Genomic DNA, 288,358 nt, shown 5'->3' on the forward strand with positions numbered 1-288,358 from the left:
ACACACACACATTCAAGAAAACCCTACCCAGGCCAACTTGAGTGTTATTCCCACAAGAAAAATTAAACACTCCTAATGCTTTTTTGAAGTGAATTTCACCCCCCTTCATTTGCATCTTATAATAAGGATGTTATCATTCTAGTTTATAGCTCAGCTCTTTAGTTGCTATCTCTTGGGGGCTGAGATTGCCCCTCCTGAGTTCAATATATGTCGGTGAACTAAATGTAATCTTTTGAAAGCACTTTCCTTCTGCATTAACATTACAACCAAGACGAGTTAAAGGTGTTTCACTTTTCCAAAGTGTGCAGGGGCATTTTGCTGTTCCACAGTAAACCTGGGAGATAATGGACTCTTTTGCAGTTAGTCATCTTCAGCACGCTGGCTTTGTGGAGACGGCTATGAGCTGGGAAACCTTTCTCACCTCTTTATGCTGAGCCATAATCTCCAGTGTGCTCAACCCCTTACATTTAGATTAATTATAAAACATTGTCACTAGAATATTAAAATGATGTTTAATACACAAAAGGGAATAAAGCTGTCCTGGAAAAAAAACACTGAACGCATAATTTTGCCCCATGACCTATCTCACCAGTTGCATGCGATATTGGATTCAGTTTTATTTTATTTCTCTGATTGTCCGCTGAAGAGCTAGCATTTTCGACCTTCACGAGTATTCTTTCACCAGCACTTTGAAAATAGTACACTTCACCCATCAAAACCCAAGGCCACCTAAATCTGAAGTGTCCTTCTATGGCGTACATTGTCTCCATACCAGCAAATGTGATAAATTCAAGAATGACTAACCCATGAAAAGAAAGTAATTCAGGAAGGCAGCCCCCCTCCCACCCCTCTTTTCTAAGAATAGGATTGCCTTGGGTGGTAGGGAGGAAAAACCACTGTTGAATATGCCCTCACAGACAGAGAGAAGTGCACCCACAATCCAATGGGATCCATAGATGGTCCGTCTAATTTTTGTTTTTGTTTTTAAACAGTCCTTCAGCAGCTCGGGCTGTTCCAAAGTACAGTACCAGAGGTTAACAGATATTCTGGAAATTTCACATACACATTCCATTCCCAAGAGCTTTTAATTTAAATGTTACAAATATTTATCATGTGCTTATCTTCCCCCACCCACTTATTTATTTGATATTGCTTTGAAATGTGTAAAGAGAAAGAGGATCAGTTTCTGTGGTGAACGACAGAATGTTCCAGTACAAAAATGTCCTCATTGTGACCGAGAAGGCTTATCTTTGCCAAATTCAAGAGAAATCAGTGGAATCTAGTGGGTAGTTTGCTGGCCTGGGAGATCTGGATTTAAGTCCCACCTTGGCCAGGAATTCACTGAGCATTCATAGGATCTGGCAATTCCTGGGATAAAGGTGACCTACCTGTCATGGCTGTCATGAAGAAGATAAAAGTTTATATATACAGAAAACTGTTGCCAACCTCCAGATGGGGCCTGGAGATCTCCTAGAATTACACCTGATCTGCAGACTACAATAATCAGTTTCCTTGGAGCAAATGGCAGCTTTGGGGAGGTGAGGGGTGGAATTTATAACATTATACCCCACTGAGGTCCCTCATACTGTCCCATTAGCTCCTTGGCTTGCTGAGTGTTGAAGTGAAGGCTACCATTATAATTTATCACGATAACACCGACATCATGTACCAAGTTTCAGAATATCCAGTTTGTATACTCATTTAGTACTCAAGGTGTTCTGAACTATATGATCTAACCTCAGTGGATGAATGGATGAGGCCCAAGTATTGAGAGAGAGAGAGAGAGAGAGAGGGAGAGGGAGAGGGAGAGGGAGAGGGAGAGGGAGAGGGAGAGGGAGAGGGAGAGGGAGAGAGAGAGAGAGAGAGAGAGAGAGAGAGAGAGAGAGAGAGAGAGAGAGAGAGAGAGAGAGAGAGAGAGAGAGAGAGAGAGAGAGAGAGAGAGATTAATAAAAATGACTGATTAAATGCATACAGAAAGTAGGATAAATGAAACTCCTCCAGCTTCCTACTAGTTTATCCCCAGCCACTAAATCTTAGCCAAAAATGTTGGCAAATCCCAAGAGGGACATTCAAAGCTTTGGAGAAGGTTTAAGAACATCTAATCTTGTGCTGATCCCTGTTTTGGTCATTTCCAAGCTTGGCTATTGCTGTGCACTATGTGGAACTTGGACGTAGTGTTGCCACCTCCAGCCTGGGAAATTCCTGGAGGTTTTGGGTCAGAGTCTGGGAAATGCAGAGTTTGGGGAGTGTAGGGAGGGAGCTCAGCAGGGGTGTGATGCTGTAGAGCCTATTCTCCAAAGTTGCCATTGTCTCCAGAGGAACTGTCATAAAATAGGCATGTTGCCTGATAAATTGATGGCTGTGTCTGCACCAATCTGAACTTCTGAGTAGAGTTGCCAATGGGGTTGCCAGGCCGAGCCTGGCATCTGGTGGGAGGGGTGGGGTGGGGAAATGGAGTTACATTAGGGTTGCCAGGTCCCTCTTCGCCACCTGCGGGAGGTTTTTGGGGTGGGGCCTGAAGAGGGCGGAGTTTGGGGAGGGGCAACGCTAGGTTACATGAATCAGCTGCATTGCTATGTCACCTCTGTAGTCTGGTGATCAAACTCCAGGTACCACCTCGAGATAAGGTTGCCAACCTCCAGGTGGTGGCTGGAGATCTCCTGCTATTACAACTGATTTCCAGGCAACAGAGATCAGTTCTCCTGGAAAAAATGGCCACTTTGTCAATTGAACTCTATGGCATTGAAGTCCCTCCCCTCTCCAAACCCTGCCCTCCTCAGGCCCCTCCCCCAAAATCTCCAGGTATTTCGTAACCCAGAGCTGGCAACCCTACCAGGAGGTCGACAACTAGGTCTGCCACTATGGAGGGAGGCCTCCTGCTGGCAGTGTGCTTTGCCCCCTGCTGCTCCACATGGCAGTGGGAGAAATTTCCAAAACAGTAAAGTTGGCTGCATCACTACATCACTTCCAGAGAAAACCCCAGAAGTGATGTAAGATAGCTCTAGGAATGTGTGGAAATTCCTACAGTTCTGGCAATTCCTACAGCTACTCTACACCACTTCCAGGTTTGCCTCAGAAGTGACGTGGAAATTAGGGCTGTCGATTCGGTTCCGTCCAAACTGAAAAACAGCCGAATTTCCCCCAATTCGGAGGTTTCTAGTTCGGATAGAACCAAAGTAAAAAAAGGCGGGAAAACGAGCCAAAATCAGCATTCTCCCGCGGTCAATAGGTGGCCAAGCTGGGTCTTCTTCTGGCCAATCAGTCGCGGATGAGTGTGTGAGCCCGGCCACTCGCTGCCTGGGGAGAGAAAGAGAGAGTATCTGTGTGTGTGTGAGACAGATCCCCGTGGGGGAGGGGGTGCGTGTGCGTGGTCCCGGGTTGCTGCGCTGCCCGGGGGAAGAGTGTGTGTGTGTGAGAGAGAGAGAGAGAGAGAGAGATCCCCGTGTGGGGGTGTGCGTGTGCGCAGTCCCGGGTTGCTGTGCGGCCCGGGGGGAGGAGAGAGAGGCCATTTATGCATGGGAGGTTTTGCTTTGGATTTGCTGCTCTCTAGATGCACATTTTCCCCTCCCAAATTCTCAAAACTCAACAATAAGCTCCCATGCAGAGTTTTGAGAATCTGGATGGGGGGAATGTGCATCTAGAGAGCGGCAAATCCAAGGCAAAACCTCCCATGCATAAATGGCCAGAGAGTCTGTTTGTGTGAGTCTGTATTCCTTCCATTGCTGCTGCTCCTGTGCTGCTCCTGTGCTGATCGTGAGAAATCCTGAGCTGACCTGCTGCTGCTTGCTGGAATCAGATTGGATTACTCCTCCTGACCCCTGCTTCTGCTGGAAGAGAAGACATCCACAGTTTGGCCCATTTTTGGGCTTTTCTCTATAACTTTTTCCTGTGTGTGTATATGTGGGGGGGAGATTCTGTGGGGGGGAGCCAAACGGGGGCTGTTCTGCTGGGCGGGGTTGATTGTCTCTGTGGGCCGTGTCCGTAGAATCCGAGCTTTTGCCTTCTTTTGCACGATTGGGGGGAGGGAATGGCGTGTAGCAGGCATGCACGTGTGTATGCGCCAGTGGTGTCATGTGCCGTACAATGCAGCATCCCTCCCTGGCCCCCCACGGGTGTCCCTGCTCAGGATTTCTTCTTTCCCCTGACAGTGACAGCTCAGCCACGTTGTCTCCTCCCTCAACTCCCCCACCCGTCTTTGTTGTTTTGGGGTGCCCCCGGGGCTGAGGAAGCGGTGACAGGAGGAAGCAAAATGTAGAGGAAAGGGCGGGCAGTCCTGATCTTCTGGCCTGCTTACTCAGAAGTAAGAGCCGAGGTGGGGCTTTGCTTCCAAGGTAAAGCGGAGCGAATTGTAAACAACGCCATCTTTTATCAGTCTGCAACAATGGGAGGTTTTGCCTTGGATTTGCCACTCTCTAGATGCACATTTTCCCCATCCAAATTCTCAAATCTCAACAATAAGCCCCCCTGCAGAGTTTTGAGAATTTGGCTGGGGGAAATGTGCATCGAGAAAGCTGAAAATCCAAAGCCAAACCTCCCATGCATAAATAGCCAACAAGAAACAATGGGAAATTTTGCCTTGGGTTTGCCACTCTCTAGATGCACATTTCCCCCATGCCCCCCTGCAAAGTTTTGAGAATTCAGATGGGGAAAATGTGCATCTAGAGAACAGCAAATCCAAAGCAAAACCTCCCATGCATAAATAGCCAACGAGAAACAATGGGAGGTTTTGCCTTGGATTTGCCACTCTCTAGATGCACATTAAGGATTGCCTGCTCCCATTCATTCCAATGGGCGGATGGGGGGACCCCTTCCAGATCCCATAACTCGGGATCCCCTAACCCAATCTTCACCGAGCTTGGGGGTTCTTGCAGGTAGGGTCCCTCCAAGCTACCCTGAAAGTTTGGGACCTCTACCTCCTAAAATGCCCCCCCGGAGCTGCGGAAAGCCACGAATGTGCTTTAAATGGCTTTATTCGGCCGAATTTATTCGGGAATGCCGAATTTCATGCAAAATTCCTCAAATCCGAATAGGGGGAGTTCGTACTTCGGCATTTCCTGAATAAAAATGGGCTGAATTTTGCCGAATCCGAATTTTTTTTCCAACAGCCCTAGTGGAAATGTAGCTGATATCATGTACTCCCCATTTCCCCGCCCCCAACCCTCCCGCCAGATGCCAGACTCAACTTGGCAACCCTATCAGCAACTCTACTCAGAAGTACACATTGGTACAGAACATAGCCATCTGTTTGTCAGTCAACATGCTTACTTTGTGACAACTACAATGAGTGCCTATATGATTCTCAATTCAATTCAGGGCCCTGGTTTTAATTTTTAAAGTCTTGCATGGACTAAAGCCTACTTACATGAAGGACTCTTATGTGCCTATTCACTATCTTAGATCAGAACGTCAGGGTCAACTCGCCAGGTGAGAACTGTGGCAGTAAGGATGTGGGAACTCCAGTTTTACGAAATGCCCTCCATCAATCAGGCAAACATTTTAAAAAGCCTCATTATCTTCTGAGTTTCCAGAAAGGCTGTAGGACAAAATCTGGCGAATGAATTTGCTGACTCCTAAATTTTGTTCTAATGTCTCATATTTTTAGAGGTATATTTGTTACTTTTAATGCCTTTTAATACATTTTTATTTTATTGTGATGCATTTTATTATGATACCCTTTCTCAAATCACTTTGAACTCCGACCTCCCCCATCTGTACAATTTTTGCATTAATAAATATATTTCTCTATAAACACCCTTGCTATCAGGATACAAGAGAATTTTTATTGTAATGAAGGGCCATGATTCTAAAAGAATTATGAAATGCCAGACTTGTAAATTGGTGCTAAAAAATCATTTGCTGGAGGAAATGAATCTTGTGCATGGCATTGGGAGGGAAGGGGTGTTAGCCTGAAAGAAAAAAGGCTGGACAGATACAAGAAGGTTGGGGTGGGGTTTGTGATTGGGGAAAGGATTGTGTGTGTGTGTTGTTGTTGTTGTTAATTTTGCACCTCAACACCACCTTTTTAGGCCCAAGTTAGACATCAGGAGTTTCAGTCATGGAACCTCAGCAGCACATATAGTTAAGGAACAAAGGAATAATACTCTGAGGGAGAAAATTATCACGTTTTCCAAGCATCAAATTTTCAAGTGAAACCCCTTTTCAAAATCTACATTTGGACTTTCAAAATAGGGATTTTGTTAATATCTATTGCAGTATCTCTGTAATTGGGTGTATAGGTTGCATTTTCTTCATGACGTGCTAAACTCAATAGATATCTTTTTATCAATAGACTGTATGGGGATTCAAAATCATTTCATATTAGAAACTTTATAAACATTGGATAGTGCTAATTTGTTCAAACTTGGGTCACAGTCCTCAAGCAAAGTCCTGTGTAAATAATTGGTGTCAGAGGTCAGGGGCTAGAGAGTTGCCAGGTCCTTAATCTTTAAGGGGTCCAGCCACCCGTTAGCATTACCTGTTTGGTTCACTTCATATGAGGGCTGACAGCTTTATGGTTAGGGTTCCCAACCTCCAGGTACTAGCTGAAGATTATCCATTTGATGAAGCGGGGGAGTTAAGACAATATGAGCTGAAATATGATAAAAAAATCTTAATTACAATACAATCAAGCAAGCCTTTGTCACCTTGTTCATTTCAAATACTTTCTCTAAAGTGCCCCTTCCTTCCTGGACACATACCCTCACCCTTGGAGCTACACAAAGTCTTGATGGAACCAGACATTATATGTGAAATCATCCTCTTCAGGGGAAAAAAACATAAATCTTTGAAAAGGCACTTGGAGAACAAAGAATGTAACATGCTGAAGTTTGCCACAACCACCCTTGATTAATGATAATCAGAACAAGAATGGCCTTGCTAGATCAGCCCAAGGTCCATTGACTCCAGTATTCCACTAGCAAGCCCTCCAGATATTGCTGGATGCTCACAAGTAGAGCATGGGGGGAATCACCTTCTTCTGTGGTTTATACCTACCTTCTGATGGTGGTGGAAAATGCTGTCAAGTCACAGCCAACTTGTGGTGACCTCATAGGGTTTTCAAGGCATGAATTGTCTGCCTCTGAGTAGCAGCCCTGGACTTCCTTCATGGTCTCCCAGCTATGTCCTAACTGGGGTTGACCCTGCTTAGCTTCTGAGATCTGACTAGTCTTCTGATACCCTGATACTCAAGGACATTTGCCATCTTTTGTTTAAGTTTGTGAACTCTTGATCTACAGTTTATTACTGGTTATCTGACACTGATTTTTTTATTGGACCACTAAGGGCCAATTCACATGTTATGTTTTACACATATTCTCTTTGGGGTCCCCACTTGTCTTTCAGTCAGCCATGAGCTGCAAGTCTCCCTCAGTTCCTGTGCACATGGTGCCCAATTAAGATTGGGACTATGGCACACAGGGAGAAGTGGCTTTAGCCCTCCCCACACACACTGCACCATTTTCCCATCCTTAAACAGCCCTCGGTCCATTTATTTGCCCCATTGGAGGTTGCACATGCCTCCACATACCCTGAAGGCGTACACCTGGGTTTCCCCAGCAGAGCGAATACTCCCCCCCCCTGATATTTCAGGTTGGGAAAAGACCACGCGGGGGGGGGGATCCCCTTCTCCCCATGCACTGCAGCTCTTATTCAAACTGGGCACCCCACATGCAGGAATTGTGGGGAACTTGCAATTCACATCTCTCGGAGAGGCAGAATTTGGAATTCATACCCTAACCTAACCTTGGAATATGGAGGCACCATATATATTGCAGGAGGATAAGGACACAGTGGTGGGGGGTAAGAGAGAAAATGACAATGGTAATGGACATTCCAATGCCAAACATTCCAGAATAAAAATAAAGGCCCATATAACACCTACGGTACTCCATCATTCAGCTCCATCCTTCAGAGGTGGGACTGAATTGTGGTATAAGGATAAAACAGAAAGAAAAGGCTTAGAAGCTGCTAGGCCAGATTTGGGTTAAAGTGTGGAAACCGTCAAAAGAGCCTTCTCTAGGGAAGTCTAATCCTTTCAGGAGACATCTTAGAGAAACCTGTTCACAGGACTTAACTCTATCCAGAAAGCTCTTGGGAGGCAATTCTTTAAAAATGAAGAAGCCCTCCAAACAAGTTTCCTTCCTAATGACCAAGACAATTAACTGTAAGTCTCATTAAAGAGGTTTTATGTACCCACCCCAGACTAGCATTCCCTTCAAGTCTGGTATCATTAACTTCTTTACTCTCCTGTACTGGAATCCTACATCATCAAAGGACAGGCTTTGAAAAACCAGGGCATGATTCATAATACCCTCTTTGGGGGGGGGGGTGTTACTTGAAATGTTTTTACATTACAGAGTTACTTTGGAGTTATAATGGGTCATGAACAGCACAATCAGGGTACAGTGGTGAACAGGAAAGTACTTGTGTATTGTGTATTCACAGAGATACACACACCTCCATGGCTGGCAACAAGATGGAGGCCAAATGCACCAGTGTTTAGGAAATGACCTCCAGCCCAAATTTCACCCTACTCCACCAGAATACCACAACCTTTTAGGGGTTTTGAGCAGGATATTTTCCCCAGTTCCCTCTGGTTAAGTCTGGTGAAGAGAGTGGAATTAGGAATGGGTTCAAATCCCCACTTGGCCAGGAAGCTCATTGGATGATTTTGGGCTTAGGGTTGACAGGTCCCTCTTTGCCATCAGTGGGAGGTTTTGGGGGCTGAGCCTAAGGAGGACAGGGTTTGGGGAGGGGAGGGACTTCAATGCCATAGAGTCCAATCGCCAAAGCGGCCATTTCCTCCAGGTGAACTGATCTCTATCAGCTGGAGATCAGTTGTAATAGCAGGAGATCTCCAGCTAGTACCAGGAGGTTGGCAACCCTATTTTGGGCCAGACACACTTTCTCCTATCTTCCAGGGTTGTTGAGAGATAAAATGGGGGCTTGTGCCTTGAACTCCTGAGAGGAAAGTTGGTTTAAAAAATTGACAGATAAATAATTTCCACCTTTTAACTGCTGTCAATAGTCAGAGAGCAATATTCATCAGACTGCTGGGGACAGTGGAGGGTGTTAAAATTGACAGACTAAGCATACTGAGAGAAGCTATTGAGTATGCAGAAACCCAAACGTTGTCTGCATCCCCTTTTTGCTGGCTTTATGAAATATACTTAACCATGGAGTTTGCTGTTAGAGGGAACAAGTTAACAGCCAGCTATGAATCCTTGGGTTGGGAGAATAAATGACTGGGAAATTCCCACATCCCCATCCCCACTGTGAGCTTACATTTGTACCCCTGCCCTTAACTTACTATTCATTGCTTCTGGGAGTAGGCTCAGTCTTCATTAGACCACTGGGCGGGTCATTCTTTTGTTTTTGGTTAATTTACAAATCCATATTTTTCTGCATACCCGAGGAGCTTTCTTAGTCTGTGGAAATACTGGCTCTTTTCTCTGAGCAGCCTTGTTCTGCTGTTTTCATTATTGGCACAAGCCTTGAACTTTACTATTAGATATAGTAACAAGCTGGGCCCTCTACAAGGAGTTGACGGAAAGGGAAGAGTTTGTAAATTCCCCTGTCCAAAATATCTCCACCTCAAGGATTTTTGAGCAGGCCAATTTACCAATCCCTTCGCCACCTCTCCCCACACACACACACACACCACCTTTTTACTTTGGCTTTTTAAGGTTTCCAACTCTGGCTTGGGAAATTTGTGGACATCTGAGGACAGTACATGGAGAGGAGGGAAGGGAGTTCAGCAGGGTTGTGATGCCATAGAGTCCTCCCTCTGAAGCTACCATTTTCTCCAGGGAAACTGATCTCTGGCAGCTGAAGATTAGTTGTATTTCCTGGAGAACAGTCCAGGCCCCACCTGGAGGCTGGCAACATTACTTTCAAATGCTATGTTCTGTGCCTTCTGAAACATGATCTCATCAGGAAGTTATTTGGAGTTTTTCTTTACCTTGTGGATAATTTTCAAAATCATACTGAGGTAGTCCCCTAAGTTCTGTGTGGGTGGCCTCATTCTGCAGTTTTCATAAGTGACATGAGCCACCCACTTTACTGTTAACAATAGTGATGATGCACAGGGCTTTCCTACTATAGTATGTGACTCAGCATATTTTGTTCAAGACATCTTGAGTTACTTGTTCTGTGTTTGCACATTATTGTCTATATCGCATAAGTTGGCCTGTCAATGTCTTATGAGAAGATGGACATCCCTTGAAGGTTAAACTAGCTGTCCTTTTTACCTTTCTGAAAACAAAATTTTCCCTCATCTTAGGACAAATGATTGAAAGGATCCCACAGGGTGCTGGAACAAGGGTTTTTTTTCACAGGGAGTGATGCCACTTTCTATTGGGTGGTACTACTTTCAGTTACTCAGTGTGACAACAGTATCCTCCATTGGGATACTGCACCATAAAGATCTGAGAAGATGTACACAACATTACCACCAAACCTGTTTCTGTTGTAAATTGTTTGTACTATGGAGAAAAACGCCCAGTCCATGAGATGAATAGCTCACCTCACAGAGGTAGCTGCCATGTCAAGCTATTTTGTGAAGGAGCTTGCTGTGTCATATACTCGAATGCCATCTGAAAAAGAAAGGCAATGTGCCTTTATTTTGTATGTGTCTCCTTACACAGGCAAGAGAACTGTGAAGGACATCATTGTGTTGAGAGTTTCCCTTCCCGTTCAACTTAATTGGATGCTACTTGTGAGGTTGGGGAAACCATCAACATGATGATGTCACATCATGCATTTTGTAATAGAGGCAGAGATGTGCATTTTTCATTTTCATATTTGTTTCAAAACTCTAATTGTTATTATTCCTATTCATATAGATTACCCTGATTATGTAATATACTTGTGTGTGTGTGTTTTTTTTATTATTCATTTTGAAATTAACAAACATCACTGTTCTTTCCTATTGATAGACCCGTTTGACTTTGCTGACTGGAAAGTATAGGTGGTGGTTTCATGTTTTAAGATCAACCATAATTCTGACAGAAAAGCTAGGTAGGCCAGCATTAATTCTGTGTCTGAGGCGGGGGGATCTTATTTTTCACTCTTCTAGTTGTGGGAGGGGCAGAAGATATGGGATCCTGAAGAACCTGCACTCCAATCATGTTAAGCTGACTCTGTTTGCCTTGGGACAATTTCTTTAGGCTTGAGCATATAATCACCTTTTCCCCTTGATCCTCTTCATGCAAAACTTTCATTTGGACATTGGTGGTGATACTGACTGCAGATTATTTGAATAAGTGTTTTTTTTTCCCTTGACATGTGTGTGTGTGTGTGGTGGGGGAGATCAATTAGCCCTGTTATGTTTGGCATCATGTCATGTATGGAAGCTGGCTTTTCTCAGCTAACTTTCATCACTTAGTCAAAAGACTATAGTAAGCAGAATTTCACCGGGTGAAGCTTTTTAAAGCCTGTTCAGCAATGGGGGAGGGGAGCTTCACCTGCTAAATTTCTGCTTCTCATGCAGCTATTAAACAGAGCAGCCCTGCCCCCCCCCCAAAAAAAAAAATCCTGGCAAATCTGGTTAAAGATTAATAGATCCCAAAAGTTATATTGACTCAGTTTTTATTGTTATTTCAGCTGTATTGCCTTATTTGTAAAGACATCCCAGTTTTAGAGGATGCTCATGTTTTGTATTAACATCATACTGAAAAAACTGGGAGTTCCTAATGTATCATATTACCAAAAATGACTACTTCTTTCTTTTCAGCAATAATTCCTGCACAGAAATCATTTACCTGTAAAACTGATTCAAATTGTGATTCAAAATATAACAGACAGGAAAACTGATATTTTAAAGAAGCAAGGAGGCCCAGGGGGTATATGAAGGTTCCTAGCTGCAGGAACATCTGGTTGGAAGTTCCTGGAGCCAGCCTTTGGGTGTTGAGGAGTTAGGGACTGGAAGGTGTGTCAGGATTCACCGAGGGGAGAGAGGAACGAGGAATCCCAGCAGAGAGCAGCATATTGAGGCATAGGTGATGTGAAAGAAGCCCTGGTATGCATGGCAAAAAAAGAGTCCTGCCTCCTTAGATGCCTCTGCCCTGGAAGCATGTATTCTTAATTGAAATGTACATTTATGCTAAAGTACACCTCTATTGCACTGGACACTGGATGTAATTGTATGTTTGTGTCTTTTAAACATTTTACTTTCCCGTTGACCTCAGGGTATTGTTCCAAATCTGACTTGTGTTTAGCCGTTTTCAGGTGCTTTGTTTCTGGCACTCCTATCTCACCTATAAGGAGAACTTTGGTACATGCAAAAGCGTACCCTCAAAAAAATGTGTGTTTTAGCATGTACTGTCGTTGAGAAACATGTTCATTGCCTGTTTCACACAAAATGGCAATTGCGCCTACTGAGACGATGGTGCACATACTACCCTGCCCCAATACGTGAGACCGGAGTACTGAAAACATAAAGCCTGAAATGGGCTCTTGTCTACATTATGTCCTTTGTGTTATGTATGTTTTATGGGCACGACTGTGGTGTGGTGATGGGTGGTAGCAGTAGATTTTATGTGCCAGATGTGACTGTAAAATGTGGCTATTAGTGCTGAACAACGAGCTGTGTGCTAAAGAGCTCTCTGTTATAAATATGTCTATTGGTCAGGGACAGGGGTTTACCTGTGAGCCTCAGTAAAATGGGGTGTTATATTTCTGCTTAAATTTTTTTACCAGAGATGCCGCGACTGCCCAGCTGTAGGCAAAACGAGACAGATCTACTTATTAAAATGTGTATACCCTGACTTCCTACCTAATCCTGGCCAAGGCACTTTGCAACCTCTAAATGGTATACATGCTCAATAAAACCATCAGTATAGCACAAAAGTATGCTTTTTTATTGCTTTCTAGTTTGCGGCATAGCTTACCTGTTCAATGCCTTTTATTATTTCCTGTGTTCTGCTCATAATATATTTGTCGTCTGGATGGTGTAGCCTCTGACCCGGCTTGCCCAGCCCTGGCTCCACCTCCTTGACTGTTGGATTCTCACCTGGGCTCCACCTTTGTATGTACATAAAGTAGCATCCCTGTTTCCTATTTTGGCCTGTGAACTGTTGGGCGATATATAGAGGTCTGCTGTCTTATCTAGCAAGTAAAAACATTATTTATGGTTTTGCAGTAAAGCGCTATTGTATGAGATAAAACATTTACAAATGTTCTCTTTGTTTTTTTGATGCAAAGATAGATGTTTTCTGGTCATGAGTACTGAGAAGGTGAGCAGCTGTAAATGTTTTGCTTGTTCATAAAGAGAACTTTGCTTGGGAGTGTTGCTTCAAACACATGGGGAATAAACAATATTGTCTTTACCTACATAGCTGCTGCTGCTGTTTTTTTCCTCAAGTCGTAACAGCCGAGAAATATATTTTATTTTAGAGTTCAGACGACTCAAAAGGGAAGTATTTTCAAGTTTCTCACACTTTTTCTTGCAGCTTTAAATCAACTTCAACACAATTCATTTAAAGCATAATTGTATTTTGTTAGGTTCTGACTCTCACAGGACTAGAAACCAGGTTCTTTGTGTCAGGAGACGACGACGAAGAAGAGTTGGTCTTTATATGCTGACTTTCTCTACCACTTAAGGAAAAATCAAACCGGCTTACATTCGCCTTCCCTTCCCCTTCCCACAACTGACACCCTGTGAGGTAGCTGGAGCTGAGAGAGCTCTAAGAGAACTGTGACTAGCCCAAGGTCACCCAGCTGGCTTAATGTGCAGGAGTGGAGAAACCAACCCGGTTCTCCAGATTAGAGTCCACTGCTCCAAACCACTACACCCCGCTGGCCATGGCCAGTGTGAAAAGCAAAGCAACTTGGCTCAAGTTCTGCTGCTATTACCAGGATTTGATGGGCTCCCAGAGAAGTCTTTGGCAGGGGGCTACCACTGGGTTGCAAGCCTGCAGTGGGCTTGCTCCAAACAACTGTAGGAGAGGGGAAAATGCAGTCTTGTGTACTTACCAGAAGTTCTTATTGGAAATGACAAAAGGTAAAACCATAGAGTGATTCCTAGAGGTACCCGCTATTTCCAGTAATAACTTCTGGAAAGTACACAAAGCTGCAATTTTTAAAACATTTTTCTCCTATGAAGCTATGCCCTCCCCAGCAACCCTATTATATAAGCATGCATAAAGTGCCACCAATTGCACTATATTTGAATGTACTGTTCAAATATGCAGAAAGTAACCCAGAAAGTAACAGGTTCAAGTTGTTCATGAATAGTAGAACTGCCTGACGAAGAATAATTTTTGTGCATGTGAGCTGAAGTGGTGGGTGCTCAACCATTCCTGCTTCAGAGCACTGGTATATTCAGCCACCTCTATAGTTTGGGATTGTACTGGAAGGACATTCATACAACAAATCCCACTGAGCTGGGATTCTGTGGACAACAGCAATTCTACATGGGACTCCAGCGCAGTTATGTTTTGATCATATACACTAATTGTGCACAAAAGAAAAGTCATGAGCAGAGACGTAGGATGGAGAAGATTGACAGGATATGGAGGAACCTTCCTGCTCAACTGGTGGTTACAAGGCTAGAATTGGTTTTGGATCAAAGGCCTCCGACCACATTGAGCTGTGGGAAGTGGTCAGGTGTTAGGATACAGGAGACTAAAGTTCCATGTCCAATCAGGAAGGAAGGGGACTAAGGAGCTAAGATCTAAAGAGGATAGACTAGTCAGGGCATGAGGCGCAAAAAAAGATGGCTTTTGTGGTCAAAGCTGATAAAATAGAGGAAGAGACGCAGCTTTTCCTCTAGGCCATGGCAACTGACTGCATCCCTAGCTTGCTGTATCTTGAGAACACAGCTTAGCTGTTGAAGGAGGAGCTGAGCTGAGGAAAGAGATGGAGAAAGAGAGGAAGAGTTGAGGCTGAGGGTAAAGGGGACGAGCCCTGAACGTCTAGTTCTTCTGCTCTTTCATACTGCTTATGAACTATAACTACTCTTTGTCAATTTTGGATTAAATTGAACCCATAAGGCCTCTCCTCACCTTTTGATAAAAATATAATTTATTTTATAGCCTACTGTAAGTGCCCAATTCTATGCAAGTTTACTCAGCCCCGCTGAGTTCAACTAAGCATATTCCCAGACAGGTATGCATAGCCAATAGGGTTACCATGCCCGCACCCACAAATTCCAAGACCTTTTGGGGTATGGAGTCTAGGAGGGAAAACACTGAAAATGCTGTGACATCACTTCTGGATGATCAAGTGGAAGTGATGTCAAAGCTCCCCCAATACAGTGCTCTAGGAATTCCCCCAATCTGGTTGGCTACTGTGAAAGACAGGATACTGGCCTAGATGGACTACTGGTCTGATCCAGCAGGGCTCTTCTTATATTCTATGGTAAAGACCAAAGAAATTGAAGGAATTTCTAAAGCATCGCAGGGGGCTTCACAGTCATTTCCCCCAATTTTTTCTCCTGCTGCTCACTTGATGTGGTGATGGCTGCCAACTTGGAAGGTTTTAAGAGGGGAGTGGACGTATTCATGGAGGAGAGGGCTATTCATGGCTACTAGTTAAAATGGATACTAGTCATGATGCATGATGGGCACCTGGTTGGCCACTGTGTGAACAGACTGCTGGACTTGATGGGCCTTGATTTGATCCAGCATGGCTTTTCTTATGTTCTTATGTTTGATTGAGTGTGGGCAATTAAGCATGGGGCTGGGAGTTCCCCTACCATAGGTGGGCATCTGGTAAGCCTAACAACCTATCTGTAATTAAATAGCTGTGTTGCTCTCAGCCAGTGCTAGGTAAATTGTGCTCTCTGCCAATCAGGGGGAAGCAAGTGAGGCCCCAACACATATGAACAGAAATCAAAAAAGGCCTGCAAGGTTATGTTATCTTAAGCCTGATGACAGGTTAACTGTTTTCCCCCATGCAAGTTTTTATTTGTTGTAGAACACCTTTGTTCCTCTTTCACATTGTCACCCCATAACACAGCAGATAGGTCTCCTTTGCAGATAGCCAAAGTAGGAGCTGCTTCCCCAAGGAGTGATTCCAGATGGCTATGGGCCATCCCGTGGGGCCTTCTGGATTTAATCCATGTGGGAAAGACCCACATAACTGGCCTCACCCACATGACCTTGCATCTTCACTTGGCCTTGCACTGTTCTTTCTCCCATAACAGGGATGATCCTCCACTGTGGGATATGTTCCTTTGATACTAGGCAGTTCAGCTCATGCAAGACCACCACCTTTCAATGAGCAGAAAGTGTCTAGTGCCAGAGCTTAGCATTCTGCAATAGAAGGAATGTGTAGGATCTAAGCCCTGGGTTGTATAAATTACACACAGCTCATGACCAACTGGAATAACTTCACTGCCCCTGTTGCTATCTGAAATAGGCAACTTCCTTGCTAGAGATCTTGGATCATGCACACACCCTCTCCCCCCGCAACTCCCCCTATGAAACCCTGACATAGTGATGAGCCTCAAATGAAGCAGCTGCCACTTTAAGATCCCATTGCTATTAGGCACATGTAAACCAGCCAACCAGGCTTTCTGTACCAATTCCAGCTCTGTAGTCCGAAATATTAATGCAAATCAAGGGGTTGCTGGCAGCAGCAGCAACAACCACCGCTACCCCATTAGAATAAGTGAATACTGAAGATCTAATAACGAGCTGAGAAGACATTTCAGTGCCTCAATAACAGGGCAAGACACACCAAATCAAAAGAAGTAAGACGAACAGTGCATTTGCCTGGAAACATGAGTGCCGAATAAATGGCATATTAAGCAGAATAATCTCTAAAAGCCAAAGAAGGAACCCATTTCAATTCACCTTTCCCTGAAGTTAATAGTTATCCTGCCACATTTGAGAACAGAACTAAATATTCTTGCTGACAGGTTTCAAGTATTGCTATTGGCTATTTGGATTTCCTTAGCAGGATACGATGTGAAGCTGAAATAAGAATGCTCTGTAGCTTTCTGTGTGTTGGGCTTTTGAGATCCTGTTTGTAGACTCGACAAGGATGTCAATCCCTTTAGATCATTTGAAATTAGTGTGATTTAAACAAGCGGTCCTTTCTGTTTTATTAGCACCCTGTAAAAATTATATCACCAAGCCAATCGTTTGTGATGTCTTAATCAATGTAATTTTTAAGGTCAGGAGGAAAGGAAGGTGTCGCAAATGTGTTAACCTTAGCTATGTTTTACTGTCAGGAGACTCCGTTAAAGATTACAGTGTGCCAAGAGAGACATAATAGACCCAAACCAACGCAATCAGGCAAATACATTTCTGCCATCTTGTTTATTTCAGATCCTTGCAGCCTGCAGGCGAGATTCGGGCAGACAAAAAGTATCTGACATAAAGCCAAGCTAGGCATGACAATAAATGTGCAGTTGTTGCTCAGAAGAGAAAAACATGCATCTAGCTCTCCCCTCCTCATCATCTGTAACATCTAGAAGAAATTATGTCATGACAAGATTTCTCATTTCCTCATCAGCAGCCAGTGCAGTAGGACAGGGTCAGGAAAACACAAATCACTGTGATGTCATGCCACAACAGAGAGGGAGAGGAAGACATGGGGCTGCCATTTTCAGCGGCAGCCACACATTTATTGTCACAACTAGTTTGGCCCCCAGTGTACCACGTAGTGAAAGCAGCCTCCTCTCAATCAGACATTTGCATTGTGACAGACCCATTTGTGAAACCCAACCTAATGTGTTGATCATAAAAGATGTTTTTTTCCCCTTTGTCTCACTATGTGGCCTTGATATCTTCCAGCCTCAGAACTTAAGTTTTCCCTCAGCCTGCACCATGGACCCCACAGGGAATGCTGAGCATATTATATTCTCAGCTTGTGGGGGCAAAATTTGTTCCTCCAGGCCTTTAAGTGAAGAGTATTGTGTTGTTGCTGTCTCCATATTGTGCTTGAATTTGAGTCCTGTTTTTGTACCATAGTTTTGGTCTTAGTTCTGCTCTTCAAATGCTGATTTTAGAAAAGGTTTTCTTTGCTGCTTTGTATGTGTATAAAGTGCCGTCAGTTCGCAGCCGACTTATGGCGACCCCTTTTGGGGTTTTCATGGCAAGAGACTAACAGAGGTGGTTTGCCAGTGCCTTCCTCTGCACAGCAATCCTGGTATTCCTTGGTGGTCTCCCAATCAACTACTAACCAGGGCTGACCCTGCTTAGCTTCTGAGATCTGATGAGATCAGGCTAGCCTGGGCCATCCAGGTCAGGGCTGCTTTATTTTTATGTAATTTCTGCTGTGTTAGGCTTTTAAATTGGAATTATGTGTTATAGTGATTTTGTTTTATTGTGTTGTTAGCCACACTGAGAATCAGTTTTCGATTGGGGGTTCACTGCTACTTTGAAGGGTCTGAGAATGTATCTCGGGAATGCTCCAGAATCCCTCTTCAAAGCACAGAGGTTCTATTATATAGGGCTGCCAGATACAGATTGGGAAATTCCTGGAGTTGTTGTGGTTTGGAGCCTAGGAAGGATGGGATTTGGGGTATAATGCCTCCAAAGCAGCCATTTTCTCCACGGGAACTGATCTCTGTTGTCTGGAGATCAGTTGTAATTTTGGGAGATCTCCAGCCCCCAGCCTAATAGCATATGAACAGGGTTCTTCGTCAGGTTAAATGATGGAGAAATGAGCTCTACAATGCTGTAGAGTCAAAAGAGAACAGAGTGGAGCGACACTCCTCACCCATTCCTCAAGGAATATACATACAACTCCTTTTCCCTCAAGAAGAGCTGTTTGTGCCAAATTTATAGCTCGAGAACGTAATTAATGATGTTCTGCACAGGTGTAGAACCCATATATATGCCTACATAGACTATGAAGAGCTATTAAGCTACATTACTTTTACCTCCATAAATCTATCATTTCCTCTTTTTTCTTTCTTTGTTTCCCTTTGTAGTTCTGCTTCTGATGGGATACATTCTCACACTATTCCTTGCAGGATCTTCATTTCTATGGCACTGTCATGTGAGAAGGAGTCATGGGGGACCAACAAACATGCCATTCCCCAATGTTAAGATTTGGCCCTCAAGACATAATTCATAAAGGTGAGAAATAATTTTCCCAAAGGCAAATTGACCAGGCAATACGGGAAGGGGAGCTTGTCTTCACACGAGTCATCTCCCGGCAAGTTGCTTGGGAGGCAACTTTTGCCAACATTCTGTAGAAAATGCAAACATCTATGGGCCAAACCAGCGTCAAGTCCTGGGTTGACTTGCCACTTTGCTATCTACACACCAACTTTCACATCCTTGCCACTATGCTACTGAGTACACCTGAACGTCATAGGAATTGATTCCCCCCCCCGCAATTGTACCAGCTACACCCAGTGTTACACATCTCAGATTCTGAATATGCCCATAGTTCTATCTGATTCTGTATAAGAAATGCAGATTCTGTGACTTACTGAACAGCCATGGGCAAACTAGGTTTTGTGCTGCTTCATGAGTGTTGCCTAAATGGATTTTGGTTCATTGCACGAACCACAATGGACAATGCATTTCTTAACCATTCTTAAAAGGAACCTCCGCATCCGGAGGTAGAAAACCTCTGAATACCAGCATTAGGAGGCACCATCAGAAGATGGCCTTGGCCTCTATGTCCAGTTTGTAGGCCCTGCAGTATTAGTTGGCCACTGTTAGAAATGGGATACTGAACTAGATGGACCACTGGTCTGATCACGTAAGGCACCTCTTGTCATCTTCTCAGCACACCCAACCATCTAGGTTCATTGCATTGCCTGGTGATCCCAGAAGACCCGGTTGCGCAATCACAGTTCAACACAAACACATCTTGTTTTGTAGTCATTTCTTATTGTTCCAAACATAAAGCATGTCATGGCCCACCCACCCTCTTTCCCCCCCAAAAAGGTACATATTTAAGCAACAAAAATGCAGTACATCACAATCAGCATCACTCAGTTGTGTACACATGATAAATGAGGCAGTTGGGATTTCCACATGAACTTCGACAGGAATAAATACCAATGTAGTTGTTATAACACAGAATCATGAACATAACTTCAGTAGTTCTGGAAAGTATGCTGTCCACAGCTGCGAATGTCTGGTGTTGAACGTATTTTGTTTCAGAAGGCTTGATTTTTATGGTAAATTAAAGATGCATTGGCTATGTAGCCCACTGCTCAATGAAAGAGCACCTGCTCTGCATGTTGCATTGGGTCCCGACTTAATCCTTATTACATCCAATGAAAGGATCTCAGGTAGTATGGCTGGCCCAAGACCTTGGAGATGCATTGCCATGTAGAACAGACAGTACAAGGCTACATGGACCAATGTTCTGACTCTGGTATAAGGCAGCTTCTTCTGTTTTAAAAATGAACAAGCAAAATAATCTGAAAAGTTCACAACTGAATCCATGCCATCAACACTGTAGTTGATTTGCACAGTGTCTCTGAAGGAGGGTGCGGACGCTTCCATTGCACACCTAGCCCCCAACAAACTTCAAGCACCATCCATAGTGGTCTCTTTGTGTTTGGGGTACGCCATAGCTGTGGAGAAACAGCAGCATGGGCTATGCCAGATAGGATTGGCACTTGGTTGCCTCCTCCCAAACTTAGTAACATAGGATGTTTCCATGCAGGCATCCTGGGAGACTAAAAGAGGTGAGGCCAGTATAGGAGAGGGTTGCTATTGACTAATCTTGCAGGAAAAATAGCAGTGGCTTGGAATGATACCTGCCTCCCCTGCTGTCTCGCCCCTTTTCTTTGGAAAGGACCAGAGAAGGCGGTGAGAACCAGGCTCCAAGGACACACACACTCGCAACCCAATTCACTCCCCTTGAGCACCCTCATAGAAACCTTTGTGCATATCTTTGTGGATCTCACATTGTTGTCAAGTAATAGTCATGTATTGAAGACATTTATTAGAACAATAACAAAGCACAGAGCAAACTGTGCTAACTACAACTACTGTCTTCTCATGGTGTCCAGTCTCTCAGGGAAACCCCCATCTTTTGCAGTGCTGGGGAGCAAACCCACTCTAACCCAGGGGTCTCCAACCTTTTGGAGTCAGCAGGCACCTTTGGAATTCTGAAACAGAATGGTGGGCACAGCCACAAAATGTCTTCCACAGCTTATCTTCAGTTACACAGAGAAGACCTTTGGCCTGTGGTGGCGGCTGTTTTCAAAAATCTGCACAACTAATCAAATTTCCAGTGTCCAGTTAAAACCCTTGCTGGGCAAAAGCCCCACTTGGCACTGCCCGTTTTCTAAAAACACTTGGTGGGCACCAGGAAAGGTGTTGGTGCTGCCATGATACCCATGGGCACCATATTCGGGATCCCTGCTCTAACTATTGCTATCGGATTAAAGTGATACAATGAAAAGGTAGGTCACCATTGACCCAATGACAGATAGGCATCATGATGTAACATTAGACAATGTTTGATCATAGTTAAGTAACAGATGGTTAATTAATAATATCTGACTGGTCAAAATGAGCAACATCCCAGCCCTATGGTCAATGTCACAGCCAGGGAGAAAAGCGAACCAGTGTTTTTGAGTTACCAAGAATTGACACAACAGCTCCTGGGTTGGCAGTTGCTACTTGAGCTGACTTCTAAGGCTGGGCAGGATTGTGCAACGAACATGGAACAACATTCTAAAAGTCAATGCAAAATTCATAAGCACAATCAGCTTGTACATGACCACCTCAATATGGGTGAGGTCATGAGAGACGTGGTCTCATTTCTCTTCCTGTAGTTTCTCTTGATGGAAAAAGGGTGTGTGGGGACCTAACTGGGAGCCATCCCAGCACGAACATTGGACTGCACAGAATTCACCTTAGACAAGTGTAAGAGGTTTATCCACCCCACACATCTCTCCCTGTTGTGCCCTGTTGAGCAGGAGTCCAAGGATTTACTTTATACCACGGAGTCAAACCATTGGTCCACAAAGCCCAATCCTCTCTATTCTGACCAGCTGTTATTCTTCAGTATCCCAGATAAAGATCTTTCCATTTCATACATTATCAGTTTATAAAACTGTATGAAACTTGGCTGCTTTTAAAAACTTCTTTCGGGTTTTTGTTGTCACAAATTATGCATGGGTAGATGGACTTGTAATATTTTCAGTGGGCTGGTCATTTTTCTGTTGGGACTTATTTGCTGGTCCAGTCTATCAGCATGTTTTCAGGTGGCTTTCCCAGTGCCATTTTGGAAACGGCCTTCAAGATTGTCAAATAATATATTTTTTAAAAAAACATATCGATCATGGAAAGCCCTTGATGGATGATTGTTTTTAATGATGTGGGTTTTGTACCATATTAAAAATATATAAATAAAGAGTCCATCAGGCAGGCAGTGTGTGTTGTGGGTGTGTGGGTCTCGTAGGATCCTGCCTTTTGCATGGCGACTCCTGAAGCTGTTCTGCCAGACAGCATCACAAACTAACCCAACAGCAAACCCCACTCGGATGTCACATACGTGGCGCACATCCCCATTGCACTTCACATTCTCTCAGAATTTAAGCGGCCTTGAGCTTCCATCCGGAAATTGCCACACATCAGGAGTCCCCTGGGCGCTACGCCAACCTACAAAGAAGGATGGGGACAGAGGAAAAAAAATAGGTGTAATATGGACCGAAAGGCAAATTATTCCTGTTTACAATTATGCAACACACTGAGTGAGGAGATACTCTACTTGAACATGTGTGTTTATGGGCGTGTCATCCAAGAGAACAAACTCCCTTTTAATCTAGGCAGAGAAATGACGTCGCCCCAATCCGGCTCTAGACACATACACAACTAGTTAAGCACATCGAGTAGTGGCCCTAAGTTGGAAAATGCACCTCCGCAGGCATCCAGCCAGTTCAATGAGTAGGCATGGCTATTGTGATGGGGATGCAGCTGTGTATCTGCATTAGCTGAGCAAGCACGGAATTCTCTTGCTGGATCAGGGCATTTGAGTCCAGCTCAACATACAGCATAATCATGGAAATAAAATCATCATAAAGACTTTACAAGGTCTTTGCTTAGAAGCAGGGCTGATGCCCAGTCCCACAGAGTTCTTGTAACATGGAATTTGGGTGAAACCCTTATGCCTTGCAAGACTCTTCAGGTTTCACAGCAGCTGTGGACGTAGGACTTGTCCCGCCCATACTTTTTTTCCTTGGGTTATGCTGAAGAATCTCTTCTGTTTCAAAGTGATGCAACAGTCCTATTCACAAACATGACCAAACTCAAGGAGAGCTATTACACCAACAGCAGCAGATAGTTGAGCAGGGCTTGGTTATTCGATGGAGGTGAAGGATGATGTTTCCTGAGGGCAGAGCTAGAAGAAGAAATAAACTGTATGGGAGACCAACAGAGTCTGACTGCATAGGTACATACTATACCCTATAAAACTTAGTATGAGCATGTCCTTAATTGCAAAGTCATTATTATTGGTTTATAATAGTGGAATAACCTGAAATTATGAGATTGCTCCAGTCCATTCTTAATATGAAGCTACTGCTCGCTGAGGTATTATACCTGTATCATTTCAGGCTATAAGTGGGGGTTCCATACAAAAGTGCACCCTTCTCACAGAAAATATTCACAATAGGCTAGAATCCTTCCTCCCAACATCTAATTTTTGTGTGTGTGTATTATGATTTTTGAGCCCCCATCTTCAATCTGAAGTGGTACAACTCAGACTTATCTGTGAAAAGTACAGGTAGTTTTATTAGCATTAATTTTTGATATTGTTTCAGAGTTTTCCATAAAACTGTCCACTCAAACCAGCAGAAGGCGAATGGCACCAAGATTTTGTTGGAATGGCTTGACCTTCTGAGGTTTATTGCTACTGAAAATTTTGAAGCCTTGCCTGTCCTACCCCACACCCCTTCCTATCATTCTTATTTATTTAGATATCTTTTTTCCTCATCAAAAAGTGTCTTGGGAGTGTGGGTCAGGCTCATACAGAACATTCCTTCAGTTTAAGAATATATTATGGCTGCCATCAAAATCCATCTCAGAAATCTAACAAACAGTGAATTGGCCTCAGTGGTTCATGCCTTTACAACACCATTAATTTATCACAGTCCTAGAAAAATGTCACATTTTGTATTACTGTTTTTGTTAAGGCTATGATACCTTGTCCTCTCAAAGTTATGTTGTTATTCAACTTGTATGCCACTCGGTTCTTGTCGACTACCCTTTCCTCTCAGCGGTGCTGATATTTAAGCATTCCTCTGTATAAGCTCTTAAAAGGAGCTCTTACCTCAACACAGGGCATGTTTTGAAAACAAAGTGCAATAATGGTTCAATGTTAGGAACATTCTTTAACACCAAAAGAACTGAAATTTCCAGAATGTTTATTTTCCATCAATCTTTGCTACAGCTTCAATTCTGCAAACAGGTCTAGCAGTCCATTCTGCCCCATGTGACCTTTCCCTCCATCTTTTAACTCTGTGATCTCCACAGTAACATTTTTTGTTTGCCACATACTACAATTTCTCCTCCCATTTTATGCTGGATACACAAATGTGTGACATGAAAAATATGGACTGAGGAAATGTATACACTGAATCTTGAGGGATGGTCCAACAGGCAGAACCTTTGTTAGCAGGCACCAAATAGGCTCTCAATTCATTATTTTATTCTCTGCTTTACCTCATAGGCTCAGAGTAGCTTACAGTGATGTCAGTACTTCCCTCTAAAGGAGCTCACAATCTCAGTGATGAGTATGGATGACATGAGAAAACAAAGTAGGGTCACATAAAACAACAAAAATAGTTTCTTTTCCCTCCTTAATGTTTTCTTGTCTCCCTTTTCCCATTCTTCCAAAACACAGTTCTCTTGATATGAGCCAAGGCTGAAAGGGCAGCAACCGTGCCTCCCAACCACATATTCACTTCCATGTGCTAAGCAAAGGCCTCTTCAACTCCATCCTCCCTAATAGAGGAGCTATCAAAGTTATTCTCTTACATGCCTCAGCTGCCATTCATTCCTGTGTACAATCCCAGACACAAGAAATGGGGCTAACAGTGCAATCCTAAGCAGGTTTACTTGTATAAAACTAGTACTTGAGTGTTTAATTACAATGCCTCTCAATGTCTTAGCTCATCAGCATCAGAGACCAGAAGCACAGTATAATATAAATCGATTCTGCCTAGTATCAGTGTGTTGGTTTGCCTAGATTACCATGTAATAACTCACAACCCTGTGCACATTTGATTCTTCCCATCACAAAAAGGGGAATCGTGCAAGTTCGGCCCTTGCGCCTCTAAGCTTCTGCAAGGAAGGCCCCATCTCGCACGTTGCCTTAGATGCGTGAGTTGAGAACATGCATTTATTCCACCTTGTTGGCTAGGTAAGTGTTTGAACTGACCCTCTTGTTCTTAAGGCCAAATTTGCATTCAAATATGGTTTCATTTGTAAAATCTGAATTTTAAAATATATGCACTGTCTTTAACTCTTCCATAATCGCACAACTGAATAGGGTTATACTGAAGAACATTCAAAGTGATTAACCTCAAGAGTTTCAAAACAATGTGTACACTGCTGGCTTGATTCAACACAGCTTCTCAATGCAGCCAACCTTGTTCACTTTAACATTTTCAAAAAGAGAATTAACTGGAATATTAACCCAGGCATATCACGTTAAACCAAATCCTCTATCCAGTAGATCATACAGACTGGGCTATTGGTTACCTGAGCATTTATGAGGAACAGTTTTTAGGGTGTTCTTGCTTTTTCAATGGATGGTGTGGCATTGGCAGTCATAGTGGCCCTATGAATTGCATGGTGTGTCACGTGGACTATAATAGATCAATACAGGAAGCGCTTCTAGGGATAAATCAAAACTTCAGAGTCTTCAAAGACCACTGTAGTGTTCTGTAAGATCCTTGGAGACATCAACATGTAAAGAAATAGTGTATATGGAGTCCAGTAAGAACTGGGTCTAAGATGAGATTAAAATGTTTTCCACACCCATGTTGCTTTCAGATATGGTTGGACTGGCAACTCAGTGAAAGGTGACGGTGGTAATTTAATTCAGCCCAAGTGCAGAGAGAAAAAAGGAAAGTATGGAAGGGTTAAAAAGGAAGAAATGGCAGGACTACTTGATTATGTGGAAGGGGAGTAGATGGAGAATATGTTGAAGAAGATTCCATGACCACGTGCCTCAAAGACGAGATAGTTTTAAGGAGATTTATTTTGACCGTGCTTGGTTTGAGAGGGTGGCTCGACAGCTGAGTTAAGCAGAGAGACTGCTGTGAGATCTGTAACAGGGCAGAAGGTGGTAGGGTAAATTTGTGTATCATCCTTATAAGAGTTGTCAGGCAGCAAGTAGGGCCCATAGCTTGGTGGCAGAGTATTTGCTTTGCATGTACAAGATCACGGGGTTCGACCTCTGGAATCTGAAGTTAAAATGATCAGGCAGTAGGTGATGCTGAAGGCCTCAACTTGAGACCCTGGAAATGCACTTCCAGTCAAAGAAAAAAAGAGAAAGTAGACCTAGAGGCTGGAAATTTCTGAACAAAGAAGGACAGTATCACAGTCACTCAAGGAGGAAGGAGTCAAGGACTACAGAAAGATTAACTGGATCAGAAATACCAGCCAGGAATCTCTTAAAATCTTGGAGTGGTTTCAGTGAAACAGAAATGGGGAAAAGCCACAATGGAAGAGAGGAAGAAAGTTCATGAACCCCACAGACAGTTTGGACCCTATACTTGCTGTGAGGATTGGCTTCTCCCATAGCAAATTCTGCTCATATTTATTTATTTAAAGGTATTTATGGATGGACTTTCATCAACACAGTACTCGTCATGTAAATTGGGACCATCACACTGGTAGTGTCCCTCAGTGGCATTTTCTAGCAATACCAGGAAAAATGTATGTCAGTGTGATGATCCCCATTCAAACTGTGGTTTGTTTTATTTCAAACAGTACGGGCTCGTTGCTGTTATTAATTCCATATGCAGCAAATACCCAAAGATGTCTGGAAAAGATATTGCATAGGAAAGTCCATATCTATGGCCAGTGAAACTTTCCTCAGATCCTTTCCAGACATTACATACCACTGCCATTAGCCAGCTCTGGAAGAGGCTGGACTGCATAGGCAGCTAGTGATGCTGGCATGCAACATCCAATCCCTTTCTCTTGTCCTCATAACTCTGATTTGGCAAAAGACCTCCTAGAGGCAGTGATCTCAGAACAATCTACCCAAGGCTTTCTACTGAGTTCATGGAAAACTTGGGTTTTGCTGACCTGCCCAACAGGCTCTAGTTATCTTGGCTCTTTAGGTACCAGATTACATTGGCTCACAGCTAAGGTTGGTGGGAGAAAAAAAGAAGACAAGCATAAATAGGATGAGAGGATCCAGCCATTCCTGAATCTAGACCAGGAGATTATGTTCTCCAACCTGGAGTTGAGCCATGCATCCTCTGTGACTTCTTGTATCACTCACTCTACAACAGCGAGATGTCTTATGTCACCTCACGGGTGGTCCTCAAGTCTTCCTCCATAAGCAGTCAGCAAGAAATTGGAATATAAAGATCAAATCAAACTGGATACTGGAAAGGAGAATAAAGAAGACGATGGGATTCGAAGGAGATAGGAATTTACATGGAAGCAAACTAGAGAAGGACAACAGAGAACTAAGAAGCAATAGACTAGATATCAACAGAAATCATAGTCACAACAGGGCGTGGGAGATACCAAGTGTGGCAGGCTGAGCGCTAAGTGACTCCTAGAGAGACCCAACCCTGATCCACTAGATTCAAGTCCAGTAGCACCTTAGAGGCTAACAAGATTTCCAGATTATGAGTTTTCAAGAGTCAAAGCTCCCTCCATCAGATACCAGAATCCTGATCCAACGTTTCTTTTTGAGATGAATCAGGGGAAAATTAAAACAGAAAGACGTTTACATAATAATGCAAAACATATTCTGCAAGGAAGTGCCAGAAACATTGCCTACTTCTGCTCAAAGATCTTTCCACATGGATCTCGAGCTACTGAGGTCACATTCTTCATGTACATCTTTCTGTGGAAAAAAATAATATTACATTGGAAGTCCGAAGAGAACCCAGAAAATAAGTTCAAGAACATGATCATAGTGCAGTAAGGCCTTGGTATGAAGATGGAGGAAAGAGGGTGACTGCTGCAGACAGAAGGCATGTCTATAGTATAGACTTAACCTGGTTTCACAGTCATGTCATGCTCCAGGGAATTGTAGTTGGGTTAGTGGGATCTCTGGTACACAATTTTCAGCATCTTCTCCAAATGACAGGTCCCAGGATCCTTTGGGGAAGCAATAAACTGATATGAAACTGATAAACATTCGTTGTGTAGACACGTCTGATGGAACATTTTGCCTCCAAGAGGTGATTCCTGTGATTCCCTCTGGTTAAATATAAGAAAAGCTTTGACAAGAATGGGCCAGCCATTGCCCTTTCTTATAGATAGCCCTCTTATGAATAACATCCACTAGTAGATCACGTGATTTGTTTGATATCTCCATTTAAAGGAAGACATGAAAAGACCCTTGCCAGAGACAATAGAGGGCCATTGTCAGTCAGAGAACATAATACTGTGCCAGTGGTCTGACCACATAAGACAGCTTCATAGATCCAAGCACATTTCTGGGAATAGAGGTGTAAGTCATGGAACAAAATACAAAACGTAGAGTGAGTGACCCATTTCGAAGGACAACTTATGCCTGTATGCTAGCCAAGAATGTTAGACTATAAAAAAGAATTTATTATAGAACATATGCACATAACATCTATATTTACTTTTAAATTATATAATATCCTTACATACATCTTAAAAACTAAAGTCAATACCACTCTGCATATGGCTATATATCTTGCAGAGTTCAAAAACAACTTGATAGATCAGTATTAAAAACTTCTAAATGGAACTATTAAATGACTGACAAAACCTATTTTTTCACAATATCTTCTGTGGCCACAGAACTTTCCATATGCTTCCGCTGTCTTTTAAATGTATTCATTTTTAGAACTGTATTTTGAGTTTTGAACCTGATTTCATGATACTCTTTTGTTGCAAGTCATGTGCAGTACAATCCTATGCCAAATTACTCCAGTCTAACCCACTAATTTCAGTAAATCTTCACAGTATTGTACTTCGGAGGCTTTTTTTTTTTTTTTTGCAAAAAGTGCTATATGCAATATCATAAATTATATTTTTGCATTATTTAAACACTTTCGGATTGCATACCGAGTGCTAGTTGGGAGAAGCTTTCCATGTAGAAAGTTCCGTTTATTCCCCACTAACTCCAGTTTAAGATGATGGTAAGCTGGGAAAGACCTTGCTATGCTGGAGAGCCATTCTCTAGTTATCGGTCCACTGGTCTGACTTGGTATGAGGCAGTTTTGTATGGTTAGCGCAGTGAAGTTTGTGGCCTTTTGTAGTTATGGTCTGTGACACAAAACATTATACAGCACTTGGCCCAGAGAACTATTTAAGGGAAAGAATGTAAAGAACCACCCACTTCTGCATATGTCTGTCCATCAATTAAGGTATTCAGCACAGGCCCTGCTTCGCCTTCCATCTGGATTCGAAGCAAAAAAGTATGCTGCTAGACCTTTTCAGTCAGGATATCCCTACTGTGGAATGCCCTCCCCCAATTATTTGTCTGGTGCTAGACCTGATATGTTTTGGGCACCAGCTAAAGATATTTTTTGTTCACTTGGAGCTCCAATGGAGTAACCATTGGCTTCGTTTATTTGTGATCTTGTAGTCTATATTCTATGACAGCCAGCATGGTGTAGCGGCTAAGGTGCCGGACTAGGCTCTGGGAAACCCAGGTTTGAATCCCTACTCTGCCATGGAAACTTGCTGGGTGACCTTGGGCCAGTCACATACTTTCAGCCTCAACCCCGGCAAGTACTTGGATGGGAGACTTCAAAGGAATACCAAGGGTGTGATGTGGAGGCAGGCAATGGCAAACCACCTCTGAATGTCTCTTGCCTTGAAAATCCTATGGGGTTGCCAAAAGTCAGCTGTGGTTTGACAGCAAAAAAAGAATCTACATTCTGATTAATTTCACTTTAGATTCCAATCCCTCACCCATTTCTTGTTCTGCTTGTGTTAAATCTTGCCACTGTGTTTTGAATGGTTTGTGGGGCTTAGTCTTATAGTATGACTATGCTGTTTTAGATTGGTCTTGTGGCTTTTGGGTGGGGTTTCAATATCAATTCTATTTTAGTATTTATTTTGTTGAAAGACGCCCCAAGAGCCTTTGGGCTGAGGAACAGGATATACAATATTTAATAAATAAAATCTATAACAATAGCACCAAGAAGAAACATAAACTACCACCATATCTTTCAGCACAGCATGATTTGGTCTTTAGTTTCTCATTACTCACATTAGGAAGGATAACCAACTCCATACAATGGATGCCAGTACAAGAGCTTCAGTATGAGTTAGGTCTCTGAAGTTACCGTGCAGCACAGTGGTTGGTTATAAGAAAGTTCAAATTCACTAAGCCACAAACTTGCTGTGCAAGCCACTAGCGTCTCAAGGCTCCCCTTATGCATTATGAAAATAATAATGTTGACCTGCCTTATAGGAGTGGTGTATGGATTACTGGCATAACATCTGTGAAATACTATGAACACTAAGCATTTTTTAGTATTGACATGCATTTAGAGCTCTGCACAAACAGGAGCTCCCTTCCATGGCAAGAGAAGCTCCACACTAACAATCACAATGTACACATAAAAGATTTTTCAACAAGCTCCTTCACAGCATGAGTTCTATGGGACTTCTGATCCCAGCCAATGTGTCACAAATTAGTGGATTTCCAATACATAGAGAGAACATCACCAGGCATACAACACTATATTCTACATTCTCATCATATAACTGTCATTTATTGTAAATCAGTGTTCTAAGTTTCCTTTTCTGAGCATTAGAGGGAACTCTACTGTGTCCTCTGAGATAGCAAGAAACAGAAGGAGAGGCTGCAAGTTTCCTCATTAACTTGGGGCAGGGTCAAGTGTATAAGCCCAGTGCTGACCCAGTTTGGGAAGTCACACCAACCCAGGCTGGTGATCACGCCAAGCTACAGTGTGGATCCTACAACTTGCTTGTGCTCTGTTGCTCAGCCAGTGTACAACTGAGCTGCAGCTCAGCCTGGCTCCTAAAGGGGTTATTTGCTACTCAGTCCACTGCCATTAAACCCAAACCAGGCCAAGCCCCAGTGTTCTGGACACAGGAGACCGGGGGGGGGGGGACGGGACGAAGAGCATTTCCTTAGTACAATGGGTGTATCTTCAGAAGGCATTTGTTCAAAACAAGGCAACAAAAGACGCAACTGAAATGACAGTGATATTATGACTTTAACCCCACCCTTCCCCAAGGAAGCAAGAAATACACAATTTCCGTTGCATTAGGAACAGCAAGAGACAGTATCACAGAGGTATGTGTTTTTAATAAAGCAAATAGATGCTGCAACATGCAGTATTCGTAAAACTTGACAACATATACAGACCTCTCAGGAGGAAAAAAATATATATATATATGTAATCAGAACCAGAGTCCAGATATTTAAAGACAATGTATACACAATGTTTTGATAAAACTATCCATTGTACAGAATATATTTTTAAAAAAGAAGAGCAGCTCCTGCCCCTGGTTTCTTTCCAACTGGACCAATGTGGTAAAGAGGTTTCCCCAGCCGGGGCTGATCTTGGATGCAACAGCTGCATACCCCAAGATGAGCCTCCATTCTCCTGCATGCGTGCCTGTCAGCAATCTTTGCTTTTGCTACATCATAATGTGGCATTGCAGAAATCAGATCTTTCCAATTCACCTATCAGGCTGGGATTTAGTTTATTTTAAAGCAGGCAAAAGGGAGGGATTGATGGGGCGTTACTGTACTGGGAAGAAGTTGCATATATTGTTTTGTTTCTCAGCTTGTCTGTGATTGTACACAATGGTGCAAAACGGGGGAGAAGGGGGAGTGGAAGAACTGGGGAGAGACCCTTTCACAGAAAATATGAATGATCTGGATGTTGTAGCAAATTAGGTCAACCTTTAGACTTTCGCTAAATGCATTCTCAGTGGGAGAAAAATGGGGGGGGGGAGAGAAAAAATCCAGATGGAAAAGAATTGTTCCCTTGGTTAAAGGAGGAGGGGATGAAATCTTTGCCATCGATGTAAGACCAAAGACACTTTTCCAGGGGGGCAAAGCATTTTACTGCGCTATAAATAGGGAGTTTTCTGGGTCTTTAGGCTACTAATGCGTAGAACAAAATGCCCCCACGAAGAAAACCCAGTGGTCTTCTCTTAAAAGCTGCTTCTCTTGCTGAGGGAAATTTACAGACTGTGTCAAATGAGGACACGCAAAGCTTATGGAGTGTACTTTAAGCATTTTTTTATTTTTATTTTTTCAATTAAGGGACAAAATGGGTGAATGAACAGGGTAATGCAGACAACTGCCCATTAAAAAAATAACCCCCCAAAAAACACAGACAGTGGTTTTCCCAATAGAATTTAACAAAGACTAGGAAAAAAAATTACAGTAAAGAGCCAGGTTGTCAATGACCTTTGGTCATCCAAATAATAAAAAAATAATAAAAAAACCCAAAGAAAAATAAAAGATCAAATCCAACGGCTCTGTTCTGAACAGAGCACGTAAGCAATAATAAATAGTGACTTCCATAGTAAAAGATAAAATTTCAAGTTACGACAAACAGCTTTCATTACAGGAATAGAAAAGGCCCAATAATAACAAAATATTTTGCATTGCCATATACAAAAAAAGGTATCAACTTCAGTGGGGCTCTCTCTCTCTTTTTAATATGCTTTGCATATGAAATTCCTTTCCAATCTAAATATATAAAGCACCATTTTAACTTTTTTTTTTCTTTTTGGCAATGGAAAAAAAATCCTGCAAAACTTGTTTAATTTTTTTTTCCTTTCGTTCTATTTTTTTTATAATTTTTTTTTCTTTTTACTGCATATGAAGTTTAAGATGCTGGAATGTAAAAGGGGGGTAAAGAGAAGAAGAATGGGGATCAAAGAGCACACTACAGAACAAACCAACATCATCACCTTGCATTACTGCATACAATATGGCAGCAGAAAACAAAGGAACCCCAAAAGAACCTTGATATGTACAACCCTCTGTGACGCTTGGTTAGTGCGACATTCAAACAGATTTTTGCCCCTCCCCCCAAAAAAACAGCCATTATATGGCCTCTTATCTGTACAATGTCACACTATTGTAATTTTTTTTTTGAAACATACAAATAATTTGCACTATATTATCCTGCCAAATTAAAAAAATATACTGTGGCAGCCTGTTTTGTTTGTATGTGTGTCTGTGTGTGTTTTTTCCACTACCAAAAAAAAGGTACATAGATACCTTTTTTGTAAGAGAAACAAGCAACAGTTAAAAATACAAGCTTCATTATAAATACTATATAGTGCCTACTCTAGGTGAACATTAAATTCAAATACCATTCTAGAAATTACAGAAAAGAGAGACCATAAATGTGTTTTTCTTCTTTTTTTTTCTTCTTCTTAGCATAGGAACCAACAGGAGTGTGCATTTTCCTATATTTAAGTACTATATATTCTTAAACCTTTCCCCAAATGCATTTATTTTACAACCTGAAGAGCTGTGTGTATATCCAAGGCATAGGATTTCCACTACTGGTTTTCAATGAAGAACGAGTCTTGTACACCACCAAGACAATGAACCCTAAAATACAGGTTTTTTCTCCCCTAAACATAATGAAGTTTTTTTTAAAAAAAATTCATAACATTTATATTTTAAAAAGTTTTGTACAAAAAAAACATCCTTGCACTGTAGGAGCGAGAGCAATCATTCATTATTTTTAATATAATCATAGGACCTGTTCCCATTCACAGCGCCGTAATAATGTTGCGTCCCAGTCATTAGTCAAGTAAACGGCAAGCTGGCAGAGTTTTTTATTTTACTATGCTCATAAGTGAGATCATGCTCAATTTTAATTTTTCTCATTAATTTTGCAATTTTTCCCTTAAAAGTATAGACCTGTAAACTGGGAAAATTGTACAGTGCATTTAAATTGTCCTATCTGAGCAGTCTTAAAAGATTTTTTATACTCAACCTGTGTACCTCTGATTAAAGGAAAAGATTCAGACACGCCAGGCAGAGTCAAGTGCTATGTGAACATCCAACGGGGGCAGATGCTAGCTTAGTTAGAAAAAACAATGAATCCTTTATCCATGTCAACACAACTAACCACATAGCATATGACAAAAAAAAAGAAAACTTAAAAACAAAATGAAGTACATTTTTAGGGAGCACAGACATATATACTGCTACTCTTTTAAAATTATCTTTTTTTTTCAGAATGTCACACTTCAAGGCAAATCTTTATAGTTCATAGTTAATCATCGTCATATCAATATTAGCTTATAACCTGTTCTTAGTTTTAAATGGCAAACAGTACCACTTTGTGCTAATAAATCACTATTTTTTTTGCTATGTGTTATACTCAGTACAATATTATTGCCCGTCTGTTTATACGTCTCTCTCTCTCTCTCTTTCTCTCTCATTTTAAAGATCAATAGATAGAAATATGGTATGCAAAGTTGTAGGCTTCTAATTTGATTGTCAACTTGACAACCAAGTGGGTTTGGACTTAATTGTTTTGATTCCTTTCCTTTTTTCTTCTTTCATTTTCCCCTGTGACAGAATCACTCAAAGATATTGTTTAAATCTTTATAAGATGAATTTTCTTCCTAGTTTATCTAATCACTTTTCAAGGCCTTCTGCACTTTCACATTCTTTGTTGTTGTTGTTAAAAAAACATTCAAAAGGGGTTGGGGGGAGAAAGGGGATGGTAGGAGTGACAGATCCTGTATTCTGTTTGTGGTTTTTTTTTCTCCAAGTCGCTCCTGGAATAGAATCTATCTATTTGAGTTAGGTGACTTTTTAAAATCAAAATGGGGGGGGGGGTTCCGAATGATGATTAACGAAGACTTATTGGGCTTTCTTAGTTTTCTCTTTCTCCTTCTTATTCTTTTGTTTTTAGGTAGCCACTGTTGTGAGATATACATTATAGAATTATCGGCTGGGTCCTAAGGACTCATCTACATTGCCCAGTGCGGAAGTTGAGCTACGAGTTTAAAACAAGTAGAGATGCCAACAACATGGCTTAAATAGATTCAAGGCACTCAGATTTCTGTTTTAAACCAAATTATAGTACAAATTTACCTTTTCGCTTATGTCCTTAATTTTCAATTAAAGGCCTTTTTTCCTCCCCATCCCCCCCTCAAACGATACGTTAAATCTTTTAAAGACAGAAATCTTGATAACACTGTGGACACTTTCCATTCCACTGTTACTGGTCTGTCCACAGAGTTAATTCAAAGTATATTTTCCTCTATATGTTTCAAAGCAAGACTGTACATGATATGGGTTACAGAATGTATGCAGCTTGGTTGGTTCTGTGTTTTAAAAACCTGACGTTTAGTTTTTCTTACAGTTTCTCTCTCTTTTTTTCTTTTATGGAACCTTACTGAAAACAGCCATGGAGCTGTCCTGATATATATATTTTTATTTGTGTGGGTGGGTTTTGTTTGTTTTGCTCAGCAATGGATCAGGGGACAATTTTTTTAAAAACAGCCATAACATACCATACATGCTGTCCAATTAAAAAAATTAATAAACATACACAACATGTAAATTATTGCACAAGAGAAAGGCTCAAAGTTTGCGTAGTATTGCCCCAATACAGATCATGCATTCAAATGGTGGAAACAGAAAAAAAGAAAGGAAAAACAAAAGGAAAACAAAAACAGGTGTGCTGGTGACAAGCACTTTCTTAATATCCTTTGCTTCCATTATTTTACTCACAAGGGACTAAAAAAAATCTCTACACGGGGGCCAGGAGAAGGTTGGGGGGAGGGAGGAGAAAGGGACATGTTAATATACCTCTATTCAGTTTTTATGTCATTATTCAAGACTCGATCACTGTGCCATTTTTTCATGTGTTTTTCCAAGGTACTGTACACGCTAAAAGGCATCTTACAAATTTCACATTTGTAAACGTCCTTCCCCACCTGACCATGCGTTTTCATGTGCCTGGTGAGTTTGCTACTCTGGGCGCAGGCGTAGTTACACAGCTCACATTTATAAGGCCTTTCCCCAGTGTGGCTTCTCCTGTGGACAGTGAGGTTACTACAGTTCTTGAAGACTTTTCCACAGTACTCACAAGTGTCGCTGCGTCTGCCCTCTTTTGAACTAGGCCTTCCAGGGCCTGGGCCACTAATATGCGGGGTGCTCCCTCCACTTCCTGTACCGCTGCGGCCTGATATCCCTCCATCCATCTCCCCGGGAGGCGTTGAGAAGCGTAAACTTCCATTTTCTGAGGAGTGTTCTGAGGAGGAAGCAAAAGGCGATTGTCGGGAGTCTCCAAAGTTGAGGAATGGATCTTTTAGCTGCCTAGAGGCGGCGTACCCAGCTAGCCACTGGGAGTAAACATTTTCAGTGTTAGGCATAGCTGTAGCAGGTAGGTCAAACTCCTTCTCAAGTTTGATGCGTTTGGAGAAAGGACTTAGGGAACTGGGGCTACCCAAGAGCAGCTTTTTTGACAAACCTCCAGAGGCAGATTCACCAGGGGAACACCCCCGACCATTAATAGCGCCATCATCAATGCGATCAGATTCACCAGCTACTGAGTCTTCATCGCAAGTGTCTCTGTGCACCTCAGATTCGGACAAGTGCCCTCGTTTATGTTTCTCTCCAAGGACCTGATGAAAGGCCTCACTGAAGTGTTGCATGGAACTCAGGACCATCCCTTGCATGACATCTGGAATAGAACGATTCTCCTCAATAGATCGGGAATTGTTTTCATGGTGACGAGCTGCTTCTAGACTAATGCCAAAGCCATAATCTGCTCTTTCATTTTCAGTCAAGTCCTCCTCTTCTTCTTCCTCTTCTTCTTCTTCCTCCTCCTCCTCTTCTTCCTCTTCTTCATCCCCGTTTTCTGGAATCATATTTGAGTCATTCTCACTCTTAAACTTGGCCACTACGGATTTAAGGGCACTGCTAGCACTGCCCACAAGGTCGCTGGTTCCAGGCTCCGGGGAACTGGCTGTGGAGAGGCCATCGTCTGACTTCACTGTCATGGGGGATGATTTGTGCATATGGGTTTTCATGTGGCGCTTTAGTTTGCTTGCTTGAGTGCATGCATGGTCACAAAGGCTGCACTTGTAAGGTTTTTCTCCAGTGTGACTCCTACGGTGGACAACTAAGTTGCTTTGAAACTTGAAGGTTTTCCCACAAAATTCACAGGACTTGGATTTGACAGGGGGCTGGGAAGGGGGAGGAGCAGACTGAAGAGGAGGAAGAGGTGGGGTTGCCAGAAATGGCGGCTTGCTGCCTGGCTGGAATGGTTGCAGTAACCTTTGCATAGGACTGGGCCGGTTCGGTGACAGTGGAGGACTAGAGGTGTTTCCAGCTAACTCTCTAAGCCGTCTGGAGAAATCCATAGCTGGGGGCTCCATGGCCATGGGGTTGAGTCGCAGCACCCTGTCGAAGGCACTGGGGTGATGGGTTGCAAGAGCCATTTCTTCCGCGCCCAAGCGTTCTATGCGATGTGGATCCAAGTGATGCCTTGGAGGGGGACTAAACAAAGGCGGTGTGGGAGGGAAACGCCCTTCTCCAAGACCTGAAGCTTCTCTCGCTACTGATCCAGGTATTCTGAGTAAGTTAAAAGGATTATTGTCTGCAATGTGAATCCCATGGAGTGGTGGCTGTGAAGGGCATTCTGCACCTAGTCCTGATGGGATACCAACCCGGGGTGTCAGGGGACTTCCGTGCTCGCTTTCTAAGTAGATTCTTAATCCATGAGTGTTCTGTGCATGTTGCAAGAGAAACCAGGCGCTGTTGAATGGCTGTTTACATGTTGTACACGTGTAGCTGCTGGGTTCATCTTTACCTGCAAAACAACATAATAGTCGCATCAATGTTTAATCTTCAAACAGCTGCCTTAATGATCGTCAATCATTCAGGCTTAGCTTCATTTCTTGCAAGTCATTCTTTTCTACAGGGTTACAAAAACAAGATGGACTTTAATTATAGTTTAATAGACAACCATGAGAACATATAAGTAGTTGTATTCAGAATACGACTGAGACACCAACCCCAGACCAGTATACTAAAGTGCACATTTAAGATTGCAGTCTAAGACCAAAAGCAGACCACTGACTTTAGAGGTGTTCTATTTTGGCTTATAGAACTGCTCTGAAACCAGTTTGAACAACATACTCAAGGCATTATGATCCTAAAAGGTTTTAGCCTGTAGGTTATAAAACAGTCAAAAAATCCAGACTCTTCTCTCTATTAAAAAAAAAAAAAACCTTCCAAGAAAACCGACTGGCTCAGGTAATTTCCAATGATTTGTGTAGCATTTCCAGATAAATAGGCAACTGTACAATCCAGTCTTATGCAAACTTGCTTGGAAGTTATTCCAAGTGAGTTCAATGGGACTTGCTCCCAAGTTAGTGTGCACAATTGCAGCCTAAGCATATTTATTTCAAAGTAAGTCCGACTGAAATAAATGACACTTGCTTATACTTATATGGAAGTTCAAGTTATGCAACTCATCCCACACAATCAAGGCCTAAAGCCAATTATTTATGTGCCACGTTGTCCTGAACAGACATGTTTTTTAAAAAATGACTGCATTAAAATGTCCTCCAGATGCAAAGATGCTATTTTAAGGTGACAATTCAGAAAATGAAAACTATGAATACAGTACAAACATTTTTGTCCTACTGGCTTAGGGCTCACCAAAACAATTCCAAATAATTAGACAGTTGGACAATGGAAAGTGCTATTTACATATGGATTAGGAGTTTTGAATTGATAAAGTTCAAATAAAAATGTATTCGAATACCTCAAATCCCACATTTGGCTGGGAAAGGTTCAACTGATACAAGAGAGAAAGATTAAAAGAAACAGATGAAGTTCATCTTGCTGAATATCTATAAAGCAGCCTTTGGGCTGAATAAAAGTCCCACTGGAGCCATGTTTGTACTCTGCATTGAAAAGGCAAAGCTGTAAACACCAGTTCAGTAAGATCCTATGTATCTGTATTTGATAGCAATTTATCTTAATGGAGCACAGATAACCATTTCAGTAGGAGGCTCTCACGCACAACAATCAGCCTTCTCCTGGGGAAGGTATGGGTTTAATTTACATATCAGCCAGTGTGCTATGTTATCTGCATGTCTGGAGCAAATCTGGGTCTCAAAGAAGGCATTTAAGAGGTTCACAAAACTGCTGCTGACAGCAGTGGGAGCCATGGATCTCTTCCCAGTAGCACAGGATAATTTTAAAAATTATGACATGGTATTGCTGTGTTGTGAGCTTTCAGGCACCAACAGGCAGCAGCCAATCAGATAGAAAAGAACGTGATGAAGTCACACAGCATCATGATGTCATTTTGCAGGGTTTTTTGTTGTTGTTGTTGAGTTAGTCATTATGGGAAAGAGGAACAAGAAAGAAAATATAGGGTTGTTGCTTTTTGCAGCAAATATACATTAACCATTAGTATGAGCTGGTGCAACCAGCAAAGAAGCCCAAATTTTCATTAGGCAGGGCAGATCTCAACCAGCGTTCCCCTAGGTGAATGCTTGCTAGCTTGAATGTCAATCTGCTCCTAAACATCAATCAAAAGTTGTCTGTGTTTACAATAGAATCAATAATTCCAACACTCGGCTAGAACAGGAAACTCCCTTCTTTTCTGGGATGGTGTTTTTCCTTGAATGTAGTTTGGCATGCTGGACATTCACCACAATATTCTCTTGAATCCCCTGGTAGGTCTCTATTCCACCCAAGTGCAGTCATTTCAACAGCAGCTCCACACTTCATGCGGAAATCACATTTGTCACAGGTTACATTGATATTGTCTGCTGCAGATACACGTCCTGAAATACCTGAATACAAATATGTGTGAGCCCTCATGGAGTAATGCCCCCCCCCCAGTTTGTACTAAGCATCTGTGTTGGTCATTCAGGCTTCCTGTGTTTGCTGGGGCAAGCATTCGTTTATATATGAAAAAATGGCCACTACATGCAGCCGGTGGACTGACAAAAGTTCCTATTCATAAGATACTTCCTTTAAGTTAATGGAAGATCTACATGGTAGAACACATATACCTTGGTAAAACAACGGCCTGACATGCATTTTCATGCATATTCTGTCAAACCATGGGTCTATCCAGCTCAGTAATGGCTATTCCGAAGGGTAGTAACTCTCCAGAGCCTCAGGAAGAGAAAGGTCTTTACTAGCCCCCAACTCTTGAGACCCTTCAAATTGAGACTTCACCGGGGACTCTTGGGCATACAAGGTATATGTTCTACCAATGACCCATGCGCCCCCCTTTCCCATGCAGTGGCTTTGCTTCACAAGGCAGTTTCATTTGAGGTGAAAATATTTCCTTGGTTCATTTGTAATTTTTGAAGTTAATCTATATTGTTCTTTTTACTATAGTCTTCTCTACCTAGAACTGAAATTACAGAAAAGATGAGGAGAAATATCCTGGCTGCTTATCCTGACACGAAAGCTTATGCTGGAATACATTTTGTCAGTCTCTAGGGTGCCACTGGGTTCTTTCTTTGTTATCCCGACAGCTGATTGTGAAGTTAACTACTTAGCCATTTGGAAAACATAAAAGCCGCCTAGATTTGCTAGTGAACAATACCCCCCTCACACACACACACACACACACACACACTGTACTAGTCCTCTAACAACAAGGAAGACTTACAATGGTATTTGACTGCTCGATGTACTTTGAGGCTGACCTGTAATTTACTTTACGATGCTGTTTATAATCTCACTCAATATAACCCTCTTGTGGGCAAATCTTTTTACAAGATTAGACAGTAGATGCCAAAATTAGGTTTCCAAACATATGCCTAATGTACGTGCCGGTGGAAAGGAGGGAGGGGAAAATGAAGTGGATGGATGTTGAAAGAAAATGCTGAAGTCCCTATCAACTGATCTTCATTGTTCTTGTTTTCCTCCTCACTTCAAAGAAGAAGAAAAGCTTTATAAGGGGATTTTCATTATACAATGTGTTGAATAAATGACTTTGGAAAATGACAGGCAGGCTGCCTTACAGTTATGTCTACTGTGACTCACACTGAGGGTTTTTTCCCCCTACTCTAGCTTCAGGTTCCTCTATTATTATACATTTAGTCTGACAATCTGAATTGGGTGAGTAAGAGAGAGAGAGAGAGAGAGAGAGAGAGAGAGAGAGAGAGAGAGAGAGAGAGAGAGAGAGAGAGAGCAATTCAGCCATTTCTGGCAGGTGTTTAACATTTTGGTCGCTTTAAAAAGCCTTTGGAATAATATTTAACATTTCAATCTTCTGCCACTGCCAGCATTTTAATGAACCACATTACGATGTTTAGCATAGGGCGTTGAAGACGGCAGCAGATAAATATGTACATCTTCCAGAAAGAGGAAAACTCAATTGGATTTGTACATTCCAGCATGCTTATTTTGTGGACTTGGGGTGTGGGGGGATCCAGGGAGGAAACAAGGGGACATGATAAAGGTGGGGGGGGGGGGCAATGGGCAGTGGAGAATGCAATGAGTTTTGTTTTATTTTGCTATTGCAAACTGAAAGCTCTTAACAACTCATAGCAAATGATGCCATCAGCCTCTGGTACGCTAACAATGAAATGCTACCCCTGCTTTGCGAGTTTATGTATTAGGTCAGTAGAAATAGCACTGTATCTTATAATGAGGATACAACATACAGTTTTTGTAATTGCATTTTAGCATTCCCATCAACTAGATATTCTGGATCAGAAGGGCAGCTGGTGTAATCATAATGTCAATGAGAAAGGCTGTTACGGCGGAGAGTAAAGATTACATGGGGGGGAAAGCAGCTTTGAAACTGGTAATTATTACCAGTCCACTAATAGCAAATGATGCATTACAGTTTCACAGTATAATCTGTATTTCATTCAGCTTCTTGTTGGGGCAGTAGATTGTATTACAGCATTCGTGAAGCCAACATTCCTAACCTACAGTCATCAATAAATGTGTTACATCCCATAATTTGGCAAATGACTTTCTTCATAACATCTTTAACTGTTGTAAAGGCTAGAATTGATTTCTTGCATAGCAAAAAAAAATTTAGGCTTCATTGATCTACTGAAGTATAAAATGTAATATTTTTCTTCATTTGCTCAGATGAAAAACAAGCTTCCAATTTTACCATTCTTGTTTGGTGACCAAGAGGAAAATGGGGGGGGGGGGAAGACAGAGAGCGCACAAGCCAGCAAGATTGTTAAAATCTATGAATGATTTACCTCCCACTTTGAAGAAGCACAATTTCTAATTTGTCTACTAGTACTTGATTAATTATGAAAGCTATTGACTGACCATTTTACCTCCTAGAGAGATCTTAACAGTCGATGCAGGATTACCAATGTATTAAAGAATTAGAAAATGATCAACAAAAGAGGTTGAAATTTGCAAAAAGAATGTGAGGTCTTTGCCCCAACACACTATGAAGTAGCATCATTTTTTTCAAGCCAAAGGCCTCAGAAGGGTGCAACTCTGCATAGGCTTGCACTGTTTACCTGTTTCCATGAGGGAAGCCTCACAACCTTTGTCCTTCATAGGAAACAGATGTTTGCACAAATCTCCCCAAACACACTGACTCAAGAAAAACTACTTGTTTTCATAATCCATGTGAAGAAAAGCAGGATGGTTAAACAGATAAATAAAACTGAGTTGTACCAAAAGAGCCATAAGAATGATTGAGGACTCAAAGTTCATTTGGCCTACAACTGAACTGAGGCACGATCAGCCTCCATTTATACCTAAATTCAGACAGGGGCTCTCTGACTAAGAAGATGCTCTCCCATACCCCCTCAGGATGGATGGGGGAGTTGGTCCCACATGCCTGGTCAAGGAAACAAGCACATGTAGGGGTGTCACATGTGCCTCCCATTGTGCCTTTATTTTTGCTTGAAACTCCCTGGGCATCAAACCTGCAGAGGCCTACACAAAGGCTGTTCTGAGAGAGAAACCGGGGGAAGTGCATGGGAGGCCTCAAGGCAACCGCCAGTGTTCTCCTTCTTTTGCTTCTGAGTCATCCACAAATGAATGCAACACCCTGATTAATAAATAAATAGGTCCTGTGTACTTAACCACAGGTAGTTCCATACAAGTATAGGAAAAGTATGAAACTGAGTAGTGGGTGCACCATTCAGTATTGAAGAAAGGCTTGAAAGTGTGGGGGCAGTGGGAAAGCCAGAGAAGGATGAAGGCATTCTGGCAGCTGGTTGGACTTCAGTGTCTCACATAGTTGCCATTACTCATGACAGGCAATGTCCTCAGAGTGCAGTTGTGTGGAGAACTTCTCTCGGCACCCCCCCTCCCCCCGTAAGATTCACATGGTTCAAAGGGACAGTAAAATGACCAGCGTAAGCTTTGGCTGACTCCCCAGGATCATAGAATTATAGAGTTGGAAGGGGCCATATAGGCCATCTAGTCCAACCCCCTGCTTATTGCAGGATCAGCCTAGAGCATCCCTGACAAGTGCTTGTCCGGCCTCTGCTTAAGGACTGCCAGTGAAGGGGAGCTCACGACCTTCCTAGGAAGCTAATTTCACTGCTGAACAACTCTTAGTGTAAAAAAGGTTTTCCTAATATCCAGCCGGTATCTTTCTGCCCGTAATTTAAACCCATTATTGAAAGTCCTATTCTCTGCTGCCAACAGGAACAGCTCCCTGCCCTCCTCTAAGTGATATCCCTTCAAATATTTAAAGAGAGCAATCATGTCTTCCCTCAACCTCCTCCTCTCCAGACGAAACATGCCCAAGTCCCTCAGTCTTTCCTCATAGGGCTTGGTCGCCAGGCCACTGATTATCCTCGTTACTCTCCTCTGCTCCCACTCTATTCCGTCCACATCCTTTTTGAAGTGAGGCCTCCAGAACTGCACACAATACCCTAGGTGCAGCCTGACCAGTGCAGTGTTCAGTGGATGAAAGAGATGTGCGCTTCCCATATGGCTGGCTGTGTGCTAATGCATCCCAAATATGAGATCAAGAAGTTGACTTACTGCTAGTGAGACGTTTAAACTAACATGCCAAGGCAACTCAATCCAGTGCTGTTATACTCTGTAATTCTACTCAGACACAAGCAGGAATCTGAGTCTGCAGAACCCTGAGCAGCTCTAGAGAGCAAACCTGAACTGGTCTGCTCAGAATCTTTCAACAGGGCTTACTCCCAGGGAAGTGGTCTTAGGTCTGCACTGTAAATATGCTTGAAAGTTCACAGACTCTACTGCCCCTCCACAATGGTTAGAAGAAACAGAAAAATTAAATACTCCAATAAATGCACATTTTTTTACTTTGCAGAATTATTTTTCTTGGTGTGTAATTTTGAATTACCTTTTTCCCCCCTTTAAGTGCAAAGGGTACACAACCCTGGCTAAATCCAAGCCTCAGTTCACCATAGCCACTTGTGCCACGGCACAGCTTCTTCCGCCATATGAAAATAAAGCAGTGGATTACAGCTAAGCGATATCTGGAGCCAGGCCAGGCCAAGCACGGCCGAGGAGGCCCCTGTTTAGCAAATCATACTAATCCAGCCAATCTGGAGCTCACTGGTGCCAAGACTTGAGGCAGGCTCCTAACACCATCCAAGGATGGAATTTTCTCTCGTCAACCTCAAAACTGTTGACGGGGGAAAGTCTGTGGCTTTTAAGGAGCTACTTTCAAATTCTGCAACAATTTGTTTCACATTTCCAGAAAAAGCAGCACTTGAGAAAATAAAAGATTTTTAAAGGGGGGGGGTAAATCTTTTAGATGTTTCAGCTTAAAAAATATACACAGAGACTCAGAAACAAAGCAAAGAGATGGCCTTGAAAACTAAAGCTGTCACCTGGTTAAGGTAATTAAATTAAGTTCTAAAGAGGAAAGCCCGCCTGTCCACTCTTTGTTTTTAAATGATTCATGTATATGTCAAAGCAACCTCTATCTTGAAAGAGGCATTTCCTCCTGTCTGAAGGGAGAGCCACGGCACACGCTATGCACGCATACGATTCCAGGTTCAGTCTGTGGCATCCCTAGATGTTAGACAGCAACTCTAGGAAAGACCTTCCTCTGTTGAGACCCTAGAAAGCCACTACCACTCAGAGCAGACAATAATGAGCTAATAGTATAGTATAAGGCAGCTATATATGTTCAAGACAGTCCCTTAGATCAGCCTCTGTACCAGAGGACTGGAAAATGGCCAATGTAACACCCATTTATAAAGAAGTTTAACATCTGTTCCAGGTAAATTGATGGAAAGCATTATTAAAGATAGAACTGTCAACCATATAGGAAGGCAAGCTCTGCTGAGCAAAACCCAACATGGCTTCTGTAAAGGTAGGTCCTGTCGTACTAACCTTTCAGAGTTTTTTGAAAGTGTCAATAAGCATTTGGACAGGAATGAGCCTGTGGACACTGTGTATTTGGATTTCCAAAAGGCTGTTGACAAAGTACCCCACCAAAGACTGCCAAGCAAACTTCATAGTTATGGGATAAGAGGACAAGTCCTCTTAAGGATTGAGAGCTGGCTGAAAAACAGGAAGCAAAGAGTAGGAATCAATGGTTAGTTCTCACAATGGATGGATGTGAGCAGTGGGGTCCCTCAGGGATCTATGTTGGGACTGGTGCTTTTCAACCTGTTCTTCAATGACCTGGAGTTGGGGGCGAACAGTGAGGTGGCCAAGTTTGCAGATGACACTAAATTATTTAAGGTGATTAAAAATGGACTGTGAAGAGCTCCAAAAGGATCTCTTCAAACTGGAGGAATGGGCATTTAAATGACAAATAAGATTCAGTGTGAGCAAGTGTAAAATGATGCATATTGGGGCAAAAAATCCCAACTTCACATATACACTGATGGGATCTGTGCTGGCAGCAACAGACTAAGAAAGGGATCTTAGGGTGATAGTGGATAGTTTGATGAAGATGTCAATCCAGTGTGTGACTGCTGTGAAAAAGGCAAATTCCATGCTGGCCTTAATTAGATAAGGAATAGAGAATAAAACTGCTGCTATCATACTGCCTTTGCACGAATCTATGGTGAGACCATGCTTGGAATACTGTGTACAGTTCTGGTCACCGCACCTAAAAAAGGATATAGCAGAGCTTGAGAAGGTGCAGAAAATAGCAACCAAAATAATCAGGGAACTAGAGAAACTGCCCTATGAGGAATGTTTAAACCTCTAGGGCTGTTTAGTTTGGAAAGATGGTGGTTAAGGGGAAACATGATAGAGGCCTATAAAATTATGCATAGTATGGAGAGAATGGAAGCTTTTCTCCTTCTCTCATAATACTAGAATGTGGGGTCATCTGCTGAAGCTGGAGGGTGACAAATTCAAAACAGATAAAAGGAAGTATTTCCTCACACAACGCATAGTTAAACTGTGGAACTACCTGCCCCAGGATGTGGTGATGGCTGCCAACTTGGAAGGCTTTAAGAGTGAACATGTTCATGGAGGAGAGGGCTATTCATGGCTACTAGTAAAAACCGATACTAGTCATGATGCATACCTATTCTCTCCAGGATCAGAGGAGCATGCCTATTATATTAGGTGCTTTGGAATACAGGCAGGATAATGCTGATGCAGTTGTCTTGTTTGTGAGCTTCCTAGTTTGTTTGCATCATGTCTCACTAGGATTGGTTCACACATGCATGACTTCATGACTTTGACAAAAAGTGTATGTGTGAATAAGCCAAAATTCATGGACATGGCAGTTTTCCACCATAATTTCAAATATAGTGCTGTCAAACAGAGTTCATACATCCAGCTGCCAGTTACCAAGTGTACAGTAACAAGTAAGCGAAGTTGGGACGTGCTTGCATTTTATGTACGTCTTCCATATTCAAAAGCCTCTTTCACCTACAGATGATGGACAGCCACTGCAGGTCAGCGGACAGTACTGAGCTAGAGGGGCCAATATAACTCACTATAAGGTAGTGTTGTATGCTTATGAAGGGAGACTATAGAAAAATTCTATCTGTGATCTGGTAGATTTCTGCTTGCAAATTGTCAAGAGTGCATGCCTGAAACAGCCCTCAGAAAACAATGTCAAGACAAAGAACATTTTTGGCTTATATTGCACATTTCTTTAAAAACAACAAAATAAGTAAAAGTGAGTACTTTCAGAGCCACTTGAACACATGAAGCTGCCTTATTCTGAATCAGACCCTTGGTCCATCAAAGTCCATATTGTCTACTCAGACCAGCAGCAGCTCTCCAGGGTCTCAGGCAGAAGTCTTTCACATCAACTACTTGCCTAGTCCCTTTAACTGGAGATGTTGTGGATTGAACCTGGGACCTTCTGCAAGCCAAGCAGATGCTCTGCCACTGAGCCATACCCCCTGCCCTCCCACTTATATTTCATCTTTTTAAAAATCCACTTTTTGCAGCTTTTTTTTGCCATAGAGTCATAGCTGACTTATGGCGACCCCTGCTGGGGGCTTCAAGAGATGTTCAGAGGTGGTTTGCCATTGCTTGCCTATGCGTCACAACGCTGGTATTCCTTGAAGGTCCTCCATCGAAATACTTGCCAGGGTCAGGGCTGAGATTGTGTGACTGGCCAAGGTCACCCAGCAAGCTTCCATAGCAGAGGTGGGATTTGAACCTGGGTTTCCCAGATCCTAGTCTGACACTTTAACCACTACACCATGCTGGCTCTCAGCAGCTAGGTAATTCCAATTGTGTGCCAACTAAAGCTAAATTCAAAATTCAGGATAAATTAGAAAAAACGAGCACATTGTATGTATTTTCTTGTTTATGTAATCTATTTGTTTCTCCCGCTTAAATGTGGGGAGGGGCAAGAAACAATGCAGGGCATTTGGAGAGGGCTGCGGCTCAGCAACAGAGCACGTGCTCTGCATGCCAAGGGTCTTGTCGTCCCTGACATCAAATGATCTCAAGGCACAAACAAATGTGATGAAGACCATGGAAAACGAACACATGTGCAGCCCCAACTCAGGCTGGGGCCACAGTAGCATTAACTGAAACCAGGTTCTCCACATGGTTTTTAGAATTTTAAAGGAGAAAAGATGGGTTATTAGAGGCGGTGGGTCCCCCCCCCCCTTTAAAATGTTAACAACTGCACAGGGAGGCTGGTTTCAATAAGCTAAACGGAGCTCCCTCTCCCTTCCATGGCTCCAGTCTGAATTGGTGCTATGCATGCCTGCCCGTTTCCCCCTTGACAGGCAGATAGGGATCCCTGATCTTCATCATGACAGTTTGTACCTTCAGGTGGTAAGTGCTGAAGGAGACCTTTCTCTGTCCAAGTCCCAGGAGAGCTGCTGCTGCCAGTCACACTAGATGATAGTGAGCTCAAGGGAACAGCTTGGCAGAAAGCAGCTATTTATTGAGGCCTGGCATCTATGACCATCCAAGCTTCTACAGGGCAATGGCCACATGTTTACCTTCACATCTGTAAGAGTTTGATTTACCAAAAAACAACAACAACAAAAAACCAGCAGTACTCTGGAAATGTGGAAGTTTCTGCCTAATTCCATGTTCTGTATTTGCTTGGTGTGACTGTAGAGTGTAGACGCACAGGATTGACACAAACTTTTATTATCTGCGCAGCTAATACTTTCTGTGCCGCAGGAATTCCCAACCTCTGAACAGTCACTGCCAGTAAAGTATCTTGAGAAATTACAAGTGAGGCGTGAGTTCATCAAAATCTGTACCAAGGCTGTACTCCTGTTCTGCTTTTCCAGGCATGGATTCAGCCTGTGATGCCTCTAGTGATCTATGCAAAAGCCAGGTTTCCAACATTCCACCACACTCTGGTGTGATCAGGAAACTGAACCTTGGATGAGTCTCTGCAGATGAAGGGGAGGGGCTCCGTAGGTCATTGCATACTTTAGTCTCAATGGCAGGAGCACCAATGGGTAAAGGAGCATCCCAATTTAGCCTGCTCATTTTATTTCTCCCAAATGAGTGAATGATAATGGGAACAACTTGTTCACCTCCATGGAAACAAGTAAAACTCTACACTTTGGTGTACTGTTGTGGCAAAGGCAAAATATTCCTAGCCTCTCACTGCCAGGGGATACATAGGGTGTGCAAAGAGTACTTGCGATATATATATTCCCAGTCGAATGGAGCATTGAGAAAGAGGGGAGAGGGAGAGCTAAAAGATGTGAGCTAGTTTTTAAGAAGTAGACTTTGATTTCAATCAATTTAATTCAGATAATTTCATCTATGCACTCCAACTCTTTTCTTAATTCGGATTAGGAGTATGAGAAGTTGGTTAAAGGCTGCAAAGGGTAACATAATCAATGTTAAAAGATCTTAAGGGTGCAGAACTGGTTCACTTTACTTTCTTGCAGCTTTAGGGTTCAATTACTATTCAGCATTGCACAAATTGGCAAGTCTTGTGTTTGGACTTCCCGAGGTGTCCAAGTTTGAAAGCTGAAATATGGATTCAGGCAGAATAAGAGAAATCATCAGCCCGGGATACCCGTGTGTGATTCACATCACATGACCAACCATCGAACTGTTCTGTCAACACTGGATCAATGGGCGAGAGCCACCTGGGATCTTTCTCTGCCCTGCCAAAGAGCCAGAAGGAAGGAGGAGGGGGAGAAACACACTGTGTTTGCTCCTAGGAGCCAGGAAGGGAAACAGGAACATGGAGTAGAGAGTGGGCCAGACAGAAGGGCCCCTGCTGCGCCACCCCCTTCCATGCCCTGCTGTGTATGAAGTCCTGCCAACTCTCCAACTTTCAACAGCAGACCAACAAGAGTTTTAGACTCATCTTCCTCTCTCTCTGAAAACTTAAGGCTTTCCATTCATTCTCAGTATTACCTTCACTTAACATACCTATCCAAAGTTTTCAAGAGATACAAAAAAAACCTGTTTTAAAAAAAATGCTGAAACTATCCAATCCTCAAACTCCTCTTCCAGTTCATTAGGATAAATTTTCCTAGAGACTATTAGAAAAATGTCAAAGTCAGGAGCCATTCACACATTACTCTTCTAACTGTGTACTACACCACGTACTAATAGTGTACTACACATGAAGCAGAATGAGGTAGAAGACTAAAAAGACCATACCCCTGTAGACTGCAGGGAAGACGGGAAGTCGATTTGTTAATGATTCTCTATGGTAAAAACTCCCTAGCAAGTCCTGAGTCTTTCACTCTCATATGTGCAGGGGTTGCATGGGTACCAGGGTGAGCCAGTGTGGTGTGGCGGTTAGAGTGTCCAACTAGGATCTGGGAGAACCAAGTTCAAATCTCCACTCTGCCATAAGGTTTGCTGGGTTACCTTGGGCCAGTTACTCCCTCAGCCTATTATTCTATCTCATGGGGTTGTTATGAGGATAGATTCAAGTTGGGGAGAAGCATGTGTTCCATCGTGAGTTCCTTAGTGAACAAGCAGGATAAAAATGTACTAAATAAAGACAATGTGGCACACCACATTCCAATTAAGCAAAGTAATTAAATGTAAGTTAAAACAAATCGTTTTCAAACTCTATTCAAGCAAACCGTACGGTTGCTCAGAAGCCATCCAAGATTTCCTCACTGAGATCAGTAATGCTTCCCTGAAAGACAATTTGATCACCAGTCTTTCCCTGTAGTGTGTGTGTGTGTGTGGGGGGGGTGTTCTAGGCCACACTCTCAGTTCATGAAAGGCAAAGGTAAGATCCAACTGTATTTTGTGCAAGTAGCACACATATACCCTACACTACTTCCCAAAATGTGTTGCACCACAAGAGGTTTCTTTGGGGGCGTATCAGTGTGGAAGGCTGAAATTGTGAAAACCTCAGATTTAGACCATTTTAGACCTTGTGAAGTGGGAGATGTGACTAAATAACATGTGAGTCATAATTTGAACAAAAACACTAACTGACAGGTGGGATGAATCAATATCTGCTGTGCAGATACCTTGTTTGACATTATAAAGCCTTTGACGGAGCATGTATTTGTGCATCCACTCAACAAATTATAAAGACAAATCACCTTATAACATCAGGTCTTCACAAACATAAAAGCAAACTTTATAAGTAAGTAAGTGTAATTTCGTTAGGCACTCTCTCAGAATAAAGCGCTTTACAATCCTTAACTTTTCACTTTTGCCATACCACTGTAGGTCCAGTTAGTATCAATCCTTGTTTTACAAATCAGAGACTGAGGTAAATGAACTTGACCAAGGCCATCTAATCTTAAAGCAAAATCTGGATTCTGTGCTAAATGAGGTCTATCATCTGAGTAGTTCATGTCGTGTTTTGAAAAATGCTTTAGCAAATCTTCAGAACACTGCTTTGCCTATAACTCAACTTTGCTGAACTTGGGATTATGGTAGTGCACAAATTAGTGAACAGCCATTTTTATTCCGAGATTATAGTCTGCAGAAATGCGGCTATTTAATTCATGTGATATGGCAGGTTTTACAGCAGGCTTGCACAACTTGTGACCACCAAACCAGCTTCATACAGTGGCCTATTATGGACGTCATATAAATAGAGGGGGTTTTCGAGCACCTGGCAATGGCTAATGGGCTGCATATGGTTTGAAAGGTTACAGGCTGCTCATGCCTGGTATGCACAGGGAAATTGTGGGGTTTGGGGTAGAAGCAGTTAGTCATTCATACAACAAAGTGCTAGTTTTTAAAGTGCTGTAAGATTCTTTGTTATTTTGTGCCATTACTAAAGCTGAGCAGGAGTAGACCTGGCCAGCAATCTGGATGGGAGACCATTACACAACCATGAAAACACAAGATGTACACATAGTAAATAGTATTTTTGTTAAAAGCTTGCATTTCTGCTTTTAAAAAAGCCCAGTGTTTCTTTTGCTAAGCTAAACACACTAAATGAATGTTTATCGTTAAAATGTAATGCTCTTTCTTATTTAAAAAACAACAACAACAACAACCTGTCAAGGTGGCTTATAGTTACCTCAAAAGCATGTCTGTTGCTCCCAGCAATGGAACCAGAAAACTAACGCTGAAGGGAGGCCAGCTGGGAAGAAACCACGTCAGTTAGATGCCATTGCTGTGGGGAAGGCAAAGGAGGGAAATTGTTCTAGAGCTAGGCATTTAAGCACTTAACTCTGCCAAGTCAGTAACAGAATAATATGTTGGCTGGTATGCCAACAAGCTTTGGGAAAGCTTTCCTCATTTGTGAAAGTAAAGGCAACGTCCAACATTTTTAGTATCTGTACACAATTGACATTTACAGGAGAAGTAACGATCAAGGATTTCCAGTGCTGTGACTTGAGGCCTGTTCTTACGTTACCTAAGCTGTGTGCAAGCGTGGCTTCTTCCCTCATTGCTCCACTAATGTAAGAGCCGAGTGTTCATACGAAAAGAGTCAGTGTGGCTACAACCCACACCAACAATGTCCTCCTTGGACATATACTGTATGTCAAAAGCAACTGTGGAAGGCTCCCTCTCCTACTGTATGTTACCAGGTTGCAGGGAAGAAGAAGCTGAGGTAATGCAAGAACATGCTGTGACAGCTCCTTCGCACATTATATGGGTTCAAATGTGTTTTCCACCCAGCACACACATGTCAAAGGTTTTTGGCCAGTCAACTCCTTGAATGTTAATTATGTTTTTGTTGTCTTCGCACACAAAAGAAGGCACAAAGACTTCACCAAAAGCACTGGCTTTAAGGAGCACTTTGAAAAAAGACAGGGGACAGAAACGAGCCCTTTCCTGGCAGATGACACCTATCAACAGGAAGGGAAAAAATCTTCAATCAGACCAGCATAGATGTATCATGGCTTCCTTCAGAGGATGTGGGAATTAGTTTTATGATACTGAGGATATTTAGTAAGATATCTTTCCCCAAAGAACTACAATTGGCCGAATTCACTGGGGTAGACCACCTTAGGATGAGCTACTAAGAATGGGGCCTTCCATGCACATCATATATCTATGTATTAACATGTATACACAATCTTTCCTCCTGCTTTTAGAGAGGGAATATTTGTGGGAATTGTGCTTATAGAAGAATGTGAACTAGCCCTGGAGTTTAGGGAGGTGTTTATGTATCCCATTTTATTCTCAAAACACACCTGTGAGGTTATGTTGGACTAAAATATAATATGCCCAAGCTCACCCAGTGAATGTCATGACTGACAATGAACCCTAGGCAGAGTTACTCTCAATTAAACCCTGATTTCAACAGATTGAGGAAGGCTGCACAGGATTGTTCTGAGTGTGAGAACTCCCCAGTCTCCCCAGTCAGTCTAATTATAGTACACTGGCTCTCCTATTTTTCCTTCAAAATCTGGCCACAGCTCAGTGATACAACATATACTTCACATACAGAAGATCCCATGTTTGTTCTTGTATAGCAGATCTGGGAAAGATCAGTGCCTCAGCTCTTGGAAAGCTACAGTAGATGGTTCTACATGAGAGGGCTTACAGTGTAATTCTAAACAAAGCTACGCCCTTCTAAACCCAGGATTTAGGAGAATATAACTGCCTAGGATAGCACTGTGTGTGTGTGTCACTCTTCACTCTCAATTATCCCAGCTATTATGAGTAAAAGATCAAACCAATAAAATAAAAGAGGATGGCTAGGCTATTGGCCTAGGCCCAAACGCAAAATTATAAAAGTTAAACCACAAAACTGCCTGAAATAAGCCAAGTCTGGTCTTCAACCTGGGACCCATCTCACAGGTGCCTCTAGGAAACTCGGATGATTTGCACCTGAATTCACTTGGCAATATACATTCTTAAGCATATCCTGGGCTTACCAGTATCTGGACTTACACTTGGCCTTTCAGTGGGTGTAGGTCAAGCATAATTTCCAACCACTCTTGCTAAAAAAAGTTTCCTAAGCAGTTGTATAAGCTCCGTGGGATGACCTCACACTTCCCTTTGAGTAGGAGTTGGGCTTCAAACAACTACGGTCAGTCAAAGTTCATTTCTGTGCCTGAATTATCTTATCTCTGACTTGCATTTTACTTTTTGAGCAAACTGAAGCAAAACTATCCCAAAGACCCCAGTCTTCCAAATGCAACTGTGTTACAAATCTGACTTTCAGAAACAGCCCAAAATATTTTGGTGCCTGAGAAAATCCCAAATGCTGACCCTTATGATGTTTTTTAAAAATGTAATTTTTTCACCCTTTCATGGGCAGCTTCACCCTGCCTGGGCAGCTTTAATCTGGGCAGCTCCTCCCTGCCTTATGGCCACTGCCTCGCTAAACTTCGTCTCTTTTATAAAATAATAAGGATTTTTTGGTACAAAGTTGTTTATTAAATAATCATGTGCTTTTGTAAGCTCACCCACAGCTTGTGTGTATCTTTTGTTACTAGACTCACTCGCACGATTTAAACGCAGATGCCAGGGAATGCTTTCTCCTCTCCTCCTTTCTCTCTTTACCAGGAAAAAAAATATTTGAACAGCAGTTTGAAGCTAAACCAGGAAACTCTTTTTAGTCAACTTAAATGTCAAATGAACGTTTGTCTTCAGACATTGCAGGATCCGAGGCATGGAAAATGAAAAAGAGTGGGGGAATAATTAATTGTTACCACTTGCAATAGATTCTCTCTTTTCTCCATCTGGTCTGTTTAAACAAAAAAAAGGGGGGGTGCAATCCAGCCAAAGTTAAGCACTTAGGCAGCTATCCTAGGAACATTTCCCTGTAAGTAAGCCCCATTAAACAGAATAGGGCTTTCTTCTGAGTAGAGCTGCTTGGGCACACTTTGTTAGAAACCCATGCATATTTTAGTACTCCGATTTGAACATACTTAAATCTCTCAGTGAAACCAGTAGAACTTCTATGTGCTATCTGGAGGATATCCACAGCTTTTGTTTACCTTAAGAAATTCATTCTATTAATGTGACTAAAAACTCAAATTATATCTGTATACACTTTCCCTCCCTGGGTTGCCAACACACCTGGAGAAAAGGGCATCACCTGATAGATATCTCATTAAGCATCTGTTAAAAGGACAGGACTATTTTGTCCAGGCCTGCGGGCAACCCTGGAGCTTAATGTTGCCTTCCTCGACAAACTACGCAACATCCTGTTATATCTGCTGTCAGTGGAATTGTGAGTATTCAAAGAATCAGCATGGGTAATACAGTTTTGCCTTTCTGTTGAGAATGGGACAAAGTAAGCAAGACATCTCATTTATATATTTAGTCTTTAAGGTGCTACTGGACTCTTGCTCTTTTCTACTGCTACAGACAGACTAACACAGCTACCCATCATGATCTATCTCAGAGGGTTGTTCTGAGGATAAAATGGAGGAGGGAGAGCATATATTCCGCCCTGAACAGCTTGTAGGAAGAACAGAGCTACCCCAACCCCAATAAATAAAAATGGTAGCCTGCTGTTCCTTGAAAAACACCACAGTATGGTTTTCGATATGATCTCTGGAGCCTCCTTAGCATTAATGATGAAGCAGCACTGCAGACCCCAAGAGATTCATCCTTTGCCCGTATATTCCCTCTCTGTGCCCAGATATCATAAAATGTTCTGCTCTGGGTGCCACAGTCTTTGGAACAAGGTTGGCTTGCATGTTCCACAGAGCCTTTTCACAGTGGCACCTAGTCTGCAAAATTCATTACCCAGGAGAGATTGATGAGCCTAGTTGCAATGATTTTTTTTTCTTTTTAAAAAAAATGGTAAACACTTTTCTGTTTCACATGTCTTTGGAGACCGGGCTTTTTTCTGTAATTCTCAAAAACCATACTAATAGAACTGGTTTTTAAAAGTTGATATATATATTTTTCAACATAGGATGCTAACCATAACAATTTTATTGCAAGCTGCCTTGATGTCCCATGTACAGCCAGAGTGCCAAGACAGAAATTCATCATTTGATAAATTATTCTGAGAACTTGCTTTAGTTGGTAAGCCCCTAATATGTTTAGAAAGGAAATAACTCTGGAAAAAATAAATAGAATTAAAACAAGCCATGAATAACTGGATTTTAACTTAAATAGCAGGGAGGGCTTTCTCACTGGTAAAGCTTCATACCAGAGAAGGAACTATGTCATCTCAGTGTCCTAACAACATCGAATACATCCTTTAAAAATGCATAATAATTAGGGTTGTCAACCAATTAAAGAATTTTAGTCAATGAATCACCTGCCTTTTAATTTGATTAACCAATCAAAAATGTAGTTAAAATGAACATCATCAAAGCCTCAGTTTTTTGAGATATTGAAGGATGAGTGAGATAAAGCTTACAATTTAATAAACAAAAGCTGCCCTTAACTGTAAGGAAAAACCACTTTTTTTTCATTCCATATCATAGCACTACCCCAGAACAAAGTGTTTTCCCTTAACATTGGTTCTTGCCAGTTACCCAACAACATATCAACCAAAACATAACAATTAATTAATTAATAACCATTGTAATAATTACAACATTCTTTCACTTCAGGTGAATGTGAACAATTCGAGAAAATCTGTCAAAATATTCTACATGAAATGCCAAAATAAAAGAATTCTTAGATCTCAAGACTTCAATTAATTAGAATCGTTTCTCCTTTATTCTATAGCACACCACTTAACAAGCAGCCAAATCTTATAACAACCAGGTTCCAATGAACACAGCCAATGCATTCACAAAACCTTTTTTCGCAGCTATTTATTGGAATTCCCTCCACATTGATACCAATGGATTTTTTACTCAAAAGTTTAGGATGAAAGCCAAGAGTGTTTTATTTGAGAAAACATTAATGTTTCACATAGTTGGACTGATTGTAGTATACATTTTTGTTTATTTTAATGGCAACTGATTTGGATTTAGGAGCCCTCTTGTGTAAAACTGTGATTTAGCATGGTGCAGTGGTTATAGTGTCAAACTAGGTCCAGAGAGACCAGGTTGGAACCCCCATTCTGCCATGGAAGCCGGCTGGGTGACCCTGGGCCAGTTGCTGGGATCTATCCTACCCCTATCCTCCCACTGCACTGAGCGAAGTTCAAAGCCTTCCTCCAACTTAAGTAGCTCCTTTTCCATTTTCTATGAAGAATCATAGAATCATAGAGTTGGCAGGGGCCATACAGGCCATCTAGTCCAACCCCCTGTTCAATGCAGGATCAGCCTAGAGCATCCGTGACAAATGTTTGTCTAGCCGCTGCTTGAAGACTGCCAGAGAGGGGGAGCTCACCACCTCCCTAGGCAGCTGATTCCACTGCTGAACTACTCCGACTGGAAAAAAATTCTTCCTAATATCCACCGGTAGCTTTCTGCCCCTAATTTATACCCATTATTGCGGGTTCTATGCTGCCAACAGGAACAGCTCCCTGCCCTTCTCTAAGTCACTTAAGAGCCACTTAAGATCCTCACAGTCCGTTAATAAGCATTTAAGGTGAAATCCCATGCACGCTTCCCTTAAAGTAAATTCTACTGAATTCCGTGAGTCATCCTTCTAAGTAAACATGTACAGGATTGGGCTGCATCTCTCTTTAAAGCAAAGGTGGGCAACATACAAGCTGCAGTTTGCAATCTGGGCCCCCAAAGCTCTTCTAGCAGTGCACACACCCTTTTTGTGTGGCAAGTGATCTATGGCTCAGTCACACCATCTTGCCCTTTTTTTTCTGAAAGACTTGGATGCTCTGGGTGTGGGACCTGGCCCTTATAATTCCTACTCCTGCTTTTAAAGTCAATTCATAAATATATATCCAGAGGGTGGGTGCTGTTGCAGTAAAACTGAGAAAATAAGCACGGGGAATCTTAACAACCAACAGATTTATTGTGGTACAAGATTTCCTTTTGTTTATATACTGTCCCACCAATTGATTACTCTGAGCTGAGTATGTGAATTGCCTCCACCAAATAGCACTGTGACTGTGGTGACACCAAATTATGAATGCAAGCTAACTGTGGTGACACCAAATTATGAATGCAAGCTAATTTAAAGACTAGCTTATGTAGAGTCTGCATATATGCTCCGAATACAAGCCAGTTCAACGGTCATTGCTTTGCTCAAGAAATGTTGGCCCAAAGAACTACAATTTCTTATATCAGATCCAGGTCAGTGGCACAGACATATGTACCCAAATCTATATCTGGGAGTCGCTTCCTACAGCTCTGTGTCCCTGAGGTCAGTGACTGTCCCAGGAGAAACTAAAGACCAAAGGGCAGCAGGTAGAAGATGTGGTTCTGTTGAGAGGAAAAAGCAAGAAGGCCAGGCTCAAAGTATTTATAGCAGGCCTGGCTGATCCACACACTTCATCCTGCCTGCCAGTCAGAAGAGCCTGACATCCTTACTCCTTTCTGCACCTGAAGAGGGCTCTGGGGCCTGAACACATGCAGTCCATGAAGACGCACTAGGCTAGGCCCCAGTCCAATTGGTTTCTGGTTCAAGCCTGGAAGTGCTTGATTTCTGGAAGTTTCAGGTGTGGGGAAGAGAATTATGGTCATCAAATTGGTTATAGTTTATAGAGCAGATGCTCCCTGGTGTGAACACACTGTTTATTCATTTACGCACTAGCTCTCGTTTGTAAGAAAATAGAGACCACTCTAATATCAATAAAAGCCAGTAGTAAGACTCAAATTGATTTCCGCATGTGTCAGTTCAGACACACTTCTAGGAGCTGCAGAAAGTGATTGAGGGGGTGGGGGTGAGGGATATTTCTTTATATTATTTCTTGCTCCTTTAAAAAAACCTCTATTAACAAGAAACAGCTCTGAGCTTGGCAAAACAGAGATGGATTGCGCTGTCCCTCAGAAGCACAGCACAGCTGCCAATCAACTGTCATTCTGTTATTGGACTTCGCATAGTTTGGCTAGCAAACCTTCCCTTCCCCCCCCCCCCTTCCCCATCTTCTGTCTCCAAGTTAGCAAGTTAATTTGTCAGTCTGGAAGTAATTTTTAAAGGCTTAGCGCCAGGGTGTGGTGTAAGGGAAGGAAGGTTGAAAGCCGTTGCTTTTGCATTCAAACCAGGGCGGAGAGAGGGGGGTGGAAGGGGCTAGAATTCAGATCTGGTGGCAAAAATTCAGCACTGAATGAACTTCTCAAAAAAACTCCTCAGGCAAATGAGAATCGATTCCACAGACATAAACAGGAGGCTGAAAGTGTTAATTAATCAAAAGCCCCCAATTAATCAATGAATCCATCGATCACAAAGAAGGTAAGCAAGATTTTTTAAAATTAAAAAAGAAAAAAGAAAACGGTAAACAACATACGAGGACTAGGAAGCAGCCTCAATAAGAAAAAGTTAATAAGAAAAACAACAACAGCGTATTAGGGACTGGTTTAGACAACCAGCAAGTGTTAAGCCAGTTTTCTGTGAAAACTGCACAAACAAGGAATCCTGGGCAGTTTCAGCCAAATTTATAATTGCATCCTAAATACCTGAAAGACCATCTCCATCTGTATGATCCTGCCTGGGTTCCAGGAAGCCTATGTTACCTGAAATAAGGTTGGAAGGGACTTATGGGAGGGCCTTTTTGGCTGCCATACCTTAAGTTGTACAACTACTTTACCCATGAGGTTCAACTGGCATCAGGGCTTCCAGCATAACTTGAAGACATACCTATTTCAGAAAGCCTTTCAGTTAATTTGATACTTGTTGCCAGGGTTTTAACGCTAGCGTGAGTGTGTGTGTATGTGTTTTAACAGAACCCTTGAGCTTGCACTAATTACTGTATTTTTTGTGTTTTATTTGTTAGCCACCTTTGGTATTCTTTGAACAGCATATACATTAGCTAACTAAACAAAGATTTTTTTTTTTTTAAACTTGGCTCATAAACTGATTGCTCTAGTTCTCTATGGATTGGTGAACTCCATCCATGTAGGGTTACCAACTTCCCGGTGGGTCTTGGAGTTCTTAAGGAATTACGAGTGATCTCCAGACTACAGGGATCAGTTTCCCTGGAGGAAATGGCAGCTGCTAAGGATGGCATCCCATCACTGCTGCAACTCCCTCCCCTCTCCAAACTCCACCCTTTCCAAGCACTTCCTCCATATTGCTAGGAATTTCCCAAGCCCGAGTTGGCAACCCTAAGTAGAGACAACTGAGATTAACTTGCATGGCAACTAGGGGTGCTACTGAATTTTCCCCTACCCACATGTCTAAAATAGGCTCGGCACAAATTTTGTTTGCTCCAGTGTGTGGAGAAAGAAGAACCCTGTGACCCAAGGCGGCTGCTTAATTTTTAAAGAAACTCAGGCTGAAACTATATGTGACACACAGCTGAACGCATGTTTCAGCTAACAGGGACTTTTTTTTTACAAAATGAAAAGCGTCCACAAAAAAACTTCAATTCTTGAGCAAAGGACTGGTAGATTATGGGCTGGCTGTTTAACCCTTTCCCCTCTAGTCATTTTCTGCTCATAATCATCCCACCCAGGCGGGTTTTCTAGCTATGGGTGATTTTGAGCAGAGAAAATGGTCAGAATGAAAAAACGTTAAGCAGCACACACACCCCTGACACACACACACACACACACACAAAATTGTCCTTTCAAGACTGCAGCCATCCACAGCTGCTTTTGGTTATAACAAACACACACACACACAAACCAGGAAAACAACACAATTGTGAATCACGTATAGTTTGCCCTCATTGTGACAAGGTTTGAGATTCACTGTTTTAAGTGAATGGGCATCTTACATGATGAGTCACCAAAACGGTGAGAAATGCAGTTCCTCTAAGAAGCAGAAACCATAATCATTGCCTAAAATAGCTTTCAGGGAAGCCATGTGAGGGCCTGTCCCCCTAACCCTGACCCCTGGTCAATGACCTCACCAGGTAAGGAGTCTCACCTAAGCCCTGACCTGCTAGATCAAAGGTCCTTCAAAGCAGGTGCCCGACAATCAGGTAAACAATAACCTTGTTTCAACAGCCCATAATTATGTATTTACCTGCTGGCCGTTAGGGACAATTGAGTTAATCATTCACCTTATAAATGCAGCAGGTAATTACAGAGTGGTAGAGAAGTTCAGAACTACTGTCGCTGGTTCTCAGGCACTATTTTTCAAATTGCCAGTGGTTTCCTATTTTTCTCCCTCCTGTTCCCCTTCTCCCACCTTGCCATTTTCCCTGCCGCCAATATAAAATTTTTTCCCTCTCACCCCCTATCTGTGGGACAGTTTAACCTGAATAAAAGAAAGAGAAAACCAGAGACAAAACTGAGATTTAAAAAATAAATAAACCGAACAGAAAAAAAAGATTCAGACAGGTCAAATCCCACAGGGGATTTTAATTCTCTCACTCGCTCCCCCGCCCCGGCATCCATATTTTTGTGGAAAGGACAACAGACAAGAAGAAGGATCCAAGGTATCTTCCTGTTACCCATACTGAAAGTGAACAAGAACAGGTCAATGTGGAGCACTAGTAATCACACAATGGAATTCAAGGAAAACAATCCACATCAATCTCTGGTGGGGATATGTGGAAGCTTTGGACGTGGGAACAGCATATGCACCTTCCCCATGGGAGATGTGAGGAACCCATTCACAAGTTACAGCATAAGCATTAAAATAAAATGCCCACATTGTCTTTTAATGTGTGAAAAAGCATTTCCTCATCCGTAACAGACTCCTTAGTCTCCCCATCAAATCTTCCCAGAATACCTCCCAGTAATTGACCTTGGTCTGCTTCTCCAGCCAACTATTCTGATTTGCATCTCTGTTTGACATCTAACCCTGAAGTGAGAGCCATTCCTGAAACCTGAGAATACCAGCAAAACATAACAGAAGCTCCATTAGGAACTATAATCTGTTTTCATCACTGACCCCGTCTAGAACCGCATGACACCTGTGAAAGCACAAAGGTACAGAATTAACTCATCCTATTTTCAGCTTTTATTTTACAAAAATAAGTCACTAGTCCTCTTAGCTGCATGGTCTGCATGGTCTGTTTCCACTGGATCTGCTGCTCTCTAACTGCACAGTATTTGCAGTTGAATTCACAAAACGCTATGCACAGGAGCTTTTTGACCCAAAGAAATTCCAGGAGTACCTTGTGATCAATTATGCATCCCAAGCAAAAATGCAGAGCATTTGAACCACATGAGTCCCTCCCCCCTGAAAACACTGTCGTTGTAATTGGCTGTGGTGTATTTTTTTGAAAAAGGTCAACAGCCCCCACCAGCCTCGCAGCGAGATTCTTTAATTTGATCTGAACTGAGTGGCCATTTTACAGCCAAACAGAGGTCGAAACCCCCCCCCCTCAAAACCAATTTGTTTCTGCATAAAAACCAACTCTTCTTCTTATGGTGGCATCCTACAGATAGAACTATCTTGGCTGGAAATGCAGTGATTTGGCTCAGTTCTTATATCTGACAAGTTGCTTTGCTATTGAGCAAGTAAACAGTTTATTGTATTCACAAATGAACTCACAACCCCTGAGCAACTGCAGTTACATGACATGCTATCCACATCAAAGCTTATTAGTATTAAGCAATGACTACCGTTCTGTTCTATTTTATGACTTCGTCACTAAAACAAGACCATGCCACTTTTTTCCTGCCTCCTGTTTCAACTCTGGGTCTGGGTGTCATATACCTGAGGGTTCTTAACGAACTCAAATGAGAAACTGTTAATCTCCTAACAAAAATATGCAGGTTGTCGATAAAATCTCTCTCCCTTCTAAAAGACTGGAATGTAGCCCATTGTCAAAAAGGATCTAGAGAAGATCCAGGAAAGTACAGTACATTTATTATGGTAGAATTATCAAACATAAAGAGGCACAAGCCCTACTGAGGAAGAATCAGCCCAGCTTCTGTAAGAAAAGTCCTGGCATAACCACCTTTTGGAGTTTTTGAGAGGCTACAATGAGGAGTTGCTTTATTTATACATAGATTGTTAATGGGCAGCTTATGGACCAACCTGGCCTCCAAAGATGACTTTGGCTCAGGCTTGAGGGCTTCTAGGATGCAGTTCTGTGCATTTCTGTGTTGTCCAGAATGCCACCTTCAGTGGCAACCTTGTTCCTTGGCTAGCCTCTACCACTATCCTTTCACTCCAACTGTAGGGAGTTACCAGCTACCCAAGTGAACTGGCCTCTAACCTGGATGAATATACCTCCCTCTGGTCATGTTTGCAGAAAAAACACATTTGTCTGTGTGTGTGTTTGTGTGTGTGTGTGTGCACACACTTGCAATTATGTTTTCCTTGCAGATGATAAGAGTAAGGGTTAATCCACTTCCAGAATCACTAGGTCTCCGGGGTCACCATTTCAAGACTGGGGCAGGGGGTGAGGCAGGGTTCAAATGCCTTTCTTGAATTTAACTGTCCCCCCCCACACACACACAAAAAAAACAAAACACCGCAGTATCTTAAGCAGAGTAGCTTAATATACCACATAATTCCCAGAGACATGCTCCTGAGGGGGGGAAACGAAAACAAAAACATGTGGTCTGAAACATGGGAGAGATGAAGGGGGGGTTCCCCTCTGCTGCAGCAGCCATGTGAACCCCCCAAACCCTCCCCCAAATAAAAAGCAAAGTGCCAAGGTAAGATCTATTTCCTTACAACAGAAATGAGCGTTCCCAATTCTATTGCTGCTTTAGGATTCCTTAACGAAAGATAGGTTAGAACAACCCTGCATTTAAACTGGATTCAGTTCATCTGATTATACTGACTGTCTTGCTGGAATATATAATCATCTCTTTTGGATGACATTTTAAATATTCAACGAGACAAATAATTGCAGCAATAATTGATAGCTGAATCAAACTAGAAGGTTACAGACTGGCACCCAAACCCATGGAAACAAGGGCACATCTTTCACACATTACAGGAAGAAGTCTTGATATCCCCCCCCAAACTGGTTTACAGTGAAAGCTACTGCAAGGGAATCTGTGCCTGGGGACATGATTGCTTTCTACTCCCTCCTCTCCCTTTTAGAGAAGAAAAATTAGGCAAAGTGATTTATGTTTTGCTTTGTGCAAATCATGATGGGGATAAGCAATTGCTTGTAATCAGTCTGGAAGAAAGCTTTAAAAGAGTTGCTTATCTGGGCTGCAGCCCTCAAAAATTTGAGGAGAAAAGTAATCTATTCAAGTAAAAGAAAAACGGGTTCCCAGCACAGCCTCCCGCTTTAGCATGTCCAAGAACCGGAACCCAGGATGGAGTGGTGAACACAGGACTTGTCCCTGACACCAGCTCTACAGCCCCAATGCCAGATCTACGCAGGATGCTATATGCTGTGTAGGATCAGGCTGTGAGAGTTTTGTGCCAGGATCTGGAAAATGGCAAAATGTTATTGTGACTTCCTCTCTGGTACCCTGAAACAAAACTTCCTGAGACAGAAACTTCATAGAAATTTGGTGGCAAGAGGGAAGCCAGGAATTTCCTGGGAAGAACAGCTTGATTTATGGGGGGAGGACCACGAGGTTGGAACAGTCTCATCAACCCAGCCCAGAAAGCACTGCTCTGATATACATATGGAGTTCTCTTGCACACTGGCAACCTCTTACTTGAGGGCATCTCAGTGTGCACCAAAAGAGGTATGAACAGGGCCCGCGGGATCAGACCAGTGGTTGATCTAGCCCATCATTCTGTTTCACATAAAAGACAACCCATTGCTCTGGAGGGCCAACAAACAAGACATAGAGGCCAAGACCCCCTAGCACTGATGTTGTCTCCTAGCACTGGTATTCACAGGTTTGTGTGTGTGTGTAAAGTGCCTTCGAGTCGCAGCTGACTTATGGCAACCCCTTTTGGGGTTTTCATAGCAAGAGACTAACAGAGATGGTTTGCCAGTGCCTTCCTCTGCACAGCAACCCTGGTATTCCTTGGTGGTCTCCCATCCAAATACTAACCAGGGCTGACCCTGCTTAGCTTCTGAGATCTGACGAGATCAGGCTAGCCTGGGCCATTACTCCCACTGAATATGGAAGTTCCCTTTAATCATTATGGCAAGTGGCCATAGGTATTTTATAGTTTGTTTAAAAACAGGGGCAACTAGTGGCATTTTCAAATAATGAGATTTTAAAAATCCTTATGGAAGGCCCTCAAGAATGGGAGCCTGGTGGTGAGATTTTCTCAAGGCCACACAAGGTGAAGCTAGGTTGGGAACTTTCCTACTTGAGGAATGAATCCAATATCCTGTTCTCTAGAAGCACAGGGGGCAAATGCTGATTTGCTTCCTTTTCCCAAAGCACAGATATGGCAACAATATGCTGCGTGCCAGTTTCACAATCCATATTCAACAGTGGTATGCTCTGCATGCTTGCTCCCAACAGCTAGCTGTTCATAGAAGAGGAAGAGAAGTGGCCATCGTTTCTTTCGGGTGACAAAGATGAAGGACTAATGCACACATTACAAGCTTTTTCACATGCTCATCTCAGCCATCATGAAACCATCCTCTGAAGTTGTAAAATGATATCACAGATCAGCCAGTGCAGATTTTTTCCTCTGATCACACTACGGCAATGATCTAACAAGAGGTAAGCTGCCACAGGCCCAAGTCCTGTACATTGTCATATTCATCTCAAAATGGTTTTGTGAGAGTCCCTTCTCAGGGAAGCTTAGCTGGCTAGCCGCCATTCCATCCCCCCCCCCCAACTCCCCGACCTTCCTCACTTTTTGGGAAGGCCACTCAACATTGTTTTGAAGAGAGCCTGCAAGAAAATGTGCCAATTTCAGTATTACACCAAACCAAGGTTTGCACAAACGTTCAAACCATGGTTTCTGGTTCCAGTTTACACAAACCATGCATTGTTACTGGGATGTCACACAAACCCTAGTTAAGCTTCATTGCTGTGTGTTAGGTTCAAGTGAATGTAAACCTGAAGAACTATCATTAGCTACAGTTTATAGTAAAATCAGACTTTTCAGTGATGAAGTGAAACATGGTTTTTATTCTGCTTATTGTTGGTTGGGTCTTAATAGGACATTTCCCCTGTAATTTTTACAAGAGCTGCTTGAAGGTACCATTTTGGATAGTGCTATTCAAATCTAATCAATAAACAAATCTACTTAATAAAGGCATTGTACAATCCTATGCAGAGTTACTCCAGTATTCAGCTCATTGAAATCAATGGTCTCAAATAGAGTAACTCTTCGGAGGGCTGCACCAACCCACCGGCTTGCTGTCCCTGGAGGTGCTTATGAGGTTCTTCAAGACATTTTTATCCAAGCAGAGATGTTTGTTGCTGGAAATGAGACTCGCTGGAGCCTTGTACTATTGACCACTTCATACATTACATGTTATTGATGTAACATGTGACTGCAACAAAAAAATGTTTGCAAAGACAAATTGATTATACAGGTTCGCTCACCAGGGAGCCAGAATTGGTAGCATCTCCCCTGCTAAGTATACACACAGCACCAATCTTGGGTTTGCCGATGTGCAATCTGTGAAATGGCCCTAGGGCATACTTAGCGTTAAGATTAATCCGCCCCCTAACTCCTGCTAAACTGACCGTTGTCTCCCCTGCACACCAGCTAATCTGGCAATTCTTCTGTTTAAATTGCACTTGTTCATCATCCGTTGCTTCTCGTCCGCTTGCTGCTTGCATATTAGCATAATGAAATGTGCAGTGATATTATTTATCTAGGGTTGGATCTAATTGCTACTGGAAACTAATTAAAATGGGAAAGGTGTGGGAAGCCTGAGAAGAATCTATTGCTCACGGATAACGGGAGCTATTGAGGGCTCACCCGTGTCTTTTCTCCTTGAGCCCAGTTCTTCACTGCTCTGTATCCTGCAGTATATACAGAAGACTGCCCCCACCCTCGTAAAATTTAAAAAAAAACCTCAAGAAAAAGCAAAGTATCAATTTTACGCTCACTTTGTGGTTGCATAGGATAAATTCGACTGAGCATTTAACGAGGCTTATTCACTTCACTGACCAGGGCAACGGAAGCAAGACTTCTGTGTGGGAAACTGGGGTGTAGACAATCCCCAATTTTGCCAGGTCTGCAGCAACACCTTTGGTTGGAACAGAGCAATCCCAGGTCCCCTTTGGGGCATGCATCACTCCAAGACCAGGAGTAAGTAAATGTAGACTCTCTGGGGACTGTGCCTTTTGCTCCCTCCAGAGGCAGAGTGCAGGCTTAGCAGCTCGCGAGACAGATAAGGGTAGATAGGTGGAAAGAGGCTGGGTTACACCTTCCCCCATCTTCCTCTGCTTGTCATTGCGGCAGCAGTCTGTGATAGATGGACCTCAAGGGCCAGCTGCCAATGCTGAGGTAAGGGTTACGGGTCTGTGTCAGGCTCAGTTGAACTCAACTGAAGAGATCCAGGTTCTCAGCTTAGCCATGACATATACTGTGACCTTGGAAAAGTGACTCTCTTTCTCTCAGCCTAATCTACCTTACAGGGTTGTTGTGTGCATGAAGAGGGAGAAGAAAGAACCCTGTATTCCACCCTGAGTAAACGGGAAGAAGCATGGGGGGAAATGTGACAGAAAGTAGAGGTAAGATGGAAGAAGATGCCATCCTGGCCTATTCCCCCCTCCTCTCATTACAGTCATTCACACAAAAGACCTTCCTGGGGCTCTCTCATGAGGACAACAGGATTATAGACCACAGTGTTGTGTTAATCACCTCTTAGCAGTGGTGTAGTGGTTAAGATCGGTGGTTTGGAGCGGTGGAGAACCGGGTTTGTTTCCCCACTCCTACACACGAAGCCAGCTGGGTGACCTTGGGCAAGTTACAGCTCTGTTAGAACTCTCTCAGCCCCACCTACCTCTGTTGTGGGGAGTGGAGGAGGTGATTGTAAGACAGTTTGAGTCTCCCTTAAGTCGGCATATAAAAACCAACTAGTCTTCTTCTCTTTGGGTTGGAGGAGGTTTGCTTCATTTTGGCATCTGCATGCGTTCACCAGCAACAGCCAGTGTGGTTCTAGGCCTCAATGTTGCAGGTTTGTATCTACAATGTTTAAGAGGATGTGTAAGAGGCAAGGATTAATGTCAACTCTGGTTTCCCATGTCATTCTGAAGACTCAGTCACTCGCTCACCTCTACCTATTCCCCCTCACTGCCACATCACTCCTCTTAAGTCCTGCAAAAGCCGCAGTACCAAGCGTGGAAATAAAATACACAGATGCAAATCTAGCATAAAAATTTGAGTGCACAGAATTTGCATATTCTGGGTGTACGCTGTGGGTTTCCTTAGCAATGAACCTGAACGGTTCTTCTGTTTTTTCTTTCAAAAAACCCATCAGAACAAAGCCACTCAAAGTGTCCAGGACCCAGGAAGGATATACATTATCCTTACCAAATGGCTGCCCAGCTGGTGGTACAGGCAATGGGGGGGGGGTTGTGACAGGTGTTGACCGTGTGGCTTGCAATCAGGTTTGCACTGACAGCAAAAGAGGTCTCCTGGATTAGACCAAAACACATCTCAGCCAGTATTCCATGTTGAACCGAGGTCCGTTATATCCTGAGAAAGCCCACAAGTAGGAAATGAGGAAAACAGCCCTACCCTGTTACTGGGTCTGTGCATCTGATATTCAGAGGGATACTTCCTCTGAATATGGAGGTTCCAATTAGTTATCATGGCTAACACATCATACCTCTTTCATGGGGCATTCTGCCTATTTCTTGGCTTTGGAAACTAGAGGCAAAAGGGTGTGAGTACAGTAAATATCTTAAGATGCACTTAAGATGGCACTAAGAATTCAGACTTGTGGCAAGCTTTCTAAAAAGTTTGCATGTTGCTGCTTTTCAAACAGCCCTTTAAGACAGATTTGTACTATCACCCCAATGTTGCAAAAAAGAGGGGAGGCTAAGAGTTAATTATTAAATCTTGGTTTGAGCCAAGGTTTGACCTCTAACCAATGCAAAATCTACACAAGACAGTAGTCCACCAGGAAAAAAAAATAGCCTGCCTAGTCATACTTACCTGTTTTAAAAACCAACCTGTATAAAAATCCCCTCTTATTTGCTAGTAATGGATCCATGCATATCATGTATGACATGGACAGCTGGTGAAACTAACTTCCTTGTGTTGGGCTCTTTCCCATAATATGCATTATTGTCTACCCTGTAGTAAAACAATCCCATGGGATGATTTTCTGTCAGGGACACTAGTGATGTAGAGCGGGACCAAGAAAATGTGCATCTTCACATCACTTTACAATACAAAATATGTGATGCTGCAAGGAAGAAGGATACTGTGGTACCATTAACAACAGCAGTCCAGTGTCATATGTAATGTGTAGTTCTATACTTAGTATGTATCGCACTGCAGGGCAAAAATGCACACCTGCACCAGTTAAAGCTTATAGTGGAATCTTTGGACTGCAAAGAGACCACCTCCTTCTTCTCAGAATAGTGATTTGCAAGGAAATATTCCTTATCTAATTATGTACTGCTTTCCCCCCCACCTATCTTTCTGAGCAAAAGGGGCTGGTAAAGGGAGCAGAAACTACACCTACTAGTCCTGAGTCCGCTTGTCATCTTGAGACCCTGCAAGATTCAGTTTCTTGTTCGCACAGGATCTCCATTTTTATTTTTAAACATAAAGTTTCAGTGTGCATGGTTTTATGAGTGATGAGTACTGAAACAGTTGACCTGACTCGCCAAGGGACAGGGAGAGAAACAGATATGGCAACACTGGCTGAATTGTTTTTCAAGGGGAAAAAAAGAAGCAGCATTAAGTTGTTCCCTAAGTGGCTTTCAAACTGTCTTTTGGGAAATCTTGGGGCTTTCTTGGAAGCTTCTTGGGGGTAACTAAATGAGAAGATCACTTGGATGGTCAAGCTTCCTTGACAGGCAACTTGCTTCCTCTCACATCTGATCTTCTCCTGAAACTGGCAGCTGCAGGAGAAGACTGAGTTTGTTACTCAGTTCACAGGAGGCAACACGGAGGCCTAACAGGTCTGGTCAGCATCCTGTTATAAACTAAGTGTGCCCCATGAACTACTTCCCAGAATCCTCAACAATAAACATGGATTCCTCAGCACACAAGTTAACACAGTTACCAAAAGGCGGTCAATCTGACCCCCACCAAGTGAAAATGGGGTGGTGTGGGAGGAGGGGCAGGGTGCTCTCCATCAGCTGTTGATTCCCGGACTGTCAGGAGCTGCTGCCTGGGGAGAACTGAACACCAGATCAACCCTCCGAGGAGCAATAGACTCTCTTAATCTTTCACCATCTACCCATGCATTCCTGAAACTCTGACTGGCTCGCTGCCAAGCTGCCTGATTGGCTGGCAGCCCTTACATAAATATTGTGTTCCTGAAAAACCTTTCAGTCCTAAATATTCTACTGGTGAGCTGCTGGCAGCTTCTCGGGTCTTTTTGAGGGTTCGTTTACATTAGAAACATAATACCATTTTTGTGCCAGTTTATTTACCATTACTTCTCCCAAAGCTGTAGTTTTGCTTGGGCTGGTGCCTCGCCATACAAAGATGTTAAGGCTTAGGAACTGCGGTCCACCCCATTCTTGAGAAACTCATGCATTCCTGAAAGTCCAGTGTGTGTGTTTGGAGGGGGGGGCAGCCATCTGAAGCAATGTCCAATGCCTAAGCTGGGCATTTTTTATATCTGACAGCCAGAAATGTAAATGAAACCTAGAATTCTATCAAACAGAAGTGGGAAAGTTTAAACCTGCATGAAACTACTTTCTCCAGAGAAACCTAGCTGACTTCAATGGTGTTGCTCTGGAGTATGTGATATAGGTCTAAAGCCTGCAGGATTTTTAAAAATATATCTGATCATTTCCCTCTTATTCCCCATGTAATAAATCATATAATAAATAATCAAACTGGAGCGTTCTACCGGGTGTGTGTATGCTGGTGGCCAAAGCTTTCAAGATGATAGATTTATCTGCATGTTTTAAAGGATATTATTCTTGCAACCCGATTCCTATCTTTGGTTATTGGGCCATATGGCAAGGGGTTTAAAAACAATTTACAAAATGCCCAAGAATATATTAACTTCATAGTAGCCAGATGATGCATTGAAGAATACATTACATCTCCCACCAAGGCCCTGCCTGACCCAGAAGGAGTCCTCCAAAGGGGAATGGGCAGGCTGAAATAGCTGTAGTTGCCCAGTGGCAAAGAGCAATCCCAAAATTCACAGAGGAGAAAAATTACCTACTATACCATACAAGTATACAGATCTTGGGCTTCACTCATTCTTTAACAGGGGTATGAACATTGTTAGGATACTTCTATACCAGCTAGAAATTTGGTAAATACATACAGCAAGAAAATATGAGTTCTAAATATGTCTGAAAGTTGAAAAATGTTTATTGGCCAAAACTCTAGAGATGAGATTCTATATAGTTCCTTCCTTTTCTTTAAGGAAAATATGGTGGAGAGATACTTAGCCAACACCAATATTATTCTTGGATCTCTATCCGCCAGCAAAAAGGGGACTGTTTAATCTTTTGTTACTGTGGCAGGTAATTTGATTAAGATAGGAGTAATCCAATGATTGTGATAAGAATTGTATTGGGGGCATTCCAACATCATATGGGATAATGAATCCACTCTCTTCAGATCACATGGGCAAAGCCTATCTGAAACAGGTAAACTGCCATAACTTCCATTTAACATCACTGAAGGTGCGGTGTTCAGGCGAGCAAGCATAAATGCTCCACGGTAACGAGGGACTATTAAGGTTCTATATAGTGTGATACTGTAAAAGATGTACTTGACACCTTAACAACAAGACAGTTGCATGAGAAGTGGAACTCGAAAGTGAAAGAATGCCACCAGTGGCAAGTGAGAATAGGGCGGCTGTAGTCAGACTGGAGGGGAGCGTGAGTTTCAAGTTCACACCCTTTAACCATCCTGCGATTAAGTGGGGAAGGGATTCACAGTCCACTGCTTACTTAGGGCTAAACCAGTGTGACCATCTCTCTCCTCGTGTGCCCGTGCACCAGATGTGATCTTCCGGTTGCCACATTCTAGTTCTTCCCCTGCTTAAGGCGGCCCACCTGGCATCTACTAGAGCCTGTACCTTCTCTGTAGTGGAATGGGCTGTGTGAGATGAAGGGGGCACTGGTTTTAGAAGTTTTTAGGAAGAAGCCCTGTAAGCAAATTCTTTGCGAGGTGTTTTTAATAAGGGTTTAAGCTTCAAGCATTTGGAGGCGGAGTTAATGGGATTTTATTGAATTTTGTATGTTTTTACTATTGGAATTGTACGCCACCTTGAGTTACAAGGGAAAGGTAACTCATACATTTTTGAATGAATGAATGAACTGCAGAAGGTTCCAAGTCTGAGCAGAGGAAAGGTGTTTGATTAATACTTTCCTCTTGGGCTGTCTTCCCATTCAAAACTGTCTCCCTAAGTTGCCCAGGAAAAATAGATTGGAGGGAAAAGGTTAACAGAGTCTTCACAGCCTTCTACAGCTGCTTTACATTGAAAAAAGTCAAGAAATTAGTACGCACATCAGCTTACTAACAAGAAGCCGGGCCTCACATGCTGAGAGCGGAAATTTCAATGCAGTAGCCTGGTACGTCAACACAATGGAGGACCATCTTCACACTGTAACTTTTGTAGGATCAGGGAAAGGGGGACTTGTCATGTCAGCCCAAAATATAAAAGTCCATTTATTAGTATATGTATAGATTTAAGCTGCATCTATTAGGTCAGTGCATTCAAGTTGCATACTAGGGAATCCTGAAGATCTTCAGAAACCTGTCAGGGGTTTCTTTATGAGATCACTAAAGGAAGACAATCTTAGCCTGCCATCACTGCTGATATTTTCCTGCAATGCACGTAAGCCAATATTGAGTGTGTTCTAGATTATACTATAACTTTGCACAGGGCAACAGGAATGCTGTGATCCTGCTGCTCCGATGTAACTGAACACACCTGAGATTGTTTCCTAGAATCCTTCGCAACACAGCACAAATGGAAGAGTCCCATACTGAAAGGGTTTCCTTCAACATTTAAAGCCAGTCCCCAGATAATTTAACTTCATTTTTACAGCTTTTTCTACAATCTAGCCTTAAAGCTGGACACATATAAAAACCTTCTAAATTATTCATATTATTGTCGCCATCTATTTATTTGTCACTGGGGTCAGGAAGCAGAACCAATATAACCACTGGTCAAAATGGCACCCTTATCCTAGTATCAGCAGTGAAGATGGAGCTGCACTGCGGGAACAAGGACAGAAAGGTGATTCAGCTGAACTGAACAACAGATTCCTCCGAGCTGGAGAGGAGTAGAGCAGAAAGAAGGAGTGATATCACAACAATAGGATGCATATGTATATCTGGGACATAGACAGAGAGGGCAGCAGGCCCATGGTTCTTTAGTGCCTGAGGCAGAAACTCAAAATGGCTCCTCTCCACTCAGCAAATATAATAGTAAAGGAAATAATTTATAATTTGCTGCCCTTCCCTCTGCTACCTGAGGCTGATACCTTTCTCTCTCACATATAGTAAACTGACCGTACACAGTGCTGTATAGTGGGGGTAGAAACAGGTTTTAGGGGCTCAGCCCAGCTACTCACACTTCTGTGACTGGCCTTGTCTGGATTTGAAGGACACATCTTAGAATAGAAAGAAGACAATCGGAATGAAAATAAGGGCCTTTTCAGCATCTGTTACCGTTCATAAAGTGGCCTTTACATTTACCAAAGATAAGCGTTCCGTTGGAGGGAACACACACTTCAGCGTGTTAATTGGCAGCACTTAGCTACCGGTGAGAGCCTTTGTATGAAAGCCTAATGCACAAATTAATGGAGTAATCTTCCTTGTTATTCAATGGGGCAGCTTCTGAAACTCTTACTTATAAAGGGTATGCTTAATGCAAAAGGAGCACCACTGAACTCAATGTGACTACCCAAGGATCAAGCTGCTAGTCAATCTGAGGAAGGGACTTCAGAATCCAGCTCTTCTATTAATTAACAAGCTTTGGATAATGAGGGAGCTCCTCCAGAGCACATCCTCTCTGGCTTGGCTGCAATCCATCACCAGTTATGTTTTTTGGTGCTAATTTTTGTTTAAGTTTGTTTGTTTTTGACAAGGCAGCCCCTCCTTCCTCACTACCTAAAACTTGCAAAACATTAGCCAGGCAATGAAAAATCAATAACCCACCAGCATTCCCTCCAAAACTACGGAGAAATGAGAGGGCAGTTTTGAGATTCAAAGAGGAATGAATGAGGTGTAGGGACCATCTGACAACCTCGGAGATTAGCCTAGCCTACAAAATGCACTAACGAGGCTTAATTTGAGCCAAAGAATCTTAGCCCCAGAACCTGTTTTTAATACCAGCAGCGGAAGGCCCAAATAAATGGTCCGTTATGATTCAATAGCCCTGACCTGGTCTCATCTTGTCAGATCTCGGAAGCTAAGTAGGGTTGGCCTTGGTTAGTATTTGGATGGGAGACCAGCAAAGAAGTCCAGGGTCACTATACAGAGGCAGGCAATGGCAAACTACCTCTGAACTTCTCTTGCCTTGAAAACCCTATGGGGTCACTATTAGTCAGCTGCGACTTGATGGCACTTTCCACCACTATGATTCAATAATCATCTTCCTCAAGGAAAAATGGCCCTCGTGTATCTTTGATCTTGAAGGACATTTTTGGAACTAGATGAAATGCTGTAAGACTGTAAGACCCATGATTTGATTGCCAGCAGAATTTTAATTGCTATATAGCAGCTGCAGGGGTGGAGGTCCTCCAACTGTACATCATTTTTCAATCTCAAATGGCTGGGGCAATCTGCTATTTGCCCCACTGAGGAAAATCATTCAGGTTCCTATATCTGTTCCACAATAAGGCAAATAGCTCAGGGTGGGAGAGGGTTTGAGATGAGGGACGTAAGGCAAGGGAAAGAGTTCACTCCCCCATGCAACAGCCCCAAATCAGAATCAGCACCCCACTCCAGGCCATGGCTGCATTTCAGCATTAAAAAAAAAGGATAGTCATAGATCTTCCTGTAGATCTCATGATTGAACCTGAGTAAGATATTGTAGCTGGTGCACCAGACTAAGATACATGAACTGCCTTTGTCCCTAAGGGAAAAAATGGACAATTTACATGAACCCAAATAAAATGTTACTTTTGAGTACCAGTCTTCTGTTGTTTATTCTCTGTGCTGTTGCTCTTTTACTTCCACTTTATTACCAGGCCACAGTGATGTAATGAGTAAAAGAGTATTTCTGAGCAGGAGCAGATACTACAGAGGAATAACCAAGATGAAAAAGGTACCAAAGTATTGATCGCTACCGCTTAAGCTGGCACCTCCCTCTTAAGAAATCGCCCTCCAGAAGAACTGTTCAAACAAACACACATACTCTCCCCATGAGGCCAGCCTAAAATAACCTGGCAAATTATCATACACACCAATTTATTACCCACCACCTGCCTGCGCATACTAAGTAAGTCATTTGCAGCACATCAACCGTATGGAAGAAGGGGAATAGACCCAATTCGCATACATTTTACAAGAACATCCCTGCCTGTTCTCCTCAAGGCAATACTTATTTGCCACAGGAGAGCAGACAAGTAGCTATTTCCAAGTCTAAAATAAGGCCTTCTTCCTACCAGCAGAGATGTGGAAGGGTTGCTAACAGGGTCCTTTTTACTTCCTTCCATGGGTCACAGTAAAGGGAAGATTACTCAAGCAAGAGATTGCTATAGGGAAGCAAGTGTCAGGTCTACAAGGTCTTGCTTGTCTGGCAAGTTAACACCTCTGCAGGACTCTGTTAGGCTTTGTGCCAAGTTGACCTTCTCATTTCTGGACTCAGCATACAAATTCATTTTTTTTAAGCTGGAAACGTACCTATTTCAGCAGCAAAGCAAGACTAATTCCCCCTTTCAGTCAAATATCTTATTCACCATTCCCTTCTGTACAAGCTGATTTCTCAACAGGCTCCCAGTGTTACCCCATCTTCCAAATCCCCAAAAGGTACCAGCGTGCCCACCTGCCCATATTTTCCAATGTTGGCATCTGTAGCACATCAGTGGTCTGAAAAAAAGGGAGGCAACCAAGTATCTAGTCATTTCCAAAAGTCTTCTCTGGTTGCCTATACATATACCTACCAATGGCAAGCATGATAGTGGTTATTTACAAGACTGGAGTTACCACACCAGTTAACTCATCTTCTCTAGGAGGAACACGATCACCGTAAATACTGACCAGCCCCAGGACTCTACATCCTTTGCTTCACTACTGTACCCCTTGAGCACAGATATCATTATCAGGGGGGACAAAGCATTTATCACCCTGAGAATGTACAATTTCCATTAAACAAAGTTACTATCATTATAACTGTGAAGATAAGTGGTCTCTCATCCACACACTGACGAGATTCAGACCTACTTAGCATTATTAAGAGTGCCTGTGCCTTCAGACCACATTTTAATTGAAGGAAAGAATTTCAGAAGCTTGCATAACTTCTTGTCCATCCCCTGGTGAGACCATATCACACAGAACGTTGGTCTTTCTAGCTGTTAGCCATGATGGCCAAATTAACACTCCGTGTTCAGAGCTATTACACTTTTGAACACAGTTGCTGGTGGGTAATATAAGCAGGCAGCATCATAGTTTGCTTGTAGTCTTCCCAGACCCAACTGGTTGGCTGCTATGCAGAACAGAGCGCTGATGGTCTAATCCCAGAATTTCAGCTGCACAGGCTTTTGGTCTGATACATTTCTTCATGTTAAACAATATAATATGTTACGTAAAACAATGACAACACTATGCAAATTTGCACAGTTTATTCAGGTCATACTATTCAGATTTCTGCCCTGACCTGATGGCTCAGGCTAGCCCAATCTCGTCAGATCTCGGAGGCTAAACAGGGTCAGCTCTGGTTAGCATTTAGATGGGAGACCACCAAGGAACACCAGGGTCTGGAAGGCAATGGCAAACCATCTCTGTTAGTCTCTTGCCTTGAAAACTGTATATAAGTCAACTGCAACTTGACAGCTCTGTACACTCAATCATTCAGATTTCCCTGACTCAATTCAGATGCCATTTTTAAACATTTTCTAGTCCAGTGTAGACTATGTCTTGGATATCGCCTCCTGAATCTTGTGCCACTAACAACCCTGGTTTCTTCTTAGCCTCTTGGTTTTCAGAGCAATTGGATTACGAGATGGTAAAGAGAGAGAAGATTCCTGGAACCCTGGTGAGGAATAATATCCCTTCCAAATGCGCCCATTTAATATGTATAGTACCCTTTTTCCATTTTGGGTGATCTGTATGCAATACCAGAACTTGCCATCGGACTATACTAACATGGTTGGGAGAATATCCACTGCCTTGCTTTTGTATACTATCTAATCATTTTGCTAACTACTGGCTCAGTTTTGAAATTTCAAATATTATATTGACTTTAGAGTTCTATAGGTATAACATGTTGAAATTGGCACATTTTATATAATATCGAGCAGGACTCTGGAAGGTGGCATATTAATTTTCTCTATAAATAAATTCAAAATAATAAAGAAGCAATACTTTACATTAAGCCCCTTTAGTAACGTATATCACTCCAGGACAGTCTGGAAATGTCCTTTTTTTTGTTTGTTTCTGCCAGCCTTCTTGCTCTCCCACATACATTTTACAGTTTTAGCCCATGAACTTCAGAAAATGATAAATATCCCAAAATTATACTTCTCTTAACTTAATTCAACACCAACTTGGAAGCAGTAGCCACGCAATCCTAGAAAGGTATGGTGGACAGCTATGTTGTTGTGAGGGATAGGACTAGCCCTCCTTATTCTTGAAAACAAACAATTATGTAACTGGCATATATATTCTTGTGTTCTTCCATCTTTCCAGCCCCATTAAAAAGGTTTGCCAGAACAAACTAAATGCTATCAAATAATAATTGAAAAAACTATAGGAATATAATCAATGGTCACTAGAATTTTATTTTGGTAATGCTCTTACAGTAAACAAATGACTAGTCTGTCACGGGTGTCAAATCTGTGATTAATTCACTGTTTGTTTTAGACAAGATACTTTAGTTTTAAAATAGCTAGTTTTTGTTTAAATGTCATTTTTTTCCTGAAATATTGAACTACAGTCAACTGTAACAAAAGATTATTAAGGGTCTTTATAGCAAATCTTGTAGCTCAGTGCTATGCAGGTTTACTCATAAGTACACTGATGTTACTGCATTTGCACTTTTCAAGGATATACCAGACAGCGGCATTACTGCCACAACTGTCATCTCATTACTACAACTAAGAACACTTCTTCAGCTACTACTAGACATACGATACTAGCTCTTTAACCTCTGGGTAATATAAGTAGCGGCCTGCATGTCACAAGCCTGTTAAACCTGGTGAAATTAATTGTGACTCATTTGGAGAAACAACAGCTCAGAGAGCAGCTTTGGAGAGCCATTAACTTCAACATAACTGTAATTATGTGGTTATGCATTCTTACTATTACTAGTGAGGCAAGCATGGGGTTTTGTAGGAATGAATGCCACGAGGCTATAACCTCCAGAACTGCAAGGCTGTCTTTGTGCAAACAGGTGCCTTCTTAATGGTCCCCAACAGGTGATATGTTATAGGTATCAGGCACTTTCCCCCAAAGGACACATTCACAAATTCATACCAGATTAATGAATCCCAAATAACAATCACCCTTGCCCCTCGTTCAGTCCCTCAAATCCCCAAGGGCCTTTTTGGTGCTTTCCATTGCCTCTTTAAGGGAACATCGATGGCTTGAGGACAGAAAAGGCAGGATTTGGATGGGAGTTCAAGATAGTATTTCTAAAATGGGAGATGTTAGGGCTAATCTTGACTGGTCAGAATCTCTGACCAGGAAGCGTCGCTGCCACAGTTGTGCCCACAGCACCCTGGCACCCACCAATGTGTTTCCAGGCGCCCACTTTCTTCTTTCCCAAAGCACAGAACAACCCCTGTTTTTCTCCCACTTTTTTGGAGTAGGAGGTGCCTCAGTTTGGAAACCCTTGCTTCTAGCATAGGAGGAAGTTTGGCTTGGAACCTCCTAACATTCTGTAGTACCTTCGAATATTTTGTGACTGGACTCAGCCACTGTGGCCCATGAACTGTAGAAAATGATAAATATCCCAAAATTATACTTCTCCTAACTTAATTCAACACCAATTTGGAAGCAGTAGCCATACAATCCTAGAAAGGTTGTGGCACATTCTACCTGTTCTCAAAATTCCAAAAGTGCCTGCAGGTTCAACAATGGGATCCCTGTTGTAAAACCTCCCTACCAGAGGTTACATGTTACCTGGGCAACATGTAAACAGTATAAACTGAAGAGACGGCCTTTTAGTTTGCTTGCCTTCCTATGTCTATGGCAGTGTCTTTTTGATTTTGTGTAATCCAATTATTCTGAATTGTAAATTGCATTGAATACAATGGCAAAAAAGCAGGCCACAAATAGAACAAATAAATAAATAGTGTGGAGTAGTGATTAATTGGTAGGATGGGAGTGGGAATCCCTTCTTCAGATGGTCAGAGGCACTTTAATTCATTCTTTGCATGTTCCAGGGCATTGAAAATGGGTTTTGAGGCCTAGGTCTGGAGAGCTATGACTCAAAATAAGACCTGCGTTTCAGTTTAAGGAACAATGAAGAAAGTCCCTTTTGCTTGCAGTGGCAGAAATGTGTTTTCAAGGGCCAAGCAGCTGACTTCTGGACCACGGAGGGCTCTATGCGATAAAAAGCGACAAGGCAGAGAGCCTTCCATCTTGTGGGTTCTTGTATCAGCGTCAATATGCTGTGAGAAGCTTCATCTGCACGTCTCTATTGTGCCACAGACCTATACGTTGGTAGTAAGATAAAATATGCCTTTTGGTGAAATAAAAGATGATCTTTTGGTGGACCATATGCGAGGTCCAGCATGTCAAGAGGGCAGTGAAGGTACCTCCAGTGTCACACTAAGTCACAGCTTCAAAGTCCTTAAAAAGCATGCCTGTTCCAGCCATGATCTCAGCACAAACCAGGCCTGCCACGGCTGTCCCCAAGCCTAAAAGGGCAATTTACAATCCTTTTATAATACATACAAATGCAAACTGAGCCATTATATGCCATTTTTCAGGATGATCAGGGAACTTTGATTTCATGACTTGACCTTTTTAATCAGTCACACCTTCATTGATTTCACACAAACACACACAAAGTACACATATACTTTCAGACATTCAGGCTGCCCAAATGCTAGAGAAATTACTTTGAAACACTGCTCAGTTCATTGCAAAACCAGTTAAGATCGAATGTATTGCAAGACAGCTTTTCACGAATGCTCCCTAAATCAGCATTTACAGAGTATATTAAAAAATAGTTCAATCTAGTGTTGAGAATCACAAAATGGCAATCAAGACTGAGACATCCATGACCACTACCAAGAACATTAAGATCAAGTGAAATGCTGGACCCACTAACAGCTGACTGTTGAGGCTTCCTCAACTGAAAATTCATGGAGTAAGTCGCACAAACATAAGAATAGAAGAACCGTAAAAGTGTGTGGTGTGCCAAGTTTATGAAAACTTCCCCCAAACTATTACCCCACCCACACACTGAAAATTTATCTATTTTATTCAGTGTGAGCCCAGGAGCTCATAAAATCATGAAATACACATTTTACCTCAACAGTTTTTCCTGTAATAAACTGCTTGTGTGTGCATATGTGTGTCTGTGAAACACACAGATATAGACACAAACGCACACACGCTGGCAGAAATCACCATCACGTTCATCTCCTAGACTCCTTCCTTATGTCCTTGGCAATCCAGTTAAGATCTGACAGCGTTTAAGGATGACAGTGCTTGAGGTAATGGGACGGTGCCATAACAGGATTACAGGAAAATGTGAAAGAAAGGGCATACGGATGTAATGTCATTTCAGTAACAGCATCTGTGATAAGTTTGGGCTCCTTTTTTTATTTTTTGCTGACAAAGAAGTCACTATCACTTACACCATTCTTTTAAAACTGCATTACAACCATAAAAGAGTTTACTTTTGCCACATGATAGAAACATTCTTCAATTACACGTTATGAAGAAGCAAGGGGTTCAAACTTTGTAGCATTTATTTAGAGATAGTGAAAGCCAGTGTAGCATAGAGACTGCCGCAAACCAGGAAGCCCCTGTTCTCTTCTTACTTCTGCCAGTTTGTTCACACTTAAAGTTGGATACTCCCTACATTTCTGCTATTGAAAAAGAGGAGAGAGAATTAAAATAATATATTTTTTAAAAAAGAGAGGAGAGAGCTCCCTTTTGAACACTGAAAAGGCTATCTCAGAAGCCCAAAGGGGCAACAGCTATGTGGGGTGGAGGCTGCAGAGAAGAAGGTAATAAGCAGAAAAAGCTAGTAGGATCCAACCCAACTGGCTTTTCCCCATTTATGGAAGTGCTTAAAGTAGCCTAAAAAACCCAGTGTATTAAACAACAAAAGCTAAATGTTTATCAGCAGACTGGCACGCAAATAATTAGCAAAACAAAAACTTTTTAAAAGGCAGAGGGGAAAAAAGGAGAAGCTTCAGAAAATGAAAATCCCTTAAGGTGCTGACAAAAGCTGCAAAAAGAGGTGGACAGCTGGAATTCCTTAGGCAAGGAATTCCAAAGAAACGGTGTTGTAACTGAAAAGGCTCTGCCTGCTGGTCCTTGCCAATTTCACCAAAGGCACTGAACAAGGCTTCTTTGCCTGACCTCAAGGTAAAACAAAAAAATATGCAAGGGCAGAGATAGGCTGTGCTAGTTTTCTGCTTTCAGCAAAGATGTTTCTTTCCACAGGAAACCATTCAAAAATGGGATCTTTCACCTACCGTGTGAAGCACAGAATCCACAGTGCCTTTAACATTTTAACACACTCTGTAAATAACTAGGTATTAAATTCTTAGTCTTTTCATTAACGTTTACCCTTTGGGATTGTTTGTTTTTATTTTTTACCCCGTTCTTCCCAAAAGATTCAGACAAGGATTATAGCATCTTTCCCAATAGCAAAGCCCTGATCCAGCAAGGGAGATCCATACACACTTGTTGAACTGGGGAAGTACATGCCCAGACGATTACGACACACATCTTGTTGTAATGCTCATCTAAGCCATACAGAACTTGATAAATGTGTCTCTTGGCAAGGACTGACCGGGGATGTGCATGTGCAAATGGGTTCATGATGTAGATGCAACATATTTTATCATGCGCAGCTAGATCTAGTTCTAGGGTTCCCAACCTCCAGGTGGTGGCTGGAGATCTCCTGGAATTATAATATCTCCAGGCGACAGAGATCAGTTCCCCTGGAGAAAATGGTCGTTTTGGCAATTGAACTCTATGGCATTGAAGTCCCTCCCCTCTCCAAACCCCGCCCTCCTCAGGCTCCACCCCCCAAAAAAAATCTCCAGGTATTTCCCGACCCTATCTAGTTCAGGGACATACTACATTCAACATAAAGGAACAATTTTGTCCCCCAAATCAAATGGTAGAATGGAAACACATTCTGACCTAAATACCAATTTGACCCCACCAAAGGGCTCTTCATACTCTTCCCCCCTTCCAGATCTCAGAAAGACACAGGTCCCCTATAATGTGTATAGCAAAGGGATGCAAGTAGAGAGGATTCCTTTTTTCTTCTTACCCCTTGCATTCATGTAGCATATGATTTGCTTATTCTACTTAATCTGCAGAGTTTATTCCAAGTCCAGAATTTGGCTTTTCTTGGCACGGAATCTGGGTTTTCCCTCTCATCCCCAAATAATAAAAAGCTCACATAGCCCTGCCATAAGGAAGAAGGGAACAGAAACAAGTGAATAAACACGGACTTCAAACACATTTTGACAAGAGCATGAAGATCCATCGAGATTCTTCTGCCGCCACACTCCTCCAACATATTCCCTGTGCGCTTGTGTGCAACAAACCTCCTTTATTTCACATCAGTATGCCTTGCCAGTAATATCACAGCTGCCCCTGGCCGCCACGCCAACAGCTTCCTCATTGTCTGCCTCGCAAAAAGTTTTGTTGTCAGCCAAGTGACCGACCGCAAACAAAAGCTTGTTTGACCAGCACTTGTTCCAAAACAAAGCCCCAGCTAGAGAAGGAAGTGCTGGAAAAGGCGGCTGAATTGATATTCTGACAATTTTGTAAATCCAAACAGAACAAAGGATCCCCCCCCCTTTGGGGACTGACAAACCCACCAAACAATGCCGTCTAGTCTCCCTATATATTGCTGGCTTTGTACTCAATTCAAAAAACAAAAGGAAAATAAAAATATTTTATCTAAACTACAAAAGCAGAAGGCATTGTGACATAACAACTCACCCAGAGCCTTGCCTGCGAGTGCGGGCATGTGCTTGCGGGCAGGGATTTTCTGTGAATCTGGCATATCTGGGTGAACATGAGCCTCGTGAAAGGCAGGTTTAACTTGGTTAAGTGCTATCCTGGTGGAACGGCCATTTCCTTTATCCATGGGACCCTGGGAACTGTAGTTTTGCAAGGGAGCCTAAGGATCTCTAAACAGAATTCTCTGTATCCTCACTAAGGCCCCATCTACACATTACAGAAGTCGTCATGTTTATTGGGCAACAGCATGTGGATCTTGTATCACACGAGCGATAGGAGTGTTGTGCCTCCCAGATTCACACTGGCTCTTTTCTGTTTGCAGACAGCGAACAGGGAGAAGCTGAAGAGGTTTGCAGATACGGGCAGGACTAAAGCCACTTTCCCTGCATGCTGTGGTTTTAAACAGAAAATAGCTGGTGCCGCAAAGTCCTCAAGTTGTTCCCAACAAACACAATGACTTTGTAATGTCTGTATGGTTATGATACCCAGGATTCCTTGGAGGACAGCCAAGCAATAAGCCTATAGAAGTCTGCATTGTAGGTATGTACTATGAGGAGACCCAGGAAAACCTTTGCTGTCAACTGTACCTCTTACACAATTTCCCCTTCCTTTTCTAGAAAGCATCTACTCGGCCACTGATGACAGCCAAAATGTAAGATAAGAGGAACCTCCCTTCATGAGTCCAGAAATACCATTTATCTGCAACCAAAGTAGCATGTTTTCACATGTAAGTATTTAATAAATAAACTGGTGGGACTGTGGCTCAGTGGTAGAGCATCTGCTTGGCATGCAGAAGGTCCCAGGTTCAATCCACGGCATCTCCAGTTAAAGGGACTAGACAAACAGGTGTTGTGAAAGACCTCTACCTGCGACCCTGGAGAACCACTGCTGGTCTGAGTAGACAATACTGACTTTGATGGACCAGGGGTCTGATTCAGTATAAGGCAGCTTCATGTGTTCATGTGTTGCTCCTTGATTCTTATACAGTATTTCACTCCTAAGTAAAATTCTCACCAACATTAAACATGCAGTAGCAAAATTTCTGAGATCTGCTTCCAATGCATGCTGCAGTCCTAAATTCACATGCCTGGAAGCAAATCCACTAGCTTCCACATACAGAGAATTAGGCACTGGGTTTTATGGCCATTTCTCATAACAAACCTGGATTTTCCATCAAGTCTACACTCCACAAGGAGCTGCAGCCAATCCTGGTTTGGCAGTGACTACTGGCATAATGTCACAGGTTTCAAATGCCTCTTTGTTATGCTCTGAGTTTATGCTTTTAGTTGTATATTTGATCACATGAAGCGGCTGAATCAGACCCTTGGTCCATCAAAGTCAGTATTGTCTACTCAGACTGGCAGTGGCTTCTCAGGGTTTCAGGCTGAGGTCCTTCACATCACTTATTACTGATCTTTTTTAACTGGCGATACCGGGGATTGAACTTGGGACCTTCCAAATGCCAAGGTTGTTGGGTGATCTTGGGCCAGTTCCACACTCTTGGCCCAAACTACCTCGCAGGGTTGTTGTGAGGATAAAACAGAGGAGAGGAGAATGATGTAAGTCACTTTAGGTTCCCGTTGAGGAAAAGTAAATAATAAATAAAGCAGATGCTCTACCACCGAGCCATAGCCCCTCCCCCAGAAAGGACAGGGGATCAAACTGATCCTGAAAGGGGAGGAAAGAATCGATAAAACTTCATTTTTGATCTTCCATGACTTTATGTATTCCTCAACTTTAATGCTGTCAATTGTGGCAATGTTATGCTTCTCATCTATCCTTTAAAACAAAAAACAAAAAAAAACACCTGTAGTATATTTATTCCAACTTGCACTGAGTGGAAATGTGAAATAACTGCATTGTATAGAGTGAAATTTGCTTAATTTTCTCCCTGGTGCTAGTATCTTCGCTGCTGTTCTATTCCTCTATCACCAAATGGAAATGACTGATGAAACATTGGTGTGTTTTTTTCCCTTTGCAGCTGGTATCATGCTCAATGAAACCTCTACTTTTCAATTTCTATGATATGCTTTAGTGTCCATCTGACCCCACACCTGACTAGTAAATTATTATTTTTTTCTGTCAAGGCATGCTTTAATTCTAGGCCAGCACACCAACAGTTTACGCAGCAAGAAAAAAAGGCACTGCCCGATCGGGTTTTTTTTTAAGCAACATACAGTTGCAGATATGAGACAGATGGCCGAGAGGGGGGAAAGATCCCACCCACCCCAAATGTCACAATTCGATAAAGCGCCACATCTTTTAAACTGTTTACTTCGCCAGTTCAGACTTTCCCCTCACACTTTTGCATTTGCTAAAGCGGACAGAAGGAACTGATATAAGGAGGGGAGAAAGCCACTTGGCCTCCAGTAACACAGGAGAAATTCACATGTTCGGTTACTGATTAGACAAAACACCCTTCTTGAGACACATAGCCGTCACACCCTTGATAAGAAGTCTTGGAAAAGCACTGCGTCATGCAGTCAAGGCTAACGTTCGCTGGACATTCAATGGACAGCTTCTCCAGAGCTGTTCCCAAGCAGACTGAAGAGTTCATTGTGTCTGGCAGCATGCCATCTGTAACAGTTGAGGAGAGCTTTCTACAACAGACTGTACGTTTTTAAAAAAAAACAGACAGAGCACTGTTAGTGTTTACTTGGAAAAAAGTTATAGGGCTTCCTGAAAGTATTGGAAAAGATGTAGGGCCCAATGTAGGGCTGCCAACCTCCAGGTACTAGCTGGAGATCTCCTGCTATTACAAATAATCTCCAGCCGACAGAGATCAGTTCCCCTGGAGAAAATGCACACTTTGGCAATTGGACTCTATGGATTTGAAGTCCCTCCCCTCCCCAAACCCCACCCTCCTCAGGTTCCACCCCAAAAACCTCCCACCAATAGCAAAGAGGGACCCGGCAACCCTAGCCCAAGGACACATGGCTGCCATGGGGGTGCCTTTTAGTACTTTTTAAAACAAAAGCAAAAGTGGCACCTGAAAGACTAACAATTGTAAGTTGCCCCAAGTTTTTGTAGGCAAGTTACCACTTCATCACATGCACAATAATAAAGACACTGAAGGTTGGATATATATCCAAAATAAGCCCACGTGTGTGGCAGGGCTCAGAGAAAATCATGTGAATTTACACTTTCTTAAAGTTACCAGACCTTACAGACTTGCTCTACTTTGCAATCCATCTCACCACAACAGCAGTTGTTGAAAGAATATTTTCACTGTGAAAGCGGTCCACTCCAGATTTCAAAAACTTGCTAAATTTTTGAGGGGGTTCTCGTGCCTGTAAAATGTGCCATTAAAATGCGATGAGGGAAAACTCACGAGCTCTTTCAACAGAATTGGTCGGAAACATGTCGCCCTTCAAGTAACGCAGAATTCTTCCTTACATCAGACAATAAGTTTTTTTTCTCCCCAGAGCTTGCATACTTGTCCTCCAAAAGAAAACGATTAAAAGTAAAACAAAGGAAAGACAAGATAAAGAATATGAGAGCAGGGAGTGCCATTTAGAGAGAGGAGAGCGAACCACAAATTACTGATAGATTCGAGTCCAGTAGCACCTTAAAGATCAACAAGGTTTTCAGGGTACAAGCTTTCGAGAGTCAAAGCTCCCTCCATCAGATCACATATAATTACTCCTCAGAGGCACCTGCATTTGTATCTCTGGTTAATACAGGCTGTATTAAATAAATGCTCTTAGCACAGAATGTGTTTTTGCTATTGGCAGCGCAGTCCCGGCGGGGGGGGGGGGGTGGAGTTGTGTTGCAGTCAGAGACAGCACAGCCAGGGCACAGCTGAGTGGACTCCCAAGCAGATTGCAAGCTGACAGGGACACTCTCCCAATCCCTGTGGAACTGCTGTATTTCCCGGCACAAGTTCGGGCCAGGAAATGTGGGCGTTCCCAGGGAAAAAGGGCTCAGGGAACTGACTAATGCCAGCCCCTCCCCTGGGAATGCCCCCTTTGGTGCCAGCTCGAGCCCCTGCGCTGGAGATGCGCTGCCACTTCACCGGCACCCATGCATGGCACTGCCATGCCCCTCCCCAGCGGCAACGTAAGTGTCCTGGCGCTGGCGTAAGTGCCCCTTTCACCGGCGCAAGTGGCATTTATGCCAGTGCTGGGATCATGCCGCCTTCTCACTACTTTCAGGCCCCCCCCTTTGAGATAGTGCTGTTATCTTCTTTGCTATTTGAATGCCTTGCACACATACCAAAATCTCTTCATCACCCCACTGAAACTTGAAGTGGTACCCTCAAGTGAAGACTTTCAAGTACTACAACACTCTTCCCCTTGCCAAAGAGTGTTTTCATATCTGACACTAAAACGCTCATCTGATGATCTCTCATGCGTTTTCTATCAATTTGATTGCTCCTGGTATCAAAGAGAATTAAGAGGAAAAAACATTGTATGGATGTACCAGCCAATGCAGTTTGACATTCTTATCAAAAGCAGATTGAAATCAAAGCCAATTAAAACATCACCCTGCGTTGCAGAGCCTGATGATCAGTCCAGGGTGGTCACAAGTTGGGCAGGTTTGGTATAAATGTTACAAATACAGTTTCTGGTTCAGGGGGGAGGCACAGCTCCCGAAATGAATGTGGGTCACCTGATCCACGCATTTATGTTCCAGAGTTATTTAAGCAAGCGAACATGATGGAGCAGTGAGTTGCACATTATGGGTCATAATATGTCAATGCACTGTTTGGTGCTTTCCCCGCCCTCTCGTAAGGTTTTGAAATGGACGCCGCTATAATTTCATCATGTGTTTATCAAGACAAGAATGCTGGGGGGGGGGGGAGAGAATACCTCATGCAGCCCTGAATTCATGACTGTGCCATGCAATCCAGAAACAAATCCACCCAAAGGATCAGCTTAACAGTAATATTACATATGTATTCCTTTTGTAAAACCTCAAAATCGCACACACGCACACTCAAAGATGTTTTGCAAGGACAGGATGAATATTAAAAACCTTTCTTGCATTCTGTGCCAGATGAAAATGTAAAATTCATTGTGAACATATTTTCTTATTAAACAAAAAAAGGGCCATAAAATACAATTCTAATTTATGAAAACGAGGAACTGCCTGAGTAAGAATATTTAATTACAGCTCAAAAGTACACACATTTCCCAGCAACCATTCACTCGCTGCATTAATAATAATTAATTAATTCACAAACTAAGGCGGATTTCCGGCTCATGTTGGGTAGGAAATTTGATTCTGTGTTTTTAAGAAATATATATATTATTATTTTATATTGCTGACATCTTGCTAAACAATATTACTTAGCGACCTTCAGCAACTAGAAGCAAGTAGGTGGCTGTTCTTAAAAAAGGATCAGCTAGCAATTGATTGTAACTCTAAGTGACTGTGCAAATATTTATACAATACAGAGAATTGCTTGCATGGTATTATTACTCCACACAAAACACTGTACTTTCCAAGGTTTCTAGTAGAAATACTGTATTTTTCCCATTAAAAAAGCATTTCTTCAGGAACAAATAGGCAGAACTTATTATATTGTGATATTAAATTCATTAATATTGCACTGTTGGTATACATGGCACTTTACAGACATCTCTGCCTTGGAGGGCTTTCAATTGGAATTTCAGCAGCGGAGACAAAGATGGTGTTAAAAGGGGATTACTAATTCATAGAGGATGGGTCTATCAATGTTTGTCAGCCACGATGACGGGCAGTCCATTCCTAAGGTGGGGGGTAGAGATGCGGCGGCCAGGAGCAGCGCAGCTGCACCGCCTCCTCAGAGGCTTCCCGACCACCAAAAGGAAAATTACGACCATTTCTAAATTTTAAAAAGGAAAATGCCCCCACTGACTACAGCAAGGGCCTGCCAGCAAAATAGTGCAAGGGGATGTTCCTGGGGTGAACAGGAATAGGAAGCTCTGCCCCTGGAAACACCCCAGGAATGCCCCCTGGACTAGGGTTGCCAGGTCCTTCTTCGACACCGGCAGGAGGTTTTGGGGGCAGAGCCTGAGGTGGGTGGGGTATGGGAGGAGAGGGACATCAATGCCATAGAGTCCAATTGCCAAAGCGGCCATTTTCTCCAGGGGAACTGATCTCTATTGGCCGGAGATCAGTTGTGATAGCAGGAGATCTCCAGCTAGTACCTGGAGGTTGGCAACCCTACCCTGGACACCGGTGCGGGAAGATACACCGGGACAATGCTGGTGGGAGGCCATGCCAGCACCCAAGCCCCGCGCAGATGTGCCGTTCCCCAGGGGCCAGCGTAAAACACCCTACGCCGGCGCCTGTGCCCTTTTGCACAGTGCAAGTGGCACGGACGCCGGAGTAGGAATCATACCAGCTCCTGTGGAGCTTCTCCCCCCCCTTTCAGGATTGCACGGTAAATAGAACTTTCATGTTCAGAGTCAATATAATTCTGAATACCAGTTGCTAGGGAGCAACTAAAAGCCCATTTGTAGGCTTTCCAGCAGAATGAGGCTTGCCACTGTAAGAAACAGGACATTGGACTAGATGGACCATTGGTCTGATCCAGCAGGGCTTTAGTTACACATGTATATTGGGCTTATATTCAGAGGTAAACATTAAAGGGCTAAACCTTGCAATGTAGGGATTCAGGGGGGGGGAAACTGGGGGGGTGTCTGTTTTTTCCCCCCAAGGAGTTCCCCCCGCCAATTTCTCCAATGAAAATATGAGAAATGTAGGGGAGCACTGAAAAAATTCCTATGAAATATTTTATCTTTTGGAATGAATGAAATGCTTTTAAGACAAGGTTCAGCTTACTCAAAATGTGCAGGAAGATTTTATAGAAGACAGTGTACAGCATTATAGAACAATAATTCCTGTTTATATTGTAGACAAACAATATTTCATTCATTGTTTGAATGTAATTAATTTTGTCCACAGTTAATATACTATAATGCCTCTGATGGTTATACACTATTAAAGAGTATAAGCAAAGAAAGAAAGATTGCTTAAATAAAATCAAGGAAATGCATAAGTTATTAAAGTTAACCATGATGTTGAAAGATGTTGAAAGAATTCAAAATGTTTAAGTTATAAAGGTAATTTCTCATTTGTTAACTATTATTTATTTGATCTTTGAGTATTTGGATTGTTTATAAATTAAGTTTGTATCTTGATTACTGAAAAAGGACATGTATATGTAGAACACACTAAAATTATCCAGATATACTTTTAAATGAACAAGCAAACAAACAAACAAACTGGAAGATCAAAGAGTTTAAATGCTGTAAAGTTACTCAATACCTAGATGTACTGCTAGGCCTATTCTGAGAGAGTTTGTATCCAAATAATGCACTTTCTTTTTTATTAGTATAAAATCTGTGGGGGTTTTATTTTAAAACTTTTGCTTTTTTCCTGTCTTTCAGATGGCAAAAACTAAAATACATGTGCTAAGGTAGCAGTGTGCTGCTTACCCTCTTTCTCTTTGTTTGTAAAAAACTAAGGCATTTATACTTTTCAATTTCATAAATATGCCAATCAATGCATTTTTTATGCATTGTTATAAACGATGCATTTTATATTGTTAAGTCAGGGTCCTGTAATCTACCTTGTGTTATAGCAAGAAAAACATACTATAAATAAAGTACATGAATAAATAAATTTAAATATTGCAGCAAAATTTCCATTCTTTTCCGGCTGGGGAAAGCTGTTTTCCTCATGGCTTCAAAAATTTCTTGATTATTTTACATCTCCAGTTAAGCCAAAGACTTCACAAAGAAGGCAAATTTTGTGGAGATATTTAAAGAAGAAGAAAATGGAGACATCACATAGTTCTGGGAGGCAACTTCGGGAGTATGAGGCAGCAAGGAAGAAAAGATAGAATTATATTCTCAACATGGTGCCAGAGATAGAACAGTGAAGCCCAAGCGTAATGGAGCAAAGACACAGTAAGATTCCAAAAGATTCAACGGCAACAAGCTTACCGTTAGCACTGGATTCTTCTTCAGGCTGCTCCTAAATTCGCTGCTATTACCACTACTTAACATTTAGTTAATGGGTTGGATCCAACCAGCATTTCTACTGATGAAAGAGGAAGGAGGGAACCCCTTTGACCACCGAAAAAAGATGGGGATCATAGGACAAAAGCCATGTGTGATGGGGCTGTGGTATAGAAGGGAACTGGGTGAGACTGAGTGGGATAACTGGCTGGATCCAACTCGATGCTTGGCATTAACACCCAAAACAGACGCAAATGTAGTGACTATCTATACCATTTACCAACAGAGCAAATTCAATTAAAAGGTGTGATTTGAATCCTTTTAAGCTAGGGAACCGGGAGCCCTACAACCAACCAAATCTATGAAGGATACTAACTGACCTCCTTAAAGTTTTTAAAAAATTATAATAAAGCCTCTCTCTATGCAGCTCTCTTGACAAATTTCATTTCGCATTACTTTACCCTCTTGCTGCTTCTCCGTGCACTCCTAGAATTTCAGGCTCTGGGTTTACTAGATGACTGGCTGGCCAGGGCTGCAATTTAAGAACCCAGTTGTTGTGGTTCCAACGAACTTCAAATAGTTGGGAACGAACAGAAAAACTGAAATTTCCTTTTAACAATGAATTAAAGTGTAATTTATCAGACACGGTTCAAAAAAGCCCAATTAATTAATTGATTAAGTGGTTACAAGGCAAGTGATTAGGAATTCTTTGATCAGTTGACAGTACTAATTTTTTTTACAAATGCTGAATTTGCAGAAGAGTGTCCATGCAACTTCCAACAAGTTTCACACTATGTGCTAGAAAGGGGGGGCACTGCAGTAGGGTCTAAAGTGTCAGTTGCTTAGAAGAGAAAGTGACTGGACTTTGGGATCCTTACCTTGCCAAGTCTTTAGTTCTCAAAGACAATGTTTACAAAATATCCACAGGTCAGTGAACACATGAATGTATATCACTTGGTTATTGTGCTCTTGATGACTGGCTACTGAATGGGTATAGTGACTCCATAGAAAAACACTGGGCCTGGGGTAATAGGAGTTCATAGGAGTTACTACGAAATATTGGGCCTAGTTCTGTTGAGGTGGTAAATCTGGGTCTCTATACTGTTTCGCTCCCGGCACAAACGGAGGAGTCAAAGATCTGTGATCCTGATATCTGCCCATAATTTTCACTCAAAAGCAACCTGCTAAGGTGGAATTGGCACAGGGTAGAGGGTGTTTAACTCTTTCCCCCATGCCATTTTCTGTCTAAATATCTCCCTAGAGTAGCTGCAGTTAGCCTCACTGGGTTAATATCTGGCTTTCCCCCCTCAGTACAGCACAAGTCAATTCAGCGGTTGGGGAGGTATTTAGATCAGGGAAACAGTGCTGCTGTTAAGAGTCTTCCCCCCAGCACTGTTGCCCTAATTCAGTCCAGGGCCAGGTGCCATTACTCTTCAATAAAATTAAATATGTCAGGAAAGGTGACTGTAGTTCTCCTGCATCACTTCCAGTTTTGAGACTGCAGATTGAGAGGCTTACATATTATTGAATACTCCTCCATACGAAAAATTCCTTCCATGGGTAGCCCAATCCTGGGGGGGGGGGGTAGCTCGACAGCGGCCAGGAGCAGCGCAGCTATGCTGAAGGATTCCCAGCCACAAAAACGAAAATTAAAATAAAATAAAACTTACCGGGAAATCCCCCATTGAAGTCAATGGGCTATGCCACCAAAAAAGGTGGCATAGCCACACGGCTGCAAGAAAGGGTGTTCCCGGGGCAGAAGGGGTTAAGAAGCTGCCTAAAGGCAGCTCCGCCCCCCCGGAACGCCTTCCAGGATGCTGGCACAGGGACTTGCGCAGCTGGAACACTACTAGGAGGCAGTGCCGCCGCCTGCACCCTGCTGCGTAACATCCTGGCACTGGCATGGATGCCACCCATGATGCCGTAAGTGCCCCTTATCCCGTGTTAAATGGGCACTTACACCACCGCAGGGTCACGCCAGCTCCTAAGGAGCTTCACCCTCCCTTTTAGGATTGCAGCCATAGATCACTAGATGCCAAGGAGAGGGTTCTCAGGCAGAAGGGTTCCTACCCTATGCTGAGCCATTCTCCCAGCTGTACGTGGCTCCCTGGAGCTACTATTTGCTCCACTGGAGGTAACAGACACTGGAGGTAATACTGTTTGTCCAATAAGGCAAACAGTAGTTTTGTGGGTCTGTTCGAGGTTAGACACATGGAGTGGGGTTAGCTCCAACCCACACACATACACACACAGTCTCGCTCTAAATCCCCAGAGCTGCAATTTACTAATAAAAATCCAGCTACAAATCTCCCAGTGTCTCATCAAGTTCTCAATGAGAACTAGAGCACGGTTTGACGGGTGGTTACCCACATGCCAGCCAACATTTGGTGAGCTGAAGACATCCCAAGATGGATGTGCACATGGCCAATGTTATGTGACTGTCAAGGAGCCTAGGCCCAATGGATCTGGGAGAGTGCCGGCAGCCTCCCCAGGCTCTGAGTATGGCAAATGAAACCTTGCTCCAGGCATCCTCTTTTCAAGAAGTTAAATCTGCTGAAGATCACAGCAGTGGTAACTTTCAGAGACAGCGAACTGAACTGTAGAATGATCTCCCCAGAGGCACCTGCCACACCAAATCCGTACACAGATTGTAATGACAGGTCAAAACATTTTTATTTTCTCAAGCTTCCCAAACACGGCTGAAGCTCAGACTGTGGTTTATGTAGCTCAGACTGTGGAAGTGTTTTGTTCCAAATATGGTTTTACAGTTGTTTTGTTCTGGACTGGTTCAGATATCAGTTTTGAAGCCAGTCCAAGATTCTCATTGGGCAACCTTGGTTTACCCAATTTAGATGTCACGACAAACTGGTTACTAATAACCAGGAAGTGAAGGAGGGAATTGATGCCTATAAAAGAAGGAAGGAGAGGGAACTGCGAACATGTGGAAATTGACCACATATACATAATGAGAATACATCAGGGTAGGAGGGCCTGCAACTGGCCCTGAGTCCTTATAACATGTACAAGCAGCTAAACAAAGGCGAGAATAATTCTCAGACATTATGGGAAACACCCCAGGTACACTCTATGCCTCCAACTTCTACAACGTGCTATTTCCATAAAGGAGAAGAGAGAGCAGTCAAAAGAACCACTAACCAGGGCAGGTTTTAAATCAAATTCTATTAGAGTTGATGACAAAGGAAGTGCTAACATGAAATCCTCCTGGATTTCAACATGGACAGCACGTTACAGGGCCATGTTGTGTGCTACTTTGATGTTTCTGGGCGCAGCAGGCAAATACATTGAGAACTACTGATCTAGAAGACCGGCTCCTGGGAGGAAGGCATGGAAAGTTAGCACACACTTCACTTAATTCACACATTGTTCACAGACAACATCCCATAAGGCTCACGCAACAATAAAACTGGTCAAACTTTTAACAGACAGTTTGTTCACTTGCCAGAATTGTGGTAAAGGTTTTCCCGGATTACAACACTTCCTTCAGCTTGCAGGGGTGGGTTACCCTTTTGAATGCTACCCCATATTCCTTGTGCATTAAAAGGGGGGAAAGCCAGCATGTCATAAGCCAAGTAGGATTTTTGTCGTTGTCTGCAGAGAGGCAGGCCAATAGGAAGACCCCTTTTCTGGACCAGCAATCTGAAGTAGTACAGACTGGGGACAGCTTCACCACTTGATTCTGTTAGATGTAGAAAATGACCCTTAGGAGGAATTTCTTTTGGTCTACACATTGCTCAGCCTTTGGATGCACCTAAGTCGTTCTCTGGTTTGCAGCCTAAATTCTTGAAATCCAGGCCATTTTACTAGAGGGTTGACCTGGATTCCAAGTTCAGATCTCAGCTCAGCTCTAGACAGGATGGCTTTGGAAAACTGTTTACTAATTCTCAGCCTCGTTTTATTTCAGAAGTTCCACAACTATGTTCCAGGCAACTGTTATGGTTCTAAGGACGCTTGTCAGGTTCAGGTTATCAGGGGCTACTCAATAAGAGAATCAGTAATGGTGGACAAGGGACCTCCAACAGACAGATTGACTAATGAGCTCCATCTTCCTTCCCTTGCAGTATGCAGCCATAGTAGAGTGTTGTATGCTCTAGGTCACCCTTGCATGGTAGAGGTGAGGCCCAAAATTCCTGGACAGGGTCTTGCATGAGTAGGGTTGCCAGCTCCGGGTTGAGAAATACCTGGAGATTTTTGGGAGTGGAGCCTGAGGAGGGTGGGGTTTGGAGAGGGGAGGGACTTCAATGCCATAGAGTCCAATTGCCAAAGCGGACATTTTCTCCAGGCGAACTGATTGCAATTGGCTGGAGATGAACTGTAATAGCAGGAGATCTCCAGCTATCACCTGGAGGTTGGCAACCCTATGCATGAGCCAAATGTGCACTGCAGAGCACACCCCTAGATGTTCTGCAATGCTCTACAGTTCCTCAGTAGTTGTGATCAAAAAGCAAAAGTTCCCTGAAGGTGGAAAGTTTGAAAAACACTGCTGTATTTCTAAAGCCAGAACAACAACCCACTTCCTCCCAAGGTTGCTGTAGTGCTGGATGAGCTAAAAGACACTACAAACACATTTTGCAGAACAGGCCTTACTACTAATTAACATCAAGTCCAAGTGAGCAAACCACTAGGTAGGGTTATGAGGAGGGTTGCTGTTGTTTTCTACTGAAGGGGGTTGGGGTTGGAACTATACATAGAGCAAGCCAAAGGTTCTATTTTCAATCCTTCTGTTTACTGTCACTCTTGGATAAATGCTCTAGATGAACTGCTTTAGCAATCAGAATTCATACTTAATTTAACTTGCATTTCACTTCGGCAGGAAGCATCTTAACTTTGAGGATTTATAAAATAAAGATGATTGCCCCTGCAATCAGTTGTGCAGAGGGGTTGGGAATTAAGAAGGGCCTCATACCAAGCAAATGAAGCTACTTCCCTACCCTCCTGTGGTTCTCAGGGACACAGCGTCTTGTTAATCTACAAGAAAATACAGTTGTGTATCCACAGATTTAGGATAGGAGGGGGGTGGAGACTGAAAAGTCCTTGACACAATCTCGTTAAACATACACATAAAATCATACTTAGGAAGGACTAATTGTTTTCATTTACCTGTATCTTTATTTGTAAAGTCAAGGGCAGTTTTGGTTAAATCCAATAGGGAACTGACTAATATCACAAAGATAGAACACAAATCACATAACATGTAGATTTGCACAAAAGTAGTGAATCCCCCCCCCCTCAGAAAACAGCGAGGGAGGAAGGGAGAGAATCCGTGACATTATTTCAGGCTAAGATCTTTGAAATCCCCATAGCTATTGGTTGATAAGAGTTCTGGTGGCTTCTTGATAATGAAATGACTATTCCTTTGAGAGAGGTTCATCTGTTGAGGTGTTATGGAATGCTCATGAATATTCTAACTTCTCAGAAGTTTAAAGAAATGCCAATGCACTAGGCCTCAGGATCAGATGCAGCTGTCTAATGGGAAGGGATGCAATGAAGGAAAGCAGCAGCTGTATCACCATAGTAGTCACTAGTTATACTGAAAATAACTATAGAATGAGTCTGTGCTGTCATAGAGTCTGGGGCCAATTTGTACTTTATTTGTACTGTAGATGATGCCCTTGGCCAGATTCTATCCAGGAGCAGGAAAACTATCTGAAAACATTTAGACATGGAGCTGAAAAAGACCCTTTTACTGATCAAGAACGCCTTCACTAAGGAAACATTTGCAAACCCTGGGTTTAAATTAACTGAAATAGGGTATGTGGATACTGACACCAAAATGCCACTAAATATTCTGTTAAGCTCAGCCCTTAAAATCCATCCTTCAGAAGCACAATATGCTACCCACCTTCCTGAGGCACACTGGGGCCATTCCATCTCACTGATGCATGAATCTAGCACTGGCAGGTGTGTGATACTCTTTGGTCCAACTAGCTGGAATCCTTCCCAAGCGAGTTGGAATCCTTATAAGCATTTTGTATGAGGGCGATCGGCTGGAAGTGACAGCTATAATTTAGGTTTATGCCCGAAACTTTCATTCTAAGTCTATTTTATATTCTTGTATAAAAATAGCATTCGGTAGCCAGAATTCTAGATGGCTGATATTGGGCTGGGTGGAAATCTTTTAAAGTAAAGGGGAGTGATGGAAGAGACTGGGGTGTTTTTTTTAGTACGCCAGAGAAAGGCAGGGGGTAAATCCTAATTCAGATTTAGCTAAGAGTGGATAAGCACTCAATCTTTTTAGCTATGTGATGACTTGGAGAAGATGCCCCACTATTGAGGCCCTGCAACATTTTGCACTTAGATATGCATGTGTATTGCATAATGTTTCATGTACTTTTTTAACAGGATAAAAAAATTCAGACTGAATTCCACATTCCTGCCTGCTACTGGAAACCCCCCTTCCTCCAGTCTCATTGCTGATGCATGCAAAAAGAGGAGATCCCATACCTAGTATGGCTTGGCTTGAAGCCTTGTGGAGCGCTAACCACTTTTGTGAGGTAAACTTCACATCTTGCATTTCAGGAGAGAGGTATAAAACAGCTTTACTTCCAGCAGTCAAAATTCAGTTTTCTATCAGTTCTAAAAGTATTGTAATTTTGATATAAATTATTCAGGGTTGGTCTGGCAGGGTCTGTTGGGAACAAATGAGTGCTGACTTCCCCAGATCATCAAGTTGTCCTTCAGATGCTTACAGACTGACCCCCCCCCCTTTAAATTCTGCTCCAATATCTTCCCTGGGACAGAGGTCAGACTGACTGGCCTGTAGTTTCCTGGGTCATCCTTCCTCCCTTTTTTGAAGACTGGGATAACATTTGCCCTCCTTATGGTACATCTCTCATACTCCAAGAGGTCCTAAAGATGATGGACAAAGGCTCTGCAAGCTCTCTAGAAAGTTCTTTGATCACTCCTGGGTGCACACCATCTGGTCCAGGGAATTTATACTGATCCTCTCAACAACTTCTCTGTCCATGTCAACCATCAGCCCGAATGCCATGCCTTGCTTTCTACCATCTCTAAATGGACTCTTCAGGGGGTAAACTGAGGCAAGATAGGCATTGAGCCTTTCTGCTTTCGCTCTGTCCTCTGCTAGAGTTTCTCCATTTTTACCCAACAATGGACTTATTGCCTCTTTTACCTTGTGTTTGGGCTATGCAGCACATTCTGTTATCTCATTCTCCTACATGTCTGAACCAAGCCTACCTATGTTTGGTCTCACTCATCCCTTGTTAGCCTTGCTGCATTCTTTCCACCCCCCTCCCTCTCTTGCCTCCCCCATTGTTGAAACGGAGACTGCAGGCTCCTTGGGCCAGAAACATAATGTCTTTGCTGCTCTGTAAAGTGCCATGTATTTGTACGGCGCTGTACAAATCACAGCACGCTTCGAGTGTGGAGAACAGCAGGTACGTTGTGCTTTTAAGTTTTAAGGGAATTCTCCATCCACAGCACGATTATTACCCCCCACCCCCACCGCCAATGAAGAATAACCTGCAGCAGATTAGCAAGGGTGTAATAAGGACTCCAAACTGGGGCAAGCATGACACCAAGCCATTATTTTTCAGGCCTGCTGGGAGAAACTCAGGCGATTCAAAACGTGGCTTCACTATTTTTCAGCTGTTCCTCTGCAACAATGGCTGAAAGCTGGGCTGGTTCCAAGGGTTGACAAGACCCATATGTTTATATGCTGGTACTGGCACACAGCCTGAGTAAACAGACTTGACACAGGAGAGATCCACTATGAGATGTACCTTCAGGCCACAAAGATACACTGTGGCTACCACCGCAACCTCAGGCTTCAACTAGTAGTCACCACGGCGATTCCCTCACCACACGCAGAGTGAGGGGAATGAGGGGGTTGTGCAGTTCTGCGTAATTACCCTCATCCTGATTCGACAACTGGGCAAGCAGTTTCCTTGAACATGCCGTTCCGACACACATAAAAACAAACTAAAAACCCAGGTTTAACCCTAGCAGAACTTCTGCGGCCATGGATCACATCGCACGTTTCATTGTTGGGTATACAACTCAGATGCAATAAGCGTACACCTAAAAATGGAATTGTTTTATATTGTTTATATTATATATATAATTTTATAGCACACAGTAACCCCAGCAAAGTACTTGGAATGCCCTGATGCTCTATATAATTTATTATTGTTGCTGTTGTTAGCACCCACATAAACAATAGTTTTTTTAATCTGGAATTGTGTTCCGGGGGCAGATCTAAAACATATTACACTGCAGTTATTCAGATGAACTACACTTAGGGTTCCTGTCTTTCCGATTATGGTGGGCAATTGACTGGGCTGCCTGCCGACCCTCAGCTGTTCAGCAGGCGGAAGCAGGCCTGCTGAAGGGAGGGAGCAATCCGTGCGCCCAGCATGATGACATCACTTCCAGGGTTACCCGAAAGTACCAGCATCTTGCCGGGGATGCTCTAACACTCTCCATTCAAAAACTCTATGGAGGAAGGAAGGAAGGAAGGAAGGAAGGAAGGAAGGAAGGAAGGAAGGAAGGAAGGAAGGAAGGAAGGAAGGAAGGACAGGAAGGAAGGAAGGAAGGAAGGAAGGAAGGAAGGAAGGAAGGAAGGAAGGAAGGAAGGAAGGAAGGAAGGAAGGAAGGAAGGAAGGAAAGAAAGAAAGAAAGAAAGAAAGAAAGAAAGAAAGAAAGAAAGAAAGAAAGAAAGAAAGAAAGAAAGAAAGAAAGAAAGAAAGACTGGAAGCAAAGGGGAGACCCTTTTCCCCTTATCAGTAAAGGATCCATTGCTGGGATTCTTTTACTGGAGACCTGAGGAATGTAACTTTCTCTATCCCCCGAGCCTTATCAGAAAGTTGTTAACACTGAGGATTAGTTCTCTATCTAGGCAGGAAAGCCCAGTTGAATCACAACCTCTCTTCCAGACGCACAAGAAGCAAGAAAAGAAGAGAGAGAGCATACCATGTTCAGAAAGAAGCTCATGATTCCCCTTTATTGTGCTGAGTTGTGAATTTTGAATTATTTTCTTCACCTGGAATTTGGAACACTTGGCCAGCTATCTAGCCGACAGCCACAAGAGGGAAATAATACTGTTAGCAGTTAGTTGTAAGCTGATCGGGGCAAAAGCTTGCCTTTTTGCTGTGGCCCTGAAAATTACCACACACTGATGGATATATATGACAATAGTAAAATATGACATAAAGTATCTCAGTGAATATGCTATGGTTGCATAACCCATTTCTCAAGCAGAAATTCAACAAAGGCGACTTTATTCAAGACATTTTCTGCTGGGGAACCTGTACTTATCGAGCCATCTAAGCAGACTTATACTACTCTAAACCTACTGACTTCAATGGGCTTAGAAGGGTGTGACTCTGCTTAGGACAGCACTGGTACTGTACCAGTATGGCGTACTGGTTAGAGTGCTGGACTACAACCAGGGAGCCTACATCACTTGCCATGAAACTTACTGGGTGACTCTGGGCCAGGTATTCACTCTGACTAACCTACCTTGCAGGGTTGTTGTGAGGATAGAGGCAGAAGAACCATATATGCTGCCCTGAGATCCTTGGGAGGAAGGGTGGGACAAAAATGCATTAAATAAAAGGGATAATGGATTTCTGCTTGTTAAAGGCTCTGGGACAGTATCAGGAGAAAAGAAAAGGTGAAACCAATATGCGTGTGTGGATGCAATGGCAATAAAACCTGGAATCAAGGCAAATGGCTTCATGTGCCTATTTCAGAAAGAAAGAAAGAAAGAAAGAAAGAAAGAAAGAAAGAAAGAAAGAAAGAAAGAAAGAAAGAAAGAAAGAAAGAAAGAAAGAAAGAAAGAAAGAAAGAAAGAAAGAAAGAAAGAAAGAAAGAAAGAAAGTTTTTTTTTTACACTGGTGCAGAATCACAACAGCTTCACAGCTCTGTCCTAGACCCCCTTCATGCAATGATAGAGCAAACCCAAAATAGTGGGTTTTATTCACTAATGAAATCCAACAATTGTCAGCCTGGGAAATCATTCCAAGTACAAAGCCCTGAGGGCTTAGTGTCAGCTGGACAAACATTTCACCTACATTAACAAATGCAAAGGTTTTCTGTCCTTTCTGCCAGCTCATAGCCTCTCCACCCCCTTATCTTTCCATCAGCACAGCACAGAGGTGGTTGTTTTTCAACCTCAGGCTGCACCTTGCCTGTGCAAACAGCCTCCTCACCCAGGCAGTGGGTGTAGACTGGCACTTTTGTTGACCCTGGGATCAAGCAGCTACTCGCTGCCCATGCCTCCGCACAAAACTGGCTTTTCCATTCCGAGCTGAAGTCCTTCCCAACGCTTCTGTTTAGCAACGCACCAACAGAGGTGGAATAGAGCCCAAATATGGGGCCAAAGAACCCAATAAATAGGCAAAACAAAATGGCATCAGGCACTAGTGTCTCAGGCTGCAATCCTAAGAACACTTTCCTAGGAGTAAGCCCCACTGACTAACGTCTGAGTAGACCAGTTTAGGACTGCTCCCTGAATCCATCTAGACAGAAATCCTGGCATTATTTTAATGACCCAGTGCACATATCAACCTGCCTTATACCACGTTAGACCACTGATCCACCAATCCCCCATGATCTGCTGACAACAGCATCTTTCCAAGCTCTCAGACAGAGGTCTTTTCCAGTCTTGCTACAAGGGCACCTTTGAACAGGGAATGTCTGGGATCTAAGGCTGCTACCTGAAGATCTCCAAAATAAAGACTGCATTGTGAGACTACAAGAAGATGATATATTGTGTGTCCCCACACTATTGGAATATACCTTCTTTACAATGTTTTGAATTAAATTTTAGTTTTGCAGTTGATGCTGCATCTCTTCTTTTCCACAAGAATTTCTATCAATCCTAAATAAGCAAATGCTCCTTGAAATAAGGCACAGATGGCAAGCCTACAGGAACTGAACCTGGAATCTTATACGTACAAAGCATGCGCTCTATCACTGAGCTATGACCTTTCCTCCATTTCAGTAGACTTCTTTCAGAATGACACAATGAAAGTTGTCACACATGAACACATGGAGCTGCCTTATACTGAATCAGACCCTTGGTCCATCAAAGTCAGTATTGTCTACTCAGACTGGCAGCGGCTCTCCAGGCAGGTCTTTCACAATACCTACTTGTCTGGTCCCTTTAACTGGAGATGCTGAGGATTGAACCTGGGACCTTCTGCAAGCAGATGCTGAGGATTGAACCTGGGACCTTCTGCCAAGCAGATGCTCTACCACTGAGCCACAGCCCCTCCCCAAGTACTGTGACCAAGTCATTGTTTTTTTTTTTTGGGGGGGGGAACCTTTATTACTCAGCCATCCAAGAAACAAGCTTGCCCCTAGTTTTCATAGCTCCCAGGTTATACAGTTGCCTCTAAACAATACAACACATGGAAAGAAGCCTCACAGTAGTAGCTGCTAGTTCCCAAAGCAGCTGCAGCCGGATGTGCCTTGACACTGCCATTCAAGCCCCCTTCTTGGCCCATGTTTCAGACATATATTAGTGCAATAGGCTCTGCGGTTTAACCATTTAGACATAATTAGTACAAACCATGGTTTGCAACCCCACTTCAAACCACAGTTTCGGAATCCAGTTTACCAACCAGTAGCAAATCACGTTTGGTCAATTAAGACATCAATTAAGACACAGGTGTGTTATCTGAATTGTGTATGCATGACCACAAGAAGCTACTTTATTCTGAGTTAGGCCACTGGTCTATCAAGGTCTACTCTGACTGGCAGCAGTTCTCTAGGGTCTCAGGTGACAAAAGACCTGTGATCGTTTTAACTGGAGACACTGGGGACTGAACTTGAGACTTTCCCTTTTATTAAAAATAATAATACTGACATGTATCCAACCATGTACTGTCAAAGACTTAATGACACTTAAGTATGCTGAAGAAGAGACAACAATTTCCACCAATTCTCCCTCCACTGCAGATCTGACTTTTGCCCCAATGCTATTCCTGAGGATCTGCTGTCCCCTAGGAACAAAATGGGGGTGGGGCTCAGTGAACTTCAGCTGGAGGGGAAAGTGGGGAAGTCCTGTTCTGCATAATCTGCAGGTAGCTGGATACACCCCAATAAGCTTCACATCCTAGTCTAAACTCCCAAAATGCAAAGTGTCGAAGAAACACATCCCTTATTCTGACTTTGTATGACGTTTTTGATCTGTTTCCATTTTGCTGGTCAGCTGCTTCAAACAAAAATGAGAAAACCAAAGATTTAACCAGAATGCTTATAAAAATATTATTTCATTATTGCCTTTGCAAAAAAGAAAGAACAAGAACACAACCCACCCTCACAGTTGCAGCCTAGACGTTCAATTAATGTAATTAAACTGCTACCTGATGGCATTATCTCGTTTAACTTGGGATCTGCAGCACTGAAAAGCATCTGCCTTTCTTTTAGCACACTGACTCGCATGCCACGTGATAAACACGGCCATAAACACACTGGCTCAACCGAGCTGTTTAAAAATAAATTAGCAAACTATAAAAATAAACAGTCACATACATATGTAGTCAATTATGAACTAACTCTAATTTTTGTGCTGAAATACTGTCTTTGACCTTAGTCATAAACAAGCACTATTAAAAAAACATAATATCTCAACAGACAGAAGGCCAGGGATTAAATGCTCAGCAAGCATAGCCGAATGTGAAATAGGGGATGAAAAGGAAGTGTGTGTGTGGGGGGGAGAGGTTTAGAATCAGGAGGTGGAAAAACTGAACAGCTCTCTGTTTATTAGGTGCAGGAACCAACAGTGATTCGAGGTTTTATGTTGATTAAAGCTACTTATGTCGGAACAAGGCAACAGGCCAATTCAACGTTTTTGCTTTTGTGGGTTTTGCAATCTTGCTAGAGCAAGGGGAAAAGACAACGGTGTTGCTCACAGCTGTTTCACTCACCTATAGCAGAAAAACAAAAAGGAATCCAGTGGCAACCTTAAACATTTAACATATTTCCTGAAGCGAAAGTTTTCCTGATCTTCAGATGGAGTTGCGCCCTAACACATGGAAGCTCGTGCATCAATAAATCAGTGGGTCTTTCAGGACCACCCAGGCAATTCTTTTGCAAGGAACTAATACAGCTAGTCTAACTAGAATTAACCTATACTGATGTATTCCAACGGTTTTCAAACTATTTGCCTGGAGGAAACCAGTTTTGTATCAATTTGCCAAGGAAGCGCAGCAGTGCACAGCATTGATTGGCTGTCACCCCATGCTGTCACCAAGAAACCTCCACTTCTCCTCCAATCCCAGAAGCAGCTTTTACCAATTTGTTTTCCAATTACTGAGTCAACAAAAAAATGCATCTATGTTCATGGGACACTTTTTCTGCCCCCAAATTAAACATTATAGATGACCCACCCTAAACGTGAGGGGAAAGTCAAGACCGGCAACTGAGCCAGCACCTGACTGGCCAAACTATACATCTGTCATTTCAGTTGCAGAACTGAGAAGATGCTGAGCCTCTCCCCCACTGCATGTCCCTTTACATCTGTCTTCACCCTATACCTTGCTCATGCAAAGATGCACCAGCCTGTATCCCTGAACGTAGAACGCTCCAGCATCGCGGTCCAGCCCCCATCTTTCACTAGCCGCTTGTATACCGGAAACAGCTAAATATTATGCGACGTGGCAATGACGCAACCTATAAAAGGCTCATTGCTCCGGGGTTTCTGCCTCCAGCTGCAGCCCCAAAAAGAACAGGGGGGAAATAAGACATTATATAAATAAAAAAATGGGAAGGAACACATGTTCACGTGCACACGCGGGCTCTTAGAAGGCAGGGAAAGCCTGATTGGCATGAGAAGCCGAAAGAAAGGCTTCATTACACAGCCCACTGCCTGAGGCCAACTCCTCTCCAGTGCTCAGACACGTAGGCCCAGCAGTGCAGTCAATAACTACACAGAATCTGACATTTACACAAACAAGAAGGGCTGCCAGTCGCTGAGGGACAAACATCCATAACACACATTTATTTAAAAGGAATGCAACAGTGAGGTTATGTAATGTCCAACCAAGTTGAGAGAGGGCCTTCCGTGGCACGGCCAGAGGACCAGCAAAACTTGGTGCATTTTGCCAAAAGGAGGGAAGAGAAAAGGAAAGTCTTACTAATCGATCAAAATAGATAGGGAGCAACTTTTAAAAGTGGTACTTTCTGAACACCTACTAGGATTGAGGGCACCTAGTAGGAATGACTTTTTAGTTTATCTAAATTTTATAAGCTGACTTTCTTATTAAAAGCAAGTGTCCAATAAAGTGTCCAAAAAAGGGGTGAGGTGAATCCCTGGGGGATAAGACAATATACCTCTAACAGATCTATAGAATCGTAAGAGTTGGAAGGGGCCATCAGAGTCATCTAGTCCAACCCCCTGCACAATGCAGGAAATTCACAACTACCTCCTCCCCACACACCCCGTGACCTCTACTCCATGCCCAGAAGGTGGCCCAAAAAATTCCTCCAGGATCCCTGGCCGATCTGGCCTGAAGGAAAATGCCTTCCTGATCCCAAAGTGGCGACTGGCATTTCCCTGGGCATTCCCTGGGCATGTAAGAGAGGGCCACGAGAACCAAACACTGACGCATCCCTTCCTGCCCTCCCTCTCATGATCTGCCTAAGTTCACATGAGATGGATATTACCGCCACTGTCCTCTTTATGAACTTCAAAGGGTAAACACTGCTCTCATGGATGAGCCAGACCATAGGAGGTGAGGGAGACCACTCTGAGAGTTCACAAACAGGTAATGAGAATGATGGGAATCTTCTGTTGCTGGCCTCCAGCAACTGGTGCTCCAAGGTATACTTCCTCCATCCATGTAGGCTTCATTCAACTACTATGAATAATACCCAGTGATAGATCTAGCTGTACAAATTCAACTTGTTTTTAAAACCATACTTCATTAAAGTATCTATCTTGCAGCCCACTGTATGCAGACAGAGTGCTAAGGAAGATGAAGCTGTTGCTGGTGAGTCATGTATTCTTAGTCTCTTGGGAGCAATTCTCAGCCAAACATTTTTTTCCTTGACTATCTCATCCCTTTTGGCCTCAGTGGTGTTTCCCCCCCCCCCCTTTGAACTATCTCAAGGCCATTCATGAATCTGAAAGGTTTTTTTGTAAACTATTTATGGAGTATTTTAGCAAGGGATTCAAGAGGATTAAAGGAAACTGATATCTGCTCTCCAGCAACTAAAGATCAGGGATTCATTTTCAGACTGACGGCCCACAAATGCCAAAATCAATTTTCTGAAAAGTGGACTAAACAAGAGGCCACAAAGAAAGAACGCATGAACCAGGGAAGGATGGAAACTCCTGTCCTTTAGACCCCAACCCTTTCATCCATCTAAGGCATGGGTTTTCAGCAAATGCAGCAAAGTGTGATTTCCTGTAGATTATGTACAATCTGTAAAATTGTAGTTTGTTTTTAATTTAATCTGTGGCATTCAATAAAGTTTATGACTATCTTGGGAAGGGAGGAATTATATTCTGAACAATGGTGAAAGGGGGTTTGGAGCAAAAACGGATGAGAACCATTGATAAGGTTTACCTATGCTCCACCCACACAAATGTATATCTTAAGATCTAAAAATTGGTTTCTGGGATCAGGCCACAGCAGGAAGGTAGACCCAACGCTTCTCTTTTGGGGGGGGGGGATTTGGGGAGATGCCTAGGAGGATATGGGGAGATGCCTAGAGACTTAAGGAACACCACAGCAGCAAAGATTTAGTCAAGCATCAGTCATGCTCTCCCCAGCTCCATACATACACACCTTTAAAAAAAAAAACTGGCAGAGAAATTCATGCAAGCATAAGAATTTGCCATATACTGAATCAGACCACTGGCCCATCTACTTGAACTGGCAGCAACGATTCAATATCTCAGGCAGAAGCCGTGCCCAGTTCTGAAAGCTACGCTCCTTAAGAGAAAGGGGGGGTTGGGATTTGGGACCTCAATACATACAGCATGTACTCAGGGCCATCTTAACACATGGCCCCGATGGGCACTTTTCCAGGGGCCCCACGAACATAGGGGCCCTATGCTAATCTGTGTATGTTAAGTGACTTGCCATAAATAAATACTACTACATAGTAGTCTAGACTACTGTACAGCATGTTTTTAATTATTAACACCAGTTTTGTTGAAGTGCCAATAAAATAAATATATGTTTAATATTATCAACCATTTACTTTTTATTCCTGTGAGTGGTTGTTGTAGGGGCCCCAGCACGCTGGTTTGCCCAGGGGCCCATAATGCTGTTAAGGCGGCCCTGCATGTACTGTACAACCAACAGATGACCTTTCCCTGTTTGATCCTGAAGCAGTTGCTAGGAGTTTTTTAAAAGGGGGTGGTGGGAACTGAAATCATACGCCCAGAGACAAGCCCTTCTCTCACACATATCCTCACTCACTCTCCAGTTCGATAATTATGCTGAACGTGTTCAGACAAAGAAGGTGCAATTTGAACCGTCTTGGGAATTAAGCTTTGTTCTGTGCCTTCTTAGAGCCCCCCCCTTTTTTTGCTTCTCTCTTTCATAAAATGTCCTCCTGACCTATCCATGCAGTTCTTCTATCAAAATGCTATTTGCAATGGGATGAGTCCTCTCGGCCTGCTTGTCTTCTTTTCACCAAGACAAACCCTAACATGCAAGATTGGCTTTGTATTTTTGTTTTATTTATTTTTTTGCATGGTGCTTAACAAAGAGAAAAGGAAAACTGATGGGAGCTCTGAATGTTTGCTCAAACATCAGGGCTAGTTCCCCTGGTAGCTTCCCATTCCCAGCAAGAGGCCATAACTCCCTAGTGGAGCATGCGGTTCCTATGTCAAAGGCCCCAACTCCAGTCCCCACCACCTTCTGCTAAAAGAATCTCAGGTCAAGTGGGCTAAAAGATTCTGGGGGGAAGATGAAAACATTTTCCTCAGGAAAAGTTGGATTCTTTGAGATGCATACATTGAGCATATCTGCATATGCCGGCTTGTTATATATACATTGTTTTGTTTCTGCTGGTCATGGGGAGATGAGGCAAGGAAGCACCTCCCTGTCGGCCGGTGGGAATCAAACTATCATCCTGCTTATGAGATTTCATAGGACATTCCCCCACCAAAAAACATATACCATTTCTAAATCCCTATATGTAGCCTTCAAAAAATGCAAGCTGAGCTTTTCTCCAGAATCAACTTCTGTGGTTTGAGTGGTGAGATCATGAAACCATGGAGCGCCTACAACCTCCACTCTTAATTTCAGTAAACTTCCAGTTCTTAATTCCATAAATTATCAATCGTTTTATTTTGAGTTTGCTTCCCTCATTTCCATGGGTTTTGAGTACTACTGTTTCTCTTCAAAGGAGTTTCCTTTCTCTGTAGTGGGAGAAAGAGTTGATTGTCATGTTTTTTGAAGTTTCAGTGTGTTTTTGGACACTTCTGTTGTGGAATTTTACACTTCCCACAATCTTGGAGATGGGGTAAGGCAAACATATAAATCAATAAAGAAAATCGTTCATTTGATCTTTAGCCAGTGGCTTAAAGTCAGATGCAGACGCCGCTGAGACCAGTTGTTCAGATAGCCTCTTTTGCAAATGATAAGGTGTGAAAATTCAAATACCGATGTCAATCATCAAATGCAGATTCCAGAACTGATATTCAGATTTCAAAAGGGAAAACTGTCTCCAAATATTGAAATTTTAATATGTTTCCCAACAAGTCCAGGGCTGATTCTCAACATCAAACTTGCGCTAGCATGCCTATTAGCAAAATGTCCATCATTGTGATAAGATGTATGTGTGCTGTTACTCCTAAGGAATGCTTAGATGGGACACTGAATTTCCCCTTTCCACATGGGATGTCAGTCTGCAAATGCTGAGACCTCTACTGCGCTGTTCTTAAATCCATAGGTCCGGATGCTAAGGTGGGCTGAGGAGCCCCTCCCCCTCCCCCTTTGGCTGCTTTTCGGAAGGACTGTCAGTGTGTATGTGTAGACAGCAAGGGCATTGTACTCCCTGGCTCCCCTTCAATGCACACTGACAGCAACAGCAGGAGGTCAAGGTGAGGTCAGTCAGCGAGGAAGAAAATTCCTCGATACCTCTAACCCTTGGTTTTTTCCTCGAGATGGTATGCCTCCTGGTGCTCCGCCTGGGCTTCCTACCCCTGGCTCTCTTGCTCGGCTGCCCACAGTCTGGGCCTTGATGCCCGTGAGATCAGAACTCCAGTTCCCCCTCTTCCTCTCACGTGACTATGCTGCCCCACGCTTGCAGTTCTGGGTCCTGAGTCTGGAAAAGTTGAAGACCACTGCTCCAGAGGCAGCAAGGAGGGGCAGAATTATAACCCAAGCTACAATTTACTTACCGTGGCGAAAGAAAAAGGGTTGCTGTCAATGATACTATTGGGGCAGATCAAATAATATGCCCACCCCACACCAGGCACCGTTGTACCCTACCCTCACCTATCTGCATAGCTCCATCTTGGGTTCTATTTCTTGGTCATGCTTGAATATAATAGAATGTGGGGGACTGAATTGAGAGAGAGAGAGAGCCAGCTACAGCAGAAACCACGTTCACAATGAGGTAAGAAACAGCTGGAGTTCACTGTATCTTGCTTACTCTAGATCTCCAGGAAAAGGAGAGAGAAAAGCCTGCCTCTCTACAAACCCTTGAGCATTCCCTTGCACTCAAGGAGGGGAGTGACCGCAATTAATGGTGGGCTAGTATGGCCTAGGAGCCCCGTGGCGCAGAGTGTTAAGCTGCAGTACTGCAGTCAAAAGCTCTGCTCATGACCTGAGTTTGATCCCAACGGAAGTTGGTTTCAGGTAGCCGGCTCAAGGTTGACTCAGCCTTCCATCCTTCCGAGGTCGGTAAAATGATTACCCAGCTTGCTGGGGGTAAAGGGAAGATGACTGGGGAAGGCACTGGCAAACCACCCCACAAACAAAGTCTGCCTAGGAAATGTCAGGATGTGACGTCACCCCATGGGTCAGGAATGACCCGGTGCTTGCACAGGGAACCTTTACCTTTTAGTATGGCCCAGGCTAGCCTGATCTCGTCAGATCTCAGAAGCTAAGCAGGGTCAGCCCTGGTTAGTATTTGGATGGGAGACCACCAAGGAATACCAGGGTTGCTGTGCAGAGGAAAGCGCTGGCAAACCACCTCTGTTAGTCTCTTGCCATGAAAACCCCAAAAAGGGGTCGCTATAAGTCAGCTGCGACTTGAAGGCACTTTACACACACAGTAAGACAAACAAACAAAATCTGTGGACCCCTAAAATGAAGCAGAGAAGCCCTTTTAAAGCAGTATTTTACCATCACACACATTTCTATTTATGTACCATTTTTACTAACACTATTGTTGCAGAGCCAAACACATCTTATCTGCACAACAGCACGTGGCTTTTCTGTTCTTCTTGACTAGTTCAGAAAACTCTGAATCCAAAATTAAGTAATAGAGGGCAACAAACCTGTTCCACTCACCCAGCCATCCTCCCCTGCCCCTTTAAAAAAATCCTTTCTGATTCTGCACCTCTAGCTTTCATAACCATGGGGACTAGAAACAGGAACAGCACTCTTCATGGTGCATCAGGCACATCACTTCTGGTGCCATCCTGGAAAGAATGGAGCCGGCACGTTGCAGGAAGAAAATAAAAGGCACAATCCCACCAGCCAACCCCTCCTGAGCTTGGCCCATGCTCACGGACTGAAGCTATGCTCAAGTGCTCGCCTGTTCAATTAAACGGAACCTGTGCGAGAGAACGTCTTGGTGGATTGTGCCCATGATGTTCTGAGGACTCCTTCTGCACATCAGGATCTCTGCCCCCTTCTCCCTTTTTCCATCCAAGGTAACTACACCCCCTTGCCCAAACGTTTCAACGAAGCTGTAGGAAGCTTTTAAGACTATGCTCTGTGTTAACTGGTGATAAGGAGTATGAGGGGGGAAAACAGCCCCCAAACCAAGGCCATTTTCCACGCCACCCATCTGCTCTGTCTCCGATAAAACACCTAAAAGCTACTGTTCACGCAGGCTTAAAGTGCTAATGGCTTGCTTGTTAACAAGCTTCATAATGCTAATATTTTTCTCTGATTCTAACAGTTCTCCTCTTCCCCGGCTCCCCCTTTTTTTTTTTATTTAAAGAGAACTGTAATATGCATGCGAAACTGAAAGCTTGAAAAGAACTATAGTCTACATAAAAGGTGGCATTAATGCTTGACAGCCCTCCTTACCTGTTGCACAGTCTCGGGACTAATCCCAGCAGGATAGCGATGATAGTCTGCTACAGCAAAAATAAAATGGCATCTTGAAAGACTAATAAAATTCCTGGAATATTTATTCATTTACTTAGCTTCATTTATTCCTTACTTTTCTCTGCAGCGGGAACCAAAAGTAGCTTACATTGTTTTCCTCTCCACCCTTTTATCCTCTCAACAACCCTGTGAGGTAGGTTAGGCTGAAAGTGCATGACTGGCCCAAAGTCATCCATCAAGCTTCCATGGCACAGGAATCATTCAAACCTGGGTTTCCCAGATCCTAGTCCAACAAACTAAACACTATACAGTGCAATCTGAAGGATACTTTCCTGGGAGTAAACCTCACTGAGTAGACCTGAGTAGAATTCTGTATAAAAAAGTTGGCCCCTGTGCAAGCACTGGGTCATTACTGACCCATGGGGCAACGTCACATCCCAACGTTTACTAGGCACACTATGTTTACGGAGTGGTTTGCCATTGCCTTCCCCAGTCGTCTCCACTTCTGTATAGACCTGCTGAATATTGTTCTCTAAATGTTGTTAGTCTTCAAGTTGCCCCAAAATCCTGTTTTAGTTTCAGGAATAGATTCTACCTGGCCCCCCAGTCGAACTCTCTCCTCCCCAAAATGAAGAAGTAATAATAATAATACTCAAGATTAGTATTGTACTTCAGAATATTCGAAGTGCTCAAGGGCATTATCACAGTAATTCCCCTAAAACATAATAAAAACTTTTATTTTTTAAAAAAAATCACGGTAATTCATAGAGCAGCAAGCTAAGTTAGCATTATTTTCATGTATTTCCTGGTTTTGCCTTAGAATACTTGATAAGTGCCTGGCCAAGACAAGACACAGCTGGCTATATTAAAAGATCTGATACAACTGCATAGGGTTTCGTGTGTCCAAATCAAAGTTGGCCACTGGATTTTAATGGCATAATAAATTTTGTATTTTGATGTTCAGAGAAAAGACGTTGATTTGGAAGCCTCTATTATTAGTATTCCAGGCAGGATCTGAAACATGAGACGTCTTGGTTCTGAGGCCAGTATCTTAGTCCTGAACTACGCTACTGCTCAATGAATGTGTGCTGGTTTATTTTTTTAGAAAATTGGCCTGCAGTCTCTTCAGACCTGCTCAGACATGAAACAAAACAAAACTGATAGTAAAAATTATAATAAATCATACCAATTGTTTTATTTATTGTCGCTTTAGCACTCAACTGATGATGGGGAAAGATGCACTCAACTCAAGCTGATACCATTTGCATGAAGGTTTGCAGGATGCTCTTCCATTGTATGTTTATTTGAATTTCCCGCCCACCTTATTCCAAAGACACAAGACAAATATTTCTTCTGTATGACTGCAAATGCCTCTGTCCCAAAAGCACACACACTAAATTATACACACATACCCATCATCCCTGCCCTTTGCTCTCCTCCTCCACCTCATGAGAAATCCAATAAAATTCTAATATTCTTTCAGAGCTAATGATCTGGTGTCCAACAAGCAGGAGCATAAGTCTGTTCCCAGGCCATGATTTGCTCAGACTGAAGAGTCAGGTCAGCATTAGCAAACTGATAGGACCAGCCAGACCCTTATTGCTCCCTTGTATTGCCTGATGGGTTTATAGCTGTAATACCACCTTCTGTCCATCTACTGAGGTGGCACTGCAGCCCCAGCACAAAGCAAGCCAGCAGTTCCACCAAGAATAGAAAGGCACTTGGATCCTGCTGCTAAAGTCCCCGTTCAAAATCTCCAGCATCTTACAAACTGTGCCTCTCCTCCAATACTTTGTATTCAAAATGTTTTGTGTCCATTTCAACACTTGAATTTCCATGATATTCCAAAAATACATCATCTTGAAAGATAATTTTTATACCATAAATCAGTTCAGCTCTTTCCCTCCCTAATCTACAGCATGCCCTGCCCATTACCCACAATATGGAGCCCAAGGAGCTTATAAATGGGGTTTCCTTTGTCTTACCCAGAACATCCCCACTCACAGCCACAGGACTGGCACCACTAGGGACTGTCATGCAATTCCCCCAAGCCCGCCACTTGGCCTCATGAGGGCAATACAGATGGCTAGATTAACAACATAACCATAAACAGTTCTGCCCTCCTAAACCCACTGACTTCAATGGACCTTGAAGGGTATAATTCTGTTTAGGATTGCACTGTAAGGAAGGAAAAAAATATGGATTTACAGATTAATCCAACATCTTATGTGGGTATGTCTAACACAGGGCTGATGAGCCACCAGGCTGAACACAAACCTCCAGCCACATATGAGGGGACAATCAAGAATTCCACAAATCTCCTTGGCAGGTCACAATATATAAACATTGAACCAAGAGTCCAAGAGGCTCAATGAAAAAGTTTCTTCTAAAAATTATGTTGCATCTATCTTCTTGCATCCTAATGCCGTTCGCTCTCATGCTGCCTTCAGCAACCAGAAGACGCTACCTTTAGCCTAGTAAAGCCCATACTGTGGGCTATTAGAGAACTGCAACTACACTGTTAATGAAGGATCTTGTGCACACAAAGCACCCGCTGGACCTCTGCATGAGTCACTTTCCAGGGATTGCCTCCTTCCAATCAAGAGACACTCCCCGCACAGCGACTTAAGTCACTTTCAGGCTGGCTCTTCAATCCGTTTTGGAGACCGGGGGGTGGGGGTGTTGCATTTCACACAGGTTGGATCTTTATATCATTGCTGATTCTGATGGTGAATGGTTTATTTTTTTCATTTCAGATATCTTACAGGGGAAGTGCTGTCCCTCCTTTTCTATTTAAAAAACCACTTCGCCAGGTTTTACGTTTTGGTTGCATTTCTGAATCGCAGCAGATGATTGTCTGAACTGTTTGTGCCTGGTAATATGCCACTTTTTATTTTTCTGACCTATTTCTTCTGACAACGCAGCACCAACTGATCCAACTCAGATGCGCTGTGCACACAGTTTAAAGAGCCCATCTGAATGTGCCCTCTTGAAACAATCCCACCTTGCTTTTATAACCATTTGGGACAGAAACGGAGTCAAAACAGGAAAATGTCTGTGTGTGGAAGCCTCCTTACACCATACATAGCAGGCACTCCTCTGAGAGCCAAGTAATTCTTATTCCTTCATGCTCATGAAGACAAGCCTTTTGGGTGGGTAAAAAATTGAAGTGTGCTTTCAACTTGCATTTAGGGGGGAAAGAGAAGTGTGCCTCAAGTATCAAGTTTGTGAAATACTGCTTTATCCCATCTGTTCTTCAACATATAAGGTGGGAACACAATGAAAGGAAGAATTTTAAAACTTTATTTGAAGTTGGCACACAAAACAGAGAACAAATCAAAGTGTCAGCAAAGTCATGGGCTTTACCATTGACCATGTGCTCAACCAGCTAACTGCAGAGAGGGGCCCCGCTCAGTGGAAGGGCACATGTGTTACAGACAGAAGGCCCCCAATTCGGTCCTTGGTATCGTCTATTAAAACTGCTTTGCTGAAAAGACCCCTGCCTGGGAAGCTGGAGACCCACTACCAAACAGAGCAGACAGGATTAAATTAAAAAGACCCGTCATATGACAAAAAAAGTTTTGAATTTTCATAACATTCTTACTTCAACAGAAGTTTTCCTACCATCAATGAACCTGCACGAAAAAGCAGAGAACCTGGCATAAGCAAGGTATGCTTTGCCCAACTGTATGAGATGCAGGGAGCTCCAAACTGAGGCTGCTGCTACCTGGAATTCCAGCATTCATAAATCCCAGAACTCTGAAACAAAGTTCTCTTTTTGACAGTGATAAAGAAACAGAAGCCTGCTGAATTCTTTTATGGCTGAGATGAAAGAGGACAGCATCTCACTTCATCAGCTTTCCAATACAACCATTACAACTAGAAAGGAATTATATCCAATATCATTATTTACAAAATTCCACCTCATAGGCCCATATTAGGCAGAATTAATATGGCTGAACCATCACAACAAGGAACCACCCCTGCTTCACCTGGCTCTCTCCGTGCTTCACTCCCATTTTTATTGATCAGTCCCTGACCTCGCCCTTCCCTTCCACCTGTCTTAGGTTATTCAAACTCATCTACATATTCAGAACTATCACGTGGCATAATCCTTCGAACTCAGTACCATTTCAGAAAGCCAAGTATGTTTAAGTGCCTCCCACCCATTCACCCTCTCTTGCAACATGAGCATATTCATGCAGTAAAAGAACTAGCGCAGCTGAGATAAGGCTGAGAAAAAGAAACTTCTTCTCCTTGACAAGCTATGTTTCTGCAGACAAGGATTTTTTGACACAGCAGAGTATTCATACATTTATTTATTCATTTCTATTACATATGTTCCGCCCATCTGTCAAAATACTCATGCAATTCCACCTACCCCCACCTTCTGCTCTGAGGTTGTCTAGTTCCAGGAGGACTGTACCATATGGTATTTCCAAACCCATAGTTTGGCTCTCACCCAGACAGCAATACATCACTTCTGAGTTCCATTTGGAACCTGCCTGGTCTTTGAGACGCCATTCACTGGGCTCACCTCATCCTCTGAAGTTAAGCCGGTTGTGACAAAGACAGGACCTTTTCAATGATGGCTCCCCAATTATGGAATAAAAGCTTCATGATATACCTGCAAGTATTTCACTTAGGTCAAGTTGTTTTTGTTCTCCAAAGCTTTTACTGATTGATTTATGTCGCTTTCCTTTTTAACAGAAGTTCTTTTCCCTCTAGTGGCTGGTTTTTTTTTTTGTTTGTTTGTTTTGGTTCTCCTTTAATTGTTTTACTGAGCTGTATTGCTTCCAGCTATTTTTACATGTGTTGTTTCAAATTCTTGTTTTGTCCTATGACACTTGATGCAATGTTAAGTGAAACAATACCACATTTAGAAGGTGAGTGGTATGGAACGCATACTGAATGTGTGTTCATTATAGTGGCAGCATTCCTAATTCCACAGGACCAGCACAATTATGGCTCCAAATGCATACTAGTCATTGCATTTGTGATTACTGTTACTTAATCAATGTGCTCAGTGCTTTACAAATGAAAACCAAAGTGGAAAGGTCTCTCCCCCAAGAAACTAACAATCTAAGCCCAGATAAAGGGAATGGGAGGACATCCTCCTTACTTCAAACTGTTGTTGTTTTGGTTTTTACACTCCAGTTAAATGAGCATCGTAGTGCATGATGGAGGAACCCCAGCGCCTCCAAATAGTTATGTTTTAATTACAAAACACTGGGAGTGACTGAAGGGATGAACTGCGTTCACCGTTTTTTTTAAATGGCTCAATAAGCAGTCCTACCAGACAGTAGCACAGCCATGAAGCTCCCCAAAAAAAAAAAAAAAACCGATGCAGGCACCTCGAACAACAATAACAAAAACCCTATCACTTTATTTTCTCCGTGAATTCCCCCCTCCCCCGTTCTGAATTACCAGTGTATTAAAAATGCCATTGATGCACCTAAGCGACAGGATAATCTTTTGAAGTGGTCACTTCCTCACCTCCTTAGGCCTCTGTGTACCAGCTGAGATAGGAGGATCCCAGATGTGAACACAAAAGGTGCATTTTCTCCAGGAACACAAGGCAAGGTGTAGGTGTTGTCTGCTGATAAGGGAGAATTTCCCTGCTCAAATTTCAAAAGACTCATACCAAGAAAAAGAAGGGAGGGAGGGGGATGAAATCCATTTAAAACTCTTGAATACCTACCGCCTGCGTCTGAAAAGCAAGTGGAGACTCACAGTCCCTTTCAAACTCTGACCTTTTAGAGGGTGGCAGTCACTGGGATAAAAGGTATGGTGGAGACAGAATCAATCTCTTGACATCCTCGAATTCTAATGCGGACAAGGCTGCGTATATAAACGCTGCCTCAATCTGGCCAGCTGGAAAGCCATAAAAGCAAGTAAGGCCATAGAAGCCAGACTACATTTTATTTTCTAAAAAATATTATTCCCAATTTCTGAAAAAGGTCTGAGAGAGAAGGGCTCTGCACTCTCAAACCTCTGATCCAAATTTGTCTAAGAGCTACCAGCCCCAGCCAACTCACCACTGAAACTTAGGAAGGAACTACACTACTACAATTAATATAAAATGCAACCGTCCAACTGTTACAAGGGAGCATATTACACCCATTTTAAAGTCTTTATTGTGGCTCCCGGACTGCTTCTGGCTCCAGCTCAAGGTGTTAATCCTTATCTTTAGAGCCCTTCATGAACTGGGACCCTTCATGAACTGGGACCATTCTTGAAGGACCACCCTTTCCAATATGAGCCCATGTGGCAGCCTCACAGAAATATCTATTGACTATTTCACCCTCATAAAAGGTTCAGTTGGCTGCTGCACATTCATGAGATTTTTCTGTGGCCACCCTTTCCACTGGCACACCCCCTCCTGCAGCCGTCGCACAGTTCCGCCATTAAGCCAGAGAAGAAAAAAAGGTTTGGCTTTTCTCCGGCTTGGAGGAGAAAGCCACAGAAACAATGCGAGTCATGTTCAAGATGAGCAGAGCATCATGTGAATGTTCCTCTTTAACTTGGGGGGATTTCTGCATTCCATGTGCAGGGAAGCAGCCAAAGTATTACAAAGGGAGGGGAAATCAGCACAGCACGGCCACTTTCAGTGGTACCCAATTATTCTACGCCACATCTAGTCCTGTCCTTAAAAGCAATCATTCAAGCATCCGCATTCTTGTGCCGGTGTATGCCATCCAAAGTCTTCACCAAGAAAAGCTTAATTTTGTGACCTGCGTAAATTATGCAAATTGGTCAAATTTTTATAATTGCTCAGATTATGCATAATTTATTCTGGTTTTGCTTATTATGGGAAGGGCAAGGATGATCCTTCTCCCACCAACTCCCCAAACATTGAACTGAACAACCTCTCTGGCTTCTAAGACTTCAGCAGGCATTGCCCGCAGAAACATATCTTCACAAGTCCATAAGGGCTAGATACTTGAGGTCAAACTACACATTATGTTCTTTAACTTGTTGGGCCTGGGATACCCTGAGGGATGTTACAGTATTTGCCCCATTTTGGAGTTGCACATGCAGTATTCTGTGCGCATGCTGCTCCAAAATGGGGCAAATAATGCCTCCTGGGGCCATAGTGGCTCTGGAGAACAGTGCAAGAGAGATAGCAGAAGCCCCCCTCCTCCCCTCATGCCACTACCCTGACCCAAACTGGGCCCCAGCAGTCCTTTAAAAAAAAGCAGTTCCCCACAGCTGAAATTTGGATCCTCTGAAAACTGTAATGTGTAGTTTGGCCCTTGTGTGTGTATAATGTGCCATCAAGCCACAACTGACTTATGGCAACCCAGCAGGGTTTTCAAGGCAAGAGACTAATAGAGGAGGTTTGCCATGGCCTTCCTCTGTATAGTGACCGTCTGCATGGTCTCCCGTCCAAGTACTAGTCAGGACTAACCCTGCATAGCTTCTGAGATCTGACGAAATCAGGCTAGCCTGGGCCATCCAGGTCAGGGCAGTTTGGTCCTTACCTATCTAAAAACAAAAATAGAGATTCTAAGGATATATTTGGCATCCAAGACCACAATTCTGCATTCCTGGAGAATCACAACAGAGCTGCTTAGAATTCAGGTGGTTTGCTGTTTGTCAGATTCAGCCTAGATGTCATGTTGGAAGGTCCACGACGGAACTCCCAAATGTTTTAGCAGCCCAGGTAAAAGGGAGGGGAAGTTAATTCAGATCATGGATTCAGGGAGAGAGTTTAATCCTTTCCCCCTGTACATTTTTTACAACCACAATTTGCCCAGCCGTTGGGAGCTGCTTTGTCCTGCAGGGGGAATATACAAATACCCATAATAATGCCTGTATATTTCTACCACAGGACAAATAACTGCTGGGGGTGGGGGGCTGTGATGAAAGTTGAGAAAACAGTGTGTGCAGAAGGTTTAACTCCCCCCTCCTCCCTACATATCCATTATAGCCCCTCTCCAAACCAACGGGGTGGGGTACTGATACTGCTCTTCAAAGTAACCATGGGAGTTCTGTTTACCCTGCAAAGGCTCATGGGCAGGTTTGAAGGACATCCCTGAAGGCCAAAGATCAGGGCAGGAAAAGGTTGGGGAGTTTCTGGGGCACATCAGAGGGAAACGCCACTTCTGAGCCAAGGAAAGGACTTGATATTGTTCCCATATGAGGATATGTTCAAACAACTAGCTGAACCTGCACCTTCCCCAACTGCATCACCAGTGTTTTGAGGGTGTTTTCCCCCCTCTCTCTCCAAATTCTTTCAAATGGACTGAATAAAGGTACCATGCTGCGTATCGCCAGCTATGCTGAGCTTTTATAACTGGGGCAAACTTTGACATACCGACTTTTGACTCTGCAAGTAGTGTTTAGAACTCTCCCCGCTTTGGTGAAATATTTATTATTAATAATATTAAAGATTTATTATTTGTTTCCAGCGGAGTCTAGAAAGCACACAAGGCATTCTTCTCCCACAGGCAAGCTGACCGACGAAGGGAAAAGTGAACAACATGAGACTCCCCAATTCGCTAGCACAGGTGTAAGAAGAGGAGGAGCGTCTTTGTGTGCTACTCAGAGGTTTGCCACTGGCCTAAATAAGCAGGCAGTTGAAAGTAAGGGAGACAAGAAAAGGGAGTCGCATTATTATGCCAGGGAAGGGGACCTAGATACAAAGATCATGAGACAACACCTCACCTCATTTTTAACCTCCAGCTCATTCCTAGTCAAGGGCATGGAAAGAAAGCTGTAGGGAAGCAGGTGGCACGTTGCCAGCCCTTGGCAAGATCAGGGATTATTAATACATTTCTCTGTAATGTAAGGATAAAGGGCTAATTCCCACTTCAAGATGGCAGGCATGTTTGCTGTCTGCACACTAGGGTTTGCTATGATGAACACATGAAGTGGGGAAACTGGAGCAGTACCTCCACTTTCAATATGACAGCTATGAAAATGGAGGCTGTCTGTTTTCCAGGTAGGGAGCATGGCCTCCTTCAAGAACCATAATCTTGTTCCCTATTAGTACAGCCAAACATCTTGAGAAGCTCACAAGCAAGGCATGAAAGTGATGACCACTTCCTGTTGTTGGTCCCCAGCATCCAGGGCTCATAGGAAGACATCAGACTTACAATGAGCTGCTTGCCTGGTCGCCTGTGGTGAGATACTATTGCGTCCAGGCAACCAAGCAGGGAAGGTACTATGTCCCAATAAATGTATAAATAATTCCAATAGTACTAAGTATTTATGTAGCACTTGTGTTCAAGGAGATCCATGTCGATTAGCTCAGTAACCCTTCCAACGACCCTATGAAGTAGGCTAGTGTTATTCCTCAATCACAAATAGTGGGCTGAAGTTGAGACAGAGCATCTGTTGGGTTTGTGGCAGAGGCAGGGTAAGGGTCCTATTAAAAGGCAACATTTCCAATCATTTTGTTTATTGTATTTTTGCTACCACCTGGGGTGCTGGCTGGAATTTCTGTTTCAGATACCCCTGTGTTGGGGGGGGGGGACGGGGGACACCTCTGAATGTAACACTGTCCAGTGTGGGTTCTTGTGGGTTTATGTTTACCATAACAGTTCTGATGGATACGAACCCATGGTACATGTCGGATGAGAGGGAGTTCCCAAGGGAAAATTGTAGCTTACTCCTAGCAAATCACTTATTGTTCGTCGCGTTCCAACTGGCTAATGTATTCTCTCGCTTCATTCTGGCCATCCATCTCATGGGTTCATAATGGGCCTCCTAAATGCTGACACTTTGGAAAGAGTCTAAAATCTCTAACCCCTTACACAGGCCTGTGGGAAAAAATGGCCAAGGGTGAGCACTGAGATCTTCACTTAACAAGAGCAAGCTCATCTGTCTTAGCTCCTGCACAGAATGGGGAGCGGGGGGGGGGGGAGTAGGAGCAGAAGGATGGATTTATTTTTTCCTTAGAAGAAATAGTACTGAAATCCAAGCGAACATGTGCCTGAATTCAGGGGAGTCACTACTTTTCAACAGACCTAGGAACGACAAAAAGAATAGGCTTCTTCATACAACAAATCACTAACTACAAAACAAGCAAGGGGTGGCCACTAGCTCAAAGGTGGCTTGCTGTGACAGCTAATTAGAGCCTCCATATAATAAGGCAGTATGGCTTGGAAGACTAGGCAACTGATTAGGCACCGCTGAAGACAGAAGGCTGGGATACACTGAAAGGGATTGGAACTAGTACCAGGTTGGCCTGGGATGTCGTGAGGATAGAAGAGAGAGCAGTGTACTCTGCCCTGGATTCTTTGGGGGGATGGATCGATATTACAGCAGTCAGACATCGAAAATATAAAAACCCGTGCAAACATGAAAACTCAGCCCTCGTACCTTTGCCTAGGACCAGCTAGCTGGACAAGTGATGGAAGACATTGCCTACTTAGCATTCTGCTGGTTTGTTTGAAGGTGGAGAACTCAAGAACAAGAGCTGGTGCTCACATCTGGAACACAGCCATACGTTTCAGATCCAAACATCCAGTCTAAATTTTTCCTTCACCCCATATGCCCATTTTCAAGAGAAAAGACGTACCACACGCTGCAAAGCAATTAACTCCCTTGAGCACTGAAATATCAGAACAAGACCTGGAGTGCACACTTACAACACAATTCTTTGTTGCAACGTCAAAAACCACCTTTTTTAAAAGAAAGGGACAGGCCTCTCACATATGGTGATTACTTGTTGCAAGAAGAGTTCCAGGCAACCTATACCTATGAAGTGTACCTATGTGTACCTTTAAGGCACATCATCTCACTTTATGGCACACAATGCTAGGTTGGTGTTAAGGAATGACCTGACATGCCCATACAGGAGTGAGCAACAAACAGGCCTTGCCCATCTCTCAGCCACAGTCCATTTTTGTGACCTGTCTCTATACTGATTTAGGGTTACCAACCATTGTTTCAAAAATATGTGGAACCAGGGACTTGACAGGCAGAGCCTATGAAGAACCTGTTGGCTTTGAGGTGGACCCAAACCAGAATCTGGAGCTTACTAGGAAGAGCCAGAATAGGCAGAGCCAATAAACAACTTGGTAGGTCCAGGCAGAGCTATGACAGAATCTGGTACTCACTGGTCAGGACCAATAGAAATAAAGAACTATTTTAATGGGTTGAAGGGCACAACTGAGGCAATTTTGGAATGGATGAGGGCTAACAAGCTGAAACTTAATCCTGACAAAACAGAGGTACTACTGGTTGGGGGGAGGTCTGACCTGGGAAATGGGCTGTCCCTGCATGGGGTTGCACTCCCCTTAAAGGAGCAGATTCGTAGCTGGGGGTGCTCCTGGACCTGGCCCACCTGATGTATAAACAGGTGGCAGTGGTGGCCAGGGTTGCCTTTCAGCAGCTTCAGCTGGTAAGCCAGTTGCAGCCCTTCCTGGACAGAAAAGATCTTGCCACTGTGGTACATGCCTTGTTAAGATCTAGATTAGATTACAGCTTTAAAAGGGGATTAGACAGATCCATGGAGGATAGGTCTATCAGTGGCTACTAGCCATGGTCACTAAAGGGAACCTCCACATCCAGAGGCAATAAATCTCTGAATACCAGTGCCAAGATGCAACATTGGGGAAGTCCTCAGCCTCTATGTCCTGCTGTTGGGCCTCCAGAGGAACTGGTTGGCCGCTGTGTGATACAGATGCTGACCAAGATGGACCACTGGCTTGATCCAGCAGGCCACCTCTTATATTTTTACATTTTTATGCCTTTTCAGTCCTGACACCAAAACTTTGGAACTCCCTCCCCTGGGAGATTCAACTCTTTTCCTCCATTGGTGCCTTTCGCTAGCAGGTGAAGACTTTTGTTTTGTCTGGCATACCCTAAGTAATGGTTATTGGCCCTCCTTCTAGTGTTGTTTATGTGTTTTTAATTGAATTTTACATTTTAACTGTATTTTAATTGTTTAAATTTTTGATGTCTTTTATGTTTGCCACCTTCTGGACCATGAGTGGGTGGAAAGGCAGCATTAAAATGTTCTAAATAAATAAAGTAACTAACTAAAGTAAATCCTGGAGTTTACTGGATTGGGAGCCGAAAGGCGGCGCTAGAACAGGCAGAGTTAAGAAAAAGCTTGGTGGGTCCAAAGGAAGAGTCAGGACAGAACTTGAAACTTACTACGGAGAGCCAAGAATAGAGCCAGAACAGGTAGAGCCAAGCAACAACTTGGCAGGTTGAGGGGGGGGCCAGCTAAGCAGAACCTTGATTTTACTGGCTTTTCAGCCCATAATATAATTTACCTAATGGAACATCATTTTACTGTTCAAACTCCCCTCTGAGAGATATTCCCGTCATCTGGTGACCATTTCACTACTACTACTATCATTGGTACCATACAGCAACGGTCACTCTCTCGAACGCAGATGTTGGCATGAGCTTTGCAGACTTTTCTTTCCGTGTGACTCTTGCAAGCGCTTTATCCCCTAAAGTGCTTGGTAAATGCCACTGCATCAGACAAGAAAGGAAGGAGAGCTGGGAGGTTAAAACATGTTGGAACGCTTCCCTCATTCAGTGCCAAAAATGTGTCCATCTCTCGCTAACCTGTAGGTAGGCAGACATGGGTGTGGCGTCTCTTCTACAAAGGAGATCTTGGCAGTCAGAGTACCTAGAAGAAGCCTCTCCTCTCGTTCTCTCTTTTTTTTTGCCTCCCATTTTATTCCTCCCACCGCCAGCTTTGAAAAAAAAATGCCCATTGAAAAGAGGTCCAGCAGGCCAGTGGGTTTAGAACTCACAGAGGTGATGGGTGGCATCCCTTCTAACTTCAGAAGTTCAGCTCGGCTAATGGGTTACCTAATGTTGAACTTGGGACCGCTTCACCCAGGGGATGACCCATTCTTCTAGATGCTTAAAGCAACCTTGTTTAGGTGCGAAGCGGAGAATCTATCGTGAGCACCAACAGCAAAAAAATAAAAAGAAAGAAAAAGGTACCCAAAAGCATAAAAACATTTTTCCTTCTGAACTACCGTGCCATTTGCAACTCACTAGACTGCAGGGTGTGTTTCGGGAGCGCTTTGTGGCGAGGTTTTTTGCCAAAGGTGTGTTCTGACATGTCCCCTGCTCGGCTTTGCTCAGGACTGCTTTTTGATACCGATAGTCAATCGCTTTGTTTAAAAGTCTTTCAGGAAATGGAATCCTGCGCTGTTAACGGAGCTAATCCTGGAAAGGTGAAGCAAAGATGAATCACTAATTAAACTCCTCTAATGCTGAAAAGCCACAAGCCATGCCGCCTTAAGTTCTAATAAGAACAACAAAGGCTGAACTCGCACGGGGGGGGGGGGATGGCAAGCCGCATTAGAGAGATACGCCATGCGGACTGTGCAGTGGGGAGTTCATCTCTTTAAATGTTTACGCAGACCTGATCTATATCCCTCATTTCCTCTCTCCCCACCCACCCAGGAGGCCCACATTCGATGAAGCCATGCAGGCTACAATAAGACCTAGTCCCAAACCACAACTTTTCTTCAGGGCACCTGCATTTGTTTGTCCCCTCTCCCTCCCCCTCCTCCCACGGTCCTGCCTCCTCCGCTGTGTGTCACTCAGGAACGTTCCTTCACGTTCCCATCAAGCCACAGCTTGTCTGTGGTTTGCTCTCAGGCCTACAAACCAAAATAGCAACTGTGGTTTGGAATCCTGGTTTATAGGCAAGAAACAAACCACAGTTTATCCTTTTGTCCAGTTTCAAGGACGTGCGGTAATCTTCAGTTGGGCATTTGGAAATCTTCAGTTGCTGAGCTGCACGAAAGAGGAGTGCAGAGGGAGTGCATGTGAAGCTCGGGACTTCTGAGGCCCACTGATTTGTCATTATGTTGGGATGCCCTATACAGCCGGGGTCCAGAGGACCTCAGGCAGTGCACCCTCATGCATGAACCTCTCTATGCATTAGAATTTTCTAACGAGGTCCGATTCAGGTGCATTTCCCAGCCTGAGGTGTGGTCAGCATTCACCACGAGCAGGGCCTTTTTGGTAGTGGCACACTGTTTTAAGTGACACTCTGGGCGAAAACGCATGGTCGCTTTATCCTCCTTTAATCCCTGTTTCGGCCAGGATTCATCCAGGATCGAACCCATGCGTTTCGCCTAATGTGCGTTCAATCCTGGCTAAAACAGGGATTGAAGGAGGATAAAGCGACCATGCGTTTTCGCCCTCTGTCATGTGAGACCCTTGGAAGTAGTTCTCTTCCGGCTATTATGAAACAAATTAAAAGCCTTTCACTTTGTCAGGCTTCCTTTTTTGTTGATTTTACATATATGCTGGAAATAGTGTTTTTAATGTAGAGATGCTTTCATTATTTTCAATAGCTGTAAAATTGCAAATTTTTTAACAGAAATTTTATGGTTGTCAAGCCCCCTTGTGGATCTGTTGGGTAAGATGGTTCAGTATAAATCAAATAACATATGAAATAAATTCTACTTTCAAGAGAAGACTTTGCCTGTAATGTGGACAGAGGCACCCTGGGAAGGGATGAACGGCGTCTTATGCTGGTACTGTTCACATGTGCTTCTTTTATAAAGAGAAGATATCGTTAATGTTTTCTCCATAGAAAACAGTATGTAACCTTATCCTGAAAACAAATTCTACCTAAACCAAATTCCGTATCTCAAGAATAGCTACATTCTACAATCTTCCTAAATTATGCACATTAATCAAATGTGTGTTTTGCAATGAGTGGGGCAAATCACCATATGTGGGGCCCACCAGAAATTTTGTTTCAGACTTAACCTTGTCCCCTTTCTTCTGAGTTTTCACCAGTCATTGCCCACACAAGTTTTCAAACTCTAATTTCGTAACCTCAAGGTCTAGAAAAGCCATTCTAAAAAGCAATATTGTCCACGGGGGTGGGGGGGAATATGAATCAGGGTTACACACTCCCACTCCTTAAACTTGATCCAAAAGCCCTCCCCAGGATGAGAGATTCAAAACAGATAAAAGTAAGTATTTCTTCACACAACGCATAGTTAAATTGTGGAACTCCCTGCCCCAGGATGTGGAGATGGCTGCCAACTTGGAAGGCTTTAAGAGGAGAGTGGAACTGTTCATGGAGGATAGGTCTATCCATGGCTACTAGTCATGATGCATACCTATTCTCTCCAGGATCAGAGGAGCATGCCCATTATATTATAGGTGCTGTGGAACACAGGCAGGATGGTGCTGCAGTTGTCTTGTTTGTGGGCTTCCTAGAGGCACCTGGTTGGCCACTGTGTGAACAGACTACTGGGCTTGATGGGCCTTGATCTGATCCAGCACAGCTTTTCTTATGTTCTTATGTACACTATGGCTTCCTCCCTTTTTTCTACTGGGCCTCAGCATGGCCTGGGGAGTGGGGAGAAAAGCCTGGGTTTTAAATAAAGTATCAAGGTCTTAGAAATCTATTCATCTGAAAACATAACACAAGAACACATTGTATAGCCTCTTTTCCTTCACTCTACAATTATGTAGGCCACTGTAATCAAACTGATGGTCCTGACTCTTTAACTCCCAGTGAGAACGATACAGGATCAGCAGGCAAGCAGACAACCTGTTTCATTCCCCTTTTAAGGATTAAGGAAGTGGAGGATATGCACCCTCAGGTTTTGAGATACAGAGGGAGACACTGAGATAGCCATGCAACATCTTAGGTTAAGCATCAGAAGGTAATTAGAGGTAAGCAACAAGAGATCCCTAAACTGAATGTTGCATGTTGAGGAATATCAAATGACCATCCAACTGTTAATCCAGAGGCAAAACAGCTGTGGTCAAAATGGATGCTTTCTGGGAGGGGCCGTGGCTCAGTGGTAGAGCCTCTGTTGGCATGCAGAAGGTCCCAGGTTCAATCCCCGGCATCTCCAGTTAAAGGGACTAGGCAAGTAGGAGATTTGAAAGACCTCTGCCTGAGACCCTGGAGAGCCACTGCCGGTCTGAGTAGACAACACTGACTTTGATGGATGACCTTGGGCCTCTCTCTCTCAACCTAACCTACTTCAAAGGGTTGTTGATGCAAAGGTAAAGTGGAGGAGGGAAGAAAGATGTTGTAAGCTACTTAGGTACCCAGTGGGCAGAAAAGTGGGGTATAAATATCTAAATAAAATAATGAACTGAAACTGAGCAGGATTTCCAGGAATCTGATGGTGGAGCTTGTGTATATCCTGTATCTCAACTCCCTACCATGCCCAACAATTTGATGCAATAGACTTTACGGCAAATGTGCTTGATTGTCATAATTTGTGTAGGTCATAACATTTGCTGATACAGAGTTTGAAGTGGTTTCAGCACAGGGTAAACACAGACCACGGGAAACCCTGCAAGAGATTATGATGAGAATCCCCATTGCTCTGATTAGCTACACCAGCTCCCCATGAATCTGACGGCATTGGCTCAAGCTCACAAAAACATGTTAGCCTTTCTGGTGGCACAATATTCTTTTTATAATTCCACAGCAGAAGGAGACCTAGCACTTATGAGTATCAACCAGCCTATCCAGCCTACTACTGATTATGCCAGGGATTGAACCTGCAACTTTCTGCATCCATAGCAGATACTCTACCACTGAGCGATAGCCCTTCGATTAGTCCAGAGCCCTATTCAATGACATCTACCAGAGACTAAATGTCTCTGATTTATCTATACAGGTCCTGTACTTTAGAGGACCATGGAGATTGTCTAACACAACTAGGCATCTCTTCTAACATCGGTAGCCTCCATTTCTGTGATCCAATTATAAGTGTGTACCTAAGCACTGAACTCAAGAATGTCCCATTTGAGGTAGCCTTGTTTGTGTTTCACCTTGCCTTAAATGTGACAACAGTTTATATCTTTATTGGCAGTCTGCTCAGTTGTACTAAATATTTTAACACTGTTTGTAGCTTTTATTATGAGCAGTGGCGCTGTCCTGTGGATATCAACATACTAGGTATTCATCCCAGATTTACTGTGCCCTTCTAAGGACACTGAAGTCATCTCTTCTTAGGATGGCACTATTAGCCACCTAATTTGGGGATGAGTTTAAGGAAGCAGGTTAATTATTATTTTATTTTTTCAGAATTTTATCTTGCAGCAGGGCAGTCCTTGTACATACTTGCCTCAAAATCCTCACTTAACTCAAAAAAGTCTCATCCAAGTTAAAGTTTCTGACCTTTTTCAGCTCTATATTCCAGGACCCTATAATTCAGGAAAAAGAAGTATTACAGTGTTTCTTACAGGAATGACCTAGAAAAGGATATTACACAGATTGATTCCAACCTTAGCTATACAGTACCTATCTACAATGAATCTTTGTGTGCAGTGCTCAATTGCATAGGACTTACATCTTCCAAAGGCAGACTTGCAGAAAACACACAGGCATCTGTATAATTATGGTGCTGAAATGGATCCAATGCTTTGGTACTGGGAAAATATTACACATTTCTACGTGCAACATCACATTTTCAGAAATGGCATCATGGGGTTGCTTTTCTGCTTTTGTATTAAAAAAGCCAACCCCGCAGAAATAGTCAGCTTTCCAGAGGCAGGCATGCTCAATGTCAAAAACTAAATGATAGAGAGATACCATCAAATGTCAAGGACCCCAGGACCTGAGTTCCTAAGAACTGATCAGCTCTGCAAATGACTATCTAATCTGGCCCCCTACCCTGAGGAAGAAAACAACACTAAACATTTGCAAAAGTTAGGAGCCAGCTGATTCTTCTGGAAGACTGTTGATTTCCACCAGTGCAACAAGGGACTCAGTTCTCGCCAGAGCACTGTAATCTCCTTCATGTATTTTCATTGTTATCATTATTTCAGATATGCCTAAGCATTAACGCTGAAAGAGGTACTGTACTCTAAGAAGCCTCAGCTGCCATAGGGACAGGTTTCTTGTCAATCAACCCTCTCTCATACCCAGCGGGGTAGGATACAGGAAGGCAGTGGCCAGAGGTCCCACTGCAGGGTCCTCTTGTTCACAGTGTGCCTCTCTAAGGGGCAAGATGCCAGCAATCCTGGAACATGGTGCCATTCAGCTGATACAACATCCATAATGTATTCTATATCAGCCTTGCCAACTGCTGGCAAGCTCTAGGCCCTAACCTTTCCATTTCTGAGGAAGGTTTTTGAGAAAGTGTTCTTGGAACACATCCAGCTGCATCTTGATCAGGCAAGGCATCTTTGATTCTCTATCCCCCCACCCAAGTCTGATTTTTTTTACACAGGGAGATACTTTTATTAATATTCTTTCTATCTACAACTCCCTTCAAGTAGCAAACACACCAGGAAAGCAACGCCAGCGTGGTGTAGTGGTTAAGAACGGTGGTTTGGAGCTGTGGACTTTTATCTGGAGAACCGGGTTTGATTCCCCACTCCTCCACATGAGCGGCAGATGCTAATCCGGTGAACCAGGTTGGTTTCCCCACTCCTAAACATGAAGCCAGCTGGGTGACCTTGGGCTAGTTACAACTCTTGTAGAGCTCCCTTAAGTGACAGAGAAAGTCGGCATATAAAAACCAACACTTCTTCTTTTTCTTTCCTTGCCTTCCTCCATTCTTTCCAACTGAAATCGGCCTGCTTTCAAGATAAGGAACCACCTCTCCTCTCTGTGGGAACGACAGCCAACCAATTTCACAGGAGTCATGGCTAAAAGGAAGAGGGTGCTGCAGCCAACATGTTTGATGCCCGTCCTCCATTACAGGATGTTAGTTTGAATGGGTTTTGTCTTGGGTAGAAGCCTGTTCACTTCAGGATCTGGTTTACAGATTAATGGGGCTCTTGTGTGGTAGGGAGGCAGCTAAAAAAATTGGAACTAGACACCTTCAGATTAAGAGAAAGAAGATCAAAAGAAATGGAAATGATTTAGAAGTCTGCCATTTAAAAAATCAAGACAAGGGCACTATGCTGGGAATACCAAAGGTTCTCTTGGGGACTCTGGAGATTGAACCCAGAACTCAATGGCCATGAACGAGGACTTCAGTTTGTGAGCTATTATGGACTGTCTGGGCAAGTGATCAGAGGTGTGAAACTGGCATGTCCATGAAGCCTCTGGCTTGCCCAAGCTGAGTATAAATGCCAGGAAGCACGCCTTCTGCCACTGCTTGATCAGTGCCTTGCTGCCTTACAGTTTTTCCTTAAATAATCAGTCCCCTCCCCGCCCCATATCAGAGGCCCTTGCACCTTCTGTGCAACACCAAAAGAGATGACACTTTGCATACTTCCTTTGCAAGCCAATCCACACAGGACTGGTGCTGCCTCCAAAAAAGCCCTTTTAAGGGCTGAAACACTTCTGACTTCCTTGGAGTTGGAGCAATATCTGCTGTGATGAACACACAGCCCTCAAGGGCATATACTAGGACGGGCGGTCCTGTACGTATGTGGGTCCCAGGCTGGATACAGATACACACAGCCGTTTACAGGCCACAATGCATTTATACACAGAGATTCTTCACTAGTCCATACAAGAAAACAAGGGAAAGGGGACAGAGGAAAAATAAAGATGAGAACAGGGGGAGCAAGCCACAGTGGTAAAGTACATATCTTTGTATAGCTTCCTGTGCCTGAATATTGTCAAGACAAATGTGTAGGCTCTCATTCAAACAAAGCATCTCTAGGAAGTTCTAGGAATTCCTCCGAAGATTTTGATAGGGCTAGCAACATTTCTCAAAAGGGGTTGGTGGAAGAAGAGTTTTGGGAAGTCCTTACAGATTTTGCATTGTACCCTAAACCCACTACTTTTTCAAATGCCCATTCAGCTAGGAAAACAGCCTAGATCCTCTGACTAGTCCAAAAATACTGGTTTATCAGAAAGGCTGTGAACATCTGCTAAACTGCCTTATCACAAGTCAGACCACCCATCTATATAGATAAACATCTGCTCAGACTAGCAGCTCTCCAATGTCTTAGGCAGAGAAGAGTATTTCCCAACATTTGTTGCAGGAGAACATTTAACCACAGGAGCCAGGGATTTAACTCTAGACCTTCTTTATGAGTAGCATGTATTCCACTACTCAGCTGTCACTACCCCTGACAGTAGCCCCTCCACTGTGCCTGACTGTTAAATCCCCCCACCCACACTGACCCAGGTCACGGTGAGTGTGACAAACAGTGTGGAGACTGAAGTTAAGCTCTTGCAAAAGTAACTGAACAATATGAAGAACACCAGAAGTCCAACACAGTTTGCGGCAACTCTTAATTTCCCCCACCCTGATAAATACAAACTTGCCTTTCACGAATTACCCAAATTATGTGCGATCAGGTCTTCCTCCATCAAGCCCTGGACGTGAAAGAGCATTCGCCTGCCTTCAACGGGTGAAAGATTATCTGAGGAACTGCTTGACAAGTGACCGGTGAAAGGGCTTAGCTGTCCTGGCTATTGACAAAACAGTTGTCATTCTCTAGATCTGAAGAAACTTGTTGACAGATTGGCTGCTGTTAACAACAGACAGGCACATCCTGCTTCAAGAAGCTAAAATAAAAGAAGCAATTTACAATGCAAACCCTTTGTATAAATTATTGTGTATAATGGAAAAGAAAAGAAAAAAAAGAAACTCTTGCTCCTGTTTGCTACCCAGTAAATGAATTGCTCTGGTAACTCCTAATGGTAAGAAGAGGAAAACTTCTCATATTTCAGCTTGCAGAGAAGAAATCATATCAGAATGGCTAAAGTATTAAAATAACAAATTATTATTCTAATAGAGATGAAAACATTATTTCTGGCAGTCTCTCTCAGGCCTGTACCACTTAGGGCCTGACAAGCCAAACCCAGCCCACCAATCCTTCCTTGTGGTTTCCCCAAATTCTTGATTGTCCTCCTTTTTTGCAGTACTAGCAGAAGGTATACTGAGGCTCAGGTGGGCTTACATACATGGCGGGTGGGCTCTGTTCATTTTGGTTGACAGCCTTTCCCTAACTGAGCATACGTGTGTTTTCAAGTCAGAAATGAAAAGACTGGACTGAGAGCTGTCTCAGGGGAGAAGTCAAGAGGGATGGATGGGAGACTTCTCAGTTGTAGGCAAGCTGTAGAGACCGTAAGTCACAGGACTGGAGAATATTTATAGCTGCCGTCTTGCAGAGAGAAAGGCTTTCCCTCTGCTGGTACAGTAAATGGAATTTTCTCATATATCATTTTTAGTTATTTAAGCACCAACAATGAGGAGGCACTCAGACACAGCAAATAAAGGAATAAGCCTGGAGGTCCTCAGCCTCATTCCCTTCCTTCTTCCCATCACATGCTATGCAGAGAAAGAAGACTTAGTGGTTTAGAACTAACTTCAGTTTATCAAGACCTCTGAATTGTACACTTTAACAAATGACGTTTTGTTTCCTGCCTGCAAACCAGTATTCCAAACTATGGTTTAATCCTAGTTTTACAACCTTGGTTTGTGGGCAAGAAGTATGCTAAAGCACCAGATTAAACCTCACGCCAAATTGTGGTGAATTCTAAACCACGGAAGCCTTCTATCTCAATTTGTTATATGAAGCTAGAAGGCAGGGAGTGTGAGAACCAGGGGGTTCAAAGACTCATTCTCAGATTAATGTCATCTGAATACAGTGTCTGGGTGGTGAACTGGTTGGACAAGCCAAACGGTACCTGTGACATGAATTGTGTCTGGGTTCCCCCAGCTTGCTTTTGTTCTTTTTGCAGACAGGACAATGGGGAAACAATATTCCAGAACGTGCCAGGGCCCAATCTGTCTCAGGAGCATGAAGCTGAACAAGGATAGCAGGTGACATTATAAGCAAAATATACATGGAGATTTGTCAATCCATAGTTGGCAACTTTAGAGGGACCTGTGGTTGCCCGAGCTGTAGCATATATACCCAGTCTGGAAGTTGGCCTGGGCACTAGGGGAGCATGTATGTACATATTCTGACTGCACTAGGAACGTCTCTCTCAAGTAAATGGCTCCTTTCCAAAGAGTCACCTGTTCCTTTCAACCCTCCAGATGTCTCTACAGAAGGGAACGAGGGAAGAAATGGACAAATAATGGTCACGACATCCTGTACTCATCAAAGCACATTTCCACAGCAGCAGCTGCTTCTTTTGTTTCCTTCCAGCAGAGCCCAACCAGTCTAAAATTTAATTTAATCTGCTGTAAACCCAAGTGTCAAGCACTGAGGTGGCAGCTAATAATAGCCTGTGCATTAAAGAGACCAAGAGCAGACATTTTGTGTCACCAAAAAAAGAGTAACCCACAAATGGGGACTGATAGCCTCGGCCAGTCCCGGTTTCTCAAGCCGCAGACATCACATGCTGAGGGAAAGCCCACCCGGGCTCTTTATGTGATTAGCCGTGCTAATGCTCACCAGCGACCTCCCTCTCCAGGCTAGGAGGCAACAAAGGGTCCGGCTTTTGTTCGCAGGGGAACAAAATGCCACTTTTTAAGGCCCTGCAATCACTGCACTCTTCCCTGTTCATCTTTCTCAAAGCTATGCTGGTAGGCCTTTCTTGACAGGAAAGTGGCTTAACCCCTCACTGGACAGGCTTCTTCATCTTTTTCATTTTTCTTTTCAAAATGAATGATCTCTGAGACCAACTAAAAGGGAAATAATAGAGGTGGGAGGAACTGGTGTGGCAACAGATTTGAAAATGGAGTTAATGTGCCAATGTAACCCAGTTAAACAATTATTCAAAGTATGCTGCAGGGGAGAGGCAGGCAACTCACTGCCTGGATCTCAATGTGGTCCCAACAGTTTTCCCATGGAGCTTCTTCCAATAACTCCCCTAACCCAAAGACCACTCCCCTCTCACACACATACACACATACACACTTATTCAAATTGTGAACAGCCATGTTGGTCTTAGAACAAATCCAAAAACAACAGAAGCTTACAATTCTCTCCATCTCCATTTATTCCCACATCTCCATGCAGTAGAAGTTAGGATGAGAGTGACTGGCCCAGGATCACTCAGTGAGCTTCAAGAAACAGTCAAGACTTGAATCCAGACCTTCCAGTCTTGGTCCAATTCATTAATCACGCAGGCTCAGACCCTGAAATACCCCTTACCAGACCCAAGACCTAAGACCGTGCCATCTTGTTGAGACTCATGGAGACAGAAGTATCAAGGGATGTGCATTGAACTGGTTCAAATTCCTCATAGATCAGACTCAAAGGGTTCCTATTGGAAACCAGTTGTTATCAGTGTGGGACCCTATGTTTGGGGGTTCCACAGGGGACAATTCTATCCCCCATACTTTTCAATCTCTATGTAAAGCCCTTAGGACAAATAATTCATAGTTTGGGGGTTGTTTGTCATCAGTATGCTGACATTGTGCACCTCTCTATATCCTTATTCAAATTTCCTGATGATGCAGTAGCGGTCCGAATCTTTCACTGGCTGCTGTTGTTAACTGGCTAAAAGTGAACAAATTTAAACTAAGCCCTGAAAAGATAGAGGTAGTGCTAGCTGGCAAAGCGGAGGTCTGGAAGGGCATTGTTCTCCCCACTTTTGATGGCGTTCAACAGACCCTTGTTCTTTCCAGTGGTTCCAGACTTCTAAAATCCTGCAGCATTGGTTACTGAATGTCCCATTTTGTTAATTGTACTGATTCACTATGTGTAATCTGCCTTGAGTCCCTGTGGGAAAGGCGGACTATAAATAATATCAATAAACAAACAAATGCATATGTTATTATTGTAAGTATATTGTGCTATATATGCTAATATTGTTGAGGATTTTTTTCAACAGATTTTATTTCACCATGTGCCTCTTTTGATATTACACTGACACGTTTTTGTATAGTGAATTATATCTTTGAGTTGCAACTATTCAATCTGGATTCTCACGTACATTATCGGGCTGCACTGAGTCTCCAAGTTGCCCACCCTGACCCAGAAGTTCCTAAATTGCTCCATAAGGGTGGCTGATATAGCCTACCTAAGCATTATTACTAAATTATGAAATTAAAATAATAAGACTCTGATCTTTACTTGAACATTCTCTACCCTGTCAGAGATATTACCTAGGGTATTGAGAGGTGTTTTTTCCTCCCCTCTCTCCCTAGCTAGTAGTTCCCTTCTAAGGACTCGTAACTCAGTACTCCGGTGAAGCTGGACAGAATCTGTCCTCCAAGCGTGTCTTGGATACACAGCTGACTGGATGTGTCAGTTATGTTCCAAATGGGTTTTTCACAGGTCAAGGTTCTGTTGGCAGCGCGAGCACACGCTATTTTTAGACAGGATAAGGTCACAGCGCTTTTAGAGACAGTAAGGTCTACAATAAAACCTATTGATCAGACTCTGGAACTAGTGCTCCAGAGAGACATGTAGATTGAAACAAAAATTGCCTGGCCATTTTCTCCACAGACTCGGCGGGTAAAAGCTTGTTGGTCTTAACAGGACACAGAAAAGAAGTAACTGTGTAGAGATTATTTTAGTCCATTTAACCAAATGTAAGAAGAAGGGAAAGAAAAGGGGGGGCATCAGTGATGGTGGGGGAAGAGAGACGGAGGGATTAAATAGCGTTACCATTCTGGGCTGAACACGGGAGTACAGCCACTCAGAAGCAACAAGCAGAGCTGTAATTTCAGAGCCAAGGACGATGGACTCGAAGAATTACTCAAAACAAGACCGTGGGTTCATCAGCAGCATGCAAACTCTTTTTCTGCCTTGTCATATCTCTGGACTGTCATTCAGCAAGCAACCGGAAGGTAAGAACTACCACTCAAAGTCCACCAAGCCCAGCATCCTGTTTCCAAAAAAGGACAACTGATGTTATAAAGGTGCCTTACAGACCACGTTCAGCCCACCAATTGCTTGCACTGCACATCCCCAAAGGGACTGTCCAGGTAGTGTATAATGAGTGAAGTTTCTTCATTATGGGACTTTCCAGACAATCAGTTCATGGAGCAATAGGCATATTGTTATTACCTTCATTTGTAGCAGAAAATCCAGATGTTTTTCCTTAAAATTGAAATATCCCATCAACAAAAGCTTCTTTTACTCCAGCACTCAAAATGCAATATATAATCACTGGGGAAATCAGATTTTTGCCTCCAGTTATCCATTAGGTTGGTTACTTCTTGCTGTACTGTACTCAAGTCTAGAAAGATCCTGTATAACACAATACTCGTAAGACTGGCGACAAAAGATACTCCAAAAAAGAGAGAGAAAAGAGTTCCAACTGCCTCCATTTCTTCTACCCAACAGCTCCCTGCCCACTTCCTCTGTATTGTGCATGCACGCACACAGCTCTTCGTCCCTCATCTCAGATTTGGGACTACTGACTTTTCCTTCTTGTTCTTCCCTTACAACAGGGGTACCCAACAAGGTGCCAATACCTTTTTTGGAACCTGCCAAGTGTTTTTAGGAAGTGGGTGTGGCAAGGTAGGGCTTTTGCCCAACAAGGCTTTTGATTGGCTGTGCAGATTTTTTTTAATGTTGCTTTTGGCTAGGGTGGCCAATCTCCAGGTGAGGGCTAGAGATCACCTGGAATTACCACTTTCTCCAGATGACAGAGGTCGGTTCCCCTTGAGAAAATGCCTGCTTTGTAGGGTGGAGTCTATGGCATTATACCCTGCAGAGGTTGCTTCCCTCCCCAAAACTCACCTTCCAAGGCTCCCACACACACACACAAATCTCCAGGAATTTCCAAACCTGGAGCTGGCAACCCTAAGTAGGGGAAATGATCTCTGTAGTTGAGAGATCTGTTGTGATTCCAAGAGATTTCTTTGCCCCACCTGAAGGTCAGCAACCCTAGAAGGAGAGAAGAAAGCAGGAAAAGGGAAGAGGCTATGGGGGCTTTCAGGAAAGGGAAAGAGGAAATAGTGGGGGGGGGAATGAGTTCCCCCTCACAAACCCTTGTGGGTTCCCACTTGTATAATATAATGTGAAACACTCTGAAAGTGCAAAGTATAAATATAAAGTATTATTATGTTTAAAATGGAAACCTGTCTCATGCAAAATAGTGCTCAAACTCACCCTCTTCAGTGGCAACTCCCACTGAAATTATGTTGTACAATGCCGTCACGCCACAGTATAGGCTGGGCCACAGCTGACCCAGTGAAATCTCCAGCTAAGGGTGAAATTATAGATCGCTTTACATATACTTTGGTCTCCCCTGGCTTATGGGCCCATCCCAGATCCCCACCCCCTTTCAAATTCTAGCATCATGATGCCTTGTGGAGCGGGTGGAACCCTCTCGCAAGCTCCATTTTGCCAGCAGAACCACTACTGCTGTACCATTTGCAATGGCTTCACAGGCATCAGGGCGGACAAGGCAAGAGGGAGGATGTTGCCTCAGGCAGGAGGTAAGATGGGACAGGCAAGGAACACACAGTGTGAATGAGTGAAAGAAAATGGCCCTCATAATGAAGTTGCTTAGAGGTCAGAGTTTTCATGTCAGAAGGTAGATCCTTCCAAACAATGCATAGCAGCATGGCAGGATTAATCACAGAGGCACACCAGGCTGGGGTGTCAGAATTCCAGAGGTTATCTATTTTAGCTATATAAATGTCTTGGAAAAGAGAGTGGCTGCTCCTGGTTTTCTGAGGGTTGCCAACCTCCAGGTAGTGGCTGGAGATCTCCTGGGTCAATGACTGATCTCCAGGTTTACCTGGAGAAAACAGATGCTTTGGAGGGTGGATTCTATGGCACTGTACCCCGCTGAGATCACTATCCTCCTCGAGCTCCCCCCTCTCCAGGCTCCACCCCCAAAATCTCCATATATTTCCCTACCCAGAGCTGGCAACCCTAGGCTTTATGTACTGCCTCGATACACGCTTATAGGTGAAATACTACTTCTGAGCAATTTTATAGATATGTAGATACCATTTTGTTCCACTTATATAACATGATGCACAGTAGTGCAACAATTAAATTACTCTAAAGAAAAATGAAAATGAGAAAATATTATGGTTAACACTTGATCATTTAATGTTCTGTTGTTATGCATGTAACAGAGGGGGTAGAAGGTACTTTATTTATAAATCTGCCTTTCTCTCCGAGACTCGAGGCGGATTACAAAACATTAAAAAAATGCAATCAAGCAGCATAAAACATCCAATAAAGAATGCAACAGAACTTGTCACAAAATTAGAAAATGCAAAGAAAAGAATAATATGTGGCAAACCATAAACAACACAGAGAAAGAGAAGTAAATGTTAATTTGCCCAGTGCAGCAGAACAACTCAACCCTCTATGTAGGGATGTCAACCTCCAGGTACTAGCTGGAGATCTCCTGCTATTACAACTGATCTCTGGCCAACAGAGATCAGTTCACCTGGAGAAAATGGCCACATTGGCAATTGGACTCTATGGCATTGAAGTCCCTCCCCTCTCCAAACCCCGCCCTCCTCAGGCATCCCTCCCCTCTCCAAACCCTGCACTCCTGCCAGTAGCAAAGAGGGACCTGGCAACCCTACCTCCATGGGACCCTCCCCTCAATCCTGAATAAGTTTTCATAGAAACCTATGAAGTTGTCTTATACAAAGTAGAACATCAGTCCATCTAGCTCAGAACTGTCTACTCTGATAAACAGCCAGCAACAGCAGGTTGTCGGTCTTAGTTTGAGTAAGGTCTCTTCCAACATCAGCTTAACTGGAGAAGTCAAGACCTCAGTGAACCCAAAAAGTCCTAGCCAATCAACACTGCCCACAGCTGTCTTTTGCTGCAAGCTTATACAACTCCCCCCTTCACAAGAACTCAGCCCTGGAAAGGAATAAGTATGCTTATACTAAAGGCCACAAGGGCGCTTTCAAATTTGCCCTGCTGCTCTAATACCTGTGTCTGTGTAATTTATCTGGGTCAATGAGAAGTTGGGTTTTCTTTAAAAAAAAAAAAAAACTAATCAAAGCAGATTTCTAGTGTCCTAAACCTCAGCCACAAATCTCCAAATCCCTCCACATTATCAGAAGTCCTTCATTGTTTGAGAGGAGAAGTTGGGTTGGGGGGGGGGGAAGTGATGTGTATCTTTATTTATCTTCTGCTCTACTCTCCCAGCTTAGTTTACAAACCAAATATACCACAGTAAACATAATCCATATATCACATGGTGACACAATTGACCCATTAGCTACTCAAGGCTGTCCTAGTAAGAATGGTCAACTGTACAGGGACAATGCAATGACTAATACATTTACTCAATAATTAGGGTTGCCAGGTCCCTCTTCGCCACCGGCGGGAGGTTTTTGGGGCTGAGCCTGAGGAGGGCGGGGTTTGGGGAGGGACTTCAACACCACAGAGTCCAATTGCCAAAGCGGCCGTTTTCTCCAGGTGAACTGATCTCTGTTGGCTGGAGATCAGTTGTAATAGCAGGAGATCTCCAGCTAGTGCCTGGAGCTTGGCAACCCTAGCAATAATACCAGCAATAATAACAACAATTATTATTATAACAACAATAATAATATCATCACTGGAATAAAAACAACTAGGATAAAGAATGCACAGAAGAAGATCTCAGTTTTGTCTAAATGCACCGCATACTTGCCTTTTCAGGTGTTCTCTAAAGACAAAAATTTGATCAACCGTTCATGTAATAACATGACCCATATAAATTAAAGCACACAGCGTAGTTTTTACCTATATCTGACTGGCAGTGGCCAACTGAAATATGTAACAGGTTTTTTTTGTGATAAGCATGATGGCAAATCTGAAACAGACAATGATGTGTATCCCAACTGAAGCTACAGATGTGTTTCTTATTGTATTCCATATCAAAATAACACAATAAAGAAGATAAAAAGAGCCCCAGCCATTCAAAACATGCATCGAAAAGCAAAGAAATATTCCTTATAACGAAGATAAGATTTTATTTTTAGAGGGAGCCTTTGCTCCTAGAATGATTTTTTTCACAACTCCCCCCCCCCCTTTACAGTTTTTCTTTCTCCCATTTTTGGCTGGAACATCAAGAAAATTATAAACAGAGCCTCAGTCTTTACTATACTTCTTGCTTAACAAATTCTCTTTATTAAAGAACCATTTTTAATGGGCTGCATATTTGCTTTGATAAGCTTTAATTAATAATTACACTGATAATAAAGAAGAAAAAGGGAGAGAGAAGACATACATGCTTTTGAAGAAAGCAGAACATTCCATACATAATATGTGCAGTGCAAAAAAAAATGCAAAACAGCTTTTAAAAAAATGTAACAGACAATCATATCTCTGGATAAATGGACTGCCCTACTAAGGCTGATCTCACCTAGAGACCCACAGTGAGAGGATTCTCCATAAGCTGATACATGAATTAGATGTTAACAGATGCTTACGTATTTCTTTACAGTTTAACAGCTGAGACAGGACAGAAAGGGCCAGCTCAGATATAATGCCAAATAATGTCTTTGCATTATATAAACACATATTCCTACAATTCAGGAACTGCTTCATGCGCCACCCTCCCACCAGGTAAAGAGCTCGCAGACCAGAAAGCCAGGCCTTTATAACAATTGTCCCAAGGCTGTGAAATGAGCTCCCCCCACTCCCCCGTACGTTCCTCACTTAGAAGGAAGTGTAAGATATTCTCATTTTGATTGGCCATTGTCCTGGCTGGATGTGTCACTGTTTTGTTTTATTTTAGGTCTTTAGATCTCGAACCATTATCCTGGTGAAACACCTTGGATAGGAGCGGGGACTGACTAAGGGGGGGCAATAACTGATGCAACCAGAAGTGACATCATTGCGTCACCAGCAACTCTCTGGAATTTGGCCAAAATTCTATGGTTTAACCCATTTTTCCTCCCTCTGCCCAGCTGAGCAGCAGTGTGAAGGGCCCACTGGGAGTAGGACAACTCCTGCCCTCAGCGGGAACTTGTAGCTTTTGGGGGGGGGGAGGTAAAGGTAGTCCACTGTGCAAGTACCGGGTCACTACTAACCCATGGGGTGACATCACATCCTGAAGTTTACTAGGCAGACTATGTTTACAGGGTGGTTTGCCATTGCCTTCCCCAGCATTTGACCGACCTCGGAAGGATGGAAGGCTGAGTCAACCTTGAGCGGGCTACCTGAAACCAACTTCAGTTGGGATCAAACTCAGGTCGTGAGCAGAACTTCTGACTGCAGTACTGAAGCTTACCACTCTGCACCACAGGGCTCTTTTAGCTTTGAAAAGATGGGATAAAAATTATTGAAATGAACAAGGAGCACTCCTTCCCCTTCCATGAGTCACTTCCCCCTTTGCCTTTCTGTTTATTTATCTATGGCATTGATGTCCCTCCCCTCTCCAAATCCCACCCTCCTCAGGCTCCACTCCAAAAATCTCTAGGTATTTCCCAACCCGGCGCTGGCAACCCTACCTTGGATCTCCCTGTGTGGGAAACATACACATCACATATATTTGCCTGTAAGTTTTCACTGATGGGGCAAATAATCATTTGGGGAGCCTTTTGAGGTTGGGAAAACAAAGCAGGGGAGAACAGTTAAAGCTACACTCACCATTTTGATGTGGAATTGATCCATATCAGATCCATCCCCTCTGACTCTACCACTGCTATGTACTAGTACAAAACATATTTCCAGCAGATCACCCACTTTGGCTCTCAACTCAAAACGCAACAGAAATTTAAAGGTGGACAGACAGATTATAAACTGAGATGACATCTCAGATTTTTATAAAATTTGGAGGTTTTTTTGTAATTCATAGTCAATAGCTTTGTTTGGACTCTGTCCAGCTCTTGGCATTCATTATCTGCCATAACCATTAAGCCAGGCCTTCTCTTGAGCTAAATATAAAAGAACAATTGCAAGTTTTCCCGTAAATGTATACCTTCATGTTTTGTTTTGTTTTTTTCATTTTTGAATATCTAATGCTTAACAAAGGGTTGTCTCAATAAATAATTGCTAGCAGTGAATTAAACCAACTGGACTCTGGGGAAGAGTAGAATCACCAAGCACCTTTTTGCTAAATGAGGACAAGCCAATCTGTGATGGTCAAGGGTTTCTATAGAGACATATGGAGAAAACTGAATCTTTGCCCCAGTTCTTACACACATCCCCTAGTACCCCTCCTCTTCTCTCCTTCCACGGAGGCAATTTTTACATTAACTTTGAGAAGAATTATACATTAGTTGCAAAAATGTTCAGGATTTGAGCATGGAGTGGATGGATGCTATCCAGAATATGGTAGTTCCCACATCGGAACAGGCTTGTGTGGTCTCCCTGCTGCTTCAGCAGTTGCTAATAATTAGGGTTGCCAACCTCCAGGTACTAGCTGGAGATCTCCTGCTATTACAACTGATCTCCTGGAGAAAATGAGGAACCTGGCAGCCCTACTAATAATACAGGACAGCAGCAAGGAGGCTTCCACATGACAGGTTCCCCTGCAGTTTCCTCTCCCTGGTCTCCTGGTAGTGTAGGGTTGCCAAGTCCCTCTTCTCAACCGGCGGGAGATTTTGGGGGCGGAGCCTGAAGAGGGCGGGGTTTGGGGAGGGGAGGGACTTCAATGCCATAGAGTCCAATAGCCAAAGAAGCCATTTTTCTCCAGGTGATCTGATCTCTCTCGGCTGGAGATCAGCTGAAGTAGCAGGAGATCTCCTGCCACCACCTGGAGGTTAAGCAACCGAAATAAACACCACTGCACTGATACCACAGGTAAGGAAGAAAAGTGCAGGAATTGCTGGAATTACTGAGATATAACGGGCAACACACAAGTGTGACAAAGTTTATCAAGTGTACAAATTAACATATAACACACAATATAATACAAAACTCTTTCAAAGTCCAAGGTTTTTTAAAATGGCAATTAAATAATGTTGCATCGATATGATTTTATAACAAACTTGCATATGAAGTTCTCTGAATTCCTAGCTTTCACATTTAAAAAAAATGCTATTGCCCTTTCTGTGACTGAGATAAGCATTTCTTCATATATCGCCACAAAAAAGGGGGCTAGAGACTTAGTTTTTAAAAAATGAAAGCTGAGAATTCAGAGATCATAGTACACAGACTGTTATATCGTTATATTGATATAGCAATGTTTAATTGCTGGTTTTTAAAAAGCCCTGAGGGGAAGAAATGGCTGCCACAGTATCAGGGTCAGGAAAATGGCTGCCATGTGGGTAGCAAGATCCAAACTTTCCCATCCACATGGCAGCCATCCAGGCTTTGACAGTGCACATCATTCTTTATATTTTACATGGGGGGGGGGGATCACAGATCCAGTCCCACTCTGCCAGTCTGAAATGGTTCAGGCCAGCAAATGGGGGGGGGGAATAGGGGGAGGGGCACACATCACTTCTGAGTTTTCCTGACCCACTGCCCATTTTTTAAAAAAGATTTCTCCCACCACTGCACTGAGTGGAAGTGGGAAATGAGAGCCAGAGGCAGGTACCCCACTGGGGAACTGGCAACCTTGGTTGCAGTTACCTTCTCATACATTTAAGCTTTTTTGCAATGGGAGTCAGGCCATGTCCATCCAACCTTTCTTACTTGATGCCCATTATATTTTAAGCCCTCACTTGCTATGTGTAATCTGTGGCTCTTTAAAAATATCACCACCATATTCTAGAACGCATAAAAATTATGTGAAATTAACTTTGTACACTTCTCCTTCGTTATGCATAACCCAGTGTGCTCCCAGATAGCAGGTTATTATTTAGTGATGGCAGCACCAAAACAGGAAAAGCAAGAATCTCATAAAAAGAGGTAGTCTATTGGCACAGGGGTTTGGCCTAATCTTCTCTACCCATACAACACATTTACTGTGCCTCCCATGCTGAATCTTCTAGGCTAGACTTGACCACCAAGCAAAACGTAACGCACCAGTTATGTATATTGGCCCGCTAGGTTGGTTTTCTGTCTGGGCCTGCAAAAACGGGGGGGTGGGGGGTGTTTACAAGCATAGCAGGCGATAAATATATGGCTATATGTATAATATATAGGGTTGCCAGGTCCCTCTTCTCAATCAGTGGGAGATTTTGGGGGCGGAGTCTGAAGAGGGCGGGGTTTAGGGAGGGGAGGGACTTCAATGCCATAAAGTTCAATTGCCAAAGCAGCCATTTTTCTCCAGGTGATCTGATCTCTATCGGCTGGAGATCAGTTGAATTAGCAGGAGATCTCCTGCTACTACCTGGCAGTTGAGCAACCACAATAATATATTAATTTTGTTTGTTCACTTATTAGGACATATTATCACTTTTACCCCAAAGTTGTGTCAGTGTAAAACTCATACACAGAAAACATGTCCAAATACATAAAAATGCACTTAGCAACCTTAATCCAAAGAAAAAGACTGGCCACCAAATAGCAAACAGAAAAGACAAATACTATTTATATTTACTGTACCCCACCCTCCTTCCAAATATCTCAGGGCAGCATATAAGGAACTCAGAGTGGCAAGCATGGTTCTCTCCTACATTTTATCCTTACAATACCCTATGACAAAGGTAAAACAGAGAAAATGATCACCCTGTAAGGCTGAGCAGGAATTTGGACCTGGCTCTTCACATACAGAGCTCAACACCTTAACCCCTACCCCACACTGAAATATGCTTAAGGTTAATATAACCAGTTTGTCAAGTAGTACACCATCTCTCTAAAACAGGGGTTGACTTCCATCTTGTATGCTCTATTCGTTGTTGTTTTTTATTAGAACCCTCTTGGTCCACCAATATATTTTAACTTCAGTACTTACTCATGATCTCTTAACAGTTATGGCATAACTAATCTGTTTTAAATTATTCTGGTCTTCACTCTTTCCAAAGAAGCCCTTGGTGAATCAGATCAAGGTCCACTCCATCCCACACTCCTTCCAAGGATCTCAGCAACAAGCATGTTCTGGGTGATCCATCAAAAACTGGTCAGTAATCCACCAGTGGAATGCTGTCTACCCAGCCCTTATTCTCATAATATGCATCCAGACATCGTAACAAGCTGCCATTAAACTCCCGTTAAACTTCAATAAACTCCAATTAAACTTGCACATGTCCTTCATTCCTATGACCTCCCTTCACATTCGGAGTTTGACGCAGAACTTCCTGGTTTGATCCATTGACCATGATGTTTAAGGGCAGGTGCCTCAGTGCATGGATATCTGCTTATTCCAAACAATGTAGATTGCTTTATTTGAAAACATTATTTAAATTAAAGTCAAACGGTAAGAAAAATAGAGTTGATACAAACCAGTCCTGGAAAACGCGGGTGCATGCATTTCACACAAGAGTAATATATAGCAATTCTAAACTTTAATCCCAGTTTAGAATCCCAGTTTTTGTGGAGCAGACAAACTCCAGTTCACCAAGATGCTACAGACATCATGGTGAACTAGAGGCTGATCAAAAGTATTGAGGACGGAAGCAGGAGGAGCAAGCAGCATACGCAAACATAGCAGCAACAAGCTGAATTTATTTATTTATGCTTGACTGGAGTTTAATTACGCTTTATCATGACATATGAATGCTGGCAAAGACCAAAAGAGGGTTACAAATTCATTTAATATTTTTAATGCTGCATTTCCACCCAATTAGGGTGCACAAGGCAGCGAACATAAAAACATTAAAACATTTAAGCAATTAAAAACATAGTTTAAAACATAAAATAATAAAGTATGAATACAGTGGCTATTAAAAATGTAAATTTCCACATCAACGCATTCCAAAACAGGAAAATTTCTTCCATCTTTAAGAAAGTAATCAAGGATTGAACCTAAGACAGGGAGTTCTATGGTTGCAGTGGCACAAGAGGAAAAAGCCGTGTCCCTTGAAGCCACCAATCTAACCTTCTGCAGAAGCAAATGGAATTCTGCCCAAGATCTAAAAACCAAGAGGCTTCATATGGGAGCAGACTTTCTCAGGGGTAGTAGTTCAGAGTTTCAACAATTTCCACCTCCCCTCCCCCGGGTACGGCCTTTGCATAGCCTACATAAGACGACCTCTGTAGCTGTGGTGGAAACCCTCACTGTGGTAGAAACCCTCACAGTCTCTTCTCTGATATATGGGCTCAGCACTAAGATCTAGAGACCCACTAGGCCAGAAAGCATAACGTTTCAAGATAATAGGTTTGGATCCAGCCAGCTTTTCCACCCAGCCTTGCCCAATTCCCTTCCTTTCCCCATCATACATGGCTTTTGTTCATGCAGCTCTTATGATCCCCAGCACAGTCTTCTTTGGTAGTCAAAAGGAACCCCTTCTTCCTTTTTCCTCAGCAAACAAGCTGGTTAGATCCAACCCATCCAGTAGGTTCACTTGGATTAATCAAATATGCTCAAACACACTTTATTTCTTCATGCTTAAATGCCAGCAAACATCTCATGAGAAAATAAAGGGGTGTTTGTTTGTTTAAAGCATAAAGTTCTTTCCCTTGCAACTATAAATATTTAATCATTTAATAGTCAGAAATTCTGTTTCAAGCCAGATTATACATTTTGGTCAGCAATAGCCCATTGGAAGATATCTGGTTTCCATTGCAGATTTGAAAAATTCATGTTATACACTGTTAGCAGCATAAGCAATTCTTGATACTGCTGTTAACAAACTCAAAATATTTAGCAGGAGAAACTGAGGGCTACTGCTGTTTGTTCAAGCTATGCTAAAGAAAAAAGTTCCTGCTTTGTTGTATTAAAAATGAATAGGTCGACCAGGTGCTGCTTATTTACTTGGGGAGGGGCCATGGCTCAGGGTAGAGCATCTGCCTTGTTTGCAGAAGGTCTCAGGTTCATTCCCTGGCATTGCTGGTTAAAAGGATAAGGTAGTAAATGATATGAAAGACCTTCACCTGAGACATTGAACAACTGTTATCTATCTGAGGAGACAATACTGACCTTGATGGACCAATGGTCTGAGTCTGTATAAGCCAGCTTCATGTGTGTTCATGTGTGTACTTAAAAATATCTGTTAGGTATGAGTGGACTTCCACTCCATTATTATTCCACAGATCTATCAAGTCTTGGATTCCATTCCAACTGAACTTTGGCAAGAAAGGAAACTGTGAGATAGTTTGTAACTGACTTCATACAGACCATAATAATTTAATCATTTTGAGATTTATTAATAGATGGTTAAAATTTAAACAGCTTCATAAAAGAAAATTTTATTTTATTGCCTTTCCAAAGAAAGGCAACAGAACAGAACAACAGTGCTCCTGTGTAACTTTTAAAAAGAGCCCTTATAATTAACTTATCCAATGCTAAAGACCATATTGTGTTCCTGTATGTATTTAGTGTTTTTGTGTTCAGAACGACACAACTACACTCAAACAAACAAAAACCCCTTCAAAACGAACTGTCCATTTGCTGAGGGAAATGAATGTTTTGGCACACAAAACCTATTTTGAATAATTATTGTGCCCTTCTGCAACCATAAAAAAATGAACTCATTCAAAATTAACTCTTTCTGCGCTAATTTTGTTTGTGAACAGATTTAAAGGGGTTTATTTTATTTTAATTTATTAGTTTTTGTATCAAACAAAAGCACAACTGCAAGTTCTCGTAGCTAGCTCCAAATCCGCAAAGCACGGTTCGCAGACAGCTTAGCATTATGCCTGCCTGGGACCCTTGCTCTGATACAGCAAGATAATGCTTTTTGTTCATACTACATTCTGAATTGTTGCAGCTTTCTAAATAGTGTGTTGTCTGCTGTAATTATAAAGAACTCGTTACCTGCGTGAATACTCTTGATTACAGAGCTACAGCACAGCCAATGGGATTTATAAAGCAGCGGTAGGTAGAAGGTAGATTGCGGTGCAGCGGTAATACCGCAGGTGCCTGCTGACAGCTAGGATTCTTGCATTGAATACTGAACTAGGTAGACCTGAGGCTGATCCAGCCTGTTCTTCCTTAAATTCTTAATTAAGAATATATATACTAAGGATCACTTAACACGGATCAAGTATGCATTAAAAACGGTTAAGTGATCCTGAACATGGACGCTTCCTTTGTAAGTTTAAAACAGACTGGTAGAACTTGGAGGTTCTAGTAAAGCAGTATGCAGACTATGCAAGACAAGTTAGCCCACCCATGGCTTACAAGACTAATGGCTGTTCCCTTAAATAAATCGTGAAAGGATCAGCCATTTAAATATGAAAAGGGATCCAATTTATTAATGTTATACAGTTTACTAACCTGTTGCCCACAGTTTGGCTAACAGTAGAGGGAGGGAGGGTGACCTCGCCAGATTACCTTCTTCACAGCAGGTCCCCAAGATGCATGGATTTTATTATTATTTATTTACAAAATTTATACCCTTGCCTTCTGCCCCCATCAAACCATCAAGGTGGCTAACAGATTAAAAAACATACATGGTAAAAACACATCATCAAAACCATTAAAACCACACAAAATCAGCACATCATTATAACAATGAAAACCAAGGTAAAAATACATACACAAAACATAAAAACATTATAAAGTACAGGGCAGGAATATTGGGCATTTTGTCTGTGAGGTGCTCCATCTCCCAGAGATGCCTTCATGGGGTACACAGGAGGAAAAGAAAGAGAGAGGAAAATATGTTTTTTGACAGTGGAACAGTGATAGGATGCAACCCAGAGTTTAGAACAGAGATGGTGAACTTCAGAATTCTTGGGGGCCCTAGTCTTCAGAGACTAATTCAGGAGCCAGCCTACCGTAGTCCTAATCCTCTCATGGATGGGATTATTAATCAAACTGTATTACAGACACTGAACAAGAACATAGGTGTCTACATGAGACGAGGTCATGACATATGAAGTTGCCTTATACTGAGTCAGCCCATTGGTCCACCTGTCCCAGCGCTGTGCAGTCTGAACCGGCCTGAGGAACTAACATGCTTCCACAAAGATCCCCTCATGAGGCAGACTGGTGGTAAAAACAGATACATATTAATGCTTCTTTTCCTTTCAAGGGCATTTTTTTAACCTCACCTTGATTAAAAATCTGCTAGGTCTACCAGGGGCGAATCGTGTTGCTTTCGGCCCATGGAATGTCACTTGGACTTCTTTGGGGGTTTTTTTGTTTTTTTTAAGTACCTTTATTTGGTTTAGATTTTCACCCTTCAGAAAGAATTGGCTAAGGAGCATTTGTTTTTGTTTTGTTTTGTTTTTTTAAAAAAAAAGAGGAAGAAAGTGCATGGGATAATTAAATGCATATTTATAATTAGAACTTAATAATTTGCATTGGGGACAAATGAGCCCTGATTCCAATCTGTAGCATATTTAGATTCACCCGATGATACCATCATTTGATGTTTTATATTCCCCCTCCCTTTCAGATTGGGAAGCAATACGGTTGTCTTTGAAAGCTGCAACAATATCTCTGTCCGTGCGTGCACGTTGTGCGTGTATATGAGTGTGTGAGTATGTGTGTGTGTGTGAGAGAGAGAGAGAGGAGTGTACTAAGGAGAAGCTTGCAATGAAAATGTTTGAGAACGCAAAAGCAACCATAAATTACATGACAACTGTGTAAAAGTCATGATGAAACAAATAAAGAGCTGACCTATAATGCATCTGATTCATTGTGGCAAGAGAACTCTCTGGCTCAGATGTCTGGGCGGCAAGCTCCTTCTTTAGGAGCAGAACTACTTAGCAAAGACAGAACTGTAAATTATCACGAGTCAACAGCATTGATTTTTAGTCGACATTTCAATCAGTTTGAACTAGAAATAGTACACCGCTCATCCGGCAGCCTCTTAAGCGAAGCTGCTTGCTCCTCTCTGGAGCCCTTTTCTTCACTTACAGCGCTCTTTAAATCCCCCATTGTTTCCACAGCACAATATTTATTGTGGAATCTCCAGGCCCAGGTACTTGACCGCGAAGGTCACTGGCTTGTCTCGTGGGACATTCCGAGTTAACTTCAATAAGCTTGAAATTCACCCAGCTATAGAAAGTAGTGAGTCTGTGGGCGTTGTTAGTTTGGCGTAGGCCCCTGCTTATAGGGTTGCCAACCTCCAAGCGAAGACATCACAACATCTCCTGACTACAGTTCCCCCTGAGAAGATGGCTGCTTTGGAGGGCGGACTGTATCATATTAGATCCTGCTGATGTCCCTCCCCTCCCCAGGAACCACCCTCAAATTTCCTGACCCAGAGTTGGCAAACCTACCTGTACTCAATCCGGGGGGGGGGGTCTACATATACCACACAGCTCCTTTTTCAGCACACTTGCCAGAGGCTTTGTGCAACAACATATAGAAACACATGGAGCACTGACAGCCTGGGCACAGAGGGAACCTGTTCCAGGATCAGAGGAGCATGTCGAATATATTGGGTGCTGTAAAATATAGGTAGGATGGTGCTGTTGCAGTTGTCTTGTTTGTGGGCTTCCTAGAGGCACCTGGTTGTCCAGTGTGTGAACAGACTGCTGGACTTGATGGGCCTTGGTCTGATCCAGCATGGCTTTTCTTATGATCAGTAGTCATGTGCCAATTCAAGCCATGTTACTGTTTGTAAATGCTAATCTGATTTGAAACAAACGTGATTGGGTCAATCTTCTCTTTCAAGTCCTCTCTTCAAGCAAGTTGTGTACGGGAGGCAACCAGTGCAAAATGGGGTAACTCTATACGCTATAATGACTTCACTCAGCTTGACCTAAAACCCATGTCCAAGCAAGTGAGAGAAAGACGATAGAGTTCAGGTCACAAGTTTGTTTTGCTCATTGTCCAAACTCACAACTAAATGAAGATTTTTCAAAGGAAAAACGTAACTATTCTGGGGAGTTAGTGTTATCTCTGGAGAGACCCCGAAGTGTACCTTGTGAGTCCTGAAAAGCCCCATGTGGCATTCTTTTGAAATGGTCCACAAGCTTATATAATAGGAACACTGTGGTGCCCACAAAACTAACTATGGAACACCTTCAGAATGTTTATTCTGTCTTCTACTTTCAGGAACTGTCTCTTACGGCAGGCCATTCCTGTTCCATGCATCAATAACAAACACCTCCAACTTTACAAAACTTTGGCTCACTGCAAAGCATGATTTGAAAATGGAAAGCTGGCTTTAGGAATGCATGCTCCCTCCCTCCTCCCATTCTGACATGAATGCCCCTCATCTGCTAGCCTTAATCGTGGTTTAGCACATTGGGCATGTACACAGACACTAACCATGTTTAAAGTTAAATAAGTGACCGCATAAACAGGGTTTGAAATCCCTCTTTAAATCCTGATTTCAAATTATGGTTACAAAGGCATAATATTAGTCATTTATGTTATGTTAGTCATACAGTGCAATCTTCAAGGAGGGGAAAGCCTCAGGAGGCAGCGTGTGGCATTAGTGCCACTTGCGCTGGCTAAACTGGCAGTAATGCTGGCACAGGGCCATGTACACCGGTGCTAGGGAGTTGCGCAGCAGCACCATGCATGGGCACCAGCACAACCACCGCGGAAGCGTTTCCCCAGCGCAAGGACTCGAGTCAATGCCAAAGGGGGTGTTCCCAGGGGTGGAGCTGACTTTACTGAGCTTCCTAAACCCTTTTGCCCCAGGAATGCCGCCTTTTGCCAGGGCAAACTTGAGCCTGCAAAAAGGGAGATGCAGCCTTGTGGAACTGTCTGGAGCAGTTTCATGGGGTTTTCAGTAAAATAACATTTTCGGCTTGCTGTGCCCAGCAGCAAACTGATCAGGAGGCGGCGTGCCTGCATGTCCCTGGGCGAGCCTCTACTACCCTTCCTTGGGATTTTGCTGTTAATCATGATTGAGTGTTAATCATAATTAGCATGAGGATACACAAAATGGTAAATCATGGGTAAGACAAACAAAGAGTGGGAAAGGGGAATGAGCACAGGAGAGCAAGAAGAAGGGTACACATTCCAACATTAACATCTGTACAGTTCTTAAATCTATGGAACAGTCTCACTTAATTCCTACAAAATCCCAGTTCCCATGAAAATGAATGCACAATTTTCCTTAAAATATTTAAGCCCTCAATATAGTTTCCTTGGGAGTGGGCCCCTTCCAACATAATTTGAACATGTCCCACTTCTTGCAACATACAAGTAACAGAGTTTCCCAGCCTTATGCAGGGGAAACTGTCAAGTAAATGCCAATAAGGTTCCTGGCACAAAAGTGGACAACAGACAAACACTTTGGAACTTTCACACAGCCAAATCAATGGAATGGCTGCACACTGAGCCACCCCAGGGCCAATGCTGAGCTGAGCACATTCACTGGCTATAATGCAAGATGCATGTCAAGACAGTGAACGGGTGCTTGGACAGGTGCAGATGAGCACACCAGATTACTGAGGAGTGTCCGCCCACAACCGTCCACGGCCTGACTGCCTTCTTCTCTTCTGACTGTTAGGAGAGTAAAAGCATTGATTTGGGCCTTGCAAAATGTACGGCTAGCTCCACATAGGTGGAAGTAATGGCATGTATGGAAACCGGCATGGAACATGAAATTAAGTGACGTACACTTTTGGCTATCTAATTCTTCGATCAAGAGCAATGGTAGCTTGCACAGGAGAAGCCTGTTTTGAGCATGTTTACAGAGAGCAAAAAACTAGCACCTGGCAGTACTTACACACTTTTGTCACTAGCAGAGCTGCCAGGATAGCAAAGTGCCCTTCAAATTGCTTCTGCCAGGTAGGCCACAAGTCAGAAGCATGCAAAATTTGAGTGGCTATGATTACATTTGGCGCATAGAATGAAATGGCTGACAAAGAAATCTGACAGCTATTGTGGGGCCAGAACAATCTGATCTTGTTTGTTGTTTTTAAAGGAGCAGGTTTCTAGTCCTCACAGAACATCTGATGAATCAAGACTTTAAAAATTCACTTAGATTGCTAAACAACTAGAAAATAAACAAGGTTGGAGGGGGCTTGGGAAGTCACAGCATTTTACTACTTTATTCAGCCCCACCATTCTTCTGTACATCCTGCCTCCCAACAAATTAGAGACAGATTAGAGTCCACTGCTCCAAACCACCACTCTTAACCACTACACCACACTGGCTCTCTAGACTAGATAAACTAGATAAAGGTATGCAAATATGGATACATTTCTTTTTTCTTCCTGACCTGAGTCAGTCTGTCATACAGGTTAAAGACACAAATGACCTATCGAAGGGAAAAGGAGATGGTAGTCCTACTTCTTTTGGAGTTTCACTGAAAGCTAGGTCAAAGGTATCCATGAAATGAAAGCCCACCGTGCACAACATTTATAACAGCAACAGATAGAGCTGAATGCCTTGACCGAATTTCCAACCCTGGAGGGAACAGTTTTCAGCAAACACTTAAGATTACAAGAAGAGTTGGTCATACCAGCCACACTGAACACTTGGTGATGTTTAGCTCAAAATCCCTTCTAGCACTTTCTCTTACTTATGGCTGAGTACGATGTAACACAGTAGGTCCTGTTTTCATTGGTTAGCTTTGGAATGTGTGTACTGGTATGAAAGAAAATAATTACTCTGAGAATATACAGGAATGCCTTTCCCACCCCACTGAGCTATACCACCAGCCCAAGGCACCAGGACGTGAACTGCTACAACTAATAGATTGTTGAGTCTGACAGTCGGGCAGCCAATCTCAGTGAAGCTCTTAGAAGCATTCTGTTTTCCAAACAGTGATCCAGAGGCTGACATACCTTTTGCCAATGTGCCCAACACAAATTGGCACCATGCAGCGGTGAAACCGAGATGTGACATTCAGATATGGAACACCACTCTCTCACAACTTTGGTTTCCTTTATGAACTAAACCATTCCCCAAATTTTTAATACACGTTTGTCAGCACTGTCAAGGACCAATACAGTTGATTTGCAGGAAGGATCTGACCTACAGCCACCATCTCTGTTTGATTACATCTCAGGATTCTGTCTTTGGCATGCAAAAGTTAAATGGCTGAATTCAATAAGCAACTAGCCTGGTTTAACTGAAAAGCCCCCCCCCCCCAACATCAAATGAACAAGACTTGCATTATGCGGTTTGTGGACCACTTCTTTAGTTTCATTTAGTCCAGATAAACAAGGCCCTGAAAATCTCATTAGCAGTGGAAATAGGGTTGCCAACCTCCAGGTACTAGCTGAAGATCTCCTGCTATTACAACTGATCTCTAGCCCATAGAGATCAGTTCACTTGGAGAAAACGGCCACTGTGGCAATTGGACTCTACGGCATTGAGGTCCCCCTCCCCTCCCTAAAACCTGCCCTCCTCAGGCTCCACCCCAAAACCTCCCACCGGTGGCGAAGAGGGACCTGGCAACCCTAAATGGGAAGTTCCTCCTTCTTCAAAGAAGCAGACAGCTATACTCCGCTGAGTTGCCATGTGCTGCTGTCCTATGTAACAGGCCAGTGAAAGAACAAATACTCCTGAAGGTACAGAAGTTATGTTTACATTAGCAGTTCACCAGTTTCAATGTTAAGACTCTGTGTGACTACAAACAGCCATTTGCTACAAGGTGGCTGCCTATAAACAGAGTACTGGTGCAATTTGCAACCATTTAAGAAGCTAGTTGTGATATTTGGCCAACTATCAGGCCAATTTTACTACAATTATAGCATTGATATATCTCTTCAGAATGCTGTAACTGGTTCGTGGACATTATCTTAGTAATCCTTGCAACAACTCTGTAAGGCAGGTCAATATTATCACCGTGTTGCAAACAGGAGCTGTTGCAAACAGGAGCTGTGACTGAGCAATATGCTTACATTCCTCTGTTATGTACCATGTGCATCAAAGCCACCTTGTGAGTTAATAGAAGAGGGTGGAGAGGAACCCAGAATTTTCTCGTTGGCTGTTCAAGTTCTTAGTCACTATGATCTTCCAACTATACAGAGGCATGGAAGACATTACAGGAAGTCATTGGTCATGCCACAGTAACTTCGTAAGCAGCTACCCATTGACAGAAAGACAACTATGATCATGCAGAATCTGAAATCAAAACTGGAGAGGTGTTGAATAATAGTAATAATTGTTCGAGAAAGTATGTCACCAGACCTCCTGAAGCAGCCTGCTTTTCTGGCTCCTCAGTACTGTACTATCTACCTCCGTTTCATGCTAACATCGAACATTGTACTAATTTCCTTGTGTCAAAGATCGAAGGTTATGTCATCAGTGGCAAGTTGCAACTGTAGTTTAGGAAATAACTTTTGCTCTTACTAACACACAACACACCCATACACCACCCATACGCTCACACACACAGAGAGACACACACTCATATTAATTTGCCTCTTGGGGGGAAAAAAAAACAACCCTGAAACTCTTTTTGTCTTGGGCCCTCAGGTTATTGGCACTTACACAATTTCTTTTCTTAACAGCCAGCCAAGAAAGATGATAGAAGCCGTCTTCATGGCCAAAAGACTGGTCTCAACTGGTTGAGGGGGAAGGGGGGAGGGACTGAGCCGTCTCCATCTCTTCGCCCTCCCCTCCCCTTTGCTCTTTAGCCAAAAGACCTAGCGGCATTTGATGTTCAGTCAGTAAGTACTACAAAAATATATATATTGAAAAGGCTCGACTGCTCTCGGGCTGTGACACGCTCTCATCGCATTCTGGACTTCAGCCAAGTTCATCTCTTAATAGGCAACCGCAGCCACAGCCTATGCCCCCATTCACTTCCCCAACCTTCTCTCCCCAACTCCCCACCCCATGCTGGCCTTTTTCCCTGACCCCCTCAGTCCTAAAAAACTAGACATCGATTATGTCTGTGCTTTTCCCTTTCCATTCAAGATAAACATAACGCTTCAAGTCCAGGGCACACCCTGGGACCCTTCACAAAGCCATCTATCATCCTGTCTGCCAAACCAGTCTGGCCACACTAAGGCACAACAGAATAACGATCTCAATGTACAATTTTCCCTTTGTGTGCTTGCCCTGTTACTACTAACCTCTTTGCCTCTACCACTTTCTCAGGAGAAGTTTCTATTGACCACAAAAATCATTCTCTTTTAGAAAGGGAGGGATGGGATTTCATTTGTCTACTGGTAATGTTTAATCCCATCCTTTCTCAAAAGATCAAGGTGGGTTAAAAGCACTTTAAAACTTTAAGACCATATATATGAAATTTCGCCAGATAAGATGCCTCGCCAGGTTGATTTCTCTCTGCCAACTTGCAGACGGGGGGGGGGGATGTGCATGGATTTTATGAGGAATACAATTTTCAGGCATTTAACTGTCAGAACACCATTTAACCAAGCTGGTTTAACTCCTGCATAACAACACCATCGTATCTATTTGTCTACCTATGGGGGTGGGGTTGAATGTTTGATTAATTCTTTAAAAACTTCTAGCCCTCCCCATTCCTAAGGCAGGTCAATTTAAAATCTTATAGAAATCAAGACTAATTTTGATGGCCCAAAAATAAAGCAAGGCCCCAGCCAGAATTTTTTTTTTGGGGGGGGTGATAAATGTGTACAGGGAAGGTGAAAATAATAGGTAATGTGGAACAACCTAAATATGAATAGTTTAACTACTGTAAAATTTAATTTTAATGAAACAGAAAAAATAAATGTGCTTATTAATCATCCCATCATCTTTGCATTCATCCGAGTATCTAGGAATGCAAGCGTTCACCAAGGACACCCCCCATACACAGTAATGATTCTAAACAGGGAAAGTGTAGCAAAGTAGACTTATAAGCAGCTAAAACTCAACCAATGTAATTTAAAATATTCTGTGTAATGAACTGATTGATTCGTTTGCTATTGGGTTTTTAAAGCTGTCTGCTGATCCATTGAAGCTTTTCTCCATAAAAAGGTTTTCGAGGTTCATGGCACAGTTGTTAAAACCATTTATGGGCACTGCCTCATTCAGCCAGTATTTTTAAGATTATTTCCCCACAGAATAAACAGTCAGTACAATGTTAGTCAAGGAAATGACTGTTTGTCTTAAAAGGTACCTGTGTATTGCTTATTCAGAAATACTAAACACTGATTCATGCCTGGGGGGTGGGGGAGATTACTGCTAAGAAGTTCAGCAGATAGATTCTACCTTTTATTATTATCAAGAATCAGTGTAACATTTTTTTAATACCCAAAGTTCTTCCTTCTCCCAATCAAAATATTGTTCACCAACCTGCCCTGAACTCCAGGCATTACACACCAAATCTGGAATCTGAGGTTTAAGACAGAGATGCTGATCAGGGGATGAATCAGGAGTACAGGCAGGATGGTGACTCGTTTAAAGCCACAGAATCATAACCAGAAGAGAACTATAGTAATAGGTAGCCTAACTCCACTCCCAGGGAAGCAACATCAGCCACAACTTGGCCTCTACCACAAACAGAACCATCAACTTTCAGGTCACAGTATACAAAAGTAGGCTCCTCACAGAGCAAACTCACCCAGAGGAATCAAATAGAGGCCTGTGAAGTATGACAGTCAGAGCAGTGGAGTAGAACCAGGGAGACAACTGCATGGTCTAGAACAGTGGTGGGCAAACTGCGGCTCGGAGCCGCATGCGGCTCTTTGGCTCCTTGCGTGCGGCTCTCGAGTGGGTGACGGGAGAGGCGGCGGCGGCTGTCGTCGCCTCCGCCGTGCAAATGAACTGAACCTCTCCTCCTGCCGCTGCTGCTCGCCCGCTCTGGCCCAGAGAGATGCTTGCCGCCGCCGCCCTCCCTTCCCCCCCCCTCAGCGCCGCTCAATCCCCTCAGGCGGGCCTGGGCAGAGCGGGCGGGCGTCCACGCATGCGCGAGGAGAGAGGCACGGGGACCCATCACCCGACCAACCGGTCACAACCCGTGCGTGCCTGAGCCACGCGAGGCCCTGGTCACCAGCGAGGCCCCCACACCACCATCACCACCGACAACCACCTCTCCCCTTTCTGGCCACCAAGGCTGTGGGGTGAGTGAATGGAGAAGGCCGGGGTAAGGGAGATGGGTGGGCTACGAGGAGGAGAAGGAGGAGGCCGCCGCCTGGATCCGGATCCCCGGGCCCATAAACAAGCGGAGTAGAGGAGGGGAAGTGGCCCTGCTTGCTTGGGGGTGGGGGAAGGGGCTGGGTGGCTCAGGGGGGGTCGTAATCCTCTGCAAAGGATCGTCCCCCTCCCCCTCCCCCCTGCCAACATCTGGCATTTGGGAAGGGGGGGCCATGGATGCAACCCTTTTTTGGAAATATGGGCTGCGTCTCTACTGAGTAGAAAATTATCCCTACACACACTCATCTTTTCTCTTTCCCCATTTTCCTTGCAGGTTTTATTTTGCGCCGTCGTCACCGTACATGACGCTGGTTTGGAAGTAATGCACTCTTTTCTTTGCCCCCCCCCCAAAAAAGGACTGGTCTCTGCCCTGAGGAGCTTGCAGTGTAAAGTTTAAAGCGCAAGGAAGAAGGGGGGAAATAGAGGGGGTGAGGGCAGCTGTGGCCATTTAGAGGTGGAGGTGAATTCCTTTCCACCAGCCTTTTTTCCCCTCCCTGGGGAGGGGGTGGTAGTGTGAGAGAGGGGCTTCAAAAGCAGGTAATGGCTGAGCATCGGCATTGTCATTTAAAAGCTGGGAACTCAGTGGTTGGTGGTTTTCTTTTTAAAACCTGTCAACATAAAAGACTCCTATGCTTCAGAGTGCTTTAATTAAGACTTAAAACTTTAATTAAAGTTTATTAAGTTAATAAACAGTGTACCTACCTACATAGTTTAAGTTTAAGAAATTTGGCTCTCAAAAGAAATCTCAATCGTTGTACTGTTGATATTTGGCTCTGTTGACTAATGAGTTTGCCGACCACTGGTCTAGAACAACATACTATAGTTTGCTGTTAAACAAATCAGTCCAGGGAATCATCAGACTCACACACATCCTCCCTCCTTTCCTTTTTCCCATTGCGGCCATTTTATTAAAACTCTGGCATTCACAGCAAACCATGCTATCGGAGCTCAGAATCCTGCTTTGCAAGGAAAGAGAGTAAATCATAGTTTGTGATTTGCGCATAATGACAAATTCTGCTTGCCACAAAAGCATAAATATTTCATTAGATTGCCATGCACAAGCCTGAGGACCTCCCCAGGTTTGTCCATGCCATGGTTTGTTGTTATGAACACCCTATGCCCAAGTCACCCACCAAGTCTTTCCAAGAAATATTTTACTGAGCACAAATCTATGTCACAATTGAGGATGTACAATTTGAAATTACTGACCCAATAAAGTGCCTGATATTTCTGGGACTTGACTGACAACATCCAATAGCAGAAAAGCCCCACCCCCACACTATTCCCAGTTATGGTATTTTCACTCCTGATAATATCCGAATTGGGAATAGCCCCTGCTGGCCCACAACACTTCTGCTCTTTTTATATTGGAGCTCGTTTTTAATATACTGATATCCATCCCAGGACTCCATTTTTAAAAAAAAAACTAAATATATAACTACAGATGGGGATATTTTTTGTAGAAATTTACTGTGTACCCATCATATGGGTTGCCATGCAGAAACATCAAAGCATATGATCCACAATTGTTGCTGTTTTTATTGGTAAGTTCCTGTGTTATGCTCCTTATCCAGGCACAAGGCTGATACTTAAACATTTGCTCCACTTCTAAGAACTAGGCATCCTCAAAACAGCAAAACTAACTGGTGGTATGACACTGGTCCCTCGCATCCTATTCACTGATAAAGCTCCTCATATCCATCCCAAGTAGCCTGCAAACATCAGGGATAAGTTTCAGAGGCAAGCTCGTACTAATACATTCTTGGAATGACTAGCGTATATTTTATCTTGTTTAATTAGAATCAGAATCCACAATATCTTCTAATTTGGAGGTAAGGTAAAAGGAGTATTTTGCATGCTGTACTTGAAAAACAGTTTCACTATATGTTTAAGATAAAACGTTTCATAACGTTTTTTGACATGTTACAGTGTTTGTAATTGTTCCATTTGGGAGGGCATCCGTTAAAAAATAATTCACAAAAAGTTCTCAGGTTTTTCTTCCCCTCCACTTAATTGAATGAGTCATAGGCAGATTCTGTCAGAAGATTTATAGTACAGGATTGAAGGGAAAAAATAGTGGTAGCTAATGATCCCCACATTTTTAAGTAAGCCCCAGCTGCATGGTTACTTCCTATCCTTTCCAGACTCTTTCTACCCAACACATGAATTCCCTTTCAGAATTTGCATCCACTGAAATGTTTATTAACCAACATTGCCAGGGTAAGGGGAGGGGATTCGGGTAGAGGTTTTTTTTCCCTCCCCTCGCTGGATCCTTTGTTTCACCAGGACAGCTGCATGCCATCTCCACCCTCTCCCAGCCATCCCCTCCTAAAGAAATAATTAAATCCAATTAGGACCGGAAAATAATTTACATTTTAGTTGAAAGTAACAAGGAGGTGGGGGTGGGGTGGAATTATCAGGAAGAAAAAAAACCAGGGCTTTAAATTTTCATTTACACCACCTTGCTCTGCATTTTGAGCTACAGAAGATTTATTTTTATATTCAAAAAGTCCATTTCTTAATGTTAGGTTTGGGTGCAAGTTAAGTAATTGTATGTTTAATAATAATAATAATCCATGTAATAAAAAGTGAGGCTATTAGAATTCACTCTTCCATTAATCATTCCCTGAACAAGAGAATTCTGGCCTACTGTTACATATGCTACAGTTTGGTTCTGTTCCCTCCATTACAGTTAATTTAAATAGGCTCTACTGCAACGGATTAGTAAGTAAGAGAACCTTGGTATGTGAATGGCAAAAAATTCCTTGGCATAGGCATATGTTTGCTGATCGAATTTCAGATCATGTGTCTTTCATTATTGTGGCTTTGCCTCAAAACTGTTTGCAGCGGTTTTGCTGGCTGGCCTCAGATACTCCCCGAACCCCTGCAGAGAGCTTTGAAATCAGAAATATTTGGAGAAAGGAAAAGAAAGGAAAATATCAAGGTGTTGTTTTTTGTTTTTTTTTAAGATCATCCCTTTGCTTCAAATTATAGAAGTGGCCTTATCCTAAAACTTGGTGACTGATCCAATTTAAAAAAAAACTGTTTTGGATGAGGTTTACCAATAGGTGTGTCTGCCATAATAGCACATTGTGCTACCACAGCCAAAGCATTGCAGTGCCAAAAATAGTTAAGACGGGCACAAAAGGGATACAGAAGAGAAAGAAAGAAAGAAAGAAAGAAAGAAAGAAAGAAAGAAAGAAAGAAAGAAAGAAAGAAAGAAAGAAAGAAAGAAAGAAAGAAAGAAAGAAAGAAAGAAAGAAAGAAAGAAAGAAAGAAAGAAAGAAAGAAAGAAAGAAAGAAAGAAAGAAAGAAAGAATTTCAAAGGCTTTTGTATATATGACATTTCAGTAATTTCTGTACTGGCCTCAAATTCACCAGACTTTAAATCTGTATACAGTTTACTCAGAAACAGAACAAAATCTGCTTACACTTACCAGAGTGTCATAACATTTTTAGTGCAGTATGGTGTGGCCAAGCTACTATTTATTTATTTATTTATTTATTTATTTATTTATTTGAAGATAACGTGAAGAAATGTAAGCCTCTGAGCTGCTTCGGAAGACTTCGTATCATTTTCACCCTTCAGCGTCAGAAAAGTGAGTATGACAACATTCACAAAGCAGTAGTTACAACTGGTAAGATCTCCTATCTGCTTGAGTTTGGGGGAAATCTCTCTACAATCACAAGGCTGAGTGAAAAATAACAGAAAGGTACACATTTTCTTAACAGAAATGTGTAGATTTGGGGGGAGGCTCTCTTTGTCCTGCTCCAATACATAGGTGGAATGTTTGCTCGTTTCTTGTCCCCAAATTTCATATTAGCCAGTTTACCCATTAGATTCATCGCCATATCTTACAAAGCAATTACATCAAGAAAACGATCGCGCGTATGGAATCAATTATACATATACTTGGATTCAGACCAAAGGCTAGGAAGTCAACAAGGGCAAAACCATTCGACACACACATACATATAAAAGCCCCTGGAATTCACAGATGGACCCCATCAGTTCATCTTACTGCCTAAAAAAGTTCATGCACTTAATAATTTATTTGTGTTCTGGATACTGTTACCCAGCTGAATATTAACAACTTTGAACTGAAGCATGCTTTTAGCATGGTGAGGCTGGAAGTCACAAAAGGGCAGCGCCGAGTCCCCTTGGAGGTTGAAATGGTAACTTTTGTTCCCTGCAAAACAGCCCCTTCTCTTCAAGATTTATTTTCTTTCATTACCTATTCGGTTTAATCAAGGTATCGCTTCCCTGTGTTCTGATCTGGCTTGTTAAAACCAGCAACAACTTTATAATAAGTCCAAAAAAAAAAAAAAAGTCTTGAGCATTCATCCTGAAAGGTGGATGTTTAATGGACATAGATGGTTATAACTCTACTTTGGATGGCACTGTTAGTACAGTAAACAGAAAAGGTTCTCTTCAGTGAGCACATGCCTAACTTCAAAACACTGAAGGATGTCCTCAGCATAATATTATCAATCAGTGTTATTGGCATGACGGATCTAGTTGTGGCAACCCTGAAAGAGCCGGTTCTCTGGCTGCCCACCGCTTCCAACTGTCCCTAACAGGCTAAATAAAGCTTCATTGGGGAAGTGGTCTCCTCAGGGAGATTTATGTTGAAGCAAGTATTTCACTGTTTGTCACATACTCCGTTCCTGTGTTTAAATTCTGTCATGCCATGGCAATCCACTTTCTTGAGCTTGACAATGACTAAGTCTTTAAGTCCTTCATCCTGGAAAGACAGGCTTGATAAGGAAAGGGAGGTGAAACTTCTAAAGCCAGAATGGACTACAGTTTCAGTGGCCAAAGGCAGGCTATAACGATTTTTTAAACTTAATTTTCAGGCGCACAGGTGAATTTCACTCCACGGAACAGGTAGTGGGTCCCTTAGACCGTTAGGAAAGAGGGTGAGGGAGTTTAAAAACTTCTTCCCTGTGCACTTAGGCCCTGGTCTGAACTGCAACCCCCATGTATCTGAAAATTGTATTTTTTTAAAAATCACTGGCAGCTCCAAACAAAGAATTCCCCATGCGTGTCTGGTAAGGCCCTGCATAGGAAACTTTGATTTGTTGCCATACAATGTGGAAATGGGAGCATTCCATAGCCTAGTTTCTGAACTTCCCTCAGGCATTTCCAACAGGTTTCCCAGCATTTCTCAGCAGCCACCGGAGCCAGAGAAATATCAGCAGATAGATTCTTACGGTGCTCAATTTTGTACACGACAGACTAAAAGGGCACAGCCCTAAGCACACCTGTGCCTGGGCTCTTGAGAACCACTGGGACAGTGGCTAAATGACCTGTGAAACAGGAAGTCACTGATTCAAATCTCGCTTCTGTCATGAACTCAGTAGTGGCCTTAGGCAAGCTACTCTCTCTTTCGCCCTCAGCTACCCATCTGCAATATGAGGATAGTGACCTATCTTGCAGGGTTGTTGCAATAATGGCTGAGGTAATACACATCAAGGGCTTTGAACAGTTATAATGTGCTAAACAACTGGTAACTATTATTTTGAGAGCAGCAGGTGTGGGCCAGCTTTGCACCAGCACTTATCCATTACAAACAGCGGCTCCCCAGGGCAGTTTCAGCAGAAGTGAAGGCTTAAAACCCTTCTTCCTGCAGTCCTGATTAAAGCCCACACACACATCTGAAAATTCAGATTTTTAAAAAATCACTAGGAGTTCCAAACGCAGAAGTTCCAGTGGTCACCTAGTAAGGCCCGGAGGGTATACTGAGCCGCAGTAACATTAAACATATCTGTATAATACATGCATTTCCAAACACCTGCTTGTTGCATTGGCAAATGATATTTTTTGGGGAAAGTATATACATGTGAGGAGCCCCGTGGTGCAGAGTGTTAAGCTGCAGTACTGCAGTCAAAAGCTCTGCTCACAACCCGAGTTCGATCCCGACGGAAGTCAGTTTCAGGTAGCCGGTTCAAGGTTGACTCAGCCTTCCATCCTTCCGAGGTCGGTGAAATGAGTACTCGCTGGGGGTAAAGGGAAGATGACTGGGGAAGGCACTGGCAAACCACCCCGCAGACAAAGTCTGCCTTGGAAACGGCAGGATGTGACGTCACCCCATGGGTCAGGAATGACCCGGTGCTTGCACGGGGGACCTTGACCTTGATATACATGTAGTATACATTAGTAGTATAAACATGTAATTAATTTATATAGTATTAATTGCTAAGTACTATACTGTTTAGGCCAGTGTGGTATAGTGGTTGGACTAGGCTTTGATACTGGTACTAGGTTTGAATTCCCACTTGTGCCATGGAAGTTTGTTGGGTGACCTTGGGCCAGTCACACACTCTCAGCTTAACCTACCTCCCAGGGTTGTTGTGAGCATAAAATGGAGGAGGAGAGAATGTTGTAAGACACTTAGGGTCCCCACTGGGGGAATAAGTGGGATATAAATGAAGTAAATAAACAAGCGTTTTTAATTATATAAATGCAAAAACCGATCACATTTTTACCCCACCCCTTCGTCTAAGGAGCTCAGGGTAACCACACTTAGTTCTCACCTAGTGCATTTTACACTCACATCAATTTTGTGGGGTAGGTTAGGCCAAGTGATAATGACTTGGAACAAGATTACCCAGTGAGCTCCATGGCAGCATGGAGATATGAACCCAGATCTCCTGGATCCTAGACCATCACACTAACCACGACTACACCATTCTGGGAAAAATAAAAATGTAAATATAACAAACAGATCCTCAGAAAGACTTGGAAATAACACACAAAGTGAACCCCAGGGGGCACAGCACAAAGACCATAAGAGCTCAACAGAAGCCCAGCTGAAAGAGACCAAGGGTTTATCTAGTTCAGCCTTCTACCTCTAACAGCGGACCACCAGATACTCGTTGCCGGTCCCTCTCCTAGGACTGCTATGTGCTATCCTCGCTGCAGCCTCCATTCCTTTCTTTTCTTCCCACCAGCATCACCCCACCCCTCATCCTTGCTAAAAACATTATAAATTCTTTCAACACCTGAATCTTGGAAATAGAATAAACTAGGCAAAAAAAAAGTATGCAATTACATGCAAATCTGCTTAATTTCCATAATTTCGTCTCAGCATCTAATTTGGGTTTCCTTGATGTGGAATTTTTAATCTTTTTTGTTTTGTTTTGTTTCTAAACCCAGACCCTGTTGCACATGCCATATGACAAAATCAGTGAATGATTGGGGCACAAGAAAGTAAGAAAAGAATCTGGCAAAAACACTGAGGGACAGATCCTCTTGTGATTAAGCAAAAGGAAATTCAAAGGCCAGCATTTAAAATACAAATGGTTTTGCTAATTTAGGGTAGATTCAGATACCTTCAAGCCACACTGCTCAAATGTACTTTTTAGTGCATTATTTACCTCTAAAGAAGGATTGTGGCAACTGGGAAGTCAAGGTCCATACAGCATAATCTTATGCGTATGTTACTAAACCATAAAAACGTTGGGTGCCCTAACTGCTTGCACATATTAGTTGTTTGCAACAGACCACTGACCTAAACAAAGATGAGGAAGAAGAAACCGAGGTCAGCAACAATAGGAAGAGAAAAGAAAGAACGAAAGGAGGAAATAATTTGAAGAAAAAAAGGAATGAGACCAATAGGAAGGAAGGAAGGAAGGAAGGAAGGAAGGAAGGAAGGAAGGAAGGAAGGAAGGAAGGAAGGAAGGAAGGAAGGAAGGAAGGAAGGAAGGAAGGAAGGAAGGAAGGAAGGACATCTACTCAAATAGAACAACATCTTACTCTTGCCAGGTCGCTTGCGGGCAATTCCTTCGCACCACAAGCAACAAATGGGGTTGCATATTCACAGGCCTACTATTGTCAATCGGTTATCCCCAGTGTTGGTACCCCTCTGCAACCTCTTAGAAACCCAAAAGAGAAATTGTAACGTTTGGCTTAACCCTGGGACCCCAGACTAGCTGGGATTGCTATTTTGTTGCTTTAAAACTCAATCCACCCACATCCACACATAAATCATGAATGAATCAAGAAATTATGAAAAGTCAAGTGGAAGTCGGCTGTAGCTCCAATGAAATATGAGCAAAGGCATATTTCCTTGCTCTCCCCCCCCCTTGAAACCTTCAGCCTGAACATGTAATGGTGCCACCTCATTTTAAAACCCACCTTTTCTTAAGGTTTTGGCCTTAATCACCAAGCTCAGCTTACATTCACATCACTGCACTGGTTCACATTCATTCTTGGCTACCATGATGGCATAAGCCTTTGCAAGCTGGATCCCACTTTGTCGGATGCATGAAAACTGATGTATTACATTCATAAACTGAATTCACTGTAATAATAATAAATAATACCAGACAAGCATTTCCCAACATGTCTGCCTTCCTATAGTTATTTAATTGACACTGTCTCATTGCCTATGCCCATCCACATGCCTCTGTCCTTCTGCCAGAACTGAACCAAGTCCTTATACAGTGAGGCCGTCTGAACCACCATCCTAGCGTGGACCAAAGATGCTGCATACAAATGTAAATGTTTCTCTTATGGAGAGGCCTCACAGTGTCCGCTTGTCATCAACCATGCACAGAACTGTCATGGAAACTGGCCCTCGCATTAATGGAACGGTGTTACCTTCTAAATCAGTGGACTTCAATCCTTCCAGACCTGGGATCTACCTTTAATGCCCAGGCGGCCAACATGGGACCAAATGTGTTGCAAGTAACAGACAGGAAGTAAGCACCATGACACCCATCATGTGACATTAGTCACATGACAGGAAAAAGAAGAGTCCCTGTCTGTGGTTCAAAGGGATCCTCCCCACAACTGAATGACCTCACCTCACCATCCTGCTGCTCCTCTCAGCATGCATACCCAGAGAGGCAAGGGGTATGGTGCCCCTGCTCTCTGTACATGCACACCAATGGCAGATCCTTCCAAAACCAACAATAAATTGGCTCTATAGGTATTTGCAACCCAGCAGACAGGATCCGTAACCCAGATGAGGGTCCTGTCCCTTGGGTTGAAGACCAGTATTCTAAATATGCCCTAATGAACTCTGCTCAGCTGCCTCAATCAGGATTAGCAAGCTCAAATCATTCCTCAGGTGCAAAGTTGTCTTGGGCTACTGGACACGTGTAACCTGTCCGCTATGGTATAGCCAGGTTCTGCTGCCACTTACTCAGTTTCAGCCATCTCTTTGCAGGAGCAAAGGCTTCAATGAGACCATGGAGTTCTCTAGCCTTGATGCACTTTGATGGTGGATGAAGCTTCACGTACAAAGGGATGTGTTTGTAGAGCTGGCCCTCTAGTGAAGCAAAGAGGAAGCCTGCATGCACAGATGCTTTGTGTATGCATCATAGCCTATGGAATTAGGATTATAAACCTTTTCTTGTTTTCCTATCATTGGGTTTACCTATACATACACACACACACACACACTAGAGCGCACTAGTTTTTCAACTACACTGATTCATCTCCGACAGTACTGCAGAACAACGCAGAGGATTCTGGGGCATACTGTAGGTGCACACTCGATTCATACAGAAGTACTGGACAAGCCTACTGGATATTACCATGATTTCACATACAATAGGAATGTACATTAGAAAGAACTTCTCTAGTGCAGATGCAAATTTTAAAGGAGGTTTGTTAACACTGGACAAGTTGTCTTCCCAAAAAGCTCATCCGCCATTAGTGCCCTTCTCATTGAGGAACCCTGGTAAGTTTCTGAAAAACCTAAGGCCCTTTGGAATGTAGCTTGAAAATAACTGATCCAATAGTATTTGTGCCAGGGAAAACTCAATCTGAGGGTAAATGAGAGGTAGACGCCACCTCCTTCCCCATTTTCTACAAGGGAAAATGAAAAGTAAATTTTCCAATATAACACAGATCCCACCACCACCACCATTACAGTTGGACACTGAAATTTAGTCAGAGAAAGAGGGTGGGAATGAAATCAGGCTAGCATTCCCCAGGTTTTATTTTTTTTAATAAGTGAACCATACAATGTCTCCACACAGTCTCATTAGCCAAATGTTTCAGTGAATCATCTGAAAAAGACAGAGATTGCACTCTTACTGTTATCGGACCTCTTGGAAGAAAACACTGGTGCATTACGTCCCAGTATGCCTGTTTTACCGGAGGGGGGGGAGGCCTGTTATAACTATAGAGCAAGATATGGCTAAAATTTGTTAGAAGAAATGTCTCCCCAAATGGGAGCAATTTAATTCTACACTTCCACAAACTGTACTTAACATTAAAAGAGAACGGATAAAACATATTTAATTACTCCAGGTTACACTTCTAATTCCTCAATTCACTAAAGGAAACTTGGCAAGAAAGGAAGCATCATTTTGTTGCTTTCGACTGGAGCATCCGAGGGAGAAGAGCTACTGAGGCAGCTAATACACAAAACATGATCAAAAGTGATTAACAACAGCTTCATATGCAAATTGCATTAATGAAGGAGTGCAAAGTCATCATGTAAATTAAATATGTCAAATCTCTTGGTGAACTTTCAATCTTGAGGAAGGGAGGAGGGAAGCACAACACTGCTTTAATTTTTTTTCTCTACATCATCAATTTTCTGAGATTGGAAAAAAAATCTAAGGATGTTGGCGCTATAAACAATTTTCACCTTTTTTCCCCCTCCCCTCTCTCCCTCTCCTTCAGCAGTCTGACAGTTTGGCCTGATGTGTGCAGACTGCACATGTTAATAGGCCAATCAAAAATGCAAAACAATTCGCAATTACTGCAAGGACCTAATGGTCATTAGAATTTACAACTAGGTAATGAACTAAAGTCTGCCCACACCATGCATATTCATAAAGCAATTTAGCCTTTGAAGATTAAAGAAGTGCTTAAAATTCAAATGAGCTTTAGCAAATTATCAGGAAGATTCATCCAAAAAGCAAAAAAGGGTTTTTCTTCCTATGATTTCCTTTAAAAAAAAATGCAAAATTGTTCTATCTTCCAGACTGCAATTTAACTTCAACAGAGGCCTCCAAGTCAAGCTAAAGGCACTGAAGACAAACAGAGGCCGAAAACAATGCAGAGGACTTTGTTCAGAAACCTAAGCCCTTCAGAGCCAAACATATCTCTAAACATGGTAATTTATCAAAAGCAACACAGACTCGCTTATGGGCGATATTGTGAGCTGCTCTCTGAGAACAGATTAACAAGATTTCTGCCACCCTCCAAAAAGAAAAAAAATATATTAACTGCTGTTCTCCCCTCTGGCCACATCTACCATGTAAACATCAAATGTATTATAAAAACATTATTCTCATCAAAGTGCACTGGTATTAATTTTAAAGGAAAAAAAGAAAAAGTTTGTTCTCTGAAAAGAAAGGAGGAGAGACATCTAGGGAAAGGAAATGATGGACCATATTCAAGAGTATATTCATTTGATTTTTTTGGGGGGGGGGTAAGATTTGCAAAGCCCAAACTACTGCCATTTTTAGAAAATCCATTCCGTGAACAACAAGGATGTCATCAGTGGACACTTAGGAAATGCGGCTCAGTTATATGTTGTGGGAATCCAGAGTCTAAAGAAGGAACAAATCCTGCCATTATCTAATGGCAGGCCCTAGTGGATATTCCCTGGTGTAACTCCTACTCAAGGCAATATTCATTGAAGTTAACACTGTTATTCTGGGTGAGTTTTATTTATTTATTATTCTCTGCCACTCTTTAGGTTTTGGAAGAGACATATGGATTTAAGATTGCTTCCAAATACCACACTTGCCTTAAAGTATTGTAGCAGCTTCTGTGGACCGATAATTAGGGTTGCCAGGTCAATCTTTGCCACCGGTGGGAGGTTTTTGGGGCAGAGCCTAAGGAGGGCAGGCTTAGAGAGGGGAGGGACTTGAAGGCCATCGAGTCCAATTGCCAAAGCAGCCATTTTTTCCAGGTGAACTGATCTCTATCTGCTGGAGACCAGTTGTAATAGCGGGAGATCTCCTGCCACAACCTGGAGGTTGTCAACCCTACCGATAATACATTTTCCATTGTTTCATTTTTATTTTCTTCACAGTAGATCGAAGGCAGCTATAGTCTAAGGAGAGCAGCCTCTTGATAGGGCCTGCTGCAGATTAGAGAGGGACTGTGAGAGGTTGAAAAGAAGCATCTGCTGCAGACACTGCCTGTGCTGGAATGCAATGTAGGAAGCTGCCTTAACTGAGTCTGACCATTAGCTCAGTAGCGGCTACTCTGGCAGGCAGCAGCACTTCCGAGTCTCAGGGTTCAATGACCTGGATCGCACTGAGTTCCCAGATTGTTTTTTCAACAATCACAAGCACAGAAACCCAATTTCCAACTGGAGCCATGGTACTGGCAGAGAGGGTGGGGTAAAATTTTCCCAATCTAAAATGGCCTTAGCACGCATGTACTGATTTTGTTTATTTAATCAGACATCTATGCCCTGCTTTCTCTCCAGTGGAGATACAAAGCACAACTCAATTTGCCTTCACAACAACGCTGTGAAATAGGTTAGGCCGAGAGAGAGTGACTGGCCCAAGGTCACTCAGCTAGCTTCCATGGCAGAGTAGAGATCTGAACCCGTATCTCCTAGAAGCTAGTTTGATACTCATCACTAAAGCACACTGGCCCTCAATGTCTCCTGTTCGGTAAATATATCAGTATGTGTATGTTTCCTCCCAATGGGACAAGTCGAAGTTCTCTGGGTCTCTCTGAGATCAAGAAAACAGTACTGGGGAAAAGGCTTAAAAAAACACACCTCTCCTCTCATGGTCGCAGTCCAAATCAAGCCCCATAAATGTGCTTTAAAACACACAGACACATGCAGATACACAGGGCACTCTACTTGCAGAACTCCCAGTGAAATGTGTAGTTGAGCCCTCCGGCAAAGAAAGGTCTCTCCCAATACCTACTACCTGAGATCCTTAAACTGAAGATGCTAAAGTTGAAGGAAAGTACTTGTGCATGCGAATAATGTGCTTTGCCTTCAATACCTTCCTCTGCCTTTAAAAGCCTGTTGCCCAAAAAACAAAACTCCATGTGGTAGGTCATGGTGCCCCAACATGTTGCCTGCTGGCACCATGGCATCCACCAATACCTTACCTGGCACCTATCAAGTGTTTTTAGAACATGGGCAGGGCCTGGTGGGGTGTTCATTCAGCAGGGCTTCTGACTGGCTATGCAGATATTTTAAATGCTGCTTCAGCAACTGCTGCACCACAGCACAAGGATGTTCACTGTGTTACTGCTGCCTCCTGCAGCAGCTATTTTGTAGTTGTAGACACCACCCTGTGTAGAATTCCACAGGTGCCCACAAGCTCAAAAAGGCTGGGGGGCCTGTGGCAGGGACTCCATGCTGCAATGTAAAGCCTACGAATCGTTTCTCACACTTCCCCTTACCACCCATCACTGGCTACAAGGAAGTCCAGCACTAGAAGACAAAAAAAAAAAAACACAGCTAATCCACAAGCAGTGCCTGACATAATAGCTGTGGTGTGGAACCTCTATCATGTGGAAGCATGTTCCCAGCAGCAAATGACTCATACCTAAGTCCAAATCTTTTCATCTGCTGGATGTAACACCAGCTATTTTTATGCCAACAGATGTCTGAAGGAATCAGGATATTATTTGAGCAACTGTTTATTTTGTCAACTGAGGAACATTTTTAGTTGATTAAGTGTCTGCCTTTTAATTGATAAATCAATTAATCAAACTGAAATAAGTTTGCAAATTACCAAACCTTCCCCGGTTCACTTATTTTTTCTGTAACTGAAGCAAGTATTGGATAAACCATAATTTAATAATCTAAAATTGATAGTTCATTGTCAAAAGGAAAGAATTTTCATAGTTTTTAGCTAAATGTTGCAGTACTGCATCAGAATCAAAATGGCCTAGGACAAAATGAGCCTCTGTCTCTCCTCTGCTATTTAAATTGTGCTTAAATGGTCTTCCCACTGATTAATCAACTAAAGGTTTACTCAATCTACCACTTAAACTAATTAAAAATTGCAGTCTTAATGTGTACCTGTATATTTAAACATATGCTGATACACCTATCCTTTTAAATATTGTAAGCAATCAATAAGGTAAACAAGGTAAAAAGTATAACATAACTGTATTTCTCATTCCCCCCCAAAAAAAAAAATATTTACAGTCTCTGATGCAGGTACATGCAGGATGTTTCTTTCTTACGCATTTAGCTCACTTCCTGTTCAAGGTCTGATATGTGGAACGTGACTGACAGAAATACCCTCATTGAGAAAGGTCTCTTAATATATGCCAAAAAAAGAGCAGGCAATGGCAAAAAGAATGACACAAGATGGTTTACAGCCTCTGTGCCACCAGGTCAACATGACACTCTGGCACACGGAATTGTGAAAACAGATTTAGCGTTTGGGCTATCTTAAGAGCCACTGTTCCTAACAAAAGGGAAAGTTGTTTGCATTCAAGGTGCATTCTTACAGAAGACCCATGGATTAACCATGGAGCTCCTGTTCCGCAGCACTTTGCAATGCAGCCCCACATAGCTGATCTTTACTTTCAGCCTTTGAGAACAAACAAACCCAGCCACGTTAACTCCCTGGACTGTCTTTCCTCTTGATGTCTTCTTCGCTAACTCGTCACATCTTAACGTTTATTAGAAAGACGAGGATTCAGGACTGCGTGAAAGGCGCCATCAACAGACATCTGTATCAGCTACAGGTTTCCAGTTCTGACCAATTCCTTTTGACACTAACATTACTTTACATGAGTCGGGCTGAAGGAGGGTGGATATGGAATGTGACAGAGTAAATCGAAATCGGATTAAAAACAAAAGTTTAGACACTAGTGGGCAGATGCCCTGCGAATGGCTCTTGAAGACAAAATTTCACAAGCTGTCTTCACGTCACATCCCTTCTTTGAACATTTCTCTTCCTATCTCTGGGACCCTTCAAACATTAGGCACTGGCAAACATGTGTTATGGGGGCTCAACGCTAAAACAAAACAAATTCAACAAATTCATTCACAAAAGGGGGTCACCTGAATAAGTTACGCATCATTTCACTTATTTTACATGGTTAATTCTGCCATTTTCACGTCTGCATTTCAATTCTGTTAGTGTAAGGTTTGGGTAGGAAGTTATGCTGGACAAAGAAGCCCCCACCCCTGATTTGAAGAAATCTCTCTGGCTTCTGACATTTATGCAGGCATTGCCCATGTACCTTCAATGCTTATCTCAGCATCCATAAGCGCTAGAAACTTGTGGGAGGGAGGGAGGGAGGGAGGGAGGGAGGGAGAGGAAGGAAGGAAGGAAGGAAGGAAGGAAGGAAGGAAGGAAGGAAGGAAGGAAGGAAGGAAGGAAGAGGGAGGGAAGAGGGAGGGAGGAGGGAGGGAGGAGGGAGGGAGGGAGAATCTTGTATCAAACATGCATTTCTCACGTGCATACAGTATGGTTTTAGATGTATAGGTTGCAAGCATAAAATGGCACCTCTTTTCCTGTTCTGAAGTTGCTGTAAAATCAGACTTGGACTGAATAGTCGTAAAAATAAAGCAATTAACTTCTTGCCAGCAACCAGTGAGCCATCGCTGACGGAACAGTGCAAATGGAAAGGATCAAGCCACGGTTCCCCACCCTTGGCCACCATGAGAAATTCAAAAGGCTGATAGCCGCTCTGAGCCTGGCTTGACCAGGAAAGGGTGGCATATAAATCCAATCAATCAATCAATCAATCAATCAAAAGGCACTCCTACGGCAGCGTCTGCTGTCAGCAACCAAATTATTTTCATACAGGAATTTTTTATCTCTATTGTACAAACAAGTATGTGCCTGTGCTGACTTGTTAAGCAATTCACTTATATGTAGAATAAGATTTTTTTTGTGCCTGCTACCAGTCACACAAGCTCCAAGTTCAGAAGAAATACATCCTCTTTGAAGCTCCTCAAACGTTGCAGTTAAAAAAAGACAGCAGTTGTTTTCAAAGATCCAAGAGCATTTTTATCGGAACGTAATGTTTTCCTTATTGACCACCTCCTTCCCCTCCCCCCTAACTAACGGTTCAAAAAAACTTATCAGCGAATAAACGGCTTACAGTTTATTACAAAATAGCGAGGCTTCTCACTAAGTCTTTAGAAGATAATGCATTCCTATGATGCAAAAAAGCACTCTTATCTAATCATGCGAATAGAGGACAAAGAGCTGGTTTATTGAGCCACCTTATAACAACAACATTAGGGATAGTAAGTCGTAGGTATCATTTAAGCCACCAATAAATACACGGTCTAAATGCCAGTGCTTCAGAATAGCATCTACTTGCTACCCTTTATGCCTGGAATGCCTCTCAAATCTCTTGATTTTGGCTCACACTTTTACTATAATTCCCCCTCAAAACCCACCTTTCCCAGCTAGAGTCGAGCCCGGTAGCACCTCAGAAACCAACAAGATTTTTTAGGTATAAGCTTCCAAGAGTCAAAGCTCCCTTCGTTAGATCTTATACCCAAATAATCTTGTTGGTCTCTAAGGTACTACTGGACTCGAATCTGGCTGTTCTAATGCAGACCAACACAGCTACCTTCTGAAACCATTTGAGGGGAAAAGATCAGGTGTCTGCAAAGAGCACCCATCTTACATGTGATGTTATCTCTGTATTACAGAGAAGGAGCACACTCATTCCTCCACAACTCAAAGACTCTTGCTGGTCCAGTGGGAGTATAAATCAGGCCTTAGACTACAAGTTTGCTGAGACAGGCCCTATTAATGTTAACTTAATAGTACATAAAAATAAACAATACAAATTAACAGTGATGTAACACCTGCATGAACCTTTTCTCTTTTTTTCAGCATTAATTTTATTGAAATTCTTTTTCAGTATAAAATTAAACCACGAGGAAAAACAAACAGCAGATATATTTGAGGTAAGAGAAAAGGAAATGGTAAATAGACCACAGGAAATTTAAGATTGTCTTTTACAGTTGTAAGTATTCCACCTGCACAGAGTATGGCCCAATAACCACACACAGTCTATCTAGTGATGTCAAAAGGCAGACTTTTTGTAGGCAGCCATAAACTTCCATCCTCCCTTCTGTACCACTTACAAATAAGCCACCATCTATGCAAAAAACTATAAGGGTCCTGCCATCCCTTACCTATGCATATCTGGAAGGTCAATTTCTCCACTGTGGCTAACTCCCCAATACTTGGATGTTGGTTAGGCACTGACAGAAAAGTTGTATTTTTCCAATGGCAAACTAATAACACCCCAGATATAACAACCTCCAAGAAGACATAAATTCACACACCTCTCTCCACATGAGCAGACTTCATTCCTGCATAGTGTGCTTTTAAAAAAAACTAGTATCCCTGTGGCCCACCAATGGGCATTAAATTTATACGGCAAAACTGCATGTTGTCGATCTCTTCAACTGTTAAGGGATCCTGGGCATGCACTCTTGCTTAAGAGAATCGTAAATGCCGTGCTGGGCAGAGAAAGTCCAGCTTTTATTTTACAAGAACCCCAGGAACCGCCAGGTACCAGGTGCTTCACTGGAAGTAGGCTAGAGGTCCACTGGTAGTGATCTACAACATGGTTCAATATAATATGCAAGGCAATGCTGGAGGTATTGCTGGGCCATTACTGTGCATTGTAAAACCAAGAAAAGTCAAAGCTTCACTTTACTTGGTGAGTAGTTTATTTACGACTACAAGACAAGCAAAAACCTTCCCATCTTCTATTATGTCTGACTTTTGACATATTAAAAGTATATACATTTGCATTTGGAAAGGCTAAATAAAGATGCTGCTGTGAAGATCTTCCGAAGGAAGTGGGCAATTTCTGGTTAAGTATGACATAACTTGGCATTTAAAGCTGCCATCCACCAATGGAAAACAAAGCTAGCCTATTGTCTTTTTAAATCAGATTTGTGGACTAATTCTTATTAACCTAAGAGCCAAAAATGGCTTCAAAAATTAACAAATTCAAGATCCACCAGAATTGCTTTTAAAAATTCTCCTTTAGAGGTTTTGATTTAACTTCAGTACTGTTCATTTCAGTTGCCCATAATTCTTATTGTCAGAAGAAAAACTGCAGAATAAGAAAGTATTGGCTAATGCTAGGTACAAAGTGAAAGAAAGGGGGGGGAAAGCAATATTTACAGTATTATTTTTCCATCAAAACATGTCTGGAAAGGAGCCAGTTCATTTGTGCAGGCCGGTAAGCTGCAGGCCCTTGAAAAGCCCAGACTAGAGACTTTTTCTTAGCTGTACCAATTAATGAGCGGGAATTTTAAACTGTGATTAAAGCTCTGATTGATTAATCACATCGATTCATCAATTAAAGACTGCAGCCCTCATTATGTTTTACCTTGCTAATTAAACCAAACTGAAGCTACCAACTCAAAATTAAAGCTTCAAGACAAAGGCGCCAGAAATCAGGTTTCTTTCTTTTTTTCCCCCAGAAAGCCCAAAGAATATTTTGGGCTTTGATTTTTGGCTCGTTTGTTTAGAAATAATTTTGATGGGATGGTGGGAGGCTGATTTAATTGAGCTTTTGAATTGTCCTTTTTTCTTTTTTTTTTGTATTCGAACTTCAAGATCGAATGGTAGGTGTAATTGTCAGTGTCATTAGAGAACAGGCAAACAAGAGCTTATTGTTTATGACTGACCGGCTCTCCCCCGGTATCCCTCCGTCATCATCTTCCACATTGAACTATTCCAGGGTGAATTCAAGGAGTGGTGCCGATTCACAACAAAAATAACATGCTTGACAGTGACTATCTGCAGAAGCACCGGCATACTCTGAAAGAGCTTCCCCACACCAGTAATTGCACGAGATGGTTAAAATTTAACTTTTTTTTTCTCGAAGCTAAGGCATCTGCTTTGTTACCTAGACTGAAAAACACAATACATGATACACACAACCATGAAGAGACATAAACTCCTGATCCAAACTTAGTTAATAGGGACTCATTTAATACAGAAAGCTGTTATTTTTTTATTTTTTTAACAGCAACCTGCACAGGTAAAACTTCCCATATGATTGCATCAGATTACCTAGTTCTGTTCTCTAGGGGAGGGGAAAAAAACACCTGGGTGTACAGTCTGTAAACTTCAGATTCAACATCTCATTGGTACCTCATTTGTTTCCAGCAATTGGAAATGTATGTAGTGGGAGGGAGAGGCTCAATTCTTTTGTTCCTTCTTTATACAGTTTGTTACATTTATTCCAATTGGTTCTGACAGCTGACGACACTATTATATTATTAATGAATTGTTTTAGGGGAGACACCTCTCAACATATTCCCCTTCTAGTTAACAATCTACTTTCATTGGAGTTTAAGTTGTAAACCTGGGGGGGGGGGGAATATAAGCCTTCCTGAGTGCTGACTCTGAATTGGTTTGTGTTGTTTATGCTGACTGTATTTTCCTTTGTTTCAACAAGATGTAAGGATGCTCCTTTCTTTCTTTCTTAAATTAGTATGTGGCAATTCTTGGGCAAAAAGTAAGATTTCAACAAGTAAAAGGAAGGCATTTCTAATAATGCCATCTCTGCATTATCTATGCAAATCTATACACCATTTGTTAAAGGATTAACTGAGGGAGAAGATAAACAGACAGCAAACATGCCCTAGAATTATATAAAATTAGGAGGGCATTTTCGTTTAAGGAGTATTTTTGTTTTACCTTAGATTGCAGAGAAATAACCCTGTGGAAAATCTGGCATACTGAACATTTTTCCACTGCTGTCATTCTCTCTAGACTACCTAAGTCTTCTACAATTCCCTAGACTGCCTCCATATTAAGCCTGCTGTGTACAGCTTTATTATAGTGCGGTGGCGAAGGGACATTAATATTCCTTGGGTTGCATCTGACAGGATATTTACATGCGCCCATCTGAGCTCATACCCGAGAGCCACTCCGAGGTGCAGTAACCGCGCTCCGATTGTAAAGGCAAATGAAGAACACAAATTCCCCGCAGGGATCGGGACTAACCTCCCCGTCACACACACACACACACACACACGCACTGCCATCTCAAACCTTGCCCTCACCAACCCAACCCAACACCACCTCGGAATGAGGAATGTGCTGAGGGGCTGCCACCAGGTTGCTCACTCCAGCAAAAGCAGCACAACGCACCTCCCTGAAAGAAGTTCTTAAAATGCAGGAGGAGCAGAGCAAAAGGCTGCCTCGCAAACTCTGGCACACCTCATCAGGAACACATTTGCATACTAAAATGGCTGGAAAATGTCAGGAAGATGTCCCTAACACAGCAAACATCCATCAAAATTGACAAGGAAAAGAGAAAGGGGATGATTTGCCAGAGACAGGCGCTTTGTACATAAGATGTGTCTTTTATTCCACTTAATTTTTGAAGCTGAGGTTGAGCAGCCCATATTGTTGACCAACATAACATACACCCCACCACACCTTTTACCATACCTGAATGTGTGGTAAAATCTACCCTACCCTTTGCCAGGATGTCAATAATTAAGCTTTCCCAGGGTAGCTAGGTCACATATATGGGTTCCCTGTAAACTCCCAATCCAAATAGGGCTCCTCTGCCTTCAACTTCACGGATGATGGATGACTTACGGCAGATGTGATACCCTAAACCCTCCTCTCCCCCCCCCACACACACACACAGAGTGACAGTGAAGGAAAGTTTCAGATTGCAGTGGAGGAAAGGGTCAAAGATTTCAGAGGGGAGATAGAGATTTACCTCAATATTCTAAAGCCTGCTCTTAGATCCATTTAAGATTAAATTTCATGTTTGTGAACGCACAGAAGTGGTGCATTTTATGAGCTCTTGTGGTTACTTTTTATACTTTGAAATAACTACAGTGAGGTTTACAGCACCCATCAAAGAATCATCTTTTTGCAAAGGGTTTTGTGCCTTTGGCATGCAAAGTTCATTCATACAATCCATACATTGTCTTTAACAAGTCACTCCATGCATTTAGCACTAGTGGATTGGTCAGATACATGGATCCTCATCAGTAATGTGTGGTCTGAAACACAAGGGGGGGGAGAAGTTTGGGGGTGAAGTGGGGGAACTCTATTCCCTGAGGAAGAAACTGCACCTAACTTCGTCATGCCAGAGGGACAGATCATCAATTGGACAGACAATCTGATCCTGCTGGCAGAATTTTCTGGTCAACTTCTAGAAGGGGTGGGATATAGTTTTTTGAAAAGGGAGAGGAAAAAGAAGACATGCTGGTAGACAGGAGGAGAAAAGGCACAGAGACCTTGAGGAAGCAAGCAGCAGCAAGACCAATTCTAAAGCAGAACGGAAGCAGAGATGTCCTCTGTCTAGGAGAGCTAAGTATCCAAGGCTGACACCAACCTGGATAGGAATAGCACAGCTGTGCACTTCTTAAAATCTCTGGTAACACTTCTGTGCTCTCAAGAGTAGTGCACATGGGTTGATTTTTCCCTTACACACTTATTTTTGGTGCTCACAACCTAGATTGTCTTCACCAGTGACAAAGGGCAGATTTTCTGTACTTATACCAACCCTTCAATACTTAACAGGGCATATTTATGTGTAAACACTTGTACTAAATGCATATGATTGGGTTCCATGAATAGATCTAGGTTAGAACAAAATCCAGATTTCACAACCTAGAAAATATGAATGTTCCAACTTGTAGAGCTTATACAGACAAAATTTGCATATGTTTGTTCTTTTTGCAATCAGAAGGAACTACAATGGGTACTAAATCCCGATCCACCAGAAATTATATTTAGCCTCAGCTTTCCTAGCCCTCGATTCTGAAATTTCAGCAGGTATTACTTGAACATTTCCAAGAGCTGTTTTTTAGCCTTACAAACTAGAAACTTTTAAAAAATGAAATTTAGGATTTGTTCCCCAATACCATTGTTTTACTTCTTGCTGAAACTACAGAATATGCACATTACTTCTTATGGTGAAGACAAATAACAAGTGGGCTACTCCACTGTATTCAATCTGTAATTACAGTATAATTATGCCATGGTAATTAATCTGTTATAAGAGAATGTGCAATCCTATAAAATGCCAATTGTTTCTCAGGCTCTAATCCGGTAAACACCTAAACTGAAGATTGACTAACAGTGCAATTCTAAGTATAGTTACATCCTTCTAAGCTCATTGACTTTAATGGGTGGACTTAAAGGGTGTAACTGCTCAGGGCTGCACTCTTAAACATGGATCACATTGTTCACTGACTGTACAATAAAGTCCAGAATATTTATGGGATTCATCAGAAAGGAAATGATCATAACAAAAGATTTATTTAAAAGATCAATAAACTTTGCAATGAACAAACCCACATTCACTAATATTTTTTTTAAAAGATATTTCAGAGCTTACTTATTTTCTAGTCTAATGCGGTAGTATAACCTGGAGGGGGGGAAGATTTAATGTGCACATTACATACAATACAAATTAAGATTCCCCATGCAATCAACTACAAATCTAGACATTAGTTACAAATTCCTAAAAGATCCCTCAGAATAGATGAATAGATAGACTTTGCCCATTTTTAATACGTATCTAACAATTTTCAATTATATTAGATTTTTTTAAAGTAACTGCCAATATAAAGAACGGGTTTGAAAACACATGATTCGTAAAGGTACACTCAACAGGGAGATGGAACAGGCACTTGGTAGCAAACCCAGGTTTGTTGTTGATTCAGTAAAATTATGCAGCCCAATGAAGTAAGATTCTGCAATTATGAACCAAGCACTCCTTGTCAAAGCAGTGTTGCTGAAAAAATGGTATGACCTCTGTAAGAAGAGAAGAAGAAATAACCTTATGCTCCTTTTACTTTATTTTTTAGTAGCAAGATGCCCAGGGTTTTTTTGGTCAGCCTGATACACAGAGTTTAGGGGAATGATTTTGTTTTACTGTATAAAACTATGAGGTCTGGAAGTTAATTTTGTCTACAGGACTCCATATATTCTAAGTGACAAATGCATGCATATTTCACGTTCACTGTCTAAAATCATCATGTCATTTTAGTTTTCTCATTTTTGATTGAAAGACACACAAAGAATTTGGACTCTCGGTACTGCATAAAACTAAAATGCATTTTCAACATTTTACACAGTTGAAGGGGAAAATCTCTACAAAAGAATGTTTCCTTCCTCTTGATCCTAAATATCTTGTTTGTCCCTTGTCACTCTATTCACCCCCAACTTCCCCTCCCGTAACATCTCTGTTGAGCCCCATAAATCAATCATTTTATTGTCCTTGTCCAGCCATAGATGGCTTGTCATTTATTAAATTATTTCCCAGCTTGCAATACATTAATGCTCATGCCTTGCCATCCAATCAACCAAAAATGTTTTGCATCCAGCTCTATTTCAGCTCATGGGGTGTGCCTCAATTAAATGCCACACGCTCAAAGGAGAGACGAAGAATGCTAAACAGTATTCCTAATCCCTTACGATAAAAAATATAGCTAGCGGGAGACAAGAAATTGGGTTAATTCAAGGGGCTTTGGCCCATGTGGAGGCTGAACTGGAGTATTCAGGCCCAATCAGAAGGAAACTTTCTAGCATACTGGTGCTTTTCGGGGGGGGGGGTAAGATACCTATTTGTTTTTCCACTTACAGTTCATTTTTACACGAACCGTCTCAAACAGCAGGGAAAAAGGGAAACTAGCATAATCCCCCCCAATACAAACGATGAGCATAGCAGTCACAAGGATCTTTCTTCCAAACTACAACTTGCGAAAAGAAATGTGGGAAAACGTGTTATGCACCAATCACACGCATCCCCCTCTCCGCTCCCCTGCCGTGTGCACAACATCAGAAGAACTTTGGGATCTCCGTAATGTAGTAATGCAGTAATGCTGTTTCTCTTTGCTCGGCAAAAGTAAATTTTGCAGCCAAGCAGGCCTCTGGGTTTAATTAAGCTTTCCCAAAGTCTTCTGACAACAGCCCAGCAATAGAGAGAAAGGCGCTTCTGTAGTTCAGTTGTGCAACCGTTGTGACGGTTCTTTTTACAATTTGTCTTGGAAAGAGTTGCTCTGACACTGTGCTTTGACCAAAAAAAAAAAAACCCCAGCCTGCCAATTCACAACCTTTTAGGTCTTATTTACAAATACAGCTGCTATGTAGGATCCAGGAAGCCATCCTAAGAATTAGCCTTCAGGAAATCCCTGCCAAATTTTCCAGTTGGCAACCATTCTACCCAGCCAGTGATCTCCTGTGATCCTCTGAATCAAGGGAAATCAGTTAAAGGCTTGAAGCCAAAACTACTAAGATTGATTTCCACTCGCCCATCCAAACAAGCAAAATCTTTAGAATTCTAAAATCTAGGATTTTTAAGTCCTGCACAGTTGTTAAAAGACAGAGAACCTACAATTTATACACAACAAAATTACTGCAACAGTTTGGCTGGTGTTGCACCTGGCCCATTTACTGGATATGCAGAGAAGTAAAGACGTCTCCCCCTCCCTTTCTATCTATTTTAATTGCAAAAGGCTCACATCACATTGGGTTAATTCCCAACATATTGTGACACAAAAAGAGTATGGCTAGATTTGTAGGAAGAAGGCTGTTAACAGGAGGCATATGTAATGATTTAAAGGTACCCCCCCCCAAACAGCTCAGACAAGATGCATGCACATTTGCAACCACACACACACACACCATCACATTCCAATGAGGTAAAATCGAACGGCAAAACAGAGATTCCTCTTCCCCCACTGTTATGTGGCAAAGACATTCATATAACAGGCAGACCCCAAAATCTAACAGAGGTGGACTAACTGATCTATACATCTATATTCTTGGCTATGTTTTTTACCCTCCATCTACCTACTCACATATCTCTGTTCTGCTTAATATGTTACAGTAACTAGGTAAACATAATTAATTGGTCATCAATACTGCAGGAACTGGCATCAGAATGATCCCGTTAATTCCGAAAACCATCTTTCAGGATGGCAAAACCAACATGTCTGCCACACCCCTCCTTTGGCATCACTAAATTGTTGGCACAGCATCGTTAGCATCTTACCAACACTGGCAAGAGATCTCTTTTTGAACAAAACAAAACCAACAGATTATCTTTTCATTAGATTTTTTGCTAAACAACCAACATCACTAAAAATTCTGTGTCAGACCAGTGCCTGTGGACAAATCAGTCCATATGCTTAGATGTTAATAAAAGCATATACGGGGGGTGTGGGGGGTGGAGAGAATCTATCATTTGTACAATGTAAACAGTACAAATGCCACATCAATGACCATTTCGACTGTCCTCTATCTAGAACAGGAGACACATACCAAAGAGTTAAAGATGCATCATCGCACTGTATATCTGACTCAGAAGCTTGTTTCTCGCATTTCAAAGCAGTGAACCCTAAGCATTATTTATCTGAGGAAAATGGCCTTTTATTGTAATACACAAGCTTACTGACTAGAAAATGGCTCAATGAGTATCCATATTTAACATGAAACAGGGCAATAAATGCCTCAGTGCAGAAATCTTAACTGGATCCATTCTTAGGTTGTCACAGCGTATGTATTTTGTTTAGACGCTTATAGGGAAAGCTCATTTCTTCCTCGAGAGTGTTCCAAAATACTGGATTTCCCCCTGCCCACTCTTCTGAATGTCACAGCAATTCTGTTCTCTTCCACAACAGTCAGACAGAGTCCTGCAAAGGCCCAGAAAGAAGACATCGTCTGGCCACTTTTTTCCAGCACTGCTCCAGCTCCAGCAACACTCCCACTTACCCCCCGCTTGGCCCATCATACAGAATACTAATCTTACAAGGCATTCAAAGAGTGCGAATGATTAGGAAGCAATGATTATTAATTCAGGTATTCTGAAACATAAACTCAGTTGTATGACAGAACTGACTTGGGTTTAAACTCTCAGGGCTTGCAGGCGGGGGAGAAAAATAAAAGTATCAAACATCTTAATTATTAGGACACCTGGATCACATCACCTGTTCATGAACCTGAAGCATTATTTTTATTTCCACTGGGTGGGGGGGGGGGAGAAGAGAGAAATCCTGTATTCTTCACTTATATCCCCCTCCTTATCTCTAAAAGAAATTATAAAATACAATCACCTCTGCACCTAAATCATAAGTATACATAAGGGAGAAATACCACAATCCAGAGACCAATACATGCTCAGAGCTCTTGTACATACAAGCTGCCCCATTCATTTTTATAAAGAGAACAAGTGCCAGCAGTTAAAGCGATGAGCACACAGATCAACCTTCTCCATTGAGATAAGCAGAAAAGGCACTGCAAGCGGAAGAGGGCATGCCTGGCTCCTGCACCTGAAACAGATCTCCTGAAACGGATCAGGGGAAAGGTTTGTAAACCAAACTGCAAAGGCAAACAGTGTAGCTGGATGTTCAGTGGATCTTAAGAGACCTGAGGTTGTGTCCTGCCAGAGATACACAGTCAATGTGAGGTCTTGGGCAAAATGCCATCTCAGCCTTTCATCTGTAAAATGTTAAAATTTTAACTAGCCACTTCGCCAGGATTGTCAGAGGGCACAAATGTGATGTAAATTACTTTGCACAAACCAGCATATAAGGGAGCAGCGATAACTTAATTTACAGCAACCAGCAACTAAGAATCTTGAAATCTCTGTACAATTCCTCCCTGCCAATTGAAAGGGAGTTTAAGTACATGTTGCTGAATTTGCTTCTCTTCTTATTTTGTCTCCCCCAGACCTCTGCTTGCTTCCCTTTCACTGTCAAAATCTAGAGTGCAGGATCTTCGGGGCAGGTACCTGTCTTTATCATATTGATATCAGATTGGATCGAGTGGTTTGCCTTGTACTAATGAGGAATCTTTCACTGGATGAAGACTGCTTCTGCTGTCGAAGGAACCTTCTTTCGGCAGACAATTCAACACTTAGCAAAAGGGAACAATTGACTCCAGTCCTTTATGAATAACCAAAAGTAGGGTGTTTTGTTTTTTGCCATCAAATCACAGCTGACTTCTGGCAACCCCATTTTCAAGGCAAGAGACGTTGAGAGGTGGTTTGCCACTGCCTGCCTCTAAACAAAGTGCTACCAACACATTATGTAATTTTTCACCAACTTTTAACCAGTTCATCAATTATTTCATCAGTTAATAATAAATATATTTGCTCACTACCAAAAGCTCTGCAGACTTGTCATGCAGCAATGTTAAGATATATTGATCATTTCCCGTAGAATAAACGGTCGCTCACTCTTGAACAGCCAATCTTTATAATTCTCCCTCATTCCTAATTTCAGTAACGCACAAAACCAGGACAGCCTCAAACAATAAACAGGTGCACTCTTAATAATGAAGACTGGATCCCACAGATTAATGATCTAAAACATTAGTTGGTTCCCCTTAGATTATACGGCCTTAAAACCCCTAACAAGAAAGGCCCTTCTGCCACCTTACTGCTTTCTCAGGCCTGATTTAAACATGACCTTGTCTCTCAACCCCGTCACTGTATAGAGCGCCCAAATCCATTCACCCATGTGCAGCAGAATTCAGCCGGTGCGCTGCCCCACACACAAACACATATACATTCAGCACATCAGCCAGTGAGCGGGCACACTCGTGTCTGCATTATCCCTTCCTTTTTGCCTTCTAGGGACCAAGTTTCACTTGTCCCCATCCTCCCACACCTGCGTCCATCAGCAGTCAGCCACCCTGAAGAAGACAGGTCATGAGGAAGAGACAGTGAAACCCTTCCCACCAACCTCTGGGAACAAGCGTATTGCTCCTTGTGTTACCTATTCTGGGTTGTTGTTTTTTAAAAGCCGAGAAATATATCTACAAACGAATGAAGAGAAAATAGGGTTAAAGGGGTGTCTGTCTCACCACCACCCTTTCAATGCATACTTGAGAGGGAACTAAATATTCTAGTCAGCGTCACAGACTGAGGGGAACAGTGGGGGGGTATTCAAAATTAACAAATCAGGTGCAAAATCTATTCTATTTCAGTCTGTCTGGAATAGAACGTCCAGAATTGACTGTTTTGTACCAAACCCGTCTGTTGAACGTCGTGTTTATTTTGAAATATTGAAAATTGCCTCATTGCGCTCTTTTAGAAGAACAAGGAAAAAAATATGGCTGAAAGTATCAGCTAATATTAAGTCCAGTTGTGAGAAGGTTGCCCTGAGAACTGGAAAATCTGAACCCTGCTCCCTTTTCTGCTCTGAATTCCCTATGCCATCTTAAGCAAGTCTTTATTCCACCAGACTCAGTTTCCCATCCCTAATACGAGAACCAAAATCACTGTTGCCTGCTTTCTGAGAGGATGAATGAAAAGACAGCATTTTGCTTTGTGAGGAGCGCTAATGCCAACCACTGGCAACATGACACTGGTTTCCAGCAGGATGCTAATCCTGCATGCTTTACACTTGTGAGCAGTTAGCTTACTCTCAGGCTGGCTTGTGTCAGCAATGCAAATGGGATGGAGTTCAGGAAGAGAGAGACAACATACAGAACAAAAGCTTTACTTCTTGTTGCGTTTTGGACCAAGCAACCTATTTGGTACCCCTTGCTGCCGAGCGGGTCTTTGTTGCTCCCCAACCCACTTAATTCTTGCTTGACAGAAGCTGCGTTTTGTCTTTTAAACAGAGACGTTCGATATGTAAATACCGTGTTACATCACCGAAGGGTTACTCCATATTTGGTGATTTAGCATGCCTGCAGTACACAGAAGATCAGAAATCCCTTCCGGCCGGCGCCTGCTTCACTAATCATACCTCTTTCCCTCTCAGAACGTGGACGGCACGTGACATAACGGTCACTGCTGTATATTTATGTCGCAGTCACTCAGCCTACATGCTATAGATAAGATAATGAGGCTGCAGTTTTCATTCTTTTAAATGTAGCATGCTGCTTTTTTAATACACATAAAGTGCTGCCTTATTTATCTGAGTGGCCAAGAGGATCAAGATAATCAGAAGTTTGGACAAATGGGAGCATTGCTTACCTAGAGTAACTTCGACACAGTATTATGCTGAGGGCCATGGTATTTGAAATGTATATGCAGAGATGTAGGTATATTCAGACAAGCAGTTACATAAAATATATATATCACAGGTTTAAAGAAACTTCAACCAAACGTTTAGGGGAGAGAGTCTGCAATTTACAAAGTTATATGTATGAAGGTGCTACGCAACAGATACAAGAGGAACTGAAATAGTTAAGAGTTGACAGTAAGTCAGTGTAAAATATAGAACAAGTGGAGAATTATCTCTTTCTGGGCCATCTAATTTTCAAAATAGTGGACGGGAGCTTTTTAGTTTCACAGAACTCTTTTTCAGGCACAGATATAAAAAGCAAAGAGGGTCATTGTTTATCCTGGTTCTGGATCACCTTTTCTATTTTGATATTTTGCTTCTAACACCCATGTCCAAAGCAGAATCTTATCAAATCTGAAAGCTCATATCCAGCTGAGCCAGCAAAAAAAAATGTCTTCTTCCTTGTTCTGTATGATAGTTTTCACCAAAGAACCAAAAGCATGAGATTTTAATCTGTACGGGGATATGGAAATGCTACTAAAGCCATGCACAAGATCTCTCTACAAAGAAAATAATGGGTGTGGTGGTTTACCCATTATATGTGTGTTTGTGTGTGTGTGTACACATTATACACACACAGACACACACAGGCCTGCTCTTAGCACTAAAACTTCACCCAAATTCAAGTCTTTGGAACTGCAAATGGAGCAAATTAAAATTTGGACTTGAAGGCTGCTTCTGAGCCTGGCATTCATTTGCAAGTATATCCCTTCTTTGTGTTCTAACTGCTAATGCATTTCTAAGGATCCCTTTCTCTATGATCGAAAATTGCATTTTCGGCATTGAAATCTGCACACTGTCTTGTACGTCTTACTCCCTGCAAAATCCCTTCACCCTGCAAAATCCTCCGACAGGCTGACAGGCCTGAATTCAACCCCAAATGTCAAAAGCCTGCACTTGCAAATGTTTTTTTTTTAAACTTATCAAATGTTGTAGTTCAATTTAACGCTTCAATCTCATTTCATTTATACTATACCAAAGCATGCTCTCTCTCTCACACACACACACAAATCACACACACACAGAGATACATGCAAAGTGGATTTTAATTAATGCATAGGAGTTGGAAAGGAGAAAGCCCGTTAGTCCCTACAGCTGCCATAGGAACTAAGTCACAGACCACATTCTGTTCCAGACTCACCAGCATCAATAAGGTTATGCCAATTTAAGTAGCCTATGAACTGCCCTCTTATTTCTGTGTATATGAATGCATATATATGTGTGTGAGAGAGTGATATATGTATATAGGCAAGACAACATGTGACATATTTTCTGCGCTCCTCTTAATGCTTGTAACGTCCCTGAGGCTGTTCAAACAATAGCCCAAGTGATACTTTATGCAAACTGCTCTGGCCTTCCCGCATGCTTTTATCATATGTGGATGCTGACTGGGAGGCTGCATATTTTTCAAGCACTACTGAAGGCCAAGAGATGCCGTTCCCGTTTTGCCATCTGGATCCTAACAACTAAAACAGGCCTTATTAGCCAAACAGACCTATCCGTGTTTGTATTAACTTCAAACGTCTTTTCGTCTCGATTTAAACACGGCAGCACGCTGCAGCATCTTGCCAGTAATTAAAAAGGGGCGGGATGATTAACTGCAGGGAATGGCACCCGTTACATTTTATTTCATTTCCCCTTAAATTGCGCGTTCAGATTGTTCGCCTGCCCGAAAAGCCAACCCGCCTCGGACGTTTGTGCGGGTGACATGTGGCAGTGTAAAGCCACAGAAGAAAATCAAGATACATCTGTCAAAACCACATCAGAGACAAGAGACAGCACAGGGGGGAAGCATTTATCATTTGGCTGAGGAGGCAGGATTGCGGAAAGCAGCCTCCTCCCCTGTCAAACCAACCTTTTGAAATCTCCAGCATGCCCTTAAACTTTTCGAAGAAGCAGGCCTGTGCGCTTCAGCAACTGCCCTCTCTACTCTGGCCTGGGCAGTGGAAAATGGCATCTGAAAGTCAAGGTCAGCAGTGTCACTTCGCCAAGGGGCTGCCTTTAATTACAACCCACGCAGTGACAGCCAATATGGATCGGAGGCTGGGGGATGTTAACCCTTCCTCCGCCCCCCCCTTCCTCGAGTTTGCAAGAAATAACAATTAAAAAGAAAAATAGAAAGACTATGCAGCCAGTTCTAGCAGGCTGCTAAGACTCAAATTTGGGAGCGAATGCAGTCGAGGCTGTAGAATTGTGTGCACGGACCATTTTTGTAAGATGTGTGTCTACGTGTTTGAGGAGTGGCTTCCATGCTGCTGGTCTTCTTGTCTGCTTCGAGAAGCCGGTGCTAATGAAGCTCAGGCTTGAGAGAGGGTCCTAAGAAGAAACCTTGTTTTCTGGTGCTGCAGCATGTAGGGGAATCGAAGCCCAAAAGACTACAAGCAGCTCTGAACTGGAGAGAGCGCTATGCTTATGGTCCATTCCACACTTCATAAAGAAATCACATTTTCTGTGGCTCCACAGGTCCCTAAATAGGTAATGGACCTGTATCATGATCCAATCGGGTCTTCCAGTATATGTTCACAGCATGGTTAAAGGACTTTACATACCTACTGCAAGAAGTACTAGTGAAATGCCAATACAACACATCATGAAACAAGATACTAAAACATAAATCTGTGCTAATGTTTTTGTGTGGCCTTATAAACGAGTAGCATGGCATAGCCAGTGAGAGAATTGACAGGATTTTGGCATGTTCTGATGGGGCTACCCCAGTGTTACGTTAGTGCTTCCTGCAGCACTACTCAAAAGGAAGTGTATGGAATTACTACAGCTTGGAAATTTAACAAAAACGAAAGAAAACAAAGCAGCTCATCGAAGAGCCAAAGCTAGAAACTTACTCAGTGGTATGGCATAAGTCTCTAGAAGCAATAGTCGTAAGAAAATGGTATGCATGTATATACTTCATATAAACAGATATGCTTTGTATGAATTAGCAGAGCAAAATGTCAGACCTTCTACAAACTACAGGCTCCAAACAGGCAAGCAACAAACTTGCGATTGCTTCCCCCCCCCCCCCATCGCCTCGATTTACCTGCTATATGTTCCTGTTTAGGGCAAATTCCTCTAGATGACGTTGACAAACAATCGTCATCCTCGGGCGTGACCTGGATGCCAACCTCCACGGGATTGGATGCTTTTCTCAGCTCGCTCGGCGAGGGCGAAGGGGGCTTATCCACAGCCTTCTCTAGGCAAAGGGTGCCATTGCATTGTTTCCGTTTGTGCTCAATAAAAATAAGGATGTCTCCCAACGGGAAGTTCATCTGACACTGGCCACATGTAAGGAGGTCATGGTCCCCTTCTGGAGCTCCCAACGTACCATGATCTGGTTCGTCATCGGTGAGAATGGCTTCTAGAGGTTCGGCTGCAGTTGGAGAAGACAAAAAAGGACAACTTTAATATCTCAGAGAGGAGAAGGAAGAAGGAACAGGGGTGGTGGTGGGGCTACCCCTGCACAAAATAGATCAATGTTTCTAAAAAAAAAAAAACAAGGATGCTTGGCAACTACAGTTTTGCACTTTTACCTTAACATGTTGCCAGATAATCTGACGCAAGGGGGTATCCCTTGTATTCTACAGAGAAGTCATACAGGAACAAAAGAGACTTCATTCATGCCAGGGACCTTCCATAAAACAAAGGGGTGACTTCAGAAGAAGGGCACCCAATGTACCTTGCATGCTTTAAAAAAAAGAGACAAACAAGATTAAGCCAGTCCAGTCCAAAATACAAGATGGCAAGAAAGCTTCCCCTTTACAGCATGTCATTTGAACAGGAAAACGAATTTATCAGCCGCGCGGAGTGGGATGTATCTGAAGGGAACATCTCCAATACGGATAACTGTAAAGAAGGGGCTCCTACAGAGTCTCTCTCTGTGTTAGGAGGGTCCGAGCAAATCTGCTGTTTTGAGCGAACAAATCAATGCACTAAAAACACTGGAAGGGAATTAAGTTGTTATTAATACTCTCCAAAGGTCTTCAAAAGTAAGGCTAAGAAAGCTACTTCTACAAATCTCTCTTTCTGTGTTTATGTGCTGGGTTGTTGTTGTTGTTTTCATGGCTAGCATGAGATGCTTGGGCACCATGTGTTGTTTAAGGTTGCAGGTATGAACTGGTATATGTGTGTGAGTGTGTGTACACGGCTACAAAAATACACATAATCACAAAGCAAAATAGCTTGCCCGCACTGGCCTGCAGCTGGCAAAGAGCACCAAAACAGCTATGCTTCTTCTTTCAGGGCACATTTGCATGTTCTCTGTCGTACACATGTAACCATAGACAGAATCTTAACTGCAAAAAAAATACTCTGTTCTCTAAAACAGCCAGGCAAACAGAAAAGGAAGATAACCCAGGGTAATTCAAGCAAATCTACATATTCTGTTTTGTTTTTTTCTAAACTCTCTAATTTTTAACTGTGTTACCCAGAAAACTAAATTATATCTATACACACACACAAGTCATTGGCAATTGTTAGCTTCGATTTAAGGAAATATTATATTACTGAAGACATAAGAAAATAATCCAATTAGTGTGAGATGGGATTCCCCCCTCCCTCAAGGAAAGGAATGCCTCGATCATTCAAAAGCATGTTCGTACTGGTGGTCTTCCTAAGGTTAAAAATCTGTATAAAGCCAATCGAATCAGAGCTTTCATAACAAGAGGGGGTAAGTCTTTTATTTGGATCTGAAGTACCTTTCCTAATGTTGTCAGAATTGATGAATTTCCTGTAAGAGCTCCAGAAAGCTCCATTAAGAAGCCCATTTCTGCACACCTTATCACCAGTGGATAGTTTAACGAGACAGACCTGTACTTGGGTGCTTTCTCTTCCCCCCCCCCCCCCGTTACTTTCTCTTGAATTATCCTGGCAAAAAAGGGGACCATGAAGCATTCCTGATTCCACAGAGAGATAAGAAAAACCCAGCCTGGCTTGCGTTCCCCTACAGCTACCACCCAGTCCTCTCGCCCACAAACAAGCATGAAATGGCATTCTTGCAAAATAGCAAATGCTGGCAGTTACAGGAAGTGCGGCAGGACCCAACACCTCAACAGTTAATCAGGCTGACCTTCTTTAGCATGCGGCCAATTTCACATTTAATGAACTTAAAGCCACAGAGAATCAAAAAATAGATTTTAATTTGACTGCACCATATTGGAAAAGGTTTTGATAAGATGCAAAAAAGACATATTATAGCAAACTTAAATTTATTTTCAGTGCTAGCGAGGCAGACTATGGGGGTTAGGGATATAGGAGAGCACTGAGAGTAACTCCCAAATGTGCAGAATAAAATCATATTGAAGTCAGTCTGCACCTCTCATACCTGCTCTCCGGACAGAACAAATGGCTATAATTTCTGGTCTTCAAAATTACTTCTGATCTAAGGTAAAGTCAATTACGAAATATGGGAGTTACATTATTTTCTTCATGTTGAAAAGTCTTTAGCACATGGAAGGACTAATCTAAACTCACTGACCCTTTACAGTAACAGGTATCTTAGATTTTCTATATGCACAAAAGAAAAACAGCAAGGATGAGGGCACATTACATTTTTTCCCCATGGAAGACTGAATATCAGATTATATTTTCACCAAGTGGCAACACAAGGACAGGTAGTCCCAATAGGTCTCTATCTCTCTCTCAAAATATTTTAACTTGGATTATTTTCTCCATGCAAACTTTGGAGTACACTTCAAGCAACAAGATGTCAGAACAATTTAATATTTCTTGGTAACAGGAATCTTTGCCTATCTGGTTAGTTAAACCACAACGTTTTTGTATTTCTTAGGCCTGATGTGTTTGTGAAATGAGAAATATGATTTAGCACAGCTCCCTTTTCAGGCAGTTAAATGTCATGCTAAACAATAGCCACCAACACACATACACACATACACACAAGAAAGATTTCTGAAAATCTCTAAAACCAGGATGGGTTCTCAGCAAAAACAGCAATTCAAAAGCCTTGATTACTCCTCTGCATTTCAGCCAATTAATTTTATAGGAGGCAAAGTTCTTGAAAACAACAAGATATTCAAATGTATAGATCTAAACCACCATAACCTCCACCTTTCCCCCCACCATTCTTAACATAAATGATTGCTAATTAAAAAAAATGATGGAGCAATGTAAAAAAATATGGAACTAAGCTCTTTATAAAAGCTTTGGCTTGGTAAGGTAAAGAATCATGGGCAACATTTTTTCTGCTGTTATTTTAAGCCAGGTGCATCATAGGGAGATCCAATTCATATTTGCTGCTCATTTACATGCTACATTTTTCTAATTCAATGGCCTTAGAAACCCAGATATTTGTGCATTTGTTTTTACAGCTTAGAATTTCCTGTGACGAGGGGTCTGCAAGAAAAATTGGCATCTGTAGCTTTTCTTTATAAAGGTTAACCTAAAAAAGAGCGTAGGGGGAGGAGAAGCAGGTAAATTCAAAAACAAAGCCTTTATACTTCTCCGTGCTATGGATTTCACCCTCTTTTCAAAGGCTACAAGATGAAGACAGAAGTAGAGAAGAAAGGGGAGGGAGCACTTTCCAGATTAGAAAATATATATTTCATATTTGAAACATGGATTTTGCAAGCACGTCAAGCCTTGCCTGCAAAGCATGGAAAGCAACTAAACAAAACAAAAATGTCTTTAAAAAAGAATTAAAATGAGAAAGGACCCATCAATAACTGAATTTCAAGTTTACCTCCAAGTGTATCCTAGGATTAGTTTAACGGTTTGAAGTCACGCGTGAAAGCCAAGTTGGGGGGGGGGGGGTGTATTTTTTTAAAAAAAAACAGAAATGGGGAAGGGGCATGCAGCATTTACGTGAATGGAAACGAACTTGGAAGCACAATGGGGAGGGAGAAAAGCCTTAGAGAAGGTAACCTTCCTGTGCAAACACGTGCAAACCAAGCGGAGTGTTTCCTCGTTTGTCGGCTCAGGCCAGCCATGCTCTTTTCGATCTACCCTTTTTTTAAAAGAAAAATGAAACTATTTATTCTCAAAAGCAACTATCTGATTTCAAATAGGGCGGGAGGAAGGGGCCATAACAAATCCCCACCAAGCCATCCGAACAAAAGCAGATGCTTTTCAAGACAAGCCAAAGAAATGAGAAGTCACTGGAAAGAAATTCACACCCTCGGCTCTTCCTCAGTCGCAAGCTTTGCCTTTTGTGGCGCAACTCCTTAGCAACCCCAGGGTGGTTGGCTGTGTGTATATTTAAATGTATATAGAGCAGAGAAGAATTCAGGTAATATCTCCGCCCTTTTTATTGTCTCTGACTCATCTCTGTGCTAAAGAACTTAAGTTTGTTGTCCTTTGAGAAGGGGCAAAAAACCAAATGCCAAGTTGTTGGCGCTCCGGATCAACCCAGAAGTCTTTCTGCTGCTTCTTTCCAATGGAGGCCCACTGGGACCGGGCATCACAACAACTGGGAATCTGAAAGGTGGCTTGAGCGAAGGTGTCGTTTGCAAGCACAGGATGCTTTGGGTTCTTTTCCCCAGCATCAACACAACAAGATAAAATTAAGAACAAAGGGGGGGTGGAATTACTTGGACGGGGAGGGAGAATGGGGGGGAACTCCACATGCTCACAAACGCCACCCCCACCCCTTAAAGCATATGAGAGAAGCGGATCAGGCGGCTGCTCGTGGCGCTTTTTTGATCTGACTCTGCCTCCTAGCGGCCCAAACTGGCATTTTTAAGGAGGGAGAAACCGTTTTGACCCAACTCTGATATAGGTTCCCACCCCTCTTTTCTTCCAAGGTTCCTGGGGGGGGGGGCACTAACCATTTGCATAGTACCTGATTCACCTAACAAACCTTTCCACTGAAATATTTAAAAAGACATACACAAGGGTATGTGTAATTTGTGTGTGTGTGTTTTTAAATTCCTAGATCTCCAAGAATATGGGGGGGGGGAGAGAAATGGGGGTACCGGCAAATTTAACTGTCCTGTTAGAAGGGAGGCCAACGTCTTCACATCAGTCCCCGCATTCCTCTCTCTCCCCCTCCCCATGCAAAGATGGCATGTTCGAGATAAAAGTCAGTTTGGCCGGAGGGAGGGAGGCAGAATACTTTTTTGCAACGTGTTTGGAAGGCGATAGCACGATCAGAAGTGTGACAGTTATGTTGCAATCGACAACACAACTCTTTACATTTCCACCCCCCCTCTGCAAAAAAAAAAAAAAAAAGTCCTAAGAAATCGCCAGAAAGGAAGGGGGGAAAAGATAACACACTGAGAAAGCTGCTTGGGGGGAAAAAACACAACTTTGTCTCCTCGCAGTATGGGGGGGGGTTTAAAACCTGCTGTTAGGGGTGATTTCAATTAAACGTCTATGTTGTAACACCGGCATTACTCTACATTGCAATGCAGGCAGGGGTCATATTTGTGTGTGGGGGGAGGAAGGTTAGAGATTGCAAATGCAAACTTTTTTTGCAAAAGCGGGGAGAGGGGAGTCCTCTTGCAAACCAACGGGGTGGGGGGGGGAGGTGTCACAAAACACCTAAAACAAGAGCCTACGATTCCTTTCCCTCCCCTGTCTTGCAAACCCCACACTGGTAGAAGTTCATCTCTCTCCACACACACACACACACCCGAGTCCAGACGAGACTTCCCTTTTGTGTTGCAAGCAAGCGGGCGCTCAAAGCTTTTGTGCACGGCTTGGCTTGGGGGCAAAGAGAAAGGGGAGAACCCAGCCTCGGCGCTGCAAAAGAAATGTTCAATTAAAAACAAAAAAACCCGCAGCGTTTTCTCCTTGGGTCGGGATGGCTGCCGGGGGTGGGGAGGGAAAGAAGTCTTTATTTTTTAATAATTCCCTAACCGATCAGACCCAGGCTTCTTTCCGTCTCCGTCTCTCGCCTGCAATGCCTGTGTGCACGTTGCGGGTTTCCCCCCCCCCTCTCTTTCCCAAAGCGTTTGTTCTCCGTTGTCTGTTTTGCTGGCAGCGAGTCCGCCGCACACGCGGCGCTTGTAAACATTCAGACACGAGATTTTTCCCAATCAAAATCCACTTCCACTTTTTTTTTTCCTCCCTTTTTTTGAAAATCTTCCAAAAAATAGTACGAGAGGGAGAGGAGGGGAATCCCTCTCTCCCCGCGAAGGCGCACCAACCACGCTCCGGCCGCGCTTTCCTCGCTCGCCTTTCGCTCCCCTCCGTGCAAAGTCCCAACTTTTGTGCAAAGCGAGTTCGGGGGCCGAGGAGGAGGGGAGAGGGGGGGGCGAGGAGAGACCGCGGGGGGAAGGAGAGCTAATTGTGGCGGTGCGAGCGGAGAAAAGCAGCCCGAGAGCCCCGGCCAAACACAGACGCCGCGTCTGCCCCTCCGCTGCCCTTTCCCCGTGCGGGGTGGGGGGGGGGAGAAAGGAGCGGGACACGCACAGAGGAGCGGGGGGGGGTGGGCGATCTCCCACCAGCACCACCCCGATCTCGCCAGCGGAGACAAAAGAAGCCGCGGAAAAGGTCTCCTTTTGCACATTTGGAGTGCCGTGGGGGGGGGGAATATAATTCAAGGGGGATTGGACGAAGGCAGGAAAAGCAGGTTTGAAAAGGGGGGGATGGTCTGCATCCGACAAGGAGCCCCAAGATCTCCTGGTGTCGCTTTCCTCGCCTCGTGTGAAGTGAGTCTACTTTGGTGAAAATACAGACGCGTTTCTTTTGCACACGCATAAAAAAAAAAAAAACCATCCCTGGTCTCTCTCTCTGTGTCTCTCTTGCAAGATCTGCCCTCGCCTGCTTCTTTTTTTAAGTTGCAATTCATTTGCAAGCTGCAGGCGCGCGCACACCCCGAAGCACGCTCTCGCGCTCTCTCTTCCGGCACAATATCTGTAGTCGAATCAATGGGGGGTGGGGGGCAGAGAGAATTAAATGCAACTTTGAGCCAGCGGACGAATGCCGGAGGAGACGGCTGGAAAAGTAAGCGAGGGGGCTAGTTATTTGGGGGGGAGAGAGACCGACTTTAAGGTGAGTTGCTGGTTTTCATTTCCAAAACTCCGCTTTAAAAAAAAAATTTTTTTTTTTGAAAATGCATGCACGAAAAAGACTTTCCATGAGCCGGATCCGGACTGTGCAAAAATAATAATTTAAAAAAAATACTTCTGTATTGCAAGGGAGGGGAGAGTTAGGCAAGGCAGGCGAGGAGGAGGTTTACTTACGTGAAAATTCCCGTTTGCTTAAGTGCTGGGGTTTCCCTTGCTTGCGGCGCGACATGGTGGTGGCGGCGGCGGCTGCTCGGGCGGGCGCGCGGCGAGCTCTCTTGCACGGATCACATCGGGAAGCGCCGGGTTAGCAAGGCAGGAGACTCCCGAGAAAATATCTTCATCAATGTCTTTTGACATCCAAAATAAATTAGAAATAATACAAAGATGGCGCGGGGAAGATGAATTGTGGGATAGCAGTCATGGCTTTTCTTTTTTTTTCTTTTTCCTTTTTTTTCCCCCCCCCTTTCTGTGCAAGAGAGGAAAGAGAGAGGGAGAGAGAAGGGGGGGGAGAGAAAAAGAAGAGAGAGAGAGAAAGGAGAGAGAGGGAGAGAAAGAGAGAGAGATGAAAAAAAAATGGCAAAAGCCCCCCTGAGCTACAAGTTCAAGTGCGGACGTGACGTCCCTACGAACTTGAACGTCAAGCGACTGGCTGGACACAGACATACAAAACATGGGCAGGGCGAAACTGGAGAAAGGGGGTGGAGGGAAGGAGTGCGCCACGCCAATGGACAGTCATCAGGGGCCGGACATGATCTGGCGGAGAGTGGGGGGGGGAGCCCATCGCAGGGGCAAGCCAATGGCCAGTGATGGGGGGGAGAGGGAGGAGGGAGAGGGGGTTACCCTCCGAGACATCAGGCACACGCTGCCGCCGCTGCGAAGGGAGGCGTGCGGGAAGGCGGCGTGCGCAAAGGCGCGCAGCAGCCCCGCCGGGAGTGACCGCCGACCAGGAGGGGAGACACGTTAGGGGAGCCAGAAGGGACTTGCGTGTGCGCGCGCGTTTTTATTATTATTATTATTTATAATTTATTATTATTATTATTATTATTACTTCAAGGCTGGAGGGAAATTTAAAAGCGAGGGGCGATTGTTAAGAAGGAACCGGGATGGGGAGGTGGGGAGAGATGCACAACACCCAAAGCGGTTGCAAAGGTGATTTCCTTTCGCCGCGGCGATCTCGCTCGGCACTTGGTGCAAGACTGAAAGCGGCACACGCGCGCGCACATACACATGCACACGCGCACACACAGGGGCGGCGGTGCACGCTGCGTGCCCAAGATCACCCCAAACGAATGAATGAATGGGGACGCTAAGAAGCGCCTCGGCCGGATCCGATCGTGGAGTCCGGCGGTTTGGCGCCGGCCGGAGGCCCCCAGGGAGGCTCGCGGGTAGGGCTGGGGTAGGGAGGAGACGTGCCCTGCGGCGTGCCTCGCCCGCGGCGGTCCGGAGGTACACTGCCTCTAATCGTGGAGGCTCCACGTGGCGCGCCATGGCTCATATCTGCGGACAGACCTAGGAATATATCTTTAAAAAAAAAAAAAAGCGCTTAAGCGAGTGGCTGCGGTCACACAGTTCTGCTAAGAAATGAATGCGGAATAAACTGCCCCACCAGGGTGCTTGGAAATGTTCTCCCTAGTCGGCGCTGGGTTCGAATCCCCGCAAATACATTTTAAACGTACCCCGGGGAGGAGAAGGGTGAACGCGAGTGCCCTTCCTGGCAGTGTCTTGCAAAAGAGGAGCTCAACTGGGCTCTGGGGGTCGGTAACCTCTTGGTAGGATAGGATTGGGCCAGGAGCAAAATGAAGCACTTGGAGCAGAAAAAGGTGCTGAGCGAAAGGCATAGAGGTCTTCGCTATGGCCAAAATCCATTGAAGCCGATAAGGTTACTCAAGAGTAAGTATTTTGAGGATCCTGACACTGGACATTTCAAAAAGAGGAAGAAGCCCACAGCCCTCCCCCACTATCTGGCAATGAACTGTACAAAATATATAAGGAAGAGAAAATGGGTTTAAAGTTGTTGGGCTTATTTTAAAAAAAACAACAGGATGTTTAAAAAAATAGAGTTAGAAGGTCGATAAGAAAAAAGAGGAAGGAACCTTAGTGATTCCCCACCTCAAGTACACAGCGGAGGGGGGAGGGGAGCACCTAAAGTTATGATAGATCAACATTTTGAAATTTAGGAAGGAAAGTAGACGGTGGAGCGAGCTTTGCAGTTTAAACATTCAGAATAAAGAATCGCGAGGGGAAAGTGACATAGTAAAAAGAGAGCGAGGCAGAGCGCTCACCCACCCCAATAATATACCCCCCTCTTTAAAATAAAGGCGCCCTAAAAGTACTGAAAGGGATAAAGACAGGAGATCTCAAAAGTTTTCCCTTACTGGAAACTCGAGCCAGGAAAGGAATTGCAAAAGGAGGAGGACAGTAAAGAAAAGTTGACCAGCACGTGGCGTTTGGGAGCGGATGTCTGTGTGGCTGTGTTTTTTGTTAAGACTTTTGAAATTATTCTTGCAGGTTGGGAAAAGACAAACGCCATACCAGTTGCTCACTGAGGGCGGCCAAGGAGCAGAAAACTGGGGCGGTGGGAGAGGCTGAAGCAAGGCAGTGGGGCTTGCTGCCCCCACTCACCCCCCTTCTCAAATGCATGGCTGCCAAACCCAGGGATGGGTCTGGAAGGAGCAGCCAGGCTGAGGTGTCAGGTTGAAGCACTGGGTGCAAAACCACTGCAGGGAGGTTCCCTTCCCAGGCAGGGCCGAGGGAGGGAGGGGAGTGCTGGAAGCCTCGGGTGTAACTGACCAGCCAGGCAGCCGCCCGGCCATGCAGGTACCAACAGGCACAAAGGCAAGTCAGGATCCCTTTCTGCGGGGCAAACCTGCAGCCCTCTCCTGTGCCTGCTAGCTCTGAAGTAATCAATTCCAAGGGACTTACTCCCCAGTTAACAGGGTGGCAAGGGTGGCAGCTTTCCCCAGGCTTCACCATTGCACTGAAAATGGGTAGAAGTGTTTTTTTTAAAGGTACTCTCCCCTGCAGTCCTGTGTGTGCAGGCTTCCTTGGAAGCCAAGTTGAACGGAGAGGGACTTGTTTCTGGGTAAAGGTGTCTCTGGATCTTTGCTTGCTTTGTGGGTGGGGACGGGGGAAGGTTTACTCGGATGTAAGACCAGTTCAACTCCCAGTTGTGAATAGGATTAGGGTCAATCCTTTTTTTTTAATATACCCACCACTAACGCTGGTAACCTACATTCGCACAAGTAAAGGATCCTCTCTCTCCCTCCTCTGCCTTCCCACAATCTCAAAGTTGTGTTCACAGGGATTCTCATTGGAGGCTCTCTCCCTTAAATTCACAGGATGGCTACCACAAGCCTGCAAACAGGTAAAGCACTCAAACAAACGGACTCTGTTCCCCACAGGGTACCTCCTATACATCCCAACAGCTCCCTTACCCACACATGTCTGGGGAAGGGAGCTTCAATTCTGGAAAGCTTATTCCCTGGAAAGCTTATTCCCTGGTGCCTGAGGTGCCACTGAACTCCAGCCTTACACTTCTACTGCAGACTAACAGGGCTACACCCACCTAAACATATTCCCATTCTCTCTCACACACACATACACACACACTTCCTTACATCTCTACACCAAACCTCTGGCACCCTACCACACCCACTCATGCATTCCTTCTTTTACACACCAACTAACTCTAAGGCTGCCTACATTTACAAGCGTGCTTGTGAGGAAGCCTCGCTGACTTCCCCACTGCTTCGGAGCATAGGATCGGGTTGTGACACGCTGGGAGGCAGGCCGAAGCGCCCTCCCCCTTCCAAGCGCCTCCAAATGCTTCCCCACTCTACTTTCTCACCTAATGCTGAGAGCCAGTCGGAAAAGATTTCAGGAGCAAAGCCTCCCGCTCCCCCCTGAGCTGCCTTCCCGAGCAACTTGGTCGGGATCCCAGAGCAGGAGCCGGGCTGCCCACCAACCCTGCTCTCCGAGGAGCGCTTCCACCAGAGGCTTGGTATTGCAAAGTCACTTTTTCCCCCCCTGCCACAGCGCAAGCTGCCTCTGCGCCCTGGTTCACACGCGCGCCTCCCGGAACCAGCTCCGACCGGGTTCAGAAAGACGAACGGGGGAGAGCAGCCGCATCCTCGAAAGTCGTTTCTCACGAGCGGCGGAGAGGCGGCGCGCCCCGGGACAGTGGGCAAGGCATCCACCGGTCTCCGGCAAGGAAGCGGAGCGCCTGGGCAGAGACTGTAAGCAAAAGGGCTCCTCGCGCGGGGCTGTCAAGAGTGACGTTAGCCTGGAGGGAGGACGAGGGAGGGGGGCTGGACCCCTCTCCCCGGCTGCTGCTCCCCCCCCCTTTTTTTTTTTTTGCAAAGGAATATTGCGGGGGGGGGGGAGAAAAGGCGACTTTGGCCGTGGCGATCGGGCGTTGCAATTGCAGCTCCGATGCCCGCTCCAGCAAGCCCGCGCCTGTTGATTCAGAAGTCCGCGTGCCCAGCCGCTGCAAGCCTTAAGCCGGCGCTTGCAGAGGAAGGAGCCGCCGCCTCCTCCTCCTCCTCCTCCTCCTCCTCGGTTCGGTCCCCCTGGCACTCGGCGCGGGACCGGCGGGCTTTCAAGCAAGGAGGCGCAAGAGGCGCCCGTCAAGCGTGCTGGGGAGCAAGACGTGCTTCTGAGCCAAGAGGCATGGAGTAGGTAGGGGTCACTGGGAGGGTGGGAGGTAGTTGTGAATGTCCTGCATTGTGCAGGGGGGTTGGACTAGAGGACCCTGGTGGTCCCTTCCAACCCTATGGTGCCGTGAGCCTGGCCGGCCTGCGCCAGAAGCGAGGAGAAGGCGGCGCCGGGCTGGGGCTTCTTCCCCTCGAGGGGAAGCCGTCCAGCCGGCTGGTCAGTTTCCCCGGCTCGGCTCCCAGAAGCCGGATTCTTGTCCAGGTGTCGGCTTGGGGGGAGAGGAGGAGGAGGGGAGCGGAATCCGGAGCCGTCCCGCGGCAAATCTGCCCCGATTCTCGCGCGTTTCTTCCCTCGTCTGAAACCGACCCAGGAGCGGCGGCCCCTGGAGGGCGACGCCGGCACTTAGCAACCAGGAAAGGGCCTTCCTCCTCCTCCTCCTCCTCCTCCCGTCTGGCCCTCACCGGTTCGCGCTCCCCGAGCCGAGCAGCGCCGGTGGTGAAAAATGACACCCCGCTCGGGGTTTGCCTGAATGGTGTTGCGCGCGGGCGGATGGGGGGGGGGGGATGGATAGATGAATTGATAGATGGGTGGACGGATAAGATGCCCGAGACAAAGAAAAGACGCCGGCGAAACACGACGGGAGGGAGGGAGATAAGATGCAAAAAAAGATGCTCGGACAGATACAGAACATAAACCAGAGATAAGCCAGGTGCTGGGAGGGAGGGAGGGAGGGAGGGAGGGAGACGGGTCCAGAGGAGGAGAGCCCCAGCTCCTGGGAAAGAGGAGGGGACGGGGAATCTGCTGGAACCGAGAAGGGAGGGGGGACCGGACACGATCCTCCAGCGATCCCTTCGAAGCCAGAGGGGATTTGCCTCCTTGATTAAACCTTAGCACACTCCTGCTCACGTTTGCCAGGAATATGGGGACAAGCGGGGCAGCAAAGGCTGAAACCCCAAACACACTTTCTGGGAAGGCGACCCAGGGGCTGCAGTGGGGGCTGCCCCTCCCAGGAAGAGTGTCTGGGATGTCAGCCTCTGCCACCCCGCGTGCCCGCTTTTTCCTTTCGGATCCATTAGGACAGTTGGAAGCCGGTTTAGGGTTGCCAGCAGAACTGGCCAGAGTACCCGAGATAGAAAGAGAGACAGAAAATGCCAGACATCCATGTCATAAGAATGTCACTCGCTCATATACCAAAGGCTGAAAGAACGCGCAGTAACAAGAAACCAGATCCTATATTTTAACCTCATAGATGGGATAGGGATCTCTCAGTAGGATCTTGTAGTCGCCAACAGGTAGACAGTAATACGCAAACACGCATCTGTCCACGCTTTCTCCCGGAGGGTGGTTCTTGTGTACAATTGGAAGCTTGCTAGTAAAGAGACCCCACTAGCCCGATCCTGTGCACGTTTGCTCGGAAGTAAAGCCTACTGTGCTTTCCAGGACTCATGCACAGGTTCGCAACCACAGATGCAACGCATCCTCCGCCCCTGCCCCGGTAAAAAAACAGTGAAAAGAATCAGCCAGTCCGATGGAACAGAGAAAGAGAGCCTGAGATGCGCGCAAGGCGATCCTGAATCCTGACGTCAGGCGTCATTCTTTTCTGCAGGTCTGCTCAAGTTACTTCCCGTCTCTGCTTGTTTAAAGCCTAGAATAAACATGGTCTAAACCAAGCCACGCGTCTTATGTCCCTTTTTAACTTATGTCCCTTTTTAACTTAAGGGAGAGGGGCTGGAGGGAGACTTGGAGGGGAAGGGAAGGATTCATGGGCACGCAAAAGTCACTCACAAACTGACTTCGGCCCACAGCTATCCATGAAGAGGCCGGGGCTCTGGACACGGGGCGCTTTAAACAGAGGGGCGGGCCGGGGGGGGGGGAGAGACGGGGCCGCTTCGGATTTGAGGCAAGATGTCCCGGGAAGCTCCAGGCCAGCAAGGTTTGTTGGCATGGAGGAGAAGCGCGCAAGCGCAGGAGAATGTCCCCGGCAAATTGGCACCTCCAGGAGCCACGCATGTAAGAACATAAGAAAGGCCACGCTGGATCAGATCAAGTCCAGCGGTCTGTTCATACAGTGGCCACCTAGGTGCCTTTATAGCCAGCTTTATAGCCAACCCCTTTATAGCCAGCTGGGTGCATCAGGTGAGGGAGCCGCTGAGCGTTCAAAAGAATGGTGCCCACCTGCGGGGAGGGAGAAAGTGCATGTGGGAGTGGGCACGCTCAACTAGGAATAGGTCCCGCTGTCGGTGTTACTTCTGAGTAAAGGGGCCCAGGATCGGTCTGCATAGCTCTTCCTGCGCCCCAGCGGAAAACCAGCACTCTATTATTTTACCATGCCAAAGATCCATAACGTTGATGACTGGTCACCTTTGTCTGCGCAGGCAGGTGGAGGTGTGGCGTCGTCTACAGGAGGGATTTTTCTCCATAGAGGGGTGAATGGGAAGGAAGCGATTCCCCACCTGTGCGCGCCCGCCCACACGACCACCTTGATCATTATAGCAGGGAAATGTGTATACAGGTGTATGTTTTCAGGGCGTCTGCAAACAGGCATGAGGGTACTCAGGACTGTATGGAGGTGGACAACCCCTGAGGCACAGCGAGGGAGGGTCTGACCCACCTCGCATTCCAGAAAGGAGGTCTTTCTACACATTCTTGTCCAGGGCGTGTACAAAAGGGCAGGTGTGCAAGCTGGAGAAGGCATGTATACCTGCACTGTATACGTGGAGTGGAATATCCTGAACACACCTGCCAAAGGGAAGCCCTTCTGAAGTCCCAGGTTCGTGACTGGCATTTGACTCAGTGGGGTTTACAGCTTAATCCCACCTATGTTTACTCAGAGGTAAATCCCACTAAGGTCAATGGGGGTAAGGCGTGCCTAGGAGCGAAGCTGCCTCGGGCTTCCTTGGCGTGTTCCGTAGAGGAGCACCGGCGTTGGAGATCACTTCTAAGGGAAGGTGCACGCCCAAAGTTTTCAGCGTGGCTGTACAGGTCTCTTTCACACCTGGGATCCCAGCCCCTCTCTTCCCCAGGTCTTGTGAATGGAAATTTATTGCCAGGGTTGGGTTCGCTTTAGAAAGCCCGCCCGCCCACCTGGAAGCCCCTTCCGTGACTACTGAAAAGAAAAGAAAGGGAAGGTAGCACTGACGTCTTTTGACCAAAAGGGAGTGGGCAGGAAATCCGAAGGGACAGATCGGCCTTCTGGCTGCTAGTCATTTTCCCCCCTAGATCGTCATCTTAAATACTCAAACATGATTGAAAGCAAGAGGAGGAAGGGCGTGTGAGAGGGAACCAATGGTTAATTCCAAATAGAAGCACCTGCCATGCCTGAAAAGGGAGATCTTCTTCCCCTAAAGGCGACAGTTCTCGTGTGGCCTGGTAAGTCGTTCGTGATGCTGCCAAGTCGCTCTTGCTTCCCGATCCACCTTCAGGTGGATTCAGGCTCCCTGTAGAAAGGGAGACACGGGAGGGATTGAGGGGGGTCTGATTGGGATACAGGTATCATGACTGTAACCACTATGTATTCCCTGTGCACGGGAGGGGCTGTGGCTCAGTTTGTAGAGCATCTGCTTGGCATGCAGAAGGTCCCAGGTTCAGTTCCTGGCATCTCCGCTTAAAGGGACTAGGCAAGTAGCTGACATGAAAGACCCCTACCTGAGACCCTGGAGAGCCACTGCCGGTCTGAGTAGACAATACTGACTTTGATGGACCGAGGCTCTGATTCAGTATAAGGCAGCTTCATGTGTTCACGTGGTATGTAAAGCAAGGGAGAGAAAACCCCTCTCTGGCATAGATTAGAGCCTATAGTAGTGTTATGCTGTTAGACTCAAGGACTGAGAGGCGGAATGCAGTTTCCCTAGTTTTAGCACAGCCCAGATGCTCTCTGCTCCGTGATGAACACGTGAAAGTTGTCTCACAGAAAGCGAGAGCATCGGTGCCTTCTTAGCTGAGAATGGTTCACTCCGATTAGCAACGCCTCTCGGTCAGGAGGAAGGTCTTTCCCAGCGCCAGATCCTTGCGATCTTTTATCTGGAGAATCTGGACTGAACCTGGGACGTCCCGCCACTGAGCCCCTTCCCACAGCTGCTTAAACAGCAGGGTTGGGCTGGGTTAAGTGTCAGCGGTTCAGAACCCGAAACACGATTGCTAAGGGAGCCTCTGGTTCAAAATCTCACCCCAGTCTGGACAGGGATTGAGGAAACGCAGATCCACACCGCAGTGTAATAGATCTTATCCGTGCAAAATGTCTTGGTTTGAGAATGAAATCCTATGCATAATTAAGCTGGAGAATCTCTGTTTAGGATTCTACTGCACTTGCTGTAGATTCCCCCCCCCCAATCTTTCAGAAAATTATGTGTTTTGCTCAGCCCTCTCAAAACTACAGTTCTCAGCGCACCCCCGCCCGCCCCCCGGAGTGGAATGTTTAATGTATGGATTGATTACATTTATATCCTGCTTTTCTTCCTTGGAAGTCAAGGTAGCCTACACGCCCGGTGGTCCCGCCTGTCATTCAGACATCCTGAGCCCAATTAAGCTGACATCATATGATGTTTCAGGTATTAAGTCGCCAGCTGAGAGACCCGAATTCAAATCTCCGCAAAGCGTGCTAGGTGACCTTGGCCCAGCCTAACTGACCTCACAGGATTATTGAGAGTGTAAAATAGAGGAGAGGAAAGGAAAGGCGGGGAGGGGGGGGGGACAAACCATTTTGCTGCGGTGTAGGTGTGCCCCAAGGACCCAGTCAAATGTATCTGGTGTGGCCTGCTCCCCCTTTGCAACGTGCAAAATCATCCTCCTGACCCACCTCACAGGATTGTTGTGAACTAATACACAGAAAGCGCCTTGAACGGTCTGCTAAGGCGGCAACTGCAAGAAAGGAAAGTCCACTGAATCGAGGGGAACTTGCGTCCGAGTAAAAGACCCCTAGGATCCGCCTTTCCAGCGAAGCAAATGTGAGGCATCTAGCGTGCCGGCAGTTTCAGCGAAAGCGCCAGGCGCTGCGCCTCTCCCTCTGTCTGCAGCCCTCCCGGGGGTTTCGGGAGAACCAAACGCCGGCGGATCGGCTCCCGGCCAGTGCAGGGAAGGGATTCCGCCCCACCACGCGCTCCCTCTGCATCTGCTTGTTTTGGCCCGCGGTCTTGGCTAACACAACACAACCCAACTCTCCCTCCCTCCCTGCCTCTCCCCCTTGCTTTGAATAGAGGGACTTTTCCAGCTTGGCTGGAGGCAGCCGCTTCTCATCTCGCGGAACCAGAAATGACTTGGGGAGCTGGAGAACCGGGGCCACCAAATTATCGTTATGACGACTGGGTCTTTTTTGTGTTAAATCAGCCAGCCAAACCGCAGCGCTTCTGCACGCTGACTCCGCTGGCCTCCTCTGGAAAAGAGCAAGAGTCCAGTAGCACCTTAAAGACTAACAAAAATATTTTCTGGCAGGGTATGAGCTTTCGCTCATTGTTAGTCTTTAAGGTGCTACTGGACAGACTCTTGCTCTTTTCTACTACTGCAGACAGATTAATACGGCTACCCACTGTGAATTATCCTCATTTGGAAAGGAACCGAAGTCCCCGCGGGTTTTCCAGAAGGCACGCAGCCCCGTCCGGTGGTCTGCTCGCTCCGAAACAACCCTCCCTGGGCCTTACTCCCAAGTAAGCGTGGGCAGGAGGACGCCCTTGCCACGTGCCCGAGGGGAGAGCCTCACTCTCCTTTCCCCGGGGATCGATCTGCTTAGAACTCGGCGGGATTTACTTCCGAGTAAACAAGCGGAGGCCCAGCCTGCCCGCTGGGCTAGATCACCGACCATGCCTTACAGAGGTAGATTTAGACTAAAGACAATGCATTTACCTGGGCTGAATAATGACCTTGCATTCATGGCTCATGACCAATGCTGATTTCTCCACACCCATCTCTCCCCTGGACATCACAGACTCTTCTGCGTACCACACCTCATCCCATCACGCCTGCTATTCACATTTCCATACTGTTAACATTTACATACTAATGCTTGTCTGAATTCACTCTCCTCTACGTAAAGACAGATGGATTCACATTCTAGCTGTATCTGAAGAAGTGAGCTGTGGCTCACGAAAGCTCACACCCTACCAGAAAATTTTTTTGTTAGTCTTTAAGGTGCTACTGGACTCTTGCTCCTTTCTACTACTAGAGGTAGATTTGTAGACGTTTCTTTAATCGCAGCAGGATTGCATTCTGGGCGGACTTCACAGTAGGGTTGCCATCCTCCAGGTGCTAGCTGGAGATCGCCTGCTATTACAACTGATCTCCAGCCGATAGAGGTCAGTTCCCCTGGAGAAAAAATGGCCGCTTTGGCCATTGGACTCTATGGCATTGAAGCCCCTCCCTTCCCAAACCTCTTCAGGCTCCGACCCTCCCGCCGGTGGCGAAGAGGGACCTGGGAACCCTACTTCACAGTGTCAAACCGTGGTCTTCTCTGTTCACACGGCTCAGGACATTCTCCTGCATTTGAAGAGTAGAAGAAGGAGCTGAGTTTTTAGTGGTGGGGTTTTTAGTGTGTGCACAGAGGAATGGGAGAGCGTAAATCATAGAAGATCTCATCACCCTTTCAAGTATGAAGTATGTGTTGCGTGGCTTCCAGACGTAACCTTTCGGGGGAGGAGGAAGGGGGAAAGAGGGTGCTTTTCTTTTACGGTGCAAATCTAGCCTCTACCCAACCTTGTTCTGGCTGGTCTAAGAGAAATGGCAGATGCGCTCTCTGCTGCAGGAGGGAAGGGGTTACAGCAGATCCAGGCGGGAGGGAGGGGTTTGAAGAGTCCCCCCCCCCTTTCTTGCTTCTACAAGGAGGGAGAGCATCAGCATGCCTACACTTTTCACATAAACCCCTTTGGGAAATTGAAGTGGGTTACCCCCCTCCCCCAAAGCTTCCTGGGAATTGTAGTTTCGCAGGGCACTGAGATGGTTTCCCTCAGAGCCCGACCCCCTCCACATATTTTGTCAACACTTCCGACCATCCCTTGCCATGACATTTATTCATTTAATTTATGCCTCGCCTTTCTACCCAATGGGGACCCAAAGTGGCTTATATCATTCTCCTTTCCTCCATGGTATCCTCACAACAACCCTGTGAGGTAGGTGAGGCTGAGAGCGTGTGATTAGCCCAAAGCACCAAGCAAGCTTCCACAGCACAGAGAGATTTAGACATGAGTCTCGACGATCCTAGTCCCACACTGGAAACACTACACCGCTCTGCCTTATAACGGGCCTGGGTTCACACATAATCTCTAGTAGCTTTCTGTTTACTAATAGGCAGTCTATTGGATGTGCATCATTACTCTCTAATGAAATGAAACCTAAATATATGGAATGGAACTGAATACATATTCTTTCCCATTTACCCTCCCCACCATCCTCCTCCATCCCCTCTATGGCCTCACCTGTGCTGGGTGTTAGGTTCGTGAGCTCCTCCAGGCAGGGAATCTGCCTTTTTGTTATCATTCTGTAATGCACATTAATGATGCTATTTAAACCAGCAAGAAAATAAATATTTTACAGCCCCTTACTCGGAGGCTGCCAAAAACATGTTCCTATAACAGTGCCACATGTGTGTTGTTGACTCACACAGGCGTGTGTATTGCCTGATGCTACAACTTCATATGGCAACTTGCATGTGTGAAGGAGTCAACCCAGATCACAGATTGTTTCCTTTATGCACTTACTGGTCGTGGGCTGTAATAATAAAGAACTGAACAGAGCATAGATCCAAAGCAGACAGACCTGTCGCGTCACTTCACCTCTTCAAATACAATCTTTTTCGACTGACTCTGTGTCTGCACATTCAACTTAGGCTCATCAAGGTTCAGCTGACTTGTGTGCCTACCTCTCTCTTCTTGCCAACTGATAATGCATGATGCTATTTAAAATTCTTCAGGATGACTTGTTTAGACCCATGTGAACCTGCCTTCTGCCACATGCATGGCCTGATCGGTCCACCAGGATGTCCAGTGAGTGTGATGCCTTGGAAAATCATGGTTCAACCAACCTGGGAGATGCAATTAAAGGCTTACCAGCTTTACATATGATGGCGTGCTACTATGTGAATGTGGTTTTCAGTGACTAGGTAGGGGCCATAACAGATGATGAGGGGGACATGATTGCTCTCTTTAAGTATTTGAAGGGCTGTCACTTAGAGGAGGGCAGGGAGCTGTTCCTGTTGGCAGAAGAGGATAGGACTCACAGTAATGGGTTTAAATTGTGGGCGGAAAGGTACTGGCTAGATATTAGGGGAAATTTTTTTACAGTAAGAGTTGTTCAACAGTGGAATCAGCTACCTAGGGAGGTGGTGAGCTGCCCCTCACTGGCAGTCTTTAAGCAGAGGCCGGACAAGCACTTGTCAGGGATGCTCTAGTCTAGGCTGATCCTGCATTAAGCAGGGGGCTGGACTAGATGGCCTGTATGGCACTTTCTGACTCTATGATTCTGTGAAGCAAGTTTAGGTGCACCTAGTGCTTAGGCTGCAGCCTAAGGAAGCTGCAGTTCAGCTCAGAGGTTTGCCAGACATTCATTACTCAGCTAGTTGCAATCAATCTCAAACAGGGTTCGTTCTCCAGTTAAGCCACACAAGTGACTCCTTGGGGAGACACAGCGAGGACGGAGCCAGCGCACTGCAGGGGTTCAGCTGGCTCTCGGCCGTTAGCAGCACAGGAGGTTACTAGCAGTGGGATCCCCTTCTGGGCCCTCCACCACTTGAGGAATAGAATAGAAATTGTATTTATGCCCCGTCCTCCCCTGGCAAAGTGAGATCTAAGCCAAGCCCCTGCAGCAAGCACTGCATCCCTCTACAGCACTGTGACATTTTCCTTGTCTTTAGCAGCTCGCCAAACCAGGTGTAGCAGAGTGTCGTACAGCTAGCTTAGTGAGGGAGGAAGGTTGGTAGGGTTGCCGACTTCCAGGTACTAGCTGGAGATCTCCTGCTATTACAGCTGATCTCCAGCCGACAGAGGTTAGTTCACCTGGAGAAAATGGCCACTTTGGCCATTGGACTCTATGTCATTGAAGTCTCTCCCCAAACCCCGCCCTCCTCAGGCTCCACCCCCCAAACCTCCTGCCGATAGCGAAGAAGGACTTGGCAACCCTATGGGAGGGGGGGTCTATTCAGCCTGTGCATTTGAGACTGTTATTTATGAAGTAGGGGAAGAGGAGAGGGGAGAGAGCTTGTCAGAGGAAGGAGGGAAATTGGGAGGACTGGCTGAGCCTGAAGAGTAGGAAGAAACGCAGCTCTGAGGGCAGAAAGGAGCTCGAATGGGAAGAGAGGGTGGCAAGACAGACAGAAGCCGACTGCTAGGTAAAAAGTTGATCTGTTTGAGGGGAAGGAGCAGGCTTGAGTTGTCGGGGGCACCCAGCAATACCCCCTGTAGTGTGGAGAACCTTAGAACTCCAAACCAGTCTGTACGAGGATCATGTACCCAGTGATACCAAGGTGTCATTTGAAAGCCTAAAGCAATGATCCCCAATATGGAGCCCATAGGCGCCATGGTGCCCAACATTATGGGCCATGGTGCCCTGGCACCCAGTTTTCTTCTCCAAAAAAACAACAATATCTCTTTTCCAAAGCAAGGAGCAAATCCTGGCTTTGTCCAGTTTCTTGGAACATAGATGCTTCAGAAGACCCCCAGGTGCAAGGAGTGCCTGTTCAGAAATAGCTGTGTCCATCATAAGAACAAGCGTGGCTGGGGACTTCCCAACCTTTTCTAACTGCCTCCCATGACAGCTATTTTGTGACTGGCCCTGCCTCCCAAGGCAGTCGTTTCCCTCAAATGCCTCACAAGGCAGCTATTTTACACTACTTTCCCCTCAAAATTCCGGAAGTGCCCACAGGCTTATCAGCCGGGTTTCCCCACTCCTACACATGAAGCCAGCTGGGTGACCTTGGGCTAGTCACAGCTCTCTTAGAGCTCTCTCAGCCTCACCTACCTCACAGGGTGTTTGTTGTGGGGAGATGAAGGGAAGGAGATTGTAAACTGGTTTGATTCCTGCTTAAGTGGTAGAGAAAGTCGGCACATAAAAAAAACCCAACTCTTCTTCTTCAACTCTTCTTCAAGGTTGGGGACCCTTGACCTACAGCATGCCGACAATGAATGGACTTATTAACACAACAAAAGGTTATCTTTGGAGTTATACAATTCAAATACCCAGGCCCACAGTGACATCAGAGAAGCAAAGCTAAAAGTAGTTAGGACAGCAGGATGCTTTAGCTTGCCAGGACTACTATCCATTCACTGTGTCCTAGCTTGGATTAGTTCACACATTACACAGGTGCAAATCTGGGTTTGTACCAAGGGTGTGAGTCGGAGCAGATCAATGCCCCTGTGTTTTGGCAGATAACATTTTTACCATACATTTTAAGCGTAATATTTAAAACACCTTAGGGCCAAACTATACATTATATTTGATATGTTGTGTCAGAGTTCCACCCTCCTCCATTACATAACATTTTTTTTATTTGTAGCACTGAAAGCAGTTGTAATGGGAATCTTGTGTCTCAAGTTTAGAGTGAGAGGCATAACGCCACCTTGTTTGCAAACTTTCTTTGGTAATCAAATATATCTTCTTAGACAGTCATGTGCACACATTTAAGATTTTTATCTGAAAGGACTTGAATACCTCTGATGCCTCCATGAATGTAGCCTAAGTGTCTTAGGCTAAACTACATATTACAACATACAGGAGTCTACTCCAACTTCGCCTTCCATTGAATTTATGCAATATTAGACACACACACCCCAGCCCACCTCTGCTTTCTGAGCAGCAAAAGCGTCTGCACCAGTACAATGTTGGGATGGGGAAATCTCTCTCTTTTGTTGCTATAGCAAAAATGCTGCCATTTGCAAATTACCACTCTATGATTGAGAGCTGTTTCACACATTGTAGGGCAAGAAACCTGGACCCGTCACCCCGTATAAGCAGGGATGCACAATGAATCTCAGATGAATATGCCTAAATGATATGAATACTTTCAGACACTTCATTGTCACATTCACACATGACGTATTTAGGCATACAGTTTAAAAGATTATAGGTGTACCCCTGGAAATGTAATCTGTGAAAGGGAGGGGTTGCCAGATGGCTTGCTAAATCGTATAGGCCTATGATATAGCAACACTTTTATATGCCATAAAATGAAAGCCGTTGTTTTGTACATCAAATGAAAGCTATCTCAGAGTAAAAAATATTGCCGCTTTTATTACCTCAATATCAAGTTCAAGCACAGTTAAGGTTAGAATGTTGACCTCGCCTACCCACACGGAGATTTAGAATTCTCCTTAAATTGTCCCTACTACAATTGTTCATTGATGTGGGGGGAAATATAGCACAATTACTTTTGAAGTGTAGAAAAAGCTTACATTTTTAGGAAGACAAATAAGAACTATGTATTCACCCCATACTTTTAACAGTGGTTTTTATAACATTTTCACTCCCGTGGCTTACCCAAAGAATTCTGGAACTTGTAGTAGGGTGGAGGAGCTGAGCATTCCATTAGAAAGCCACAGCTGCACCCGCCCCCCACAGATCTATGGTTTAATATGGTTCCCTGGGGAATTAAAACAGTTTGTGGTATAGATATGATCACACATGAAGCTGCCTAATACTGTTATCAGACCCTTGGTCCATCAAAGTCAGTATTGTCTACTCAGACCGGCAGTGGCTCTCCAAGGTCTTAGGCAGGGGTCTTCCACATCACCTACCTGCCTAGGTACCCAGCTTGTTGGGGGTAAAGGGAAGATGACTGGGGAAGGCACTGGCAAACCACCCCCATAAACAAAGTCTGCCTAGTAAATGTCGGGATGTGACGTCACCCCATGGGTCAGGAATGACCCGGTGCTTGCACAGGGGACCTTTACCTTTTACCTCCCTTTAACTGGAGATGCCAGGGATTGAACCTGGGACCTTCTGCATGCCAAGCAGATGCTCTACCACTGAGCCACAGCCCCTGCAGCACTGACCCAACCTACTTCAACAGGACTGCAGAATCATACCTAAAAACTACACACACCCTGGGACATAGAAGAAGTTGGTTTTCATATGCCAATTTTCTCTACCTTTTTAACGAGAACCAAACCGGCTTACAATCTCCTTCCCTTCCCCTCACTACAACAGACACCTTGTGAGGTAGGTGAGGTTGTGAGAGCTCTAAGAGAACTGATCAAATGTTGCATTTGGGATATTCACACTTAATACTGAAAATTAATTATGGTAGTAGCCCCAACAACTGCTTTTATTCTGAAATAATTAGCTATATTTACTTATTTCTAGGAATGCAACTTTTTAAGAGCTGCCAACCGATAAGGAAAAAAGTGACTGGGCTAGCTCTTGTCCATGTAACAGCAGTTTGGTAAGCAGAGATTTACAGACTATTGTGATAGTGATACAGTGTTTAGAGAGTTGGACTGGCACCTGAAAGAACCAGGTTGGAATCCCCACTCTGCCATGGAAGCTTGCTGGGTGACCTTGGGCCAGTCAATACCCTCATGTTAACCTACCTCACAAAGCTGTTGTGAGAACAGAATGGAGAGAGAATATTGGAAGCCATTTTGGGTCCCCACTGGGGAAAAAATAGGGCTAAAAAATCACTTCTTACCAACCAGCTGCCAGATATCAACCTGCTGTTAAAGGCATAGCTACAGGGGCAAAACTGGCAACACTTCTCCTGGCTTTTTTTGGGTGCGTGTGTGCCGTCAAGTGACAGCTGATTTAGGGTGACCTCGTGGGGTTTTCAAGGCAAGAGACGTTCAAAGGTGGTTTGCCATTGCCTGCCTACTTTAGCAGCCGTAAAACTTTCCAACTTTTCCCATCACTGGACAGCCTCACTGGGAAGCGCTGCTCTTGTTGAACTTCTGCTTGTCACACTCAGCAGTTGAAGGCACACAACCTGTCAGATAAGAAAATGGCAACCTGCTTTCCCCCTTGCGTCTTCCTCTAAATTCACCCAATCTTGCACAAAGATTCAAATGCTACATTACTCTCAGGCAGTTCTGTGAGTCTTTTGACAGAATGAGGGTGATCCAGACCACAGTGAGTATTAGCAGGATATGAAACCCAGCACCATGTTAGAGGAAGCTGTACCTCATTGATCTCATCTGCAAACCCCCCTCATCCAAGGAGCCTGGAGTAGCATACATGGAGTTTGTCCTATGTTATCCACACAGAGCTGGATTTATAAATAAACTAGGTGACAGTTTATGGCCTCAGATCAGTAAGAGCCTGTAATTTAAAAAATACTAACAAATATTAAATTTCCTTTTGTGGTGGGGGGATAATGCTATGGGGGTAAAAACACGATCCAGCTTCAGTCCTCAGCATGTTTTAATCCAGCCCCACCCTCAAAATTTTGAATTGCATTCATTTGTTAGCTCAAGATCCTCCACTCAGCGTTGTAGCTCGGCAACGATTTTAACTGAGGCCTCCCCACTGCACCACTGGCTCTGTCGAATATTTACTTTTCCAAGATATGCAAATACAATTTTTGAGGGGCATTTCAGCTGGCTATTTTTCTATTTGGAATTTGCTTGCAGGTTTTGACTTCTTAGCCTCAATTTGAATCGGGAGGCTTAGCCCTTACCTGTAGATTTTGGGGGTTTTTAATTGCTGTTTTATTTTGTGGTGTTTTATTCTGTGTTGGTATTGTGTTCTTTTTTAACAGCTCTGTTACTCATGACTGTTGCTTAATTTTTATTGTTTGTGGCCTCGAGTACCCCTAAAAGGCAGGATATAAAATTTTAAAATAAAGAAGCACATTTATATTGGTGTGTTTCATCACCAATGTGAGGCAGGTGTGGCTGTTTTCACCCCCTCTGGCATTCTGATATGACAAGGCCTACCTTCCAAACAACTGCTGTTGCAGGTCCAGGAACCTTGCCCTCTGTTCCAGCTGGTCACTCTGGGCAACTGTGCATGTACAATGCCCTGAACATTAGCAACATGGGCCATGGCCTTAATTTCCAACAGAACCGCATTTTTCTGCTATTCATAGCACATAAAGGGGGGACGTAGGAGGAAGTTGGGAACTGGACTGTCAGGGTAAATTATGAGATGCAGATACCGCTCTGCTGAGAAAGCGACCTGTGCTGAGCAAGGTCTGCCCAAATGAGCTATTCATTCCTAGGCATTCATCAAGAGTCTCTGTATCCAATCACACAAGGCTCAGGACCTTAGCCGGATAGACAGCTGCAGAGAAATATGGAGCCATCAACCTAGAAATGAAAAGGAGAGACGAGGATTTGGCGATTCCTTCGTTTTTAAGGCAGGCTCACATGACCGTGACTCATTAACACATGAAGCTGCATTATATTGATTGGTCTCTCAAGGTCAGCATTGTCTGCTTTGATTGGCAGCAGCTTTCCAGGGTTTCAGATGGGTCACATCACCTGATCCTTTTAACTAGAGATGCTGGAAACTGAACCTGGGATCTTTGCATGCAAAACAGATGCTCTGCCACTGAACTACAGCCCCTCCCCTGATAAGCTCAACACAACCAATCAGCCATGTACGGTGGCCCGCTGCGAGTGAGAGAAAAGTCCAGTTTATGCTACCTGCCTGAGACCGTGAAAATAAAGAGGTTGTCGAACACACTGCAGGCTGCCGTACAAGGCTGGCAGATTCACCCTTTGGAAACGAAACGGGAACTGCTTGGCAGGTTACCCAGAAGCAGCAAAAGGGGACACAGGTTTATACACCTTCCCCATAGAGAGACAGGTGACTCTGTCCCTGTACCATGAACACACATATCTCCGTACGGGGGATTTTCCCATCACACAAAACTGGGATGTACAAACACAGAAGTGACGTGCTTATTGTCCACTACCACGTCCACTTTGTGGTGACCTCATAACGTAACGTAGTTTGGCCCTTACTCAATTTAGCAGCACACCAGGGGAAAAATGGATCTGGGGGCCAGTTGCAGGGACATCCAGCAGGCAGGGGCAAAGTTAATTCTATTCCCCTTCTTCCTGGCAAATCACATACTCCTTCCCCACACAGTCATGCTTGCCCCTTGGTTTTGTTGCCACACAGAGCAGTAAACACCATGGGGTGGTGGTGAGGGAAGAATGCTCTGCACATGGCCAGAGATTCTCTCTCAACCACATATTAATTTCACATTTAATCTTGACAGGTTTCAACTGGGCATTGAACCAATTATGGAGCTGACTATTTTGTGTGGTACCTTTTGTTACAATGTCTAGCGATTTATGGTTCAACTCGCTAATGCCTAGTGGGTCCTTTACTGGGGACTGGTTTAGAAGTGTACCATATACTCCGGTTTTATTTCTTCATGCTTCTGTACTGCTTGTTTATGTATCCCATATTATTTGCTGTAACCATATACATCGATATCCCTGCCTCTTCATATGCATTCATATATCATGTATCTAATTCAGTTTGCAGTTTGCCTTTGTAGTGTATTGTGCAATAATGCCTTCCAATAAAACCGCTTAACTCATATCAGTTACATAATGGAGACTGTGTCTTCCTACTGACGGTTGCATACCCACCAGGGTGATAAGAACCCATAGGAACAGAGGCCTCCTGTTTGAAGAGAACTGAAATAACAAGATCTATGTATCTTGAGAGCCAGCGTGGTATCGTGGTTAAGAGCGGCGTACTCTAATCTGGAGAACCAGGTTGGATTCCCCACTTCTCTGCATGCAGCCTGCTGGATGACCTTCGGCTAGTCACAGTTCTCTCCGAACTCTCTCAGCCCCACCTACCTCACAAGGTGTCTGTTGTGGGGAGGGGGAAGGAACGTGATGGTAGGCCACTTTGAGTCTCCTCAAAGGCAGAGAAAAACGGGGTATAAAAACCACCTCTTCTTCTTCACCATCTTGCAACAGAGAAGCTGGAAACAATGGGAAGGGAGAACTGGGGGAACTGGGAACAAAGAATGCTGCCATTTTCTGGACTCTTGTGCTTTTAAGAGCTACAAACCAGTAAGGGGTTCAACAGACCATGCCTTTCTGGGAATATAGGTGCCAAGATTAGGAAGGCTTCACATGTTGAATTCCTGCCTGTCAGGCAACTGTAAAATATACAGGAGCCCTGGTGGTAGATCTCCTAGGAAGAAGCAAAAAGAGTTAAATGACAGAGAATGGGGGTTACCGCACTTGTATTCCCAGCAATGTATTAAGAGTTTGAAAACGTTATAAAAAATACTGTTCGCACTTTGTTTGGCCCCTTTAGCTGTGAAGACGTCTTCCAACCATTTATAAGCCGTGGTATCCAAAAACCCTTTTAAAGCGATGTTTTTTACAACATTTTCAAACTCTTAATACATCACTGGGAATACAAAGTGCGGTAACCCCCAATATATATTTTTAAAAAACACAGTATGGGTGGGGGGCTTACTACCCACAATGGTGGCAAACCCATGAACTAGGTATAAAATGAAGGCTGGGCGATTTAAAGCAAAGGTGTTGTTGGCACGGTTCCTCGTGTCCAGCTGGCACAGTGGCTCTTCTCCTAGTAGGACTCTGAGACTGAAAATAAATCCCAATGTAAGAAAAATTGCTGAGAGAGGTGCAATTCCAAAGCAGCTGAGAAAGAGTTCAGCACTTCCTCCTGCCTGCTGTTTCTCTGCTTTAAGTCCCAGCCCCCCCCCACTTTATATTTCACGTGGTCCATGTTCCACCAGAGTTAACCCCTTGTCCCAGTGGCTCTCAATCCACAGGTCAGGACCCAAAAATGAGTTGTGACTCTCTCACAAGTGGGTCTCAAAGCCAGGAGAAGGGAAGGAGGCTCCACGATAAATTTGAGTTTGTTTTTGCATAATGTATGAAGCCACCATGGAATACAGCCTGTTGCTCAGTAAAAAATAGTATCAATATAATATAAACATATTTGGCGTTAACTGAGGTGAGAGTCCTGCATTTCATGTTAGGGAGGGAGAAAGTAGTGTGGGGTTATTTTGCAAGTGAATCCCAAGATATACACTAGGCTTAGAAGTGGGTTCTGAAACATAAAGCTAGGAGTGGGTCCCATTTCAACAAGTTCCAGAACCACTGCCTTCGTCTTTTGTTCCAAAAAGAGCTGAAAGGTGACCTAAGGTTCTTACAAGCACTTTTGAATCAGCAAAAAAGAACAGAAGCCATGCCAGACCTAACAAGCCTGTTTATGTTCACAAAATCCAACTTTTCTTGGGGCACAATTCTGGGCTTATCAATGTACAGCAAGCCCCTGATCCCATTACGGTTTGTTAAACAGTTTCAAACTATCTCGAAAGCACCTTTTCTACATCAACTCGCCTGTCAAAGAACCTCTGCCACTCCGTTGCCCTGCAGCAGATTCTGTCAAGAGAGTGTTCTATGTGCTGGTCAGGCCTATGGGGCCTCGATGCTGTCCCATGCGAACCAAGGTTCTCCAAACCACAGGAGGCATTCCCCTGAAGCTGCACATTGGAGGGAATATATATTCCTCAGGGAAGCTTAGATGTCTTCAGAAAAGGTTCCTCTTCTCACTAAGGAGCCCTGAGGAGCTTCAGAGGAACTGCAGAATTCCCTGGGACACAGCGTGAAAACCACTGGTCTACATAATGGCTAGTCCATCGATGACAAGGAAGTCCTATTTGTATTGCTGAAGGTGTACCTCAAACATCTCAGCGGTAGCAAAAGAACTATTCTTTGTCAAGCATGGAGAATCCTCACGCATAAACCAACTACATTTTCATATGTTGCTTAGAGGCCCGACTAAAAACAAACAGACTAAAACGTATCATGGCTCTGTGGGTTTAAAGTGTCTGTTGGATGCCATTTCTGTTCTTCTGGGATTGCAACCTCTTTACGGCTATACATTTGTGGGATGTGACTAATTATCTACCTTCAAATGATTCAACGCTTGTTGTATAGCACTCTGGCAGAAAGGGTGCACTTTGGTTGCCTGGCTCTTTTGACTGCAAGTTCCAAGAACGCTACAAGATAAGATGCAGGGAAGTGTTTGGTAAACAAATTTAATGCCACGGGTTTTTATACAGATTAGCGATGTATCGGAGCAACTGCTTCACGTATGATCCTTTTTTCCATTTTTTTTTAAAATGAAGAGGATCTAAATTTTTTTCTGTTACCTTTCCTGACTGTAAAGCAATCACAGAAAACGGCAGGAGGCCCCATAAATATGCAAATCGCTGAGAGATAACTGGTTTCAATGGTTCCGCCTTCAAGTAGAAGGAAAAGAGCCAAGGCAGCTCCATTCCGAGTAATTTATATGTTAGTGGTGCCCCCTGCTGTATTCACAAGCTGTCCGCAAAAGAGACAGTAGAGCATCTTCCCACTGATAAACAGAAACAACCTATGAAAATCCCCACTTGTATATTAAGCCTTATCAGTATTTCTATTACAAGATGTTATTTTTCAGAGGGTATGGAACTAAAAGCATTTTTAAAAAACCCTGTGCTCTTTGCTCTAAACTCTGGATGAATGAAATATAAACAAAAGGAATGAAACTGAAAGTTGCATGGGGTTATGGGGGGTTATTAATTTCAATCAAATGCGTTCGTTCAGTCTCTTCTAGTTGTTGCAGCTAGCATGATAAGGACTGTTATTTACAGCAAATTCTTATTTTAGTTCATTTGTTTTTGCCTTTTTTTAAAAAAACAATGACTTCCTTTTTTTGCCCATTTTCCTCTAAGCCCAGAAAAGGCTGGCAATGTGATATGATCGCTTTTAAATTACACATCCAGCCAATATATTCCCATCTTAACCTAGTCACCTTTAAGGTGGTTGTAGCTGTCCATTCACACAAAAATAGATCTCTCCGCTCCCCCTCTCTCTTTGTAATGTACCTGCTCGTAAAAATCTAGCTGTATTTGCCCATGGCACCATAATCTCATTACTGCTAAAACAAATTAAAGGCTATATCTTTTTATTTTTATGGCCCAGCGTTTGATTGGTTGATTTTGGTCATTTGCTCTGGTATTAGCGAGAAATTTAAATAACACTTCTGTTTGTTGTACTAATGATGCACGTATCAGAAAGTTAAAATATAAATTGGGGGCGGGGGGAATCTTGGTTATTTTCCTTCTTTGCTGTCCTCTAGTGTGCCTTAAGAGAGGGATTAGTTTGCCAAAGTAAAATTTTGCAGGTCATTAGTCCAAAAGATTTCAAGGGGAGGTTTTGCTATATTATCTAAGAGTAAAAGCTATAAGCAGATGTGCAGTAACTTTATTACCAGAGTTCCTATGAACACTGCACTGGTCCCTGCCTATAACAGAATAACATGATACAATTCAGACCCGTGACGGTCTGTTGAATACATAATATGCATTTTAAAAATCGCTTGGAAATGTATTCACATGACAGCGTCTAATGGATCAGGAGGCGCTCCCCCTCTTTATCAAATAATAAAAATGGTTATAGGCCAGTCTATCATGTCATTTTATACTCTCATCTAGGAGAACTGTTTAACGGTATTATTATTATATATTTTTTGTTTAAACACTACAGCAAAAAGAGCAAGCTTGGGGGAGGAGAGGGTGGAAGACAAAGGCATTAAACCGCCTAAATTATATTTAAAACCAGATCCTTAACTGTCAAGTCACACACGCACAAGAAACAATCAAAGGATGGATGTTCTTCATTTACTTTGCTTTTACCGTATGAACAGCATAGTTTAGTGCTTTTTATGCAGGGGGGGAAAGAAACACCCCAGAATTTCAACCCTACATTTCCCTTGATTCGGCTTGACATCTAGTAGTTACTATTGTTATTTTTTTCTTAGAACAATTTCTCCTTTGCAAAGGAGTGGGTTGGAGAGATGATGCTGTCCACGTGGAACGTATTTCTGAACTGCATATAAGATGGCTGATGGCAACTTCTATGATTAAAATACTAACCTTTTTCCTTCCTGAAAACTTCAAATAAGTTTCCAGAAGTATGAGATACCCAGTAAAGGTGCCAGCTGCAGTGAATTAATCCTATGCAGTTGAATCAAGTAAACCTTTATAAACATGCATATACACATATATCTGAAAAACGCTTTTGAATATTTGGTGATTGGCATGGGTGATGCCATAGGCCCAATCTTTAAAAGATCTGTAACAAAAGGTGAACCAGTGAACCAAAGTACTATATAGTAGAACTATTATACAATTGTATATGGATATTTACCATATCCATGGAATTGTGGGTAAACTATTTTGTTGGCTCACCATCTCAGAAGAGGCATTCTTTTGTAAAAGGAAGAAGAGATGCCTCTTCTAAATTGGCACCTATTGCCCATGGTTTTTTTTGTAAGGGCTGCAATTTAACACAGTTAATTTAAAAACTATGCTGGCCAATTAATGGGGAAGATTTTTTTTAATCAACTATTTTTTCCCAATCAACCCAGCCAATGAAACAACTAAATGTCGTAGCAATCAAATATACAGTTGAAAGGGATCCTACCTCTACCTTTGCCATCCTACATACTTACTCAAAGTTAGATTGCTTGACAAAGTCTGATTGTTAAAGAACCCCACAGCTGGGATTCTCAACCTGTCCTAAGCAGAACTCTTGCCATCCACTTCCTGTCACTCACCTTCCAGATGTTTGGTCCCACCATTCCATCTAGTGAATCAAGAAACTGTTTGATCTTATCTGCATCTGTGAGCTGCCTGTCACCCTGCAATGGTTGCATATTAAATCATCTCATGGTGGTTCTATCAAGCTGGGATGAACATTTAATCCCAAATTTATTAACCCTTAGAGTGCAGTCTTCATGCCTAACCTAGGGTAGCCAACATTCTAATTCACAGTTTGAACGGTGTGTCTGGGTTTTGGGGTGTGTGATAAATGGTTATTAATTAAATGCATTGCTGTTATAATGGAGAGGGCTTTTTTGATGGCTAAAGGTATGTTGTTACATTACTGTTGATTCAGTGTATTTTTTTCATTTACCCTGCACCACCCTGTTGTCTACATGATTGTTGGAGGCGGGATACCCAAAAACTTGCTTTCATACACAGTGGATATGTCTTTCTGCGTTTGCAGCTACCTGAGCATGTGTATGTGAGGATGATATAAATAAATGGGCTTACTTACAGAAAACTGAGAAGGGAAGAGGAGAATGACCATAACCAACTTCATAGCAATCTCCCAGGAATGACCCACACTGCACAGGGCAACTGCAGAATGTTTCAGCTGGTGAGTCAATTAAAATCATATATATTTGCATAAGAATAAAAAAAACAGTTCTATATATATTCTTTTGAGACTTGATTGAAAAAATTGTGAGCAGAAGGAAAATAGCTGTTAGCACAACTCTGGAAATGTGTGCACGAGCCCTAGTGGAACAGTTTGTGAAATGCTAGGCATTTATCTTACTTGTGAAAATGCTCTCACACAAACAGAAGAATGTCTTTAGATTTACTTTCTCGGGTACATCTTGTGCCAGAGCCTTACACGGAGAAGAGCCTTTTAGTGAGCTGAAGAGACTTTCAGCACACAGATGTCCACTTCTGGATTCAAACCTTCGTTTTCAGAGGATGCAGGCATGTATCAAAGCAAGAAGCATTCCTTCCAGTCTGTGAGAATGGGGAATTGTGTGTTCTATAAGGGGAAACTACCACCTGTGTTGTATTCAAACTCTCCACCCAGTTAACTGGGGTGGGGGAGCACCTTTTTAATCATTTCAAATGTTGTTGTTTTTTTAATTGATCTACCCAATTAATTGACCCAACATTGCAGGTACAGTCCACTCCCCATGAAGCCCAACTGGCATATTGATGACTGGCGCATGGTAGTTGTAGCCAGAAAACAAATGTACAGATTACCCCCAAGATAACAGAAATATGACTTGTGTAGTTCCTGTCTTAAACATATATTTCCCTGAGCACCTAAAATCTGATACACGCGCACACACCTCTTTATTATTCCTGGAAGTTGCTGATGGTATCAACATATTCACAGGGATTTTTCCCCCCTCTCTCTGTGTGTGCGTATGAGTGTGTCTCTCCATTTTTTTTCCCAGACACAAACTGCTAGAAATGTGGCTGGTCTCCCTCCCTCCCTCCCTCCCTGTCTTTAATGCAGCCAAATAACAATTTTAGCATTCAGATGAAGCGATTTCATTCTGTGACTGCCTCTTCTATTAGATTTGATTTTGAGAAACCCCAGTGGGTGCCTCTAAGGCAGAGAGCTATCTTTGAGGCTGCAACCGATTCAATAGCAGCCCCGGCCAACCTTGACCTTTGACTAGACCCGGTTCCATCTGGTGCCAGGCTAGGCTTTCCTCCCCCCCCCCTTTCCTGGCTTCACAGTCAACATTGATCAAGGCAGAATCCTACGTCTCTCTCCCCACCACCACGGCCTTATTTCTCTTTCCCCCCCCTCCCCTTTCCAAGGGCTTGGGCGATGCGTGCAAAGGACACCACATTTCAATATATGGAAATGATCAAGCCTCTTATGCAACCATAAATCTACAGACAGGGCTTGTGTGATGTGATTTTTTTCCCCATTCACCTCCAAAGAGTCACTCACCACAGACCCCAGGTCCCCCTACCCCCTCCATTTGCCCAGCGGGGATTTGATATAAGCTATTAAAGCAGCATTCCCTTCCACCCCCACCACCTGCAAAAAATGGCAAGGGCTGGCTTGCACACTGAGCAACCAAAGTGCCCAGTTCACATTGCGTTGCGTGGAGATCCCACCCAATTAATTGTTTGCTTTACTCATCCGCCCGTCATCCTTTACTTCCTGACACTTTGTAGGAAAGGGGGAGGAAGAACAGCACAGGGGGAAAAACAGATTAAAGTTTTGATTATTGTGTGTGTGTATGTGTGTGTGTATATATATATATGTATGTGTATATATATATATATGTGTGTGTGTGTGTGTGTGTGTATGTGTATACTTAATATGTATATGTAACATATACTTAATATGTATGTAGCCTGATTCTATAGGTGCTAACTCAGGATATGACACTTAATATGCATATATATATTCATAAATATATATGAACGATACTTAATATGTACGTAGCCTGACTCTATAGGTGCTAACTCAGGAGCAAGTGCCACTAAACACAAGGGGGGGCACTCTCCAGCAAACGGGCACCCCAAAATGCAGCCGGCCAGCATGTTTACTCAGCAGTAAATCACCCGGGCTTGCTCCCAAGTAAACCCCGAGCGAGACCGCAGCCTCAGGCGCTAAACTTCATAATAAATATGGGTGGGCTAGAGCCGACAGCTCAGCGCTCTGCAAGAATTAAAATAACGAGAGCGAGCGGCGAAGCACCTTGTCCTGCAGGGGAGGGCTGGGATACCATTCACCATCAACTAGTTCTGCATTCTCACGCTCGCGGAGGCACGCGGTCAGGACCTCAAACATCCTACCAGCGGCTGCCGGAAAGGTGTTTTGTGTTGCGTTGCAACTGTGTTTCTGCAGTCTTTTTTTTTATATATATATGCACGTATCTATGGAGGGCTGGACTCCCGAAGTGAGGAGGGGCCATCCTCCGAGGCGGCAACCCAACGGTGAAGCGCCGTGAAACACAGTGGGAGGTTTACTTCTGAGTAACTATGCTCAGCATGCGTTTCCGGAGGAAAAGGCCTGCCAAAGCGGGCCGTGCAGCCCAGCCCTAAGCGTGTCGGGGTTGCAAGCGGGTGCGCTTTTACGCGAAAGGAAGCCCCACGGAACTCTCGTTCCGTGGGGCTTCCTTTACGCGTAAAAGCGCACCCGCTTGCAACCCCGCTGATGGGTATCGGCTGCGATCCCACGCCCTCTCCAAAAACAACCACAGCACTGAGGCTGACGCTTAAGTAAATATGCAGGACCCGGAGTGCAGTGGCGTTTACTTCCGAGTAAGCAAGCACCCGCTCGGGCTACTGCACCCCCGACTCTGCAGCCGGGTGGAAGACACAAAGAAACCGGGCAGACAGCGCTGGGTGGGGGTGGAAGGATAATTTGGCACTTGCTTTCGCCCGAGCCCCCCTGTCCCTGCCACTCAGCCCTCTTCCTCCTGGCAAAGATCATACCTCTGTCTTACTTCTTAAATCACATATTGCGCCGGTCACCAAACGCCCCCCCCCCGCCTCCCTCCAGAGGTGGGAGGTGTAAGGACTCTGGAGGGAAGGGAGGGGGAGGTCACGTGGGAAATTGGGAAATTCTTCAAAGGAAATTGCCTGGCTGGCCGCTTGGGCGCATTTCAATATATGGAAATGACCAGCGGCTTGTGCAATAAATCAACACTCAACACTTTTTGTCATTTCTCCCCCCCCCCTCCTTCCATTTTCTTATTCTTTCCCAGGCGCATCAGTAAGGCTTTCTTCGGCACTGCATCAGCCATTCCCCGATTCTTTTTTCATTTCTCTCTTGTCTTTCCTAAAAGGTAAAGGGTCCCCAGTCATCTTCCCTTTACCCCCAGCAAGCTGGGTTCTTTCCTAAAGTGGGCTTTATTATTATTACTACTACTACTACTGTTATTATTATTGTCCTCGTAATCGTCATTATCATCATCATCATCATTATCAGAAGCAGCAGCTCGCGCAGGTATTGTAGCAATTTGGTTCCCAAACAAGCGTGACTTGGCGTGTGCGGAGCTGTACTTGGAGATGGGGGATTTTGTGTAGCTAGCCCCCCCCCGCCCATTATTTTATTTTATTTTATTTTATTTTTTGCTAAATTCATTGCAAACTTGCTGGAGGGGGGGTGAAGCAAACGGAGGCGTTGAATCCTCCAGAAACTTTGGGAAAGTTGTTTGTTTGCGTGTGAAATGCTTTTTGTAAAGCATTGTGTGGGTTTGCCCCGTGATTTCACTTGCATGGTTTTTTTTTAAATATATATAACCTGAGGTATGGGATTGTTTTGCATTTCTCTAGGCTCCACGGGGAGGGGGGGTATATTGGCGGCGCATGCAATGAAAGGCGATGCGACCAGTAGGGAAAGGGGGGGAAATACAGAGGCGTATATGCACCGTTACTTGCCCAAAGGCAAGCAACCGTAATCTTTAGCGTGGCTAAATTTCGGAGGAAACCCAGGTTCCTTTTAAACAGCTCTGAGTTGGACTGGAGGTATTTAAAGTTTTTCAGTTCCCACCCTTCCCCCATTTTACATTGCTTTGGCGTTCTTGTACAACTAGCCTGTGAAACGTTAGTCACGTTACCCAAACAAGTCCAGAAGAGAACTACCGCCTGATCCTAGGAGTGTTTACATATAGCCCTACTGTAATTTGCTGCCAAGAAAAAAATACATAGGATGATAGCCTAACAGTTCATGTTTACTTGGAAGTAAATCCCACTGAACGAAGAGGGGGTCGAGTCCTTAAAGTTTGCAGGGTTTGGAAGAGAGAAGAGGCAAAATGGGGAAGGAGAATATAAGTTCTCTTACAACACCAATACTTGAAGTCTGTTCACACATACAGCTGCAAATTGCCAGGTGTTAAGAAAAGTAGAAAGTCAGATGAGTCCTGCTGGTCCAGATTAAAAATCTGTCAGGTCTAGAATCCTGTTTCTTGCAGAGGTCAGCCGGATCTCCTCCTGAACCCCAAAACAGAGCACCCCTCCCCAGGCAGCATCTGCTAGTCAGAACTTAAATGCCTTTGAACTTGAAAGTTCCATTTAACTATTGCGGCTAATAGTCATTCATAGAACTATCCTCCGTGAATTAGTCTAGTCCCCACTCCAAAGCAGTCTAAACAAGTGGCCATCACTGTATTTTGTGACAATAAATTCAATATGTTTATTATGCTTTTGGTTGTCTGTCCTGAGTCTACCACCCATCCATTTCGTTGGGCATCCCCACGTTCCCGTGTTACGAGAGAGTATTGAACGATTTCTCTCTGCCCTCCATGCCATGCGCCAGTTTTATAAACTTCTGGCTTGCCCCTCCCCCGCTTGGTCATGAGATACTCGAATGTGTGAATCAGGACTTAAGTGTGTGAACTGAATCCATTCAACAGTGTAGCATTTGAGCTAATGCAATGCGGTGTGAACCCTGATCTGAATGGCCCAGGCTAACCCTATCTTCTCAGATCTCAGAAGCTAAGCAAGGTCTGCTCTGGTTAATACTTGGATGGGAGACCACCAATGAACTCCAAGGTTGCTATGCAGAGGCATGCAATGGCAAGCCACCTCTGTTTGTCTCTTGCCATGAAAACCCCTACACGGTCACCATAAGTCAGCTGCAACTTGATGGACAATGTGGCATGAAAGTTCTTCCTGTTGTCTTGTCTCACAAGACACCACTCTACATTCTAGTTAGAAAGTGACAAGCATGCAGGTATGAACCAGGTTTTTAAAAGCTACACCAATTTCAAGTTAGTACCAGAGCTTAACATTACAATCCTCAGCATGTTTACCTGAATAAGTTTCATAAAATCAGTGGGGCTTCTAATACAGCATGGCTTCCATGGGGGCAACATTAAAGTTGTCACCTTTTTTCTTCTACCAGAGCTCCTCTGCTGCATGACAGGCAGAAATTTAACAAGGGTGGTCTTCCCACTTCTGTATTTCCAAACTGAGAACAGCTTTTCTGCCAATCACATGGCTACTAAAACGGTTCTATTAAGTCGGAGGAACAGTGATTCAAGGAAGAGCAATCAGCTTTCATAATCAAGTTATTGTTTTGGATCATGTCATCTGCATTGGTTTAGCTTTAGCTAGTCCTTGCAGGTGCTGGACCAACAGCAGACTGCAAACTTCCTTGTAGCTGAGAAGGGGGGGTGTCAATGTGTGAAAACACCTAGTACTTAACTTAGAGGCTGGGAAGGGACCATAGCTCAGTGGCAGGACAACTGCTTTGCACTCAGAAGGTGCTTGGTCAAGTCTCTATTGCTGGGGAGATTCACAGGACCAGTAATGGGACTCAGCATAAGACAGCCTCATGTGCTTTCATACTTCCCCTGTTGTGCAAGGAGAAGAGTGTGGGACTTGCGTTAGGGCAGGGGTCCTCAACGTGGATTTGGTGGGTTGGTTTCCCCACTCCTGCATTGTGGTCTCCCCACTCCTGCATTCCCCGTTCCTGCATTGTGCAGGGGGTTGGACTTGATGGCCCTGGTGGTACCTTCCAACTCTATGATTCTATGATCCTCCACATGAAGCCATCTGGGTGACTTTTTAGGCTAGTCAAAGTTCTCTCTGGACTCTCTCAGCCCCACCTACCTCACAAGGTGTCTGTTGTTGGGAGAGGAAGGGAAGGAGATTGTAAGCCGGTTTGATTCTCCTTAAAAGGTAGAGAAAATCGGCATATAAAAACCAACTCTTCTTTTTCTTCTTCTTGTCCTGTGTAGCTTCTGATTAGCCACCAGAGAGCTGACTGGCTGTGCAGTTTTTTATTGTATTTTACATTATTTATAGTCCACCTTTCCCACAGAGACTCAAGGCAGATTACATATAGTCAGTACAGTCAACCAGAAAAACTTTGGGATATAACCACATAGACCCTGCCCTGAACTCTTTGGAGGAACAGATAATTGTGTGTGTGTGTGTGTGAAGTGCCGTCAAGTCACAGCCGACTTATGGCGACCCCTTTTGGGGGTTTCATGGCAAGAGACTAACAGAGGTGGTTTGCCAGTGCCTTCCTCTGCACCCTGGACTTCCTTGGTGGTCTCCCATCCAAGTACTAACCAGGGCTGACCCTGTTTAGCTTCTGAGATCTGACGAGATCAGGCTAGCCTGGGCCATCCCGGTCAGGGCAGAAAGGATAATTAATATATTGTTAATTGTAACTCCAGGCATGCTTGCTCAGAAATAAGTTTACTTATGCGTAGGGCTGCAAGAAAAATATTTTCCGTAAGCTTGCAGCACTGATTGTATACCGTAACCAAACCTCTTGCCATTTCTTCGGCTTCTTTTCTTTCTGTTCCTTCCCCTGCCATATTTTGGTCACTAAGGGTGCTTTTCAGAGTGAATCAGACAGCTGGGCAATGCTAAATTGGTTTTCCAGAGAGAGGACAAGTGGATCACTTGGGGGATAAAGTCAAAAGGGTGCTCATCATTTCTGTCTCAAGCACAAATAAATACTGCCACAATCTGTAGCCCACGTCCTACAAAGCAGATATGTTAGGTTTAATGGGGCTACTGTAGATTGAACAAGTTGTGAATTGCTGTGTGTTAGCATGAAAATTTTTGTACTAGTTTGCTTCCACTACTCCTAAAAATCCCACATTCTGTCTACTATATATCTGTCTGCTTGGCTCTGTTTGCTTGGATTTCTTTCAGGTGGGAGAGTTACAGAGAAAAATTTGCATTGCATGTTTGGATTGTTAGATTAAAACTGTTCCAACTGCAGCATGTTCTAGTAACGAGAATGTCTTGGTCTGTGTGAGTTTTAAATTTCAGTTTTGTAGTCGGTTGTGTAAGTTCCTTGACCATTTTGGAGCACTCTTCATGTCTCCCAGTTCAAGGGAGAGCTTACGGTTTTCAGACTTTTCTGGTAATTGGTGTATTAAGCATGTACCAGATTTCAGCTTTCCAGCTGGTAGGGAAATATCCTGATACTGTAATTTTGATATCCACTTGAGTGAGCAGGCCCATCAGTCCCAAGCATTTTAATACATATAATTTAAGTAAGCAATCTGATTTCCATTTAACACAGGTCATAATTAGGGCTGTCACCTGATTAAAGAAATTTTAATCAATCTTACACATTTTAATCTATCCATTTAATGGGTGAGATATGTGGAATTCTCCCACACACACACACACACACTGCAGCTGTGGAAAGCTCTGAATCTGATCCAAACATTGCACGGGAGGAGGGGTTGCTTAACATTCCCTCCCCCAGACTGTTTTCCTGATCAAAATCTACCCACCGAGCTCTTTTCTCCCTGCAGGGGAAAAGATACTCAGGTCAGTAAATGTGGAATTGAAAGATATTTTACTTATGCTTTCATATGAACCGGAATTGCTTCCTGCCTTATTCATAATTGCCAGATCAAAGTCAATAGTGAGTGACTTCAGTTCCATTCAGTAACTCTAAAGTAAATATTATTTGAGGCTGATTACATGAGATGAATAGATAATAAGGATATATGAATGGGTGAAATCTTCCAGTGTCTTATTAACTCTGACATCTAAAAATGGAACCCCCATATACAGTGGCAACATACCTCTGACTACTTGTTGCTGAGAATGAATGACAGTTTATGAACTTCCCAGTAGCACCTGGTTGCCCAGTCCTGCAGATAAGAAATGCACTAGATGACCCTTTGGTCTAGTCGGCCAACAAAATTCACATGATCTTATATTTTTTAGAGGTATCACTGCAGCAATGGAATTGGTATGGAGTTGGAGGGGAACTGGACAAGGAAGATACCGTGTTTGCCTTCACAGGTTTGTATATTCTCATCATTACTAGAAATTAGGTTTTTACACTCTGCTAGAAAAGAGGGGCAGAGGAGATTTTTCATGCATCTTTTATAGCGGATATCTGCTTTTCAAATTATGCAAATATTCAGATATGTAAAATATCTGATTTCCCTTGGGAAAAAACTCAAAAGAATTTTAGGGATAGGAACAGCAAAGCAACCAGTGGAAGGGCAATATTGTTTTCTCTGCCCACCTCCACATTAGCTGTGGCCTAGATTAGGTGAATAGACAAACAGAAAGATGCGAAGGAAAGACAGGAGGAGAGAAGAGAGAAAGCTGAATGTTAGCAGTTGTGTGACTGCATATCAAGTCTAATTGTCCTGCAAATTGAGAGTTGATGAAGCATAGTGGCCAAGAATGTGAGCTATGAACCAAGAATTCTCCTCTTCAAATGGCATATGGGCTGTAAATTTACTAAGCAGATATAAGCAAGCCACTGTTTCCTCCACCTCAGCCCCTCTGAGCAATGCTGGGGTAATTGAGGCCTCCTTTACAGGGGTGTTGTAAGGATTGCAGAAATAACGTATGTCAAGTAGGACTTGACTGAGGATCAGTGCAAGAGTTTTTAATGGCATGCTGCTTGATCCTAATTTGGTTTACACAGAAGTAAATCTGGCTGAGTTCAAGGGCGTTTTCTCTCAAGTCATTGTGCACACGATGGTAGCCTTAATTCTTTTTTTTTCTTTGCATGTTGTCTGAATTGTTAAAGTTCAGAAGGAAGTGTAAATAACCTGGAAAGAAAAGCCATATTTCATGATTTCTTTCCCCCCACCCACTATGTTAACTTACCAGAACCATAATTCTCTTGAGAAATAGAGATGCACAGCCTTAACGGCCATGGCTCAATGGAAGAGCACTTGTTTTGACTATGTTTCCAGTTAAAGGATCTCAGGTAGCAGAAGACCTCTCAGCAGGGGATCCTAGAGAGGTGCTGCCAGTCACAACAGGCTTTGTGGCATTCCTTTTAACACTAGGTTGTCCCTAGTGGGGATAAAAGCAGATTAAGAGTGGTGATTTTCAGCAGGAATGCAGCTCAAGGGGAACCGGCCAACAAGCCCTCCGTCTCCTACGCCGGTCTCCCTTTGCAGACACAGTTGTTGCATTTGGTACAAGAAATATTTGTTAAAAGATTCACAGACCTGCCTTGAGCTAGATCAGAAGCCCCCAACATATCACCTGCTGATACCTTTCCTGGCACCCACCAAGTGTTTTAGAAAATGGGCATCACTTTTGCCCACCGCAGAACAAGAGCTTCACTGGAAGACTGAAGGTAATCTGTGTGTATGCAAGATTAAATATATATATATATATATATATATATATATATATATATATATATATATATATATATATATATATATATATATATATATATATATATATATATATATATATATATATTGGTGGGTGCCAGGAAAGGTATCAGCAGGTGACATGTTGGGGGCTTCTGATCTAGCTCAAGGCAGGTCTGTGAATCTTTTAACAAATATTTCTTGTACCAAATGCAGCCACTGTGTCTGCAAAGGGAGACCGGCGTAGGAGACGGAGAGCTTGTTGGCCGGTTCCCCTTGAGCTGCATTCCTGCTGAAAATCACCACTCTTAATCTGCTTTTATATATATATGGTTACACCTACCACCCTGTGTCAGAATTCCAAAGGTGCCCACCCATAGGCTCAAAAAGGTTGGGAATCCTGGAGCTAGATGGCCTAATGATCTGACTCTGCTTATGGAAGACTCAAATGCTCAATTGATGGCAGCATGGATTCCGTCCCCCCACCCCTGAAATTAAAACTGGCAGCACTGATTAATCAAGTAAGTATTTAAGTTGATTATTATACCAATTAAAGCTTGCAGTCCTGATATGAAACTATTTGAACACTTGCATATGCCAAATAATACTATTGTTATTACTATAAACTATATTATTTGTTCCTATCCCTAAAACTCTTGCATTTTCCCCAAGAGAAATCAGAAATTTTACATATCTAAATATTTGCATAATTTGAAAAGCAAGTATCTGCTATACAAGATGCATTAAAAAATCTGCCCCTCTTTTCTAGCAAAGTGTAAAAGCCTAATTTCTGGCAATGATAAGAATATATAAACCTTTGAAGGCAAACACAGTATCTTCCTTGACCAGTTCTCATCCAGCCCTATACAATGCCATCGATGCAGTGATAACCGTATGTTTATAATCTGTATATCTATATATGTAAATGTATAATAAGACATTCTGTGGGGCAGAGAGCTACTGGAGTGCAGTAGGTAGAATGCCAGGCTTGTTAGGATCTGGGACACTCTGTTACAGAAGCTCTCTGGGTGACCCTGGGCCCGTCAGTCTCTATCTCAGCACAATTGGGTTTCACAGGGGTTTCACAGTTTCACAGGGTTGATGCTGTGAGGATAAAATGGAGCAGATATTAATGATGACGAAGAAGAAGAAGAGTTGGTTTTTATACCCCGCTTTTCTCTACCTTTAAGGAGTCTCAAAGCGGCTCACAATCGCCTTTGTTCCCCTCCTCACAACAGACACCTTGGAGGTAGGTGAGGCTGAGAAAGTTCGGAGAGACTAGCCCAAGGTCACCCAGCAGGCTTCATGTGGAGGAGTGGGGAATCAAACCCGGTTCTCCAGATTAGAGACCGCAGCTCATAACCACTACACCATTTTGGCTCTCTGATGTTGTAAGCTGCTCTGGATCCCCATTGGGGAATATCTACATAAATATTATTATTGTTTCTGATAACACATACATGCACATCTATAGAGAAGCTCTAGATATTTCTCTTGTATTTTGCATTTAAACCCAATATATTCAACTATGAAGATAAAACAGTTTTGTCTGTACATTGAGAAAAATGGGGTGCCCCCAACATTAAACTGCACAGGCAAAGGTAACAAGCAGCCATTTTCTAGGAAAAAATACCCAAAAACGTTTTTTTTTTTGTCTGGAGGAGTACACTTTGATTTAGAGCAACAGGTAATTTATTACTTAAAAAAAACAAGATGGAAGTGTTTTTTACACACACACACACACATATAACTTGAATATCACAATGGCTTTCTGCAATACTACATAGATTTACAATATTTTCCATACTTTCAGATATAAACTGGGCTTTGCACAGCATAAGGTTTGTTCAGAAATCTTGCCACCACATGCCAGCAAAAAAGAAGAAAAAAGCATCAATTAATCATAAAATAAAGCTTTCTTTGTTTTATTTTTTTTATGCTCATGTAACTTAACAGGTTGTCCAGAAAATCGCTGAGGCGGATGTGAGATTTTGTGTCCCAGTATCTGCAGAACTAGCCATTTTCCTCATAAGACAACAGCGCTTCCCTAAATAGAACTGTTGAATTTCTCTACTTCCTGCAAATGCCAAAGCACATAACACACTTTAATATATATATTAAAATACAAGGCATGTTCATTTCTTACAGAAAAATCTTCTGATGTGGGGGCCCAAACAGGTGCAACCCTGTCTCCTAAATCTACACATGTGCAGTACAGTTGCTATGCTAGGTAATTTTAAGCCTCCAAACTTAGACATTTGGGGGGGAAATGAAAATAAAATAAATAAGCCCAACATTCTTTCTACTTTCAGCAAGATACATATATAACAGAAACTTGCCTTTCCTAGGCATGTGGTAGAATTTGGCACAGATAATGCCAGGTTGGCTTTAGAGAAGATGAAATGTGACTTAGGTAAGGCAAGATCTTTTTAAAAATCTATTGATGTAGTTGTCTAAAAGCTTCTGAGTTAATACGGAGCTCGTTTGGTTATAACTGATGAACTGTGCAATTTTAAACAGAATTACACCCTTCAAAGCCTACTGACTTCATTGGAGGGAGAAGGATGTAACTGTTTGGGAGTGCATTGCAAGAGTGCTATATAACTCAAAAAAATTGTACACTTCTGCACTAATAGGAGCTAAATCGTGTCATTCTGCCTTTTAAAAAAAAATTGTTTCCTGGCAAAATTCAGAGTTTTTTTTAAAGCTGCAACTTCTGCAGAAATGTTGGCTACTCACAGCCACACAGTTGAATTAAGATAGCACCAAAGGTGGGCATGGAAAGGCAATCTTACCAGCCATGTGTAAAGGCACAGCTGCGAGTAAATATCTAGTGGGGCATCTCTTCCTGCACAAGGCTTTTTAGTCTCCTGCACTGATCCCCATGATGACCTTGGTCAGCCATGCATAATTCCAAGCCATCAGGTACCGTGACATGTAACTTGCAGGAATCCCAGCTGCTCATACAAGCGCCCCCCCCCCCCCGATTTCTCATCTCTTGATGCCAATTCACACTGACACATTCATCCTTGAGCATCAGGTGGAGACTTTGCATGTGTGAATGGCCCACACTGCAGATCTAAAACCACAGTTAACTGACATCTCCTCAGATCCAATGCTTTTACTCATGATTGTCTGCCATCTATCACATGTTAAGTAATGGATGGATGTCCTTTTGGGCATCAGCCCTTGATTTCAAATCATGACTCCACTAAAAAGCCCTGAATGTGAAGTGTTGTGAATGTGAAGTGATGTGAAAGTTCGGTGGTTTTTGAAAGTTTGGTGGGTTAACTGCCTTATAGATATTGTGGGGAGGGGAGGTTGTTGCTGCTTCTGCCTTTGAACTTTCTTGTGAAGATAAGGAATCCTGTTGGATCAGGCTGAGGGGCCGTCTAGTTTGTACAGTTTTCTTCCAAACCACGGCCAGTCAGAAATGTGGCAGAACAGCCCTGCTGACCCATGAGCTCCAATCCATCCAGTCCTCCAAGATGTCTAGGTACTGGCGGCTGCCTGGGTCTCTGCCAGGAGATGTGCCACTCTCCCAGTCCTCCTGGCCATCGGAAGGTTTTTCTGAGAGCCAGCGTGCTGTAGTGGTTAAGAGTGGTGGTTTGGAGCAGTGGACTCCACTCCTCCACCATGAGCAGAGGACACTAATCTGGTGAACTGGGTTGGTTTCCCCACTCCTCCACATGAAACCAGCTGAGTGACCTTGGGCTAGTCACAGCTGTCTTAGAGCTCTCTCAGTCCTACCTACCTCAAAGGGTGTCTGTTGTGGGGAGGGGAAGGGTAATCTTTCTTTCTTTCTTTCTTTCTTTCTTTCTTTCTTTCTTTCTTTCTTTCTTTCTTTCTTTCTTTCTTTCTTTCTTTCTTTCTTTCTTTCTTTCTTTCTCCCAGCTTTCTGGGGGTAAAGTGTAGATGACTGGGGAAGGCAATAGCAAACCTCCCCATAAACAAAAAGGACCATCAAAATGAACCCCTCTCCCTCCATGCCAAGGGATTTTATTATCTCAGTTTGTCCACCCCCTTGTAGGTCAAATAATCCATTCCTGAAACCTCCAGGAAGATACAGTCTAGCCCCTCCTGCCCCCAAGTCTGTGTCCCTTATAGGTGTCAGATTCCTGGTTACGGTAAGATATGAGCAGACCATCTCATTGCTTCCAGCCAGGAAGATCATTAGCATTTCCAAAGCTGTGAAGGTCGGTACTTGGTGGGACTTGTAACAATTGACTTCTCCCTGCCTGCATGTCTACAGTTAGGAAAGAGAAAAACTTTTAAAACTCAGTGTGGCGGTTTTATCAAGCCCACGCCTCCAAATAAAATGCATTTCTCCACAAGATGCTTTTGGGAATCCCACAAAAAGGATGTGAAATCAAAAGTCCTCACTTGGTATTTGTTGCCCCAGGACTTGGATTCAGAAACATGTTGCTTCTGAACATGAGAGTTCCATATTCTGGCATGGCGATTAGCCATTAATCGATGTCTCCTCCATAAATTACTCCAATCCCTTTAAGCTATCTAGGCCAACGGCCATTACTATATCTTATGGAAGCAAAGTTTATTATTCCTTATGTGAAAAAATACTCCATTTTATTTGCTCTGAATCTACTGTCTATGACTTTTACTAGGTGACGTCAAGTTGTAGTGTTCTGAGAAAGGAAGAAAAGTCCCTTTCCAGCTATTACCTTCCCTACCACACATGAACACTTTTCCTAGTTACTCCAGCATCAGTCAGATCTAGATGTTAAGGATGCAAAGAGGGAAATGGGCCGTAAAGGGCATTGGTGAGAACCAGAGAGATACTAGTTAGTAGTTAGCCAGCTTGGCGTAGTGGTTGGAATGTTGGACTAGGATCTAGGAGATCCTGGTTTAAATCCCCAATCTTCTGCGGAAGCTTACTGGATAACCTTGGGCCAGACACTGTCACTCAGTCTTTTCTACTTCACAGGGGAGTTGTGAGGATAAAATGGAGAAGAGGAGAAAGATGTTGTAAGGTACATGATTTCATGAAAGAATCTCTGACTCCACTGCCCTCCATGCCTATCAATCACATTTTCATCCTGCAATTTCCCTCAGGGTGCTCAGGGCAACATACCCGCTTCACTCCTGAGAAAGAATGACTGGTTACCCAGTAAGCTTTGCAAATTACTTGACCCATCTCCCTACTTTGTTTTTTAAAATAAATATTTGTTTGTTGTAGCCAAAAACTGGCTCCCAAAGTGAATAGAACAGGAATAGAAAACCCAATTATAATGGCATTAAAAATCAATTACAATGTTCCTTGAGGAAGGGATTTTCAGCTGAGATTCTAGCCATTATGGAGTGGCACCTTGGCTGTTTCTTCCCCTCCCTATGATAGGAGTTGAGGGGGCTCCCAGACTGAGCTGGGTCTGGGCATGAGGGAAAGGTGGCTGGCAGTTTCCTGTACTCCATCCAAAGGTCTCATCAGCAGCCATTGATGGGGTCCTCAGAGGGTGGGCAGAAAGCCAGGCCCCTTTCTATCACACCTGAACCAGACTTCATCTAATCACCCCACCACATGGATTCTATTCCTTTTGTAGGACTTCAGATAATTATAGGCAAACGTAAGCCTAAAACATTATGCTATCTCTTTGGGAAAAACTTCCATGAGGCCAATCCTGAACTGGGGGGAGCTCCACGTCCAAAAATGTGCAATTCCCCCACCACACTGGGATTTCAAGACTTTTGGCTTGTTTCTTAATACTTTTGCAGCCTGAAGAGGGAGACTAAAGAGACCGAGAATGTAAGCTATTTATTTCAAGCAGTTGTTTCCTAATTAAGAAATTGTCTCATTTCTACTCTGCCAGTAGAAGGTGGAAGGGCATTATTATAATAAGAGCGTGTCAGGTTTAGTTTGGTTTCTTCCCCCTCCCCCTTCTTTTTCCTTTTCTAATTCTTGCACTTCTCATTTAGTACTACTTGGTTATGAAAATATTCTAAAGGTGAATTTTTTTTATACAAGGGAAAGGGCTTTTTAATATTTAAGGCCTCATCTGAACTAGCTTATTATATTACCACAGGTGAGTGGCGATTTGAGGTGATGATGAAAGGCTTAAAACCAGTGTTTTCAGCTTAAAAGGTATGAGCGGAGGATGCACATGGCAAAGGTCATTAAAACCTCCAGATTCACCATCAGTTAGGGTTGCTAACCCCAGGTTGGAAAATTCCTGGAGATGGGTGTGTGTGGAGCCAATGAGGGCAGAATTTGGGGAGGGTATGGTCTTTATTGGGGTATAATGCCATAGAGTCCACCTAGGGGAACTGACCTCTGTCATCTGGAGATTACTTGTAATTCTGGGGGGTCTTCAGGGCCCACCTGAAGACTGACAAACCTAAGTAGGTTCAGATGGGATCCACCTTCTCCTTCTGTACTTTTCCCATTATATCCTCCTTGGCCTTCCAATATATTTGTCTCATATTTGTGACCTTTGCTCTAACTTTCTCAGCCATCCCAGTATCTCCTAAACCATCTCTCCCTGGCTGCTCCAAATTTCTGGAAGTCCCACCAAAACATGGTAGCACTTCCTTCAAAGGCCTTCTTCAAGTCCAACATCTTCTGGGCCATTTTACCTCTTGCAGTTTTTTGTTTATAGCTGGTATAGTAAAGTATCTGAGAAAACATCCTAAGTAAGCCTACTCAGAATCCTATTCAGTCTATTCAGTGGGGCTTGCTTAGGGTAGCCAGGTCCCTCTTCACCACCAGCAGGAGGTTTTTGGGGCGGAGCCTAAGGAGGATGGGGTCTTCCTCACCTTTTGTTGTCTCCCCACCCCCCGGTCAATATTTAGAATGTAAGCTCCTCCACACAAGCTCCTTTGCTTGTGTTGCTCTGTAGCTAACATGGTGTAGTGGTAAGAGTGTTGGAGTGGGATCTGGGAGACCAAGGTTCAAATTCCAACTCTGCCATGGAAACCTGCTGGTTGACGTTGGGCAAGTCACACACTTTCATCTTAACCTACCTCACAGGGTTGTTGTGAGGATAAAATGGAGGTGAGGAGATGAAATCAACATAAGCCACTCTGGGTCCCTGCTGGGGAGAAAGGTGGGATAAATATCTCAGTCAGCCTTAACTGCTCAAGTTCTCAACAATAGAACAAGGAATATGAAAGCTTATGCCCTGATTTTTTTTTGTAGTGTCTAAGGTGCTACCAGACTAGAATCTAGTTAGTTTTTAGGAGTTTTTTTTTTTAAATAAAAACTGAAAATTTAGAGGAATTTCTAGAATATTTCTGGAAGAGCCTAGAATCTAGTTTGATCCAACCAATTCAAGTCCAAGGGTTGAATTAATATTTTTGTTCTGTTTCATAAGGTAGAAACGGTGAGTATGAAATTATATTCTCTTTCTTCAGGCAATAGCTTGTGCTACACAAAATTTTCTCTTTAAGGAAAAAGGATGCATGTCTTGAAGTGGCTGTTATCAATAAGATAAATATTGGGGAGGGTGAGAGCCTCTGGACTCTGGCTGGCCCTGCTTTCCTTAACTCGTTCATTCCATTTCTAATAAAGCAGCTTCCTATTTTCAAATGAAATGAGAATTCAGAGAGGTTTTGCATGAGATGAAAATTACTCACTCGCACTCACCACTACGCTGCATATCTATCCTGTCCTGACAATTATTTTTAAAAAATTCTCTGGTTTGCATAGGAAAAGAAAGAAAGATTTTTCAGAATGACCAAACTGTAGAATAAAGTGTTCAGTATGCTTCTGTTTTATCATTTGTTCTCATTTTGGAGAAAACAAAACAGTGTAATAACTTCTTCCCAGCAACATCCCTTATATCAGGAGTGTCAAACATACAGCCTGGGGGACGAATTCAGCCCCTTGAGAGCTTTTATCTGGCCCATGAGCCAGCCGAGGCAGCCACCCCACCCCCACTCTCGTTCTGGGTTGATGATAGGGTTGCCAGCTCCGGGTTGGGAAATACCTGGAGATTTTGGGGGTGGAACCTGAGGAGGACAGGTTTGGAGAGGGGAGGGACTTCAATGCCATAGAGTCCAATTGCCAAAGTGACCATTTTCTCCAGAGGAACTGATTTCTATCGCCTGGAGATCAGTTGTAATTGCAGGAGATCTCCAGCCACCACCTGGAGGTTGTCAACCCTAGCTAGTGAGCACATATATCATGTCAAGGAGCTGTGATTGGCTTCAACTCCTGGTGGTCTGGAGTTGGTCTGGCCCAAACAACATGTGACTTCATACACAAATCTTCCCCAATCACATCTAAAGGGGAACTGTGATTTAATGCATCAAAGAAGTATTCGAATATCAGAAGTTAGCTGAACTGCAGAAAAACATCTTAGGAGAGGGGCTACAAATGGGATCATGATGTGGCGGTGGGTTCCATCACAGGTGTTACCAGGAAAGCAAGGGAGGAGGAAACCAGGCGTGTGGCATTTATATGTGTACCTCTCAACCTTGGTTTGGGATCCAAATGCCTGTTTATACATATATATATTGGGGGCAATATTTACAGAAAAAAAGTTGAGATGAAGAGAAGAGGAAAGTTTTGATTGAGTTAGAATTTATCTTTATTGAATTAATAGACAACAGAACGAAAAGCAAGGATGGAAGGCAGATTACAAGATAATGCACTACCATACATTACAACATTACCTATCCAGCTGTCCTCAATAGAGAGTTCCACCAGACCAGGGCCTTTCCTGGCACTCGTTGAGGACAGCTGGATACTTTTCGGGCCGGGGACAACCAGTAAGTTGTTATTTGCTGAGCGTAATGCTCTCTGGGGCAGGGGCATACCGGGAGAAACGGTCCCGCAGGTACAGTGGTCCCAGACCATATTGTGTGCTTTGTATTCCACAGCCCTGAGGGAGACACTTTCAGAGGCCGTCCCAGAGAACTGGCAAACTCTTGGGAGATTTTTAGGACATGGCCATAGAGGGCAAGGGGGAAGGATGCGGTTGACTTGTGCTTCCTGTAGTGTGGGCAAAAGTTGACCCAGAGGATGGGTCAGCAGGTGCAGCCAGAAACAGGTCTTGACTAGTCAAGGGCACAGTATGATGAGGCTTTGGTGGGTCATAGAATAAAGCCTGGTGACTCAGGATGTGAGGTATAATGGGGGGGATTTACACCGAGTTCCTTCCCAGAATACCTAGAGTTGATACAAAATACTTAACTAGAGAGAAAAATATCAAATGGACAGATAACATGAACACATGAAGCTGCCTTACATTGAATCAGACCCTTGGTCCATCAAAGTCAGTATTGTCTACTCAGACCGGCAGCGGCTCTCCAGGGTCTCAGGCACATCACATAACACATCACATAGTTGGCAGTCATGGTTTTCTTTCCTTGTACTTGCCCTGGGGGGGAAGTAATGTGCTGACTCTGGGTGGGGAAAAAAGTATTGTGCTGGAGGAAAAAGTCCCCCCCCCCCGCCCAGTTCCTGATTCTAGATGATCCATCTTCCACTGACCAGGATTCCACAAAGAGCCAGAGTAAATATGCATTCCTTCAACCACTCATCATAATAAAAATAATAAATGTTGGATGTGGGGGGTTATTCCATGACTTCAGTAATCAAGTGTGTTACCGACCTGAACAGCGAAAGCCTAATAAATCCATTGAGGATGCCTTGGGTGGGGGGTGTCTTAGGAAGTTTATTTACCCCTTCCTCATATTTCAGACTACAACTGGTTAGTCCTACAAACTACCTATTTCTCTACCTCGTCAAATGGTTCTACACAGTAGACATCTACTGCTGTAAACAATTACATGGGTCAGCATACTTAGCAAGCATGCCAAAGACACAAATGCATTTGCTCTAAAAAAAGGATACCTGATAATGATAATTATCAACAGTGCTAACTGATATTGTACGCCTATAAAAAGATGCTCTTAAATTACTCTCCCTCCCAATTTGATATTTCTTTGCTCCACTTCTCTGAATATATTTATTCACTGGAAAAGCGCCATTCACATAGTACCACAAGATAAAAGATTGGTCCCTGTCCCCAGAAGCTTACAATCTAAATTGCCATGGAGGGAGAGGAAACAGAGAGATGTGGCGGGGAGACAAAGGCCAGCATAACAAGAAGAACATGCACTTACAAATAGTTAAGCTTTGTTTCTGTCGGTGGTAAAGACTAAAGACTTGCTTGTCGAGTCACAAATAGTGCCCTAGAAACCTACTTGGTCTAAAACGGTGCCTATGAACGTGATGCTCAGATAGTTCGACTGATATGTTGAAACCGACAAGATTCAGAGAAGCAGAGCGGCCTGGTTTGAGGACTGCATTTGGTGGCTTTGACAGTGTGCTTGTTAAGTTCAATGCACCTTGGTTGCTTGGGACGTTAAGAAACCACGGCACTTTTATGATTCTGGCTTTTGATACTGCAGTGTTCCGAGAGAGGGGAACGGCTACTTCCGGAGGTGGTGTGAGAACGTTAGCAAATACTTTCCGAAAGGCCGCCTAAACCTAGACTTCAGTTTGTTTGCAGCCAGTCAAGAACACACAATCCCCTATTGAGAGTGTCTGGCTTCAGAAACAGACAGATGGAGAGCACTGAGGTTAGGTCAGCCGGGCCTTTCCTTGACCTTTTGAGGAGGGATTAAATCAGTCTGACCTTGTTGTGAGGGCTAAATTATATCCATAGAGCTTCCACCCTCACTCCCTCTCTGCCCCCAACTCTCTAATAATGCATCTTTAATATGTCGCAGACTTCTGTTTTAAAGGTCCTTTTTTTAACCTCAGGCATATTTTGTCCACCAACTGCCATTATTCAGCTGGAGCTATTTAGGCTAGCTTTTCTGACCCTTCTTTTTGTGTCTTCTGCAAGGAGCGCTCAGAAAGCAGCAAAACAGATCTGCAAAACAGAGGCTTTTGTAAAAAATGATAGAATGGAATAAAAGCAGTACTGGCAAAAGCAAAAAAATAAAATAAAATAAACCAGTCAGACCCATTTGATTACAAAGAAAAGAACATAAACCAAAAATAGACATCTAGGTTTATGAAACTGAGTATTAAATGTATTTCTTTAAAAGATTTTAAAAGGAGAAATATGTTTTTCTTTTCTCTGGGTTTGAAAATTAGCCAATGTACATCAGACAGGAAACTTAGAACCTTGTGATTTGTTTTGGAACTTTTGATGTTAGAGCTGCTTTGGCCAAGATTGCAGCTGACAAGAAAATCACATTATAACATCTGATCTTATTATTTGTTCTGTGGTTTTCAAAAATTTTCTTTGTTTATGCAGAAGCACTAAAGGCGATCAGTTGGAGAACCCCCCACGCTATATTTGAGGCTGTGTGTGCTCTTTTCTTTCTCTCCCCACTCCTTGGCAAATCACCCTTATTCTGCATTCAGTTCTAAATCATGAAAAGCCAAAATCTGAAACCTGGTTTATGCAAATCAAACATATTTGCATACATTGTTTAATTTGCAGAATTTATTCTACTGCTGGTTTGGAGACAATAACTGGAGGGTGTTGTGTTAACATGGAGAAACACTGGAGAGCTAGGCCATTAATTTGTAGGACTCCACCAGCTGACATGTTGGAGCATGCCTGTTTGACGAAAGAATAATATGGGAACGTTCCCTTAGTGTTTCCTCATGTGACAATCTCTTGTGATCTGTTGCAATCAATTTTGTTGCTGTTAATTTCCCATTCATAAATTCAGTGTTGCCCCCTGAACCTTTCACTACTTCTATCCACACAGAAAAGGAAAAAACTGGGTAACACCTGATGGGTGGGCAGTCTCTTCTCCCTTCCCTTTAAAAAAAAATCCTGTGTAGATATACACATGGGAAATCATGAGCGCTGAAGCCCACACAAACTTATAGTACAGTCACCACAGCTGGGAAAACCATTAAAAAAAAAGAAATATACTCCCTTGGGTGCTTGTGTGTGTGATCACATTGAGATACTACATTGATGGCTTGTTTTTACTGGCTTGCTTGGTCTTTTATTGTTGGTTGGGACCCATAGAAGGGCTTTTTCAGCCACCACACTCAGATTGTGGAATGCTGTTCCCCTAGAGCTGAAAAGAGACACTGGCATTAAGTTTGTTTTTTTCTGAAGGCCTTTAATTTGCACTAGTTAAACAATTTGCTCTGCTTATGGATTTTGCTAGTTATTATGTTGTTGTAATTCTTAATTCTGTATGTAATGTTGAATGGGATTTAAATTTTGTACATCATTTTGAGCACTATTTAAATGAAAAGTGGTCAACCAATGAACTGCGATAAATAAACTAGCACAGGTGTGAAGGGGGGCATTGAGGGTGCTGGCATTATTTGACATGTAATGGTGGAGGCAGGTTACAGAAACAGGTAGAGTTGTCAGGTCCCTCTTCACCACCGGCGGGAGGTTTTTGGGGCAGAGCCTGAGGAGGGCGGGGTTTGGGGAGGGGAGGGACTTCAATGACGTAGAGTCCAGTTGCCAAAGCGGCCATTTTTTCCAGGGGAACTGATCTCTATCGGCTGGAGATCAGTTGTAATAGTGGGAGATCTCCAGCCACCACCTTGAGGTTGGCAACCCATAGAAACAGGTGTGTTACAGTCACCAAACACAGCACAGACCATACCTCCAAACCAGATGAGGCAATACTAGGTAAGTTCAGACCTCAACTGACTGCACTACAATTAGATTATATATTTATTAAACCTGAGGGGTGACTTCCCTGAGAGGTATGCATTTGATACTGTGAAGTGTTTGCAGTAGGGACAGAATCTAATTGAACCAAGACAAGCACAACTCCACTCTTCCTATTTAGAAACCAAACCTGGTGGCATAGTGTAATACATTTTGGGGACGTTATTTCTACCATTGGCCTCGCCTCTGGGTCAACCGGGGCAGCTGCTGCCCTGGGCCAAGCACTGGGGAGGGTCCAGGTTAAGGCATTCTCCCACCGGGGTCACCCAAATGAATAGAACAGAGACAAAATGATGTAGTGCAAATCCATTGCCATAGGATGTGTTAATGGCCACAAGCTTAAATGGCTTTTAAGAGGGGTTTGAGAATGATTCTGTCTTTACAATTCAAGAGGAATTAGGCAGGAATGGGCACCTGGCAATATCGTTGAATCTTGACCAGTCACTAGAGAATGGACTGGCTCCTTGCCTACAGGTGCCGACCATTCCTCCGCTACTGTGGCAAATTGCGCTCCCTCTCCAGCCTCAGTTGCGGATTCAGGAGCTGCCAAGAAGCTGCAAACAGTAAGAAGAACTAGAAGAGTTGGTTTTTATATGCCGGCTTTCTCTACCACTTAGGGAAGAATCAAACCGGCTTACAATCACCTTCCCTTCACCTCCCCACAACAGACACCCTGTGAGGTAAGTGGGGCTGAGAAAGTGTGACTAGCCCAAGGTCACCCAGCTGGCTTCGTGTGTAGGAGTGGGGAAACAAATCCAGTTCAGCAGATTAGCTTCTGCCGCTCATGTGGAGGAGTGGGGAATCAAACTCGGTTCTCCAGATCAGACTCCACCGCTCCAAACCACCACTCTTAACCACTACACCTTGCTGGCTCTCCCACTGTAAGAGCCCTCTGTAGCTTTATCCCTATTTTTTTGTCATTAGCACAGAATTGGGCAACAGCTCTCTAGTGTAGGGATATGAAATGCAAGGATGAAAACTCCCCACTCACTTTCCAGTGCTTGCCAACGGTCCCGTGATGGAGACAACATCAGGGGAAGGACTTAGCCTCTTTCCTGTTTGTTAAAACACCCCAAGGGTCTTTCTTTCTACAAGACAATTTCCTTTCTCCCTTTATCACAATTGTCTTTTAAGCTGAGCACAGTGGGAAAACATACCCCGATCTAGCAATTGGCCAGGCTGCCCAATAGCTAAGACCGCCACTGAGTGTAGGGGGGGGGCATCTTTGACTCGTGCCCAGAGCCCCAGAATCACTAAGACTGCCCTTGGTCACTGACAGGGTACATGGCAAAGAAGAAATGCAAATTGTATGCCAGTGCATTGCCCATCTGAGCGCTGAGCCGGTGAACACTCTCCATGGTATACTCTTGAGGTGCACCAATGTAGCCTGCAGCAATTTGAAGGTAATGTCTTTGGTCAGCAGGTGAAGGCCCCCAAGCGTACAGATATTTAAGGCCAGGATTGCGGGAGGCAGCTGACGGCAGGAACGAGATGAGTGTTGTTTAACATTCCACGTATGTGAGACTCAGAATGAAAGGACGAGAATTATTGTAAAATCCCTGCTAAATCGTGCCCTGCTTTCGCAAGGCGATCTCAAGCTATAGCAGTTCAGAAAGATTCTCTGGTTGACAATTAATATTAATGGGTAGATTTGCAATGTGGCATTATCACACTGCGAGATGGGTGGGCATACCATCTGGGTTTTGGCAGGTATTAGATGTAATCAAAGGGATTACTTGACTCAGGGAGAAAACAGAAAACCTTGGGCTTGTTTAGTCTATTTCTTCTTGGTGTTTAGCTGCAGCTCTAGGTGTGCTTAAGCATTTTCCACTGTCCTTTTGTTTGCCTTTGAGTTCCCACAAGGCAAGCAGAGTGACAGAACCAGACCAACCAAGCCCTACCAGATTACCTTGGTTCGGTTAGCCCATTTGCTTGTACCATTCTTCCTTGCTCGGTGCAGTTTTAGGGCAGTACAGAAAGATGTTAGTCTGTATATTGTTGACCCATTTACCTCTCCCCTGGCCATACCCCCAGAAACACAAAAGAAATGTGTGACGGGTCATCATCCCATTCAGTGATTCCCTATCTCTTAAAAGCAGTGGCCAGCGAATCAGAGTAGCCGGAGAAGTGCTGAATGGGATTATTCTCAGGCACTCAGGCCTGAGGGCAGCAGGTATCTTGGAGCTGGGCAGGCCAAAGGCTGCGGACTGAGGAAGCACCAGCTGGCTTCCCTTAGCAACAAGCTGCCTCAATTAAGGAATAGAGTTCAGAGTCCAGTAGCACCTTAAAGACTAACAAGATTTCTGGCAGGGTATGAGCTTTTGTGAGCCACCGCTCACTTCTTCAGACACAGCTAGAGTGTGATTCCATCTATCTTTAAGTAGAGAAGAGTGAATTAGACGCATAATGACAATGTAAATGTCAAATGCAAGTAAATGACATCAGCAGGCGTAATTGTGATATGCAGAGGGTAGTAAGTAAGGTAAAGGTCCCCTGTGCAAGCAACAGGTCATTCCTGACCCATGGGGTGACGTCACATCCCGACGTTTACTAGGCAGACTTTGTTTGCGGGGTGGTTTGCCAGTGCCTTCCCCAGTCATCTTCCCTTTACCCCCAGCAAGCTGGGTACTCATTTGACCGACCTCGGAAGGATGAAGGCTGAGTCAACCTTGAGCCAGCTACCTGAAACCAACTTCCATCGGGATCGAACTCAGGTCATGAGCAGAGCTTGGTCTGCAGTACTGCAGCTTACCACTCTGCACCACAGGGCTACAGGGGTAGTAGGCGTAGAGAAATTAGCATTGGCAATGAGACAGGAATCCCAGATCTCTATTCAATCCAGGAGAAATGCATTGACTTGAGCTTCATCATTAGTTGTAATTCAGCAGTCTCTCTTAAGGAAGTTCACAAGCTTGAGAGTTTTTGTCGTTGCTGGTATCACTGGATTGGTCCTATAGTATCACCTGACTTCCCAGGCCAGGAGGATTAGGGGCTGTTTTCTGAACCTCCCAGCTTGAATTGGCTACACTCCCACTTCTGGCCCTGTGGTACAGATAGCCAGTGCCTGATCAACAGGGCTCCTATTTTGCACTCAGTGGCCCTGACGATCACACAATATATTTATTTTATATTATCAGGGTCAGGGAGGCATGGGTCAGCGGCAGCTGCACATTGCAACATTTCGTTAGGCAAGGGGTTTCAACTTTGTTGAAACTGGGGGTGCTTTTCTGAATATTGAGAACACATAGGGCGCACCACAACAAAATTGGGAGGTTCAGTATGATGTTAAGAGTTCCGAGCCAAGCATCCCCTTGCGATGGGAGGCAGCTGTTTACAAATGGGGTGCTGCCTGCAGACGCAAAGATGATATCTCTCTGACTTTTCTGAATCATCTCCCAATCCACTGAAGCAGAAGGGAAGCAGGTTGGGCTTTTTGCTTTGGGGAAGGAGCAAATGCAGGTTCCCTGGAGAGGCGGCATAAAATAAATAAATAAAATAAGGGAACTCTGGGAAAAACACTGGCTAGTGCTGTGATGCCCACAGGCATGTTGGGGATCATTGCATTAGGCCATAAGAGACCGAGCTTCTCTTAATGGAGCTTTTACATTTGTTAATGAGGTTTAAAAGATATTTATGATACAAATATGTTCCTTTAAAATAAAAGAGTTCTGTCCTCATATGCAGGTTGTAATTCATCATGTCCACCTCACCTTGCCAGGTTACTGTAGGGTTTATCAATGTCATTGTTCTGTAGATTTTTATAAGCCACAGTTCATACTGCCTTTTTCTTTATACCAGTTTTGCAACTGACTTACAGGATCTAAGCCATTCATAAAATGCTATGCTTAAACACATACAAATCAAAGCAGACACAACTGCTGAAAAATGCCCCCGTGCTATTCTTTACATTCATGTAAATTTTTAGCAAAAATAAATAAATTGTATTACTGTATTTTTTTTTCCAGCTTAGGGCTTTTTCAGGACAGAAACATGAATGTTTAACAGTCACAGCACTAAAAATATAAATATCTCAAAAGCCTGTTATGCACTCTCTGTAAGGCTGCCAACCTCCAGGTGGTGGCTGGAGATCTCCTGGGATTACAACCGATCTCCAGGCAATAGAGATCAGTTCACCTGGAGAAAATGGCTGCTTTGGAAGGTTCACTCCTCCCTGAATTGTTCTGAGTTTCTATTGGCAAGATGGACCACATTTAATGAAAAACATTTCTACTACTTTCAATGGGCAGGTCAAAAGTTTATTTACACCATGTCCCTGTAACTGTCGCTTCTGCACATGTTCTGACCACGTCTTGTCCAATACAAGTATAAAGCATAAGTAAGATTTTAGCAATTCCTAACCACTCCTGTTTTATCTTCCTCCAGATTGTCTGTGCATATTGTGTCAAGCAGCAGTTTCTATTCTAAATTATTATTTTGCATAAACTGTCCCCACATTTTTCTATAGACACCTTGGCCAGTTTAACCACACATTTCTTAACTTCTCTTTTTCTGCTCTTTGGATACTTTACCAGATGGCCTTCCAGTAACTGGTTCTGTCCAGCTTAACCGCAACTCAGCAAATCACCTTTTTGATGTAAGGGCCTCTTTACTGCTGGAAATCTTCCCTTTTTCTCAGCTATATTTACTGAGTGTTTTAATTCCTTAGCCAATTTCTCACATGGGTCTGGGATCGCTGAACCCCAAAAATTTCAGGTGCCCCTACTGTGTGTGTGTTAAGTGCTGTCGCTTCTGACATATGGTGTCCCTATGAATTATTGTCCTCCAAAAGGTCCGATGGTTAACAGCATTGCTCAGATCTTGCAAACTGAGGGCTGTGGCTTCCTTAGTGAGTCAATCCATTTCATGTTGGGTCTTCTTTTCCTGCTGCCTTCAACTTTTCCTAGCATTATTGTCTTTTCCAGTGACTCTTGTCTAGTATCATAAATATCATAGAGCGCCACTGTGGGACAGTGCATAGTGTGTGGAACAGGGGTCAAATAGATGTGGGTTCAAAGACTTACCCAAGCTATATGGTCACTGGAAGCCTGGCAATCACACATATTAGGAGTGTATACTACACATGATCTTCCTGATATGTATGATCACTTTTGTCTGAAAGGGGCAACACACATATATTCAGCATATCAAATCCCTGGAAAATCAGGGGTACCGGACGTATGATCTGAAGCTGGAATATATAAGCCTTGCTCCTTTCAGCCAAAATGATGATCACACGTATCAGGACGATACTTGTAGCATGTTCTCCCCATGTGCATGGTCAAATCTAATGACTGAAAAGGGCTCCAGTCATGAGGTTTCTGAGGTAGTTTTAGATAAGTCATTCTCTCTGAGTGTAACCTACCTCATTGTTCTAGGACAGTGGTTCCCAACCTTTTTTTGACCAGGGACCACTAGGACTTTTTTGTTCGGTGCAGGGACCCCAAGGTTCAAAATAAAAATTCTGAGAATTTGAAAATAAACTTTAATCATAACTGTTAGTTAAACATTAAACTTAGAATAATATTTGAATATATTTTTATAATAGAGAACTTTTAATTGAAAATGTTAATTTATTATGGGTTTATAACTTTGTTTCACGGACCTTAATTTAGTTCTCGCGGACCCCTGGGGGTCCATGGACCCCTGGTTGGGAACCAGTGTTCTAGGACATACTCGCAGTTTGAGTGGGGCAATAGCAGTGCCAAGATGCTTTGGCCATGTTCTTTATGTGGCATATGCGCCTGAAATGAAGCTTCTTTAAACTGTCGGGCCACCTAGTCCAGCTTGGTGACTCTGAAGGGCCCTCTGCTCCATGATGGACAAACTGGACCCAGTGGTAGCAATTCCATGTATATACATTTGGAACTGCCTCCATCACGCAGAAAGAGGAGAGGGTTCATTTGATTTTAAAAACAAAACAGGCACGTAGGCGAGATCAGTTGTAATAGCAGGAGATCTCCAGCTAGTACCTAGAGGTTGGCAACTCTACTCTTCATCCATTGAGGAGGCAGACCCCTGTTGCAGTCTGCTTCCTCTGTTACTAGGCACTTATGCTTGCACAAGACTAAGGATCCCCAACCATTGTGAGCCTGTGGGCACCTGTGGAATTCTGGCACAGTATGATGGGTGCAGCTACAAAATGGCTGTCACATAGAGTCGCCAGCCTCCAGGTACCAGCTGGAGATCTCCTGCTATTACAACTGATCTCCAGCCGATAGAGATCAGTTCACCTGGAGAAAATAGCCGCTTTGGCCATTGGACTCTATGGCACTGAAGTCCCTCCCCTCCCCAAACCCCACCCTCCTCAGGCTCCGCCCAAAAAAAACTCCCGCCGGTGGCAAAGAAGGACCTGGCAACCCTACTGTCACCGGAAGCAGAGCCAGCCACAGAATTGCTGCCACATCTTACCTTCAGTCACACAGTGAAGATCATTGTCCTGTGGTGGCAGCTGCTGCCAAAGCAACCTTTAAAAGAAAAATCTGCACAGCCAATCAAATCTCCCGTGGCCAATCAGAAGCCTTGCTGGGCAAAATCCGCACCTGGCCCCCTACTCTCTAAAAAACATTTGGTGGGCACCAGGAAAGGTATCGGCAGGCACCACGGCGCCCATGGGTAAAATGTTGTGATTCGCTACACAAGACCAGTGTCTTTCAAAGAGCCCCCAGGTGCATAGTAGGAGGCCAGTGAGCCCCACAGCAGAGGGTTTTCTCCACAATTGGACAAAGAGACACAATTGCAGAATGAAGGCATAGGATCCAAGATATAGGTTCTAAGCGGGCCGTGTAAAAGGTTGTATATTTTTGCCCCAACAGAGCACACAAAGCCCAGCTTTGTTGGGCTGTTTGAGGTTGGGAAGATGGAATGTGGCGGGAGGCTTAAATTCCTCCCCCTGCTCACTGGTAGCAATCTGAATTGGGATCCCACATACTTGCTCTTTAATAGAAAAAAAAATACTTGGGAGTTCATTCCTGGAACTCCCAGTGTACTCCTGGAACTCTTTGTTTTTGGTCCTGTAAACCTCTTTCTTGGAGATGCCAGGGATTAAAACAGAGACCGTCTACATGGAAATCATGGCCCCATCCTGTCTATTGTGAATTTTCTCTCTCCAGTTGCTTTTCTCCTTGACCAAAGCGAGGAAGGCCAGTGGCTCACTGGTATCGCACATGCCCTGCATGCCGACGATTCCAGGCTCGACCCCCAGCCAACGGATGCTGGCAACAGGTAGCAGGTGATGAGAAAGACCTGCCAGTCAGAGTAGACAATCCTGGTCCCGATGGACCAGTCCTCTGATGCTGCATAAGATTGCCTTATTATGTGCAGCATCTAGTGCCTAATATGTACTAAGCTGGGAGATAAACATCCTTCCCCTGTACATCCCCGTGTTCCCAAGAATCAGACACAGCACCCCTCCCTCCAGGTGACTGAAGCAGTTCGGTGTTTAAAGACTCAGAACTGCCACCATCAAAGATAGCTTTGCTATGTGATATTAGAGATTGAATCTCCCTCTGTGGACTCAATGACTGAGCCATCGTCCCCACCCCAGCAAACCCAGGAGTTCTCTCCAACGTGCCAAGCCTCCATAGAAGATGAGAGGAGGTCCTTGGGGACAGAAAGTCTGAAAACAACTGTGATATATAAACCATACCTTAAATTTTTAATATTTGAAGGAAAAAACCCAGTGTAACCTCATTTTGTTTGCTTGTCTTCTTGTGGTCTGCATTCGGATGGTGACTGAAGTAATATTCATTCATCTGTAGTAATGCAGGACTCTGTTTACAGCTGCAGCAGTTAAGTTGTTAATTTTACCCTGAACAAAATATTGTCGAAGGCTTTCACGGTCAGAGTTCATTGGTTCTTGTAGGTTATTCGGGCTGTGTAACCGTGGTCTTGGAATTTTCTTTCCTGACGTTTCGCCAGCAACTGTGGCAGGCATCTTCAGAGTAGTAACACTGAAGGACAGTGTCTCTCAGTGTCAAGGGTGTAGAAAGAGTAATATATAGTCAGAAAGGGGTTGGGTTTGAGCTGAGTATTGTCCTGCAAAAGTATTGTCCTGTAAGTATCAAGATAATGTGCTAATGAGGGTATGGTATGTTAATATGGAACCATTGTATCCTGAAGTGATCTGTTAATGTGTGTAATCCAAAACTAATCTGTATGGCTATTGTTGAATGTTGTCTTTGTCTGGAGGTGTTTCAGGGCAGGAAGCCAAGCCTTATTCATTCTTAAACTCTCCTCTTTTCTGTTAAAGTTGTGCTGATGTTTGTGAATTTCAATGGCTTCTCTGTGCAATCTGACAAAATAGTTGGTAGAATTGTCCAGTCTTTCAGTGTCTTGGAATAAGACCCTGTGTCCTGTTTGTGTCAGTCCATGTTCAGCCACTGCTGATTTCTCAGGTTGGCCAAGTCTGCAGTATCTTTCATGTTCTTTTATCCTTGTTTGTATGCTGCGTTTTGTGGTCCCGATGTAAACTTCTCCACAGCTGGCAAGAATACCTTTCCTATGGGAAACAGTCTCCCATAGGAAAGGTATTCTTGCCATTTATTAAAGGAGTCACTGATAGGATGGAGAAACTTTTGAAAAAACATAACCTACAAACAGTGTTTAAACCCACCAAGAAAATACAACAAATGCTACGATCAGCAAAAGACAAAAGAGACCCCCTCACCTCTGCAGGAGTATATCGTATACCTTGCAGCTGTGGAGAAGTTTACATCGGGACCACAAAACGCAGCATACAAACAAGGATAAAAGAACATGAAAGATACTGCAGACTTGGCCAACCTGAGAAATCAGCAGTGGCTGAACATGGACTGACACAAACAGGACACAGGGTCTTATTCCAAGACACTGAAAGACTGGACAATTCTACCAACTATTTTGTCAGATTGCACAGAGAAGCCATTGAAATTCACAAACATCAGCACAACTTTAACAGAAAAGAGGAGAGTTTAAGAATGAATAAGGCTTGGCTTCCTGCCCTGAAACACCTCCAGACAAAGACAACATTCAACAATAGCCATACAGATTAGTTTTGGATTACACACATTAACAGATCACTTCAGGATACAATGGTTCCATATTAACATACCATACCCTCATTAGCACATTATCTTGATACTTACAGGACAATACTTTTGCAGGACAATACTCAGCTCAAACCCAACCCCTTTCTGACTATATATTACTCTTTCTACACCCTTGACACTGAGAGACACTGTCCTTCAGTGTTACTACTCTGAAGATGCCTGCCACAGTTGCTGGCGAAACGTCAGGAAAGAAAATTCCAAGACCACGGTTACACAGCCCGAATAACCTACAATTACCCTGAACAGTTTTTGTGATGATGAATTGGCACCCCAGGCTCTCGCCCAAGGGACCTCAACTGATGCAGCCAACCAAAGATAGGTTTGAAACAAAAGGAAGAAGCCTGGGCAAGCCGCTCTGTAACTTTTTGAAAACTTTGATGAAGTCCACTGACAAAACAAATTAAAAAATCACAGCAGAAAAAAAGAGCAGAATCCGGGGTTTTAGATAGCCACTGATACCAGCCATAGGTAATCTTTTTTTGTGTGTGTGTGTTTAAATCTTTTCTACCAGCTTATGTTTCCAAATCTCATTTGACCTAACAAATCATGGGTTAAAATAATTTCCTGATTGAGGGCTCCCATCAGTTTTATGCAACACAGAATTTCTAAAGGCTAGCGTCCGACAAAGTGTAGAGGGCAATCTGTTCCAGGCCCGCTTATTTAGCAGCCATCACAGCTCGTTTGCTACAGAAAGAGAAGTCTTACTGAAACTCTTCAGGCTTCCCACACAATTTCACAGATGTTTCGCCTGATCAAAAACTCTCAAATTGGCTTCAGGTTTTGCTTAGGTGAACTCCTATAGCAACTCTAAAATGAATACCATAGAGGTTTGGCTCTTGCTCAGTGACCAACCTCTGGACATGTAAACAGAGACCACCAATTAATGAGATAATGATTAGTTGTATATGTCATAATCAACTTACTGTGTCATGAACTTGCATATTATTAAAACTGGGGCTGAAGGGAGAAAGAGCCATTTTCAAAAAATGTAGGTACCACATGTACGCCAGCCTGGTACAGTGGTTAAGAGTGGCGGACTCTAATCTGGTGAACCAGGTTGGTTTCCCCACTCCTCCATGTGAAGCCTGCTGGGTGACCTTGGGCCAGTCACAGTGTTTGTTACGGGAAGAGGAAGGGAAGGCGATTGGAAACCACTTTGAGATTCCTTATAGGTAGAGAAAAGGGGGGGTTATAACAACCAATTCCTCTTCCTCTTCTTCTTCGCACCACAGAAGGTACCATCTTACAAGAGTCATTCCTTTCCCTGTGAGAGGAATACGTCTTCTAAGATGGCACTTGCCATTCAGGCTTTTTGTAAGTAGTACTTGAACTAATTAATAGCTTAAAGAACAATTGTGGCCTCGTTAATTGAAAGCACCTTTTTAATTGATCAATAGTGGGGGTTTTTTTTAAGTATTGCTTAAACTGACTGATTAAGCAACTAAATGGTTCATCCCTCATTCCGTCAAGTCTTCATTTTGGCATATCTTTCTTCATCTTAAGGACATGGGACTCACTGGTCAGCTAGTCATGAGGGGCTAAGAAGCAGAGGTTTCTGCCCCTTAACACATCCCAGAATTGAGACCTAGCAGAGGGAACGGGGCCTCACCTTGCTTTTATCAGAGTTAGTGAGAGGACGATAGCTGTTCCAGAGGGAAACCAACCCCGCCTCATACCAAACCCCTCCCAAGATCTGATGAGATCAGGACATGCCATGCTGCCTTTCCTCCCCGACAACTCACAATAACATCATGCAAATCCTTTCTAAAAAAATTTTTTTCTTAAAAACAAAATAAGGAAAAGGGGGGGGGACTCAAAATCCAGCAACTAAATAGAATTGTTAAAAATATTTTGTTGAAAAATCTCTGAGCACATCTAATAGCTGCTGTCGTTGGTTATGTTCAACATGCTCGTGGATGGAGCTCTGTAAATAATACTCCTTCAGGTATTAACACACAAGCATATTCTATTAGAGCATGGGCGGGGAACCTTTTTCCTGCCAAGGGCCACTTGCTCATTTATAACATCATTCGGGGGCCATAACCAGGTGTAGCTCTCCTGGCGCAAGGGGGGGGAGAGGCTAGGGTTGCCAGGTCTCCAGCCACCACCTGGAGGTTGGCAACCACAGGGGAGGCCACACAGAGAAAGCCTGGAGGGCACCCCCGCTCCCCCCTCCCTCCCCTCTCCCAGGCAGGAGGGCAGCCAGCTGTGGGCCCCCGAGCAAACAAGGAGCCAGGGGGGCGCAGCCCACAGCCGATCCTCAGGGAAGGAAGGGAGGAAGGAAGGAAAACAGAGAAATGGAGGGGGAGAAAAGGACGGAAGGAGACAGACAAAGACAGAGACGAGGGAGAGAGGGGGAGAAAGGAGAAAGTGCTGTGCTGCGCCTTCGCGGCTGGGCCCTGGAGCTCCCGAGGGCCACTGAAAATGTCCTCGGGGGGCCGCATACGGCCCCCGGGCCGGACGTTCCCCATCCCTGTATTAGAGTAAGAGACTAGGTGTCAAACCAAGAAACGGCTCAGTTTGAATCTTACCACTCCATCATAAACTCAGTTGAGGGCCTTAAACAAGCCAATTCTCTGTCAGTATTATGATAATAAAGCTGCCCTACCTTACAGGGCTGTATTAATCCTTATGACAAGATAATGTATGTGAAATATGAAGTCCCCCCCCCCCTTTTGTCTGGTCACTGGGACATCTGCTTTGTATGTTGATCCAAAACATACTGTCATTCTGTTTAATAAAGGGAGAAATGAGAACTCGAATCACTCCTTCTTAGACAAAAGCTAAGTACTGCCTTTGTGAATTATTTAGTTCCAAATAGTTCAAAGGGATTTTTCTGAAACCTTTTCCATCTTATGCACGGATTCTTCTGTTCTCCTACAACTTTGCCTCCACACCTGTTTCCCATACTCTGCCTTTACAGGCATGTACACACAACTATGGCTAAAGCCAATCTGATGGGAAGCAAAAGTTATTCTCCAGTCAACAGAAAACTGTAAAAATCTTTTGTTTCCTTTCCTGTATTATGTCTGCACCAGGCATACATTTCAGCAGGTGATTGGCGCCATCTTGAGATCAAAAGTCAGAACTGCAGGCACACCAAACTACTGTTTAAGCAGGCATAGATCCTGGTTAGTATTTTAGATGAGAGACCACCAAGAATGTCCATGGTCACTACATAGAGGCGGACAATGGCAACCATCTGAGAATGTCTCTTGCCTTGAAAACCCTGTGTGGTCACCATAAGTCAGCTGTGAGTTGATGGCAAAAGAAAAAAAACTCTACACTGCAGAAGCAAATAGATCCGGTGTATGTGGGTGAGGTTACCCAAAATACTTCTTTATGTAGCAAGGGATTAAAATGTGGAATTCGCCGCCAGATGATGTAGTGATGGCCACAGGCATGCTTGCATGTTTCAAGTGGCGTCAAGTCGCAGCCAGCTAATGGAGACCCCATAGGATTTTCAAAGCAAGTGATTAAGCAGAGGTGGTTTGTCAGGGCCTTCCTCTGCAAAGTCTTCCTTGGTGGTCTCCCTTCCAAGTACCATCCCAATTTAGCTTCCAAGATCGGGCTATACTATATCATTACACACAGGCTCAGACAAGTTTAAAAGGGATTATACAGATTTATGGAGAATAGGTCTACCAGCAGCTGCTAGCCCCACTGACCCCTGCCCTTTCTCCCCCAAGGCAGGGAGAAGAAGAAGAGTTGGTTTTTATATGCCAATTTTCTTTACCAATTAAGGGAGAATCAAATCGGCTTACAATCACCTTCCCGTCCGCTCCCCACAACAGACATCCTCTGCGGTAAGTGGGTCTGACAGAGCTCTAAAAGAACTGTGACTAGCCCAAGATCACCCAGCTGGCTTCATGTGTAGGAGTGGGGAAACCAACCCTGATCACCAGATTAGCATCCGCTGCTCATGTGGAGGAGGGGGGAATCAAACCAAGTTCTCCACTGTTCCAAACCACCGCTCTAAACCATTACACCATGCTGGATCTCACTCTGGGAGGGTCTGCCGGACCAGCCAGCTCTTGGGAGGGCCTAGGGTTGCCAACCTCCAAGTACTAGCTGGAGATCTCCTGCTATTACAACTGATATCCAGCTGATTGAGATCAGCTAACCTGCAGAAAATGGCTGCTTTGGCAATTAGACTCTATTGTATTGAAGTCCCTCCCTACACCCCGCCCTTCTTAGGCTCCTCCCCCAAAACCTCCCGTCAGTGGTGAAGAGTGACCTGGCAACCCTAGCAGGGCATGGCTAAGCTGGGCAGTGAGGCCGCGCCCGACCATCCCTCACATGGCAAGGTGAGGCTGGGTGGTGAGGCCAGGTGGAGCAGCCTTGTCCCATTCAGTGAGTCTCTCGCCCCATCCCTCACTGCAGCAAGGCGAGGCTGGGCAAGCGTGGGGTTGAAGGCCTAAGTCATCACACACAACAACCAACAAGGGGGCATACTTGTAAAAGGTAGAAGGTAGGAAATTAGGAGGTTTTAGGGAAGGGATATACAACCTCAAATCCAGGGCTTAAGGTCTGGAGAGGTCCAGGGGCAGACGCAGCTGAGGTCCAAGGAGCAGAGTGAAGGAGCCGGTTAAGGAAGGAGAAAAAAACACTGTGAAATGCAGCAGGAGTTCTCAGCAGGAAACCAGAGTTCTGACCAGCAGAGATCTGAGGAACCATTTGCTGGGTCTGGGGTTTAACTTTAACTGTGTGAAGTAAGGCTAGATGAACATACCCTGTGCAGATGCAAAATGCTTTCCTATTGCTACTACAGTATGATCACATGCATCAAGGAAATGCTGGTTCTTGACTTTAAGGCCCTAAACTGTTTGGGGGCAGGGAAGGGTTGCCAACTGTAGGCTGGGAAATTCCTGGAGAATTGGAAGTGGAGCCTGGGGAGGGTTGAGTCTGGGGAGGGGAGGGAGCTCAGCAGGGCATAATTACATAGAGTCCACCTGGCAGAGACATTTTCTCTGGGGGAACTGTTCTCTGTAGTCTGGAAATTGATTGTAATTTCAGGCAACCCTAGGGCAGGGTATTTGAAAGGCAGCCACCTTCTTTACTTCCCTGCCCACCAGTTAGGGTCACCTTCCCATGCCCTGATCTCTGTACTCTCACCTGCCGAGATAAGGCAGGTCAAGGCCAGAGAGGTGTTATTTTTCAGTGGTGGCTCCTCATCTTTGGAATGCCCTTGAGGCTCACCTGGCATCTACCTTATGAGGCGGGTTCCATCTTTTTATTATTTTTATTACTGTCTGCTTCTATCCCGAGGACTATTTTATGAAGCTCCCTGAAGTTGTTGGCTGTTGTTTCAGGTTGTTTTTATGCCCTGGCTGGGTTTTTGTAGCTTGCTAATTTTTATAATCATACTATTTTTTATTATTTTATTGCATTTCTTTATGAGTTGCCTCGGGCAGATCTCTGGAGCAGCGGCATATACATTTTGTAAATCAGTAAACAAATAAACTGCTCGATCAGAGGGTTGCATTTCCTGACAGACCCAAGCATCTCTTGCTAGCAGTTAAGCACTGGATAAATTCATAAGGAATAGTTATGTCAATGGATGTAACCAGGACAGTTAAATGGAACCACCAGGTACAGATACAGTTGTAGATGTTGAAGACAGAAAACAGAATGGGATCATCAATGTCATGCCCTTCATATGAATTTCCTAAATAATCTGGCAGTATATTGAATGGTGGAGTAGAGGTATCTTGGTCTGATCCAGCAATGCAATTGCCATGTTCTTAACATAAGGGTTATCTTTCTTATGGGTTTTCTAGTTTGCAAAGTCTTTAATGGACATTATTCTTGTCCTCGCAACTGCCTTGTGGAGCAGATTGCTTGTACACTATTCCTATTTTATAGATGGGGATTCGAGGGTAAAATACAATGAAGATCTCAGATCACCCAGGAGCCCTGATCCAGAAGATTACATACCTGCTCCTCCACTCGTACATCCTGTTCTCCCCTGATCTCCACTGCCATGCTGACAGGCAGACTGGAAGGAAGGTGCTGGTCTACCAGTCAAATCACATGATCAGGGGGGAAAGCCCTTCTTCAGAAGGTAAATAGATCACTAGGGTGGGGGGGCTGTGGTTCTGTGGAAGAGGATGTGCTTTGCCTGTGGAAGGTCCCAGGTGCAACACTCAGTATCACTGAGAAAAGGTTCCCAAGCTTCAGCAGGTGCCAGAGACCCCAGAGAGCTGCTGTCCATCAGAGTAAACAATACCAACCTAGACCAACCACTAACCTTTGTTTCAGGATGAAACCGCTCCAGACTCTAAAGCAGAACACGCAACTATTTTGCTGTACAGCAACTACCCTCCCACATACCAAAACAGATCCATTTCATACTTTCTTATGGCGCATCGATAGCAAAATATCAACAGGGAAAGGTCACCAGTCTGTGACCTTTGAGGCTAGGAATAGAGGTCCCAACATACTTGGGTGCAATTTCCTTCTCACTTCACTGTTCCTCCCTGTGCCTGAAATGGCAGGTAACCTAAGCGGAGAATGCAGTGTGCAAATTGATTTGGAGCCGATCGATGCCTGGGAAGTTCGGCTTTGGCCAGCCGTCGTGTCACTGATTGCCTGCGAATCGATTCTCATGCCACTCCTGTTCAGTGTGCCTGCCGTGTCAGACGGAGAGGGGACAAGAGAGCGAGAAAGAAAATGAGTCATTCTTTAGAAATCTTGAACAGCCCCTACCTCCAAACCCCCCACCCCCCGCCATTTAAACTTCAGCAGACACAGAAGAAACTTGAAATATCTTTCCCTGCCATTTATAGATTCGCCAAAGAGGGGAGGGGGAGGAATACTAGAAAGATTATGGGTTATTTCGTCAGATGCAGAAATGTCTCATTAAGGCATATTTGGACTTTAAAAGTCACGGTCTCATTTGAGCGAGGGCTCAGTACTGAAATTTGCTTTTATAGCTTTGGTGCAGACCCGGGAAGCATGAATAAAGCTGCATTCCCCACAAACGTCATAAAAAAGCATTAGCTACACTGACAGAGGCTTATAATAATACGAATGCCATGGAGAGAGTAGTCTGAATTTGTTTCTGCTGCTTTCATAATACCACATTTTAAAGTCGCTCATAAAGTTGATTGGTGGTAGGTTCCAGAGAAATAAAAAGGAAGTACTTAATCAAATGCACAATTAGCGTGTGGAATTCACTAGATCTGGCAATGACCAGTTGATCTGCTGGTTTAATGAAAGGGCTGGAATCTAGAGTCACAGACGAACTTGTAGAGTATAGGTAGTGTTGCCAGGTTCCCCCCCCCCCCCGGCCACTGGCAGGAGTTGGTGGGGTAGGTTGCCAGATCCAGGCTGGGAAACTCCTGTAGATTTGGGGATGGAGCCTGGGAAGGACAGGGACCTCAGTGGGGTGCAATACCATCGAGTCCACTCTCCGGAGTTTCCATTGTCTCCAGGGGAACTGATCTGTGGAGATGAGGTGCAATTCTGGCGGATCCCCCAGTCTCACCTGGAGGCTGGCATCCCTAAGTATAGGCCTGTCAATGGCTGATAGTGACATGATAGCCCCATTTGGCTTGGAGGGGGTTTCCCATTGTTTATCCCTGTTCCATAAATCTTTGTGAGCCCCAACTTGTTTTATACTAATTACAGTCACCTCCGTTGTGAGATTAGACATTCTTAAAATATTTTATGAAAGACAACTAGCAGTCTTTAGGAAGGCCCTGAGCAAAATCCCCTCAAGTGGTCTGCTGCTAAGCCTACAACTATGCCCCATCCTCCTCCATTCCATGTGACCCTCTTCACCCATATGCATGCACACTATTGTTGCCCAGTATGAGAAATTCTTGGAGATCAGGGACCAGTGCCTGGGCCAGGGGAGTTTGGTCACAGGGGAGAGAGTTCATCAGGGATATGAAACCATAGAGATCACCCTACAAAGTTACCATTTTCAGAGATGGGGGAATTGATCTCTGTGGTAATCCCAGGAGAACTCCAGCCACCTCCCCGCCCTGGAGGTTGGAACCCCTACTGCATACATACTTTACAAATCCAAAGTCCAGTGAGGGAAGCCATGGAATTGCTACACCACTCATAAGAACACAGGAACATAAAAAAAGCCCTGCCGGATCAGACCAAGGCCCATCAAGTCCAGCAGTCTGTTCACACAGTGGCCAACCAGGAAGCCACCAACAAGACGAGTGCAGCAGCACCATCCTGCCTGTGTTCCACCGCACCCAAAATAATAGGCATGCTCCTCTGATACTAGAGAGAATAGGTATGCAGCACTCCTTCTAGTATCTCTCCTATCAAGAAATGGGAGATTGCCTGTAAGGTATTTGCTGTGAATCTTTACCTCATATAGACAATTCTGGGTTCATAAGTAAGCATATTCTGAACCATTAGAAACACACCAAATAAAAACAGTACATATACAACCGAATTGCAGATCCAGCTACTAAGTGAAACATAACGGCACATTCCCCAAAACAAATTCAAATATAGAATAGCCCCAGAAGCCTCTGTGGTACCACCTGGGCCCAGTGGCAGTGACACTGGTGTGAGGGGGTTGCACATCTCCTCATATGATGCCCCCAAACGGTTAGGAGGACTCCAGAGGCATCACCTGTGAAGCCTGCTTTGGAACCAGGCTGGGCAGTAGAGGCCCAGGGGCATGGGTCACATGCCCACTCCCATGTCACTCCCAGTGATTTGGCACCCTAAGCAACACTTGGATTGCTCCTGGGTGCAAGAAATTCTTGGGGAGGCAGCAAAATACCGCTCCCTCCAACAAGCATGGCTCTTTTGTTGCCTTCCCTCCAGTCAGGAAATTGGGAACCCCTGCAATATCACAATGCCTTTTTCTTAGAGTTGCCTGCAGGGAGTTAAATGAAGCTCTTGAGTGAGAGAGCCATACTACACTGCGAGTTTTATTTGTATTATTGTTGTTGTTGTTGTTGTTGTTATATTACAAGGGGGACTCACAATGGAACCCTCAACCTCCAGTTCTTCCTACAGCTTTTTGCCCCTTCTCATCCTCCCTGCCTCCCCTCCTTCTGCTCTTCTTCCTCCTCCAGTCATCTGTCTCTCTCCTCCGCCTCTACCACCACTGCATGACTTGCTTGCTTGTGCTGGCTCCCCTCTCATTGCCTCTACCACCTCTTACTCAGCTTGCTCAATTGGCTTACTGGTGGAGTGCCTCCTTTGCTCTCCCTGCCACTGCCTGCTTCCTTCTGTCCCTCTGCTTTGCTCCGCCATGCCACCTCTTTCTTTCCTCACTTGCCTGCCCAGCAGTGCACAGCCTCCACCCTCCCTGCCACTGCCTCCTCCTTCCTTGCCTGCTGCCTCAGTCAGTCCTTCACAACCGCTGACCCTACCATGTATTTACAGCAGCTCTTGACCCCCCCCCCACAGCTGTCTCAAGCAGAGTCTTTGCCTCGTCTGATATCTCCCGCATGCAGAGAGGAGGGTGGGTGCTTCTGGACCAGTGGAGAAGCGTTGCTTGCACAAGCGCAGACAATGTTCGTCTGTTTTTGTGGAAATTTACCTCCCCTTTTCATATTTTTTTAAGTTTTTGGATTTTTTTTTAAAAAGCTGGGTACCCCCCACCCCAGTTTGTAGAAAAATGTCCCTTCTCTCTATATGGCCCTAAGCTGCTGATTTAGGGATCTGCAGGTACATGTTGATAATTAGATATATTAATATATATCCTGCTTTTTTCTCAATGGGACTCAAAGCAGCCTACAATACAGAAAAAATAAAAGAAACAAACAGGAGAAAGCTGGATGGCTTCTGAGTGAAGAGAAGCTCTTTCTCTCTCTCTCTCTCTCTCTCTGCTAGATCATCCATCCAGAATTCGGCTACGATCTGAAAGCTTAGTGCCAAAGGAAAAGAGATCTTTGGCTCTTGCCGTACAGCTTTGGAGGAAGTAATTGGAACAACCATTGGAGGAAGTAATTGTTAAGTCCGCGTGGGGAGGACACACGAGGTCGAGATGGAGTTCCAACAACAACGCTTTATTGTAGTGAAGAACAGAACTAAAGAACACAGTGCAAATGGCCCTGCTTATATGCCCCCCTGGCCGCCCGCAGCCACTCCCCCCGATCCGTGATGGGGGAACAACCCTGGGTCGTCAATGGCACATGCCGGGTTAGGGCCAATGGCGCGTGCCGGTTTGGGCCAATGGCACGTGCAGGGTTTAAGATCCTTCGTCCGAGACTCAAGCTCCTAAGTTTCTCCCTGCATATCGCCTAACTATGTTCATACATAACAGTAATTTTCTTTGATCCTTGAAACCAGCAGATAATTTAATTTGTTTCCACGAACTACCACAGGACAACCTCCATCCCTGGCAAGAAATTAGGTATGTATCGTCTGAAATTTAACCATACAGATATGTGAGGTTTTCCCGCCTAAATCTACCTGCACTGCTTAGGAGACAAAATATGCACTCTTCAACACTGGTAACTTCTCCCTTTTTCTTAATATCCCCTTCTTTCTCTCACTATGGGCCACGTTCCCTACGCACTTCCTCTCTGTTGCTCTGACACAGCTCCTAGTTTCCAGTGACTATCTGTCCACTGCATCCCCCCTTCCCCTTATGCACACCATTAATACTCCCAAGACAACATCACTCCTTAAAGCATACATTTATTGCTTGTTTGGCTTCTGGAGATTTCTCTTGCTGTTGACAAAAAGGGCATGCCTCCTGTCTACCCACAAGAGTATTAGTGTCAGAACTGCAGCTACCAGGCTGACAAATGGGGGAGAGAGAGAGGAATCCCTCCAAATCCCTCTGAGCTGTTTCTGTGGTCAGCATACTGAAACCATTAAACAGAAAGACAGCTGATAACTTACTTTAAGGCACGCAGCACACAGTGTATAACTGGGTCATTCCACAAATGTGCAAGGATTCTGAAGCCTGCTTGACCAGAGGTGCAAGCTTTGGTGCAAGAAGAAGGGCAAGAACCAAAGGGCTCTTGGCCCTTGATTCTTAGTCTGTGGCCCTGGTTTCAGCCATGCCAATGGAATCAGCCTCAGCCCTGACCATCCTTGTAGCTCATCACTTGTATTAGGATTATACTGGAGGCCTGTTGTGTTATATATTTTAGTTGTATTTTTTTAATGTGGATTTAATTAAGACTGAACTTCTTATCTGTTGTCCTCACATCTTTTTTCAGATCTGTTTTTTTTTTTGTGATTTTTAAAAAAAGTATACAACACAACTGCAATCTAGCATGTCCAGTCAAAGTGCTATGGAAATTGCTCGGGCCTATTATTCCTTTGAATTTTCCTGCTTTACTTTTGCTTCCAGTTTAATTATTTCTTCCTATTCTCTCTCATGGTTTTGGGATTTGTGAATCAATTGTTAACGATCAGTTCCTGTTTTGGGTTAAGTATGGCTTTTCCTTTCATAGTTAAAATCACTCTATTTTATTTTTAAGATCAATATAGTGTTAGCATGTAAATTACAGTAATTAACATAAAAACATAATAAGCAGAGGCTTTGCATTCAAAGTGAAACACTTACTTTCCATTCTCACCAAAACAAGAACTGATGATGAATAATTGATTCACAAATGCTGTGGCTGGTCACAGAAAGAACAGAAAGTAATTAATGAGACTGTTTAAAAAAATAAAATTGCAGGTAAAGTGGGACCTTTTCTGACTAGCACTTACTTGTGAGTAAACATAGTATGATGTTGCCCATGGGGATGGACATTTCTGGATGTTATGGGAAATGTATGTGTTATATGTTGTCAAGTCACTTCCAATTTATGGCGACCCTGTGATGGAATGTCCTCCAACACATCCTATTATTATTATTTTTTTAAAGAAATTTTTTATTGTTTTCCATAAAATCATATATACGCTTTTCAACAAATACTCAAAAATATCTGCATAAACATTCATATCTAGATATAATTGTTGAAAGTACCTCCTAATTAAGAAATTAAATAAGTAAAAACTTCACCATCCTCCTCCTCCATCTTTCTAATTACTTGTTTATTCTTTTGCATTTAAAATTCTAATCCTAAAATTGTTTTATGTTATATCATATCTAACAATATCTTTCTCATTGCATACTAATATCTTCATTTCAACCAAAGAAAATAAAAAGAACTACATAATATATCATTTACAAACCTTGGTTGTTAAATGTAGTGTGTAATAATAAAAGAAAAAGTTTAAGACCAACTGTTCACTATGAAATTAACATTTAAATATTGCAATTTTTAAAATATATCTTATCAGTCAATGGATTAGAATAAAGAATAACCTTGCAGTTTCCTCATATAAATCTCAATCTCACAATAAGCCCTCCATGCCTCACATTCGCCCAAAAACTGAGCATTGTCTTTTTGGTTTATCAAAGCTGTAAGTTTTGCCATTTCCGCCATTTCTAACATCTTTTGTATCCAGTCATTTTTGTCTGGGATCTCATTTGATTTCCATTTAGCTGCATATATCAATCTGGCAGCTATTGTTGCATATATCAGGAAGGATCTTTGAGTTATAATAGAATCTGGTATCATACTTTGAAGCATCATCTCAAGTGTTTTAGATATATTGTTTTGTATAATCATCCTTATTTCATTGTAAATCATGTCCCGAAAGTTTTTTGCTTTTTCACATGTCCACCACAAATGATGAAATGAACCTACTTCTTTGTTACATTTCCAACATTTTGGAGACATCGATTTGTAGGTTATAGCCAGTTTTTTTGGTGTTAGATACATCTGTACATCATTTTGTAGATGTTTTCCCTTAATGATTGAGATAATATAGATTTCATATCTCGCGACCATAACCTTTCCCATTTAGCCAGTGGTATATCATGACCCAACCTCTGCAGATGACCTTTTGTTGATTATGGATGACCCGATTCAATCAGCAAATTATTGGAAATACTAAACTCATATGGCGGTGTTTCAGGTTTCAAAATAAACCAAGAAAAAACGCAAATAATATTTAAAAATCTCCCTGAAGCGGAACAGAAGGTCTTTACAACAATCACAGGAAGGGAGAAGACAAACAAAGCAAAATATTTGGGGATTTGGATATCTACAAAAAACAAAGATTTAATTACAAACAATTAAAATTATGGGAGGAAATTAAGAAGGAGATGCATAAATGGAAAGATAAAAGACTGTCCTTTTTGGGTCGTATCTCAACAATTCAGACAATTTGAACATGCAAATCGACCTGGCAAACTCCTGGCAAGTCAATTGAGAGATTCAAGGCAAAAGAAGATAATTAATAAGATACAGACAGCAAGAGGACTGGTACACAGCACATCAGATATTCAGCAAGAATTTGAACTATTTTATGCAAAATTGTACAAAAAAGATTTGATTTCAGGAGAAAACATGGAAAAAAAATTGAGTACTGTAAATGTCAACAAGTTAACCTCTGAACAAAATGAACAGATGGATGCTGCAATTACGATGACGGAACTGGAAGAAGCAATATCTAAACAAAAGATTGACAAATCACCTGGCCCAGATGGAATTACTGCTATGTTCTTTAAATTATTCAAAGAAGACCTCAAGAACCCTTTTTTGGAGGTATGTAATTCAATATTAGAAACAGGTCAAGCTCCTGAGACGTGGTCATACGCTTTCATATCATTAATTCATAAATCCGGGAAGAACCCAGAGAGAGTAACTAATTATAGGCCAATATCCTTATTAAATGTGGATTATAAAATATTTGCCTCAATACTATCCAGTCGATTAAAGCAAATCATTACAACCTTGATACATGATGATCAGGCGGCCTTTGTTCCAGGAAGGCAAATAAAGGACAACCTGAGGATATTATTGAATGCTTTAGAATATTATGAACATCATAATCAACATAAAGCGCTTTTATATTTTTAGATGCTGAAAAGGCTTTTGATATGGTTTCATGGGAATATATGAAAAAAGTGTTGGAAAAGATGGATTTTGGAACCAGATTTTGTACTGGAATTGATACTATCTATAATGTACAAAAAGCCAAAATACTAGTGAATGAATCAATCTCAGCCCCATGTAAATTGGGTGGAACCTGGACAAATTTCTGCTGACAGAAGGAGCGGAATAATTTCTGGCCATTTCCCTTTCCTGCTGCGGATCCCCAGTTTTCATCTCTTGCTGCTTTTGAGGGTCCCCTGTCCCCCAGGAGAAGCTTTGGGGTGATCAGTGGGCTGCAGTGAGAGGGGGAAGGCAGGAACCTTCCGTTCAACTGACAGAAGTAACTTGCATAAGCAGAAAATTGAGTCTGGATCCAATCCTTTGTTTGTGAACCAAATGACTGAATATAATGGCTGGATGAATAGTTGGATTGGGTTACATTATTGAAGCAAACAACAAAATGTGAAGCACTCTTGGAGAACAACCACCTGAACATGCATAAAGCATGTTCATATCTTTTCATACCTTCCAGAAAGGTAGGTATTTTATTTACAGCCATTGGCCAGCATATACCTTCCAGCAATTCACAGATGCAAATGGGAACATGGTTGTACCACCCCTGTTTTCATACCAAAGATCACTGCCCAACAATCCTCATATTACACTCTGCTGAAGGCCCTGCTCCTGGAGCAGTCAACCCCTGACAAATGTGCTTGGCAGTGGCGCACCAAACTATTTTGCTCAGTCAGTTTCCCACCCAAACCTTCGAAGTGAGTCACTGAGGTGTCACAAGTGGCACAGGAGAAGGTGACAGGGATCTCTTATGCCCACCATCGCCTCTTGGACCCATGCAGCCACCAGCTGAGTCCAAGGCAAGCCCACCCAGGAGGCCGTGGTAGCACCGCTGGGGTTTTAGCTTGCTGCTAGTAAACTGCCTAAGTGCAGCCCTCATTGCCACCACCCCCCATATTATTTGCTGACATGCAGAATCTACACAGGTAGACGTTGCAAGGTTGCCTACCTGTACTCTGTGCTGTATTCATTGGTTTCCTCTGCTATAGCCTGACCTCCATCGTTTTCAAACCTAAGATCACCGTTTGTTCTTTTGGTTCAAAACACATCAGAAACTCATCGTTGCCTGGCAATATGAAATTCCTGCATGTGAATGGCAGGCTGCGCATTTCACAGTACCTTAGGGCTCATGTATTTATATGCATGCATGCTAGAAACAAAGATGCTTCTGATCCTGTCCCACCTTTACATTCAGAAATGTAACTTCTAGAGAAGTGGGAGGTAGCTGAATCCTGGGAAATGACCAACTTGAGCAACTCACACTGGTAAAATCCCCTCCTTCCGAAGACAGAAATAGGGACACAATAAAGACAGTGATTCATGAAGCGCATGTAACAAAAATAGGGACTGTCTCTAGTAAACAGGGATAGTTGGAGCATATGACACTTCTCTATTTTGAAACTGATAATTATAATAAAGAAGACAATAGCTGAATTGATCGTATCAGAGTGCACCAATTCATCAATTATAATAAATTGCTTGGACTGTAACAAGAATAGTGATTTGGTACAATGTGAAACCTTATTGCCATCTTTCAATAATGCCATCATTAAGTAATAAATAGCATATTATGTGGGTTGTAAATATTTTATTATATTGCAAAAATGGTCACTTGCAGCAAGAATGGTATAACAGGAAATGCAATTGCACTGTAACAAACAAACGACTATCTCTAAGCATCTCTATAGCCAGTATTTCTTCAGTGGGCATTGATGGCTAGAAAATGTTTCTTTAATGGAAACTGATGGCTGGTGACCATGTATGTGTCATCAAGGAGCTTTCAAGGCAAGTGAGAAGCAGAGGTAGTCTGCCATTGCCTTCCCTTCAGATAGTGTCAGAGGGTAGCCATGTTGGTCTGAAGTAGAACAGCTAGATTCGAGTCCAGTAGCACCTTAGAGACCAACAGGGCTTTCAGGGTATAAGCTTTAGAGAGTCAAAGCTCCCTTCATCAGATACTCTGCAGATTTGTCTGTAGAGTCTTCCCCATCCAAGTACCAACCCTGCTTAGCTTTCAAGATCTGATGAGATCGGGCTATACTATACCATTCCACATCCCTGGCTGGTGACTACTAGCTACCAAATCACTCCACCTGCCTGGACAGAAGCTAGAAACACTTTGGAGCAGCTGGAATATAGCTAACAAATTAGACAGGTTTTGCAGCTGGCTGGGATAGGGTGCATTTCGTTTGTCTGAGGAAGTTGATGCTGTCTTAAGCGATGCATTCCAGAGTTTTTGCTGTTTCCCCATTCTCAGCTTGAATATTTGCACACCCACCCACCTACCCATTACAAAAACAAAAACAAAACTATTAAATCCCCAGTACTCTTTATCGTAAGGGATCTTTTCACACAAAGGTTTCCCTGTGGTTCAGGTGCCACGCTACCACACAGTGTTTCTTTGCGCTTCCGCATGTCCTCATTTTCCATTTGTTGTCCTTCCATGGTTTCTTGTGGTTTTTCCTGTGCTTTGTCAAAGCATATCAAAGGTGCTTTGAGAAAGCATGGGGGGGGGGAGAAAATATGGAAGGACAACAAATGGTAAATAAGTAGGTAAGGATACTTGGAGGGGAAAAAACCCGTGCAGGTCAGCACCCAAACTGAGGAAAGCCTCTGTATGAAAAGACCCAAAAAAGCTGACACTATGACAGCTGTCCCTACTTCCCATTGCAATATATATATAATCAGTACATGACAGAATATGCATCTATGATGCACGTATGATGTGTATATTGTATAAGCTACACATATTTATCTATATCCATTTTTTCCAGTCTTGCCATTTGCCTTATCTCTTTCCCCCCTAATAACTTCAGTTCTGAAAAGTGTTATTTTCCCCCTTAATTTCAGGACAGGTGTATCTGTCACTTAAAGAGCCTTAATGAAGATGGATCCATTGTGATTTCAGTGTAGTTTTCATTTGAGCTTGATAAATTTATCACAGACAACCTTAACAATACATAACGAATTATGTCTGTTCTGGCTGCAAGAGTCTGCAATTAATTTCCTATTTATGAAAGGCAAATGAAAATGAAATATTAATGGCTTTTTATATAAAAAGAAAAAAGAAGCAGTTATAATGAATGTGTTTGGACCGTAACCCAAGTATGTTAACCTGTGTGTAATGGATACCTATATACCATTGAATCACAGCTCTAACATATAAGCCAACCTTGACGATTACAACTTGACTAGAATCCTGCTACACCTTTCATGCAACATACAGAGTGGAGGCTAACCAGTCCAGGTAGCGTCCTAACAGAACAATAGTGGTTCCACTGCAGACATTCATGCTGAAAGTTGGCATATAAAAACCAACTCTTCTTCTTCTTCTAAATGCGGAAGGTCTAAGGTTCTATCTCTGACATTACCGGTTAAAAGTTCTCAGGTACATTTGTTAGGAAAGGTAGTATTGTCTGTGTAGACCAGGCTGGTCTGATAGGCTGACTCGGCATGAGGCAGGGGCACTAACAAGCAAAACGAATCTGAGAAAAAGGAATGAAAGTTTGTAAAATGTTTCAACAAGACTTATGAATTTTAATATTTTGCATTATTTTGCACTGAGCTACTCAGCAGGCACCAGAATACTATCTGTTTGCATTTCTGAAGATCACCTTCCTTCTCTTGCCCAACTGCAGGGGCTGGAGCTATAAATCTGATTTGTTCACGTTGAACTTTCCCCCCTGATGTTAAGTCTACTGAGGTCACTACAGTGACCCCAGAAGTGAATTTGGCCCTTAACAGGGAAAAAGAAAAATGCAGACCTCCACTACTAGAACTCAAGATGGCAGCCTGCAGTGACAATGCTTTCTTATGGTCTAAGCCCTGGTATGAAAAGCCCCTTATTAAATTTTCCACTTTTAATAAAAGCGCCTCATATCAAGAGTCCCCTCTCTGAACTGAATATTCCAGCTGCCTCCCACCCTCGCCCCTCCATCCTGTTATCTGACATTAATATGGGAAGAGACCAGCAAATTTCACTAATAATGAGCTAATTTCGGCACAACAGGAATGGAAAGGACAATGGAGGTAAATAAAAATTACAAGTTTACTGCAGCACTGAAAAAAATAATCAACTCACGTTTGGAAATTTGTTTCTTTTCTTAAACATTTGTGCCCTTGAACTGGCCAAGAGCTAGTGTGCAAAAGCAAGGAACCAACACAAACACAGCAGTGCGAATGCAGGTATACAGCTGCATTGTAATGTTCATCTAGGACAAGGGATATGGTTCTTTTGGTATTGTTGGAGATGGAACTCTCTATCAAAGAGCACCAGCTATTGTGGACAATTAGGTGTTGGTGGCTAGTATTGCATTATGGATTCAAAGGCAAATTATGAAAATCTGAGAAAAATGTACATTTTCTCTCAACAATTATTTATTTGACAATCCCAACAAAAAGTCCTATATAGGGTTACCATACAGTTTTTAGAGATTTCTAGAGAGAACCAATGTTATTTCTGGGTTTTCCCCAGAAGGATATCAGTCCTCTCTAGGAATCACCAAAAATCTATGGTTTTAACGTAGAGTTTCTGGCAATTCCTAGAGAGGTATCACATCACTTCTGGGTTTTCCTGGAAGTGAAATCAGGTCTCCACTGAAGGCAATTTTCTTTCTCTCTCCAACCACAGGAGTGTGGCTGGTTGGGGCAGGAGATATCCCACCCCAGTGGGAACATGACAACCCTAGTCCTAAAACATCTTAAAGAAGAAAAAAGTGATTATGGCATAGTCTTTCATGGGTCAGAACTATGGTTGCCAGCTCTAGGTTGGGAAATTCCTGGAGATTTGGGAGTGGGGAGGGTGGGGTTTGGGCAGGGACCTCAGCGAGGTATAATGCAATTGAGTTCACCTTCCAAAGCAGCCATTTTCTCCAGTGGAACTGATCTCTATAATCTGGAGGTCCGCTGAATTCTGGGAAACCTTCAGGCTCCACCTGGAGGATGGCAACCCTAGATTTTGTCAGATATATGAAAAGGTGACCTAAATTAATACTTATATATACTCTAAGGTCAGAGAAAAGTGTAGGTGAGATGACTTTTTCATAAAGTGAAAGCTCCTTTTGGAAAGTGAGTCTCTGCTTCAAAGATTGGGATGCCCTGAGCTAGGGTGGGGGGAACAGCAGGGTTTAGCTACCCACACCCACATGCCCTGTTTTGAATAAAACATAGAGTCTCCAAATCCACCATCACCCCCATTTTACATGTGGTTCAGTAGTAGCCATACGTGGTGGTTCCCATTTAGACCAGTAGAAATTCCAGGAGATCTCCGGGCTCCATCTGGAGGCTGGCAAATCAACTCCCATTGCATCCAGTCTACCTTGGCCCTCAGCTTACACGAGGCAATGGTCAGACCCCAGAGGCCTGGCCAGTGCCCCATGAGTGTGCACTGCTAGAGAATGCAATGTGCATATGTTGTACAACAGACAAGACCATGTAGGAGGTACAGCTGCCAAGTGCCAGGAGAAAAAAAATGCCCTGCCCCTTTAATAGAGGTTCAAAGAGATATTATTTGCCTGGTTATGGTATTTTCCTTCATGCCATGAAAACCTTCAGCTGCCCATTACTACACATTAAGCTTCTATTAAAGGGACAGGACATGTTTCTAGGACTCTTGGCATCTTACTAGTCAGAAGTGTAAGTGTGAAAAACACTATATACTAAAAGATACAGTGGCTACATACTTTTTATAGTACTAAGTGCTTTTAAACAAGGAGAAAAAACAGTGAAATAAATACTCTCTGTTGCTAAATTATACGTTGTTTAAAATGTGAATGTGGTCATGTCGCAGCTTTAAATCAGCATTATAACAATATTCCCCCCCTTACCCGTTCTCCCCCACTGCCCCAACATTTACAAAATTAATTTGGCAGAATCGGGATATACCTTACATAGATTAGTGATAAATCATGTATTTTTAATGAATATCAATAGGAGAAACCCCATGACATAGCCTGCTATCTAATTTGATTAAACTGTGCTTAAGGCAAACCTACCTCTCTGGCTAGGGAATACCGCTATAATGACTTTGTGAGGATTATTGCAGGCAGTTTTAATGATTTAATGAACTGCCTCTATATTTAGTTCAATAGCCTTAAAATGATTAGTGTTTCAGAAAAATTAGCTCACTTTGATTTTGATTCCATTTGATGGTAAGTTTAAATAAGCCAACCCAGTAGAAAGAATGAGATCCAGGAATCTTAGCCAGCCAGCTGCAGGAAAATGGCTGTAGCAGTTATTAATAACAGTTCATTCTTGTTTAGTAAAGTAAAGCAGATCCATTCATTCTGCAATGAGGTGGGCAGGGGTAGATCTTTGGAAACTAGTGGTGCCAGTTGGGTTGCCCGTACACTATGGCAGCCTTTGGGGCAGGGGACAAGTAAGCAGGGTTTGTTCATTTGTTTTTTTTCCATCAAGGTTTAGCCAACTTATAGTGACCCTGAAGGATTCTCAGAGGTGGTTTGCTATTGCTAAGGAGCCCCATGGCGCAGACTGAGTCCAAGCTCTGCTCACAACCTGAGTTTGATCCCAAGGGAAGTTGGTTTCAGGTAGCCGGCTCAAAGTTGACTCAGCCTTCCATCCTTCCGAAGTCGGTAAAATGAGTATCCAGCTTGCTGGGGGTAAAGGGAAGATGACTGGGGAAGGCACTGGCAAGCTACCCCGTAAACAAGTAGTAAACGTTGGGATGTGACGTCACCCCATGGGTCAGGAATGACCCGGTGCTTGCACAGGGGACCTTCACCCCCCTTTTTTTGCTATTGCTGCCTCTACGTAGCAACCCTGGACTTCCTTGGTGGTTGTGAGGTTCTTCAGCCAACCTCGGCAAGCCCAAAAAGTCACTCGCTCAGACAGGCAGGTCGAAAGCAGGTAAATGTTTATTCAGGAGCCGTAGATACAGCATGAGCAATTCACAGGTTCAAAGCTGCTAATGGCAGGCCAAACCATGGAGTCACCCCAGGTGCAAAGCTGAGCTGCCTGGGAACTACGAGATAAGAGTGCCTGGTAGGCGCAGGGAGTGAGCTAACTAAAACACAGTAGATGCCTGCTAGAGACTCAAGGCCAGGGGGGGGAAGGGGAAGGAGGGAAGCAGTCTGAACAGAGAATCAAAAACCCAAGAATAACATAGAATCAGGAATGGGCCTAACTCATGTCAAGAGCCTGTCTGACCCCTGACCGCTCGAACATAGTTGAGATGCCGAACACATTGGAAACACTTGAACAGAAAGGTATATAGATACAGAAACAAGCCAGACCCCTGGCAAGACTCTTACAGCGGTCTTCCATACAAGTACTAACCAGGGCTGACCCTGCTTAACTTCAGAGATCTGGCAAGATCAAGATAGCCTGAGCTATCCAGATCAGGGCAAGTAGCTAGTTGCTAGAAAAACAGGAAGCAGGCCTGTTCCACGCTCATTATTTTTTTTTCTTATTTAGATGTCCAAACCTTTTTGGAGGCCTCAAACCTCAAACCCATAAAAAAAAACTTAGCTCAACTCCCCCACTCCGTCACCAGACCTCTAAACTCTACATACACATACACAGCAGCTTCACTCACCATTGTGTGGATCAGTGGTTAGAGTGTTGGAAAGTCCTTCCATGTTAGGGTTGCCAACCTCCAGGTGGTGGCTGGAGATCTGCTAGTACAACTGATCTCCAGCTGATAGAGATCAGATCACCGGGAGAAAATGGCCTCTTTGGCAATTGGACTCTATGGCATTGAAGTCCCTCCCCTCTCCCCACCCTCCTCAGGTTCCACCCCCCAAATCTCCAGGTATTTCCCAACCTGGAGCTGGCAACCCTACTCCATGTTCCATGTTCCTATCCAGATATGAACCTATTTGGGTGATTTTGTTTCTATCACTGTCTCCTCAACCTAGCTGTCTCACAGGGTAGGGTTCCCAACCTCCAGGTGGGCCCGGGAGTTCCCCCGGAATTACAACTGATCTCCAGACTACAGAAATCAGTTCCCTTGCAGAAAATGGCAGTTGCAGAGGGAACACTGTATGGTAAACCATAGATTCTACATGTGATTCCTCCCCAAATTCTCGTCTTCACAAGCACCCTTCCCCAAAAAAAAATTTCAGAAATTTCTCAGGCTGGAGTTGGCAGCCTTACCGTGTGATGATAAAATGGAGGATGGGAGAACTATGCACACCACCACAGGCTCCCTGGAAGAAGGGCAGAATGAAATAAAATAAGTACTAGGATTTGTGAACTGAAAGAATTTCAGTCCTGGGTGTAACCAGGGAAAAAATATCTTTTGGGTCTTGTTGATCTGTATCACGTAGCCAGTCCCCATGTCCTATCTCACTAATTATTCAGTAAATTTTTACCCTGCTCTTCTGCCAAACTGTGCAGGATGGCCTATATCATTCTCTGTCCTCTGCCGTGCACACCATGGGCCTGTGATTGAAGCATGTTCGTCTAGGACAGAGGGACCGGCCCAAGGTTATCCAATGAGTTTCATGGCAAGTGGACCCCTGATGCTGGTTCTCTCGCATCCTAGTCCAACACTCTAAAATGCCATTCTTCTCCCCCCTGTCATTCCTGTGTCCCTTCTATAAAGAAGCAGACTAATTCAACTCCAATATAATTTATATTGCTACTCCCAGTCAGAGGAGAGTGTCAACTCAGGTGATGTTTTGAGCATTTCAATCTTATACCTTGTGTTGGAAACCTCATACTAGCACCAACCTTTACACCAGTACTCCCTGCAAGACAATGCCTTACAACCCTTAGGAGTCCAAAAGAAGTGGAACATGTTATCACCTCCTGGTCATTAGCTTCAGGGCTCTCCCCAGCCCTTTGAAGCCAAGGATGATCAGCAGGGATAGCCCAGCTCATCTGTTATTTAGAGCAGGGAGGAAAGCTATGTGCTTTGCTTTCTGACACAGAAAAAAAACCAATTTGCATATTATTTGCCCAGTATTCAGGTCCAAGGGGTGGCAAGTATCTGGGTCGGGAAAGATAGCCTGGTGACTTGCCTCCACATCAGGTTGCCTAGCCCAAGGGAAAGCAGCACATTTGGAACCTATAGAGCAGGCAGTGGCCCATGACTGGCTCTCTGATATTCCTAATTTCCAGTTTGGAATCTGAGCTATAATAATTTTCCAATTTGAATTATTTGCAGTTTACTCCCCTGACCAGTAGCTCCAGTCCTGCAGGAAACAGGGAACCATGAGATGAACTGCATGCCTCCCAGATCCAGCACTTTGACCACTGCCCATCAACCCAATCCAGCACTTTGACTGCTACCCATTTCCAAGCACCATAAAAAAAAAATCACATTTCAAGCAGCTCTTAGAAATTTTTCATTTGCAAACAACATCTTCACCAGTTCTTGTAGGTTATCTGGGCTGTGTGACCGTGGTCTTGGTATTTTCTTTCCTGACGTTTCACCAGCAGCTGTGGCAGGCATCTTCAGAGGAGTAACACTGAAGGGCAGTGTCTCTCAGTCTCTCAGAAGATAACATCTTCAACAATTAAAGATTTTTGTGTTGATCAACCATCTACCTTTTAATACTTTTAATCAATCAAATAAAATTAAATGTGCTTCCAAATTCATCATTTTTCAAAAAGAGCCATCCTTAGCATTTTCCTTTTAATGATCTGTTACAATAAACACTCCTTAGAACCAAAATACTATCAAAAAATAAACATGTACTGTTGGTTCAGCCTCATGGAAAAGCATTTGTCCTCTTCAGTTACAATTGGTTGCTATCGATCATTCATCTAAAGCTGTGTGGCCTGACCCTGTCCATGCTCATTTGGACTTGAGGGATCGGCTACTTGCCTTCAGTCAGTGGATCTCACAGCATATAGTTTAAACGCAGCTGTGTCACCTATACTTTGTATCTGCGTCCAGCAATGGAGAAGAGGGCTCAAACTTTTATCCCGTTCTATTTTTCCAATAACCCCCCCCCCCACTATTATAAGGTTCAGTAGGGGGGAAAGGCCTTAATTAGATATGTATTTATTCCCTGCTGGGGCTAATAGCGATTTATGGTATGAGAGGGGAGAGATTTTCACTAAAAATAATGCATGGGGAAAATATTAAACCTTTCTCCCCCACGCCTGCACCTGTGGCCGTCATCCAAATCACCACCCTGCTGCTTTTTCAAATTAAAAACATCTAGAGATCTGATCATGCATCTGCCTCTTATGTACCATATAGCTGAGCCCTTGCTCCCAGATAAGCACTCACAGAACTAAAGCCTAAGTTCATTATTGATCAAATGTTTGCGTCCTAATTATCCCATGTGATAGAATTTGGGCTCTTCATGGGAGGCAAAAACACTTGATCCCCATTTGAGTCCCAACATTCCTAATTCTTCAAGTTTCCCCCCACTACTTTTTCCTCTACGAAGATGACCACATCATCAGTGGATGCTCTCAATCCTGCGTTGCATCTCAAGTGGAAAGCACATTTCTTTTAAAGACACAGTGAAGCAACTTGAGCCACATGTAGAGTTAGGGCTGTCAAAAAAAAAATTCGGTACAGTTCGTATTCGGCCGAATTTGGCCCTTGTGGGTTCGGTACGTGCCGAAGTCCGAACTCCCCCACTTCGGATCCGTTCAATTCGGCAGGAATTCAAAGTTCGGAAAAAAATTCGGCCGAATAAAGCCATTAAAAACACAATCGAGCCTTTCCGCGGCTCGGGGGGGGGCATTTTTGGGCTTAGAGGTCCCAAACTTTTGGCAGAGCTTCAAAGGACGTTTATTGAAAGACTCCCCAAGTTTTGTAAAGATTGGGTCAGGGGGGGCTGAGATATGGGCCCTGAAAGGGGTCCCCCCACCCTTAATGTGCATCTCTCAGCAGAGCTTGCCGCCCACGCACAAAGCTCCCAGCCCCGACAACAGCTGAGAAATTAGCAAAACAACTGCAAACACAACCTTGTTAAACAACACCTTTGCAACACACAACTGAAACCTCCCCCCTCAAACCAGGGAGCGAGAGACTCGAGGGGGGAACACACACCCCAGGCAGAACCGACAAAAGCCCCCTTTGGCTTCCCCCCCACCCACAGAAACTGCTCCCTCCCCACACACACACAGACTCTGCTTTCCCCCACACACACACACATACACAGGAGAAAAATTATAGATTAAAGCCCCCAAAGGGGTCTTACTGTGGCTGTCTTCTGTTCCATCAAGAGGGGCTGAAGAGAGGACTTGTAATCCAAGATGATTCCAATTAGGCACGGAACGTTTTGCTCTGGAGAAGATGCACAGGATCGGCTGATCCATTCATCCCAATAGGGAAAAGGGGAAAGGGGAAAGCCCATATCTCGGGACCCCCTGACCCAATGTTCACAAAACTTGGGGGGTATCTTAAGAACACTGGTCTGAAACTCCGCTCAAAGTTTGGGATCTGCACCCCCAAAAATGTGCCCCCTGCAGCCATGGAAAGAGAAAAGGGGGGGAGGCGATATTTCTGCCCCCACTGAACCCATCTTTACAAAACTTGGGTAGTATCTTAAGAAAATTGACTGAAGCTATGCTAAATGTTTGGGGGCTATATCCCCAAAAAAGCGCCCCCCGCAGCCACATAAATGGAAAAGGGGGGAGGGAAAAGGGGTGGAGCCCATATCTCGAGACCCCCTGACCCAATGTTTACAAAACTTGGGGGGTATCTTAATAACACTGGTCTGAAACTCCGCTCAAAGTTTGGGATCTGTACCCCCAAAAATGCGCCCCCTGCAGCCATGGAAAGAAAAAGGGGGGAGCCCATATCTCGGGACCCCCTGACCCAATGTTTACAAAACTTGGGGGGTACCTTAAGAAGCCTCATCTGAAGCTCCAGTGAAAGTTTTGTGTCTGTACCCCAAAAAATACGCCCCCTGCAGCCACAGAAAGGAGCGAATGTGCACAAGCACCCCACACACACACACGAGGATTTCGCTCGCTCTCTCTCTCTCCCTGGCCGGGCCGCACATCAGCTGATTCCTCCAGTACTCAATCCTGACTGATTGGCCAGAAGAAGACCCAGCTTGCCCACCGATTGGCCGGGGGAGGAGAATGCTGCTTACTGACTGTTATGCTGCTTACTGACGGCCAAATTTGCCGAATTTATTCGCGAACTCCCGAACTTGCTGAATTCGCCCCCCCCCCCCCCGGTTGCCCGCCAGTTTTGAGTTCGGTTCCTCCTGAACTAAAAACCACCGAATCAGGGGAAATTCGGCTGATTTTCAGTTCGGGCCGAACCGAATTGACAGCCCTATGTAGAGTGATGCTGGCACAATACAAACACAGCACAACCAGTCACCATCAGCCGCATGACAACTGCACTGTCCAGAAGTCTTCATACATACGGGGGTGGGGCAGAAAGAGGCCACGATTTATGCGATGGAGACTGAAACTGGGACATAATAAATTTTCTGAAGCCACAATTCATGGCTTCGATGGCCCAAACGGGATAATACATTGGAAATCCAATTGTAAGGTTTGAACCAGGGAGTTCCCAGATCCTAGGTCAGCATCCTTATCTACACGATACAAAATCCTTGTGTTTCTTGTGAAGCTCACATGTAGCCACATAAGTAACATGGTTTTTTAACAACATAGCCAATCACAGCTCCATAATGCAGTTTGGGGATGAGAAAATAGCTGAGGGGGGCTGGCTACAGCCATTTCTCCCTGGGTGCAAATAGAAAAGAGACTGCGTGCATCTGGGAGGCACAAAACTCCCATCGTATAGGAGATACAAAGTCCTTGTGCTGTTCCACAACAAACACAAGGACTTTGTAATGTGTAGGTGGAGCTTCATTCTTTTACTGCCACGGGGAGGAGCTGTGACTCAGTTTGTAAAGCATCTGCTTGGCATGCAGACGGTCCCAGGTTCAATCCCCGGCATCTCCAGTTAAAGGGACTAGGCAAGTAGGTGATGTGAAAGACCTTTGCCTGAGACCCTGGAGAGCTGCTGCCTCTCAGAGAAGACAATACTGATTTCAATAGACCAAGGGTCTGATTCAGTATAAGGCAGCTTCATGTGTTCATGTGGTATGTAAAGCAAGGGAGAGAAAAATCCTCTCTGGCATAGATTAGCGCCTATAGTAGTGTTATGCTGTTAGACTCTGAGATGTGTATGGGTGTTGGCAGACGTGCCAACAACAAGAAATGGTAGCGTTGATATTTTTAAATGGAGGAAATTTTTAAATACTTGAACCTGCATAATATGGGTTTGTATGCCACCATCACACAGACATGGAACATTTTTTTAAAATTATGATTCTTGCAAAAGACTCTTTTAGTTCTTTCCACTGGATTTTCAGAGACTGTCTTTAAATTGTTTCACATATAAAAAGAAAAAAAAACTTGGGAGTAAAGGAAAGAAAGGAAAAAATAGAGAAAACTTTTATTCTTTCAGTGTTGACCTATTTTGTTCAGGTCTAACAGCTCAGATGCTCCCAATTCCTTGGAACATGGATTGTAAAGCTATAACACTCCTCAATTACTTCTTGTTGGCCAGACAAGCTAAACCTGTTATTTGACAATGCATCATGATCTAAGGCAGTAAACTTTATCTCACAGGGGTCATGAGAAAATGGCCACAGGTACCACTTGGTAACCTTCTTGAGATAATTTTTCACAGTTATCATCCAAGCACTTTAAAAGCACAAAAAGATATGTTATCTGCACGCTCGGTTTATTATAAGGTGTGGGTGAGAATCCCCTATAAAGCCACTTAGAAGTAACAGTTGTGTGGTGTTACTGCTCAATTCGGCAAACTGTCTTCTTGACAGTGTAAGCACCAGGAATAAAAGGGCAAGCTGTAGTCAAGGAGCTAACACGTTTTTTTCAGTCCATTCCCCCCGCCACACACTTTTCTCTCTTTCCTGCTATCTATGCTACACTCAAAGGAACAGAAACCCAGTACATTAATTTGCTCCTTTCTTTATCAATTTCATATTAATATTTCACACACTCCAAAATGCCCATTAGTGAGAGAGTCCATAAAGTTGAGGAAATTGTATTGTTCCAAGTGAAGAGAAAATTATCTCTAGGGTTTGGTTTAGCTAATAACTAAACATTTTCTACAATTGTCATTGATGGCCAATGGATGTTTTCAGAGTGAGGAGTGCAGTTTACATCTCTTTGAGGAATGAGGTCTGAGACCTGCATTCTGAGGAGAAAAAGTTTGCAAATGTAGTCAGCAAAGAAAGCAGAATTTTGAGTCATTATGTAATGCCCAGATATAAGGGCTGGAATAGAACACTATATATTCATACGCACACACATGGAAGCTTTGGGAACGTTGGCATCCACAACTGTAAGAGGCCAACAGATTACATTGCTTGTCTGGTACGGCCTTTCACCAGTAGAGAGCTCTGAATTACCTCAAACCTCAGGAATGTGTTTTCTACTTCCTAAATCACAAGACCTAGCACTTGCTTAGAGACGCCTTCGGGCAATATCTATAGGCTATGCTAATTAATGTGTAGTAGACACCTAACGTGTATTGGTGCTTTTGTGAATCAATCTGCTTGTCAGCAGCTATAGGCCTGCCCCATCCAAATGCATAAATGATACTGAGCTTCCTTTGTTCTCTGGTGAGTAACTCTACATCTTATCTATGGGTTATTTCACACCAGGTCTGTGTTTAGCTAAATAAAGAACTGTTGGGTTTAACTTTAACCTCCTCCTTGTTGTCTATTATTGGACTCTATAAGACAACCAGGCACTTCAATTATACAAGAAAAAGGGATATTTTTAAGAGTATGGTGTTGACTTTTACAGAGAATGGATGCTGTTTCTGGGATAGGCATCAGGTGCTGATGTATTTCTCCAGATTCCACATATATCCATAAACATGCAGGTTCCCCTAAATGTCCTAAGTCTCCTGTGCTATATACTCAAAAGGAACCTATAGCAGTGAATGTAAAACAGTATGCTCCTGGGATACCCTAGAGCAGCGGTTCCCAAACTTTTTGAGTCATGGAGCACTTTTCAGGAGAGAAATTCATCACGGAGCACTAATTTACACAACAACACACAAGCCTTTATTGGCATATGGACTCACTTACACCTAGCACCTATATACTAAACAGAATGGCAGTATTTTTCTTCCCAGTCTCTTCATGAAGCACTAGGAGATGTTTCGCAGAGCATCAAGTGCTCCGTGGAGCACAGTTTGGGAACCACTGCCCTAGAGAGTACAATGGGTCTCAGTATGTTCTACCCTCTCAGTGGAGAACAGATCAATGTTTGGGACAGAAGGCAGGCTTAGTTCCCATCAGAGAGTCTCCAAGTGCAATACCTTAAGTTTTCCTCTGGGAAGGAATGGTAATTCCACACAGGGAGGGTGTGGCAGCGGTAAGGCTTGAGCCCAGATGTGTCAGTTCCATTTCTAACCTTTGGACTACGCTGGTTCTCAATCCCTAGTGTGGAGCTAGGGATGCCAGCCTCCAGGTGGTGGCTGGAGATCTCCCGCTATTACAACTGATTTCCACAGATCAGTTCACCTGGCTTCTTTGGAAGGTGAACTCTATGTAATTATACCCCACTGAAGTCCTTCCCCTCCACAAACCCCACCCTTCTCAGGCTCCACCCCCCAAATCTCTAGGTATTCCCCAGCCTGGACGTGTGGAGCAGATCTGAGGCCCAATGGTTCAACTGACACAGCCCCTCAAGTACGTGCCTCCTGCATTTGTTGGAAATCTGAAAAGGGAGATGGGGTTCCCATCCAGCAGTGTTTACAACAGTCAGCCAGAGTGCTGGATAGTCTTCAGGGATGGGATGGAAAGGAATGGGTAGCAGTCATGACTCCTTCTCCTCTTGTTGCCTCATATACACACATATTCCATTCTCAGGAGAAAGGAGAAGGAGCAGTTGCCCCATACCAAGTTTTCCTCTAGAGCAGCTGTGGCTCTTTTTTTTATTTTTATTTTTTAAGTAGGAGTTCTTTGTTTACTGAAGCTGAACTCTCTTCACCAATGGCTTCCTGAGCTAAAGATTAACTCCTGCTTCCAATCCATAGCCTGGGTAGTTGTGCAGGAAGAACTGCTGTGAGGAGCTACATCTGTGGCTCCTTCTCTTTTAATCTCTCAGGGGTGGTGCAACTCCCATAAAATAGTTAGCTCTGAAGCTGAAAATGCAGATTGTTCTGGACACTAATGGATGGGAGCCCTTTCTCCAGGACTGCGCCAAGCAGAAGAGGAGTTTAGTAGCCATACAATCCAAATAATTGACTGCGGAAATGGAATTATGGCACTGAACTATTTGTTTACCATTTTGACACCTGGAAGTTGACCAGAGTCAAAATAGTAGTCATATACCAAGTGGTAAAACTCCTCAGTGGGCATGCGGCCACATGGTCATGATAGGCCACAACTGGATGAGACAGTGGGGAACTCATTGTCTTGGATTTTCCTTTAGTTTTTTTTTCTTTCTTTCAAAAAGCTAATAGTGACTGCTAGAGCCCATATCAGATCAGAGCCACCATACTGGATTAAGTTCTTTTTGCTTTGTGAGGTTGGAAACCCGATCCCAGATCTCCCAACATCATCCCTAGCTTGGTCTTTAATATCCATCCACCCTTAGGATGAGGAAAAAATTATTATTCTCCTGCTTCTCTGGATTTCTTATGAGCTGCAGATGAAATTCTCTTGACCACATGAGTGTCACAGATAGCCTGTTCCTTTAAGGGTTTAAGGTTGCCAACTCTGGGTTGGGAAATTCCTGGAGATTTCAGGGGTGTCCTGGAGAAAGGAGGGTTTGGGGAGGGGAAGGGCCTCAGCAAGGTATAATGCTATTGAGTCCACCTATCAAAGCAGCCATTTTGTCAGGTAGAACTGATCTCTGTCGTCTAGATCAGCTGTAATTCTGGGAGATCTCCAGGCCTTGCATAAGGCTGTAATTTACTACTTGGAAATCAGTTGTCAGTGACCTGAACCTTTTCTTTCAGCACACTGGAATTACTCCTGATTTTCTTGACAGTCGATCCATAAGCATTGGAATCGAGTTTGGAACAGCCCAGTATTAGGGTTGCCAGGTCCCTCTTCACTACCAGCAGGATATTTTTGGGGTGGAGCCTGAGGAGGGCGGGGTTTGAGGAGGGGAGGGACTTCAGTGCCATAGAGTCCAATTGCCAAAGTGGCCATTTCCTCCAGGTGAACTGATCTCTGTCGCCTGGAGATCAGTTGTAATAGCATGAGATCTCCAGCTAGTACCTGGAGGTTGGCAACCCTATCCAGTATTGATCTTTGAACTGCTATTCAACTACACTACCCACCTCTGGCCCTCAGGTCTGCCGGCATTCAGGACAGGGAGTGGTTTAACTATGGCGACAGTCCAGTCATTGAACAGTGGGCTGGAGGTGGGTGGGACTTAGAAAACTGATAAAAACATTAGGGACTAGGGAAAACCTGACTCACAGTCGGCTTCCAGAATAACATCAGGGTGAAAGTGGTCTCAAAAGAGTCAGAAAAAATGGGGGGAGGGGAGACAAAAAACGTAAGTGAAAATCAAAGGCACAAAAATGCATGCGGTAATCAGGGAATAAACTGAAGCAATATGGGGCCAGAGCTGACACACACAAAAAAACCGTGTGGAAAAGCCCCTGGTCCAAATAAACTGCAGAGAAAAATAACAAAACTGTTTCTGGACTGTTCCAGTGACTGCTGGTGGGCAATCTTGTATCTGCATAGTTCTTAGGGTTGCCAGGTCCCTCTTTGCCACCAGTGGGAGATTTGGGGGGCAGAGCCTGAGGAGGGCAGGGTTTGGGGGAGGGACTTCAATGCTATAGAGTCCAATTGCCAAAGCGGCCATTTTCTCCAGGTGAACTGATTTCTATCAGCTGGAGATCAGTTCTAATAGCAGGAGATCTCCAGCTATTACCTGGAGGTTGGCAACCCTAATATTTCTCCACCCCTCCTGTATACAGAACATAAATGATCAAGGAGAAGAGTCTTAGCCCAGTCTTTGCCAAGACATGTACATTTTCTGCATGTAGATCCCATGTGTGCATGTTCAGATGTACAACCCCACACTACGACTGCCTTCAATCTGAAGTAAAGTGCAGGAATAGCTTTCCCACTACATTTATAGTTTGTGTAGATAAGGCCTACGTTCACCAACTAGGTTCAGTAAATGTACTGCAGTAGAGAATAAGCCCTCTCATTTTTTTCTTTTGCATCAAGTTGGATCCTCAGCTAGCGCAATACAGAAAAGCATCAACGATCTGGCCTTTAATCTGCTGTTTTATTAGTTGCCCTCTAGTTATACCTTCTAACTTCCCCTGCTTCATATGCTAACCCCCTCTCCATTGCACCTAATCAAATTCTGAAATGTAAATAACAATGCCCAAATACCAGAAGAGGTGCCTCAGCCAAATCTGCCCATTATAGAAATTAAAAAGTGACTTTTACAGAAGGCACCTCATTTTCATTTGTTCATGTTGACTCTCCTTCAGAAGACTTTATTTTTTTACCCAACAAGGTACTCTGCTGTAGCGCTACCAGTATGATATCACAATTAATTTCTCAATATGTGGGACCATCAGTATTTGCCTAACCAGAAGTTTTCAAACGTAGGTATTTAAAAATAAGCACCGGCGTCTTTTAAATCTGGTTCTAAGTATGTTTCTTGACTTCTGCAAATGACAAGAACATATAACTTCCTCTGAATATGGAGCAGGATTTGGCTTCTTGTGTGAGGCTTTGAAAGATGTCTCACATCAGCGGTCCATCTAGCGCAACAGTCTAACCGTGGCCAATCGGATGTCCCGAGGTACCATATTATATCATTCCTTTCCGCCATCTGATAGTTTGAGGCATACCTGTTCCTGAACGTGGGGTTTTCACATTTAGATATTCTCCATAGCTAGGGTTGCCAACCTCCAGGCACTAGCTGGAGATCTGCTATTACAACTGATCTCCAGCTGATAGAGATCAGCTCATCTGGAGAAAATGGCCACTTTGGCAATTGAATTCTATGGCATTGAAGTCCCCAAACCCTGCCCTTTTCAGGCTCCACCCCAAAAACCTCCCACCTATGGCGAAGAGGGATCTGGCAACCCTATCCATGTCTGTGCAGAGTAAAATGATCTTTTTTAAGGCTTTGGTTTAATTTAATAGTTGAACATATATCTTCAATGGGCACTTATGGCTAGAAGAGCTACCAGATCAGGACTGCTAATGGCTTGAACCATTTAGAGATGTGCTGGTACTCTCGGTTCTCTCAGCTTGGTCCCTTCCCTTTGCCTTATCCCACTTTGGGCCACGCATGAACCAGGCCTAACAATGGCTCTCTCTGCTTTGGGGAAAACAAAACAAAACACTATGAAGTATAAGGGGTGGAGGGACAGCAAAGCCTTCTCCCAGGACATAGCAATGCACTTTAGTTGTCTGGATAAAACAAAAATGAAGTTGTTCCTTTGGTTGGCTGTTCTCCCAAAATATGCCAGGAGAGGGAGCAGCTAGTGTGCATCTTCTTGGGAAAACTGTGCTTATCCTCCTTCCCCACCCCCGCCCACTTAAGACTACTATTAAGAAAAATGGACCAAAATTACTCACTAGGGTTGCCAACCTCCAGGTACTAGCTGGAGATCTCCTGCTATTACAACTGATCTCCAGCCGATAGAGATCAGTTCACCTGGAGAAAATAGCCACTTTGGCCATTGGACTCTATGGCATTGAAGTCCCTCCCCAAACCCCTCCCTCCTCAGGCTCCGCCCCAAAAATCTCCTGCCAGTGACGAAGAGGGTCCTGGCAACCCTATTACTCATGGCAGTGAAAAAGGATCACTTGCTAAGTTAAGAATACATTACAGAGCAATTACATAAAATGTACAGTGGAGAAAAGTCTTGAGAAGTATCGCCTGTTAATGGACTGGAGTTTATTCTGGCAGAATCATGAGTTGGATGCTACAAACTGCAAGGAGATTGTGGAGGTGAAATCTCTGCCTCCCAAGTAGACCCCTTTAGCTCCTGAAAAGACCATTCCCTGGAAGGGAGGATTCAACCTGCCAACCTGTAAGTGGGGCCTGGACATTCCTCGGAATTACAACTCGTCTCCAGAATGTAGAGATCAGTTCCCTTGGAGGAAATGGCAGCTTTGGAGGGTGGATTCTACTGAATCACTTCCCTGCTGAGCTCCTTCCCCTCCTCAAGCCCCACCCTCCTCAGGCTCCATTATCAAATCTTCAGGAATTTCCCATGCTAGAGCTGGCAACCCTAGGTAAAGAGATGTGCTATTTTGCGTGAATCTCCCTTTTTTGCCCCCCCCCCCCCGCAGCCATGGGGTGGACACCTGTTTTCCATCCTCCCCCATGTTAGAAAAATAGAAAAATCCCACACTCCTTCATTCCATTGCAGTTGTAACTTAGTTACTCCCTGCTTAAGTGCTGGATACCACGAGAAGAGACACTTTGTTTGCATAATGCATATAAACATGTCCTGTTTCCTTATTGTTCTGAACTCACCCAATTTCAGCTTTCTATCTGATATAGAAATGACCTAATAAGTGACATTGGTCCAAGCATCTTCGTAAATGTTACATTGGGTGTTTGTATTTGGGTGTGTGTGTTGTTCATGTCTATGTGCATGTACTCATTTCTAGTTACTTGCGCAGGTGTGCTGTTCTTGCTTTCTAATCTTGCTTAACGAGGTCTTCACCTTTCCATTCACAAAATCTTGCTAACATTTGCTTTCCAAGCGCTATAAAATGGGACTGC

General features: G+C 43.5%; 1 protein-coding gene across 2 annotated transcripts; it reads right to left on the minus strand.

Annotated features, from left to right (window-relative positions):
- Positions 1-22,351: 22,351 nt before the first annotated feature.
- BCL11A (BCL11 transcription factor A) lies at positions 22,352-197,269 on the minus strand. 2 transcript variants are annotated; one of them, XM_056853934.1, is made up of 4 exons: positions 196,970-197,269; positions 189,871-190,200; positions 36,167-37,894; positions 22,352-22,532 (listed from the first exon to the last, which is right to left on the minus strand). In XM_056853934.1, the coding sequence occupies exons 1-4, from the start codon at positions 197,022-197,024 to the stop codon at positions 22,459-22,461; spliced, it is 2,187 nt and encodes a 728-aa protein (XP_056709912.1). In that variant the 5' UTR covers positions 197,025-197,269; the 3' UTR covers positions 22,352-22,458. The 2 variants fall into 2 exon arrangements, with proteins under 2 accessions (XP_056709912.1, XP_056709911.1); XM_056853933.1 differs by lacking the exon at positions 22,352-22,532 and having other exon boundaries at positions 35,508-37,894.
- Positions 197,270-288,358: the final 91,089 nt, after the last annotated feature.

This window comes from Euleptes europaea, chromosome 7 (assembly GCF_029931775.1).
Source record: "Euleptes europaea isolate rEulEur1 chromosome 7, rEulEur1.hap1, whole genome shotgun sequence".
In the NCBI taxonomy this organism is placed as follows: domain Eukaryota; kingdom Metazoa; phylum Chordata; class Lepidosauria; order Squamata; family Sphaerodactylidae; genus Euleptes; species Euleptes europaea.

What these genes read in the sequence shown, in the direction of transcription:
- BCL11A (XM_056853933.1), bottom strand. Translation starts at nt 197,024, where the DNA reads ATGTCGCGCCGCAAGCAAGGGAAACCCCAGCACTTAAGCAAACGGGAA. An exon ending in AAGCAAACGGGAATTTTCAC is followed by an intron (nt 190,201 to 196,969) that starts GTAAGTAAACCT and finishes CTCCAACTGCAG; the next exon opens with CCGAACCTCTAGAAGCCATT. An exon ending in TAAACAGGAACATATAGCAG is followed by an intron (nt 37,895 to 189,870) that starts GTAAATCGAGGC and finishes GTTGTTTTGCAG; the next exon opens with GTAAAGATGAACCCAGCAGC.